This window comes from Cupressus sempervirens, chromosome 9 (assembly GCF_028749045.1).
Source record: "Cupressus sempervirens isolate cs-2001-9-10 chromosome 9, ASM2874904v1, whole genome shotgun sequence".
NCBI classification, from domain to species: domain Eukaryota; kingdom Viridiplantae; phylum Streptophyta; class Pinopsida; order Cupressales; family Cupressaceae; genus Cupressus; species Cupressus sempervirens.
Window position 1 is genome coordinate 258608742 of NC_143126.1, and position 274071 is coordinate 258882812.

General features: G+C 35.6%; 5 protein-coding genes across 6 annotated transcripts; 1 reads left to right on the top strand and 4 right to left on the bottom strand.

Moving 5' to 3' along the window:
- Positions 1–12032: 12032 nt before the first annotated feature.
- LOC149538429 (auxin response factor 12-like) lies at positions 12033–242935 on the bottom strand. Of its 2 annotated transcripts, none has more exons than XM_089799761.1 (14): positions 242663–242935; positions 222970–223082; positions 154471–154569; positions 154336–154392; positions 154071–154223; positions 153776–153860; positions 95556–95646; positions 95231–95395; positions 95016–95138; positions 68240–68315; positions 66835–66988; positions 12976–14132; positions 12685–12872; positions 12033–12555 (listed from the first exon to the last, which is right to left on the bottom strand). In XM_089799761.1, exons 1-14 carry the CDS (start codon positions 242706–242708, stop codon positions 12378–12380), a joined length of 2685 nt encoding a protein of 894 aa, XP_089655887.1. In that variant the 5' UTR covers positions 242709–242935; the 3' UTR covers positions 12033–12377. The 2 variants fall into 2 exon arrangements, with proteins under 2 accessions (XP_089655887.1, XP_089655886.1); XM_089799760.1 differs by having other exon boundaries at positions 154071–154226.
- Positions 138988–145001, top strand: LOC149538430 (uncharacterized). Its single transcript, XM_089800203.1, has 3 exons — positions 138988–139364; positions 139487–139665; positions 144880–145001. The coding sequence occupies exons 1-3, from the start codon at positions 138988–138990 to the stop codon at positions 144999–145001; spliced, it is 678 nt and encodes a 225-aa protein (XP_089656329.1).
- Positions 157696–158705, bottom strand: LOC149538431 (uncharacterized). The gene is made up of 2 exons (XM_089799762.1): positions 158568–158705; positions 157696–158440 (listed from the first exon to the last, which is right to left on the bottom strand). Exons 1-2 carry the CDS (start codon positions 158599–158601, stop codon positions 157875–157877), a joined length of 600 nt encoding a protein of 199 aa, XP_089655888.1. The 5' UTR covers positions 158602–158705; the 3' UTR covers positions 157696–157874.
- LOC149538432 (uncharacterized) lies at positions 158638–159342 on the bottom strand. Its single transcript, XM_089799763.1, has 2 exons — positions 159078–159342; positions 158638–158973 (listed from the first exon to the last, which is right to left on the bottom strand). The coding sequence occupies exons 1-2, from the start codon at positions 159195–159197 to the stop codon at positions 158638–158640; spliced, it is 456 nt and encodes a 151-aa protein (XP_089655889.1). The 5' UTR covers positions 159198–159342.
- On the bottom strand, positions 159347–160175 carry LOC149538433 (uncharacterized). The gene is made up of 3 exons (XM_089799764.1): positions 159827–160175; positions 159563–159715; positions 159347–159477 (listed from the first exon to the last, which is right to left on the bottom strand). The coding sequence occupies exons 1-2, from the start codon at positions 160038–160040 to the stop codon at positions 159600–159602; spliced, it is 330 nt and encodes a 109-aa protein (XP_089655890.1). The 5' UTR covers positions 160041–160175; the 3' UTR covers positions 159347–159477; positions 159563–159599.
- Positions 242936–274071: the final 31136 nt, after the last annotated feature.

A 274071-nucleotide genomic window follows, 5' to 3' on the forward strand; every position in this document is an offset into this window, starting at 1 on the left:
TGGCTAGTGGTAGGCAACCTACCTTGGAGTCCTTGGCAAAGGGTAGAAAATGATTATTCTCTTATGGAATATGAGGGGGTTGAATAGCCCTCAAAAGCAATTTTCTCTCAAGCAGCAAATGTCTAACCTGAAAATTGATATCCTTATGATCTAGGAAGTAAAAACGATTGTCTAATTTGAAAGTATTGCTAGTTATGTTTGGCCAGGGGCTAATTTTTGTTATAGTGAAGTGGAGGGGGCGTCAGGAGGTGTGGCTACTTTCTGGAACCCAAGTGCAGGTAATGGAAGTTTAATCCATGATTCTAGATACTATCTAATTATTGCACATAAGAAGGGTGATAAGATATGGAATATAGTTAATGTGTATGCACCTAATACTAGGCAAGGAAGATATTGTCTTTGGGAGGAGTTGTCTTTCTTTCTCTCTCGCAATAAAATACCTTTTGTATGGGTGATTTTAACTCACCTCCTTACCCTTCGGAGAAGGTTGGAGGAACAATGGATTTCAATGACAACTGTTGTCAATCAGGATTGCGCCTATAGCGAGATAAGAATCTAGGTATCCTATTGGAACATGGAAACCTCTCTCAGATGGTCGGGTTAAGAACGAGAGAAGAATCTCCAGATTCTAGGCTAGTTCCTATATGATATCACCTATGAAACTAACTTGAACTCGGGAAAAGGGTTGAGAATGTATGTGAATAACTGGATACTAAAACTTAAAATAGGTGATACACCAATGGTTTTGAATGTAACTTTGATCAAATTAGCATGAATTATGAAAAGACAATTGATTCACAATACTCAGACAAACACGTAACCACAAAAGTGTTTCTATGCAAGGACCGGGATCTTCTACTTTGAAAGGGATGCCTAGGTTTCACCAATTTTTTGCAAAAAGACAATAATCACAAACATAGACCTATAATCACACGTATCGAGATTCAAATCTACAATAAGGGTCGTAACTAAAATGAAGGCGAACACAACATTAAAGTTAAAAAAATCCACAATATTGCACAAGAACCAATGAGAAGGAACCGTTCAATCTCTATAATCAATGCTAAAAAATAATCTCTGCTACAAATGCCCTTACAATCAACTCAAAATCTGCAATGTGCAAAAACCTGAATCCGAAATAAGGTCCTTCATAATGAGGTGAAAATACAATATATAGAAAAATAACCCTAACTCGGATTCCAAGATCATGCCTAGAAAAAATCACCCAAAAATGATGAAAACTATGAAGAAGCCTCTGAAAACTACTCTCAACCACCTGCCCAACTGATGGATAACTTGAAAACTGCCTCTAGCTCCTCAAAATCATGCACAAAAACCCAAACTCGAATGCATCAAGTAACCCACAAATATAGCATGTAAAACTGCTCCTAATTATGCAATATATGCATAAAATAAGCTCTCAATATGAATTGCACGTATAACTGATCATAATTATGCAATATATGCATAAAATAGCACTCTATAACCCCATCAATGCATGAGAAATTGGAACTGTACTTGGCCTCCAAAAATATCACCTGTTAACTGAATGTTCCTTTTAAAAAATAGCTTTCCAACCTCCTCTCCCTACATTTAGGCATAAAACATTTAAAACTCTTATAATTTCTATTAATTAATGAATAAAATCAATGGTCTTATAATTATGACCACTTGACATATTAATTTCACAATTAAAGCTCTTTTTTATTATATTAATTTAATATAAACATGTTTATCATTATTTTTATAATTTTCTATAAACACGTTTAATATTAAATTAATATTATAAAGGAAATTATTTATTTTTAGTTCTTTTATTTATATTAATATTAATATGTTTATAGAAAATTAACGTTATACTTGTTAATTTAAAAAAACATATTAGTATTATTATAAATAGAAGGAAATTTTTTTTAAAAAAAATTTATTAGTTTCATATGTTTAAAGTGATTGATAAATATATCACTCATTTTTTCATATACATATGAAACTAATAAAAATAGAGTTTTATTAAAAATCGCCTAACTCTAAAATCCCATACAATGGACCCGAAATTTTTATTAAACATGACAAAGGAAAAGATTGAAAAAAAAAATTGAAGGCAAAACATGGAGGCACTTGTTTTGTTTCATTTTTTTTGCTCATTCATGCAAGAGCAAGGAATAGAGGGTTTTTTCCCCAAACCCTAGCCGTATGGAGATTGGTCTACAATTTTTATGGTCGTTTTTCTGATACCATGCTGCCTTGTTCTCCTGCGTGAGCTTTGTTCTTGTTGTTGGGCATGATTTTGGGTTATATTATGCTATTGGTAGCTCAGATTTGAATTCTTGGATGCCATTTTTTCTTTGACTGGGCATGATTTGGCTCCTCTATGGCTATATTGGTCATCATACTTACTTGGACGGCTCCATTCACTATTACTAGGCATGATTTTCTAGACGTTTTAGGACTCCATACATGATGCAGATTCTAGGTATTCATTTCATGGTTTTTATGCATGCGTGAGCTGACTTTCTGGGCATTTTCTACTGGTTATTTATTTGACCATGGGCGACAACACCTCTTGATGTCTTTCTCTTGTTATTTCATGGCTATAGACACCATATTCTGCTGGGTTATTTGCTTTGGGAACCACATTTTTTGCTAGATGCCAGTATTTTGAGCTAACTTGCAGGTTTCATCTGCTTAGCCGTGAGCTACTGGTACTTCTGTTGGATGATCTTCCTTCATCTTTGGCTAGCCACGAGGTAAACTGATCTCCTTGTGTTATATGCATGATTTCTCCTACATAATACTTTAACCCTTGCATAGTTATGTGCTATTTCTTTTGAATGAGGGTTTTTTACTTATTTTCCTTGTTGTTGTTACTAAGATAAATAAATATTAGAGTAGACTACGACACTTCTTCTGACATTGCCAAAGCTAACCAGGGATCCTTCTGAGATTGAAGCCATCATACTTCCTATTATCATATTGACCATTACCTTTATTGTAGTATCATTAATCACATTACCGAGGTAAAATTGTGGCTCTCCCATTAAGTCTAATAATGGACCAAACTCATTATAGAGAGATTTATCACCTGCAGTAGCTTTGACAGCTATACTTATAGCTTTAGAAGTATCCTTATTAACTGTAGAGACATTCACGTGTAACACCTTGCTTTTCACCAACAACTTCAATCTAAGGGCTTATAAGAAATAGTTGTTGTTATATAAAGCACATATTTATTCAAGCCAAAAAACAGTTATAGAAATCAACTTCCTGGAGAATGTAAAATCCACTAAATATGAACCCAATTGTATTTCCAGGTTCAACAAGCATGATAAAATGATGTCACGTGTAGATGCAACATTAGCTTGTGATGATCCATAGTTTTGCAGAAATATCAATTAGTGATTCACATTTACTTCTTGTTCTGTTCCAAATCTTAAGAAGAAATAAATCTGCCAGTATACTGTTATCAGTCTTACTTATGCCATCTGATTTCTGATTTAGCAAGGTTTCAGCAGCATGCATATCTTTACCAGTTTGCTCGATAGTATGCATTGATGATTTTTATTGATATTGATGCCCTGTTTATGCACATTATATTTTTTGTAGTAGATTTTTTCCCTTTTTCTTAGCATTTTTTTATAAGTAATCAGTCTCTTTATATTCTGAAAGTTGACTTTGTCATGTCATGCTGGAAATACTTTAAATGCTTAGCCATCTTTATTCTTTTCTATATGCTGAAATTCCTTTGTTGTAATTGGATTGCTTATGCTCTGAATCATAAAATCTTTAATGATAGCAAACAACTTACTTGCTGATTTAAACTTCTTTATGAAAACACCTGAAGTATACTTGCAAATATCCTTGAAATTCTTTCATCCTGTAGACTGAAAAAAAAAAAAAAAAAGCCCTCCATGATTTGACCAGAAGGTTTCACGCTTGTAGTTTATGCGTGTCCCTTCAATGATCTCCTCAATGTATTCAATCAGCTACATTGGTTTAACTGGAAGGTCTCATACTTGAAACTTATGTATGCCCCCTCAATAGTCTCCCCAATATCTTTTCTCTTTGCCCAAACAAACTTAGCTAAAAGGTTTCATGTATGTAATTTACGCATGATCCTTCAATAGCTTCAAGTCTTAAACTTTATAACTGCACATGGAACAAACTCATTAGTATAAACATGTTTTATCTTCTTCGAATTTTTCTTGCCTTCTTGCCTTTTTTGACATAGTTATATGAATAACCATGTTGTAGGAACAACAGAGTATAGATGATAGGAAAGTTTTCCATTGCTCAGTTCATATGAACTGACCCATTTCTTCTTTGATTTTTTGTAGGTTTACTCCCAGATGGAGATGCGGAATCAACCCTTCAGCATTCAGTGCAAAAAACCTTCCATTCAGGCAATGGATCCCTTTCCTCTTATCTCCTTTTCAGTACTTTTTTGTTTGTACAATGTGTTTAATTTAGATATTTATGTTAGGAGCTGAGAATGCTTGTAATATCTGAATGCATTGTATTCAAGTACTGTGTAAACATGAACACTTTGTATCTCCTCAAAACAGTTTTGGATATTTGAAATAAAAAATGTACTATTTTGGTACTTGTATTCTTAAAAAAGTGATCAATTCTCTTGTTTATTGATTCCTGTACTTTACATTCTGCATTCTTTTCATTCTGTAATGTGTATTCTTAGCAACTAAACACACTTAGTTAGCAGATAAAACATATTTAGTTTAGCGTAAAATATAACAATTTAAGAGATATGTTAAATTGGTAACAACAATATAAAGGATTTGGTTGAATTTATTAATAAAAATGACTTAATGGATATGGAGATGCATGGAGTGAAGTTCATCTGGTTGAACAATAGGAAGGGAGTTGACCTTATCCAAGTCAAACTAGATAGACTTTTCGTCCTGGTTGGCTGGGAGGGCCTAACTTCCTCTTCTCTCACGAGATTACCCAAGATGGTCTTGGATCACGCTCCCATCTTTTTTAACTAGAAAGAAGAGTCCTAGGGGGACCCAAGACCTTTTAGATATGAAATTATGTGGCAAACCCATCTTGATTTTAGCACTAGGGTGACGGAGTGGTGGGGGATCTATGTGGAAGGAATTGCTACGTATAGACTTTTTGCTAAATTGGAGAATGTTAGGAGAAATGTGCGGCCTTGGAAGCAAAGGTATTTTGGGGATATCTTTAAGACTAAGGTGGAGGTGGAAGAAAAGTTAGAAGAGCTTCAGAAAGCTATGGGGAAAGGCCTCGCCTTAGAAAATATGATTCAAGAGGAGGATAAATATAGAAAGGTCTGGAAGGAAACAATAATCAGAGACGAGACCTTCTAGAAGTAGAGATCCAGGGTGTTATGGCTCAAGGTGGGTGATAGGAATATTGTGTTTTTTTATAGATCGACCTCAATTCATATAAGGAACACGATTGATAATGTCAAAAATGATAAAATCATGAAGCTTACTAAAACTAAAGATACAGGAAACTAGGCGACAACTTATTTTAGGAACTCTTATTTGGAAGAGCAGAAAAATATCAGGGATGAGGACAGGCGATGGCTAATTAATTCCATGCCCACTATGATCTCAGCAAAAGAGAATGAGGAACTTGCACAGTTGGTTACTGAGGAGGAAGTCCATAAAGCTATCTTTTCTATGAAAGCCTACAAATCCCTGAGACTCGATGGTTTCCCCCTAGCGTTCTTCCAACACTCTTGGGATGTTATTAAATTGGATCTCCTCAGGGCGGTTCATGACTTTTTCATAACTGGGAAGCTTCTCAAGCAACTTAATAAAATGTTTATTGCCCTAATCGCGAAGGTTAAAGACCCAGGGGTCCTCTCTGGCTTTCGGTCAATTAGCCTATGTAACACTACTTATAAAAAAATTTGGTGAACAGGTTAAAACCACTGCTGCATAAATTCATTGGCAAAACCCAGAATGGGTTTGTCCCAGGACGCCAAATCCTTATTGCTACCATAACAACTCATGAAGTGTTGCACTCTATGGAGAAGAGTGGTAATCTGAGTATGGCTTTGAAACTTCACATCTCTAAAGCCTATGATACGATTAATTGGATTTTCCTATATAAAGTTATGGGTAAAATTGGCTTTAGTCAAAAGATTATAAGGATGGTTAAATCGATGGTTGAAACTGTCAATTACTCAGTGATGGTGAATGGTTCATCTTGGGGGAATTTTGGTGGGGAGAGGGGACTAAAATAGGGTGACCCTATTTCCCCCTATTTGTTTATCATGGTTGCTGAAGTTCTCGGAAGGGTGTTTTTGAGAAAGATGGAAGGGGGGGGGGGGGGGGGGGGGGCGGATTAAAGGTGTTAAGCCAACATCCACGCTTCCACTGGAGGTGATCCAACAATTTGTGGACGACACCTTCCTAAGTGGGGAATCCTCAGTGGGCGAAGCCAGAGCTTGGAAGTCTGTGCTGGAGATATATGCAATCAATGCAGGACAAAATATTAATTTGGACAAAAGAAAGGCATTCTTCTTCAACACCCCCCTTGATATATAGCTAAGGATAGTGAATATTTTAGGTTGTAATACTGATGTGTTACTTGACACGTATCTGGGCCTCCCCTTGACAGCGAAAGATGTAACAATTTTTAGAATAACATTCTAGAAAGGATGGAAAAGAAGTTGATTGGGTGGAAAGGTAAAACTCTGAGTAGTGCGGGTAAACTTCAACTTCTAATTTCCTCCCTCCATGTTACCTATGTATTTCTTGTCGTTGTTCAAAATTACCGAGTGTATGGTAGAGAAATTGGAGAAAATACAACGTAACTTCCTTTGATCAGGAGGAAGTGAGAATAATAGGTTAAGTTTGGTAAATTGGGATATGTTTTGTAAACCTAAAAGTAGAGGTGGCTTGGGAGTAAGGAAGATATCAAATTTGAATAATGTGCTTCTCACCAAGATGGGGTGGACCCTGATGAAAGAGAAAGCCAATTGGTGCAATATTTTGAAAGCCAAGTACTTGGGAATCTAAAATTTTCTCACTACACCTAGAGAAATGATCTCCCTATGGGATCTAAGATATGGGGAAATATTGTGAAAAACATAACCCTTTTGAAAGATGGTGTAAGGTGGTTGGTGGGTAATGGTAATCAAATTAACTTCTGAGAGGACCCGTGGCTTATTGATAAACTGTTGGCAAGAACAAAGTATGGGTCCCTTTAGAACCACCTCCATGAGCATGGGGGTACGGTTGCTGATTTTATTGGCCCAAGGAGGAAGTGGAAAAAGGTGGAATTGCAACAGAATGCTCTGGTTGGAGGGGACCTGATAGAAGAGCTAAATGCTCTACTAGAAGGGTATAAAATTCGGGAATGAATCAGAATGATGAGTTCATTTGGAAGGCCACTTCGATAGGGGAGTTCTCTGTTAAATCTCCTTACAAACTAATGTTTGATAAAACTTTGGAACCTAACCACTAGGGGGTATTTTGTTCAATCATTTAATCCCAAAGATTAATATATTATGGTGGACCACCATCTATGGGAAAATTCTCACTATTTATAACCTAATGAAACAAGGTTTTCAATTATCCAATAAGTGCTATTTATGTAAGAAGGCGGAGGAGAATATTACCCACTTGTTCCTTCATTGTAGTTTTTCTTCTAGTGTTTGGGAGAGGCTTTTACAGAAGCTAGAGGTGAATTGGGTGTTTAACAAGGATTTGGTGCAATTGTGGAAAATTGGCAAGGCCCCTTTGCCCAACCCCTCCTTGTCACTTTGGGGAAGGTTATCCACCCCATGTCTGTTGGGGTATTTGGAAGGAGAGAAATAATAGGGTGTTCAAGAATGAAGAAAGAAGTGAGGAGGTTGTTGTGGACAAGATCTACAGACTTATGGTTGAGAATATGAGTTGCAGTAAGTGGAAAAAACTGGCATTCCCCCCTAGCGTGTTGGATGTCAAAGTGGCCAAGGGCTAGAACTTGGAGGAGTGGATAATGGAAACTGATAATTCCAATCTGTTGGCTAAGAAAAAGACATGATGGAAACCCTTGCCTGCGAATTGGGTTAAGCTCAATTTTGATGGTGCTGCCAGAAAGGAGGGTTCGACAGGAAGAGGTACAATCAGGGATAGTAAGGGCAGGATGCTATTGGCAAATTCTAGACAGCTAGGCAAAGTGTAACAATATTGCGGAAATGGCCCTTTATCGAGGTTTAAAATTAGTGATAAGTGTGGGATGGAGAAATGTGGAGATTGAAGGTGATTAAAAAATCATTATAAAAATTGTTAAAGGTAACATGAGGGAAGGATGGGCCATTAAAAGTGTGATAGAAGACATCAGACACTTACTAGTTATTTTAAACAGGTTCGATTTGAATCATATTTTTCAAAAGGGAAACAACGTGACAGATGGAATGGCAACATTAGGCCTAAATGTGAAGGGACTAAGATGTTGGAGGGAATTAAATGCCTTGCCAAATCTAGTAAGAGATTTAGTGAATCAAGAAATTAAGCATGATGAATCCTAGTTGGAGAATTATTTTAAATTTTTGCAACCTGCTATTGAGTTGGCAGATAGGACAAAGTCATGAAGGACAGATGGCAAGGAGGGATGGAAATGGTATTGGTAATAATAAATTCGCATGGCCCAAAAAAGGAAGAATTTTGAAGTTTGAGATGAAAGGTTTTTTAATGATTTTCTTATGCGCGTTCTCATACGCCAGGATGAGAAAAGATTCAAATTTTAAATGGTTAGTGTGTATTGGGAATTATGGAAAAAATTGGGAGAAAGATAAAGGCGATCCACACGTGACATTAATTTCTACAAGGGACACCACTATAATTTCTAACAATAATGTTCATTATGTTCGCCTAGGGGATTTTATTTTTCTACCTAAGTGTGAAGTCATTCTTAGCAAGTGTTTCTGGGTTTGGAAGGAGAAGACAGGCTTAGGGAAAATTGCAAAGATGGGTGGCGACCTTATGCATATTGAGCCATCCAAAGGAGAATGCTAGGAAGCCATTGGTGTAGTACATGCTGAAAGATTCCGTATATGGAGGCACTAAATGGGCACGATGAAAATTGTTCTTTGCAATTTTGCAATTCCTGGGAGGAGCGAATAGTCGCAATAAATGGCATCTCGTTTCACATCTCCGAGGAAGTCATCTCTCTGGTGACAGGTTTGACTATTAAAGAAAGGAAATTGCAAAAGGTGACAAGGGTGGCCGACAAAGAGAATCTGCAGCTCTTCTTTTTGGATGGGAACGAACCTATTCAACATAGAGGTGGTTTTATGCGAGAGAAGCGCCTTGAGCCATGGAATGAGGTTTGTTTGATGTTGATGAAGTACTTAACTCTAGAAGGGAGGTATGGTGTTTGTTATTACTACCACTTTCCTCTCCTAAACCATTTTCACCACTGTGATTTTATTTCCATTCCGTTCTTTCTATTGGATGATTTAGTGGATATGGTTACTGATGTAAAGGAAAAAATGAGGAAGGGTGTTAATTTTACCATTTTACATCAAGGGGTAATGTTTCGGCTGTATCAATTTCGCCTTGCCCTAGTCCCCCTTAAGACCGTGGAGATTGATATTCCTGCCCACCCTAACCACCGAACCCAACTGGTTCCCCTTAGGATGACGAGTCCCAGAGCCCCTACCCCACAACCTTCACCTAGTGGGTTCCCTGTGGAATTGAAGCCCACCCCCTCGAGAAAGAAAGGGAGACAAGATAAAGGGAAAGAGAAGGAACCAGAGGAGTCGAAGGATGAGGGGAGAGGGGGTAGGAGGAGGTCAAGAAGAATAGCAAAGTCTAATGGTAAGAGAAAGCTAAAAGCTGGGGCCTCGAAAGAGGAGTTGGACTTGGAGGACACAAGCCATCCCAAATGAAGGATGAAAGAGAAGGCATCAAATTTTGGGGAGGGGAGAATGGAGGAAGAGGAGGTTTCAAATTCCTCCCGATCTGGCTTAGGAGGGATGAAGGAGAAGGAAATGTCCCATGTTTCGGCCACCATTGGGTTGGGGTGTGTGGACTTAACTAGGGACCAGTTCCCTAAAACGATGGATAGAGTGTCCTCCCCAATTACAATTCCCCCCCCCATTAGGGTTTCTTCCAAGGATAACACTAACCCCTCGAATGTGCAAGATGTTACTATGGTGCAGGCGGACGACGTTCCTAGTGACATGCAAGAGGTCACTGTGGAGATCAAGAAGATGAATGGCAATGAAGTGTGGCAAATAATTCATGTGTTGGAAGAAAGAATGCATCTTTTGACAAAATTCACTATCAAAGTGACACATGCAATTGCCACCACTCTTCACCTACTTAAAGATATGGAGGGAGATTTGCTAAAGGAGGACTCCAAAATGTTGTTTGACTTCCTCGCGGAAGATTGGGCAAACATCCTCCTAGGGATGAAAGAGGCTAAGAAGCCTTAATGGCTCTCTCCTAATTTTTTATGTTGTTTATCTGCTAGTTGTTGAACTTGGTTGGGTTTAAGGTTGTTATGCCTTTGTTTATATATTTACATTGCTTTTCTAGTTTTAATACAAGCAATTTGTATGTTAGGCATGTTGATACTCTTTTAGTTATATTTCCAAACTATATGTTTTTGTTTTCTAAGTGGTAAGGGGTAGTTTTGGTTGTTGGTTATCTACTGGTAGTTGTCTAGTTTGACTATTTAAGGGCCAGCTCCCTAGTTTTGGCTGCTTATAATTCAAAAACAAGGTGAAGGTACAACATAGACACAATTTTGCCAAGTGTTGCATAATGTGTGAAATGCAAAACCAAGGGGCGAAGATCGGAGCTCTTGATGATTTGCACAAACAAACAAGTTACATCAAATGAAAATGAAGAATTTCACAACTCAATGTATCCATTTGCTATCAATGATTTAGTCAAACTACACAATAAAAGAATGTTGAAATTGTTAAATTGTCCGATCACAATAAGCACAATAAACAACACCAAGAGCATAATACAAAATGGAACTAGTGATGAACAACCCGAAAAATAAGTACTACTTTGCAGAAGTCAATGCTTCATTATCATGATGAATAGATGGACACAAGCTTGTAATTGGGGCTCTTGGTGAAGTAATTGACATTGTTTAGTCTTAATTTCAAACCACTTAATGTTTCAATCTATGATATAATAAAGAGTGACAATTACAACAGGCACCCATGAAACCAACATGACCCCAAAATTATACCACTCAATGGTCTTCAAAATAATTATTCGGAACAAATTATTTATTTCTTCCAACATTTTCCTCCCTCATATTTATTATGAAAAGAAAAAAACACATCTTGCTAACAGCCTAATTATTGCACCTCGTTAGTGCTAGTATTTAAAAAATTTATTAGACTCTTAATTTTATTGTATGTCATTCATTCTAGGTGTTAAGCTGCAATTGCAAAGCCTTGAAGTTTCACACATGTAAGGGCATTATCTTAATTTTCTAAATAGTCAAACGTGGAGTGTCCCTTAATTCCAAAAAGAAAATATGAAATCATATGAAGTATTTCACAAGCCAATTTCTAACTTCTCACAACTAATGCATTGGATCAAATAAATTGAGTTCGTGGGGGCTTCTATTCTCTGAAAGCATTGTTAATTGGGCGATTTCTATTTATTAATCGTTTTCCAAATTCAATTGATGTCTAGGCCAGTAGTTTGAGCCAAAACTGTCTCTCTAGCCATGTATTGTCTACCTTTCTTGTAGTCCAGAAGAACAAAAACTAGCACAAAGATACTAATAAATTATGGGGGCAGACTGTCCATCTCCTCCATATGTTTACGCAGGTTTAATTCTTCAGCCTAGCAAGTTGTACAAAGGGAAGTCATATGTTGTTTGCCAACATTAGTTACTGGTGACTCTGCTTGAGACTAGCTACGGTGTATTGAAAAGTGGCCTTCCAGGATGAGACTACTAATACCAGGAAAATGCATTCTTATTATGAAAAAACAAGTGTAAATATATTTATAAATAGAAATAGTCTTCCAGAATACCTGGAGAAAATGTCGATATGATGTATTTAAAGGACACCAAAATTAGGAATTGGGACTTTATAAAGGAATAAGCTATTGAGATAATTAAGGTTATGTTGTTTCGATTATTACACAAGCAAGTACAAATTGTTAAGCATGTCAACTTTTTAACCAAACAAGACGGCTACTCAAAGCAAGTGCTGAGAATATTGGTCACTTTGCCAAACAAAACTAGCAATGAATGTGATTAAAGTCGTCCCTTTTAACCCGAAGAAATGGTAATAAAAAAAACACTTGCAATCGTTGGCAAACACAGCTCAAACATACATAGTGCCTTGTTCGGATAAGAAATGGTTTAGCATTCCCTTGGATATATTCAATAGTGATCTTACAACAGATAGCGATGCCTTAATATTCGAGGGATCCCATGGTGTAAGGTTCATGCCTGCTGATAGACTCCTCTGCACTGCTACTTGTTAGTCGTTTGGCCGGATTAGAGCTCAAGAGCACCATGCCTTCTTGGCTCATCTGCAGGACTTCTGGAGGAGACAGTACTTTAATGAACCGAACATTATTTATAAATTCCCTGAAAGCACAGCATTCAGCCCGAGAATTTAAAGTCAGTATCCTGAGACTAGATTAAATTGAGAAAACAAACAAAGAGCTGTTTTCTCTAGATGCTAAAAACAATTAAAAAAGAGATGAGACAGCATACTCCCAAGGGTCATCTCCGAGGAGAAGGACATCATTTTCCTTGTCAACAAATACAAGCTGCCAGCCTGATCTAGAGTCCTCAAGCACACCTTCCAAGCCAAACATGCGTGCAAGTTCACTCCGCAAATCTGGATAACTCCTGAAGCGCATAACATCTAATGATCTCCCAACTGAACCTAGCTTGTAAACCTGTAAATGCACCCAAATTTATTCAAGTGAAAAGTATAACTACAAAACATCAAGGATTCACCTGCAGGAGATTTGTTGCAGGAGTGTATAAATATACACTGACCTTTGTAAAAGTTCTTGTGCACGGATTCACCTGCAGAAGATTTGTTGCACATTCTGAAAAATCACCTTCTTCTAAGCCCCTCGAGGAAACAGCACTCGAGTGTGATACGAAATTGGAGCTAGTGGGACAAGTGCTGAGTAGGTTAGTGGCTGATAATATGTTGCATGGATCAGGACTATTGCTAGCATTTTTTAATTCTGTGTTAGATATAACTGAGGATGGCGTGTCAACATTGAAACCAGAGAGAAATGAACTTTGTGAGTCCGGCTGATTTCTCTCCTGTCCAGAAGAACAAACCTCAAATGTGAATTGAGGCATTAGCACAGAATGTGGTGAAATATTGGATTGTGATACAGGTTGTGATGGGTGACTTGAATATGGGGATACTTCTCCTGTAGAAAAATACTGAACTGGTTGATTATTAGATAACCTCTTAGGGGAGGACCACGGTGCAGGAAATGTTTGTCTATCCTCAAAAGCACCAGGCCCTGGAAGAATGCCACAGGGTTGCTGCAAGACTGTCTGACATGTCTTGGGAAGCATCATGCTATATGTACTTTCTTCTGAACCTAAACACCCCAAAATTCTTTGACGAGGTGATGAAGAATCTCTAGTTGAATCAAGATTTGTACAGGAATTTGCTACAACTGGTTTTGACTTTATAGATGATTTCAAACTTGAGGTGGACTTATGTGGAGACAATGGGAGCGGTGGCGAAGTACCAATAACATTTGGAACATGAAACATTTGTTGCTGATAGAATTGTTGCTCAAATGATGGTTTTTGTTCTTTCAAAGAGTGCTGTAGTGATGCATGGTGCAGTTGCTGCATAAAGTGTTCATGTGGCAGTTGATGCTGTAAATTTTTTACTTGCTCATGAAGAAGGTGCTCCTGAGGATTCTGTGACTGTTGAATGGCATTCTTCTGCAGCTGTGGCTTCAATCCATTTTGAAATTCTTGAGATCTCATAAGCTGCAACTGTGGAAACTGTAAAAGTTGTTTAGAGGGCACAAAACTCATATCATGTGAGGCTACTGTCTTTGTTTCTTGGTACATTTCTGGTTGAAATCCTTGTAGAAAAGAATCAGAGCTTGGTTTGATCCGCATCCATGGATCTATATTCAATGAGGACTGAAAATTTCGCTCGCCGTTTACTCCTGTCATCCACATGAAGAAAATCTTGATCACATCTTAATCATTTAAATATTTTGCAGATGAAGAAGAAAAATATCTAAGCATCATTATCTTTGAGAGTTCAATAAACATTTAATAAGATGCAATGCACTTCAACACACAAATTCGAATTTGGAATTTGGGAAAATTCCAGAAGTGTGAAAATGAGAGTTTTCATCATTTTTAAAAGCAAAATGCACTTTTCATGGCATATATATGGACAAATGTGCAATAACAAGCCATAATATGCATGAAAATAGCAAGATAAGCATGAATTGATGAGCAAGTTTGAAAATGTCCACTTACTTGGAGGTTAAAGAGCCAAAATAGCAAGTTTTGTAGACTTGAAGACCAATTCTTTCTCAAATCCGAATTTTCAAACAACTTTTTGACTTTTTTCGTACTTGCATATAATGGACATTCAATGGTCGAATTTGACATGAGAAGGCCAAAAATGTGGCCTCCAAAGACAAGAGCACGCATTTAAAACTAAAAAACAATCCCTCTTAATCAAAGGTATGGGCTGTAAATGCATTTTTTTGAGTTTTTTGAACAAAACATGAGTTTTTTATGCAAAAATTTGGGCCGTCTTTGCAGAAACGTGGCAAGAAAATGCATGTTTTTGAGTCATTTTTGACTTGTGAATGCAAAAACGACTTTCCCAAATGGATATACATGGATCCAAATGCAAAAAAGAGACTCCAAAATGCAAAAAAGTGGATAAAAACCCCAATTTTCTGGGCATTTTTAGCAAAAACGTGATTCACAAAAGACATGAAATGAATTCGTTTTTGACTTCTAAGTGCGAAAACGTGAGTCAAGATGTATTACAAATGATTGAAGATGCAAAAACTCCTCTTTTCCTTGCAAAAATGTGATTTAAATCACTCAAAATGGATTTATTTGAAAAATTTTCCAAAACTGTGCTCTTGGAAGGAGCTTGAAAAATTGCTTTTTATAGCAAGATAAATCCATTTTCAATGTTAGAAAATCCATGGCTAAGCAAAAACAACCCTATTGGAGAAGATCTCATGCAAAACCATCAAGTAAATCTCTCACAATGATCAAAATTGGTTTCTTGGAGGGCTAAAACATGTTCTTCAAAAATGAACTTTTTGAGTGTCATTGCATATATTAAAACATGTCTTTTAATCAAAATTGGACCTTTTTGGGTCACTTACATATTTTAAAACATGCATTTCTTCAAAATCACACTTTTTGGACGCCATTACATGTTCTAAAATGTGCTCATAGGCAAAAACAGACCTTTTGGGGAAGGAAGTATATTTTAAAATACATCTCACTTTTTAGATGTAAACGCATAAAAACTTCACTTTTGATGCAATAGCATCAAAAAGGTCCACTTATGACAGGCTTTTGATGTAATGACATCAAAAAGGTCCACCAAAATGAACTTTATATGCAGTGACATGTAAAATGTACACTTTTGATGGATTTGACATGTTCTTGCATATAAAATGTCCACTTTTGAAGACTTTAAGTCATTTAATTCACTTAAAATTATAAAAATGTTACAAAATGGGCCATAAACAATATTTATTTATCATATTTAAAAATATAACATATAAACATCATTTAAAAAGTAACATTTAAATAAGCATTTGATTTAAAAATGCAAAATTAAACTGAAACTATATGGTTATATAGTTACTTTAAGTGAAAAATTAAAAAATAACTCATCTTAAAATTATAACATTAAGTGCACTATAGTCACTTTAAGTTAAAAATTTGAAGTTAAAGTAACTTAAAAACATAACAAAAAGTGAAATAAATTATATTCTTCAAAAAGTGAATGTCAAATTAGAAATATAACATGATATTTTTTATTCCTGCTGTTGCACCAAAAAGGTCCACTTTTGAGGCACTAAAATGGACATAACTCTTGACTGACAACTCCGATTGATCTCTACGTTAGACTGAATCAAAGGGGAAATTGAAAGGCATGACATAAGCAAAACCAAAGGACTAAAAACCAACAAACGCAAATTAAAAAACAAAAAACAGATAATGAAGGCTTCAAAAATCAAGCAAAGGCTCAACAGAAAGCAAAACGAAAAAGACTTGATGAAGGCCTTCGGTAAAAGGATTCATTATATCAATTGGTATTGATTGGTTGATCAATAGTAACCAATTAAAGAATGAATTGAACTCAGAGAAATGCGAAACTAAGTTGAAATTGTTTCGTACTATTACCTGCATTTTGTGGTGACAAAATGCAGGACAACAGTGCCAAAAAACTGTTGGGTGGATATTTTGCAATCAACAGTTTTGGATAAAAATCCAATCACAAAATAGTTAAGTTAATCTTACTTTTAGGAGTCTTTGTGCCCTAATTGTAAAGTTTTTTCATATATAAGAATGACTGGACTTCGAGCCAAACGGTAAATTTTCAGCTAACCTTTGAGTTAGTGAAGGTTTATCGGTATCACTGTTTCAAGCTTTTGATAGAAGTGTAGTTAGACATTCACTCTGCCCATTACTCACTCCATGAGTAAATAGATTCTTTCTTGAAAGTTAAGAAGAAAGGATATTGGTAACACCCTGTTTATAAAATCTCTTGACTTCTTGCTTACTTTGAGTTGATCCAAGGAACGGCGAGAAGGGGGAGCCTTCCTTTTAATGTAGGAGAGACTCTGTCTCACATGTTGTGGCTGGTCATCCTATTTTGCGACTTGATTTTTATCCAAAACTGTCAGTTGCAAAATATCCACCCAACAGAGTATACATATTTAATACTCAAGTAAACAGGAACAAAATATGGAGAACATAATAATTTAGATAGAACACATAACATAGTCCAATGGCAAAAGGATATATCATTGCATTTTCGGTATAAGTGTATATCCTCAATACACATGACTTGTTTTGAACCGCATACATATAGTGCCAAAGATTAAGCTTGTTAACCATCAACAACTAAAAAACCTTTGGAACAAATGTTTCATTTCATCACCGAGTACTACTTAGTTTTCAAAGTATTATGTGATTAGAGGAAATTGACGGAGCGATGATGGTGACTAGGGTTTAGAGGACAGCAAAATGGAAGATGCAAAGAATCCTTTACAAGGCGTGGTGGTGCCTGAAGCGGGCAATGCCTCCCATGGCGACCACATGGTTAGGCCTAGGAGCTTTTGAAAAGAGTAGGGGATAATCATCCAGATGATTGATTAACATGGGTCAATGATTTCACTCAAGAAACTACATAGTTAAATCCTGATAGCAATATCACCATCCAAAGGATTTTTAGAAGAATAATGCTCCAATAAGGGGACATGGCCGAAAACAACGGGGTAAAGGGAGGCTTAAAGCCATTGGATGGAAGGGCTGGGGATAAGCCCGCAACTGTAGACAATCGGGTTATTGATGTTTGCATAGAATTAGAGGAATGGAAGGAAAGCATTTGGGAGCTTAAGGGAAAAGCATTTTTTATAAAATGAGGTGGAGGATGACCTACGTACAAAAGAATCAAGAAATTGGTAGACAACAACTAGGACAAGTAGTTTTCATTAATATTGCTTTCGAATGACTTTTTTTGGTCATGGCTAGTAACATTAGGGAGAAACAATGGATAATGTTCAATGGTCCATTTATGATGGGAGGGATAGGGGATTTTATGAAGGATTGGATTCTAAATTTTCACCCTAAGAAAGCATCAATAGAGGAGGTACCAATATGGATAAGGATGTACAATCTCCCACAAGTATTGGTGTGAAGAAATATTAAAGACTTTGGGGAATAAGCTAAGGAAATTCATCAATGCTAATAAAGCAGTAGTAAAAAAAAGACTTTAGTATGTATGCGAGGATTTGCATCTTGTGAAGGCCTCACCCAACCTTTACTATATGCTATTGAGATTAGAACTAGTGAAGGATACTGATGGCAGGAATTAGAAGTGGAGGAGATAATGGAGAAGTGGGGAAAGTGTAAGGAATGGAGTTTCATTCACTGGAAGAATGCTTGAGTTATAAGAAGGCAAAGGCTTAGAAAGAGAGAGAATGGAGTCAATGGACACTCTTTTAACAAAGATGACAAACAACCAGACACAGGAGGGCTTTGTAGTGACAAAGGAGACTACGCATGATCCTCAAAATGAGGGAGAGGCAGGTACTGCTCATGTTGTTTCTATGGGCGAGCCAAGTAATGAAGGTTTGCAGGCTCGGGTTGGGGATGAAATTCCAAGAGAAGTAAATATGGATAAAGTCAACGATGAGATAACTGGGTGAGTAATGGGGAGCCAAAAGGAAGTATAGTGCCATATGCAAATATTTGGGAGGTGAACATAGTGGAAGGGTAGGAGATAGTGTTAATACTCCAAATCATTTGGAAGGGGATTTTTAGTAGCAAGCATTTCTACAGACCAAGAAGTACCTCAAAAGGATTTAGCTTTAGAAGTGGGTAAAGAGGAAATTACTGATCCTCTAGAGAACACTACTATGACTACTGGGGTGGAATGACCTAATGCTGCAAGTCATATGGATTTGTTGGGTGTCTTTGAGATAACTGGGTGAGTAATGGGCAGCCAAAAGGAAGTATAGTGCCATATGCAAATATTTGGGAGGTGAACATAGTGGAAGGGTAGGAGATAGTGTTAATACTCCAAATCATTTGGAAGGGGATTTTTAGTAGCAAGCATTTCTACAGACCAAGAAGTACCTCAAAAGGATTTAGCTTTAGAAGTGGGTAAAGAGGAAATTACTGATCCTCTAGAGAACACTACTATGACTACTGGGGTGGAATGACCTAATGCTGCAAGTCATATGGATTTGTTGGGTGTCTTTGGTAAAGAGGAAAGTTGAATCAGGGAGGAAATTTTCAAAGACATTCATATGTTTCCGATGTGTGAGGAGGCTAGTAAGAGATGAGAAGAGCTGAATGGGAGGGCCAGAAAAACTTTCAAGACTTCACAAAGGATGAATTGGGGCTTACAAATGGTGAAGGAATCATAGAGAATAGAACAATTAACAAGACTAAGTCCAAACAGTAGAAGGCAAAGACACAAGGTCAGCATACAAGGGGGCAAAAATCGGTTCAAGAGTTGCTAGAAGAGGTGGGCAAGAAAGAGGGCCAAAGCAAACGTAGATTGGAAAGAGAATAGTTTTCTATCGGGGTACAATGAGGTTCCTCATATGGAATGTCAAGGGCTGCAATGCCCCTAACAAAGGTTAGCTGATCAAAAGACGTTTTGACTGGACAAACCCAGAAGTACTATGTTTGCAAGAGACCAAACTAGATCAAGAAAGAACATAAAAGTTTCTTGGAGTTTGCTAGAGGTGATCGGGTTGTATTATGGGAGTAGATGGTGCCTCTAGTAGCCTTGGTATTCTTTGGAACACAAGGATAACCAAAGTGGTGGGGACCTCATAGGAAAGAAATTGAAAACTTGCCAAAGTTAATTTCTTTCAGTTAGGGATATCTCCTCTTTTATTAATATCTACGGTCCAACCGAAATAGAGAAGAAGAGAGAGGTTTGGAATAGGCTAACATATGTCTTGAGCGGTTTGGATTTGGGGACTGCTGTCATTGTTGGAGACTTTAATGCTACATTGGGGATGTCAAAGAAGTGGGGCGGGAGAGGAATGTTGACTAGGACTCAAGTGGATTTTCCATAACTTTGTCAATAGCAACGGTTTGTGGGAAGTAAAGTCAAAAAATGGTGTCTTCACATGGGCAAATAGGTGATTCAGGTGTTCTACCATTGGTGAGTGCTTGGATATATTCTTCTCAGTTGGGAGATGGAGAACTTTTCCTGTGATTTTTGAAGCTCACATCCTCTCGATTACTAGTTTAGACCACTTTCAAGTGGCAACAAATTTGTACAAAGATGCTATTCCAGTCAGATGCCCTTTCAAGGTAGAAAACCTCTGGTTTGGGAAATTGGCTTCTGTGAAATGGAATCCACATGTTGGTAAAATGCACAAAGAATTGAAGGTAATTAAAGTTCTTAGTTTTTTAAAAGATTGCAACTTATCAACCAAAACCTTAAAAGGTGGAATGGGGAGCATTTTAAGGATATTTTTGCTGATAAAAAATTCATGAGGGACAACTTGATGCCTTGAACAAAAGGTAATAAGGGAGGGTATGGATGATTTGGACTATTTAATAGAGAAAGATTAGAAACACAGTATGGTGAAATCCTCCGAAGAGAAGAGGTATATTGGAAACATAAATTTAACAAGGGTTGGCTTGAAGTAGGTGATCAAAATACAATTCTTTTCCACATCTTTTTTCAAGCTCGAAAATTTGTCAACTGTATTTCTTCAATCAAATTGGAAGATTGTTCTACATCTTTGGATTTAGATGTCGTTAATGGGGAAGCGATTTTCTCAAACTTATGGATGGCAAATGGAAATAATGTCGAGGAGAACTATTATGAAATTTTTGATGCTATCTCTTCTATTATCTCGAAGGATAACAATCGAATGTTGTTGGAACCAGTCCAAATGAAAAGCTCAAGAAGGTTGTTTTTGGTTCAGGTGGGGGCAAGGCACCCGACACAGATGGCATCCAAGCCTTTTCAAAAAGGCTGGGATACACTGAAAGATCTTGGATTTGTTGAGGAATCCAAATTTTGTGGTTTTGTACTGAAGGATTTTAACAATACTATGGTCGTCTTGATACCAAAGAAGGAGAAGGTTGAAAACTTTGAGGAGTTTAGACCCATTTCTTTATGTAACATAATGTATGAAATCATTACTAAGCTGACAGCTAATGAATTACAAAGGTTGTAGATAAGCTTATTTCTCCTAAACAGAGTGGATTCACACCTAATAGAAGCATTGTTGAAGGAATTATAATAGCACATGAGGTGGTTCACTCAATCAAAATTGGGAGAATGAAAATGTCCCTAAAATTAGATATTAGGAAGGCATATGATAGGGTGAACAAAGATTTTATACACAGAGTTTTGAAGATTTTAGGTTTGGTTGTTGGATGGGTTGATTGTATAAGGAATGACAATTGATTATCGAGTTTCAATCATTGTTAATGGGAATCGAAAAAGTTTTTTCATACATCAAGTGGGTTGCACCAAGCTGATCCGGTTTCTCCGTTTCTTTTCATTTGATGGATGAAGTTCTTGGTATGATGATTCCTAGGAAGAGATCCCAAGCAAAGTTGAAAGGGGTGGAGATTGCTAGAGGGATTGATCCATCTTCGCACGCCCAAATCGCATATGATACTTTCTTGATGGGAGAAGCCACTATGCGTGAGGCTAGATTAATGAAAAGAGTTATAGACTTGTATAGTCAGGCATCAGGCCAATGCATAAATTGGCAAAAGTTAGCGATCATTTTTAACACTGAAGAGAATGCACGAAGAGAAATAGCTAGAGTATTTGGAGCGAGGATTGGCAAGCTCCTAGGTAAGTTTCTTGGAATTCCTCTTCTCGCAGGGGCATGGAAATCTCATCTTTGGAAGGACCTAATTGACAGTTGTTCGGGAGAATGGATGGATGAAAAGGTAGATGGCTAGAACTGGCTGGTTGGATATTTATATTGAAAACTGTCATCTCTACAATGCCACTTTATTCTATAATATTGTTGTCCTCAATTTTGACATCATAAAATTGAGGCAACCCTATGAAATTTTCTCATCTATTCGTAGGCGCATCCTCTTTGTTTTACTGCATCGATAAAGCATCATACAAACACTTCGTTATCCCTGAATTGTGTTTTGCGTTGCTCTAGTTGTGCAAAAAACCAAAGCTAGCTTCAAAAATGTCTATCTTAACCAAAGAAGTGGGAACTCAATTATTAGATTATTGGGAAAGAGATCCCTCTTCTTCCAAAGGTTGGAAATGGAAAAGCTTTAACAACTTAGACATCCACCAAGCTGATTTATCTCTCTTTGTAAATAGCTTATCAACTAGATCCTTCTCTCCAACCTCGGCCAAGGACAAGCTTATTTGGACTGGGTCTAAAACAAATAAATATAACACCAAGGATGGTTACAATTACCTCTTACAATGCAGGAAACAAACCATGAAAGCTCTTCCAATTAACCTTTGCTGGAATCAACTAAGCTTTCTTAAAGCAAGTATTTTCACATGGCTAGCATTTCAAAACAAAGTCTTAACTACTCATAAAATTAAAAGAATCGGGTATCTTGGCCCATCAAGCTGCCCTTTATGTAAAGCAGAGGAAGAAACCCCAAATCATATTTTCTTACATTGCAACTTTTCTCATCAAATTTGGAATTGGTTTTATAAGAAAATGAATTTATCTATGGTCCATCTAGAAACTATTCAGCAACACCAGCTTGGCCTAAATTCAACTATAAAAACATTTTCCAAGGACTTTGGATCTGTAAAAAACCTATGTTCACTTCTGCTAGTCTTAGTCAGCCAAAGGACGAGTTTCTCTTTTTTCGCTTTGAAATATATATTTATTTTTTTGAGTTTTTCAGATAATATAAAAGATGCAAGGAAAAGTTAAGAATATAAAAACACACTCCAGAAATTACTTAGAATTTAATGATGAAATAAAGGCAAGTGTAATGATCAATTTCACAATCTAGTCTTTCCAATTTTTTATTATCAAAGAACCTGATTGCTGCAACTACTGCCGGTTTGAAAGGGCATTCAGAATGCATTGATTGGGGCTCCACAGACGACGTCAGCTACTCCCAATTTCATTCGCAATTCCCACAATCTAAAGATTCAATGCCAATCAGCCAATTTCCAATATCGAATAGCACTAGTAGGCGGAATGACGGATGTCTTAAGTCAACTGATTTTTGCAGGATGTTCACGTGGTTTGCAGGATGTGAATGCACGTGAATTTGCAGAATCTGGATGTCATCCCTTGCCAACCATATGTTACTGCCCAATTGATTGAGACGTGATTTGATGACCCCACTATAATTTATGGGCACACGTGTTTCCAGAAAGCGCAACCACAGATGGTACTAAGACCAAACAAATTCCCTCCAAATGCAAACAACTTAATTTCAGTAGCAATCGATTTGCTTTCAGAATACCAATCTCCTTAACACAGTAATTACAGTCGGAGATTTTTAATAACTATTTACCTCAACACAATTGTTAATGAGAATCTCATAAATTTTTTTAAAGATGATCTCTCCTCCACAAAAAGCTGCATTTATAATACTAATTGAGCCATCCAACTTCACTCTCACACTTTCCGCTTAAAAGGAAACTTTATAATATAAAGTTATGACACCTTATTATATAAAGTACTATGCTTATTAAAAGTGAAGTAAATAATCATTAAGCTGACAAGCTCACCAATAAAAAAACTTTAATAAAGAAATCCCAGAGAGAGATCAAATATCTAGAACTAGAGGACCATCTTGCCTAACTGCTCAATCCAAAAATAGCAACTAACCAAGAGTGACTTACTAAAAATAGTAAGTCCAAAAATAGCAATCTCACAACAAAGACCCCCAAAACCAAACATCAGCTCACGAGGGTCACGATAATGAGCTGACAAACCGACACTCCGAAGACCTACTAAATCGGGGACATTACAGGATCATATCCCCTTCCATCATAGTTTGGGAAATATGGAAGGAGAGAAATAGAAGGATCTTCGAAGATAAGGAAATGACATGCAAGCAATTGAGCCAAAAAATTGAAGCATTAATTATTGAAAACTTAAATAGCAAATTACATCATACCAACATTCAAATGTCATCTTGGGATGGATCCATGCAAAATAGATGGATTGGACTCCGAATCCCCTCCTTTAGGGGTAAAGGCAAAATTTCTAATACAATGCTTCGATTGAATTGCAAATGGACCCCTCCATAACCAGGTCTTAACTTTGATGGAGCATCGAGAGGTAATCCAGACATTACAAGCATAGGTGGATGTATTAGGGATGAACCAGGTAACATATTAGTTGAATTCTCTCAACATATAGATAATTCAACAAATAATATAGCAGAATTCCAAGCCCTCATGGAAGGTCTATTGTTATGCATACAATACAATTTTCTAATGCATTACGTAATCAATTCACTCTTAATTGGATACTGACCAAATTTCTCAACTTGGCTCTTGATCGAACAGGGGCATTGGAATCAGTGACATACAACCACATCTTTAGGGAAGGTAATTCTATGGTTGACTCGTTGGCCAACCAAGGTGTTGACGGCATTGAAAAATTACAAAGGTATTTATAGCTCTCCCGTACTCTTCTGACACAATCATTCCCCTACCATCCTAGACCGTCATTTTCTCCTTTCTTTTCTTTGACCAAGCAAAGTTCCCCATTTCCCAAATTTGTCGAAATCTTTCTTGATCTTCTCAGCGAGATCATTGGGAACATGTGATCTCACATGTGACTAGGCACCCTCATCGGAGAAGAAGAAGCCTTGTCTATTTATCCAGGTCGATTTTTAGCTTTTTATCCCGCCTTAACTCCTTTTCTGTAAGTGGATCATGGATACATCCATCAAACTTTGAAGCAATTCTAGGCTCATGGCCTTTAATGAGCCGATTAAGGTGGAAAGAATCAGGTTAATGCTCAAGCAGCCGAACAAGGTAATAATCAAAGCGGTTTTGAGAGTTCTCGGGGAGCAATATATCCATTGCCCCAATCTATGGAGAACAAACTGCGACATAGTCGCCATGACTGCAACAATTGCTCGTCATGTCTACAAGGCTAATGTCACGGGTTTGGAGTTATGTGAGAAGGTATTCTCTTCTGACCTCCAAAACAGTCTTGATGAGGCTATTTGAAATATTAGAGAAGATCTTACTATTTCCCTAGTAACCAACAATGGTATGCTCTATGTAAGAGGTGAGGTGGTCCCAAACTATCCCATTATTTTCACAAAGGATAAGGAAGGATTCTGGGCAACCCGACCCATCTTTGAGAGACATTTGTGTTTTCTCGGAGTAATACAAACAAAGTTCTTATACAAATAGTTACAAGCTGATAGGATTTAGCATATATTACTACATACTACTTTTTCAATTAATCTTCTTGTCATACTAAAAAAGACCAATCATCCTGAGACATTATTATAATTATAAAAAACTGGTTATTGCTAACAACATCCATGTATCAAAATTATTTGATTTGGTTTCTGCTTGGCTTTCCCTTGTTGTGCAAATCTACAAGGTGCACTCATCATCTCCAATAACAAGTAAAGATCTTGGTTTTATTACTATGTCTCAAATATTGCAGGTATGCTGTCATTATTATGAAAGAGGGATTCCAACAGTTTTAATCAGAATTATCCAAGAGGAGGACTATTACTATTTCATCCCCTTGATGTTCCCTTCACCAAGCTATTGACACTATAGATATTAAAGAAAAAGGATTGTTGTAAGAAACCAAAGGTCATTGTTATTACAAAATATATGAGAAAGATGGTATGCCATTTGTTATCTTCAATCTGTAAAAGGAGGTATGCCTCCTTCAAGACCCTCATGAGGGCATTTGTATATCACACGGGACTTCGGTCCTGGGCCATACAGAGGGTTTTCTTGACCCCATTCTTTTTCCCCCAGTGCCTGCAGTTGAACGGGACATGCAAATCACTATGTGAAAACCCACTTCCAATAAAATATAAGTCCTAGCATTAATTTAAATGGACTTTTTCAATGCAATAACACGTTTTAATGTGTTAAGTCAGATTTTAATATGCTTTTGCATATTTAAAACTTATTAAATCAATGTAAGTGGCAAAATCTAACCCATTTACATATGGTGTTGCATGTATAAGTTTATTTTAATTATATTAATGCATTTAAATGGGGTTTTTCTAACCTATTGCATATATATCTTTTAAAATTACGACTTAATGGACAAAAAGCTAAAATACATGTTATAATAACATGTAAATGCACTACGTGGCAATTTTCAACCCAACTACATGTGTATACAATATTTAAAAACCCATTTCACTTAGCCTAAGCCAAAGTGCGTCTTTTGGCCCAACTACATGCATTTTAAAATGTGTTCTCATGTTTTAAAACTCAAACAAGGCAAAGTGGCGATTTTTTACCCAATTTCATGTCTTTCAAAAACGTGTAAATGGTCTCCAAAAGTGCGTCTAAGTAACTTGTAAAACCTTATAAGGCAAAATAGTGATTTTGGAGCACATTGCATGCATTATTATAAATGCATTTGCATCAAGAAATCTCGTTTTAAACTTGCAGCCTAAACCTTATAAGGCAAAATAGTGATTTTGGAGCACATTGCATGCATTATTATATATGCATTTGCATCAAGAAATCTCGTTTTAAACTTGCAGCCTACATTTGGAGGGGTTTTGGGCACATTTTTCACATGCAAATGCAACTAAAAAGTGTGTTTTTACTTCAAAACATGAGACTTTTTGATCAAACACCCAAAAGTGGCAATTTTTAGCCCAAAACCACATGTTTTTGCCTCCCAAAACTTCACTTTTTTGGGCGTTTTTCTCCAAAAACGGATTTTGCACCATTTAAATGCTCATATCTTGAGCATTTCTTGGTCGTTTTTTATGATTTAAGAGTCATTTTTGCCTAAAATCACCCAAAGAACAGATTGGACTACTAAAAAATGGAGTTTGTTGAGTGTTTTCCTCATTTCTCAACCCATCTAGGGCACGTTTTTGCTTAAAAACACCCCAGTTTTAAGCAATTTGCACCAAAAACAGCAAGTGAATGGATCAAGGTAAGTTTGAAAGCATTTCCTACCCTTCCTAGCTTGCATTCAAGTCTTCTAAATCATTTGATATGCTTTGGACACAATTTTTTAATGCATTTGCATATGGCATTGATTTGGTCAAAGTTGTTCCACATTCTGGGCATTGCATTTCTCTAACTATATCCACATGTCCAAATTCGACCCATGTAATGAGGATTTCAAAATCTATTTAAGTCTTGGTTTGGGCAAATCTAAAATTCGAACATCTCTTGGATATTTTCATATTTGCTCAAGATTTGGACAAGATTTTTGTCTTTCTCATTTTTGGTGGAGTGGAGGTAATTTTTCTTGCTTATTTTTTCTAAGGCATTTGTATATATTTTTGTTTGAATGATAATGCAAGTCACTGACATTTCCATTTTCAGATTTGTATGAATTTCATTCTTGAAGTTGTTCTTTCTATCTTCGGTCTTCTTTTCCAAGTTGCATATGCAAGGTCTCATTTTACTTGCATATGCAGTCGGGTGTAAAATCTCATTCTGAAAAGAAAGGCAAGCTCACCGTTTTCCTCACATACGAATGCAAAATAAAATCCCACCAATATGCATTCCATTAAACTCCATATGGCTGCCCTATGGATAAAGAAGAATTTCCCACATGCTTGCCGGATACATAGTATGACTTACCTCTATTAAAGCATACTATGTTTCCATTTCATTACAGTTCCCTCCTCATTTGCACATCTTAAAGCTTGACTTCCGCATATGCAATCCATTCCAAAAAACCCGTTTTTGGTTTTTCTACTCATTCTTGAGCCATTATGAGCTTAACCAATTTGCTCATTTGCTGTCTACAAACATCCCAAACATTTTCCCTAGTCATACTTTGCCCAAGTCCATGTTTTTACACATCAAAAGAGAGAAATCGACCCACCTATGCTTGAAAGAACATATAATGGTTTTTTTTTCTAGAAACTCAATAATGACACCATGCATAACCCCAAACATGCAAAGGAGGAGGAATGTGAAGCAAGAGTGATCACATGATGGAGCCTACAAGGAGGTGAAAGAATGATTACAGGTATAAAGTGCTTTCAAGTTGGTCAATGAACACTCAATGAAATCAAGAATGCATATTCATACTCCATTTTGAGATGCTTCCACCAAACATGAGCACAACAGTCGTAGAATATCGAGCATTTTGTAGTAGCATGAAGACTAATAAAGTTTGATGTAATAGAGTTTGTATCTTGTAAAACAGTATATTGTTTGTAACTGACATATTACATGTGATGGAAAAACATGATGTAATTGCATCTGAGAGTATCACGTGCAAATTTGTAACATGTAATCAAGTTGCAATTGCATTAAGCATGCAATTGTAAAGGAGGGACCTCATTGTAAATAATCATCTTTCGGCAAGGCAAGAAAATTCTACCAATTTGTATTGTGCGCTCTAAGAATTTGAGCTTGGATGTAAATCAAATTGCTTTCAATAAAAGAGGCAACTTGCTTTAAAACTTTGTGTCGATTCAAGTTGTAATGTGATGACATTTTCTAGATATATATTGTGAGTTTTGAAGCTTTGATTAAGAAGCATTTGAATTTAATTGTGCAGACTGAGCTGTCTATTACATTCAGAGCCAATTTGAACTTTTTAAGACTTTGTGCTACAGAAGGACAAATTGTAATTGATAGTAGTGGCTGATTACTTAGAGCTGAAGGCTTGGACTTCAGTTGTAAGTGTTTTTATTAAATTTGAGAGTATTCAGTAAGAAACTTTGTGCCTTACTATTCATTCTGCTTGAATTCTTATTTGAGACAAATACAGGAGAATTTGGGTTCCTATTTTTGTTTCACAAATATAAAAAGTAAACTATTGCCCCTAGTCTTGTTCTTACATCAATTCCAGGGTCACCGGTATTATCGTAACAATAAAACACTTTTTGTTAAGTCGGAAAGTTATAGTTGTATGTTAATCATTCTTGAAAAAAGAAAAATTGACCAAGAGAACCATCATTTTGTAATTTCAATTAAGTTCCTATTGAAGCCACCTACGGAAAGAGGGAGCCTCCCCTATTGCTAAGAGGAGAGAGAAATCTTATGAAATTTTGCCTAAAAGTCACAATTTTGTAAGTCGTAGTTAGTGACGTACGAAATTTGAGATCTTGCATATGCAACTTGGAGAAGAAGACGGAAAATAGAAGGAACAACTTCAAGAATGAAAATCATACATATTTGAAAATGGAAAGTTTGGTTCTTCTTTTGTTGGATGGATATTTTGCAACCGACAGTTTTGAGTAAAAATCCAATTGCAAAATAGGATGACCAGCCACATCGTGTGAGACAGAGTCTCTTCTATATTAAAGGAAAAGCTCCCCCTTCTTGTTGTTCCTTAGACCAACTCAAGGTAAGCAAGAAGTCGAGAGATTTTATAAAATGGGTGTAACCAATATCCTTTCTTCTTATCTTTCAAGAAAGAATCCACTTACTCGTCGAATGAGTAATGGGCAAGGTGAATCTCTAACTACACTTCTATCAAGAGTTGGAAACAATGATACTGATAAACCTTCACTAACTCAGAGGCTAAGAATAACTTAACTATTTTGCGAATTAAGAAAGAAGTATAAGCTATATACAAAGCTTCTAGCTATATATTTCCACAATTGCTCTCAGTCAAAGCTTTGACTCCGATTGTTTCTTAAATCACTATGCTATTTTATTGAACACACAATAATAATATGAATCAAGAAAATAGAAACAAATACAATTATGTTGGGTGGATATTTTGCAACCAACAGTTTTGGGTAAAAATCCATTCGCAAAATAGGAAGACCAGCCACAATGTGTGAGATAGAGTCTCTCCTACCTTCAAGGGAAAGCTCCCCCTTCTCACCGTTCCTTAGATCAACTCAAAGTAAACACGAAGTTGAGAGATTTTATAAAATGGGTGTTACCAATATCCTTTCTTCTTATCTTTCAAAAAAGAATCCACTTACTCGTGGAGGGAGTAATGGGCAGGGTGAATCTCTAACTACACTTCTATCAAAACCTTAAAAAAGTGATACCGATAAACCTTCACTAACTCAAAGTCTAGCTCAAAATATACCAGTTTGGCTCTTAGTCCGGTCATACTTCTATATGGAAAAGAATTACAATTAGGGCATAAAGACTCATGAATGTAAGAGCAACTTAAATATTTTGCGAATTAAGAAAGAAGTATAAGCTACAGACAAAGCTTCCAACTATACACTTCCATCATTGCTCCTAGTCAAAGCTCTGGCTCCAATTGCTTCTTAACTCTTTTCTATTCAATTCACGAGATACAATTACCAATAACACAAGATAATATGAATCAAAGATAACTTGGATGAATTATAGACAAAGCTTACAACTCACACAAATAACAATCTCACTTAATCAAAGTTAAGTCTCAAATGCTCTTTTGTATTCACTTTCTCTCAAAAATAGTGCTTACACAAACAAAGTTATGTTGGCACAATTTTTCCAGAGCTCTCTTGCATAAAGATAATGATGATTTTTACAATGAGGGGGCACTCCTTTATATAGGCACAGGAGTTGAGAAAAAGGTGGAGGGAAAAGTAGGAGCAACTCAACCAACTTTGACCTAGTTTGACTATAAGAGAAAATATAGAGTTATATGTAACTGCACATGCAACTCGTATTACATCCTTTTACATACATATAACTTGTACTACATGTAATTACACTTTTTCATGTAATGCATCCTTTACAACTACTGACATGAAATAAAAACAACAATCTTAGAGATTGTTTCTCAATGCTTTGAACTTGACAATGATGTCACACACTGTTAGAAGATCAACAAGTTTCATAGTCTTTGATATGGCTTCTACTCTTACTGTATTTTCATGTGCTGATTGCACAACTTTGGAATTTGCTGCTATAGTATCTAACAAGTGTTTTGTCCAAGATTTATACAAAACAAACTTGTTCATTGTGTGCGAACCAAAATCTTCAGAATCTACATCCGCATTGATCCTGATTGCATTTCTATTGTAATGGAGTAGGATTCAGTTTGTGCAGTTGAAGACATAGGAACATGCCGAGAAGACTCCGTCATGAAAAACTCAAATCCTGTCAAAGATGTATCAAGTTGAGAAACTTGACCACTGGTAAGAGTTGGAAAATCTTCAAAAACATTTGCTAAATGATCATATTGTTCATGTGCAAGGATGCGAGGATCAGCAGAGGAAATAGGAAGAGCCATGATATTAACCTCCGAAACAGGAATGGAAGGAGTGAAAACGGTGGAGAACGAATCTACATCATCATTAACCTCATGCGGAAAAAGCTCTCCATCTTTAGAAGATGTACAAGCTTGTATAGGCTTTGGAGGAGATATAATCATGATTTCCCCTTCTTCATTTGAATCTCCTTTATCAAATTCTGATTCCAATTCCTCTTTTGATTCTTCCACTAATTCTTGAATTAGTCCAGGAACTTGAGATAAATATAGTTCATTTTCCACCCTTCAATTTGAATTTGAAAGAACCCTTAGCATCAGAAGATGAAGCACCATCTTTCCTTATGATTTCCAATTGTGACTTCCTGCCAAGAGGACCAAAATTTCCACAATCCAAGCCCATCTTAGAATATACTCTTTTGAGGCCTTTACTTTTCAACCATTTATTGGTGTTTACCAAGATGGATTGAAATCTATCCATGATAGACGTACCTTCATTTTGTTTCCATTGAATAGGAAAAGGGCACTTCTTATCAAAGCCGGCTTGATGAAATTCCAAATCAAGGATGTTGCCATCATCTTCAATTTGGAAATTTGAAGGGATTTCCAACGTATTAAAATCAATTACCTACTGCAAAGTTAATCTGCAGTAGTCCATCTTCATAATGTCAAGTTCTATCCTCATATTAATCCAAATATCCTTGATGCGATGAACATGAATGTAGGCTCTTTTCATCTGAGAATTCATCTCTTGGTAGTCAAAATCGTATCTAGTTTTGAACTTCTTCAAAGTGATCAATTGTTACTCTGCTTCCATGTTATTTTCTTTAGGAACTGAAATAATCAAATGATTGCCAATAGCCAACGGTTTAGCTGAGATAATGCCACAACCAAGCCTATGCAAAGTATGTTGATTACTTTGCACGTCATGAGCTGTCTAGCTCGCTCCATCAAAATAATTCGATCTGTAGCATACCCAGGTAAGGTATACGACTCACCTTTGAAATATCCAACTCTTAATTATGTGAAAGTGGGAAACTAAAGAAAAATACAGTTGTATTGGTTCACCTTCTCCCATGTTGCATTAGATACTCTTTTAACAGATAACGGCTTATTGAACAAGCACCAGAAATGCCCAAAGAAGGCATCTCGTACTCTTCTATAATGGAATTTACTATTTGCCAAAGTGATTTGGTCATAGTAATCCCAAATAGGAACCTGAAGACAATCTCCCTTGGTCGAAAGATTAGAGAAAGATCTCATGACAGCAGTAATGTAGACAAGATAAGAATTCATATAGAAGGGCACTGATGTTCCTAAATTGCATATTTGTTGGCAAAGTGCAATACTGATGAATTCTCCCCAAAAAATGTGTTTTCTATTCTCCATAATTTGAAACATGAACTTATACATCCATGGCTCAAAATCAGTAGAATCTTTAAGGCCACAAATTCTACTAAGAAGGATAATGAGATCCTTATATTCTTGTTTGAAGTTTGACCGATGAACAGTCTTTGGCCATCTAGAGAAGTTACTTCTCTTATTGTCTAACCAGTAAAGGTTGACATACTTCTAATAATTAACCTTTTGCTCATTCCAACATGCCAATGATGACTCTGTTGTCAAATCAGCACATTCTGCTTTATGTGGCACCTTGAAAATTTGCTCAATGACCTCAAGATCAAGGCTAATGATAACCTTGTTGTCAGCATCTTTGATAGTCTTCGTTTTGGGAGTAAACCGTTGTGTACATCCAAAAATGAAATCAGGTTCTATAGCTGCCATGGGAAACGTGGACACCAAGTGAATGTTGCATCCTTTAATATGCTTCATTTCGTGACTAGCTGAAGCTTCAACTCTTTGTATAACCACATCCACATGACCAATCTTTGTGTCCATTAAATTATCCAAATTAGATATGACTGAATGAGTTGCATGAGCCAATTCCTATCATATTGATATTTCATTTTGCCCTTGGATCTAGATGGCGAGGACATGTCTTGTGCTTGCACTACAACACAAAAATCTCAAAACACAGATACATCATTAGAAGGAATCTCCATATAAGTTGGCTCTGGATAAGCAATGAAGGTTTGAAAATGGATTGGAGACTTTGCAAATTCAACAAAGTGACTTTAAGATAGAACATATGCATATGCAGTGGAATGCGGAATGAAATGGTATGAAAGTAAGAATATGGAAGATGAAGTGAAATGGAATGGAATGAAAATGTGAAGATGAAATGCATAAGAATGCGTGCAAATGAAAATTGATGATTTCAGAAAGTGACTTAGTGTTTTCAAGACTTTATTGCATGAAAAATGAATACATGTAAATGCAACATGTAACGGGAGATGGAAGGTGGAATGAGATGCAAATGCAGGTGGAGGATGCACTTCACATGTAAGTGTAAAAGAAGGATGAGATGGAAAGCATGGAAAGATGCAAAAATATGTATTTGCTCATGGAGGTGCAAATACATAAGGAGGGATGAAAATGGAAAAAAGGGAGAGAGATAATGAGTTTTATAGTCACTTTTGGAGAAAAAGGGAAGTCAAAGTACATAGGAGGTGAAAACGACATCTTTTTGACTTTTCAAAATATGACTTTTAATCAAAATCAGACCTTTTGGATGCAATTACACGTAAGACATTTCATGTAATCGTGTCATGCAAGTGGAGGCGAAAATGGAAGTGGAAAATGAGATTACATGCATGTGCAGATGATGAATGAGACGGAAAACATGTAACCGTATTTTGTTGAATGAGAGATGAGGTGTTGTGACATAGAAACGGAATGTAGATGCTTTCGCATGTAATGAAGCAAAAACAAGTTCTTGGGAAAGAACTTGCAATTTCTCCAAGTGGAGAAAACCGACAAGCAAACACCAAACGCAAAACACAAAAGAAACAATGTACCTTTGGAAAGTGACTCAAACATACCAAGACGCAAAGCACTTCAACACTCAAATTCAAAATTGTGACTTGGGAAAGAACCAAGAACATGAAAATGAACAAAACTTCATTTTTAAAGAAAAAATGCACTTTCCATGGCAAAGATTCTAACAAGTGGCAACCATCAAGTAGTTACATGCATAAAATCATCAAGATAAGCATGAATTTAAAGCATGGAAGAAAGAGCCCACTTACATGTGCCAAAAATGAAGGAAGAAGATGCTCCAATGTTTAAAAAGTTCATCAAAAACACTTGAATCTTTCAAACTTTCACAAATTCGAATGGGGCAGGGCAGCAAACAAGGAGAAGTTGTTAGGAGATGCCAAAACGTGCTCTATTCATGCTCCATAATCCAATGTTTTTGTGTGTTCATGCTTGTGGGACATTTTTGGCAAAAACATTTTTCCTCATGAAGCAAGATCAAAATGTTTTGATCATTAATCACCAAAAAATGAACCACAATGCAATGTAAGCTCCAAAATATGGCAAATCGATTTGCTTGAAAGGAAAAACATGCATCAAAAATGGATTTATTTGCTCATTTCTCCAAAAACGTGCCCTAGAATGAAGCTTTAAAAAATGTTTTTGAGCTTCATAAATTCGTTTTAGAAGAAAGATAAATCATTGTCAACCAAAAACACCTCCAATGGAACAAATCTCATGCAAATCCATTGAGAAAAACTCAAGTTATGATCAAAATTGGGTTTTTGGAGGGCAAGAGCATGTTTTTCTTCAAAAACAAACCTTTTGAGGCTCAATACATATATTAAAACATGTCTTTCTTCAAAATCGGACTTTTTTGGGTCACATACACATTTTAAAACATGCATCTCTCCAAAATTGCACTTTTTGGGTGCCATTACATATTTTAAAACATGCTCATAGGTAAAAACGGACATTTTAGGGGAGGAAGCATATTTTAAAATGCAACTCGCCTTTTAAATGTATAAGCATGAAAACTCCACTTTTGATGCAAAAGTATCAAAAAGGTCCACTCATGATAGACTTTTGATGCAATGACATCAAAAAGGTCTACCAGAGTAAGCTTTATATGCAGTGATATGTAAAATGTTCACTTATGATGGATTTTACATGTTATTGCATATAAAATGTCCACTTATGAAGACTTTAAGTCATTTAATTCACTTAAAATTATGAAAATGTTACAAAATGGGTCAAAAATAATATTTATTTATCATATTTTGAAATATAACATATAAATATCATTTTAAATAAACATTTGAATTTTAAAACCAAAAATTAAACTGAAAGTATATAGTTATAAAGTTACTTTAAGTGAAAAATTAAAAAGTAACTCAACTTAAAATTATAACATAAAGTGCACTATAGTCACTTTAAGTTATAAATTTAAAGTTAAAGTAACTTTAAAATATAACAAAAAGTGAAAATAAGTTATATTTTTCAAAAAGTGAAAGTCAAATTGAAATATAACATCATATTTTTAATTTGCGTTGTTGCACCAAAAAGGTCCACTTTTGAAGCACTAAAATGGACATATCTTTTGACTGACAACTTTGATTGACCTTTAGGTTAGACTGAATCGAAGGGAAAAACGAAAAACATGACATGAGAAAAACCAAAGGACTGAAAACAAACAAACACAAACTCAAAAGCAAAGAACGGACGATGAAGGCTTCAAAAATCAAGCAATGGCTCGACAAAAACCAAAACGAAAAAGATTTGACGAAGACCTTCAGTAAAACAATTTGATATACAAATTGAAATGGATCAATCAATCAACATTAAGCAATTGAATATCAAATTCAAGCTTAGAGAAACACGAAACTAGCTTGAAAAAGTTTCATGCTGTTACCAACATTTTGTGGTGACAAAATGCAGGACAAAAAATCAAAGCTTCTAATTTGATCTATCACAATTGCTTCCAGTCAAAGTTTTGAATCCAATTGCTTCTTTTATTCACTTTTGTCCCAAATTTGTACTACACAATCAAAGTTATGCTTGCACAAATGTGGCAGAGCTTTCTTGCATACAACAAAAGATAATTTTTACAATGAGGGGGCACTCCTTTATATAGGCACAAGAGTAAGAAAAAGTGAGAGCAACTCTACCAACTTTTACCTAGTCTCACTAAAAGAGAAAATATACGGTTAGATGCAACTGCACATGCAACTCGCATTACATCTTTTACATACACATGAAAGTCGCATTACATGTAATTACACATCTTCATGTAATACATCCTCTTCCATTACAAACATGAAAGAAGAAGAAGAAAAACATAAGAAAATTGAAACAATCTTAGGGATTGTCCTGAAAGGCCTTGTACTTGGTGATGCTATCCCGGATGATGACAAGATTGAGAGTTCCTATATTTTGTGTTATTGTAATCCCCTTGATAATCATGGTTTTACGTCTTTTGATAGCTTGACTCTTTGTTGAATTGTCTGTTGTCATTTGAAAACTTGATGTGATCAAACTTTTCTTGCTCAAGTTGTTGTGAGTTCTCCTTTGTAGATTGACACATTCTGGATTCTCTAACACTCTGAAAACATTCTTGATAGTGTCCAGATGTAAATTTGGAACAACTTTCCATCAACAGCTTTACCTCTTTATTTTTTTCGAAGTAAAGTGTTTGGCTCATTGGAATGCATGCAAATGGAGATTGTTGATTTTCAAAATGTGACTTAGGGTTTTCAAGAGGATATTGCACGAAAATGATTACATGTAAGTGCAACACGTAACAAGGGATGAAGGATGAGATGGAATGCAAAGGCATATGGTGGACGAGCTTTTACATGTAAGTCTAAATGGAAGATGAGGTGCAAAGCATGGAAAGATGAGAAAAATTGAATGAAGTTTGAGGGAGAATAAACTTTATAGTCGTCTTAAGTGAAAAGGCAAAGTCAAAGTACATGGAAGATGAAAATAACATCTTTTTGACTTTTCAAAAAGTGATTTATAATCAAAATTAGACCTTTTGGATGCAATTACACATAAGACATTCCATGTAATTGTGTCGTGCGAATGGATGCGAAAAGTGAGAGGAGTGAAAATGAAAATAGAAAATGAGATTACATGCATGTACGGATGGCGAATCAGATGGAAAACATGTAATTGCATTCATCGAATGAGAGGTGAAGTATTGTGACTCGGAAACAAAATGTGGAATGTGATGATGCTTTCGCCTAAAGTGAAGCAAGAACAAGTTCTTGGGAAAGAACTTGTGACTTTTCCAAAGTCAAGAAAACTGGCAAGCAAACACAAAACACAAAAACACAAAGAAAAATGTACCTTTGAAAAGTGACTCAAACATGCCAAGATGCAAAGCATTTCAACACTCAAATTCGAAATTGGAATTTGGGAAAGAACCAAAAATATGAAAATGAACAAAATCTTCATTTTTAAAGGAAAAATGCACTTTCTATGGCATAGATTTCAACAAGTGGCAATCATCAAGCAATTATGTGCATAAAATCAGCAAGACAAACACAAATTAAATAGCAAGAAAGAATTAGTCCACTTATTTGGAGGCTAAGGAGCCAAAATAGCAAGTTTTATAGACTTGAAGACGAATTCTTCCTCGAATCTAGAATTTCAAACAACTTTTTGACTTTTTCTATACTTGCATGTAATGGACATTCAATAGTCGAATTTGACATGAGAAGGCCCAAAACGTGGTCTCCAAAGACAAGAGCACGCATTAAAACTCAAAAACGACCCCTCTTGATCAAATGTATTGGTTGAAATACCATGTTTTGAGTTTTTTGAACAAAAACATGACTTTTTTAATGCAAAAATCTGGGCCGGTTTTGCAAAAAACATGGCCCAAAAATGCATGTTTTGAGTCATTTTTGACTTGTGAATGCAAAAACAACTTCCCCAAATGCATATACATAGATCAAAATGCAAAAACATGACTCCAAAATGCAAAAAAGTGTATAAAAACCCCCATTTTTTGGGCGCTTTTAGCAAAAACGTGATTCATAAAAGACATGAAATGAATTCGTAAGCCAAGTTGTATTGCAAATGATTGAAGATGCCAAAACACCTCTTTTCCTTGCAAAAACGTGATTTATTTGAAGATTTTTCCAAAAACATGCCCTTGGAAGGAGTTTAAAAAAATGTTTTTTTTAGCAAGATAAATCCATTTTTTATGTTAGAAAATCCATTGCCAAACAAAAATGACCCTATTGAAGAAGATCTCATGAAAAACTATCAAGTAAATCTCTTGCAATCTCCAAAATTGGGTTCTTGGAGGCCCATTACATGTGTTCTTCCAAAATCAGACCTTTTAGGAGGCATTACACATTTTAAAACATGCATATGGTCAAAATCGGACCTTTTGGGATGTATTGCATATTTTAAGTGAAATCTCATGTTTTGGATGCAATAGCACATTTTAAGTCATAAAACTCACCTTTCGATGCAATAGCACAAAAACTCACCTTTTGATGTAATGATATCAAAAAGGTTCACTTATGCTTTCAAGTTGAACTTTATATGCAGTGACATGTAAAAGGTCTACTTTTGATGGATTTTACATGTAATGGCATATAAAATGTCCACTTTTGATGACTTAAATATGCAAAGAAATGGAAAATGTTCACTTTTGATGGATCAATACTTCTAAGTTGAAAATCATATGCAATGGCATGTAAAAAGTCCACTTTTGATGGATTTTACGTGTAATGGCATATAAAATGTCCACTTTTGATGACTTCAGGTGATTAAATAAGCACATGTCAATTTAAATTTATTAAAATATTAATTTTAGTGGGATAGAAATTATATTTACATATCATATTAAAAATATAACATGTAAATACCATTTGAAAAGTAATATATATTAAAGAATTTGATTTAAATGCTAAAAATTAAATTGACCTATATAGTTAATATAGTCACTTAAATAAAAAATCAAAAAGTAACTCAACTTAAAAATATAACATAAAGTGCACTATAGTTACTCTAAGTGAAAATTTAAAAGATAAAGTAACTTAAAAACATAACATAAAGTGAATTTAAGTTATATTTTTCAAAAAGTGAATGTTAAATTAGAAATATAACATGATATTTTTAGTTCGTGCTATTGCATCAAAGAGATCCACTTTTTGGGCACTAAAATGGTCATATCTCTTGACCGACAACTCTAATTAAGCTCTAGATTAGATCAAACTAAAGGGGAAACTGAAAGCCATGACTTGACCAAGACCAAAAAACTAAAAGCTAACAAACACACTCAAAAGCAAAGAAAAGGACGATGAGGGCCTCCAAAATCAAGCATAGGCTCGACAATCAAAAAATGAAAAAGACTCAACGAAGACCTTCAGTAAAACAATTCATTATATCAATTGGTATTGACTGGTTGATCAATACTAACCAATTAAATAACGAACTAAACTTAAAGAAATGTGAAACTAAGTTGAAAAAGTTTCATACTGTTACCTGCATTTTGTAAGTCATAGTTAGTGATGTACGAAATTTGAGATCTTGCATATGCAACTTGGAGAAGAAGACAAAAGATAGAAGGAACAACTTCAAGAATGAAAATCATACATATCTGGAAATGGAAAGTTTGGTTCTTCCCTTACATGCAAATGCGAGTTAAAACCCCATCATTACGCATTTCATGTATCACCATATGGCCGCCCAATGGCTTAACTCTTTCACATGCTTGCTAGATAATATCTTACATTTTGCACTTATTTAAACATGATATGTTATTCATTTTTCTCCTAGTTCACTCAAATCCAAGCTTGCTGGTCGCATATGCAATTCATTCTAAAAATCTCGTTTTGGGCAAATTTACACACAATTCAGCCATTCTAAGTTTAACCCAATTGTTCATTAACCGTTTCCATCCATTTAATCCATTTTTCCACTTATACCTTGTTCAAAATCTAACAAATCTTTGTATGGATTCTTCACATGCTGATGTTCTCATTTTATGGGATTTTCATGTAATAGTTTTGCAAGCATACAATTTTACAATGTCAAGAGAATTTGCTCCGGCAAAGGGCAAAGTCAAAAAGAAGATGAGGTACCAGTATGATCAGTATCATAACTCCATTCCTTCACCACATGTAACCTCATAGTGTGATGAAGTACGGGATATTGATATTTCTCATATGAACATTGAAGACTTTCTTACAAGAGTTGGGGCTTCAGCTTCCAAGGAGATGGTGTGGATCAAATAGAATCATATTCATCATTTTTCTACCTTTCCCTTGGCGACTCATGCACTCGAATTCATCCTTTCTTGTACAAGACATTTTGATGCTGCTTCACGGATCATTAAAAATCAAGATGGCAATACTATCATTAGTCTTGATCTGGAGACTACTGATCGTATATTTCATGTTCCTCACACTCCAGTTGTTACAAACATCACAAGACAGAAGGCTATAAACCGATGGAATGAGTACACTTTATCTTGCACCAAGTTTGTGAACGATAACTAGTTGATTACTAAGAGACTGAATCTTGTCAGATGGTCAATTAAGAAAGTTCACAAATGTGATTTTAAAGAGGAAATCAATGACCTCATTGCACTTCTTAGCTGGTTGGCAGGGCTTAAGGATTCAAACGCCTTCGAACCTTGGATGTATAAGTACATCTCACTTATAGTACAATAAAAAAAGAACATCTTTTGGGCTGAATTGGTGAGTGATTCCATATGTGAACAACTGGTGAATGTTCCATCAACTGATGTGTTCAACATGAACTCTTACATGGTATACATTGTTGCTACTCTACGTACCTTTTATGGGTTATCAACTAAGCATGATAGATCTATAGTTCATGTGTGGGAATATTACTATGTCCCCGGCTAAGAAACCCATGATTTCAAGACGAGGACTTCCCGAGGATGAGGGGACGGGTAAGCAACATCCCCCAACTGTCTCCAATATTTGCAAATCACCAAGGGACGTCTTCGAAACTCGAGGACTTCTAGGAAATAAAATTGGTACGACTTGTCATCCACGATATGGAAAGGGGACGTCCAAAAGTCCCCTAACCATACTAGGGACAACCAGTCGTCCCTGTTTTTCGTGAAGCTTAATAAAAGAATTAAAACAAAAAGCTTTATTTTGTTTGTCCCTACTTGGTCGTCCAGTAGACTTTGCCTCTCCAATTTCCATAAAAGGTCAAAAAAAATCACATTGCGGTTGTTTTGTCATTTGTTTGGTTTTCCTTGTAAAGTTGGAGTGTGTTGCAGTTGGCTGGGGTTTTCATTTTGCAAGAATAGGTGATTTTTTCGCTTGCAAGAGCTTGAGCAACAATCTACTTCATTTTTTTATATTTTGTTTTCTATGTTGAACTTGAACATGATAATGAAACTTTATGACAACCCTCTAGCCTTTGGGCATAGTTAGATTTCCGAATTTTTATGATATTGCTCACTGCTAAACTTATATTTAAATATTTTTGTTCACATATTGAAATGCATATTGACAATTAAGTACTGAAATCGGTTATTATTTCCTAGATGACATTCAAATGGTGTATATTCAGGTTCTATAAAGTATACTGTTTAAATGACATGCTTTGTGCTTAGTTTCATATGAATGACATGCATATTTGCAATTTTCAATGTATATTTTAAAATTTTCCTATATATATAATCGTCCCCATTTGCTCTCCCCTCGTCCCCAAAATTGCCCAAAAAAATTGTCTTCTCGGAAATCTGTCTTGCTGTCCCTCACTGTCACCGTCCCAGAAACTCAAGGGAACATAGGAATATTATGAACAACTACCTTTGAAACAAATTCGGATACACTTCAAAAGAGTTCAAGATGCCTTCTTTGGGCATTTTATGCACTTGCTTAATAAAGAGCTCCCTAACAAATGAGTATCTGATAAGGCATGGAACAAAGTCAATGAGTATGGTTGCATGTTTTTACAATTTCCTAACTTTACATACTTGCGAGTTGGATGTTTCAAAGGAGAACCATACACATTACCAAGGTATCCTACTAATAGAATTATACTGATGGAGTTGGCAAGACAGCTTATGGAAGTCCAGGCCTACCAATCTAATTTGCACTGGCCTAGAGTGGGAATTTCATCTCGAAGCCCATTAAAGATCGGAGGCTATTAAATTGACACTATTCCTAAGGCCAAGAATATAGAGTTTGAACTTCAGAAGATCATGCTGAAAATTTTTGCAGCCAAAAGTTGTTCTGATTGGAGGGGATTGCATGACAAGAGGGGGAAGCAATTCTTACACATACATCATCTAGAAGATCTTAAGATTGATGTGCATACTGAGGTGAAAATATGGCATATGGATTATACCCGGTTAACTACAAAGCAAATTGTAGATTTCCATTTGGCACCAATTCCCCCTAGTTTTGAAGATTATGATCATGTTTTGGATCTTAAATATTTTCAGCATGATGTGTAAAAGTTACCCATTCTTCCTCCTACATGATCATGGAAAGAAAATACATCCATTTGGGATAGATTTAAGTCTATTCTCGCTAATACCAACACATGAACGAAGAGAAGGGGTCTTAAATGAATAAAGATAAAACTTGGCAAAGATTTTGATCATTTTGGTCCGTTTGGTTTGAGGTCAGAGATAATAGGTAAAGGAAAAGATGGTACATCTTCTTCTACATTTGAACCCTCTGTTCAGAGTTTGCCTAAGTTGAAAATCAAAGGCGGAAAAGATTCAAAAGTACTTGAAGTGAAAGAGATTGGATCTCAATCAATTCAAGTTGACTCAGTGATGATGAAGCAAGTCAAAAGAATCATCCCCTCTTGCTTCATATCCTTTGGAAGTTCTTGTTGCAACCTCTCTTCCAGATTCAACTCTAGTGTCGGATGAATCTCATGATTCGCCTTTAGACGTTGCTATGGGAGCATTGTCTATTAAGCAAGCATCCTTCGAGGATTCTATGACTATTATCTTTGTCTATTCCTTCTACCACTATTTGGTCTACAATATTGATGGATGCAACTTCAACACAATTTGAACACATAGCATTCCTCCTGTGGCTATTCAGACAGAGACATCAACTATAGTTACTACTATTGTGCAAGATAATCCTGAGTTAACTATGATAATCACTGTTTCAGCTAATGCATCTTCTTTTGGTCTTCCTCCATGGTTGAGCACTATTAGTTAGAAGAGAAAGAAGGAAGAGATCCCACTAGAAGAGGCTGATAATCAAGTAAGTAAATCGAGGGTTTCCAAGAATAAAAAAGAAAAGGTAGTTTCTCAAGTGACCATTGATGAATATCACATCAAATTTGTTGAGGTTGTTGAACCACTTGTGGAGAAATCTACTGAAGACATGCAATGTACTGATTATAGAATCACAAGGGTTGAGCTTGGTAAACAAACAAGGTTGGGTAATCAACAAGATGTGCATGAGGCAATTAATTTTCTTTCTCGAAAGAATGAACTATGAGAAAAGAAAGAGAAACTAAAAGAAGAGAATGCACGCTTGTTGAAAATCATTGAAGAGATGAAGAGGTCTACTAGTTCCAGTGAACCTATTTTTGTTGAATGCACAGAGAGGGAGAAGCAGAAGGCACATACTATTGATGAATGCGGTAGTAATATTGAAAAAAAGGGAATCCAAGTGTTTCTCAAAGTGTATCGAGAGTTGAAGAAAGAAGGTGAAATCTCTACTAAACTCAATGACATGTTGAAATCACTTAGTCATCAATTTGAATTGATAGAAGGTGATTTTGGTGCTTGGAGCAGCATGATGGAAGTCGATTTAGACTTCTTGTGTGAGTATAATGTTATTAAATCTATTGAAATGTATCATGACTTCATGCATGTTAAGGAAAACAAGAAACAAGTTCTCCAAAAGCTCATTGAAGAGGTAAAGGTAGAGATACTCATAATGTCTACTTGGGAAGATAAGATTAAAGGAGCTTTGAAAGAAATGTCATGAGAAGTTATTGATGAGGACAACAAAGTAAGAAATCAACAAGAAGTTCTCACTGAGTTTGTAGAGGCCATTAGCCTACAACTTAAGTTGGATGATTTCAACATCCATGTGCTTGACATGCTTGCAAATTGGAAGTTTTAACTGAAGAATTTGCATGATCAAGTGGAAGATTCAAGCAAGGAACTTGGGCAGCAAGTACATTCCAAAAGGTCATCATGATTTTGCAACACACTGGTGAACCGGATGCTACAATTGAATGAGAATCCCTACGTAAATTTGGAGAATTGGTTAATACCATGTGAAAACTCCAAATTACATTTTTATATGCTTTTACTAAATTTGTTACAAGTACAGGATAACATGTACCTGTGCAAGTAGCCCATGTAGTTTAATTGCAATCACATTAGCCTGCAATTTTAAATAAAGTCAAAGTAGTTCATAGGATAAAGATGGGTTGTTAAGGTTGTTCCACCTTTCTCTCTTCGTTTTTCCTATATAAAGGAGAGAGTTCATTGTAAATAATCATCTTTTGCTATAGAGGAGAAGGTTGAGCTTGTGACTAGAAGGCTTTGTATTTATTGTTGCAAATTTCTGAAGTGAATAAAGAGGCAAGTTTTTCCCAAACTTTGTATTGAGATACTTGGAATTGATCTTTGTTTCTTATGTTACATTGATTCATTTGTCTTTGTTACTTCTCTCTTTGAAAGCATTTCAGAATTTTGGTGTTGTTTTTGAAAGACTTTGAGCTTAACTTCTTAGTATATTACTACATACTTGGATAGCTGAACAAAGACTTTGAACTTTGTTAGTTGTTCACTCGTTTATGCCCAAGTCAAGATATAACTGTTGTCTTAACGTTGTTCTTAAGTCAACACTTAAGCCATAGGTATTACTATAGCAATAAATTCCTTTTGCTTAATTGCAAGTAGCAGTTGGTAATATAAAATCATTCCTGAAGAAAGAGAAATTGATTTAGTGAACCACTCTGTTGTTAGTTATAGTTAGATCTTTGTTGCGACCACCTACAGTAAGAAGGGAGCCTCCCCTATTGCTGAGAGGAAAGATTTATCTCACTACACTGTTGCCTAAAAATCCCATTTTGTAAGCTGTGGTCATGGTGGCTTACAAAATATTTAGCCAACAAGCATGTATGAGAATCCCGGTCAAAGTACTTAGAGTTATTGAGCAGCATATGAAAAAAAAAATGGAATGGTAATAGGCACCAAGACAAGCTTCCCCTCCTTGTGTGGGATCAGACTTACAAGCCAAAGAAGTGTGAAGGGGCTGGTATCAGAAATTAGAAACTTTTGAACGAAGCAATGGGTGCCAAATTAGTATGGTAAATGTAAAAAAATCCAAATCAGAGATGGGTTCAAATCTTACGAGCAAAATATTTGGACAGTATTGATAGAGAGAGAATACGGGCAAACTATTTGGACAGTATTGATAGAGAGAGAATTTTAACCATAGAAGATCTGCCTCAAGGCTTAGCCTTGTGGAAAATCATAATAAGCTGCAGGCAGGTTAATAACTGATCATGTGAAATGTCAGATTGGGAGTGGAGATCAAGCAAACTTTTTGTCAGATTCGTGGGGCGGGAAAGAGAGAATTCATTAGGCTAATGTAGCACTAAATATTGTTCAAACCGCAGAACAGAGATGGTGAAGTAGGTTTCATGACTTTTGGATCTAGACAACAGGGAACTGGGTGAGGACTGTATATGGAAGTAACCGGAAACTCTGGGCTTAAGTGAGGAGAGTTGAATCAATTCAAAGAGATTCTTTCGTAATGATCTGTTGCTCTAACAGACCACCCAGATGAGATAGTGTGATACAGATTGAGAAGTGGGCAGCACTTGATTAAGGTGGGTTATTTGCTTTTGGAAAATGAGGCAAGAAGGGAGGAATGGGAAAGGAGAGGCTGCTGGAATAAATAGTGCCCACAGAAATCTGGTGCTTTCATATGGGTGGTAGGACAGGGAAGAATTTCGACTGGAGATAGGCTTATTAAATTGGGTTTGCAGGGCCTTTCAAGTGTTTTCTGTGTAACAAGGCAAAAGAGACACTAGATCATCTACTCCTCAATTGTGAATTCTCACAATCATGTTGGAGATTCGTATTAAATGAGCTTGGGTAGCAAGGACCACTTCCTCAGACAGTGAAGGAATGGCTAGATTCATGGTCCATTCTGAGGGAAAAATATACTTTCACAGCTATTTGGCATTTAGCTCCCTCAATAGTTTTATGGGAAATTCGGAAGAAGCAAATAGAAGAGTGTTTCAGGAGGAGGAGGCTTTAACTAGTTTTTTGTTGAGATTGCAGGGAGCTATGTCTGAATTAACAAGTAATACTGCATCACAGATCAAAGTAAGGTCCCTTTTTCTAATAATGATCTTAGACTTCAATAGTAGTGGCCCTTGCTTAAATATAGGGTCATTCAGGGGCTACTGAGCATTCAAACGCTTTCATCTTTGGTTGAGGAGGAATGGAAATCACTGGATTCGGGGTGGATGAAAGTTAATTTTGATGGAGCCTTCCATGTCCATCAACAGCTGGATGGGTAGTAAGGGATGAGAGAGGAGATATTCAGCTAATTGGGGCAAAAAGGCTTCCTATTGACACAAATAATGAACCTCAGAGTTCAGCAACGATCTTCGCAATCAATTAGGCTAAGAAGATGGGAGTGAGATAATTGCATTTGGAAGGGGATCCACAGATCATAGTTAACAGGATTGCATAAGGAGAATCAGGAACATGGAAATCTGAACAAATCTATTCGAAGAACGAAGGTGTTGTTAGAGAGTTTTAACTTTTGATAAATTTAGAGCTTCTCAAGTTTTGAAGGCAGCCAATGAAGTGGCTAACAAACTATCTAATGTTAGAGTAACTCTTAGCAACCAGGACAAGGATGAGTTGATTGATGACTTTATGTGATTACAAGTTTAGATTAGTTTATGTATTAAATGATACTTTATGGTGCCCAAATAAGCATATAATTCTGCAGTGTACAGGTGTGATGGGGACAGGCCCATGAAACCATAGGCCTAGACATTATAGTGTGGACATTTAAATATTAAAAAATTGGATTAAATTTAGCCCAAGCTTACTTGCTCATGATGTAAAAATAGCACATGTCGCCGCTAAGGTGTAAGGTGACATCATTGAAGAGCCAGAACAATCTAGAAAAGGACCCAATGTTGTTTAATTATGTGGTGTAACGATTGACAGCGACTTAGCGTGTTTTAAAAAAGGCAGTGTGAGGATGGAAGTGAATTCCTCGCTGACTTTGCCAAACCAGCTTCCGGGTTTTCGAGGGGAGATTAGGGAGACTAAGTTCAGAAGTGTTTTTAGGTTCTGGAGCTCCATCAGGCAAATAAAAAGACGTGAGGTCAAGGATAAATCTTGACATTTCCTCTTTGTTCTATGTGTGGATATTTCAATTTAGTAGTAGGGAAGAGTTGCTAAGGGTCATGCAGCTCTGTGTGAAGCCTGAATGATGTGGGTGTTTGATTCCTCTAGATGGTAATGCAGAACCTCGGGTTGGTATCTCTAAAGGTAAGGGACCTAGGCACATGGTGGAGGGTGTGAGCAGGGACTTCTAGCCTTTCATCATTTGGGGCATGTCCAAGTCCAAAGACAAGTTGATTGAAGATGCATACGAGGGTTGGAAAAGTTTGTTGCTATATCTTGTTGAGGCGGAAGTGGGGATGGAACAAATGGAGACAGAGCATCGTAGAAAGATGAAATTGATTCCACGGAAGACCAATGGAAAGCTCAAGCCAGATGATGGTGGTGGGGTTGCAGTCAAACCGGCAAGGGAGAAGAAAAAGACAAGATTGGCACATCGGGTGGCAGGTTCGTTCTGAACAAATCCAAAGAAGAAATGATGAAAAAATGGGTTGGTTGAGCGCCCTGTCCTGGTCAATCTATTTCGTAGTTTTGAGCAGAAGAATTGTTGTCTGCTAATGGTTTGCCCAATTTTGGCTATATTGGTTCTATTTTATGTATGTCCCAGTAATGTTAGAAACTTAGAAAGTCACTCTAATGTAATAAGGTAAACATGTAATGGTCGCAAGGATTAATCAGGTAAGGTTCAGATGTAAGTCAGTAGGCTCTTCTATACAATTTTTCTATGTAGTAGTGGAAAGTAGATGCAGAGTCAAGTTCAAACCAGCTAATTCTAGTGGCTTATATGTAAATTTCTTTTAAATCAATAAAAAACTATATCACTTGTCAAAAATATACACAATATTATGTCATTACGTGCGGCAGATTTGCCATCTCTGCATAAGTTTATTTTAATTAATCCATGATCCAATCATTGGCTCTCTCTTTCAAATTTGCCATATTATGTAAATTGTAAATCCATTTCTCAATGCATGCGACTGTTGGTGCTATCCTTGGTCGTGTAATATATTGTTTCTTGTTTTAGCTGATCTCCAACTCTTATTTGTTGCTTTGAACTTCCAAGTATCATTCACTTTCTTATGATCCTCTGATTTTACTCGCTAATTCTAAGTGTCAATTCCTCTTTCACCCTCTGGTTGAAGTAATATTGAAAGACTTCTTATATCTTATAAGAATTGACCACAACATGAGCTTTATGCCAATATCCAAGTCAGTAACTAATTATGTACACCAAACACATACAACAGAAAATGACAGGTTTCTGTAAGTCTTACACCCCCTCTAGTCAACACCTCTAGTAGAGATTTTTCCCACGTTAAGGAATGCTAATTTTTATAGATTTGCTATTATCACTGAAGGCCTAAATGATAAATGTCCTCAGTGCTCATAGTCTTTACAGAATGGGCCTCCAATTTCTTATTATGGGGAATGTTCTGACCAGTCCATAATAATGTCATTAGCACAAGTGGATCACTACCAACTCATGTACACTGACCATCACCTATCCCAAAAGCAATCTCTATGTGATGCCAAACACTTATTTGTGTAAGCTTCCAGACACAATAATTTCCCTTGTGATATATTTCTATTATGGAGACTATGAATAATGTTAATAAAGCTATTGTTGACTGCATTTCTGGCAATATAAGTATCATACAAATGGGAACAATAAATAATATAATAGAAATATATTGTATGTTTTTAACCGAGGTATTGCTTAGTGTGTTGCTGGCAACAGAAATACAGATTTTCCAATGTTGTGCTCACTGCTAGTTCTGTTCGCATTAGCAAGACGTTCCTAAATAATTTGGTTTATCACTCTTGTATTGGTCATTGCTACATAACGTATTGAGTATTCCTTTCTATGATCTATTTGTGCCACAATGATCTTGTGTTCCTGTGTGATTGTTTGCTGACTCTATAATGCCGCTTTGCTGGTGCATATAACTCATGCCCTCATATTGATGGTCACTGTCGATATGTAGGTGTCGACATGGTTGGAAGGTCACGACCGATAGTTGCATCATGACTTTTAACCATGTTGCTAAGTTTTCATTTTACATTCAATATCCTTAGTTTATTATTTGAATTACATTACTCCAATTGAGAATTATTTTGATTAACAATTTTATTGTTTGATTTATAATTATTTAATTGATTATTATGTAATGTTCCCGTTATAAACAAATAATAATTTACTCTTTGTAACGGGTCAACTGATTTATTTTATCTCGGACCCATTTTCATTTTTGTTTTCATAGTTTGTGTCGCCATCGGCTATCTTTGTACACCCTCGAAAAGGTTTCCCCAATGGGTATTTAAGCACGGCTTGTAGGAAGTTTGTAGCTATGCATTTGGATTATATCTCTCTGTACTGCGGATTCTTGTTGGAGTTCGACATTGTTTGCCATTTCGGAAGCGAAAAACCTTCCCTATTTGGCCGGTGCGGTTTCGGTGGGACTCAGCCCTCACCCTATTCCGTTGGTGTATGTGTTATTTTGATCAGATCTGGCATATCGGAACATTATTCTCTATTTGCATTCAAGTCTCTCTGTTTGTGTGAATTTCCATCTACAAATTCTCTGTGTTTTGTATGTGCAAGTCTACGATTCAGTTCTAGTTGTTTACCCTCTCCATATGGCCTTCTTATCATCACTGTACAACCTGTCAAGACACCATACGACCTTCTTCCAGCCACCGTACGGCTTCCATTTAGCATATCATTTGCTCCCCATGTGGCCTCTCCATTTTTTCCTCCCCACATACCGTCCTCTCTCTCTCGTACATTGCTCTGTACGGCTTGAAATTGCATTGTCAATCAATCGTACGACCTTCAGTAACCATACAGCCTTCTGTCTAGTCCGTACAGCTTCTTAATCCACTGTACAACATCATCAAATATTCGTACAGCTAACTTTCCACCCGTACGGCCATCCTAGTTAGTTCGTAGGGCATCTAAACTGAAGTACGGATTGCATCATCTCTAGTCTCAACATAGCCGTACGGCCTCCCAAATCCACAGCATTCATTGAGGTAAGTCGTCCCTCCAAGTAACAGTATCCGTACATCCATTCTGGTATTTGCAGTGCGGGAACATTACAGTGGCATCGGAGCTCTTCATTCCTGCCAGCTTGTGGACAATGAATGAGAGTTATAGCCAGAAAAGGACACATTCCGTTGATCAAATGGTGGACGAATGGGAAACAACCGCTGCCGAACTTGTGGCCCTTCTAAGGGAACTTGCCAAGAATCTGGCATAGATCATTGATACGCAGCGATTCATGGAAGAAACTCTCAAAAAGTTGGCGGAGAATAAAATATCGGGAGAATAAAATGGTCACAGCGCAAACTCGATGACAGGTAAATCAAACTCTCAACCAGCACGCTCTCAACCTTCCATGCCAACTCTCCCACCATGGACGGAGGCACATCACGGAGAGAGACAACCAACTTTCAAAGAGATGAGAGAAGACTGGAAGAATGTAAACCTTGAAGAAGACATTTCCTACAAAGATTACGCAGATCTGAGAATGAGATATTTGGGAGGCGGAAACAAAGGAGGATACTTTAACGATGATCTCAAGAGAAAGTTAAGCAAGGTGAATCTATCTCCATTTGACCAATCGGGTTCTATATCAATGCAAGCGTGGGTGATGAAAGATGATACCTACTTCCAGCTAAATCCTATGCCAGAAGAAGAAGCAATCAAATTTGCTGCATTGCACTTGGAGGGAGTTGCGCACGAATGGTGGTACCATAGCACCATCACATTAGGGCATGATCAAATAAAGACATGTGGAATTCACAGAGCGATTAATAGAACGATTTGATGGGAAAGATCTCGAGCTCAATTTCAAAGATTTGGCGCAACTGAGGCAAACTGGATCGATAGATCAGTTCATTGCGGAGTTTCAAAAACTCTTTGTTTTGGTCACAGACATTTTCGAAAGAAGGCGAGTCATGCTCTTCATGGACGAACTGCCAAAATTGCTGAAAGGTTGGGTGAAGGGATTCAATCTGTCTACTTGTCGGAAGCAATCAGTAAGGCCCGAAGTATGGCATCGTCGTCAGCATCATCCTCATCCTCCTGAAGTTACTCACATTGGAAATCGCCGACATTTCCGAGGGACAAACCTCCGTCCAAGAAGGTGTCGTTGGATGAAGCTACTCGAAAGGAACTCCGAAGGAAGAAATTGTGTTTCAATTGTAAGGGGCCTTTGGAACCGAGCCGTCGATGCCTTGGGAAAGGGAAGATTCACTACATTGAGGTCGTATTTGATGATGAGGACGAACACAAACAGGAAGAAATGCCGGCCGAAGATAACCAACCCTACAACGACACCAACATCAGTCTAAACCGTACAGAGAAAATTCCCACTCTAGTATAGCATAGAGGAGCCATTGCATTGGCTGGCAGCCCGAGGTGCACAGTTTTTCGTGTATGGGGTACCCTGCAAGGACAAAGGGTTACGGTGATGTTGGATAGCGGCACGACTCTAAATTTCATCAACTCATCCTTGGTAAGACAAAGAAGTCTCCCTACGGAGGCACACGCAAGCTTTCAGGTCAAGGTAGCCAAAGGGATTTTCCTGCCCTACACGCACATTGTTCCTCAACTGAGCGTCACAATGGTGAATCACAAGATAACTAAGGACTTCTTCATAGTGGACCTAGCAGACATGGAAGTTATTCTTGGCATACAGTGGATGGAAACTCTTCATGAATACACCCAGAGTTTCAAAAGAATGGACTTCACTTTTGTGGTTGACGAAAAGAAGGTCATCCTCCGAGGAATGGCGAATGAAGGTTTGAAGGAAGTTTTTGCATATCCGATGGAGGCAATCTTTCGACACGTTGACGTTTTGTGGGTTGCACATTGTTTCATCTCAACAAAACCTATAAAAGGGAAAAGAACACCTCCACAGGATGAAGAACTTCAGGATATTTTAAGTAGGCATGGAAAGGTTTTCATGGATATTCCTCCCAGCATACCACCTCATCGGGGGTTTGGAGACACAATCGAGTTGGAATCAGGGGCAAAACTAGTCATCACCACACCGTACCACCACCCCAAGAAATTCAAGGATGAGATCGAACGGACGATTCAAGATTTGCTTGAGAAAGGACGGATCCATCCCAATTCTAGCCCGTTCGCGTCATCCGTGGTGTTGGTCAAAAAGGACAAAACGATGTGCATGTGTGTGGACTATCACACGCTAAACAAAAGAACAATAAAGAACAGGTATCCCATCCCAAGGATAGATGAGCTGCCGGATGAACTACATGGCGCGATCTATTTTTTAAAAATAGATCTTCATTCCGGATACGATCAGATCCGAATGAGGGAAGAAGATGTGGAGAAAATGGCTTTCCGCTGCCGCTACGGTCATTATGAGTTCCTGGTCATGCCATTCGAATTGACCAATGCACCTGCTACATTTCAACCGTGCATGAACCGCATCTTCAACAAACAGTTGCATAAGTATCTATTGGTATTCTTTGATGATCTTATTAATAGCAAGACATGGGAGGAGCACCTAAATGAAGTTCTAAGTATCATGGAAGAACAGTCACTATTCGCCAAGCAGTCCAAATGTGAGTTTGGTATGACAGAAATATTGTACTTGGGGCATGTTGTCAGTAAATATAGGGTTCAAGGGCATCAAGAGAAGATTCAAGCTATCCTCGACTGGCCTCCCCCAAAATCACTCACGGATCTGCGAGGATTCTTCGCACTGTGCAGTTACTACAAGAGATTTGTCAAAGGATTTTCTCAGCTCAACGCACCATTAATGGATCTGCCAAAGAGGGGGGCTTTCTAGTGGAACAAAGAGGCACAACTCACCTTTGATAAGCTAAAAGAGGCCATGAGCACTTGCCCGATACTTGCACTGCCTGACTTCACCCGACTGTTCATTTTGGAATGCGACACGTTCAGGGAAGGAATTGGAGCGGTTCTAATGCAAGATAGACACCCCATTGCCTATGAGAGCAAGAAGCTTACACCAGCAAAATGCCTATATTCCATCTACGACAAAGAAATGTTGGCCATCATACATGCACTAACCAAGTTCTAGCAGTATCTGGTACGTGCCAAGTTTGTCGACCGTATGGATCACAACAGTCAAATATTTCTTGAAGCAGTAGGACTTCAACGAACGACAACAAAAGTGGGTAAGCAAAGTTCAGTCTTTTGATTTTGACATTGAATATGTAAGGGAAGATCTCAGCTAACTGGAAGGCACAACTGTTAATAGAATATTCCAAGAATACATTTGCCTGTGAGATAATGGATGGCCACATCCACAATGATCGGTACAGAGTGGTAGATGATATCATCTACTATAAAGACCGGATATACCTGGTGCCGGAATCCAAACTAAGGCAAAAGATCCTGAAGGAAGTACACGACTCCCCTCTGGCTAGATATCAAGGCTTCCTTAAAACTTACAGAAGTATTTGTGAGAGATTTTCATGGAAGGGACTGGAAGGGAACATGCTGCAGCATGTAAGAGAATGTACGGTTTGCCAACGGAACAAGTCCGAACACACTCTTCCTGTCGAGCTACTACAGCCTTTGCCAATTCCCAACCATAAGTGGGAAAGTATATCCATAGACTTCATAACAGATCTTCTCAAGGTGAATGGAAAGGACTGTATCTTCGTGGTGGTTGACAAGTTGACAAAGTATGCTCATTTCTTCGCCATCCCCTCGGACCTTCAGGCTGCACAAGTTGCCGATCTGTTTTTCAGGGAAGTCTTTCATCTGCACGGGTTACCCCGAAACATCATCAGTGATCGGGTGGACGATTCGTGAGTATCTTCTCGAGAGAATTGTTTAGGATGGCAAGAACAAGACTATCACCAAGCATAAGTTACCATCCACAGACGGACAGTCAAACTGAGATTGTGAAAAAAATGGCTTGAAGGCTACCTTCAAAACTACGTCTCGGCACAACAAGCATGGGTAAAATGGATCCATCTTGGGGAGTATTACTACAATACCACGTATCAAATGTCTATTGGGATGGCCCCATTCAAAGTTCTTTACGAGCACGAACGCCTCTCCTTCATTGACACAATTTTGGGTGACAATCGCGCTCCAAGGGCAAAGAATTGGCTTCAAGAGGGACAAGACATACTAAGGAGCTTGAAAGAGAACCTGCAACAGGCACAAAATCGACAAAAGGTGTGCGCCAATAGACACCAAATAGAGAGGAGTTTTGAAGTGGAGGATCTGGTCTATCTCCAGCTTCAACCATACCGACAGTCTTCATTAAAGGGAATTGGAAAGGAGAAATTGAAGCTAGCTTTTATGGTCCCTATCACGTGATCAATCACATTGGTGAGGTAGCGTACAAACTGGAACTTCCGGAGGGTAGCCACATTCACAATGTCTTCCATGTTTCCTATCTGAAGAAGGCTATAGGGCAAAACGTCACAGTCACTACCGACCTTCCGCCACTCAATGAGGAAGGGAAGCTCATTCTAGAACTTGTTGAGATTCTCGAAGTGTGTGAAAAGGCCCTACGGAACCTCACTGTGAGGGAATACTTGGTATGTTGGCGACACCTATCGTTGGACGATGCCACGTGGGAAGGCGAGCACATCCTCCAGCACCCGGCATTGAATTTTCTTGAGGACAAGCAAATTTTGGGACTGAAGGACTGTAATGTTTCCATTATAAACAAATAATTTAATCTTTGTAACGGGTTGATTGATTTATTTTATCTCGGACCCATTTTTATTTTTGTTTTCGTAGTTTGTGTCGCCATCGGCTATCTTTGTACACCCTCGAAAAGGTTTCCCCAACGGATATTTAAGCACGGCTTGTAGGAAGTCTGTCGGTATGCTTTTGGATTATCTCTCTGTACTGCAGATTCCTGTTGGAATTCGGCATTGTTCGCCATTTCAAAAGTGAAAGACCTTTCCTATTTGGCTGGTGCAGTTTCGGTGGGACTCATCCCTCACCCTATTCCATTGGTGTACGTGTTATTTTCATCGAATCTAGCATATCAGAACATTATTCTCTATTTGCATTCAAGTCTCTCTATTTGTGTGAATTTCCATCTACAAATTCTCTGTGTTTTGTATGTGCAACTCTGCGTTTCAGTTCCAATTGTTTACCTCTCCACACGGCCTCCTTATCATCACCGTACGGCCTGTCAAGACACCGTACGACCTTCTTCGAGCCACCGTACGGCTTCCATTTAGCATATCATTTTCTCCCCATACGGCCTCTCCATTTTTTCCTCCCCACATACTGTCCTCTCTCTCCCGTACACTGCTTTGTACGGCTTGAAATTGCATTGTCCATCTACCGTACGGCCTTCTGTCTAGTCCGTACAGCTTCTTAATCCACTGTACGACATCATCAAATATTTGTACAGCTAACCTTCCACCCATACGGCCATCCTGGTCAGTTCGTAGGGCATCTAAACTGAAGTACGGATTGCATCATCTTTGGTCTCAATGTAGCCATTCAGCCTCCCGAATCCACAGCATTCGTTGAGATAAGTCGTCCTTCTAGGTAATAGTATCCGTACAGCCATTCTGGTATTTGCAATGCGGGAACATTACATATTATTTAATAATGATGATCAACTTATTACTAAATCTTAGTTATAATTGTTTGATTATTTAATTGATTATTAATATCATTCTTATTAATAAAGCTTTGATTAACCCTAAATACTATAAGCATAAATACATATTGGTAAGATAGATAACAATTTTATTAAGAGTTTGTATTCTAATTATAAATTAAATTATTTAGTTATATATTTTGATATGTATCTTAATATAAATAATATTTTGATATATTATTATTTTTATTTTATATTTTTGACTTATTATATTAAAATATATCTTGTATCATTTAATTGTATTTTATTATATTAAAAACATAAGAAGATTATTGTTGTTATTTAATATTATCATCTATTCTTCCTTTTGAGGGGATAGTATAATCTACCCTTCTTCAAATTTTTGCCCACACGCAATTAAATGATTTCTTCTTATGATTTGAAAGATAAGTCTTTATTTAGTCCTAAACAACAATTCAAATAGATGGTCATATATTTTGTAAATATAAACTTATCAAATTTAAAGATCAAAAGATTCAATTTAAATTACTAAGAATAGTTCAAAACAACACTTATTTGGATATATTGTACTACTTCATTCTCCTTCGCTAAATATTGTCTCATTCCTTGATGATTCTTGATCAATGCTTCCATTCCTTAAGGAGAGTTGGTAATCAGATTCTAAACACTCTGAGGACCTCCTGGGGCTGTAGCTGCCATATGGCTATTCTGGACCAGTCCTTACACTATCAGTATCTCATTACGACTCACAATGATGACACTACTTCATTTACAATCATGATAAATATAATGTAACAAAACATAGTATTAGAGAACTTGCTAACTTCTTATTAATCTCAGGAAATGCTTACATTCAAATATCCAAACTCACAATGGTGACACTACTTCATTCACAATCATGATGATGATCAAATACAAGCACATAGAATATACAGTGTTGAAGGGTTGTGACTACGACCTATCACAACTAACCAACTACCCAAATTGCTTACCCATTCAGACACACTAATCACACATTAACAACTAGTTTTGCCCACAACATCATCCCCCCAAAAAAGGAAGTCATATCCAGGCAGCACAAACAACATTTTGATACAACCATATATACAAAAAAGACATCAAAAAAGGATAAGGATGCATCCTTGAAGAATGAGTTGGTGAAGAAGCCACCACTTGCTTCCTGAGCTTATGCACCTGTTATGTCCTATATTTCAAATTGCTCTCAACTACCGTCTAATGCTCCCTAGCCGATTTCACCACATATGTTGCCTCCAGAATCTCCATGTCCTCCGTATCTACCAACTCCATAGCCATGGCAAGACAAACCTCCAACGATGCTTTTGTTAGGGTCTTTCCACAAGTTGATCCTCTCTTTGCCAACCCGGCCCACCTCTTTGCAAACCAATATCTACATTGCCCCAACTCATCTTGTAACTCTTGTAACCATCAAGCTAGCTCCTTCTAAGCTATGACTACTAGCAATTGTTGGGCTTCAACCCCAAAGGCTACATGATGAGTCGGTCTCCATCGATAATACCCCTCAAAAAAGATCTACTAACAAATGCTAGAAGATGCTCCACCTGATGTTATATCCCCTCACTAGTGCATAGTAGCATTGAGCGACCACGCTCTTGTTGAGCTATTGGTTTACACGATGCTTAACGGCAAGAATCCTTTCAAACTCCTCTCTTGAAAAGCTGATCAGGAATCAACTCCAAGGTTTCACGTGATCTTGCAACCTACTGGAATCTGCGCTGTATAAGATTAATGTGAGTGTTCATGAGGAGGCCTTTGCTAGTTCTGACTGATTTCGGATAAGATTTTTGAATCTGCTTGCTATCTCAAAAGAATAACTACACATAAAGAAATATTTTTTTCTATTTTTCTGTTTTATAATGAATGCAATCTAACAATGCAACTATATGAATCCCTAATTTACCCAAGGGTTAGCAAAGCAAATAACGAAGATAGGGTAATAAGAAGTTTAAGCAAATGACTTGAAAAGTAAATTCCTAACAGACATAAGCTATTGAAACAACACATCTACGAATTAAGCCTTTGAAAAGATTGGTAGATAACCAATGAAAATAGGAGCAGTGCTTCCTTAGTTCCACTGATGCAATCGTTGATAGGAATTTAGTAACCATAAGATGTTTCACTTTTCGCCGAATCGCAAGGCCACGGAAAGTGTGCTCATGCGGGACAAAACGCTATGCAAGAACAATAAGGTGATCTCTTTTCAAACAAAGTACGTCAGCGGAATTCGTAAACCCAAAGCAAACACCAAAAAAAAAAGATTGCTCAATCAAAATAACGCAATAAAACTATTGGCTCCATTACACTCCATGAACATACATTCATAAAATATAACACACTCGAGCAAGAATAACTACACTCCGAATGAGAGCACGAAAAGATGCATGTTTTTGAGTCATTTTGACTTGTGACTGCAAAAACGACTTCCCCAAATGCTAATACATGGATCTAAATGCAAAAAAAAATTACTTCAAAAAGAATAAAGGTGGATAAAAACCCCAATTTTCTGGGCGTTTTTAGCAAAAGCCTGATTCATACAAGGCATGAAAAATAAAAACATTGACTTCCAAACAACAAAACATGAGCCAAGATGCAATGCAAACCACTAAAAATGTGAAATCGATTCCTCCTCTTGCCAAAACATGAGCCAAAAATGAAGATTTTTGGTGATTTTCTCAAAAATGTGCCCTTGAAAGGAGTTAAAAATAATATTATTTACCAAGAAAAATCCAGATTAATTGTTTCAAAACCCATGGATTGGCAAAAACGACCCTATTGGAGAAGATTTCAGGAAAAACCATGAAGGAAATCAATCAAAATCTTCAAAAGCAGGTTCTTGAGAGTTTTTTGCATGTGTTGTTCTCGAAAACGGGTTTTAGAAGGGCAAGAACATGAGATTTCATGCAAAACGCACCTTTTTATGGTGAATGCATATTTTAAAAACATGTTAAGATGCAAAACTCATCTTTTGGAGGTGAAAGCATATATTAAAAACTCATTTTTAGTGTAAAACTCACCTTTTTGATGTGGATACATGTTTTAAGTGAAAACTCAACTTTTTGGTGCAATGGCATATTTAAGTCATAAAGCTCAGCTTTTTTATATCATTGCACATTTCAAGTGAGCTTATATGCAATGGCATCAAAAAGGTCCACTTTTGATGGAGTTTACATGTAACATCAAAAAGGTCCACTTTTGATGACTTTAGATGATTTAATTAGCACATGTCAATTTAAATTCATTAAAATATTACTTAAATGGGATATAAATTATATTTACACATCATATTATCAATATAATATGTAAATATCATTTAGTAAGTAATATTTACTAGAGATTTGATTTAAATGCTAAAAATTAAATTGAACTATATAGTTAATATAGTCACTTAAGTGAAAAATCAAAAAAAAACTCAATTTAAAAATATAACATAGAGTGCACTATAGTTACTTTAAGTGAAAATTTAATTGATAAAGTAACTTAAAAACATAACATAAAGTGAATTTAAGTTATATTTTTCAAAACGTGAATGTCAAATTAAAACTATAACATGATATTTTTAATTCATGTTATTGCATCAAAAAGGTCCACTTTTTGGCCACTAAAATGGTCATACCTTTTGATTGCCAACACCAATTAAGCCCTAAGATAGATCAAATCGAAAGAAAAATTGAAAGCAATGACTTGAGCAAAGCCAAAGGATTAAAAATCAAGAAACACACTCAAAAACAAGGAAAAGGACATTGAAGGCTTCAAAAATCAAGCATAGACTCGACAAACAGAAAAACAAATAAAGACTTTACAAAAAACTTCAGTAAAATGATTCATTATATCAATTGGAGCCGTTCAATTGATCAATACAAACCAATTAAATAATGAAATAAGCTTAGAGAAATACAAAATTAGCTTGGAAAAGTTTCGTACTGTCACCTACATTTAGTGGTGACAAAATGCAGCACAACATAATCTATATCATCAAAGAAATAATATTCACTATGATATTTTAAATAATTAAAAAATAATACAATTATAATGAATAAATAAAGAAATAAAGTTACTTACAATAGACAATATTGTAGAAAGTATGTTAACTTTCTAAATAGAATTTAGTAATAAACACAAATAAGTAAGTAAATAAATAATATAAATTAACTAAATCTAATGAAAAGTCAAGAGATATTTAAAAAATAGACATGACTATAAAATTAAGATATAAACGGGAGAGTTTATTTTAGACAGAGGGAAAAATAGGAGGAGAATAAGAAGAGAGTTAAAGAAGGATTATTAGAAGAGGAATGAGAAGAAAATAAGTGACCTTTTTTAAAAATATTTTCAATGATGAAAGGATGCGACTCTTTAAAAAGCTTGCAATTATGAATGGTTGTGACTCTTCAAAAATATTTTAACTATGAAGAGTTGTGACTTTTCAAAAGGGTTCTGATTATGAACGGTTGTGACATTTTGATAGTATTGTGATTATGAAGTGTTGTAACTTTTTGGTAGTATTGTGATTATGAAGTGTTGTGACTTTTCAAAGGACTTTGATTATAGAGTGTTGCAAATTTTCAAAGGACTTTGATGATTATGAAGTGTTATGAATTTTTCAAAGGATTGTGATTATAAAGGGTTGTGACTTTTCAAAAGGATTGTGATTATGAAGGTTTGCAACTCTTTGAAAAGGACACAGATGATTAATTAATATATGGGAGGATTTAAAAACAATCATACATAAGAGAGTTGAACTACATAAGAGTAGAGAAAGTAAAGAAACCATTGAATGTTGGGAATTGAAGTAATATATATTCTATGAAGGGTTATAAAATGAAAATCTAAAGGGAACTAGAGGCATGTTCATTTCATATGTTTATTTCATAAGTAAATATGAATCATTTTGTAGATAAAATTATCAAGATCAAGGATTGAGATGAGAACTTTATAGTTCTCATATGAGATCAAGTAAGAACTTAGAGGGCATTCATTTGAATGTCGAGATTCTTTTACGAGATCTCAAAGATTAGAGGACATTCTCGATTGAATGTTGGGATTTTGAGTTGGAACCCAAAGAGAGATTTTTAGAGAATCTCTTAGAGACGATATATATTGTAGTGGTTAATCATATGCATATGTCAAAGATAAGAGACTTGGTTAGAGGTGGGATCTCTACCAAGTAGTGTTACCAAAGATCCCAAAGAGGCCTAATGGTGCAGGAGCACCCTAGGGTTTTACTCCAAGCCCTAATTAAGTTTCGAGTTCATGATCAAGGAGTGGATTGCATCAAATCAAGCCATCGAATAAGTGCATCGAGGACCTCAGGCTCATTCATACGATATTCGCATGTTTGCAGCCATACAAGCAATTAAGCTCTTTAGCCATGCGAAGTTGCACAAGCAATTAAGTCTCTAGTTTCGCAAGTTCGCAACAGTCAGCTAAGGTAAAGTGTTAACACGTGTGAAGTGGTGAAAGAGTGAAGAACAATGGTGAGCACATGATCGCAACCTTAAGTGATTAACAGTTTAGGAAGCCTATGAAGCTACAAAGGAAGGAAAGCTAACAGTTCCGCATCATCGCCAGCAGCAAATGTCAAGTCAACCTAGCAACAACAATCAAAGGAAACAAGGCAATTCGCAACCTCACGACGCAAAATAGCTAAGCCATGTAAACGACAGCGAAGATGCGCTCAAGGGTGTCACAAGATCACAAGTGTTAAGTAATAGTTAGTGAAGTCAATTGCGAAGCCATGCTTAGAACCTTTTGCAAGGTCGCAACTTAAGTAATCCATGTTTCGCAAGGTCACCAGGTTGATGAGAGAGTTAGTGAAGTTAGCTGCAAAGACACAATCAATACCTTTTCACAAGGTCACAGGAGTCGAGAAAATTAAGGAGAACAACTGCGAAGCCGCGCAAGTCTATGTTTTGTATAATCGCAAGGGTAAACAAGCAGTTAAGAGAATGGGCAGTGAAGTTGTGCTAAGACATTTTCGCACAATCGCAAGGTAGAGTAAGCACTTAGGGAAAATAGGTGCAAAGCTTCAACCAGTGTTCACAGAGTCGCAAGGATGAAGCAGACAGTTAGAGGATAAGCCGCGAAGGCACAAAAGTGTCAAGGAGAAGGCTAGGCGCAACGTCGCAACTTGGAATGCAGTTAACATAGAAAGAGGTGCGATGGAGTGATAAAGACTTGTTCGCAACGTCGCAAGCCAGAAAAGTCAAAAAAAGGAAAAGAATACGTGGAGAAGGAAATTGGACATGTTAGCCAAGATACAATTACAAATGAAGAAAAAAGTTGTAGAGTCGAGGAAGGTGGTTGAACGCTGAATCTTGATGATTTGCTGAACAAGCTGGCATGGAGATAAAAGCTGAAGGGTCTCGAATGGCACAAAAGAAGAGAGGAGAAGTTAGAGAGCTAGAGAATTAGCATTGTAGAAGCTAGTAAAGAGTTATTTTTCAGTAGACAAAGTTCTCTTGAATGTAATGTGAATTTCTGAATTCAATAAAGATAGTTCAAGTGTGATAATCAGTTTCCGTCTATAATTTATCTTTTGTTGGCAGAGTTTAGTAGAGTAGAATTGTGTTGCGTAAGAGTAGCTAAATAAATGGATTCTTCTTAATCCCTGTGTTCAATCAAATGGACTTCTAGAGTCAAGAAGAATCATTTGTACATATGTTCTTTTCTTTTCTGTATGTGTGTGTTGTGGAGCTAGCTAAAAATTCAAGCAAGGTCTAAGCAAGAAAGGCATGTCTCGGTTACGAAACATGCAAAGAGAGGAGAAGAGAGTAGAGATAGCATGATTGATCTTTATCAGTAATGAGAAGTCGTGGTTTGATAGTCTTTTCGGTGGGTAGGAAGCCTTGAGAAAGGGAAGAGATCAGTTCCTCTAATACTAGGGTCACGTAGTAACCCTAGGGGCTCAAGAGTGAGTCTAAGGAGTTCTAGAAGACAGTAGAACTCAAGGTGGAAGGCGACCTCCCCATCACCCAAGGAAGACATTCATTACATGACAATTACCTAATCGAGATACAACTCTCACCAGAGGGTTAGGTGGTTTGAGAAGGATCTCTTTCGAAGGATTAGGAGGTGTAGTATGGGTAGTATTTAGATTAATATTTACTATTCCAATATTTTTAATGTGTTTCATATACAATTTTTCTATATTATATTGACGAATGATTATAGGTTACAGCATTCAAAATTAATTCGTAAGGGACATTACAGTCATATAGCATGGGCCACCATAGACCTGCAAGTTGCAACTTCCTTGTCGTAGTATCAAGAGCCATGTGTCCAATAGTTGCACCTTCATGTGTCTCTTGAAGGACACTCAGGACTTCTTTTTCCATGACACACCTCTCTAGTACCTAGTCTGGTCCCATCTTATACAAAAAACCATTGATCAACTCGAACATACGACTCCTCAGGACCAGCTTCCTTCTCTCTACAGGTGGCATATCCCATAAAAACTAGGATGTGAATAGTTACTCACCAATACTTGTCTACCATGTTGGTAATACTATGATATAAAAGAAATGCATGTCTAGAAATTCATCTTTCACCCCACTCGACATTTCTCTAGACTTGATGAGGGAGAGATGGTCAGGAATCCCATGGCTCTTTCCTGTCATAAGATGATGGTTAAAACTAACTCTTGCAATAGTATCAACCATCTATTTACTCTCCCCTATATTATGGGGTTGTTGACCAGATACATCAAAGTCTGATGGTCCACATAGACGGTGAATGGTGTCTCTAGTAGGTAAATGTCGAAACTTTTGATTGCATACACCATTTTGAGACCCTCCCATTGTTATGTTGCAATTTTTCTTTGCCTTAGACAACAATCTGTCACCGAAGTAGATCGGGTGGTCCAGCCAATGATCTACCACATATGCCAGTGTGGATCCAATTGCCACTAGGTGACCACAAATTGAGAACCACAGTGTTGGAAATGGTCTATGACAAGGTTGGAATCTTCGTGGAGAAGATGAAGGCATGTTGGATGGAGTCATATTGCAACATTATCATGGATGGGTGGACGGACATTAGTCATCGTCCACTCATCAACATTATGCTCACATACACCGAGGGCCCATACTTTTTCATGGCAGTTAATTGTTTGGGGCATCATAAAGATGTTGATTTTCAATTTCATGTGCTTAGGGATGGCATTGAGGAGGTCGAGCTACAAAATGTAGTCCAAGTTGTGGCAGATGCAACACATGTGTACAAAGCTGCAAGGAGGCTTGTTGAGGCAGCCTATAGGTATATTTTGTGGACTCCATGTTGTGTGCATGCCAGAAAATATGCACTCAAAAATATGGGGAAAATTGATAGGATTAGATGGGTGGTTAATGATGGGAGAGAGGTGCAAATGTTTATCTGCAATCACTAGACATCACATGCACTTTTCAGGGGCTGCATAAAGAAGGAGCTCCTGAAACCATTTGACACCAAATATGCATCATATTATATTCTCTTGGAGAGAATGATTGAGTTGCAAGAGCCATTACAACTAATGGTTATGATATAACAATGGAATCGATGGCCTGAGTCTAGAACAAAGCAAGGGAAGAGGGTAAAGGAGATAGTGAAGAGCAATCCGTTTTGGAGTGATGCAAAATACAGTTTCCATCGTTACTCGTGTTCCAGATGATTAGATATGGAGATACAGATTCACCTAGCCTTGAAGAGTTTTATGAGTGCCTTGATTCCATGCATGGGCAGATGATGGTTGTTGCGCATGAGAGAGACCCAACTCTAGCATTACAGAGCACATTCAGGCTATCATTCAACGCAGGCAGGAGAAGCTAAACACTCCTTTGCACATGGCTACCTATGCATTTTACCTGAAGTGGTACATGCCTAGGCCTAGTAGAGTCACATTTCAATTTTCTATATTCAACTATATTTGGTATGTTATATTGAAGTCTCATTTCATAACTAGCATTTCCAATCATATATGTATACTATGAAACCTCCACCCCCCCCCCCCGCACACCCTTGTTGTCACACCCCCATTGTCCCCAAATTGAGACCCTTTTCTTCTGCACCCAAAACTCATCCTAACGTCCCCCCACCCCGTCGCACCCCCGCACTCATGTGACACTATTTTGAGCTATCAATCGGAGTTGTATTTTAAGAGTTATTAAGGAATGAAGCGCATTGCACGTGGGTTTTTCAAGCTCAACTACATATATTCATTACTTAATTAATCTTGCACAAGTGGGCTTTTTGTTGGTCATTACATGACATCTTGGGTATCATTTACATATGATCTGTGTAATGTTCCCATTATAAAATAAATAAATTATCAAACTATTGTTAGTCGACCGATTGATTTAATATATCTCGGACCCATTTTATTTTTGTTCCGTAGTTTGTGTCGTCCTCAGCTATCTTTTTACACTCTCGAAAAGTTTCTGAACAGGTATTTAAGCACGGTTTGTAGGTAGTCTTTAGGTATGCAACTTATTTGGATTTTTCTGTGTACTACGAATTCCTATTGGGATTCTCTGTAATTCGCCATTTCGAAAGTGAAAGATCTTCCCTACTTGGCTATTTCCAATTTCAGTGGGATTCCCCCTCACCATATTCTGTCGCCTATAATGCTTAGCTCGAATCTGGCAAGTCGAAGCTTCATTCTTGATGCAAGATATTTATTATCTGATATATATATTTACTCTGTGTTTTGGTTACTTCAAGCTGGTAGTATCTGTGTCTTGGTTTTGTGTTGGCTTCGCCCATCTCTGGCATCACAGCATCTCTGTATCTCTCTCCATCATCCGTACAACCTCCTGTCTCCATCCGTACCACCACCCCTCCACACCTCTGGCATCTTACTTCATACTAACCAACTTCCTCCTCACCATCCATACGGCCTGCAATTTCCAAGTGTACGGCCTGCATTTTCCCCACCGTACAGCTCCCTAAGATATCCCGTACAGCCATCAACTTGGCCTCCATTTCACTGTACGGCCTTAGTGTCCGTACACCTTCCCTCCTCCCTACACTGTATGGTGCCCTGCCTTCACCGTACTCCTTCCCTCCATACCCTCCACTGTACGGTGCCTACATTCCTGCCATACGGAGTGCACACTCCCTGTCATACAGCCCTTATCATTTGCCCTCCATACTTCCTTCAGACCCATACGGACACACATTATTCCATTGTACGGCCAGCCTGTAGGTCTTCTTGTCATCTTTCAGTGGTTGTGACTGGTTAATCTAGTTACCCCCACGGAATGAACTTTACAATCTGGATTTAGAACTCCACCATATATGTTAACATTTAATTTAAGATTTCAATGTGTGGTAGGCTTTTAAAACCTCATTAGATGTTATATGTTTAAAAAGTTCGAGTTTTAAGGAATATTCCTTGCCTTTGTTTAACATTGAATGTCAATCAATTATCATTTCATACGTGCTGGTTCAGAGTTCTCATTCATAACGATACATATAGAAATTCATGATATCAAACAAGAGACAACTAATCATCCTAACAGAACAAAGCACGTATAGAAGACGCATCTTCTGCAAATGATACAATTACTCCTCAACTAAACTTCTGATATAAGAATAAGGGGGTAGTTATACACTGTTATTGAAGTACATAGCGTATGACAGTCTATTGTAATACATTCTAAAGATTCTTAATTCAAATGCACACTAGCTTTCAATTTAATCTTGTTAGTGAAGATTGGTCCTATATTTATGTTTTGATATCCTTTCTAATTCAAAAATAAGAATTTTTGCCTCCAATAAGTCTATAGATTATAGAGACATTCAAATGATAATCAAATTTCTCAGTTTTTGAATTCCAGGAATTCACATCACAAAAAATATGCATCAGGGGTTTCTAATGGTAAAATAATATTTCAAAAATTGTTATTAAAGGAATAAATAAATAAATACTGAAAATGGAAAGTGAATCTCACATATAACTAACCTTGGAGAAAAGGTATACCCTGCATCTGCGACCAATGACATTTTAATCCTAATGGATAGGCTGGTGGGTACATCAAGAATGTGGCCAATGGTTCGATTTCCCATCGGGATACTCGCATTTTTCTTTCACCCACAGCAGACTCGTCCCAACCAACCTACATTTCAAAACATTTACATTCTATTAACAACTGGTTGGTTATAATTTTTCATTTTGCTGGTACCAAAATCCTAGAAAATGAGTTTGTCGCATATTGACTACAATCCATAATAAAGATCCTTGGAGCTTATAACTCCAACAAAACATCGGCTATTTACATTACCTAGTTAATTCTGCAAAAACGATAACAACTTCAGAGAAATATAGATATAATTGAGTATAAATACCTAAATATTCAAGCTAGGGTGAACGTTATGGAAGCTCTATCGAAGGAGCACTAAAAAGTACAAGTTCCTTGTCTTAACTATCAAGGAATCAAGTCCACCAATCCCACTTAGACATTGATTCTAAACCACCCAAGACAGGGAAGAGTCATCAAGGATGACAACATTCCCTTTTTTAGAGGGTATAGATGTAGACCCCAAAAGTCATTTTATTGCTAATAATATATTAATTATTGTAGTTAAGTTTTCTAGTGCAATGAGCTGTATGAGTAATATAGTGTTGTTTAAGGAACGGTTTTGGCATTTTGGGTCCATGGTTGGTCAACCTGATCATGTCATCCATTCCAGAACCATGCTCAAGACTATGTGCAGATATTGCTCTTATCAAAATAATGTCATATCATCCTATGGTATCCAACACAACAGAGATGTCTATGACATACTTAATTTTATAAGATCATATAATGGAGTTATCTTCCATCTTCTGGGTTCTCTTCTCCTATGTTATATGACACAATGCAATCACAATGACTAGAATTTCGTATGTAGAGGAATTAGTTGATGCTGCTTTAGAATGGGAACATCTTAACATTCAATCTAAGCTAGTATTATAATCTTGAATTTCAGCTGACAGCAAAGATACTAAAATACTAACAACGTACATGTCTGAAGGGGAGATGAATGTTGTAAGGGGATTTCTATTTCAGACTACCTCTTAAATCACTAGTCAATCTTAGATTCTTATACTAATTTAAACCGAACCTAAAATTTCTATACCATGAGTAATGGCTTTCAAACTAGAGAAACTGCTCAAGATTTATAAATTAAAATATCTCTAGCTGCATCTAGGCTTTTCAATGCCAATTATATGAACTGTAGCTTAACTAAGTGAGGTAGTTACACAAATTGAATCAGAAAAATAATTTTCAGATAAAATGATGAAAAATGAGTGATATAGCTACTATAAACTAATGATTAATGAAAAATATTCTTGACAATGTTTAGAAACTACACATAATCAATACCTTAATAGAACGCCACTGTGAATTTGGCCATCGAACTGGATCCATGTCACCTATGCCTGTTATAGTACCCATGTACCTTCACAAAAAACAATTTAATATCACAACTATTTAAATCACAAGGAATCTCTACTTTTCTGAAAAAACATATACACTGATGATACAAATAGCTATCACAAAACATCTAATTTTCTCTAGAATGACCTATATTACATTACAATATCATTTCCAATTGCCAATAATTTTGAAAAGATTCCCTTCTACGAGCCAACACCCATTGGTGTAATTATAAGTTTGAAGCAGTGTAGTTATCATATTGAATTAGTTTATAGTTGTAGTGATAAGTGGCAACATGTTGTAATTGAAATATGCTGCATAGTTGGAACACTCACTGAGTTTTTAAGCTCGGCGAGTTTTTCGTTGTTTAACTCACTGCTTCTAAAACTTGCTGGAAATGCAAAAAAATCGCCGAATAATCACCGATTACTCGGCGAGTAACCAGCAAGCTTTTTCCTTAAAACTCACGGTTACTATAGACTGCGGGCTATGACGGCTAAATAGGGCAAAAACTCTTCTTTTTTCATTGTTTGTTGCATTTGTGTTCTCTAGAGCCTTGAGGTGTGGAGAGAAGAAGGTTTGGAGGCATTCTTAGCTGATTGCAAGTGATTCAAGGTGGATCTGAGTGTATTTTAGAGGATTCTAACGAGTTTTAGAAGACAAATCTCTTTCCAAGTATGTTCCTGTTATCATAGTTTGAAAACTTTTTATAGTTTTAGCATAAGTTCTATTATTTTTGTTGTTGTTTGTAAATGATTTCAAGTCATTTTAAAGTATTTTAATTCTATGTTTGAATCATTTGAAAGCCATTCAGCTCTATATTTCACAATTTTTTTTTAAAGAATATGTAAGATTTTCTAAAAACAAACCTTAGTTGTTCTAAATTTGTTTATTCATTTTTCTATAAATTTATGTGTAGGGCAGCAGTCAAGCATTAAAAAAAATGACAAACCTGCAAAAAGAGTGGCCACAAACACCATGCCGATCTAGATATATAGGCACTCGGCCTAAAAATGCAAGAGATAAGGCATTGCGGTATGCCTATGAAGCTCCAAATGATGTTGGGAAGGTTATATGCATTCCATGTGACAAACTTATTTCTGGAGGCATACACCACTTCAAATACCACCTTGCAGGCATAAAGAAACATGATTCAAATCCTTGTCTCAAGGTAACTAAAGAAGAAAAAATATTCATCAATGCCTTGCTTGCAGCTGCTGAACAAAAAAAATTGAATAAGGAGAGGGCGAAATTAGCTATGAGAGCAGCCATAGCTGAATCTCAAGGAGCACCTTTTGATATGCAAGAAGAAGAAGAAGCACTCGAGAACATGCCAGGATCTCTTCATAGCCCATAGATCTACAAACAAAATGCCTCTTTTGCCGGTTCCACTTCTTCTACATTTCCTAGTTCTTCATCACCATCCGCATTAGGGATAGGGAGTTATTTTGTGCGTAGGAACACAGCTGGATCACAGCTATCATTAGAGGGCACTGGATGGTTCAAGGAGGTGCATGAGCAAACTGATATTGTAGTAGCTGATTTTTGGCTTTTCAACAATATCTCAATGTATGCAGCTGGTAGTTCCTATTGGTTGAATTCGATGAATGCAATTTCAATATCGGGCAAAGGGTACAAGCCTCCTACTCGCAAGGATATGAGTGGAAGGTTAGTATTTTACTATTTAGTAATTGTAAATAATTGTGATTCACTTCTATTCATTATTATATTTTAAATCTTAATTGTTATTTCCTATTTTTTACTAACACTTTATTACACCTAAATTTTGTAGGTTGCTTGACCATGCAGTTGGTAGGGCAAGAGTATTGATAGAAGACCAAAAGAAAGAGTGGAAGAAGTATGGCTGCAACATTTTATCTCATGGTTGAACAGATGGAAGAAGTAGAACCATTATTAATTTCTTGGTTGCTTGGAAAGATGATGTGGTGTTTTGGAAATCTGTTGACTCCTCCAACAAAGTGAAAAAAGCACACACATTTGGCTTTAATGTTGGAGAATGTTGTCATGGAGGTCGGAACAAAGAATGTGGTGCAAATAATCACAGATAATGCAGCAGCATATGTGGCTGTCATGTCCCCAATTTTTGCCCTTCCTTAGTGACAAAATTTCTAGCAGTGTTGGTCTATTATCTGGTTCGCATAGGCCAGCAAAGCATAGAGGGAACCAACCCAGGGGCTTTGAGAGTCATGCATGAGCTTCCCAAGTAGTTTGGAGCAGTAGACAACAGTTTCCTACAATTTAGGAGGGATTCCTAATTTCTAGGGATTGACTAGGAGTGGTCTAGGAGGCATTTGGAGACCTCAGCGACTGTTTTGGAGACTTAGAGTGCATCTCCTATTTTTTAGGAGGCATTCCTATTTTTTAGGAGGAACTCCCAGTTCAGTGACAGTTCTCTCAGAGGTGCACATAGTAGGCGAGAGTCATTGGGACTCAATTTTGGTTGCTTGGGGCTGTCTCCTACTTTTTAGGAGCATCCCTAGATTTTATGGATGGACTGCCAGTTGACCCATCTTGTCCGGCATCAGTCACAGATAGGTGACAAGGTCAGATTCATGTTTGATTGGTCATTTTGGGCCTTTTGGGACCATTTGGAAAATATTTTATTATATTTAAATATTTTCTAAGTTGGTGATTAAATAAATTAAAATAAGGTTAATAATATAACCATTTTGGCGTAATAAGGGGATTTTGGCTTCGGTTGATCAGGTACACCTATGTGTTATAGCTCGTTGGAAAGGTCTCAAATTATTATACATGATTTTTACTATATGTAGACTTTTTGGTGCCTTTAGCTATGGAATTTTAATAAAGTAATGTTTTTCCTATAGCATGGACGAATTTAATTGGGAAAATGTTATTTTATTATTTTTTATTTAAAGGGCAAAGTGTCATTTCCCTTTAGGGTTCGATTTACAGTTGGAAGGGGATATAAGGAGATGGAGACCTAATTTCTTATTATCTTTTGCATATTGAAAAACTTGTTTTTGTGAATTGGCTCTGAGAGAGCAATTCTTCATCTGGGACGCAAACCCCAGGTTCTGGATTGGTTGGGACGTAACCCTCAACAGTTATTGGCATTGGATTCTTTAGACAGTGTGCGTTGCTATCAGGGATAGAGTACGCCATTCTTTATTGTGGATTCAAGTTGCAGATTTATGGTTTCAGCGTTGCAGATTGATTCTTTCATCTGGGACGTGATCCTTGCAGTCTTAGGGCCGCCATTTGCAGCAGGTACACCCCACGTGGAATATAGGGAATGCTGGTATTCAGCCTCAAATGTATCCTTGATTCATGTTCATTACTCACCATCCAGTTTGGCATCATTGTTGGATGTAAGCTCCTTGGAACTGCATTGGATTTATTATTTGGCTTTATAAATCAAAAATCTGCTTGTTACGATTTATAGCACTTCTGATTTGGCTCTATGCTCTTATTTATTTTCAGTTTCCTTTCATGTTTATTGTTCATTTTTCATTACTATTGTGAAAGCTATCAAAAAACACAAAACAAAAACAAAACCTTCTGCAACTTCTGCCTATTCTCAAAGACCATCAAAGAAATCACAAGAAAATATAGTTTATTAATTTAAAAACTGCAGCAGATCAGCAAGGGCATCCATCAGGGATCTTTCAGTGGCAGCAAGTAAATTTAATTTTTTATGTTCAATATGAATCATGAAAGTAATGCTATGGTATTATTCAATTTAGATTTGATGTAAATACTAAATATGGAAACTTTGTAACTAATTGTTGATTTTTTACTAATCTTTTAGGTGGAATCCTCCAAGAGAGGCATCCCACTTTTTTGGTCACCTTGTGCAGCACATGTCCTTGACCTTCTTTTGGAGGATATAGGAAAACTTGATTGGGTGAGTCCAGTTGTGGAAGATGCAAGGTGATACACCAAATATATCTATAATCACCCATGGGTTCTCAATTTGATGAAAAAGACCACTAAAGGCAAAGATTTGGTGAGACCTGCTATGACAAAGTTTGCAACGGTGTTCTTGACGTTGCAAAGTATTCTCGACCACATATTGGCACTGAAACAAATGTTTGTGTGTGCTGATTGGGTTGCTCCATCTTACTCAAAGAAGCCCAAAGGAGAGGTTGTGGCATGGATAGTCTTTGATGATAGTTTTTTTGCAAAGGCTAAGGAGATTGTGGAGGTAACTTCAAGAATCAAAACATTAAATTTTTAGTTGATTCAAGTTTCATTATTAATTCATAACTTACTATGTTATTAACTAATTTGTATTTTTCAAATTTCAAATGTAGATGTCTATGCCCCCAATGGGAGGTCTTTATGAGGCCATGGATAGGGCCAAAGAGGCTGATAGAAATCACTATCATGGGGACAGACTCAAATTTGACCCCATTTGGGAAATAATTGATAGGAGGTGGAACAATATGCTCCACCAACCCATTCATGCAGCAGGCTACTTCCTCAACCCCTAATTCAAGTACTATGATTGTCCTTGAAGTTGAGATTTTACTAAGACTTTATTTTACTTTACTTTTTAAGTTTGTGTGGTAAGACTTGATATCATTTTCTATTTGTTTTAGGGCTGATGATTCCTACTCAGATCCTAATCGAGAGGTCATGGAAGGTCTCTCTAAATGCATTGAGAGAATGATATCCAATGAAGCGGAGAGAGTCCTTGTTGTGACCGAACAACAAGCCTATGTGGAATCGAGGGGTAATTTGTTCTCTTCTATGCTAGCAAAGAGAGCAAGATCTACTCAAGCACCAGGTAAAATGTCAAATTTATAAATTTTGCAAATTGATAAGTTGTGTTTCTGATTATCTTTTTTCATTGCTTTATAACTTTTAGAATTTTGTTTTGCAGATTCTTGGTGGGCAACTTGGGGTGGCAATACCCCCAATTTAAAGAATTTTGCTCCCAGAGTCCTATGCCAACCTTGTAGCTTATCCCATTGTGAGTGCAATTGGAGTTTATTTGAGTCCATCAACAAAAAGAAAAGAAATAGAATGACTCAAAAATGGCTTAATGACCTTGTTTATGTGCACTATAATCTTAAGTTGCGCATAAAAAAGGCACAGAGTTCAGCACTACCTAGTCCACTTGATCTGGAAGAGATAGATCCTTATTCTGATTGGACAACACAGGAGCCAGGTCCATTGTTTTCACCAGATGAGATCACTGATTTCGAGAGGCAGGCCATGGAGGGGGGATGCTAGAACTGATTTTCATTTCACAATGGATGACATTGAGGACGAGGACGATGATGATTCAAGCTCAGAGGACGAGGCATTACCAGTGCCACATATAGGAGGAGATAGATCCTCTTCCAGGACGCTAAGCCAGTCAATAGGGATGTCGCGTGAGGAGGCACAACCACATAGTTCACAGTCACACAACGCACGGCCTATCCCAATACAGGGCACTTCTTCGAAGACTAGACCCCCTCGCTTTCCTGCTAATGCAGCTGGAAAGAAGAAGATGTGATTGTATTGATGTATTTAGACTTTTAGTATTTACTTTTGGTTTGACAAATTGAAACTATTTACTATTTTTCATCCTGCCATGAACATTTTGCATGAGAAGCAATTTTGTACCCACTATGCATTTATATAGATCTAAACTCTGCTTGTTTCTTTTGTGTTCTCTTTAATTAACTTATTAGATGCATCTTCTCATTAAATTTTGCAAAATAAATGTATTTTTAATTAAATTTCAGTGGTTTTTTTAGGTTCCCGAGTTTTCCCGAGTTTTTTTTTTTAAATTGCCAAGTTTTTTGCAATTAAACTTTTGGGGGGCTTGGTGAGTTTTTAGTAGTTACAAGATCCCTATAAAGAGAACTATACGAGCCTCTGTATAAAGATGCAAAACTTAGTGACACCCTCTTGAGTTTTCATCATAAGTCTTCATTAAACCACCCTTTCTAGTTTTAGCTCAATGGGAAGTGTTTGTAAGCTTTCTTTTGGGTTTTCGATTTACAACTCAAATGAAAAACTATTATTAACAACATCAATATCCATAGCCTCAAATAATTTGGACCAGGTTGCTTAGCTGATAGTCTCAACTTGTTCATTATCAATATCCCAATCAACAGAAAACCATACATACAAAAAATTACTACTTTTGTCAACACAATAGAAACTCGATACGTAATTATTCTCAATTGAAGTTGAGTGCAACTCCATAATTTTATTGGTAAATCACTAATTAGTAATAAAAGTGTCAACATTTGGAATGCTTAGTTCATCATCAACTTGACTAAAAATAGCATCTACATCCTAAGTGGACAAGCTCAACACGCTTTTGTACCAACTCTCAACAATTCTCAAATGTTCAGTTTCTTACTAATAGTATTGACATCAAGGGTATCTGTTTTATCATCGAAAGGCAATAAATTGGACTCTAGAATGATTATTCATCAAAAATTTATATGCCACATTGATTTTATAGGTACATCTCTAACAATAAGAACTATTTGTTAGTGTATTTTTTTATTTTTCCTATTTTGCTAGGTTTTTCCTACACTTTTAATAATCTAACTTAGGTTAATAAAGCATGTCTTATTAGGTGAATGGTTGTGAGGTGTCACCTTCCTACATGTGAGCATCCATTAGCTATCTTGGGAAAATACTTTGCTATCTTTAGTCTGATAGATGGTTGCTCCTCATTGGTTGGTGATTGCCACCTCCTCCCTCTTCCTAGCCTATATAAGCATGCTACCTGGCTTGTATTTGCATCTCTTGTTTTTGCATCCTCTTAATGCTATTTTGCTTCCAGCATTTGCATTACTCTCTTGGAGAATAACTCTATGATGCTATTTTGATTTTGTATCATTTGCATTCATAGTTTAGATATTTATTCTTTGCACTAGTTTTCTGGGTTATTAATCTTTTCAGATTCTAACATGGTATCAGAACTTTTCTATGTGCATGAGTAGATTTTAGTTTCCTTATTTGAGAGATTCGGGGGGAGGCTAATAAACTTTATTGTAGTTTTTTGAAAAACGAAGTATGTTGTTCTCTTGCATCTTTGGATGATCCTGAGAATCAGAAAAGTTTTGACAAAAACAGTTTTTCTCTGGGGTTTCAATCTCAAATCTGACAACCAACTTAAATATTTAGAGTTTTCAATCAATATTGCAGGTTCCAACATGCCATTGATGGATTTAGGAAGCTGATCCAACATTTGCATGTCATATTTTGGTTGCTAGGGTCATTTTTTGATTTTTGGAGCCTTTTTTTACTGTTAAAGGCATCTGATTTACACTACAGCAGCATCTTCTGTACATCAGTAAGAAAAACGCTTTCTGGGTTTTGTTCGCAGCCCCGAAAAACCATCTGGGTATCTTTTAGATTTTGCATGCAAGATGTACGTTTTACAGAATCGAGCATGAAAAGCTACAGCCATACCCCTCTCCGTTGGCAGTCGTAGATTTGAACGCAGTTTTCAAATGTCTCGTTCTTGCTCATACGGACTTCAATTTTGATGATTCTTGTTATGAACTTGCCTATTTTTTTGTGCTCTATCCACTAGTGGAGTTGTTTTTTGATTTTCATGCATGAATTCTTCAGAAATTGCAGATTTTCAGCCGTGACTGTGCACAGTTCTCGTTTTGGAAACTTCGGAGGATCATAACTTTCTCATACGACCTTGTATTGAGGCGATTCTTTTTTTGAAAGTGCATGATTTTTTTAGTAGATCGCAGTGGTGTTATTTGTTTCTTTGATTATTGTACCCAAGTTTCACTTTTAGCATATGCTCTTCATGAGGGTTTGTAATGCATTGAAATCAAGACCACTAAGTATTTCTTTCTAGTGGTAGTTGTAAACAAACTAAAATAAAGTGTCAAATCATATTTCTTTGAGGGGGGGGTTCTTTGATTGAGTAAAAAGTGGGGGGCATTGTCGTGACTGGGTTCTCTTCTTTTTAGCATTTCTTCTCTGCATTTCTTCATCATGGATCAAACAAATATGCCCATCCTAACACCATACAATTACTTTGTGTGGAAATCACGCATGACAATTCACTTAAGGAAAGTTGGATTAAATAGGATAACTATGGCACTTGAAACCGAACCTGCTAAAGATGAAAATAAGCCTAAGTGGTTTAACAAATGTGATGAGGCATTTGGAACATTGTGTTTGTCTATTTCTCCTGACTTGCTATTTCACATTGAGTCTTTGGATACACCAAATGAAGTATGGACAAAGCTAGAAACACTATTTGGCACACAAGATTCAATGAGAGGTCGTATGTTAGAAAATGAATTAATTAGTTTGAGTCCAAGCAATTTCAACACAATCCAAGATTTCTTCACCAAATTGAAATCACTAAGGTTGCAGTTAAAACAATGTGGAATTGAAAAGAAAGATGAACAACTGATTCTTAGTATTCTCTCTAAGCTAAGTTTAGAATATTCTGTGTTTGTCTCTACCTTCTATGCTACTAAGGGTGCACTTGGTACTCAATTCACCATGCCATCTTTAGATGATTTTGCTGTCAATCTCACTCAAGAACAGGACAAGCTAATTCAGATGGGCACTCTTAAGTCCTCTAAGTCACATGCCTTGGCTGCCAACCAAGGCACAAAAGAACAACAAGGACAAAGTAGTAACAACAATAGTAAGGACAAGAAACAAAAGAATAGCGAGGAGAAGAAGGATCAGATATCGATTTCTTCAAAAGCAACTATTGATACACCATCTTTCAAGGGCGATAAGCCCAAGAAAGAAAAGGTCAAATGTGCCTATTGTGAAAGACTTGGTCATGATGAAGATAAATGTTTGCAGAAACAACTTGATCACTTGACATACATTCTTGAGAAGAATAATATCAGTGTTCCTGAGTCTATCAAACAAAGTTCTAATGAAGGGTCTAACAAGGAAAAAGAAAACAGCCAGGGGAAAGGAAAGGGCAAGGCCCTTTTTGCAGTTGCTTCCTCACCATCCACTTGGGTTCTTGATTCAGGTGCTTCACACCACATGGCTTCATCTAAGGAAGAACTTGCATCCTTGGAGCCGTGTACTGTGCCTTCTATTTTGATGGGTGATAACACTCTTGTTGAGGTGTGTGGGAGAGGGTCTGTTGATGTGGGGGATGGCACATTCCATGATGTTCCTTGTGTACCCTCATTGTCAACTAATCTCCTATCGGTACACCAGATCACTCACACAAGTTTAGGCAAGCGGGTTGAGTTCACTCCTGATTCAATGGAGATACGTGAGTTGCACAATGATTCTACAGTTGCAGTTGGGAGAGCAGATCATCAATCATGACTCTATATGTTTTCACACTTTGTTCCTGATCCTCCTTTGACTGTTTCACTCACTCACTCTAATGATGTGAGCAGATTATGGCATGAGCGATTTGGGCATCTTAACTTCCACTACTTGCATTAGCTTAACCAGCAGAGCATGGTCACAAGGTTGCCTTCTTCTTTGAGTTTGGAGTCACTTGGAATACATGATAGATCTTCTAATGGGTCAAATTCACTTGAGCAGTCTTCTACCTCCACTTCTGATGCAGAGAGTGATTCAGAGGACTCACCTCCTTCCTCTCCTAGTCATCATTTACAGGTTGATGATTCTCCTCTAGATTCTCCATCTTTTGGTCCACTTTGGGCTAGACAGACCTTGCAGTTTGCAGGCAATTGAGTGTCTCGTTCACAATTCTAGGATGCTCTACATATCTTCATTGTTACTGCCTCAAATCCACAATCCTTTCATGAGGCTTCTGGTATTTCTGAGTGGGATACAGCTATGCAGAAAGAGTATAGTTCCTTGATGAGGAACCACACTTGGGATCTTGTCCCTTTTCCTAAGGGAAGAAAACTTGTTCGATGTAAGTGGGTCTACCAGACAAAATTTGCAAGCTTTGCTGGGGGTGTAGGATGCTTCATCTTTTGGGGGGGCCTCTTCCTCTCACTTGGAGTCCTAATTTTCTTTGGGGAGTCTCTTTTCTCTCTCTTTTGGGGGAACTTTATGTACATGGCTACCTCATCAAGCTTGACTTGCCGGCACCCATTTCTACATCCACCTAAGCTTTGCTTATGGGGGGGTGTTAGTGTATTTTTTTATTTTTCCTATTTTGCTAGGTTTTTTCTACACTTTTAATAATCTCACTTAGGTTAATAAAGCATGTCTTATTAGATGAATGGTTGTGAGGTATCACCTTCCTACATGTGAGTATCCATTAGCTATCTTGGGAAAATACTTTGCTATCTTTAGTCCGATAGATGGTTGCTCCTCATTGGTTGGTGATTGCCACCTCCTCCCTCTTCCTAGCCTATATAAGCATGCTAGTTGGCTTGTATTTGCATCTCTTGTTTTTGCATCCTCTTAATGCTATTTTGCTTCCAGCATTTGCATTACTCTCTTGGACACTAACACTATGATGCTATTTTGATTTTGTATCATTTGCATTCATAGTTTAGATATTTATTCTTTGCACTAGTTTTCTGGGTTATTAATCTTTTCAGATTCTAACACTATTTATTCATTGAAAATGTGCATTGCCCGTTGATTTTGTATGTAGATCTCTAACATGACACTATTTTGTAGAATGTGTGCATGACCACATCATACATCATTCATTAAAAAATGCTTTAAAGTTTCCCATGGACATCTTGTCAAAGATGTGTAGAATGATGTGTTGAAAGGTCGCTGGCGCATTACAAAGGCTGAAGGGCATCCTATTGTATGCATATACACCATCCTCTACTACAAACGTTGTTTTCAATTTGTCTTCCTCCGCAATGGATATGAATAAATCTGATGGCCTGCACCTTCCTCCAAAATGTTGTCTGTGAACAAAATAGGGAACAGATTCTTAATAGTTACTACACTAAGACATTGAAAATCAACACAAATGTGGATCTGACTCGCTTCCTTCTTTAAAGAGATCACAATGGGTAAAAGCCACTCACTCATCTCTACCCGAAAAACAATACCCGCCTCCAACATCTGTTCAATTTCGGCTTCTACCCTTGCAGCATAATTCTTGTTCATCCTGTATGACCTTTTTCGCACAAGTTGGGCTTTGGGAACCAAAGGAATTCGATGTACACATAACTTCGAAGGTACAGCCTTCAAATCCTTGTAAGTTCAGGCGAAGACATCTTTGTGCTGTGTAAAATTTTTGAACGTCATTGTCTTTAATACCGGATTCCAGCCATCCCCCATTAGGATGAATTTTGGGTTCTCCTTGTCTCTGAGATTTATTTCCTTCAGCTTCACCTCTTTGTATCATATCAATTCATCTCTACAAACTGATGGGGAAGACTCTCCTTGACTCGTGCGTCGCCTTCTTTTTATTCTTTAAATTCCTGAGGTAACTCATTCAGATCTTCCTCGATGCTGACCACATTGTTGTCCTACATTTTGTCACCACAAAACGTTAGTAAAAACACAAAACATTTTCAAGCTAGTTTCGCATTTCTCTAGGCTTGAATTTGATATTCAATTGCTTAATCATGATAGATCGATCCATTTCAATTCGCATATCAAATCATTTTACTGAAGGTCTTCGACAAGTCTTTTTCGTTTTGCTTTCTATCAAGCCTTTGCTTGATTTTTGAAGCCATCATCATCCATTCTTTGCTTTTTAGTTTGTGTTTTTTGGTCTTTAGTCCTTTGGTTTTGTTCATGTCATGCTTTTCTCTTTTCCTTTAGATTCGGTCTAACCTAGAGCTCAATCAGAGTTGTCAGTCGAGAGATATGCCAGTTTTAGTGCTTCAAAAGTAAATCTTTTGGGTGCAACAGCACGAATTAAAAATATGATGTTATATTTTTTATTTGACTTTCACTTTTCGATAGATATAACTTATATTCAAGATTGTACAGCATACAAAGACATTCGCAGCCAACACAAAGAAACATTAAAAGTGAACAACATAAAAGACCTTTTCGAACGACCAAGACTCCTCAAAGGGGTCATTTTACTTATGCAGATTTTACAACAAAAGAGACAAGTTGGAGAAATCGCATCAGACTGACTAGGAGTTTTTGTGGGTCCCTCAGGCTTATGGCCTCGCGGATGTCATTAAAAATCTTTCATTCATTCATTCATTCACTTTTTGTCATGTTTTTAAGTTACTTTAACTTTAAGTTTTTAACTTAAAGTGACTATAATGCACTTTATGTTATAATTTTAAGTTAAGTTACTTTTAATTTTTCACTTGAAGTAACTATTTAACAATACAGTTCCAATTTAATTTTTTATTTTTAAATCAAATGCTTATTTAAATGTTACTTTTTTTATTAAATAATGTATATATGTTATATTTTTAAATATGATAGATAAATATTGTTTATGACCCATTTAGTAACATTTTTATAAATTTAAGTGAATTAAATGACTTTAAGTTATCAAAAGTGGACATTTTATATGCAATTACATGTAAAATCTATCAAAAGTGCACATTTTACATGTCACTACATATAAAGTTCATTTTGGTGGATTTTTTTATGTCATTACATCAAAACGCTATCATAAGTGGACCTTTTTGATGCCACTGCATCAAAAGTGAAGTTTTTATGCCTTTACTTCCAAAATGTGAGATGTATTTTAAAACATGCATCCTCCTCCAAAAGGTCTGATTTTGCCTGTATGCACATTATAAAACATGCATCCTCCTCCAAAAAGTGTTATTTGCTTGTATGCACATTTTAAAACATGTTCTTGACTCCAAAAGGTCTGATTTTATAATAAAGCATGTTTTAATCAATGTAACACAGGGAGTTGTCCCCCCCAAAAACAGGGTCGTCTCGAATACGGGGACGTCCCCAGGATGGGGGATGGCGTCTCGATGTTTTGGGCGATGCCACTTAGAGCGCCACCTCCACTAGAGATGGCAAGATGTCTCTGAGACGGCGAGACGTCTCCTATGTGTGGGTGCGGGGGGGATGTGACGAAGTCTCCTTTATTGCGGGGGGACGCGACGAAGTCTCCTTTATTGTGGGGGGACGTGACGCAATCTCCTTTATTGTGGGTGCGGGAAGACTTGTAGTTTTTGTTTGCATTATAGTATTATATACTTATTTTGATATCATGATTCATGGCACATGATACTTATTGTAATCATCTTTATGTCATGACTCATGAGTCATGACTCATATGATCATTGATTACTTTTAGAAAGTAGAATCTAGATACTCATACTATTAATCTGAAGATTGATATATAAACTAATATTTTCTGATGTTCAATGTCAATATTCATTGTTTGTTTGTCATTTGATCATCAATAATGATGTTCCATTTCAAAACTTCACTGCAATGTTCAATTTTTATTTTTTATTGTTTAAGTTTACTGTTTTTTACATTTTTATATGATTATATCAAGTTATATTGTATAATTGTAGTACATATTTTCGTAACTAACATTTTAAGTACCATATGTATAGTATATACACCCCTGCTCCCTCCGCCACCCTCCATCCCTTGTCATTGTCCCTCCCAGTCCCCAAATCAAGGCTCGTCTGTCCCCCCATCTCGGAAACTTGTCCCCTCGTCCCGTCATCCCCCCACCTCCTAGGGGGTGTAACTGTGGTTTTAATATATGCTTTGGCCACCAAAAAGTCCAATTTTGAAGAACTTCATGTCTTTGACCTTCAAGAACCCAATTTTGATCATAAGTGAATATTTTCTTGATGGATTTACATGAAATCTTTTCCAGTTGAGGCGTTCGTGGTGGGCAATGAGTTTTTCTGTATTCAAAATGGATTCAACAAGCTAAAAAGTGTTTTTGGAAGCTCCAAACTAGGGAATGTTTTTGAAGAAATCAGCAAATAACTCCATTTTTTATCCATACTTTTGGTCCAATACAAATTGATTTGGCTTTATTTGGGGATTGCATTGCATGCTGATGCATATTTTGGTGTTTAAACAACAAATTGATTTGATCTTGCATCTTCGTGAAAAACATTTTTCTCCAAAAATGTACCAAGCATGAACATTTCAAAAATGTTGGATTTTGGGGCAATCTTAGGGCACGTTTTGGCATCTTTCAACAACTTTTCCTTGTTTTCTGCCCTCTTCAATATGAATTTGTAAAAAGCTAAAAGATTCAGACGTTTTTGGAGAATTTTTCAACGTCGGAGCATCTTTCTCCTTCATTTTTGGCACTTAATCTTCATGTAAGTGGACTCTTTCTTTCATGCTATTTAATTCGTGTTTATCTTGCTGATTTTAAGCACATAATTGTTTGATGATTGCCACTTGTTGAAATCTTTGCCATGGAAAGTGCATTTTTCCTTTTAAAATGAAGAAATTGTTCATTTTCATATTTTTGGTTCTTTCCCAAGTCCCAATTTTGAATTTGAGTGTTGAAGTGTTAAGCATCTTGGCATATTTGAGTCACTTTCCGAAGGTACGTTTTTTTTGTATTTTTGTGTTTTGTATTTGCTTGTTAGTTTTTCTCCAATTTGGAGAAGTCACAAGTTCTTTCCCAAGAACTTGTTGCTTCAACTCATGCAAAAGCATCATCACTTTCCAAATTCCATTTCCATATCACAACACCTCACCTCTCATCTAACAAATGTGATTACATGTTTTCCATCTCATTCACCATCCACACATGCATGTAATCCCATTTTCCACTTCCATTTTCACTCATCTCACTTTTTGCATCCATTCGCACCACACGATTACACGGAATGTCTTACGTGTAATTACATCCAAAAGGTCCGATTTTGATTAAAAGTCACTTTTTGAAAAGTTAAGAAAGATGTCATTTTCATCTCCCATGTACTTTGACTTCCCCTTTTCACCAAAAGTGACTATAAAGCTCATTATCCCTTTTCCATTTTCCATTTCCATTCCTCCATATGCATTTGCATCTCCATGAGCAAATACATGTCTCCGCATCTTTCCATGCTTTCCATCTCATCCTCCATTCGCACTTACATGTAAAGTGCATCCTCCACCCGTATTCACATCTCATTTCACCTTTTGTCCCCCATTATGTTGCACTTACATGTATTCATTTTTCAAGCAATTTTGCCTTGAAAACACTAACACTTTTGAAATAAGAAATCTTCATTTGCACGCATTCCCATGCATTCCACCTTCACACATTCTCATTTCTTTTCGTTTCATTTCGTTTTCTATAATTTTACTTTCATAACACCTCATTCCACATTCCATTCGTTTCATTTTCATCCATTGCATATACATATGATTTCTTCGAGATCATTTCGTTGGATCTACCAAATCTCCTATTTGTTTCCAAATCTCTATTGATCACAAATCATCTTGTATGGCGATTCCATCTGATGATGTATTTATGTTTTGGGATTTTTGTGTTGTAATACAAGCACAAAAAATGTCCTCACCATCAAAATCCAAAAGCAAAATGAAATATCAATATGACAAAGAATTGGCTCATGCAACTCCTTCATCAGTCATATCTATTTTGGATAACGTGATGGACACAAAGATTGGTCATGTGGACATGACTGATTTTCTACAGAGTTGAAAATCCAGTTGGTCAATAAATGAAGCGTATCAAGAGAAGTAACATTCACCTAGTTTATACATTTCCTATGGCAGCCATAGAACCTACTTTCATTCTCGGATGTGCACAGCAGTTTACTCCAAAGACGAAGACTATCAAAGATGCAAACGGCAAGGTTATCATTAGCCTTGATCTCGAGGTCATTAAACAAATCTTCAAGGTCCCACATAAAGAAATATCCACAGATTTCACCAAAGAATCATATTTGGCATGTTGGAATAGGCAAAAGGGTGATTATCAGAAGTATGTCAACCTTTACTAGTTAGACAATAAAAGAAGCAACTTCTCCTGATGGCCAAAGACTATCCATCGGTCTAATTTCAAACAAGAATATAAGGATCTCATCATCCTTCTCAGTAGAATTTGTGGCCTTAAAGATTCTATTAATTTCAAGCCATGAATGTACAAGTTCATGTTTCAAATCATGGAGAATAACACATATTTTTGGGAGAGCTCATCATCACTGTACTTTGCCAGTAGATATGCAACGTGGGAACATCAGCGCCCTTCTACATGAATTCTTATCTTATTTATATTGTTGCTGCCATGGAATCTTTCTCTAATCATTCTACCAAGGGGGATTGCCTTGAGGTTCCTATCTAGGATTACTATGACCAAATCACTTTGGGAAATAATAAATTTTATTATAGAAGAGTCCAAGATGCTTTCCTTGGGCTTTTCCGATGCTTGTTCAATAAATAGTTATCAGTCAAAAGAGTATCTAATGCAGCATGGGAGAAGGTGAATCAATATGGCTGTATTTTCATTCAGTTTCCCACTTTCTCATACTTGAGAGTTGGATATTTCAAAGGTGAGTCATATACCTTACCTAGCTATGCTACAGATCGAATTATTTTGATGGAGCTAGCTAGACAGCTCATGGACGTGCAGAGTGATCAACATGCTATGCATAGGCTTGGTTTTGGCATTACCTCAGCTAAACCTTTGGCTATTGGCAACTATTTGATCATTTATGTGCCTAAAGCAAAGAACATAGAAGCAGAGTTGTAGTTGATCATCTTGAAGAAGTTCAAGGCCAAATTTGACTTTGACTATCGAGAGATGAATTCTCAAATGAGAACAGCCTACACTCATGTTCATTGCATCAAGGACATTTGGATTGATATGAGGATAGAGCTTAACATCATGAGGATGGACTACTACAAATTAACCCTACAACAGATTATTGATCTTAACATGTTGGAGATCCCTTCAGGTTTGCAAGTTCAAGATGATGGCAACATCCTTAATCCCGAGTTTCATCAAGCCGGTTTTGATAAGAAATGCCCTTTTCCTATTTAGTGGCAACAAAAGGAAGCTACATCTATCATAGACAAATTTCAATCCATCTTGGTAAACACCGATAAATGGTTGAAAAGTAAAGGCCTTAAAAGAGTAAATCCTAAGACGAGCTTGGATTGTGGAAGTGTTGGTCCTCCTAGCAGGAAGTCACAATTGGAAATCACAAGGAAAGATGGTGCTTCATCTTATGATGCTAAGAGTTCCCTCAAATTCAAATTGAAGGGCACAAAAGGAGCTAAATCATCTCAAATCTTTGAACCAATTCAAGAATTAGTAGAAGGATCAGAAGAAGAATTGGAAACAAAATCTGATAAAGAAATTTCAGATGAAGAAGGGAAAATCATGATCATATCTCACCCAAAGCCTGCACAAGCTTGTACATCTTCTATACATGAAGAAGCTTTTTTGCATGAAGTAGATAACAAAGTTGATTCATTCTCCACTGCTTTTACTCCTTCAATTCCAGTCTCGGAAGTTAATACCATGGCTCTTCCTATTTACTTTGCTACTCCTCGCATTCCTGCAAATGAACAATATGAACATTTGGCAAATGTGTTTGAGGATTTCCAACTCTTTCCAGTGGTCAAGTTTCCCAACTTGATACATGTTTAACAAGGTTTGAGCTTTTCATGACAGTCTTCTCAGCATGTTCCTATGCCTTCAGTTGTGCATACTAAATCTTGTTCTAATACAATGGAAATACAATCAAGATCAATGCCAATGGTCTCCAATGTATCTGCTTCTACGGATGAAGGTTTTAGCTTGCCTGCATGGATGAGTAAAACAACAATGAAGAGGAAAAAAGTGGTTGTTTCCCCAGACAATCTCCTTGTTAAGAAGACCAAATCCAAAACTCTGAAAGACAAGATTGTTTCAAGAAGTTTGGTTGATTCAAATAAAACCAAATTTGTTGTAGTTGTTGAGCCCTTGGTGGACAAACCTGTTGAGTAACTTACTCGTTCTGATTACAAGTTTACTAAAGTTGATATTGGAAAACAATCACGTTTGAGTTATTTGCAAAATGCTAAAGATGTACTGGCTAATGTATCAAAAAGCAATCATGAGCTTTGGGAAAAGAAAAATCAATTAAAATAGGAGGTCTCTCGTCTGAACAAGGTCATTCAAAAACTATCTTCTCAAAGTGTTGTTGTTATGTCTCAAACATCTAAAGAGAAAAAGCTGGTTGAAGCCACCAAGTCTTGGATACAGGAAATCATTTGTGAAGGAGTTTGAACCATCACAGAGACATTTGCAATTCTTAGGCATGTCAAAGAGATGAATGAAATGGAACAACACTTAATCTCTTCTTTGACTCAAGAAGCGGATAACTTGAAGGAAATCCTTGATGATTGGGATGAAATGGTAAAATTTGATTTGGATGCCTTGGTCTCATGTGACATTCTTCCGTCATGTGAAATGTTCTTCAAATTTCAAGGGCTCATTGGTTACAAAGTGGGAACATTGAGGAAGTTGATTACAAAGTTGTAGGTGGCCTTTGAAGATTGTCAAGTAGTTGAAACAAGTGTTACTCATGATTTGGAACAAATGCGATGCCATTTTACTGATGAATCTGGTAATCTCATTGCAGCAGAGAGAGTAAACTCGAAATATACAATCAGGATCAATACTGATGGAGATTCTAAAAACTTTGCTTCTCATACAATGAACAAGTTTGTCTTGTATAAATCCTTGACAAAACAATTGTTAGATACTACAGCATCAAATTCCAAAGTTGTGCAATCAGCGTATGCAAATGCAGTGAGAGTAGAAGCCATATCGAACACCATGGAAATTGCTGACCTTCCCATAGTGCGTGACATCATTGTCAAATTCAAAAACAATCTTTAAGATTGTTGTTTTTGTTTTTATTTCATGTTAGTAGTTGTAAAGGATGCATTACATGAAAAAGTGTAATAACATGTAATGCGAGTTGCATGTGCAGTTGCATTAACCCTTAGACTGTTAGAGTAAATAATTAATTAATTATTAATTATTTATTCTATTTACTTAAGCTTATTTAGATTAATGCATTTATTTAATATTTAGTATTTAATGCATGTAGTGATGAGCTGTTGACAACACGGGAGTTTGTTCCCTTCTAGCATGTTCCACCTTTTTGTGAAAGTGTGCTTAGTTGTCAATCGTATCTTCTACCACCTTCCAGCTTGTTCTACAAGCTTCCATGAGGCCTTTATATTTGGGCTCTCTCTTTGTATTTTCACATCTCACATTGCATTCCATTGTAAATACAATTTCATTGTTTTGCATTATTTCTCTCTAATGTCCGTTTAGGGTTTTTCCAAACTCCACCTCTTCCTTCTTGGTTTCCCTTCGACAAGTTATTTTGCATGTAGGTGATCTTAGTGACTGCGGAGTTGGATTTCATCAACTCCTACATAGACTAGGTCAAAGTTGGTTCAATTGTTTCCATTTTTTTCACCTTTTTCTCAACTCCTGTGCCTATATAAAGGAGTGCCCCCTCAGTGTAAAATCATCATTATCTTTATGCAAGAGAGCACTAGAGAAATTGTGCTAGCAGAACCTTGTTTGTGTAAGCACTATTTTGAAAGAAAGTGAATGCAAAGGAGCATTTTAGACTTGATTATGATTAAGCAAGATTGTTGCTTGCATGAGTTATAAGCTTTGTGTATAATTCATCTATGTTATCTTTGATTCATGTTATCTTGTGTTCTTGGTAATTGTATCTCGTGAATTGAATAGAAAAGAGTTAAGAAGCAATTGGAGCCAGAGCTTTGACCAAGGGCAATTATGGAAGTGTATAGCTAGAAGCTATCTGTAGCTTATACTTTCTTCTTAATACGCAAAATAGTTTAAGTTATTCTTACTTTTAGGAGTCTTTGTGCCCTAATTGTAAAGCTTTTACATATAGAAGTACAACCGAACTTAGAGCCAAACCATTACATTTTCAGAAAGCCTTTGAGTTAGTGAAGATTTATCGGTATCACTGTTTCCAGCTCTTAATAGAAGTGTAGTTAGAGATTCACCGTGCTTACTTATAAGATCTCTCAACTTCTTGCTTACCTTGAATTGATCCAAGGAATGGTGAGAAGGGAGAGCCTTCCCTTTAAGGTAAGAGAGACTATCTCACACGCTGTGGCTGCCCATCCTATTTTGCGACTGGATTTTTACCCAAAATTGTCAATTGCAAAATATCCACCCAACACACATTACACAATGGAGAGAATAGTTCATAATCACTCATTTGCCACTGGTATAGGCTAACCATAGAATTTGTAACATCGTCCAACTCTAATACTCCTTCGTCATTGGGCTCCATACTCATTTTCCTATCATCTCCATCATCGTCACATTTTGAATTTGAGTAAGATGCCATTTCCTCTCCAACCAATTGTGTTTTGAGATCCATCACAAACTTTCTTCCCCCCCTCTCAAATGACAAGATATCTTTCTTCCAGTTATGATTTGCCTTAGACGTCACCAACCACCCTCTCCCAAGGATGGCGTCATATCCCTTCCGCTTGAGAGCGATTACGACGAAGTTCAATGTGAAGGTTTGTGTCTTGATTGTTACTTGTGTCATTAACGTTTTGAGGGGTTTATTTTCATTTTGGTCAACCCCCAATAAATTGATGGTTAGAGGCCAGAGCGTCGACTTTCCAAGACTCTTCAAAGTCTCTCTGGGTAGGACATTTACCCCTGACCCACCATCAACAACTATGTTTGTCAGTACGGTGCCCAAGATGCCCATCTCCACTACCGTCGGGTTTCGTTTGTTGTTAACGGTAAGTATCATTAGGTTTGTTGTATAACTGCCAGGAACCTGTGTCAATCCCAATGTACTTGTTCGAATGGTTGGGTTGTTGGGCAAGGCTGCTTTTAAATGTGGCATTGTTTCCAATAGGTCATGGACTTTCACCAGTATCTCCAATTGCATCATCTACCTTAGGATATTTTAAAATGCTACATCTCAAGTAGCAGAACTAGAGGTATCCTTGAGATCCCTTCAGGCCTATACTTCCTTATCAATCTTGACCTTCGCCTCGAGCAAGCTTTGTTTCTCCGTACAACGGTCAAGATACGTGACCTTTATGTGGGCTCGTGCAACTACTAGGATGTCTCTCTCTGAATTTCTTGTTTCCACATCAATAAGGTTGCAACGAGGCTTCGGGCAATTTGCCTCCTTGTGGACCCCAGTCTGCACCATTTACACAGTTTTTGTGGATTTTCCTCCTTTTGACGATCCCAAGCAAAGTGTCACCACTTATTACAATTCATGCAATGTATCATTGGCCTACTTTTTGCATTGTACTGGATCCGTGGGCAGTTGTTATTGTTATTTCCTCTGCCTCCCTATTGGTAATCTTTGTATCCATTGGATGATGTAGTATTATTATTATTTTGTTGATCATTGGCTCCAAATGTAGAAGGTTGCTCCTATGTGAACAACATTTGTTGGTTTTCGACCCTCAGATTATACGGGCATTCTTTGCTAGAATGTCCCACAATCTAGCAGATGTCACAAAAGGATTTCTTCAAGTAGAACCCTTTCATGTGTTAGGGTTCCTTACAGTCTGTACACCACACCTCATCCTCCTTGGCTTTGTTTGATCCTCCTTTTGTTGCCTTAAGTTCCTTCGTCATCCTCTAGAAGTCTTTTTGTAAGGCATGTACTTTCTTACTTGATTTTTCCTCACTACTTTCCTTTGAGGACTTAATTTCCTTCCAAGTCTTACATTCACTTTCCAAGTCATTTGCACGGTTTATTGGTGGTATGATCTTCATCTTCTTTCTAAGGGAAGCTTTTACTCCTTTGACAAACCACCGCTTCTTCAGTTCGATGGTTGGGACAAATTTCATGTTTTCCATTAATTCCTTTAATCGTTGCTCGTAGGCTCTGACCGACTCGTTATTCCCCTATTTTATGCTATAGATCTCGGAAAGGATCTTGTTGTCATCTCTTAGTAGTTTGAAATCTCTCTAGAACTCTTTCTTTACTACCACCCATGTTGTTAAACAAGTTTTGTCTACATCGGAGTACTAGTCAATGGCTGTCTACATCGGAGTACTAGTCAATGGCTCCTTCCTTTAATGTGGCAGAAAATTGCTTGATCCACTCGTCCTGATCACTGACACCATTAGCGGCCCAAATTGTTTCACATGTACAATAGTGTTGTAGGAAGTTTTTAATCCTTCGACAAACCACCACTTCTTCACTTCATCAATTGGGGCAGATTCCATGTTTCCCATTAATTCCTATAGTCGTCGCCTGTAGGCTCTAACCGACTAGTTCTTCCCCTATTTTGAACTATAGATCTCAGTGAGGATCTTGTTGTCATCTCTTAGAAGTTTGAATTCCATTTAGAACTCTTTCTTCACTGTCGCCCATGTTATCAAACTAGTTTTGTCCACATCGGAATACTAGTCAATGACTCCTTCCCTTATTATGGAAGGAAACTATTTGATCCACTCATCCTGATCGCTAACACCACTAGCGGCCCAAATTGTTTCACATATATGATAGTTTCGAAGGAAGCTTTTAATCCTTCAACGAAACACCGCTTCTTTAGTTCGTCACTAGGGCAGATTACATGTCTCCCATTAATTCCTTTAGTCGTTGCCCATAGGCTCTGACTGACTCGTTCTTCCCCTATCTTGTGCTATATATCTCAACAAGGATCTCGATGTCATCTCTTAGTAGTTTAAGTTCCATTTGGAACTTTTCTTCATTTCCGCCCATGTTATCAAACCAATTTTGTCCGCATCGAAATACTAGTCAATGGCTTCTTCCCTTAATGTGGGAGGAAACTATTTGATCCACTTGTCTTGATCATTGACGCCATAGCAGTCCAAATTGTTTCACATGTACAGTAGTGTCGTATTGGGTCTTCCTTTTCTTGGCCCTTAAACTTGAGAAACTTTTGTTTGTTCCCAGCCATCACTGTTGATTGCACCCCCTGTTGTACTACCAATGGTGTTGTTGACTACGTCGGTGCATTAGACTGCATGTCCACATCACGTTGCGGTCTAATAGGTTCTAAAAAGAGGTTGTTCCACTATCAAACTATACTAGTTCGTACGGTGTGTGAGGGACAAAGTGGTCTCCCCACGCTCGTGCTCCTTCGCACCTTGAGCCGCATCGGTGTCTTCTTCACTTCTATTTGGATTCTCTACCTGTGGCGTACGCAAATTTAGAAATTTTTCTCTCCTTTCCTTAATCAAATTCAACCTTTTTCGTGTCTCCTCTAATAAATCCTCCATACTTCTTGGTCGCAAATGGTTAGGCGAACCGTGCTCTCTGTTTAATGCACCTCCTGTGGCACCGTGGTCACCCTCCCTGACCCAACAACAATACCCATTAGTGAATTTCCTGAAACTTTGTCGTTGCTCAACTTGTTGTCTAAGGATCAAAGCTTGCTGGGCAACATAGACATCATCATTATTTTGTTTTCTTCTATTTCTATTTTTGTTCAATTGATTTGGCATCAATTCTTTAAAACACATTATACATAACAAGAACACTTTTATTTATGTATAGTCTTCGTACATCATCATGTGTCGTCTATGCGACTATTACAGAGTTTCAGTGCTCTTTCCACTCACACTCCATTTACATTCCCATGGTTGAGGGCTCATGGGTTAGACCTCCATCGGGTTTCATTGCAATCTTCTAATTTGCAACAGTTACGTTCCAAAAAGTTCCTGAGAGTTTGTTGCCTGCGTTGCTCTCTCTAGTTCCTCCCTTTGCCTTGCTTGCGCCAGGAACGTTTGTGTGAACAGCCAAGGGAACTGATGCAACAATTGGTTTGCAGCGAGACTCATGTTCAACACGTCCTAAAAGGTCTCCTCTAGAACCTGTTCACGTCTGGCTTCTCTGTGTACAAAAGTTTCAATACTTGGTCAGAACAAAATGTGGAAATTTGTCATCAATTCATGCTCCCCTTCATACAACTCTATCAATCTGTCGTCTCTAGTCCTCATAGTCTCTGGGATCAGTAATTCCCATTTATTCTATTCTTTGTAAGTCATTGTTTGTGTCACTCTTCCCAGATTTAGAATAGGCAACCGCACCAAATGTTTACCCTCGTGGGGTCATGAAGATTAATTGCATACTAGAAATAAAGTACTTAATACAGAATGTAAAGAGAACACAAGATTATTATATTCATTGATAGGTTACCATACACAGATATATTTCGTACAACCATGTCCCGAGCAGAAGGAATAATGCATAGTGTCCGAGGGGGTGCGAGGCAAACCGTAACACCCGTGTTACTCCCTCAAACACACCATCTAACTATCAATTTTCCCGACAACAATCTTCCCTTGTTACTAACAGTGCCATAAAGTGGAAGACTTGAAACACTCTAGAAGAGGTCTCCCTCAAAGTTTTTACCCCCAATGTTGAGACCTACCCCTCATATGACTGAAATTACTGTGTGTTTTCCTTCCACAAACTCCCTACTGTAAGAAGCCTTAGTAAAAGATTGGAGGTAGTTTCTTGTATCTGTAATTAGAATATCTTATTTAAATATTTATTGGACATATCCTTTTGACCATGATCTCATCTTATTTTATGCAATCATTCCTGATCATTCCTCATTAATTTAGTTATCAATTATAACTGTGTACATATGTGTGTGTGCATATATATAATCATGAGAATCCACTATCAAATGTCCATATGAAGTAATTTCTATCTATAACCATGACAACTCTCTCTCTCTCTCTCTCTCTCTCTCTCTCTCTCTCTCTCTCTCTCTCTCTCTCTCTCTCATTTACGATGTCTAAGCTACTGCCAGTATACAAATATTACTGAATCATTATTTCAAAAGTACATACCATACTGCTTACTGTGTTACTGTCACTTTAATACTCAGCACCAAATGTATACCACCATGCTCTCAGTTCTCCTTTTTCCACACACACACACACACACATATTCCTAAGCAACTGCTTTCATTCCACATAAAACCTTTTCAAATAATTATGCTTAAAGGAAACATGTCCTTCCAAAGTAAGTGGCTGTCTCCCTTCCACAAACTCATTCCCTTTAGTTTATGATCTCTTAAGTAATACTCCACACCAATCACTTATTATGGCCTTGCTTCATCAGGACATGGTGTCTTTAATTAGCACATTATCTTTGCTACGAATTGCTTGCGACTTGGCAATCAAAACCAGTATTAATTTCATATTATAATTGCTGACTAGCTCCAGACAGTCACGTGTGGTAATCATTGTCTTTTTACTTGGTTGATGCAGCATAGTGCAGAGGATCTTCAAATTAATAAGAATATTATTAATTGAGTCAATATAATATTATTAAGACTAGTATTTGATATTATCAATTTGATTATAATTTTAATAAAATAATAATTTTAATTAAATATTAGTGATTTGAGTAATATTATTAATATTGATTTAATTGGTTGACTATATTGATTAGTGTTATTCATAAGTATGACATAATCTATTATTGATTAACGTTATTAAATAAGCAATATCTGAACAGTATATATAAGAATTTAACTATTCATATATCAATTAGAGCTCATGACAAGGATATAGATTGTAGATTAAAACAAAACACTAGAGGTATGGCCTTGATGTCCCCATGACAAGTGAGATTTAGTGGAAGTCAATTTTAGTTGACATGGCAACTTAGCAATTTCACATGGCTCTCAACAAGTGCAGGATCAACTATCTTTCAAAATAGTTCTAGACACGATCTAATACGTTTAGAGTATTTCACTACATAAAAATCCAAAAGACCTATATACCCGATAACAATACAGTGCTTGTTAGGTTTCATTGTCTCCAAACATGAACAACTAATATTTGACATTGGGGAGACTGAAAAATGTTTCATCCTTTATATGATTTGAAAACACAATTTTTTGTCTGCGCACAACACTATTTGGTGAAATAGGAAGGGATTTAAAATTCTTCTTTGAGGACTTCTTGCCTTTTTCTACCTTCTAAGCTATATTGCTTTAGGAGGAACATCAACATCTTTGATCTTAGTCCTCCCAACTTTCTTCTATGACACATGATTGTTGAATACTTCACTTCAAAGACTTCCTAAGTTGGAACTACATGAAGAAGCAACATTGTTGTTGACAACATCTTTCTTTTCTACCAAGCATTAGTAGATCCCCGAAGATCATGTTGAGGGAACTACAACTAGAGATTAGATGATCTGTAGGATAGAGATAATAAACTACAACTAGAGAGAGAGAAAGAGAGAGAGAAAGAGAGAGAGAGATTCCTTCTTTGATATCAACAAGTACATTAAACAACAAACAACATCATACAAGAGTAAAAGATCATCATACAAGAGTACTCTAAACTCAGGAGAGATTAAACAACAAACGTCATGTAGGAGCTGTATTTAGTGCCAGCAGAAGCTGCCAAGGAGCTGTGTTTAGTGCCAGCAGAAGCTGCCAAGGAGCTGTGTTTAGTGCCAGCAGAAGTTGCCAAGGGACTTGTGCTAGGCGTCATCATTCAAAGCAGCGTTCTGAATTATATGGTCTGTGTTTCTTATCCAGAAGCTGCATTTGGGTCTAAATTGCAACTACAAATTGTCTAGCAACTCACCAATGATTCCAGTTTCATTAATGATTGAGTCGCTATGTGTGTAAATTGCATTGTTAATTTTGCAATTTGAATTTCAATATAGCAATCTGAACTTCAACAATTTGTTAGTTTGTTTCCAAGCATTTCTATACATATTCAGAAAAAAACATATATATTCAAATACAAAAAGAAAGTTGCAGAACACCAAAAACCCGAATACATTTATTCAGCATAGCTACAAAGTGAGCCAGCAGGGCTCCTTGTATAACCATCATCAATGTTACAGCAGAAACCATAATCTAATCCAAGAAAATTCATAACGATGTGGAAAAGTGAAAGATTTACCGTCGGACACTAGAATCTTCTGTCTCAAAAAGCATCCGAAAACGCATTCCAATTGAAACATGCATATGATAAACTGCCTTTTCATATTTAGACAGAGGTATCACAAACTCAGAAGGACACGCCCTGCACTAACGTAATTGTTATACAAGTACTCATCTATTTGGTATTCAAACAACTTATAGACAGTTTGAATGCATTATATTGCAGTAGACTACCTTGGATTGTAAAAAACAGTGAATGGGCTATTTGTCGAATAAGCATGAGCTGCTGCTGCAAGGATTCCTATGTGCATACTATCTGAGGATAAAACTGATGAAGATATAATTGTCTGAGCTCGTTTAGCTCTTCTTATTCCCAAAAACACCTGTTCTTTCTCATTTCTATTGCAGAAATCATCAACAAATACAGAGCATTAATACCAATAATCAGCTCTGTAATTGAATTATATGGTAACCCTGAAAAATTATTGCATGTTTATCTCCATCATTACATCAAATTTAGAGAAAACACAATCTGCAACTCAACCAATCGAAATGTCACCTAAAGAAAAGCACAGAATCACCAGCAACAAGTCTCTTCGCACTGGCAAACATGCTCCAGCCTGTCGTAAGCAGGTGTCGCTTGGGTTGACCTACAAATCAAATCAAACACCAAACACCAAACCCAAAATCATTATTTGTATCAGAGAGAAGAAAGAAATGTGGTTGAGAAGTTGGTTATTCAGTAATAAAAATTGAATTGATAAGGAAATGTACCAAAAGAAATATCTGATTCTGTCAAGAAGCAAAGCTAATACAAGATGATATTACAAATTTGAGTCATTTGAGAAAATAACATATAAAGTGCTCAATGGAGCCTTCTTCAGACAAACATATAAGTATACATCAATAAAAACATATCAATATCCCTTTTAGTTTATCACATGTTAAAGAACATGTTTAATTTAACAAACATATAAACTCTTTATAAGGATACCTGAATATGAGATGTCATAGAAACCAATAGAAGACAAGAAAAAAATTTGCAAAACAAACTTAGAAATGAATCAACAGAAGCTCAGTTCCAGTAAAGTGGCACCACTGTTAGAACCTTAAAATGTACATGCATTTTGCCTTGAAACCGTAGCCTTTATCTCAAAACCATGGAAGAAAGCACGGAGGAAAAAAATATATATCAAGCTATGAAACCGATTTAGATATTATAAAGCATTTCATCGTGCCCTTCCCACTCTGAAAACTGTTGAAATTCTGCAAGTGATTATCCTCAGATGCAAACCTGCTCTGTACAATAGTGGAACCACCTCCTAACCATATGTAGTTCTGTTCAATGAAAAAAGGTGCATTTACCCTGCAAATGATATTTCAAAATACAGTGTCAAATTCCAACTATATCATCCTTCCAGAGCTTAAAGTTGATCAATCCATAGAAATTCTTCAAGCCACCACCTTCGAACTCTTCCAACCAGAAATTGATGTCTCCCACGAGAAAACTTAGGGAGTAAGGCGTTATAAAAACTCTGATTCTTATTCTCTATTGTTACCTCTACAAAATCATTCACTTATTTGTTAGCAATGATAATGCTAGACACTACAGCCTTAGTAAAGAAATGTACAATTTACCATTCACATGCCACTACAACTGGAAGTCCCACATGTTGTCGGTAAATTCTATATTGTAGCCGACAGTAGAATTGTATCCGAAAGGACTAGTGACAGTTGAGTCACCCCTTCGGGAAAGTATATGTACAATGTCTGAAAGGGACTATTGAGTCATCATAATCATTATCATTGTAAGCATTGTACTTGGAGTGCATATTGCGTAAATGAATAAAGTATCTGTTCTGTGTTATATCTTACTGTACTACATGCGATAAGTATCTGTTTACCCTATACGGTAAACATATGGTGCCACTGTCGAGGATGCTTATTATACCCTTAGGAGGAGCTAGGCAAACCGGGTAGCGGCAAAGAGGGCCCAGGAGGAGTCAGCTACCAAGGTAGCAGTGATGAAAGCAGCCTGAGAGTCGAAGAGAGCGGCTTGGGAATCCGAGAGGGCAACATTGTTAGCCCGACAGAGTAAGCTACAGGAGGTGGCAGCAGAGAAGGAACAGTTGGCAGCACAAAAGGAGCAGGTGGCAGAGGGGAAGGAGAAAGAGCTTGGAGAGATTGCTGAAATGATGCAGTCAACATTGGAGCTTTAGATGAAGGCTGAAGCAGATTTGAAAGTACGGACAATGCAAATGCATAAGCTACGAGCAGAGCTGAATGAGCTTAGAGCACGGACAGCTACTACACCAAGGATGCATCCCTCTTCTTAGTGTCAAAATCTTGATGTAATTAATTGTTTTGGTTGTAATTTGAGTTTTGTTGTAAGGGTTGTCTTTATTTTGTCGTCCAGACACGACTTTACCTTTTTCTTGGGGGGGGAGAGAGGGGGGGTGATGTCGGTAAATTCTATATCTTACTGGACTACATGAGATAAGTATCCGTTTACCCTGTACGGTAAACACCACATGCCCACAATGGCTGACTATAAATAGTAAGTGCACCTAAAATTTCCTCAATCCTAGAAAAGGTACATTACAATTATATAGGAATATATCCATGCAAGCCTTCTCCATTCTTAGGACAATAATAAATTTCTCATAATTAGGCATCTGATATCCTTTGGCATTGGTACCAAGTATCAACATCAAATGAACAATAATTTACATTTTTAGTATGTAATGCTAATGTAATGTGAAACATGTAGTGTCATTTTTCAACTCTGACTCTAAAACAAGACTTTTGACATTTGCATATTTAAACTTTAAATTTAACCTTAAACTTAACCAATGTTCTTGTTTTCACAATTCTCTATCATAACATTTCTAGGAAATTATTAAATTATATTAAAAATATTGGCATCTCTGAGTACCTCGTCCCTTGTTTTTTAAAATTAGCAAGTACCAATACCAATCTTTAAGTATTGTCTCCAAGTGACCTTGGTTGAAAACAATCCATCATGTGAGTCAAGATTTTGATAGAAATAGTAGACAAAATTATTTGTACTCAACCTTGCATATTATGCAAGCGGTCTTGATCAAGATAGATATGCAATATGAAAAGGCATGGTACAGGGAAGGCACTCTACAACTTGAGGCCTACATACATTCTCCAAGGATACCTTCCTAAAAGTCAGAGGCTATCCTCAACAATTCATTCAAACCTTACACTTTTTTCATCTTTGTTTAGTGGGCTTTCATGACTGATGGATCACGAAAAGAATTACACCAAACAAATACACCTTTTCTTATAGGTGGTTCTCGCTTGAGGGCAAAATCTTTTCAGCAACAAGAGATGGATAGCAGTGTCCTCCTGAGCAAGGCCAAGTTTTTGTCAAAGAGACCATAGGATTCTTTAGGAGACAATGGCGAAGGAGGTAGATAAGGTAAGTTGCCTGGCTCTATTGTGCTTCTTGTCAAACCTAATGACCAAAAGGCAACCATTATTAAGGAGGAAAAATAGGCTTAAAGATATGGCAACGTTTTTATGGTTTTGGATGTAGCTGTTAGAAAGGTTAATCTTTCCTTGCATATATTAATTGGGATATTCCAAGGGTCCCTAAATGTAGTTTGTCCTCTTGTACACATGTGGAGGACATGTCATTGTTTGTCCTTTATTCCACATGTAAGGACAGCTCTTGTTTATTTCTTTATTTAGTTTATCCTCCTTAAGAGGATTGTGACACTTTGCACACACCTATTATGAATGTGGCATTCATAGAAATGGGAGTTACAAATGCAACTCCTTTCTCATCTCTATATAAGAGATGCTCCTCCTTCTTTCCTCTTCACTCTTATCACTTTGATGTTATTGTATTGAGCTATTATGCTCCAACACTCTCTCTCTCTTCTCTAGGCATTTGCCTTCATTCATAATACTCACAAGGGGTTTTCTTTGCTTTCCCCTTATAAATCCTTGTCTCCATTGTTGAACCATCTTGGTGTATGCTCTTGGATTTTGCTTATCTTATGGTAACATTGTTTCACACTTAACTTACTTGGATTGTTTCTTGTTCCTTGCTCAATCTTATCATTTCTTACATGGTATCAAAGCTTGGTTATCTAATCCTTGTTTTAAGTTTTGTGTTGAAGGTTTCCATTCATTGGAGCACACCTTATTTGGAGACGTCATTGAGAGAAGAAGTTTGTGTTGCGATTTTCTGCTCACTCTAACATCCTTTGTGTGTAGATTTTATTGCATCATTTTTAATCATTGTTTACTAACCCTCTTTGGAAGGCTTGCCGCCAAAGGGTTTTCCTATAAAAGTTTCACTTTTTTTTTGTTGTTTTGGAAGGCGTGCCGCCAAAACAACAAAATATTACTTCAATTCATTTTTTTATTATTATTGAAGGATATCATTATTTAAAGTGTGCTTTTAAAACATTTAGGTCCTTCAATAGATTAGTTTTAAAAAAATTGAAATTTAAATCATTTCTTATCTTTCTATTTTAAATTTTATATCTCATTTGAGATATTTTAAACCTTTCATATTCATATTTAAAAATAAATAAATAAATATCTATTTTGAAATATAAAAAAGTTTTTTAATATATATATGAGATTTTAGATATCTCATTTTTTTTTCCCAAATCTTTGTTGGGCGGTCGCGCCACCCGCGCGCCACCTTCGCCTAGCCCCCGCGCCATCTTCGCCCAGCCCGCGCGCCACCTGCGCGCCATTTGCTTTAGCAACATTTCCTTCTCGAGCCTTAAGAAATCTTTCTAATGTTTGCGTTACATATCCTTGATGCATAGTCTGAAAGGTTTTCTTCAAAGGCTCGTCAACTTTCTCGACAAATGCATTCATCTGCTTGATGGCTTTTCAGATTTCGCCAGCCATCGCGAACCAGTCAAACTGAACCAAAACGCCTTATTTCTCCTATCAATTGACACACTCTCAGCGCTACAGTAAACGGCAGCAGATCTCTCTACGCGCACCGGAGCGCTGAGATCCGGGAAAAGCTAAAGCAATTTGAAACAACTCTTTAAAGTCCGTCACCCGCCACCTGCACGGCCCGACCTACCACTTCCGCCGCTGCCTGCGTTCAGGGCACGCATCACCCGCAGCCTGCGCAGTCAATCCATCCGCTCCCCCCTGATCTTCTTCCGCAAGAGACAGCGCGTTTTTTTTAAACTCTCCGCTCGCTCATCCCGCATTTTCACCGACGCCCTCTTCATAAATCTGAACATTAGTATTTGTTTACTTTATTTTTTTTAGAAGTTTATTTTAAAAAGAAACTTTGTTAACATTACAACGTTTATTATATCAAACAAAATTTTTATATTCATTTTTTTTTTTTTTTAATTTTTAAAAAAACTTTTTCATTTCATAAAAAAATTTTTTGTTTTCTTTCAAATAAATAATTGGAAAAAAATATATTATTAATTTTATATATAAAAAAATTTTTAAAAATCGAGATATTTTTTCAATTAATTTAATTTTCAAATCAAGGAGTTTTTTTTTAAATTCATCAATCTTGTAATCATGTCAACCTTAATTCCAGAAATAAAACTTAGTTATTCTAATTATCATTCCTGGGAAACTCATATCTCATTCATTTTTCATTTTAAACACCTCTTCGAAATAGCCACTGATCCCTCTCTTGAACCTGGTTCAGCGGCTAATCAAGACGAGAAAGATACTTGGAAATCTAAAAATGAAGAAGCTTTAGGTTTAATTGGTATTTCTATTATTCCAGATTTATGTGTTAATTGCTCACTGTTCTAAAGCTCATGATGCATGGTCCATCTTGCAAACCAAGTATGACAGTGGAGATGAATACCGCAAAATGCAGTTGCAGGATCAACTTGAAGATCTCAGGTATGCAGATTTTAAGAGTATGGACGAATTTCTGTTAAAATTTGATTCTCTTAAAAGCCAAATTATTGCCTTAGGTGTTCAATTAGAGGACATTCGTTTAATTCATCTTATTCTTAAAAAGTGTCTTCCTAGACAGTTTCAACAGTTTATAACTAATGTTCATGCCCAGCTTGCTATTCCTACTTTAACTTCTCAGTTAACTTATGTTATTTTTCAAACTTTATTAAGACAGGAAGAAGCTAAGCTAATTCAGTTTGGTACTCTTAAATCAACTGAACATGCATTTGTGTCTAGAAATTCAAATAATAATTTTCGTTCCAATAATCATAATAACAACAAACAATATAATCCTAATTCAAACAATAAATTTCATACGAAATTTAATAATAATAACAATCATCATAATAACACTCGTAATACTAATAATCAAAGGAATCATTCCAATTCCAAACCTCATTGTTCTTATTGTGGCAAAGATGGTCATATTATCAATAATTGTTTTAAAAAGCAAAATGATAAAAAACCTATGAACAATAGTAACAATAATCAAAAATCAAATCATAAAAAAGATAACTCTACTAATTCTCGTCATGCTTTTACTTGTAGCTTTAATCTTTGTAGACCTTTAGAATGGATTGTTGACAGTGGTGCATCACAACATGTAACTTCTCATAAAGAAATTTTTGATTCTCTTCAACCTGATATTGCTAACATTCCTATTCAGTTAGCTAATAATCAGACTTGTAAAGTTGAAGGATTAGGTGATGTTACTATTCCTAATGGTAAATTGCATGATGTATTATATGTACCTGACTTGAACACTAATCTACTTTCTGTTTCACAGTTATGTCAGGACTATAAAGTTGAATTCTACAAAGATACATGTTATATCATAGATCCTCACATTCAAAAAGTGATTGTTCATGCTAAAATGGATAATGACAATTTGTTTAAATTCCATGAATTTGCTAGTTCACGTTATTCATTACATACTTCTATTGATTTCAACATATGGCATGAAAGACTTGGCCATTTAAATTCAGATTATATTACCTTCATGCAAAAGCACAATATGGTTGATGGCTTGCCTCACATTATTCCTTCTAAGATTGTCTGTACAGGTTGTATGAGTGGTAAGATGCATAGGGAGCCCTTTCCAAGTGGAAAATCATGGCGGGCAACTCATAAGTTGCATCTTGTCCATAGTGACCTTTTGGGCCCCATGGAGAATAACTCCATCCAAGGTTCTCGGTATGCACTTACCTTTGTTGATGATTTTTCTAGACGAACTTGGATCTATTTTTTGCATAGCAAGGATCAAGTTCTTGATATATTCATTGAATTTCAGTTATATGTTGAGAGGCAATCTGGTTTTAAACTTAAAATTCTTAGAACTGATAATGGAAAGGAATATGTGAATAATGCTTTTCATTCTTATTTGAAATCTGTGGAATTAAACACGAGCTTACTATTCCTTATACACCACAACAAAATGGTGTGGCGGAAAGAAAGCATCGGACCATTGTTGAAATGGCTAGAAGCATGTTGCATGCTAAGAATCTGCATTATAAATTTTGGGCTGAAGCCATGTTTTGTGCAACTTATATTCTTAATAGGACTCCTACCAAAGCTCTCAAGGTTATTACTCCAGAAAAGGCTTGGTCTGGAAGGAAACCTAATTTACATCATTTGCGGATTTTTGGATCTATTGCTTATGTTCATACTCCTAAACAGAAAAGGCATAAATTAGATGCTAAGTCATCTCCTTATATGTTTGTTGGTTATGATGAAAACACTAAGGGTTATCGTGTTTATGATTCCACTACTAACAAAGTTCAAGTTGCTAGAGATGTTTGTATTGCAGAAAATGGAGTCCATGACTGTTCTACTACACATGATGGAGAATTCAGTGGCACTAAAATTGTGTTGGTGGAGGACCAACCTCCTTCTATTAACCCTACTCCTCCTCTTAACCCTTCACCTCAAGTACCACCTATTATTTCTGCTCCTACAACTCATGATATTCAAGTAGATACTAATGATGCTTTTATTGCTAATCATTCTTCCTCTAGTAATAATTCCATTACAACTAAACGTAAACCTAAATGGGCTCAAAATTTAATCAATGAAGGTGATGATTACATTTCTAGATTTGGTGGAATTAAACATAGAAGGATTAATTATTGTAATTATGCTTTGATGACTACTATTATGAATTCTAACGATCCTAAGTCTTTTGATCAAGCTAACTCTCAACCTCATTGGCAGAAAGCCATGCAAGAGAAATATGATTCTTTAATGGCTAATCAAACTTGGGACTTAGTCCAGTTACCTCATGGCAAGAATATAGTTTCATGTAAATGGTTATACAAAACCAAATTGAATACTAATAATGAAATTAGTAAATTTAAGGCTAGACTAGTTGCCAGAGGTTTTTCACAAATTGAAGGATTAGAATATAATGAAACTTTTGCTCCTGTTGCTAAAATGCCTACTATCAAATTAATTCTTGCTTTAGCCTCTAAAATGAATTGGCCCATTCATCAGATGGATGTTAAAAGTGCCTTCTTAAATGGCGATTTACATGAAGAAATCTATATGGCTCAACCTCCTGGATTTGTTAAGAAAGGTAGTGAAAATTTAGTTTGCAAATTGAACAAATCTATTTATGGTCTTAAACAATCACCTAGAGAATGGTATTCTAAAATTAATTCTTTCTTTATTTCTCAAGGTTTTGCTAGAAGTCAGAATGATCCTAATTTGTATATTAAACATACTAACGATGATATTATCATTGTTATTGTTTATGTAGATGATCTAATTCTCACTTCTAGTTCAGATGCCTTGATTTCTGATATCAAGTTTCAACTTAAACAGAAATTTCAGATGACTGATTTAGGTATCTTACATTACTTCTTAGGTATGCAAATTTGCCAAACTCCTAAGGGTATCTTTCTTTCTCAAAGCAAGTATGCTTATGATCTTTTAGAAAAATTTAAGATGAATGACTCTAACCATGTTTCAATTCCATGTGAATTAGGTACTAAATTAATGACTGATATGAATACTCCTTTTGTTGATGAAACTTTGTATAGACAGTTGGTAGGAAGTTTAAATTATTTAACTCTTACTAGACCTGATATTGCTTATAGTGTTGGTTTAGTTTCTCGATTTATGTCTAAACCTCAACAAACTCATTTTAAAGTTGCTAAACGAATTTTACGGTACATTAAAGGAACTATTAATATGGGATTATTTTATGATGCAAATTCTGAATTTATTCTGCATGGCTATACTGATTTCGATCTAGGTGGAGATCCCAATGATGGGAAATCCACTTGTGGTTATTGTTTCTTTGTTGGTTCAGGTGCAATTTCTTGGAAAAGCAAAAAAGAACACTCTATTTCCCTTTGCTCAACTGAAGCTGAATACAAAGGTTGTACCAATGCAGCTAAGGAAGCTTTATGGCTTAGAAAACTTCTTGAAGACTTGGGTCTACCTCAACAATTACCTACCCCTATACATTGTGACAATCAAAGTGCTATTGCCTTGGCAAAGAATCCAATTTTCCATGCACGAACCAAACATATTTCACTTCAACATCACTTCATTCGAGAACAAGTTGAAGACAAGCAAATTGCTCCTCTTTATTGTAAAGGAGAAGATCAAGTGGCTGATATTTTAACCAAACCACTTTCTAAAGAAAGATTTCAGTTCCATTGTAAAAATTTGGGCTTACAACCCGTTGATGTAAACTCCCCAAGTAAAGATTAAGGGGGGGGGTTAGAAAGGTTAATCTTTCCTTGGATATATTAATTGGGATATTCCAAGGGTCCCTAAATGTAGTTTGTCCTCTTGTACACATGTGGAGGACATGTCATTGTTTGTCCTTTATTCCACATGTAAGGACAACTCTTGTTTATTTCTTTATTTAGTTTATCCTCCTTAAGAGGATTGTGACACTTTGCACACACCTATTATGAATGTGGCATTCATAGAAATGGGAGTTACAAATGCAACTCCTTTCTCATCTCTATATAAGAGATGCTCCTCCTTCTTTCCTCTTCACTCTTATCACTTTGATGTTATTCTATTGAGCTATTTTGCTCCAACACTCTCTCTCTCTTCTCTAGGCATTTGCCTTCATTCATAATACTCACAAGGGGTTTTCTTTGCTTTCCCCTTATAAATCCTTGTCTCCACTGTTGAACCATCTTGGTGTATGCTCTTGGATTTTGCTTATCTTATGGTAACATTGTTTCACACTTAACTTACTTGGATTGTTTCTTGTTCCTTGCTCAATCTTATCATTTCTTACAGTACCCAAGTTGCCATCTTGGAATTTTCTTAATGATTGCCATCGAAATGTCTAGGAACAGATATTAGGGTTTTGATTTCATTTTGGTGGAATGACTCAAAGGGATTATTTTTTATTATCTTCAACAACCCGTCGAGCCAAAGTGATGCTAACGGACAATTATAAAATGTTCAGTCTTATTATTTCAGATCCCTAGGTTGGTCTCTTGAGGCCAATTAAATGAAGTTTTGGCACTTTCGTGCCCTAAATGCATTAAAATCCACAATGTTCCTCTATTTTTATGGAAATTGATTCATAAAGCCCCTAAATCCTTTGACAATGTGATTAAAATGGATGCCTATGCATTCTAGCTTCTACACATGAATGTTAGAGTTTTGATTGTTGTTAATTGCAGTGTTGATTTGTCCAATGAGATTGAATTTGACCTTGAAAATGGCCCATTATCTTGTTTTGTCAAATATTTAGGAGGAATCAACACATGTTTTTTGTAAAATAGGGTCAAATGAAGCAAAATTGTCCTTTATTGTAAAAGAAAAGCAAAAACAAAGTTTTTGAACTTCTGTGCCCTAGATGGATCACAATCCACAACGTCCCTCTATTTTTAATGCAAATTAATCCCTAAGGCCCTTTAATCTTTTGGCAATCTGATTGAAATGGATAATTATGCATCCCTGCTTCTACACAGAAGCTAGTGTTTTGATTATTGTTAATCCTAGTGTGATATTTGCAATGGGCAGGGACAAGGCAATGTCTAAGGTAGATGGTCTACACTGTGGAAAAGATCTTGGATCATTGTTGTATGTTTAGGAATTTGATGAGGCATCAAATGCCATTAAGACTGCATATGATTCAGATGTTTCTCTTTAACTTTTCTCATGTTAATTCTTGTAACCCCCATCTCTCCCAAGCCCCGCCTGACTCGGATGATTGGCTAGATCCCTCTCTTCAAAGCATCGTCCCTAGTTGTGAGACTAGAGATGTGGGGGTGGGGGACATGATGATTAAAGAGATGTTGTCTGATGAGGGCTCCTTTGGTGATTTAGTGAAGGAGGTGGATCCCTATTGGGCTATTCTTCCTTATTGTAGACCAAGGGAAGAGATAGATAGTAAGAGGATAAAGGTGGTGCATACATTGAGGTCTAGTATGAGAACTCGATACTGGCATAGGTAGTGGCCGTGATGCTAGTCCAATAATGGAAGTTGATCTCAAGAGGAAGAGAGGCAAACCAAGTCACTCTCAAGCTTAGAAAAAAACCAAGAAAGTTTATAATAAGCATCTTCTTGAGTGCTACAAGAGCTTTAGTGTTACATCCCAAATTTTGCCCTAATTTTAAAATTGTTTATAACTATTGGATTTAACGAAAAAAAAATTCATGATCATGTGAAATAAGTTAGTTATTTATATATATTGTACCATAGTAACAAGAATTGCCCAAAAATTGCCTGAATCGACGATTCCGCGACCAGATTCATGCTGTGCGATTTTTTTTGCATCGTGTATCGGTATCGCCGATTTCTGGGCCATGAATCGCCTGAATCGCCGATTCAGGCAATTCATGGAAAAATCGCCAAAATCGCCTTTAAAAATCGGGTATGAATCGCCTGCGGCATGTAAAAACGGAAGTTGAAATTTTTTTTAAAATCACTTGTTTTTTTTACTTTGTTTTTGACCTATTCTCTTTGTTATAACCCTAAAGGGCCTTCTATTTGTTAAGCATGAGTACAAGAGAGGAAAAGTGAGAGAGAAGAAGAGAAAAGAAAACCCATAGGTTTCCAACCGGCAAGAAGGAAGTGCACCAAAGAAATCAGCAGGCCGTTTGGGGAGCCCATCAATTGCTTTCGAAGCATTAAGGAGCCAATATCAACACTCCTCAACTCATTTGCATTTTTTGTTAAATTTTTAGAGTATTATGCGTTTTTTGTTAAATTTCTATAGTTTTCAAGAATTTTAGTGTAAATCTTGAATGTTCTTTAATTTTACTAAGTTGCAAGCTAGGGTTTGTTGTTTTCTAACTTTTATTAGCTTCAAACTTTGATATTTTACATAAAAAAAATTATTGCAGCAGCCTTTGCTCTCATTTATCGCAAATTCTAATGGGTAAAAAAGATGAATGTTGGAAATATAATGAAGAGTTTCCTGGAAGAACCAAATATCAAACAAAATGCATGTTTTCTAAAGAAACAATAACTTCCGGGGGTATTTATAGATTGAAATTCCACATTGCTGCTATACCTGGACACGATGTTACAGTTTACACTCACCAAACTCTTGAGGCAAAACGCACTTGCTTAATGCCATTAGAAAAAATTGAAAAAGACAATGCAAATAGGAAAATGCAACTTGAAGGGTTAAGGGGTATTGGCTCCCATGTTCCCGCATCCGCAGCCGCATCCACATCTGCATCAGCTTCCGCATCCTTAGGTTGTGTTGGAGAGGGTTCTTCTAGGCCTTCTTTTTATCCTAGTTCTCCTGCTCGTGCTAGTGCTAGTGCTAGTGCTAGTGCTAGTCAGACACATACTGAGACAGAGTCCCACACCAACCTATTGCAGCCTAGAGTGCGGAAAAACAAAATGGATAGTTACTTTGTGCCCCGCACTACTCCTGTTTCCCAACACACGCTTGAGGGCATGGGTTTGAACAAGGAGATTCACAATGCTGCCAGAAACGAGATATGCAAATTTTAGTACTTTTGCAACATTCCATTTATTGCAGCCAGATAATTGATTCTTTTTTCTTTGTTTTCTTTAAAGTTAAAATTAAAAGTAAAAGTAAAACTTTAATTATATCTACTTGTTTTATAATTTGAGTCTTTGACATTTAGATTCTAAACTTTTATTTGTGACAGGGCTCCTTATTGGCAGAATATGATAGATGCAGTTGCTATTTGTGGTCCGGGGTTTAAAGCCCCAACTGAGGCTGAGTTGAGCGGATACCTCCTGGATGAGATGGTAGAGGACATGAGGGTTGACCTCGAGGAGAACCGAAAGGAATGGATTGCAAAGGGTTGCACCATCATGAAGGATGGTTGGACCAATAGGAGGAATAGAACACTCCTCAATTTTCTTGTATCCTATGGAGGTGATTGATCATTCTACATTCCTACATACATAATTGTAAATTTTGATTTGTTGAATGCTAATTCGTTAATGATCCATTTAATATTATAATTCGTTGTTTTGTTACTTGTAGGATATACCATGTTCATAAAATCCATTGATGCTTCCGCACATGTGAAAAATGCCACATATTTATGTGAGGCTATTGAGGAAGTTATAGCAGAGGTGGGGGAACAAAATGTGATCCAGGTGGTGACGGATAATGCAGCAAATTATGTTGCAGCTAGTAAACTTTTAACTTTTCAAGTTTTGAAAATAAATTTATTTGAATTTTGAAATTTGAGTTTCTAATTGACTTAAAATTGTTGCAGGTAAACTTTTGATGGAGAGGCACCCCACCATATTTTGGTCCCCTTGAGCGGCACACTGCATTGACCACATGTAGGAGGAAATTGGCAAACTTGAGTTTGTCAAGTCATGTGTGGAAAGGGCAAAAAACATATGCAAATTCATTTATAATCATGCATTTGTCCTTAGCACAATGAGGAAGTACACAAAAGGCAAGGAGTTAGCTCACCCAAGTATCACAAGGTTTGCCTCGAATTTCATCACCTTGCAGTCCTTGTTGACATCAAGGAATGGATTGAGGAGCATGTTTGTTGGGCAGGAGTGGATTTGCTCTTCCCATGCTACGACCACTGTAGGGCTAGATGTGGTGGATTGCATATTTGATGACGATGGTTTTTGGAAACCCGCTAGAGAAATCCTTAAGGTAAATTTATTGCAATTTAACATTTAGTATTTTGCTTTTACTTTAAGTTATATTATTTTATATTTAAGTTTTGTCTCAAATTTTTCATTTTACTTTATATGTAGGTCACTGAGCCCCTTGTAGCTTTGCTACAAACTTCTGATGGGGAGCCCTCTATGGGCTACATTTATGAGGGCATGGATAGGGCCAAGGAGGCCATCAGAGCCCAATATGCAAGAGTGCAGGAGAGGTATGGCCCTTTTTGGGACATCATCGATAGGAGATGGCAGAATCAGCTCCATCGACCCATCCACGCAGTAGCTTACTATCTAAATCCGGCATTTCATTTTCGTCCTGAGTTCAAGGCGGATGCGGAGGTTCTCACTGGCTTATACACAGTGATTCAAAGATTGAGTAGCAATGAAAATAGCGTTGCTGCAATTGTTGAGCTAGACCAGTTCAACAATAAGGAGGGGCCACTTTTCTCTGGCAGGATGGCCATAAATGCTCAGAGAACACTATAGCCAGGTAAAAATTAAATAATATATTCAATGTTCATGAATCTAGATTCTAAACTTAAAGTTGATTATATAATGCATTAATTTTAGAGTTGTAATTTGTAAATGAGACTAATTTGTTTTGTTTTTTCCTTATTTCAGATAGATGGTGGCAAATGTTTGGGGCCACAACCCCAAACCTTCAAAAAATTGCCATCCGCATTCTGAGTCAGCCGAGCAGCACTTCTGGATGTGAGCGCAGTTGGTCCATGTTCGAGCACATCCACTCGAAGAGGAGAAACAGGTTGACAGTGCAGAGGTTGTATGATCTTGTCTTTGTTCATTACAACCTTCGTCTTAGGATCAGACAGATTTTGGGCGCTGACTCCTCTCCGATCATTCTGGAGGAGATTCATCCAGAATCAGAGTGGATCACAAAGACCGTGGACCTAGTCTTCACTGAGGAAAACCGCGCGTGGGTTGACTAGGTGAATGTAGAGGCTGAGGTTATGGCCAGGGCAAAGTAGCCAGCTAGAGCACGTTCAAGCATTGGTAGACGCACACACGCACGCATAGACGCAGGCCCTAGCGACGTTATTCGTGAGCCCATTGCCCATGCAGGGGACATGGCTCGGCAGTCCTCTAGGACCTTCCTTACACGCCTTTCTCATAGGCAAACTGGATACTCAGAGGCTGAGGTTGAGGCTGCAACAGAGCTAGAGGATGATGATGAGGATGATGAGGCTTGAGCTGGAGCCTTGTTTTTATATTTTGTTTACACTGTATAGATATTGATAGTGATACTGAATCACTGATAGACATATGTTTAAAACTTTCATGGATCTTCATCTTAGATTTATACATACATTTATGATTTGATGTCTTATAGATCTTCATGATTTCATCGTACTGATTCTATGATTTGAATCATTATGATCATTTGATTTTTATTTACTTCAGCTAGCATACAATTTACATTTTAGTACATAATGATAACATAGTTACGTATGTGATGGATTTTATGTTTCATGTTTATGTATGTCAGATTCTATTTGATGATGTTATAGTGTTTTTAAGTTATATTCAATAAAGGGTGCATGAAATAAGTCTTAAATTGTTAAAATCTTTACATTTAAAGGGTTTTTTCAAATTTGCCGATTCACCGGCGAGTCACCCCCGATTCACAATTCGATTCGGTCGTGCCGATTCCAATACGATTCCAATTCACGTTACTATGTATTGTACTAACTATTGATGAAATGGTCGATAACCTATAACTGTTATTAGATGATTAGCAATTGTTTGATTTAAAATAACGATTAATATGTTTTATTATGAATTACTATGGAATTATTATTATGGCAAAAGTGTTTTCATGGGTGACTGCAGGAGAAGATTGAAGAGAGGGGAAGCATTGCTAAACGGGATCATCGGAATGGGATGTTCCCTTGGTTCAGTCATCAGGATCGGCAAGTATGACCTTAGACTTCCATGGAAGGGATACGATGACTTGACCACAGGTTACATTATGGGACCCACATGAGCTATTAAGAAAACAATATAAGAAAAACATAAAATAATATAATACATACCTTAAGAGATTTTTTAATTATTTTTCATCATATCATTATAATAAATAATTACATATGAACACATAAATATAAAAATGAAATGGCACCAATAAATCATAGTAACATAATCTAATGGTGTCACCTCATCGATATACTTACATGAACGTATATAAGAATATATTATAATGAATGAAATTATAATCTCTTCAACTCCTCTTTACAACTTTTCTTTATTTCTTTTCCTTCTTCATTTTCTTTCTTTTTCAAATTGAATCAATGATTTGGAATTCGAATGTATTTCTTTGAAACCGATAGAAGCTGAGAAGCCATGGCTAGATCTTTAAGAGAAGTCGTACCAAGACCTCAGCTCTCACCCTTTTTTCCTGCTACGTTATCATACATTCCAAGCCACGATAAGAGTCGAATGTTTCAGACCCAACTCACCATTCTTTCTGCTATGTTTACCCCATTATCGGCCTGCTTACACCGAGTCTATACTAATTATTTCTTACTTCCGCCAAACCATGCAAATATCCAAACCATGCAATTATCGAGATCGGGTGGTATACTAAGCCGAGCAAGAGTCCTAGCTAGAGGATGGCAGGAAGCCAAGTTCAAGTCAAATTCTCAATCTCGTACATATCAGGTTACTAATGTCTTTCCATCAAAATTTATAATTTCATCTTTTCTGATTTGTAGGTCCGATTACAGCCAGCTAGGTATAAGAAAAACAAACATTAGAATTGAGATCATTATATGTTACTTGTTGATGGCTCTCGTGATTTCCATAGAGTTTCTTTTGATCTTTTATAATATTACTAAATCCTACAACCATCCTCTGTAGGAGTCTTGTAATGATTGTATAAACCATTACCATTAAATTCGAATATCAATGGCATTAACCATGCAGTCTCAATCCATTATATAAAGAATAGAATGCTCTTAATTCTCTAACACCTAGGATTCACCGGCAATGAAGGCATGAAATGGTGAAGAGGTGTAAATAAAATAGAATGATCATAATCTTTCAGGCACCTAGGATTCACCAGCAATGAAGCCATGAAATGGTGAAGAGGTGTAAATAAAATAGAATGTTCATAATCTTTCAGGCACCTAGCATTCATTGGCAAAGAAGCCATGAAATGGTGAAGAGGCGGAGTTAACCTGCAAGAAACAAGAATGAAATTAGATATGAATATCTAAGTAGTGAAATACTTAATAGCTCATGCTTATCCATGTAATGGAATCTATTGTCAAGTCGAGTGGTGGTGATCGGGTCCATGCACCCATCGGAAACCCTTGGCCAAGGTAGTTTATAAGCATATGTGTCATTCTATGATCAATTGATGTCCGTAACGTCAGTTATATAGGTATAACTAATTGGGCACTCAAACCACCCGATAACTCAGATGGCTGGACTGAAGAACATCCCAAGCCTGACCCTGAGGTAGGGAGGGTCGTTCTAATATGTTAGGATGTGTGGGGATAAGTATGGTCCAAGGTTGGGAGGTTAAGCCTATGTGAGTGCTTCTCCTCTCACCAATGCCAAAGCTTGCACAACCATATAAAGGATCCTTCGATAATACTGTATGTTTTTCAATCTTCTTAATACTTGTTAATCATTTAGCATGGATGTTAGATAGTCATTTTATTTCAGTTAGAGTAGTTAATTGTCACCTAAATTTGAATAAGAATATGTATATCTTCAGTTAAGCATAATTACAATTAAGAAAGATAGTCGTTGCTCTATGTTCAGCTAAACATGATTACAATTAGGAATGGTTAAATTGTTTACAATGAATATGTTTTTCGTTATATCAGTTGAACATGAAAATACAGTTAGATTAGTTAATAGTCATTTTACCAAATATTATTATAATTACTTTCTATTATTGTTAAAAGAAGTCATTGTCATGTGAAATGGAATTAGTTACTTCTATAAAACGTTAGAAGTTATTAGATCTTAAGATATCTTTGATTTAGTTATGAAAATTCGTTTGTTATATTTAGGCCCTCCATGGACACCTTTTCCTAATCCCTTATGGATCTGACTTGTGCTCCTTGGAATATAAAGGGTCTAGAATCCCTTGACAGAAAATATGTCATTAAAAGATTCATGAAGGTTGACAAGGACATTGATATTCTTTTGCTTCGGGAAATAAAAGTTATTATCTTTACTATACTACTTAACATAATAAGGGAAGAGTAGTTACAACCATTTTGGTTGGATCAAAATAGAACTAGTTGGTATCAAGATGGACGACATTTCCTTGAAATCAGTTTAGGTGATTCTCAAAAGTGGGGACTTGGAGTTTGGTATATGTTCAATACATGCTCCTAATGATTACAAAGATAGGGTTGAACTTTGGATATGGTTATTTCTTCTAGAAGATATCCCTTGGGTGTTTGGATATGGCTATTGAATAAGCATAAATTGGTAGGTCCCTGGTAGGGAAAAAGGATGAACATGAAGGAATTCGGTTCTCATGTCGTAACTTCCAGCAAGGAGGTAAAAGAATATACAATAGGCTTGGCAGAATTTATGTGAAAAAGATACCTTCTTCCTCAAAAAAGGTAGCAAAGGGGGTTGTGTGACGGTAATCCTGTTTACCATCTCATATCATTACACCATTATCTCTAGCATATCCATTTCTCATCATCCTCCTTCCTCTAATGGGAATAATGATATTTTTGCTCTAAACACTTCCCTCTTGTAGGATGAACATGTGTGCAATGCAATTAATATTTTAAGACATTTCAACTTAAGGGTATAGATCATAGTAAGCCATTGACAAGTGGGTCCAAAGATTTTGTTCCAAGTTTTTGGTAGGCAAAAGGCAAAAGGCAATAGAATGATGGAAACTATTACCCAAAATTAGCTTTTGGCTCCTGCAAACTATTTGTAGAAAAATCAAAGCAAGTTAACTGCATTGGAGACCTTATCTCTAACTAAGGACTCTTTAAGGAAGCTTCAAAATGTCAAGATCCGAGGAGCAAGGACTAGAGCTAGTGTAAAATGGATCAGGCAAGGAGAAAAAGGATCTAAGTTCTTTTCTGAGATTCTAAAGGAGGAAAAGGTTAGGCTCATTGAGAATTGGGGACTCGCACCCCCCAAAAACCTTGAAGTGTCAATCCCAAGGACGTCCCCCACTGGGCAATTGGACTACTTGAGTACCCTCACCCCTTCCATTTCAGCAATGTTGTCCTCAATTTTGACATCAAAAAATTGAGGCAACCCTATGCAATTTTCTCATGGATTTGCAAGCGCATACTCTTTGTTTTAATGCATTGATGAGGCATCATCTAAGAAATTTATTATCTCCAAATTGTACTCTATTGGTCCTATCTTTGCATTCTTTCTGAAGATTTTCTGTCGAGATTATCCCCAATTGTTTGTTGGTAATAGTTTTTCTTCTCGCACTGCTAGCACTCAATTTTTGGTGAACTTTCACAACTTTTCTTTGTTGTTCTTTGTGTTTTAAATAGTTTTTTCTTTTGTTTTTACCTTAAGTGAATAGCCCTTGGAATTCCACTCAATTTGAGCTAACTTAGGTCCAAATTGGAGTTGTCTAGCTCAAGTTATAAGAGAAAAAGTGGAGTTTTTCATTGGTAATTTTTATTAAAAATCTCATAAAAGTGAGTTTTTTATTGCTAATTGCACAATATTAAATTATATTTAACATTTAAAGTAGATTTTATTGTCCATATTAAAATTTCAATGTGATGTCCCTCAGTTTATTGATTGGTTCTCCCGCTTCTATCTTCTACACCTATAAGGATGTTAGTACTCTAGTGGAATTATGAATCAAAATATAGCATTATTTAGTAATTAAAGCATAACTTAAGTTCCTAATCCTGATTAATTTCCTTCTTAAAGAGGGGTTGTGATCTGATACTTAGTTCCTGATGGAGGTTTCAGCTATTTTTAGGCTAACCCTCCACTAAGTATCGTCCTCTCACGATTTGACTCCTTATTAAGACCTATGGATCATCGTTCCCAATTTATGCATCCTTTCTAGAAGCTTTCGCAATCTAGGCCTTATGGATAACCTTGATGGTGTATCCATCCTTCATATGCATATGCCTGTTCTATCCAGTATACTAATCTTTAGAGATCGGTTACCTCTACCTTAATTCTTATTTTTGGATTCAAAGTTATTTTGATCTTCCTATGTCTTTGTTTGTCAATATGGTTCCTAATTCAGTATATCTTAAACCCGACTTATTTGCAAAATATCTTATTCAAATGGGAGGATCACTGGTTCTTCTAAGAATTAGCAATCTGATGATTTCTACACACTATCTTTATCTGCTTGGGGGTGGTGAGAGTGTTGTAGCAATAGAATGGATAGTTTCAAAAATAAACTTTGTTCCTCTCCTTTGATTGTAGATACCTCTATTTACACGTGACTGTTGTAGTAAAGCTTGCCAAAGATGGGGGTGATTTCTTCGCTATGTCCTAACGCTATTCAAATGTTTGAAGACTCCTTTCGATCAGCTTTTATGTATTCCTTCTATTGGTGCTCGGTGGTATGATGTCTTACCTCAAACTTGGAGGCCAGCCCTTAACTGACGGTGACAATCCCTGTAATCTCTTCTGGATACAATTTCAAGTGTTTCTTCCTTGTTGTGTCTATCGATATGCTGGAGTCAGGACCTTGATCGATATTGTAACAAAACGAATCTTCCCACAATGCTCGCCTTGTCTATGATAATCAGGATTGTCTTTCCTTCTCGTCACTGCAGTGTATGCTCTCTTTCCCTTTGATTGGTACTTGGACTGACGCTTTTTCTTCCTCCACATTTCTTGCCTCTTCTTCCTTAACGATGACCATTTTTTATGTGACACAGGGGTCCCTCCTTGAAAGTCGCGACAGTTCACCTCCTTCCCTTTGCTTAAAATTCATGTTCGGGTTAAAACATTACGTTTTGCCTTTAAAAAATCGTGATTGCCTTATTATTGTGAACACTTACGTTAGCCTTTGGAAATTAATAAGTAATAACCATGTTTGCTATGTTCGTCTTAAAATATTAATTAACAATAATCATGATTTTCTGTAAGAAATATTAATTAAAATTAATCATGATTGCCTTATTGTTTTTAATGTTAAAACAAAGGAAATAATTAATTAATTATCTTCAAATTAATGACAATTAGATTCAAGATCCTAATGATGAAATCTATTTATCATTCTTGACCTGTTTGTTTAGGGGTTATTACATTCAACTCATTCTGAGTTGATTTGACCATAGTTTTTCATGTTTTATAAAAATAGCCTACTTCAGGACTATTTTTCATGTTACTTTATTAATAACTGCATAAAAGTGGAGATTTTATTAGATATTGCATACATCCACATGCAAAATAGTTTATGAAAATCCACTCCCAATAAATTATAAGTCTTAGCATTAAATTAAATAGATTATTTATATGCAATAAGACATTTTAATGTGTTAAGTGGGTTTAAAATATGTATATACATATTTTAAACTTATTTAATTCATGTAAGTGGGAAAATCTAACCTATTTACATATATTGTTGCATGTATAAGTTTATTTTAATTATATTAATGCATTTAAATTGGGGTTTTCTATCCTATTGCATATACATCTTTTAAAACTACCACTTAATGGACTTTTAAATCAAATAGCATGTTTTTATAACATGTAAATGCATGTCTAAAGTGAGTTTTCAATTAACTTAGACAAAAGTGGTGATTTTGGACCCAATTGCATGTGTACGTAATATTTGAAAACCCATTTCACTTAGACTAAAGCCAAAGTGGCATTTTTGGCCCAAGTGCATATTTTAAAATGTGTTTTCATATTTTTGAAACCCCATCAAGCTATAGTGGTGATTTTTAGCCCAACTGCATATTTTTAAAATATATGTAAATGGCCATGAAATATTACATTTATAATGACCTATATTTCCACTTAAGCATAGTGGCAATTTTTGGCTCAAATACATGCAACTTAAAACATGTTTTTGTGTCTCTAAAGTCCACTAAGGAAAAGTGGTGATTTTTAGCCCAATTACATGTCTTTTAAAACATGTGAATGCCTCCCAAAAGTGTGTTTTGCACTAAGTTATTAATCAAAAGCTCATCGTGGTGATTTGATCAGCCATTGCATATGTTTTTAAAATATGTAAATGCAACAAAAAAGGTGTATTTTACTTCATAATATGAAGATTTCCAATCAAACACCTCAAAGTGACGATTTTTAGCCCAAAAACACATTTTTGGTTCTCAAAACTTACTTTTTTGGGCATTTTTCTCAAAAAAATGGGTTTTCCAGCCTTCAAATACTCATATCTTCAGCATTCCTTGGTCGTTTTTTATGATCTGAGGTCCTTTTTGCCTAAAATCACCCAAAGAACACATTGGGCTACTCAAAAAGGGAGTTTGTTGAGTGTTTTCTTCATTTCTCAACCCATCTAGGACACGTTTTCGCTCAAAACCACCCTAATGTTGAGCAATTTGTACCATTAAAACAGCAAGTGTTTGGATCGTTGTAAGTTTTATAGCAATTCCTATCCTTTCTAGCTTGCATCAAGTCTTTAAAATAACTTGATATGTTTTGGATGTCATTTTCCAAATTCTTTGCATGTTGCACATGGCTTGGTCAAATCGGTTGCTAAAATGATGCAAATTTTCCCTCTAACTTCCTACACTTGGCAAGCTACGAATTTTGACTCGTCTCTTGCAAGGATCGAGTCATGTTTCAATGTCTATTTAACAATATATCTTTCTAAATCCAAGAAATCTCTTTGATTGCATTTTAAGATTTTTTACAAGTGCTTAAAACGACTTCTTCTCTTGCCTCTTGATAAAAGTGTATAATTCCTTGTTTTTTTTCATAAGGCTTTTGTTCTATATATTTGTTATGTTGTGTATGCAATTTTCATCATTTCCATTTTCAGATTTGCATATGTTTTGTATATGCCAAGTTGCTTCCTCTATTCTTTCGTGTACTTCTCTAAGTTGCATATGCAAAGTCTCACTTGCATATGCAGTCAAGGATAAAATCTTGTTCTAATATGGAAGCAAGCCCCTCTTTTCCCCTCATGAGAATGCAATTCCCACCAATATGCATTCCACGAACCTCCATATGGCTGCCCTATGGTTAGAAAAGAATTTCCCACATACTTCTCGATAAAAATAGCATGACTTGTGTTTATTAAAGCATGCTATATTTCCATTTCATTACACTTTACTCCGCATTTGTGCATTTTAAAGCTTGTTGTTTGCATATGCAATCCACTCCAAAAAACCGGTTTTTGGATATTCAAGCCATTTTGAGCTTGACCCAATTGCTCATTCACTCTCTGCAATCATCTCATACACTTTCCCCATTCATACTTTGCCCAAAATCCGTGTTTTTACATCAAAAGCTTGTCATGGACCCTTCATATAACGATGTTAATATACTATGGAACTTTCATGTGACAATTGTGCAGCCACACTATTCAACAATGTCAAGAGAAATTACACCAGCAAAAGGGTAAGAGACTATTGTTGGATTGAATGACATTTTCAAGTTACTCAATCATCAACTCCAGTTGTTGTACAAGAATCTTGGTGACTAGAACAACGTGATGGAAACTCATTTGGACGCCTTGTGTGAGTACAAAGTCATCACGTTTGTTGAGATGTACCATGATTACGCTCGTGATGCCCAACAAAGAGCAAGTTCAACAAGGACTTGTAAAAGATGCAAAGGCAGTAGTAGTTAGGATAACTAACCAAGAAAGCATGATTAGAGAAGCATTCAGAGAGCTATCATGTGAAATCATTACTGAAGATATTGGACTAAAGAATCAAGATGTTTTCACAGAGTTCGTAGAGGCCATCCACTTCCAGCTTGAAATGTATGACTTCAAAATCAGAGTAATGGATACATTTGCAAGTTGGAAGTATTCATTAAAGAATCTACAAAATTAAATGGAGATTTGTAACCAAGAGATATTTGGAGAAACAATCATACTCAGGAAGGTTACAATGATCTCGCAACACAGCGGTGAACTGGATGCTACAGTTGTACGTGAGTCCCATGCGGGAGTTTTGAGAGTTGTTTGATACCATGTGAATATATTAAATAAGATTTTCGTATGCTTTAAGTAGAATAGAAGAAGGAAAGTTACATGTAAAGAGCATCTATGTTGTAAGTACACGATAACATGCACCTGTACAACCAACTCATGTAGTTAAGTTGCAATCACATCACGCATGCAACTTTGAATAAAGTCAATGTAGTTAGTTAGAGATGAGTCAAGGTGGTTGAGGTTGTTCCACTTTTTCCTCCACCTTTCTCTCACCTATTTTTCTATATAAAGGAGAGAGCTCATTGTAAATAATCATCTTTTGGGAAAGACAAGAAAATTCTACGAATTTACTTATGCACTCTAAGACTTTGTGCTTGGATGTAAATCTAAATTGTTATCAATAAAAGAGGCAACTTGCTTTCAAACTTTGTGTTGATTCAAGGTGTCATGTGACAACATTTTCTAGATATTGATTGTGAGTTTTGGAGCTTTGATCAAGAGGGATTGGAATTAAATCGTGTAGACTTTGAGCTGCTTATTGCACTCAAAGCCAATTTAAACTTTTGAAGACTTTGTGCTACATGAGGAAAAATTGTAATAGATCGTAGTGGCTGTAATCACTTAGAATTTAAGACTTTAGGCTTCAATTGTAAGTGTTGTTATTGAATTTGAGGATCCAATAAGAGACTCTATGCCTTACTAGTTAATATGTTTGAATCTTCATTCAAGACAAGTGCAGGATACTTTGGGTTCTTGATAAGTAAACTGCTGCCCCTGGTGTTGTTCTTATGTCAATTCCAAGGTCACCGGTATTATTGTAGCAATAAAGCACTTTTTGTTAAGTTGGAATGTTAGAATTGTAGGAAAATCATTCCTAAAAAAAGAGAAATTGATCAAGATAACCATCCTTTTAGTACTTTCAGTTAAGTTCCTATTGAAGCCACCTGCGGTAAGAAGGGAGCCTCCCCTATTGCTGAGAGGAAAGAGAAATCTGATGAAATGTTGTCTAAAGTCATAATTTTGTAAGTCGTAGTCAGTGACATACAAAAATTTTAGCCAACAGTTTTTGGTGACTTTGTTTGTTGGGAATACAACCCACATTCAAGAGCTTCATGCTTTCATTTACAGCATACCCGTGTCCTTTTTCATTGTAAATATTCACTACAATTTACTTCTTGTAGTTGTTTCAAGCTTTTGCCAAGGACATGTAAAATGGCCTCATATAGATGGCCTAATGGCACTGTCCTACTGAATATTAAAGCCAAGAGCATTTATTCATCTCAGTGATGGTGATGCAATCCTTGACAATTTAACTCCTGCTAGAATGTCAATTTGGATATCGAAATCAAGAGACAATGCCTGGATAAATTGTTAGTCAGCCCTATTGAATCTAAGAAGAAACTCATAGCGGTTCCTTCCACATAGAGTTCCATGGAAAATGCATTGAGGAGAAGCTCATATTTGATCCTTCTACAAATTACTTGGATCACCTAAGCATGTTTTCTTTAGTTGTCTTTTTGCCAGGGAATTAAGGGGCCTCTTTGTTTTTGCCTTGGATGATAATATTTTTATGTTAGAAATAGTTCTTGGTTTTATCAAGAACCTTAAGAAAATTCCAGTTTCTTTCTGTCTTGCTTTTCTCTTGGAATAATGTGACAATTTGGAAATTACGAAATGACAATATCTTCACTGTTAAAGTCGCAAATCCTATTGAGTCTCTGAGGAGGCTCATATATCACCATATTAATATGGAGGCTATTGTACTCACGAGGCTCAACATGAAGAAATTCCAAGATCTACTAAAGGATGTAACATAGCTAGCCCAATAAGTTGCTCCAAAAACATATTAACTGACTTTTTCAGTATTCAAAGCAACCTAGAAGTGATACTCCAAATTTTATAAATGTATGATATGTTGAAATGAATAGTGAACTATAAAATATAAGGTAGGCTCAAAACAACACCCTTATATAAGCCTTGACTACCATCATATCATATATATTTATTCTCAAACTTCGCATAGGTCTTGAGGAACATCATGGAAGCTCAAGTACCATTTTTATTAGTAGCAACATTAATCTAGAGCTATTGGAGCACTTCCCAGACAATTCGAGTGTACTCAATTCTTTCTTAGCTTCTCATTTTAACAACAAAAGACATTACTTTTGAGTTTCAACCCATAGCAAATTGTTGTCTGCGATTAAATTCTTAACATTGAATAAAATAGGCATATGCCAAAACCAATATAATTCTCACACAGCCTAGAATGAAGCTCCAGTAGTTCACATTTTGCAAAAAAATGTTTCACAAATGACCAAGGAACGATTACAAGCAACCATGTATGTTAAGGGGCTTACCAAAATAATCTTCTAAATGTCATCCCAAACTCTTATTGGAAGCTTACATAAACACAATGACAATCCATCACTATATATAGGGAGTTCCTCCCTCAAAATTGGATGTCGCACCATGTAGAAAAGAAATGCCCAATGCATTAACTGAAAATTAACCTTCTTAAATGACCCAAGAAAGCCACCTATATGATCAAAGCAAGAAATGCATAGCAACAAACTGCTAAATCTTCTCATAGAGTGCAATACTAACAATTTCTTCAGCTAGGATCTCGTCTACAAAACGAGCTGAAGTGGATATGTTTATTCTCAAAGGGATGAATTGAGTGTTGGAAAAAGCACGGAAGCAAGAAAGTAAACTTCGATCCTTGGCAGCTGCTAGGTGCCCTTTCCAAGATAAGAAACCTCCCTTCAAAAGAAGAGCAGAACATAGGGACACTGGAGGACAAAATGATAACAAAAGAGGGTTTACAGGGCCAACACCAAACTGGAATCAAGAACGTAACTATAATGGGAATGCACAGCAGAATAGGACAGACGCACAGCCCCAAGTACCACCCGACCCGCTAGAGGATGTTTCACATGTGGCGGAGACCATTTTGCTAGGGATTGTCCAGGGGGACTGAGAACAGGTCCTAAACCATTGCCATCACAACGCCAAATCTATGTTGCAGTAAGAAACTGCCAAACCCGTCATCAAAATACACCTTTGGAGGCTACAGGTACACTTTTCGGCAAACCTATTTGCATCTTGATAGATATTGGTTCATCAGAAAATTTCATCTCTCCAGAACTAGTTAGAAGAATGTTATTACCAGTAACAAAAATGGGCACATCATGGACGGTCCAACATGGGGATAAGGCTGTTAGGACGGTTGAAAAATGTCTAAAGGATGCACCAGTTGAATTTCTTGGGATAAGTACTAGGGTGGATTTATATGTTGCTCCCTTGGGAACCTATGATGTGATCCTAGGAATTAACTGGCTAACTGAACATAAAGCCACATAGGATTGTCTCCATAAGATAGTATACTGCATAGATGATAATGGGTACCAAGCTGAGATTTATGGCATATACAAACCCATAGCCATAGGGACTATTTCAGCTATGCAATTAAAGAAAGCAAGGCGGAAAAGGGGAAACCAAATTTTTATGGCAATATTAAACAAAAATGAGGAAAAGGAAACTCCTATGTTTGAGAATAGCCCCTTTCTCCTTGAGTATCAGGATGTATTCCCCGAAGAATTACCAAGGATGCCACCTAAAAGAGAATTTGATTTCTCAATAGAATTAATGCCAGGGACAGCTCCAATCTCTAAGGTCCCTTATAGGATGAATACTACAGAACTGCAGCAATTGAAAATACAATTGCAAGAACTATTAGACAAAGGGCTAATTAGGCCGAGTGTATCCCCATGGGGTGCTCCTGTAATATTTGTCAAAAAGAAAGACGGAACCTTGAGGCTATGCATTGACTATAGAATGTTGAACAAAGTAACTATCAAGAACAAGTACCCTTTAGCTCGAATCGATGACTTATTTGATCAAATGAAAGGAGTGTCAGTATTCTCAAAAATTTATGGCTATGCATTGACTATAGAATGTTGAACAAAGTAACTATCAAGAACAAGTACCCTTTAGCTCGAATCGATGACTTATTTGATCAAATGAAAGGAGTGTCAGTATTCTCAAAAATTTATGGCTATGCATTGACTATAGAATGCTGAACAAAGTAACTATCAAGAACAAGTACCCTTTAGCTCGAATCGATGACTTATTTGATCAAATGAAAGGAGTGTCAGTATTCTCAATTAAGGATAAAGGATGAGGATATACCAAAGACAGCATTCCGAACTAGATATGGCCACTATGAATTCATAGTAGTACCTTTCGGGCTAACTAATGCACCTGCTACCTTTATGAATCTGATGACCAGTGTATTTCATGATTACCTCAATAAATTTGTGATAGTGTTTCTGGATGACATTTTGATTTACTCTAGAAGTGAAGAAGAACACTTAGACCACTTGCAATTAGTAATGCAAAGGCTTCGTAAACATCAATTCTATGGAAAGTTATCCAAGTGTGCCTTCTTTGAAAAGAAAATTCATTACCTAGGGCACATTATATCTACCGAAGGCATCTCTGTGGATCCCGATAAAATCAAAGCTATAATAGAATGGCTGATTCCTAAGAATGTGTCTGAAGTAAGGAGTTTCATGGGTTTAGTTGGGTATTATAGAAGGTTTGTTAAGGACTTTTCAAGTATAGCCAATCCTATTACCACATTGCAAAAGAAGAATAAAAGATTTATATGGACGAAAAAATGTGAAAGACCATTCCAGATTTTAAAGGAAAGATTAACGTCAATACCTATTTTGAGGGTACCTGACCCTAATGGTCACTTTACAGTAGTCACAGACGCATCTATAGAAGGTCTTGGAGGAGTCTTGATGCAAGATGAAGGTGTGGTTGCTTATGAATCCCAAAAACTAAAGACTCATGAAATAAACTATGCTCCACATGATCTTGAATTAGCTGCCATAGTGCACGCTCTACAAAAATGGAGGCACTTTTTGCTGGGAAAACCTTTTGAGTTGAAAACTGACCACCATGGATTAAAGTACATTTTTACTCAACCTCATTTAAATGCAAGGCAAAGAAGATGGTTAGAATTTTTAAGTGAGTATGATTTTGAAATTGAATATATCAAGGGGAAGGAAAATCGGGTAGCTGATGCTCTAAGTAGAAGAAGGCATATCTTGGCAATCTCTACCTTACAAATAGATTTGAAACAACAAATTTTAATGGAGCAAGGTAAAGATCCATGGTATCTACAGGTTAAGGATGCGCTTGAAAATTCTTCTACTAAACCCAAGTATGAAGGATACACTCTAGAGCCCTGTGGGATGATGAAATATCAAAGTTGGATATATGTTCCCAATCTTAGGGGATTAAGAGAAACTATTTTAATTGAAGCCCATAGTGCTCCCTACTCGAGACACCCTGGAGTGAACAAAATGTATGCCGATCTAAAGAAACTCTACTATTGGCTGGGTATAAAAAGGGACCTAGTCGCCACAATAGCTAAATGCCTTGAATGTCAACAAATAAAAGTTGAACACTTGCACCCGGCTGGATTACTTTACCCACATAGTGTGCCACAATATAAATGGAAAGTTATAAGCATGGATTTCATTCAAGGGTTACCTATGACATCCCATAGACACAATTGCATTCTAGTGATTGTAGACAAGCTTACCAAAGCAGCCCACTTTATCGCAGGAAATTTGACAGATGATGCCCCAACCATAGCTTGAAAATTTATTAAAGAAATTTTTCGGCTACATGGTGTACTAGAAAAGATTATTTCAGATAGGGATGCTAAATTCACATCCAAGTTCTAGACCACCTTACAAGCTGCCTTGGGAACACAACTAAACTTTAGTACATCATAACTTCCAGAAACTGATGGGCAAATTGAGAGAACTAATCAAGTTTTAGAAGATCTACTCCGTATGTATTGTATGGATCAGCAAACCAAATGGAAGGACTATTTACCATTAGTGGAATTCACTTATAATAATTCTTTTCAGGTTACTATTGGTATGGCTCCATTTGAAGCACTTTATGGAAGGAAGTGTCGAACACCATTAAGCTGGGACAGATTGGAGGATAGGATCGTAATTGGGCCTGAGATGTTGCAGGACATGGATAATCAAGTACAACTAATCAGACAGAGAATGAAGGAAGCAACAAACAGGCAAAAAAGTTATGCGGATAAACATAGAACTCCGCGGAATTTCCAGATCGGTGAAAAAGTGTTTCTTAGAGTTCGTCCTCATAAGAGTTCCATATCTTTTGGAAGGAAATCCAAATTGGCCCCATGCTTTGTTGGACCTTTTGGAGTCCTAGTGGAGATTAATCCAGTAGCTTATCGCTTAGCTTTGCCTCCAACATTGAGCCGCATTCATGATGTGTTCCATGTATCCTTGCTAAAAAGGTATAAACCTGACCCTAAACATATTTTGAACTGGAATGCACTGCAAGAGGAAGAACCAAGAACTATAACAATCCAACCATACCAAATCATAGAGAGGTGACAATACCAATTGCGCAACAAAATGGTGGATCAATGTAAAGACCAGTGGGATCAGTATTCAGCAGAGAATGAAACTTGGGAAGATACCGCAGAAACGAAAAAACATTACCCAAATATATTTGGAGAAAAAAAACCAGTTATAAACTTACCAATTTTGATGTTACTTTGGATAAACTCTACAAAGGCTCAAATATTTTGTTAAATGATATTTTGTTTTACGAAGAATTGGCACTTATTAGCATAAAAATTGACATTTGATATAAGATGTTTTGAACACTCTATAAAGCATGTAAACAGGATTGGTAGGGTTTGATTTTTATAAATAGTTTAACTGTATTAGCATAAAAAGAGTTATTTTATGATTATTTTTATTCTTACCAATGAATTTTTATGTACAAATTTGGTATGCACACCTTGTTTTTGATGTTGTCTTCTGATATCATGTTTTAATGCATCAGGACGATGCATTTTTAAGGTGGCAAGGATGTCACGACCCCTATATTACTCATTTGTTGCAATTCCAATAAATAATTTGCCTTTTATTTTAAAAATAATTTCTTGAGATTTATTTATCAAGTTTTAGTTTGAAAATATTTAATGTGTTTTCTTTAGAGGTAATTTAATTAAAAATAAATAAATTTTGCGATTATTTAATGAAATTATTATTTTTTTTTTTATTTTGCTTTTAAAAAAAAAATCGAGTCTTTTTTTTATATAGTAATTAATACATAAGAAGTTTTATGTTTATTTTTAGATATTAATTAAATAAAATAAATAAAATGATATTTTTTATTTTTTTAAAGCAAATTAGTTTTGTTTTTTTTTTTTACATTAAAGTACTAACTAAGAAAATTTCTTAAAAGTGGAATTTAAAATAATTTAAAAAAAAAAACCATACATTCACAAAAGAATAATTTCACAATTTTGGAACTAAGCATTTAACTAATGATTAAAGGTAAATATTGAGGGGATCAAATAAAGGTCAAAGGTAAAATGAAATGAGCCAAAAAGCTTTAAATGTGATGCATCGATTTATATTAGATAAGGAGTTTACAAATGTTTTGTTTCTTATTCATAACAAATTTAAAAGTATAAACATTGTTCTTTTTTGGGTAATATAAGACTTAGGCGGCTAAGTTAATGTTATAAAACCCACAGGAATGGAGCATATTTCATTTTTGAAGAGGCAGGCACAGGAGACGGCAAGGCTGGATGAGGAGATGTGTCGAACCAGGAGGGAATGGGAGATAATGTGGCAGGTACAGGGGTGTCCTCCCATGCAGTGGCAACGTGGAAGCTTGGGGAAGAAGCGAATCAGATTTGGGTCAATCCAAAAGAGGGCAGCATGAATGTGGAGAGAGTCCAGCCATAGGGTTTTTGCCACCACAAAAATAGGGATAAAAAGTGGAGAGTGGTTCTCTTGACGGGGAGGGGGGGAAGATACATGCCAGGAGTCTCAGGAAATGAAGAATGACTGAACCTTAGTTAGTCTTTTGCTCCAATGTCTCAGTTTCATACAGAATTTGCAGCAAGAAAGAGAACAGTATTAGTCTAGAGATAGCTGCCTGGTATCACAGTAACAAATTTCCAGTTATTCTTTTCCTCATCTCCACTTTATCAGCCAAACTAGGTATGTAAAATTTATTTGGGAAAAACATTTCTTTCAGTTGTTTTAGTTATGTACGGAGGTTGTTGCACAAGAATTACAGCTGGGAGATATTAAGAAAACTTATTTAGTTATATTTTGTTGTTTTGCTTTCTTATGGTAGTGTTACAGCTGAATACATCTTTGGGGTAGTCTTAATTTGTTTTGTTGATAAATGTACACATAAACTTTGATTGGTGTAGATGGTTCATTCTAAGTTTATATTGCAAAGTTGTATTACTTCTTGATACTGGGAGCCATCAGTGATTAGGAATGTTCATATATCAATGTTTGTGCTGTTCAGAATGTTAGCCAAAAATAATTTGATCAATTGGATATAAAATTGTCACTATACAGCAAACCCTACTATTTGGTATATTCTTGCTTTTATTGTATGTTCAATTAATGCATTTCAATTGGAGTGACCTGCTGTACCTATTTGTCAGTATAGCAGCAGAATAGTTAAATTGCCATTTTTATTATTCTTTGCCCTTGCCAGTCATTAAATTAAGTGATACTGAATTTTTCTCATTCCCCGTGTTTGGAAGTTTTGGGTTGTTAAGGAATGGCTTTGGAATTGTGTCATATGTGATTTGGATGAGATCTGCATTTGGAATTTGAAGTGTGCAGATATAGAGTTTGCTGAAGTTTATTGTATTCTAAAAATTTCAATTCACTGCACTAATACAAAAGTAAAATATCGATTTGAAATTTCTACGTATATTTGCAAACCTTGATTTTACTTGGAAACTGAAACCTCAAAAATCCTTAAACAATTGCTAGAATCTGTTTTTATATTTAATTAAAATAGAAAAGAATGGCATTTGTCTAATGTTACCTTTTGTTTGAACCTTGAAAATAAGTTAATGATTAACCTTACATGTCAAACATTATCCTTTAGTGCAAAATAAAACTCGGAACCCATTTTGCAGTATAGGATAGTATGTTATCTTCAGCATGGTATGTACAGCTGTTGAGAAGTCTTTACATACGATAACTAACCAAGTGAGGAATTAAGGTACATACGCATAGGGGAACATTGTACACGGACAAACTAAAAATCTCTAAAAAAAACTAGTTTTATACATAATATAATGGATGCTTAAGATTGCCGCCTAATTCGCCTTAGTAGGTGTATGATGGTGAAGAACTACTCAAAAATGAAGAGAACCCCACAAGGGTCGTCTCCACAGTAGTTACATCAAACTTAGAACAAACAGAACTACATATCGGTAGCGAGTGCGCGTTGCATTGATATCTTGATCCCGTGGATACGAGTATGTAGGCAGCCTGGAAGGTGAAGAATATCTCCTGAGCACAGATACTTTGGACATAGGTGTTGTGGTTACTTAACTCTCGCTAAATTGTAACTGATTTCAAAGCTTAAACAGAAAAAAAAAAAAAACTTGGTAACAAAAAGCAACATAAATAAGTTAAATAAAGATCCTCAGGAAGGTACCTATACCTGGCCCGATGCTCGAAACCCGAGAAGGGCTATAGGACTTAGTAATTCTCTCAGTGGTCTTACACCTGGCTAAAAGCCCGAAATCCAAGGAAAGGTGTGGCCCTATTGGTAAAGATAAACCTTGCAAAGAACCTTGGCTCAGTTCTAGGCAGACTGTGCAACTTCTTGCAAGCCACCCGGACCCAGATTGGTCCCGAAGGGTGAAAGACTCTGATCAGAGCAATGTTTACTCCTGTCCTCTATAATAACCCATCTCGGTACGATGGAGGTACGGATTCTAGGTCACTTACTTGTTATTGTTAACTTACCCCGTAGAGGTAGAGGTATGACCAAGAAGGCCGCTTATGTGTGTTCATCGGGTTCCCATCCTGGATGGATGGAGGTACAGCATCACAGTCACTTACTTGCCAACCTACCTCGTATGAGTAGAGGTATGACCAAAGGTGGCCGCTTAAAATGCTTAAGCACCTATCTTGGTGAGGTAGAACTCTAACACGATAGACTATCTAATTGGCCCATGACAGAAGAGCCCGAATTGGCTAATTAATACTAAGTCTTATATGGACAATATAAGGACAAAAAAAAAATCTCCCGAGTAAATCTAGTATAAATTTTTTTTTAAATGGACTAGCAAATTGTGTTAATAAGATAGGTTATCTTTCTAAATGTTTCAGCAATAGGGCCTTTCTTTGCTTTGTAATGCTTCAGAATTGTAGCTAATTGTAAAGTTCCAAATTTGTAATCTATTTAAAAGTTGTAACAAGCAAAATCAGAAGTCCACGAAGGCCGAAATTGGCAAGTGGCTCACTGTAATCGCACTACTAATAAAGTGCCCAAAGCATCTATTTTAGGAGGGTTTCTTGATTTAGTGAAAAGGGGGGGTGTTCTTGGTGTTGTGTTCTCTCTTTTTTGCACTTTTCTTTCATTTTCTGCGTTATGGGCAACTTTAAGTTTCCTAAATTAACTCCTCATAACTATGCTACATGGTCCATAAAAATGTGGTATCACTTAATACATAATGGAGTTTCTCAATATGTAAATGGTACTCTTCCTAAACTAGCAGGAGATAAAGTTTCAGCAAGTGATATTTTAGATTGGGTAGCAATGGATAGGAAAGCCCTAGGTGATATATGTTTGGGGGTAGGTGATAAGATCATGTATCAAATTAAGAAGTGTTCTACATCCAAGGAAGCTTGCGATACCCTCGAAAACCTTTATGGTAAAGTGTCTGAAGAGGATGTTTTTAAAATTGAAGATGAGCTTGTCTCCTTAGATCCGAAGTCATATGACTCAATACAGGATTTCATCATCAAGGTGAATGAACTAAGGACAATGCTTACTGATTGTGGGAGTTCTATCAAAGATGACAGATTGATCTATCTCATACATAACAAGCTGCCATCGGAATATTCCACATTTGTATCTTCTTTTACCATCTCAATGACTACCCTAGGGTCTGCCTACAAGAAAGTCACTTTTGATGAATATGCTAAACTGTTGGATGATGAAGAAAAGAAGTTGAAACCAATGACGATTCTCAAATCACCTCAGTCTAAAGCATTGGTGGCCAATGAGGGTTCTCAACATTCAACTGGACAATCTTCAAATAAAGGAAAAGGTAAGAAGAAATGGAAGAACAAATCTAAGGATGCAAAAAGACAACACCACAATCCAATCAACAAAGCAAGTCTTCAAATTCCAACAAGAAAGGGGACAACAACAAGGAGAAGAAGAAGTGCGCTTATTGCAAGAAATCGGGTCATGAAGAGCATGAGTGTTATCTCAAGAAGATTGATGAGTTGACCAACATCATGAAGAGACATAATGTTCCATTGCCTAATGCTTATAAGGATAAAAGCTCGTCTTCAGATTCAAAGGGCAAAGGACAAGCACTAATGGCTAATTCAAACTCTTCAAAGGAATGGATATTTGACTCCAGTGCCTCTTATCATATGGGTTCTTCAAAGGAGGATTTTTCTTCATTGAATCACTCAAGGTACCGCACATCTTCATGGGGAATGATAGCAAAATGGAAGTTGAAGGAAAAGGAAACGTGGAGATGGAAAATGGAGAGTTTCAAAATGTTCTCTATGTTCCAAACCTAAGTTCCAATCTCCTATCAATCTACCAAATCACTCACCTCGGAGATGGACATAGAGTTGAGTTCCTTCCAAACTCAGTAAAAGTGCACAGTCTTAAAGACGATTCCTTGGTTGCAGTGGGGAAAGTAAATCATAACAAAAGGTTGTACTCTTTCTCTCATTTTGTGCCCAAGTCTCCTTCAAAGGCCTTGTTAACACAATCAAATTCAAACATGCAATTATGGCATAAGCGGTATGGTCATCTTGACTGCCGCTATCTTCAGTAACTTTGCACATACAAAATGGTCAAAGGTCTACCTCAAATCAACTTTTCTAAGGGTGAATGTTCAGCAGATTAAGTGGATATGCATCCAGAGTGGAAGTTACAAAAAGGGAAATCTTCTAGAACACCAGGTGTTCTACAGATGGTTCACATGGTATTAGCAAGTACTTTTGGATTCAGCCAAGGTCGCTACATATTTACCTTCCTTAATGACTTTTCAAGGTTCACTTGGGTCTACTTTCTTCATAACAAAAATGAAGTGTTGGACAAGTTTCTAGACTTCAAGACTCATGTAGAACGGAAATCCAGAAAGGCCATTAAGGTACTCTAAATGGACAATGTAAGCATGTATGTGAACAGAAAACTAAAAGACTTTTGCAGACATGAGGGAATTGATCTTCAGACTCCGTTAGCATTCAGTCAACATAAGACAAATCTTGCAGCTTTGAGGATCCGCACTCTTAAGTCTATGGCAAGTTGCATTATAAAAGCCAAGTCTCTAGATCCATCATTAGAAGTTGAAACAATCTCTAGTGTCACTCACATTCTTAATCATTCTCCTCATCTAGCCTTAGATGGAAAAACTCGTTTTGAGGTATGGTGCGGCAAAAAACCTATTGTGACACACTTCAGAGTCTTCTATTGTCCTGCATGGACAAAGGTATCTTCCAAGGGTTGCAAGGCACAATCACCTTGACCTTGTACTTTCATTGGTTATGAAGACAGTGTGAAGGCATACAGACTTCTAGATCCTAAGACACATCAGATTTTTGTGGAGAAGGATGTTCATTTTGAGGAAAGTTCACCAAGCTTGTCCTCTACTCCTCTCCACACATCATACAATGTGGAAACTGATAGTGACACCAGTGATAGTGCTTCAATAGATTCAGACACGTGGGGTTCTATCGACAGTTGTAGGGAGAGGTCACTACATCAGTTCAGTCCACATGCATTTATCGCCACAATGATAGGTCCAGCACAGCAGGGTACATTAGTCTTCTAGATACAAGTTCAGTGACAGATTTGGGGGACAATATTGATGATCTGCCTCTTCTTGATGCAGAAGTACCTTCTTCAGTTGTTACGAGGGCTCCATCCGACTCTCTTATTCATTCTCTACATGATCAATCGTCACAGGTTGAAGTGATTGTGGATACTTATGATCAGCAGTTGCAGCAGGGTTCTTCATCAGTTGCAGAGATAGACAGTTCTTTGAGATAGGTTCTTACGCTAGTTGAGCAGGTTTCAAAGACATCACTTATCCATGGGATTCTTTCCACACACAACGAAAGCATCTCATTTGTACCTTTGACATTGTTTCTTCCTAAGGGGAGGAACACCATTCTGCAGTCTTGGGTCAACTTCTTCATTGGAGCAGTCACTGTTTAGCATTCTTCTTTGGGGGGGGGGGGGGCCTATCCTATCTCTCTACCTCTTCTCATCATTCTCTTATGTATATAATGGATGTATGTCGTAATGGGGGGTCTTGATTACTCCATCCATCCATACATCGTTCATCTCTCTTTTTGGGAGAGGGTTTTTTCCATGAGGTCTTCCCTCTTTCTCCGCTTTATGAGAGATTGCATATCATTATGTACATGGGTACCTAAAATGGCCTAGTAGCCTGGACCCATTAGGGCATTCCCCTAAGTTGCACTTAAGGCGGGGTGTTGGTGTAAATAAGTATTTACTTATTACACTTACTTAAGTTTACCTAGGTTAATGCATTATTTTATTATTTCTTTAGGTGAGACACTTAGGAGTTTGTGTACTCTCATTAGTTACACAACTCTAATTATGCACATGGTGTCTACAACATTGAAGTTTGCATCATTCACTGAGTTGTCATGATGACAACATAGTTATCCGCACTCCTCATTTAGCACATGTTGTCTAAACCATTGATTTGCATGCTACACCATTGTAGGCTTATCCTCACATCATCGCACTTAATTCCGTGCTTAATGGAGGATAACCCATATCTAGTGGACATGTGCCTAGTTGTATGACTTATCATGTTGCTGACTTCTATGCATTCTAAAAGCTCTCCTGAGGCCTTTATATACAGGCACTCCTAGTGTACTCTCTATTTTGGTCTACTGTGTGCTTGTGTTTGAGTTCTTTGGTCTTGAGTGAATTCTGGCTTAAGCCAAATTCTTACAATAAGCAATAACCTCTCAAATCTGGATATTTATCTACAATATAGACTTCACGAGTTTGAAATACTTTGCATTCCAATATGTGATTACTCGATGACACCTTTAACCATAACTAGGTTTTCATCCAATTTCTGAGAAAATCCCAACTATTTTCATCCTCATATTTTTCCTGAAAGCCAGATTCTCTCAAACTCTCAAAAAGAAAATGTCCAGCATAATCTGATTGAACTAGTCCGTGTTCTTTTATAGCTCACAACAAAGACCCTTGGCTGTCCCTCTGCTTTCCATTATGATTCTCCCTTTCGTGTGAATTTGGCTTGCCCTCTTTTAATTTATTTTGAACTATGTTTTAATTGAATGGAACTTAGGGGAAATAATAATAAAGCGATTTATTAAGATTCCACTTAACTCATCGTAAAACTCACTTTAATACTTTACTAAATAATTAAATTATCAACTCACCGCAAAACTCACTTTAATACTTTACTAAATAATTAAATTATCATTAAATTTAATATTTTTCAACAACTGAAATTTTATTTATGTAGTTAAATTCTAAGGTCCACAAAAGGGGACATTACAATCCTCCCTTCCCAGAGATTGTGTGTCCTCAAGAAACCCTAAACCTGCATGGACGATACCAAAATCATGCCCTAAGTTGTAGAGCAACTCATATTGATCCATAAGAAACAATGCACCAATCATGTCAAATACTCATATGCCAAATCAATTTGTCCATCAGGCTATTGGAAGAGAAATAGAAAGCTATCAATATATATCATCCATCTATATAAGTAGACCACCCAAAAATGTGAAAGGCAACTCCCATATGCACATAGATCAAGTCATTAGGCCACCAAATTTTGATGTTGTAACTCAGGCCAACCATAAGAACAATGTTGATAGTGTCACCATACTCATGTATACGAAACATATCCATCTCATACACAATATCGAACTAGTAGAAATGTCTCCACACACTCATGCAACTTAATAGTTATTGTAAACCATATCAAATCTGAATGTGCAATGGAAACCCAAGTAGGATAGCCACTAACCACTAAAAAATCTATTTAAAAGTAATGTCCCCATTTTAGGCAAGTTACTACGATTGGCTTGGTCAGTTCACCATCGCGACCCTTGTCAGCTGAGAGTGGCATTTGGGGGTCTCAGTTGTGGGGTTATACACTTTCTAGTACCCCATGGTGTGTTTTGGCTCCATTTGAGGGACTTAATATTTATAGTAAGTCAGACTGTTGGTTCCGATTGAGTAAGAGGAGTGGAGTGATGCTCTCAATTTTCATTTCAGACTTCTAGTTTTGGCTCCAAGAATCTTGGAGAGAGCGACTATTTATAGTAAGTCACCCTGTCAGGTTTATTTGTCGTCTTTCTTCATCAAGATCACTTTGGTGTTATCAGATTTTGATTCTAATGTTTCTGCAGTTGTTTTCGCAATGCAAGTGATTATTATAATTATTCCTCTAAATATGCTAAGGTTGTTATTTTTGTTGGTGTTGTATGTTGCTCACCTCAGTATTATAGCTTGTTGGAACTAGGTCGAAAAGATTTAAATCGTGGGCACAAGAAACAGTGGCCTTATGTGTCAGAATATTATGTTATGTCAGAAAAGGTCATTTTTTGGAACCAAAAGCAATTAATAAATTATATTATAATGACACTTTATTATATTTTAATGTTGTCGAGTTTATTTGGGAAACTTGTGCCATTTGGAAATTTTAAATATGAGCCCATTAAATGAGAAAGGCATCCGATAATTTGATTATCTTATTTTCTTTTGTTGTCTTGGTGACAATTCTAAGGCTCTAATTTTCAAGGCTTGCTGAAGTATAAGGGTTTGGGATCTATAGCTGAAGTGATGTAGATTCAATTTTGAAAATTATTCTGAGATTGCTTGGCAAATTTTGCTGAGGTATACTATTTGTCATTTTTCCTATTGTATTAATTGTCCCTAAGGAAAAGTTTAATTTTTCTTGTTGTTGGAGGTTGTTTTGGAATTTGTGAAGGGATTCACTGGAATTGTTGTATCAAATTGTGTGCTGGTTTATTTCAAATTGGTTGAGCGCCCATATATATCTGTCGGTGGGCATTATTTTCTATCTACCCTTTGGGGGCAATGTTTTCCATATGCGCAACTGCATTTGTTTGTTGAAGAATTCTTTTGCTGCTGATAGTCGTCATTTCATAAGGTTTCAAGGCACGTTTTACCTATAAGTTCATCGATTCTAACTTCCAATTTTTCTGGTTATTGTAGATATAGATAATAGGCGATATTTTATCAATTCGGTGGTTGGTATTTTGTGAAAATACTCAATATCTATGTTGATATTAAAATCTGGAATTTTCAGGTGTATATTCCCTACCTAATATCAAAATTATGAGTAGAAATTTTATTGCAATATCGTCTATTTTTCTGCTATATTGTTGTATCAAAATTTGCAAAACCTTGCTAACAATAAAGAAATCAATTCTGCAACACAGACTCTTTGAGACAGAGTTCATTAAATTAAATTCACCAAATAATAAATAAACAGCTGTCCTATCATATGAAATTTGTGACAAATCGAAAGATGAATTCTAGATATCTTCATCACCCATCAAAAACAACTCTTAAGTGGTTATATCACTGCAAATGTCATCAATAAAATCAACATTTCCACCAATTAAATGATTTAGATTAAGTGAAATTTCAGAACTAGAAAACCTTTTTACCATCATCCATGGACTGGGGAGCATCATGAATTGGTTTTAGATGAAGTTTAGTTTGGCTTGTTGAGCCATTAACTCAGCTTTCCATGCTCTTTCTAGTCATTCTTCGATCAATTTTTGGGACAGATCTGTGTCAGGTGTTCCAAGGTGCGAAAAAAGCATCCTCTGATAAGATGCTTCATCAAAATTAGTGTCCCATGCTTGCACGTTGTGTACCACCAATGGTAAAATATATCACTAATTTCTTCATGACTATAGGCTGCAATATCTTGAGAAAGAACAGATATATCATTGTTGTCAATGAGCAGAAAATCAGGTCTGAATTCATCCTTGATTTCCTTGCCTTTGAAATCTCCAACGGCATGATGAACAAAATAAGAAGCTTTGGGGATTGGATCCACAATATATACTTCATGTTTATCACCTACATCTTCAGAGCAAACATGGGAAGACTCAATAGTAGCATCATCCTCATGTGAAAGAGTTGTTGCTTCATGATGATGTAAGAAAATGCGACTCTTGTTGTAAAAATCAGCTGTCACACATTTGTGTAATGTATTCAACCTTTACAAGCACCTCTTCGTTGAAATATTATTGGCCAATACATGCGCTTTAAGTGCCAACACTTGCAGAATCCTCTTCACTAATTATTCCATGCATAAAGGTGGCAAAACTCAAGAGAATGAGAAGGTAAACTACTACTGTCCCAAATCAGAATTTTGGGCTTCAATTTTTTTGCATTCATCAAAACACTGCCAAATCTTGACTTGTCTCATGTCCCTCATAGGTGATTAGAGGTGGTAGTGTCTCAAATAAATCTTCTTCAAATAAGGTCTCAAGGCTTCAAGGTATTTCCTTGTGAAGTTATTCAATTCTTTCATCAACTTGTTTAATTTCTGTACCTCTTGCATTGTCATTCTGTGCCATAGAAGTGCCTCCTATAGAGGACTGATTTTCTAATTTCTGCAATGAATGATGAAACATACTCAAATGAAGATAAAGATCCATAATCTCCCTATCTTTTTCTTTCACTAACTTGGATAATGTATAGAATGTCCCATCCGTTGGTCAAGTCCAAAACTTAGAAGACCAGACTTTCCAACACTCGTGTAGTTAGGTATGATGATGCCTCCTAATGTCATATCAGTCCAATTAAAGTCTCCATTTATATCCTCATTAGCAATTTTCTTAGCTAATGGTCTTCTAGTAGGGTATCCATCCAATCCGTAGGGCAGACTTTATCTCCTCCTAGGCCTCTACGGATATCCCTTCAGGATTTATCCATGTCTACGATCCTTAGAAGAGACTTTATCACATCCCATGCCTCTATCAATATCCCTTTAGGACTATCCATCTTTTTAATCCTTAGGAGAGATTTTATCTCTTCCCAGACCTCTACAAATTTCCCTTTAGGACTATCCATATTTATAAATCCTAGTAGAGACCGTCTCTTTCTAGACCTACAGAAATATCTGATCTTCATTTTGTAAGAGAAATTGGGAAGATTCTGATTGGGAGGAAATACAACTAAATATTTGCATTTACATGTTTGTAGTTGCTTGTTTCATTAAAAATTCTCATTCTCTAATTTGATATTCATTTCTTTACCTGTTCACAAGTCTTACCTGCTGGTTCTAATATAAAATTGATATTGATAATTTTCAACTAATTTGAAATGAATTAATTTCTGATTTCTAATTCCACTTTGTTGCCCTGCTTCTCTAGTAATGGTTGCTGATTTGATTCTCAATTTGTGCACCATTGTCATAGTTAGGGTTGGGTTTCTTCGACACTCTATCATTCTTTCCCTTCATTTAGTGATTGGATGGTAGTGAAACCACCTATATCCTGTCTTGTTTTCTTATATAGCCCTCCTCTGTTTCTTTGTCAGATATTGCTTTTATTCTATGGACTTGATTCCTTTTCCCACACTCATGTCCAAATGTCCATGGTTCTTTGCACCTAAAACATAAGCCTTTCTTCATTATGTCCTCTTTTTGCTTGATAGCTTCCTTGTTGTGGCTTGGTGCCCAATAGTTTGCTATTCTTTGCTAAAATAGGATTCTTTTCCTTTATCAAATTTTCTTGACCCTTCATACCATAGTAACGAGAATCGCCCAAAAATCGCCTGAATCGCCGATTTCGCGACCCAATTCATCCTGCGCGATTTTTTTTGAATCGTGAATCGGTATTGCCGATTTCAGGGCCATGAATCGCTTGAATCGCCGATTCAGGCGATTCATGTAAAAATCGCCAAAATCGGCTATGAATCGCCCGCGGCATGGAAAAAGGGAAGTTGAAATTTTTAAAAAAATCACTTGTTTTTTTCACTTTGTTTTTGACCTATTCTCTTTGTTATAACCCTAAAGGGCCTTCTATTTGTGAAGCATGAGTAGAAGAGAGGAAAAGTGACAGAGAAGAAAAGAAAAGAAAAGCCATGGGTTTCCAACCGGCAAGAAGGAGGAGCACCAAAGAGATCAGCAGGCCATTTGGGGAGCCCATCAATTGCTTTGGGAGCATTAAGGAGCCAATATCAACACTCCTCAACTCATTTGCAAGAGGTAAGTGCTTATTTTTATTCTTGCATGTTAGTGTATTATGCATTTTTAGTTAAATTTTTAGTGTATTATGCGTTTTTTGTTAAATTTCTATAGTTTTCAGGAATTTTAGTGTAAATTTTGAATGCTCTTTATTTTTACTAAGTTGCAAGCTAGGGTTTGTTGTTTTATAATTTTTATTAGCTTCCAACTTTGATATTTTACATAAAAAAATTTATTGCAGCAGCCTTTGCTCTCATTTTTCGCAAATTCCAATGGGTAAAAAATATGAATGCTGGAAATATAATCAAGAGTTTCCTGGAAGAACCAAATATCAAACAAAATGCATCTTTTGTAAAGAAAAAATAACTTCCGGGGGTATTTATAGATTGAAATTCCACATTGCTGCTATACCTGGACATGATGTTACAGTTTGCACTCACCAAACTCCTGAGGCAAAACGCACTTGCTTAATTGCATTAGAAAAAATTGAAAAAGACAAAGCAAATAAGAAAATGCAAGTTGAAGGGTTAAGGGGTATTGGCTCCCATGTTCTCGCCTCCGCAGCCGCATCCACATCTGCATCTGCATCAGCTTCCGCATCCGTAGATTGTGTTGGAGAGGGTTCTTCTAGGCCTCCTTTTTATCCTAGTTCTTCTACTCGTGCTAGTGCTAGTGCTAGTCGGTCACATACTGAGACAGAGTCCCACACCAACCTATTGCAGCCTACAGTGCGGAAAAACAGAATGGATAGTTACTTTGTGCCCCGCACTACTCCTGGTTCCCAACCCACGCTTGAGGGCATGGGTTTGAACAAGGAGATTCACGATGCTGCCAGAAAGGAGATATGCAAATTTTGGTACTTTTGCAACATTCCATTTATTGCAGCCAGGTAATTGATTCTTTTTTCTTTGTTTTCTTTAAAGCTAAAATTAAAAGTAAAAGTAAAACTTTAATTATATCTACTTGTTTTAAAATTTGAGTCTTTGACATCTAAACTTTTATTTGTGACAGGGCTCCTTATTGGCAGAATATGATAGATGCGGTTGCTATTTGTGGTCCGGGGTTTAAAGCCCCAACTGAGGCTAAGTTGAGTGGATACCTCCTGGATGAGATGGTAGAGGACATGAGGGTTGACCTCGAGGAGAACCGAAAGGAATGGATTGCAAAGGGTTCCACCATCATGACTGATGGTTGGACCGATAGGAGGAATAGAACACTCCTCAATTTTGTTGTATCCTGTGGAGGTGATTGATCATTCTACTTTCCTACATACATTGTAAATTTTGATTTGTTGAATGCTAATTCGTTAATGATCCATTTAATATTATAATTCGTTGTTTTGTTACTTGTAGGATATACCATGTTCATAAAATACATTGATGCTTCCACACATGTGAAAAATGCCACATATTTATGTGAGGCTATTAAGGAAGTTATAGCAGAGGTGGGAGAACAAAATGTGATCCAGGGGGTGACGGATAATGCAGCAAATTATGTTGCAGCAGGTAAACTTTTAACTTTGCAAGTTTTGAAAATAAATTTATTTGAAATTTGAAATTTGAGTTTCTAATTGACTTCAAATTGTTGTAGGTAAACTTTTGATGGAGAGGCACCCCACCATATTTTGGTCCCCTTGTGCGGCACACTGCATTGACCTCATGTTGGAGGAAATTGGCAAACTTGAGTTTGTCAAGTCATGTGTGGAAAGGGCAAAAAATATATGCAAATTCATTTATAATCATGCATTTGTCCTTAGTACAATGAGGAAGTACACAAAAGGCAAGGAGTTAGCTCGCCCAAGTATCACGAGGTTTGCCTCGAATTTCATCACCTTGCAGTCCTTGTTGACATCAAGGGATGGATTGAGGAGCATGTTTGTTGGGCAGGAGTGGATTTGCTCTTCCTATGCTACGACCACTATAGGGTTAGATGTGGCGGATTGCATATTTGATGAGGATGGTTTTTGGAAACCCGCTAGAGAAATCCTTAAGGTAAATTTATTGCAATTTAACATTTAGTATTTTGCTTTTACTTTAAGTTATATTATTTTATATTTAAGTTTTGACTCAAATTTTTTGTTTTACTTTATATGTAGGTCACTGAGCCCCTTGTAGCTTTGCTACGAACTACTGATGGGGAGAAGCCCTCTATGGGCTACATTTATGAGGGCATGGATAGGGCCAAGGAGGCCATCAGAGCCCAATATGCAGGAGTGCAAGAGAGGTATGGCCCTATTTGGGACATCATCGATAGGAGATGGCAGAATCAGCTCCATCGACCCATCCACGGAGCAGCTTACTATCTGAATCTGGCATTTCGTTTCTGTCCTGAGTTCAAGGTGGATGCGGAGGTTCTCACTAGCTTATACACAGTGATTCAGAGATTGAGTAGCGATGAAAATAGTGCTGCTGCGATTGTTGAGCTAGACTAGTTCAACAATAAGGAGGGGCCACTTTTCTCTGGCAGGATGGCCATAAATGCTCAGACAACACTATAGCCAGGTAAAAATTAAATAATATATTCAATGTTCATGAATCTAGATTCTAAACTTAAAGTTGATTATATAATGCATTAATTTTAGAGTTGTAATCTGTAAATGAGACTAATTGTTTTTGTTTTTTCCTTATTTCAGATAGATGGTGGCAAATGTTTGGGGCCACAACCCCAAACCTTCAAAAAATTGCCATCCGCATTCTGAGTCAGCCGAGCAGCGCTTCTCGATGTGAGCGCAATTGGTCCATGTTCGAGCACATCCACTCGAAGATAAGAAACAGGTTGACAGTGCAGAGGTTGAATGATCTTGTCTTTGTTCATTACAACCTTCGTCTTAGGATTAGACAGATTTTGGGCGCTGACTCCTCTCCGATCATTCTAGAGGAGATTGATCCAGAATCAGAGTGGATCACAGAGACCGTGGACCCAGTCTTCATTGAGGAAGACCGCGCGTGGGTTGACCAGGTGGATGTAGAGGCTAAGGTTGTGGCTAGGGCAGAGGAGGCAGCTAGAGCACGTTCAGGCATTGGTAGACGCACAGACGCAGGCCCTAGCGACGTTATTCGTGAGCCCATTGCCCATGCAGGGGACATGGCTCGGCGGTCCTCTAGGACCTTCCTTACACGCCTTTCTCATAGGCAAACTGGATACTCAGAGGCTGAGGTTGAGGCTGCAACAGAGCTAGAGGATGATGATGAGGATGATAAGGCTTGAGTTGGAGCCTTGTTTTTATATTTTGTTTACACTGTATAGATATTGATAGTGATACTGAATCACTGATAGACATATGTTTCAAACTTTCATGGATCTTCATCTTAGATTTATACATACATTTATGATTTGATGTCTTATAGATCTTCATGATTTCATCTTACTGATTCTATGATTTGAATCATTATGATCATTTGATTTTTATTTACTTCAGCTAGCGTACAATTTACATTTTAGTACATAATGATAACATAGTTACGTATGTGATGGATTTTATGTTTCATGTTTATGTATGTTAGATTCTATTTGATGATGTTATAGTGTTTTTAAATTATATTCAATAAAAGGTGCATGAAATAAGTCTTAAATTGTTAAAATCTTTACATTTAAAGGGTTTTTTCAAATTTGCCAATTCATCGCCGATTCACCGGCGATTCACCCCCGATTCACGATTCGATTCGGCCGTGCCGATTCCGATACGATTCCGATTCACGTTACTTTGCTTCATACTTATGGTGAGCCTTAGTCAGGAAATTCCTAGGTCTTTCCTTTTTATTTTCCTTTCGGATGGCTTCCTCTAAGTTTTGGGGTTCAAATTGTTTTACAAAGTTTATGGTGGAGTCTTTAAGTCCTATAAACATATAAGTGAGCATCTTTTCGGAAAGATTCAACACCATAACGAATAAGCTTTGGAATTGGTGGGAAAACTCCTGTTGAGTTCCAATTTTTTTAAGGTGGAATAGCTCTTGGAAATACTATTTAGGGTCCCTTCCATCAAATATATTAATGTCTTTGGGATAATTCTCCATAGGAGTTTATATCTTGGTGGCCTTGAAAAATAAGCCCACGATGTCACCACTCATGCGATGCCCCTTCCAAATGGAGTAGTGCAAACTAGAATGCATCTTCTTCTGTCATGGGACTAAACCAGAAGAGGGTATACAATTTCCGCAAGCATATGTGGGCTGTGGTTTTCCCCAATCCATTAAAGTTTGGAAGTGCTACTTTGTTTACTTTGTGCTTGAGCTCCTTGTTTATGTGCCTCTAAGATGCCTCTCGTCGTTTGTCTTCACAAAATTCTCTAAATGATACAACCTCTCTAATGTGGGGCTCAAGATTTGCATAAGCTCTTGCATTGTCCTCGGTTCTATTCATTGATTGTTATATTCCTTCATCTCTTCTCAGTATCTATTCTCGAGGCAAGAATGGAGGTTTGTGTATCCTATAAGTTGATGACATGTTATTGTTTTTTGAATCATTCGAATTACTGTCCCTAGCATGCAGGGAATAGCTCTTCAAATTATTGATTGAAACTCCCATGGTTAGTAAGGCTTGGAGGAGAAGCTTGGTTTTATTTTTCCATTTGACTTATCAGAGTTGCTTTGTTTGTTCCATATAGGACCTCATCTCATTGGCTATTTTGTGCATCGTGGCCTTTTTTGTTCTTCTTTGATAGGTTTGCATAAACTCCTATTTACAAGATGACAAGATTATGCTCTAAAACAATGTAATGTCCCCCTTAGGGGGATCACCTTGAATTTGGACTAATTTCTTAATTCTATAAATCCAAATTCTAAGAAGCTTGCTTCGATCAATCTCTTGCACGTAGATATTTTCTATGCTACAAATGTTTCAGTTCAATATTATAATTGTATATGGTGTTAATATGCTCAATCTAATGAATTTATACCCGGGAGGAATTAATTTAGGCAATTGTTTAATATTGGTGGAGATTGACCAGTGGTAATTCTATTGTTAGCAATAAGTCCAAAATGGATCTCTTACCTTAATTCATGGGACCAAGCTTATGATAGTGTAAATTCTTCTAAAAGAGTGCTTTTGACCAGTCAATATTGACCTAATCAAATACTACACACAATGGATCCAAGATAACTACAAGTATTGATCTAGAATTGGAAAGAGAGCTTTTATATTCTAACGATTTAATACCAATCCAATTGTCTAATTATCCATTAGTTATATCTCTATTCCATTTGTTTGGAAAGTTGTTATACCTTTGCAAGAGTTATGTTCCCTTGTCTTAATAGCCATTCAGATTAGATAATGCTTTAATCACCGATAAATTTTGATTGTTACAATGAATCAACTAATCATAGATTAGGCAATGCATCTCTTAATCATTATTATTGGTCAATATCGATTTCTTAAAGGTTTCTATGATATTTTTTTCTGACATTGAATTGATTCCCAATTTGGGCAAGTTCCTCCTTGGTCAATCCTTGTGTTCAAGATTTATAATATATTATGCTTTTAATGTGACTGTAACATCAACGCACTATCTCAGCAAATGATTAATCAATATTCCTCACCTAACGCCATATATTCAATGCGCTAGCAAACAAAAGACATGGGTTGTATTCTTATGCTATGATAATTCACAATTATTTCATTTATTAAGACAACTACCTTCCATATTAGAATGATCAAGTATCTAACAATTTATGGAAACATCTTTGAAAAATGAACACCTTAATTCATTCAGCATCTATGGATCAGTAATTTCAAATAGTAACCAATTTATATCAAATGTAAAGGATTTCGATCGGTTGGCTTCAATTACACAATGGGAAAAATTTTGACTACTATTTATTGATTTATATATTTTAAACAGCATTACAAGACTAAGAAAGTCCCAAGGCGAGGTGGCTAAAACGAGGTTGGCCACCTTTGGACTAGGACTCGGTTGAGTCCTAGCAGAGTCTTGCTTGACTCGCCGAGTCCCATCAGGCTGCCTTGCCTGGTGGCCAAGGCCCATAATGTAGCAACAAACTTTTTAAAAGTTATTTCCTTATTTTCTTTTGGTTTGTAATTCAAGACTAAGACCTAAAAAGGTCATTCTATCACTTGCAAACACAAAGAACAGAGAAAGAAGACTTGAGAAAAGAGTATTGGGATTTTTCAACTCACGGGCAAGATGATTTATACAAATTTAACATTTATTTTCTTTCTTATATTTTAAGTTATATTTGTATAAATACTGTCAAGATGTTTGAGATAGGTTTTAGCTTTATAGGAGTCAAAATGTAGATTCTAAATTTGGGGGTTTTCAAAATAATTCCAGACTTAACCAAATTTTAGGATTCAAAATGCCTTCAACAGTGTTGTCTCCCACAACATTTCTTGGCTATTTGAGGACAAATTGAAGCTGCAAGTTGATGATCCTATCTTTAGTGATGAAGACTTGGAGTTGGTTGATCAAGTAGATCAAGAGGCAGAGGCAGTGGCAATGGCAGTGGAGGAGTTTAGAGCACAAGGAGACCCTGCACAGGACCTTGAGGGTGAGAGTGATGGATTCGACTAGGATTGTGAGGATGAGTATGAGAATGAGGAGGATGATCATGATGAGCATATCACTGAGGTTCAACCTCACACACAAGGAGAAAGGATGGCTCTAGAGTCTTCCATGACCTTTCTTAGGCATACTCGTAGGAGGACATAGGCTACTATGAGCCTTTATTTTGATATATGTTTTGAACTTTCGATTCTATGGATTGCATATTCCATGAATATTGTAGACATTTGACAGTAGCACTATATTTCTATTATGCTATTCAATTTAACTTTAACTTTTTTTTTTTGAAAAATTCCCATTATACTTAAGTGATATATTAAAAGTTGTGTATGTATGCAAAGTAGCTTCTATTTATCTTAATTATTGTGTATTTGATGCTAATAGGCTAAATGGTGCATTAAAAAGACTTCAAATCCTTAAAATCGTTGAATTTCATGGGTTTTTTAATTTGTCAAGTCCTTGCCGAGTCCGACCGTCAAGTTTGAGTCCGAGCTCAATTTGGGCTTGTTGAGTCCAAGCCGTGATCTATTAAACGTTGTGTATGTATTTGATGTTAATTGGCTAAATGATGCATGAAAAAAACTTAAAATCCTTCAAAATCTTTGAATTCCATGGATTTTTTAATTTGCCGAGTCTGACCGTCGAGTCTAAGTCCGAGCCCGACTTGAGCTTGTTGAGTCCGAGTTGTGATCTATTAAAAGTTGTGTATGTCTGCAAAGTAGCTTCTATTTATCTCAATTACTGTGTATTTGATGTTAATTGGCTAAATGATGTATGAAAAATACTTTAAATCCTTTAAAATATTTGAATTTCATGGTTTTTAATTTGTTGAGTCCTCGCCAAGTCTGAGTTTGAGTCTAAGCATGATTTCGGCTTATCAAGTCCGAACCGACTCCAAGGCTGGTAACACTGATTTTAACTTTGTTGATATTCATTTACTTATTAATTATTTTTAAATTATTACAATATAAAAGTCATGTATATATTGGTAACATTTTATTATTAGTATTATATTAATAATAGGTTGTTTTATATCATTGTTTAATTAATAATTATTTGATTTTAACAAGGTTGCATGGGTACTCGTGCCCACACCCTTGGTATCTCTTACCCACGTACCCAAATACTGTGTACACATATTCCAAGTACCGGACACTCGGCGGAGAGCATCATAGCTGAAGACCTTGATTAAGATTTCTGAATATTGTTTTCCGGCTTTTTGTTTGCATATCAGCTTGAACTTTATCAAGCTTAATTCAATACAGGATCAGTTTGAAACTTTAATACAATATTGATTAATAATAAACTTTTATCACTGTTCAAGTCAGAAGTTTATCATTTGCAATATGTCATTGTCATATGATTTATGATTTCTTGCTCATGTTTAAAGTCTGCCTTATTTGTTATACATCTAAACATTTATCATATATTATTATTACAAACATATAGCAAATTTGAAACCGAAAACAATACATTACATTTGCAAACTTTATTGCTGTTCTTGTTTTAAAAAACAATTGTCATGACTCATAATTTCAGATTTTCTATAAATATAAAACTATAATTAAAAAAGTTTCACATACCCAATTACTTATGTCTCCTATTACGAAAAATAGCCGTACCCGTACCCTGAGCTCCCCAACTACCCTTTTACCCATGCAACCTTGGATTTTAATATTCTAATATTATATTTATTATTATTTATTAAATTTGATCTCAGGAATAGGAGACATCATAGAAATACAGATTGCTAAAATTCTATGTTGGCAAATTAGATACTTCTGAAATTGCTGAATCCTGTAAACTTCGCTGTATTAATAAGCATTCCAATAAATGTTCCTACCCATTTTTAGGCAGAAGACTGCATAATTGATTCCGAGATAACAGCAACTTTAAATAATTCAAACCTAAAGTTTAAATTGGAATGCAGACTTTCTCAGCAGATAGGTCTAATATTGACTCCTTTATTTACACCAACCCAATCAATAGCTCCACAAAAAGTTGACCAGCTCTTCCGGTACTAGGAGCAACCTGGAAGTGATATTCTGAATCAGAAATGGATTGTGAACTGTTCAATATAAGACGGTCTTATTACAACCCCCTTATATAATCCTTGATTGCCATCATGCCATACATATTTACTCTGAGACTTGGTATAATTCTCCAGAAACAACAAAGAAACCCAAGTATCATTTCTATTGGTAGCAAACATGATTCCAGTTTCTATTGTAGCACTTCCCAAACAGTTCTGGTATCCCTGATTTTTCCTTCGCTTTTCATGCTAACACCAGGAGGCATTACTTTTGATTCGTTGGAAATCTCCCACAACCATCAAATCCTTATGATGGATTAATAGGCATATGCCCAAACCAATATAATTCTCACAAATCCCCAAGTGAATCTCGAGTAGTTCACATTTTGCAAGAAAGCTTCACGTATGACCAAGAAATGATTACAAGTAGCCAAGTGTGTGAAATGGCTTCCCCAAATAATCTTCTGAATAGCTTACCAAAGTCTTATTGTAAACTTACGCAAACACAATGCCAACCCATCGCTATATACAGGGAGTCACTCCCTCAAAATTAGATGCCCAACCATAGAAGATAGAAACGCCAATTACATTAACCTTCTTGAATGCCCCAAGAAAGCCACCCATTGTTAGAGGAAGAAATACATATCAATGCACTGCTGAATCTTCTTTGCAATACTAACAATTTCTCCAACTAGGATCTTGTTTGCACAAGGAGCTGAAGTCATTCCATCTCATCATAAAGCATAGCTGAAGTCGTTCCATCTCATTATAAATCATTGTCATCAAGCTCTGACAATTTCTATTAATAACAGAATTCATTCCATCTCATTATAAAACATTGTCGTCAAGCTCTGACAATTTGTATTAATAACACCACCAAATAAACAGGATTGAATCCACGTTCAAAAGAATGAGATATAGTACAAACAAGATAGCCATACCCAGAAAATATTCCAATTCCTAACTCTTCTTTTCAAAATATTTTAAGCTTTAGACTCTGAAATATTATAGAAGCCCAAATAGAGCACCTTAAATGTAATATGATTTAATTAAAACCAAGGCTTTATATTTCATATCTTTGTTCGACAAGCATATCATAAAGCCATCAAACCTTTATAAAGTTGTGTTCATTTCTAAACAAAAATATTCATCTCTAAGCATTTGAATTTTTTGTCAAATCTATTTGATCTCCTTTAGCTTTCTCATCTTGATGGTGGATCACAGGGTATGATCCGAAACTTTGATGCATAAATAGGAACACAATCTACCCAGAAAACACAATAAGCTACTTTATTTCAATCAAATAAACAATCTCCAAATTGATATTAATGCCCAATCTTCACAAATAAGCCTAGTTACCAGATTTGTACAAAAGAGGCCAGATCCAGATTTAGATCCGGATTCTTCTAGTTTTTTTTAAAATAATTTTAATGACTTTGATTCATAGATTCATACCATGAAATGATTTAGTTTTAGAATTAGGTATATTTCTCGTATTTTTTAGTATATATAATGCATCTATATGTTTATATATATATATATATATATATATATATATATAGACACACACACACACACACACACATTTCCTTACAAATCATGATTGGGCAAAAAAAAATACATAGACACACACACACACGCATTTCCTTACAAATATATAGACACACACACACACACACATTTGAAGAACCAATTCATCAATACGGCAAAATTTTGGAAAGGGTTTTGGGTTCGTTTGTACAAAAACATATAAAAATTATATTTATATATATATATATATATGAAGGCTAGAAGCATAAGTAAATCATTTAAACAACAAAAACACCACAAACTTTAAACTTGTAGTTGTAATAATAGCATCATTACAAAGCATTGTCCAATTGATTAGCATTTCTTAGGCCTCGCTGGACAAGTTGAATACAAACAAGAGAGCTCCTTTGTCAAAAGCCCTATTTATTACAATAAGCATACAACAAGCACTTGGAAAGAAGTGTATCATGTTATAAAAGAAGCAAAGTTATCCCTGCAACATTGTTTTATCCGTCAATGATGGATTTATCCTGTTCATGTCTACCACTGGAGAAGCTCATCATCTCCACATTCATGATCTATTCTAGTCCATTTTATGCAACTGAACATATTCTATGTCAAAGATGCAACCTGGGATGCCTCCATATAACATCTTGCAAGAAAATCAAGGCGTCATTGATACACCAAATATTTTTCAACACTAGGCGATTTTTGGACAAATTGGACCCAAATCTGGTGCTGGTTCGAACCAATACGTGGTTCGGAGGGCAAAATGACGAACCCTGGTATATATAAAAATAAGCAATAAGCTCTCAAGTTTACATTTGTCTATAATTTAGACTTGACAAATTTGAAATACTTTGCAATGCAATGTGAGATACCTGGATCACGCCTCCATCTAGAACTTCATCCTCAAATTTTTGATAAAAAAGCTAGATGCTCTCAAACTCTACAAGAGAAATGGCCAAACCAAGGATAAACTGAATGAACCTGTCATTGTTTTTTTATAGCCCACTACAGAGACTTGGCTTTCCCTTTGCTTCGCCTCCTAATTTTCCCTTCCTTGTGACTTTCAGTTTCTCCTCTTTTAATTTAACTTGAACTTAGGGGTAACAATAACAATGTGGCTTTATTAAGTTTCCACCTAACCATATAAGTCTCTTGAATATCTTATTAAGTTTCCATCTAACCATAAAAGTCTCTCAAATATCTTATTAAATAATTAAATCAAGTTTTCATTAGGTATCACTATTTGAAAACTGAAATTTTAAGTATTTAATTAAATTCTAAGGTCGAAAAAAGGTACATTACAAAAAAAGGAGTCTATAAAAGAGGCACGCATTCATAACCAGATCATCTTATTTATGAAATCAAAACAACTTTCTATATTGTAGTTTGAGCAATTGTGTTCATCTATTTCTCTAAAGGTTGAAAATAATAGTACAAAGGTTTGTAGAACAAAAACAGTTTTAGTTTCCAAGCAAGCGTATAAGATTATAACCCTTTATTATTTGAAGCACTTTCATCAAGGAATTGATGAAGATTACAACATATTTCCAGTCTTCAATTGGCTACAACACCATAGCTACAGTGTTACTATAAAAGGACCCCTACACTATTGCTACAATATAACCACAGTACCACTGTAGTACTATTTTGCATTCCAACTTTAGCTCTACTACTACAATGCCCTATCATTGTGCATAGAAAAATTACTATTTGCATTAATAAATTCAAACTTCATTGTGTTGGTTTTCTCGGATCACTGCAAATGTAGTAGCATTGCCTTCTTGGTATGTGTGTTCCAAGAGCAGCAATCTCTAATTTATTATAAGCGCAAGCTATGAAGATACATGTCCCTACATGGGACATGTCTATTCAATAATTAGATATTACTATAATAACAAATAATAATACATCATTTAATTAATATATAGATATATATTATATCTTACACATATATATAATATACATATATATTTGCACTTCAGTCTCATAGTTTATCCAATTGAAGCTATCAAACATTAACACTCCCTCTTAGCTAGGGAGGATTAACAAAAGACAGATTTTACACCATTGGTAATATTAAGAATGGCAGATTTTAAGGATATCTTTGATAAGAAGATATCCACCATTTTGATATCACATTTGATATCATGAGTATTGGTCTTCTAGAATATCAACACATGATATTCATCAAATACTCTAAGTATCATTTTGATATAACATTTGATATCATGAGTATTGGCCTTCCAGAATATTAACACATGATATTCACCAAGTACTCAAATAAGGTTTGATATCACATCTAATATCATGAGCATTGGTCTTCTAGAATATCAACACATGATATTCAACAAATACTCAATTAAGGTTAGATATCACATCTAATATCGTGAGTATTGGTCTCCAAAATATCAACACGTGATATTCACTAAGTACTCAATAAGGTAATGCTCTACAAAATATCAACATATGATATTCACCATTTTGATATCACATTTGAGTATTGGCCTCCAAAATATCAACATATGGTATTCACCAAATACTCTTTGAGTAATGGCCTCCAAAATGTCGATTGCAAGATATTCACCAAGTACTCTGAGTAATGGCCTCTTGAACATCAAGTAGCGTGATATTCACCAAGTACTTTGTGTAATGGCCTCCTAAACATCAATTTGCATAACATTCACCATGTACTCAAAAAAATATTAAAAAGGTACATGCACACACATTCTCATAATGTGTACCATTTAAACATCTGTCATGCAAAGTTTAATCTATCATGATTTGCATAGACATCATAGGATATCTATCATAATAGAAAATTAAGTTATTGTAAGATCGCGTCTTTCAACAACTTCTACAAATATAAGTGATGATCATTTGGAAGTTGTCACTTCCTCATGATGTATATAGGGGGTAGGCCCATAAAATCATATTACACGCATGATACCAAAAGTTCACATGAAATCAAAACTTCCTCTAATTCTGATATGATCAAAATTTTCAAAAATAAACTGAAACATAACCTCTATCCGCTCGTTCAAATGGATGTGTCAAACTCCCTCTGAACATCAATGTTCTAAGCTCCTTTACCTTTAAATTAGTGTCAAACTCCCTCTGAATCTGAAATCAATCTTCTTTTTCCTGCAAGTACACTCTCGGAGGAAAAGATCAAGGCAAATAGCTCTTATTGTACATATTGAAAATAAAATATAAAAGACTACAATAATACTCAAGGATAACAATTAGTTTTGCATAATTATATAAGATCATTAAAATATAGATAAATGTCCAATTTAAAAATATGCTTTAAACATATATGCATATATTCAATCCTAAATATATATTCTAATCTATATTTTAAAAATATTATTTCCTTATTAATAACCATATTATGTTTAAAAAAACAAATATCTAATTAACTAGTAACATCCTAATTAATATTACATCCGTGGGAATAAATTCATATTACTATACATGCCTAATGTGGCATACCTGCAGACGTCGTGCCCACTTACATTTACCCTATGCTAATTAGGGCACTGTCTGATCCTTATATTTTATTATCCTCCAAATTGGTTGATTATGTGTAACTACTTGCAATGCTCGATCTGCACCCTACCGAATGTAGTAGGCTCTTGGTAGTTGACCGCCCAATATCCAATTACTTATTTGATACCTTGCATACGGTTGAAGGGTATGGAAGTATGAGAACTATCCAATGCTACTTTCCTGATGGAGCGAGCATTCTTTGGGCCTTCCCCTATCGATGTACGATATATTCATCTAACTCAACTTCTCATCAATAGTTGTAATGGAGCCAACATGCAATCGCTTTTACCACAGTCAAAGGAAAGGTATTTTTACATTTTCATATTACTCCTTTTGCAGTCATGTCTAATTTGTCCTACTAATGACACTTGCTTAATATTTGATATGGGTCCCATCTATTGTTATATTCTATCAGACTTGTTCGATCCTATGTGGACTTTCCCACAACCGAAGCAATGAAAGGGTTTTTATACCTTACATATTATTCCTCTCAACAAATTGCCTCGGTGATTGATCTTCCTCCACATCACTCAATTAAATGTCGCATGTATTTTACCAGCAATTTACTCCACAACTTAGAATCGAGCTTGAGATATCCTGTCACAATCTTTTCATATACCCGCCCCACCATTTTTACAGTCCATGCGACGCAAAAATTTGAAACATTCTATTAAACAAGTACTATGCTTTTGTGAGCGCTTCCACATTTTATTTTTGAATTGATATGCACACTGTATCGTGTCACTGACACAGCAAAGACAATTGATTTGATTGAATTTTCTGGCAGGGTGTTTGTCCCACAACTTGTAGAGCCTACAAAAAAAAAATTCATTTTGAGGATTTCTTAAATATCCAGCTTCCCACTTTGGTTCATAGTTACAGATGTCACCCATTTTTTTTCGCTGCACCTCTTCCCTTTGCACATGGTGTCCTTCCTTGAACTATCGCTCAAATTCTATCTTCATTTTCATGCATTAGCTAGCATTCCATATCTTGCATTCTACTAGACTCAGACCCTCGTCTTTTATCTATCCACCCCGATATGGCATGCATACTCTGTGGCCATTGCCTTTCTTATAATAAGATCTGATTGGAAAGCCTCATAAATCCTTTCTTAAAATAAGATTTGATTACGAAGTCTGAAAATTTTATTGTATCCATGCTTCATGATAAGTATTTGCAGCCTAGCTCTGATACCATGTTGGTTTTCTCGAATCGCTGCATATATGGTAGCACTGCCTTCTTGGTATGTGTGTTCCAAGTGCAGCATTCTCTAATTGATAATGAGCACAGGCTATGAAAAGACATGTCGCATGCATGTCCCTACATGGGACATGTCTATTCGATAATTAGATATTAATATAATAACAAATAATAATATATTATTTAATTAATATATAGATATATATTATATCTTACACACACACACACATATATATTTGCACTTCAGTCTCATAGTTTATCCAACTGAAGCTATCAAACATTAACCTACAGCAAACATTCATACCATCAATTTCATGCATTATGGTAATGTATTGTGAGTTCCTAATCATTGTGTGTACGTTGCTTTGCATTACAATTTATAGTGGCAGTCATATATATCAGTTTCCAGTTGATAAAAAATTAGAATGTTTGAAAGATTAAACCCCACAATAAAACTCACCGCGATATATATGCCGAAATTTCCATTCATTGTCATGGAGATCTCTAGCAATTAACTCTTGGCAAGGTGGCTGCTGAGAGAAATCCTGCATAAAAAAAGAGGAAAACCATTTATATCTTTCTCTACCTTCCTAGAAGACTAATCACCAAACAAAAAAAGAAAATTTCTTTACCTATCCTTTCAACGAATGCACATTCCCTACACTTTTTTGTTACCAGCAGTCCATGTTACTTAATATATAGATGTATGTGTTTACAGAGCAAAGAACAACAGTCAATAGGGATAGGATGCATACAAGTGGAGGAAACACTTTCTCAGCTGCACGTCGTGGAATTGAAAATCCACCATGAGTACTGGTATCACTCGGAGTGAGTGTCTTGCAGAAGTAATTAGTTGGCTGTCGGCTCGGAGTGTCAGGATTGGGAACTAAATATGATTCCTTTTGCTCCTGCTGCACAGTATTTGAACTCAGATTACTATAAATGTAAAAATTGGTAATATGTCATTTCACACAAATATGTTTAAGTCATGGTGAATGGATAAGTTTGCAAACAATTTACCTGGTTCAATGGCTGTAATGTCATTTGAGCATATACTTCATCTGTCTCAATATCTGCCTGGTCTTTGACAATTTTAAGGCATCAGAAAGTACACTTAAATTGGTCCAAGAGCATAAAGGAAGAGACCACACTCACATGCATGGTGACATTGTGTAGTTGACAAATTAGTTCAGGTGGCAGATTTGGATAGTTGGGTATTTCACCATCAATCTTTTTGTTTGTTGATGCAGCTACCTGATATCACTATATCTTGATCAAGTATGTCCTCAGAAGATTGTTATAAAGCAACAGGAAATAAAATGGGACAAATCAAAGGTAGAAAACAATTTAAAACTTACTTTCTCTGGGTCAAGGATAGCCACATGATAAGCTAATCTAATGTTCAGAGAAATAAAGAAAAAAACTAGAAACTTAAAAATCCATAAAATTTCATGATAAGCTAGTTCTTCTGAAAGCGAATAAACAATAACATATATCTCAAAGAAATGAATGACTTGTCCTTAAACATTGGAAAATTCTACGTTTGAAACTACTATGAAAAAGGGTTTTGATTTCCAATTGAATATAGTTAATTAGTAAGATCATCACACATCCTAAATCATAAATGGCCACTTCTACACCTATTTTCATTTACATTTTCATGGTTTTTAAAACTTCAGTCACCTCTTTACTAATTAGTACCAGATGAATCTAATAGTCCCTTAGATAGGGAGAATCTTTAATTACTAATTATTATTATTTCTTGATCCATCATGAATATCATTTAATCATTCAGGTTTTTTCTTATTTATTGAGGAAGCACTATCTTTTTCATTGGCTTCCTCTAGAAAGCCAGTTGTGAGAAAAAATTAAATCTAGCATAACACACCTGATTAAGAACAACCATCCTCGACAGGACACACGGACAGTTAATTTATCTTTCATTGTCCAGGAATATTTTTTCCCACAATAAGAGTGGCAATGTATGTTTATATAATATAAAAGACAGCATCTCCACACCAGTATTTTTCATGATTGTAATCATTCTATAGAATACAGAGTATGAAAGATCCATTACAAACATGTTATTGTGAGTGTGAAATTAATCCATTAAATCTATATAGCTGCTAGTGTAAGGCCAGCCAAAGATTCCAAATCCTAGAAGCTAAAACTTAGTCCTAGAAAGATGTAATGTCCCCATTTTTACCAACATTGAAGTTTTAGAGATTAGCCTAATATTGTGATCCTCGTACGCTAATTATTGTGGATAGAGGGTCTTTTGAGACAGTGGCTTGGCTTGGGAGGGTCTTGTCTTCTCCACAATTCAATAAGTTACAGGTTGTTCTTCGTTTGGCACAAATTGGACTTCATTTGGGCTTAGATTTGTGTACTTACTATTTGTGGTAAGTTTGGGTGTTGATTGATATCAACCCTTTCTATTTTTTAGAAGTGCATTTGGTCACATGGGGAAATAATAGGTGTGACTCCTATTTCAAATGGCATATTTAAATTATGAATATTTTGGGAGTTATTCTATTTTTAGTGACCAAATTATTATTAGATCATTAAATGGCTTATTATAAAATTATAATACAACTTTATAATTTCACTTAAGGGCTGAGTCATCATTGGAAGGGGCCATTTATTATATGCCTAAGCCAAGTATTAAATATTTAAAGTGATGTTGTGTTGGAAAGTTTCAAGACATGAGTTCATTTGGGAAACTTTCCGAGTTTCTAAAGTTGAGTTCTTTCAGAAACTTTTATCAACAAAGCATTATAAATATAAGCTCATTTCATTGGAAAAAGAATGCTTGCATATTATTTTCTTTTGTTGCCTTTGTGGCTTTTCCTGAGGTTGTTGTGCCCTTGCTGAATTATAAGGGTTTGAACTTGATCGTTCTTCCACGGCTGAGGTATTGTGGATTTCTGAGAATTTGCTTTGTCTTCGTATTGTTCTTACTGTTGCTGGAAGGCTTTATTTATTTTTTATTATTTCAAACTTAGCTAAGGGTTGAAGTCTGAAAATTACTTGGAACATTAATCTGCAAATTAATGCTGAAGTATATTAATTTGCTCACCACTTATCTACTGTTCCACACTGTACTTGGGAAGTGATTATTGGTAATAGAAAAACAACTGCATTGAGAGGAAATTGCTGCTACTGTGATCAACTGACACGTACGATTTGAGCTGAGAGGTAAATGTGCATTTGGGAGGACTGGAATCATTGGTGGCCGCGTTCTGAGCCTATAGTCACACCTTCAATCACCATATGTGGGTCTGCACTCATTACCTTTAGCATGCGATCAAGTGTAGCAAGCCTGCAATAGGAGTTTATGAGCCTGAAATCAGGATTTGGGGTTCCAGCATTGCAACAAACTGAATCTGCATTTAATCTACAGGCCTGCGATTTGTCTTTAGAGACCTGTGGCTACACTTTGGGGACATGCATTTGCATTCAGGTTGGTAATAGAGTTTGTGAGCTGCGTTTGGAGTTTGACGTTAGCCATTACAGATGCTACTGGTTCTTGCATTTAGTTGTGCTTGTTAAAATAAATTAGAATATTCAGAAGATGTATTACAATTGAGATATAAATTTGTAAGACTGATAGTGACAAATAAATTAAGTTTCAACGTTCAGATATATTGAGAATTTGGTTGCTTGAATGGCTACTATTCCTCTAATGATTTCACTATTTCAAACTGTTGGAAAATTTTGACATATATGTTTCAAATGCAAAAGCAATAAACTCAAAATACAAGGAAAATTATCACCTCAGTGATATTAGAGGTTGTTTGCCAATGTTAAACAAAATGCCAAACATGTGTAACTAAGGAATTGGAAGCGGTTTAAGTTATAAACAGGTTAGGGTTATTACAAAAGAGGATTCTTAGCATTCAGTTACAAGTTCATCTCTTATAAAGTCAAGCCCCATGTGCATCGTATGCTATAGCAGAAAAAACATTATTTATTAAGGATGGTGATTTTTTGTACAATGAATATGGGACAGGTTCCACAGATTAAATTAAATGATTAATAACTCATTTAATAATAATTCCAACATTGTCCATTGTACACACTAGAAGATTTTCCTCTATTTGTACCAACGTAACGTGAAGGCAAGGCCGAATCGAATCGTGAATAGGCAATGAATCGGTGATGAATCAGCAAATTTGAAAAAACCCTTTAAATTTAAAGATTTTAACAATTTAAAACTTATTTTATGCACCCTTTATTGAATATAATTTAAACACACTATAACATCATCAAATAGAAATTGAAACTTAACATACATAAACATGGAATTTTGGAACATAAAATCCATCACATACGTAACTATGTTATCTAAAATGTAAATTGTAGACTAGCTGAAGTAAATAGAAATCAAATGATCATAATGATTTAAATCATAGAATGTATGTAAGATGATCCATAAGACATCAAATCATAAATGTATGTAAGAATCTAAGATGAAGATCCATGAAACTTTGAAACATATGTCTATCAATGATTCAATATCAATATTTGTAAACAAAATATAAAAACAAGGCTCCAACTCAAGCCTCAGGCTCATAATCATCATCATCCTTAAGCTCGGCTACAGCCTCAGCCTCAGCCTCAGAGTATCCAGTTTGCCTAGTAGCAAGGCGTCTAATGTAGGTCCTAGAGGACTGCCGAGCCATATCTCCCGCATGTAAGATGGGCTCACGAACGTCGCTAGGGCTTGTGTCTGTGCATGCACGTGTGCGTCTACCAATGCCTGAAGAACATGCTCTAGCTGCCTCAGCCTCTATATCCACCTGGTCAACCCACGCACAATCTTCCTCAGTGAAGACTGGATCCACAACCTCTGTGAGCCCCTTTGATTCTGGATCAATCTCCAGAATGATCGAAGAGGAGTCAATGCCCAAAATCTGTCTGATCCTAAGACGGAGGTTATAATGAACAAAGACAAGATCATTCAACCTCTGCACTGTCAACCTGTTTCTCCTCTTCGAATGGATGTGCTCGAACATGGACCAACTGCGCTCACATCTAGAAGCACTGCTTGGCTGACTCAGAATACGAATGGCAATTTTTTGAAGTCCTGGGGTTGTGGCCCCGAACATTTGCCACCATCTATCTGAAATTAGGGAAAATAAAAACAATTAGTCTCATTTACAAATTACAAGTTAACTCTAAAATTACATAATCAACTTTAGGTTTAGAATCTAGATTCATTAACACTGAATATATTATTTAATTTTTACCTGGCTGTAGTGTTGTCTGAGCATTAATGGCCATCTTGCCAGAGAAAAGTGGCCCCTCTTTATTGTTGAACTAGTCTAGCTCAACAATCGCAGCAGCGCTATCTTCATCGCTACTCAACCTCTGAATCGCTGTATATAAGCCAGTGAGAACCTTCGCATCCGCCTTGAACTCGAGATGGAAACGAAATGTTGGATTCAGATAGTAAGTTGCTGCATGGATGGGTCGATGGAGCTGATTCTGCCATCTCCTATCGATGATGTCCCAAATAGGACCATACCTCTCCTGCACTCCTGCATATTGGGCTCTGATGGCCTCCCTGGCCCTATCCATGCCCTCATAAATGTAGCCCATACAGGGCTTCTCCCCATCAGCAATTCGTAGCAAAGCTACAAGGGGCTCAGTGAACTACATATAAAGTAAAACCAAAAATTTGAGTCAAAACTTAAATATAAAATAATATAACTTAAAGTAAAAGTAAAATACTAAATGTTAAATTGCAATAAATTTACCTTAAGGATTTCTCTAGCGGGTTTCCAAAAACCATCCTCATCAAATATGCAATCCGCCACATCTATCCCTGCAGTGGTCGTAGCATAGGAAGAGGAAATCCACTCCCGCCCAACAAACATGCTCCTCAATTCATCCCTTAATATCAACAAGGACTGCAGGGTGATGAAATTCGAAGCAAACCTCGTGATACCTGGGCGAGCTAACTCCTTGCCTTCTGTGTACTTCCTCACTGTGCTAAGGACAAATGAATGATTATAAATGAATTTACATATGTTTTTGCCCTTTGCACACGTGACTTGACAAACTCAAGTTTGCCAATTTCCTCCAACATGAGGTCAATGCAGTGTGCCGCACAAGGGGACCAAAATATGGTGGGGTGCCTCTCCATCAAAAGTTTACCTACAACAATTTCAAGTCAATTAGAAATTCAAATTTCAAAATTCAAATAAATTTTTTTTCAAAACTTGAAAAGTTAAAAGTTTACCTACAACAACATAACTTGTTGCATTATCTGTCAGCACCTAGATCACATTTTGTTCGCCCACCTCTACTATGACTTCTTCAATAGCCTCACATAAGGATGTGGCATTTTTTACATGTGCGGAAGCATCAATGGATTTGATGAACATGGTATATCCTACAAGTAACAAAACAACGAATTATAATATTAAATGGATCATCAACAAATTAGCATTCAACAAATCAAAATTTACAATTATGTATGTAGGAAAGTAGAATGATCAATCACCTCCACAGGGTACAAGAAAATTGAGGAGTGTTCTATTCCTCCTATCTGTCCAACCATCAGTCATGATGGTGCAACCCTTTGCAATCCACTCCTTTCGGTTCTCCTCGAGCTCAACCCTCATGTCCTCTACCATCTCATCCAAGAGGTATCCGCTTAACTCAACCTCAGTTGGGGCTTTAAACCCCGGACCACAAATAACAACTGCGTCTATCATGTTCTGCCAATAAGGAGCCCTGTCACAGACTCAAAGACTCAAATTATAAAACAAGTAGATATAATTAAAGTTTTACTTTTACTTTTAATTTTAACTTTAAAGAAAAAAAAGAATCAATTACCTGGCTGCAATAAATGGAATGTTGCAAAAGTACCAAAATTTGCATATCTCCTTTCTGGCAGCATCATGAATCTCCTTGTTCAAACCCATGCCCTCAAGCGTGGGTTGGGAACCAGGAGTAGTGCGGGGCACAAAGTAACTATCCATTTTGTTTTTCCGTACTCTAGGCTGCAATAGGTTGGTGTGGGACTCTATCTTAGTATGTGACCGACTAGCACTAGCACTAGCACAAGCAGAAGAACTAGGATAAAAAGGAGCCCTAGAAGAACCTCTCCAACACAACCTACGGATGCGGAAGCTGATGCAAATGTAGATGTTGATGCGGCTGCGGATGCGGGAACATGGGAGCCAATACCCCTTAACCCTTCAAGCTCCATTTTCCTATTCGCTTTGTCTTTTTCAATTTTTTCTAATGCCATTAAGCAAGTGTGCTTTGCCTCAGGAGTTTGGTGAGTGCACATTGTAACATCGTGTCCACGTATAGTAGCAATATGGTATTTCAATCTATAAATACCTCCAGAAGTTATGTTTTCTTTACAAAACATACATTTTGTTTGATATTTGATTCTTCCAGGAAACTCTTCGTTATATTTCCAACATTCATCTTTTTTACCCATTGCGAATTTGCGAAAAATGAAAGCAAAGGCTGCTGCAATAAAAAAATTTATGTAAAATATCAAAGTTTGAAGCTAATAAAAGCTACAAGACAACAAACCCTAGTTTGCAACTTAGTAAAAATAAAGAACATTCAAAATCTAAACTAAAAATCTTGAAAACTATAAAAAAAAAAATTTAAATGCATAATACACTAAAAATTTAACAAAAAATGCATAATACACGAACATGCAAAAAAGCAAAAATGAGCACTTACCTCTTGCAAATGAGTTGAGGAGTGTTGATATTGGCGCCTTAATGCTCCCAATGCAATTGATGGCCTCCCCAAATGGACTGCTGATCTCTTTGGTGCTCTTCCTTCTTGCCGGTTAGAAACCTATGGCGTTTCTTTTCTCTTCTTCTCTCTCACTTTTCCTCTCTTCTACTCATGTTTAACAAATAGAAGGCCCTTTAGGGTTATAACAAAGAGAATAGGTCAAAAAGAAAGTAAAAAAAGCAAGTTATTTTTTTTAAATTTACAACTCCATACTTTTCTGGCCGCAGGCGATTTCTTGGCGATTTTTACAGCCGATTCATGCAATTTTTTGGATGAATCACTGATACCAATGATTCATGCGAGTCACCCTATAAAATTGGGTATGGCAATTCCCGACTCCAAAAAAATTGCCCACCTTGAATCTTATTGCTGAATCGCCGATTCACGCAATTTTCAAGCGATTCTCGTTACTATGATTTGTACTTTCCATAGAAACAAACCCATACAGTGAAAGCATTAGAATGATATTAAAATTATATACTTCTTTTCTACAAGTGCACAACTCAATAATGCAACTTTTACAATATCTAGAAGTAAAGATTTGATAAAATTTAGTGGCAAAACTTCCAAATCAAGAAAAATATATTATGTGTTTTATTTAAATAGTTTTTGGGACTCTCTCTGAGTGATATTACAAATCTTCTTGCAAATGCCCTTGTTACAGCTGTGATGACTCTTTGAATCGAATTCTCACCTAACAACCAGCCTAACCTTTGCCTTGGCTCTATTGCAAACCTCCCAGATGCTTCTCATATACCAATAAACAGTATGTTACAATGGAGACATCCAAATCTGTCCCAAGAAGGAACACCTATTTTCGAATATTTAATTGCCTAGCACCATACAATGAACCACCCAGAAACCACAATCTCAACACCCAACAGTAGATGAGTTGTCGCTTAGAAACAAGGTGAATTTCTCTAAAAATGATAGCCATAATAAACTGTCTGACTTGCTCTAACTTCACACTAAGCAATGGATAAGTTCCATGTCCAATCAAGACCAAATTCCCCACCAATGCAACCATCCCTTTCCTAGCATCGAACTCGAAATAGACAGCACTAGTAATCGTCCCATATTGTTGCTCCTGTCATTTCCTTATAGCCATTAAATATGGCATTTGTCATCTTCCCTATAAGTATTTTTGCAAATATGTCTTGCTTGCAAACTTCACAAATATTCAAATCTTCAACAATCGAATCCCTCTGTACAACCTGTGTGATTCCACATGCAATAACCTAGGGTAGATCTCTCACTACTGAAATTGATTCCATTAGAATTTTAATATGAGAGTTCTCTCCAACAAGAAGTTCCAAACTCCGAATAGAGAAAGATAAGCACACGAGCCAATGAACTCTCAAATCCTCTTTCTTATTTTTGCAAAGTCCCCAATTAGGAGGCTGTCAATTTTCAATGCTTTAACCATATGTTACTATACATCCAAATCAAATTAATGTAAAGCAACAATAAATATTATTTTGTATTAGATATAATATGAGCATAATAGAAAGTTTTACCAAGGCAGTTATATCATAACAGACCCTATTACATTTTTAGATACATTCACTAGTATCCATCTGATCAATCTAGTACAAAATAACCCAAAGGCATCAAAGCTACAGACAGAATCATGTATGGTAGACATATGTAATAACCATGCACAATGAGAGAACTATCAAACTATATTAAAGAATAACTGAAGTCACATCATATATGTCGTAATCTACCTCCGCTTGATCCATGCTGCCCATGGAAAACACCCATCTGTCATGTCCTCATTTTAAGAGAGAATTTTAATAATAATTTGATAATACAATATTATTAAACAAATAATCATCATAAAATCATATTATAATATAAAACTAAAAAATAATAATTAAATATATATAATCTATTATCAAAAAGATAATATTTAGTATATGATTTTAAACAATTAAATAAGAATAATATTATAATGAATAATTCAATAAATAAATAAATAAAATTAAATAGAAGAGAGAAAATTGTAGAAAGTATGTTACCTTTCTAAATAGGATTTAATTACAAATGATAATAAACACAAAATAAATAAGTAAACAATATAATATAGAATAAGATAAATTAACTAAATCTAATGAAAAGTCAAAAGATATGTTACAAAGAGTTGTGATTCCTTCAAAATCAAATATAATAGGGAGGAAAGTTCATTTTAAAGAAGAAGAAATAAGACGAGAAGAAAATAATTAAAAGGATTAATGAAAGCGGAAAGGAATTGGAAGAAAACAAGAAAGTGGCATTTTCAAAGAGTTACAATGATAAAAGGATGTGATTCTTCAAAAGGGTTGTAAATATGCATGGTTCTAACTCTTTGAAAAGGTTGTAATTATTAAGTGTTGTGACATTTTGAAAGAATTATAACTATGAAGTGTTGTGACTTTTCAAAGATTATGATTATGAAAGGTTGTGATTTTCCAGAAGGATATACATGACAAATAAAACAAGATTTATAAATCAACATTGAATAAGAAAAGAAAAGGAGAATGGTATCAAAAGGAGAAAATATAATAATAAAACAAAGAGATATAATTGCATATCTATTGGCATATATTTAACGTGAGACGCAAGGCAACTCTAAAAGGTGGTAAAGGCATCATAAAGGTGTGTGTATATAAGGTATGTTATATTGGTAGTGTTACTTTCGTAATTCTTTATTTCTATGTAAACAAATATTAAATGAGATATTATAATTGCATAATATATGTGATTATAAATGATGTGGGTGTGTATTCATTTACTCATATAAAATGTAAAAATGTGAGACTTGAAATGTATAATATGTATAAATGATGTTATTGTTATTAAAATATTTATTTCATGAAGAGATCAAGACAGTCCCTTATGAAGGGAAGAGAGCGATCTCAAACATCTTTCGTGTTGGTATCAGAGATCGATGTAACTCCCCATCTAGCTGACACCGCCTAGATGGTTATAATAGCTATAAGGCAAATATGTGAGATTGGTGTAATCTCCATCTTACCAATATACATAAGACTAGCGAATTTCTATAATGCTAATATGTGAAGATTATTAATCTACATCTAACCGACATGCCTGAGACTGGTATCATTTCTACAATGTTGGTATGTAAGATTGATATAATCTCCATCTAACTGACATGCTCGAGATCGATATAATAGCCAAAATTTTATGTTGATGTCGACATATGCATGTATTCAGAGCCCTAAATAGAGGTTACCTCCTCCGAGAAGTACCTTAGAGAGAGCACTCCAAAAAAGACATAGAGGTAACCAATGATGGTATTAGAATTGATGATATATCGTTCAAGGCCCAAAGATCCTTAAGAGGGTTACTAATCTTGATCTGGAGATGTCTTTAAGAATTGGGGTTAAGATAGAGGGTAGAATAGCATATTTAGACTTGTTATTGTTATATTTGAAATTTATTCTCCAAGCATTACTTGTCCCAAGCCAAACTTAATGGCAGGGGTCTAAAGACAGCAAAATTAGTAATAATTGGTTTCAGGATTGCAACTCCATCATGGACAACTACATCGAGTGGTATTACTGGCTTGGGTACAACAAAAGCAAGTTTTACAAAATTTTCATGTTCTCTTCTCCTTTAGGCTTCAAGTGCTGCTATAAAATTCTATATTGTCCTTAATTTTAACATCACAAAATTGAGGCAACCCTATGCAATTTTCTCATGAATCCGTAGGTTTATCCTCTACGTTTCAACGCATTGATAAGGTGTCATTAAGACAGTTAATTATCCTTGAATTGTACTTTACATAATCTTGTTTGTGTGATAGTCTTTGAAGGTTTCAATCAAGTTAATCCATAAATATGCTTATCAAAGTTTTTCTTCTCATTTTTTAGCAACTTCAAGTTTATTCTTTGTTTTTACCTTTCTTGTGAGTAGTTTTTTATCTTGTTTTTCCCTCAAGTTAATAGCCCATGGAATCTCACTTGTTTCAAGTTATATTAATTCTCAAACAAAGTCGTCTAGCTAAATTTTAGAAGAAAAAAGTGGGGTTTTTCAGGCTACCAGCACATTTCTTTAACAATTTTCCAAAGGTATTGATATATAAGGCAGATTTTGAGCTTCATTTTCAAATTTCAACTCATTCTGAATTGATTCAACCATAGTTTTTAATGCTTTAATAAAAATGGACTTTTTTAGTGTATTTTCATTTTACTTTATTAAAAACTATAGTTATCTATTAAAAACAATTGCATGAGACACTTTAAATGCAATAAAGTGGGGTTTTTATTACTCATGCATATCAATCGATGCAAATCACCTCATAAAAACACACTACCTATAAAATCTAAGTCCTAAATGCATATAAGTGGGGTTTTTTAATGCAACTACATATTTTAAATTTAAAAAAATCTCGCTTAACACGTACAAAAGGGATTTCAATATGCAAATACATTATAAAGTATTGCTATACTAAAAAATCTATCACTAAAGGCTTATAGTGGGAATCTGAACCCAATAACACATGCCTATGCATTTTAAATACCTTTATTGTGTATTTTGACTTGTGACTTAAAAGCATTTAAGTGGGGATGTTAAAAGTCCATGACACATATGTTATATGCATTTGATGTTTTAAAAGTCAAAACATGTGTTATTGATATTGAAAAACCCATTATTACTTCTCCAAAAGAGATGTTTTCGCTAAAATGACTAAGCATGGTGATTTTTTAATCTAAAGCATATGCTTTAGACATCAAAAAACTTGCTTTTATCTTATTTTTCCTTGTGTTTGGTCATGAAATGCACATGGTGGCAACTTTGAAGTTGTAACAGCTGGATTTTCTACATCTACTTTCAACATTTAACCAACTGATTTGTAATTTGTTAATTATATTTCCATTTCACATCCTATTTGATCAAATTACAAAGTCAGCTGAAATTAAATATAAACTAATTGTTGAAAATAAATCTACTGAGTTCTGAAATTATTCTAATCGAATTACTAAAATTAAATTTAATCTAATTACTGAAAAACTGAATCCAACTAAAAACTGAAATTTAATTCTAGACCTAAAATTTCTGGAACAGAAGTTGCATATAACATGATAACATCTAACTTTTCCGAAGAAAATCTTTTCAGCTGAAAATAAAAGAATATTAACTTTAAAGCAAAAAGATACATACTAATTAACTTGGGAGACCTTTCCAATTAATTGTCCGAGCTCTGACTTTGGTGAGAGGAGAAGCATTACCATAGGCTTAACCTCCCAACCGCGGACCTTTTTACTTATCCCCACAGGTTCTAATTAAATAGAATGGCCCTCCCTACCCTGAGGTCAGGCTTGGGACGTTCATTTGATCCAGTCATCGGAGTACTCAGGTGGGTTGAGGTCCCAACAGCTATTCGGTTGAATAACTGAAGCTTCAGGACATCAACGCGATCATATTGTTTTGGCAAATCTGCCTAATTATTGCCCTAGCCAGGGATTTCAAAGGTGGTTTTTATAACCCAATCTCCACCACTCAACTCGACAATTAATTTTCAAAGTGGAATCGCATGAGCCAAATTGTATTAGATTTTATTGAGTAAATTTTTAATCACTGACTATATTCTTATTATTATTTTTACAGGTTTATCAACATCTTATTACCACATTCCGGGCCATCATCTGGTGACTCTCTGGTGCCTGATCTTTTACCCTCGTCTCTATAAGGCTGGCACCTTATCACTTTTCTAGCAGTAGCCGGTGGTTTTTTTCTTCATACTACCTCAGTTATTTTGATACTTATCCAGAGATTAAAAGGAAGAGTCTTAAGTTATACCTACAAACTTATTCAAAAGAAAGAAATTTGGCAAATTGTATCCAAACATATGACTGGGATTGAATAAACATTTATATTTGTTTTAAGCTTAACCTGCTATATCCACATGGTTTTTAAAAGACAAAACTTAGACTATATGCACACACGACTGCTCAAGAAACAGACACGAGTTATACGGTTTCCTCAGTATTGGAATCATTACAAAAGACAAAAAGAAAGCCGACTCAGCAATGGAAAAGAAATGTAATTGAGAAACGGAATTAAAGGAAATTCACTTAGTCGTATTACGTGACATAGAGCTTGCAGTGATTGTTGTTCTGAACTTACACGACCTTCTCTGGTCTCCACGGGCGTGTGAGGATAGCAGAGTATATCAGCAAAGCTATTCAATGATAGATGGCTCTTAAGCAAAACAAAATCAGTATTACTCAGAGGGTAAATGTGAGGAAGATTGTCGGTTCTCCATATCTCAGAAACGACAAGAACAAGCGCTATAAATAAAACTGAGCTTGTCCCTACGGCTTCCTGCCGTTACAAGACCACAATACAATTTCTTCCTCCGATGAATTTTAAAAAAAAATCAAACGACTAAGGAAGAAAACGAAAAAAAGAAAAGGAGGGAAGAGAAATTGAAGAGTCAAATAATAATATTATTTTATTGTCTTTAATAAGTTTATAAATATGTACATACAAAGTGGCTTATTGGATTAGAAATTGTAACGGTGCCATCTTGTGTTTGTATATTTATGATCTTAATTAAGAGAGTAAGATAACGTAAGATAATATTATTATTTGTTAAATTAAATTAAGGTAAGAATTTTGTTTATAGTTATTATTTATATTTTCTTTTTTTTTTAAATTTAAGCTCATGCGGAATTCCACTAAGAAATTTGTTGTCGAGTCTTAATAAACTTGCCAAGGCGATTTTTAGATCAAACCTGCCATTCCTAATAACTAAATCTTATGTCCATCCCATTCCAATGACCTCGTTTCGTAATGCTTCCCCTCTCTCTCGGATCTTCATCCTGCAACCTTTAAAAAGCAACATTCTCGCCAAAACATCAATTCATGATTTATAAATTGTTAGATAAAAATTGTTAGGATATTTCATCATAATTACTATCTGATTCATCATAACTATGCAACGGTTAAATTTAACTGACTTAATTTCACATGATCACAACAGCTAAATTTAACTAATTCAACTTCATAGGATAATTTAAATCGATGCAACGGCTAATGATAACTGCTTCAATTTCACATGAACATGAATAAATAAAAACAATGGCTTTTATAAATGAATTTCACTTGAACATGAAAAACTAATTTTGGTTCAACGGCTATGTTTACCTTTAAATATTGTTTTTTTAGGGCAAAAATTGGGATGTAACAGAAGTCAATAAAATTGACTAAGCTTGGCGATTTTTTACTCTAAAGCATCTGCTTTTGATATCAAAAAACTCGCTTTTAGCTTATTTTGCCTTTTTTTTGGTCATGAAATGCACATAGTGGCGATTTTGAAGTCAATAACACAAGTTATTGACACTTAAGTGGTTTTATTCAGTTTTGCTTTTGTTTGGGTATTAAAAGGCACATTAGTGGCAATTTAGGGCAAGAAAGTACATGCTTTCTTATTGTAGAAACACATTTTAGCTCATTCCACATGCATTTTGAAGCTGGATGGTGATTTCCTTTGACATATGCATGCGTTTTGGTCTCCAAAACCCAAGTTTTTCTTTCTATACTTGGGTGTTTTTACTGTCTATTTCAAGGCAGCAATTTTTATTGCAAAAACATATGGTTTAATTCTCTAAACAGCCCATTTACGGCAACACTTTTGCTCAAAATTGACCCATTTTAAGCCATTTTTCTCCATCAAATCCAAACATTTACTATCAAAGGTGAGCTCTTGGGCATTACTTTTCATTTGCAGCTTGTTTATCATTCTCTCCAAATTGTTTTCAATTCCCTAGATGCCATTTTTTACGGCAATTACAAAATACAAATTGCTATTTCTATGCATTTCAATCCTCTTAATTTCCCACATTTGGCAATCAAAGAATCTTGACTCTAAAATGCATTCACTTTTAGAGTATTGAGTTCAGATTCGAAATCTATATAAGTCTCTTTGCTTCAATAATTTCTAAATCCAAAAATCTTTTTTTTTTCGAATTTTGCATTGAGATTTGAAGAGACCACTCCTTTGCTTTTTGTGGAAAACGGGTAAGCTTTTTTTGTGATTTTCATAGGCGAAAGTTGCATATATATTTGTTCTTTCATTGTGTGCAAATCCATTCATTTCACTTTCAGATTTGCATTTGTTTTATATACGATATGTGCCCCTTTCATCTTCCATCTTATTCCTCTAAGTTGTACATGCAAGTGTTTCATCTTGCTTGCATATGGAGTCAAGATTAAAAACCTCATTTTTTAATAAAATTACCAAAACAAGCAAGCTCACTTTGCACCATGCTTTTGCATCCAACAAACCCACTTTCATGCTTACAGGCCCTTTATCCATGCTTGTTAGATCGCTACTATGACTTAAAACTCATGGTGGTGGTTGTTTGCACACTTTCTTATGATGAAAAAATGACAATTCATTATAAGCAAATGTTATGCCGCCCATTTTCCATGCATTTTTTATGCATAAAGGTTGCTGCCTACACATGTTCTTACCCTCCAAAACCCTGTTTTTGGGTTTTTCGATCATATAAGCATATGTTCATCCGCTTTCCCAAGAGTTTCTAGCCATCTTCCATATGCAATGCTCCCAAAAAATTCCATTTATTTGTTTTTCCCTCATTTGAAGAGTTTGTTTTACCTAGAATGCTTCTTTTTTACTCAAAGGCCTTCTACTTATATCATATACGAAAACTCTTCTAGATATGCAAAGTCTGAGCTTGAAAGACCATGTTATGACTTTTTCGAGTGACTGAAGATCGACAACATATAAAGAAAGTGATGACAGATGGAATGGTTGTCAGCATACAATGCTTTCAAGACAAAGATGGAAAGAAACAAATGTGCTTTCCAAGAAACAACCACCATTAAACTGCAGAAAGGGCAAGGATGCAAGTTCCTGTTCCAAATCAAGATGCTTCCACCAAATCTAAGCACATCAATCAAAAAGCATCCTTGTAGCAGCATGAAGACCAACAATGAATGACATAATAGGGGTCATGTCTTGTTAGACACTTAGAATATTTTCATTATGCATTTGTGACTTATACTTGACATGTTAGATGTAATGGAAAAATAAGATGTGATTACATGTGATAGTATCACGTGCAAAACTATAACATGTGATCATGTTGCAAGTTCTTTAAGACATGTAGTATTGAATAAGTCAAAGTTAATTACTTACTTAGAGAATAAGTCAAGGTGGTTAAAGGGGTTTTCTCCTTCTTTCTCCACTTTTCTCTCCAATCTTTTCCTACATAAAGGAGTGAGATCATTAAAAAGAATCATTTTTTGGAAAGGCAAGAAAATTTTGTGAATTTGTATATGAATTATAGGACTTTGAGCTTTGATGTAAATCTGAATTGGTTTCAATAAAAGAGGCAGGTTGTTTTGAGACTTTGTGCCAGTGGCGCTTGTCATGCGAGGACTTTTTTTTGAATTGATTGTAAGTTTTTGAACTTTGCTCAACCAGGATTTGATTTCAATTGTGCATAGTCTGAACTTTGTGCTTCATTTGTAAGTGTTTTTATTAAATTTGAGAATATCCGATAAGAGACTTTGTGCCTTATTGATTATTTTGCTTCAATCCTCATTGGAGACAAGGGCAAGAGACTTTGGGTTCTTGTATTTGCTTCACAAAATATTAAAATGTAAACTTTTGCCCCTGGTGTTGTTCTTACAATAATTCCAGGGTCACCAGTATTATCATAATAATAAGGCACTTTTTTAATTTCAAAAGTTGTAATTTTATGAAAATCATTCTAAAAAAAAGAGGAAATAATTAAGGGAATTGTCCACCTTTTTTTTGTATTTCAATTAAGTTCTTGTTAAAGCCATCTGTTGTAAGAAGGGAGCCTCCCCCTATAGCTGAGAGGAGAGAAGAATCTCATCAGACGTTGTCTAAAGTCACAATTTCATAATTTGTGCTCACTGTGACTTCTTTAGTGGCTTATAAAGTTTTTAGCCAACATTCTCCAACTCGATTTCAAAAGGTGTTGTCTCAGTAGTCCTTTTAGTCCAACTCACTAGTATACTCTCCAGTCCATCTCTAAGTAGCCTTTCAAATTTATGCCTTGCAATTCCGATAGTAAAAATTACCTACCAAGCAATATCTACAATGAGTCTCCTATGAGACTCAATAAGCAATATAGTACATCCATTAAGTAATTCATTATTCTGAAATTTTAAATCAACCAAAGAATCTTGCTTGCTAGAATAGACCAAAACAAGTTAACATCGTTCTTCAAGAACTGGATTTTTCCCAAAATGAGCTCCCCAAGACTAATATTGTAACAATATTAAGGCCAAATAGTTTCCACAATACTTAGCAAAGAGATAGTAAAAGATAATATGCATTATAATTTATGGCAATCTACGAATAGGACATAAATTAATCTCCCCATCAATAGTAAAGACAGACATGTTAAGCAATAAAAGGCTCCAAAGAAAACATCTCTATCTCGGCTCAATAGGTCTAGACCAAATGTTGTTGAGAGGGGACTGGCAATTTGACTCAAGACTAGAATTCCAAGAGGCGGCTAGGCGAGTAAGGATATCATTGTTATCAGCGAAGGTAGAGTAAACAATCTTGCCTTTGATACTTGGTGGGGGAGAACCATCAAGCAAAAGAAGTAGGTGTGTTTATCATCAATACCATCACAAGGTTTGGAAAAAGTCAAGGAACTACAAGCATATCTTAACATAGCGTAGGTTCTCCATTGCATGGGGGGTATATTTAAGTCCTTAGAAAGAAAATTCCACATAATAAGTGACCATCCAAGATGATATCCTTGAGAATTATGATTCCTTTGTTGGCCCAACCTTTAGCCAAGCGTCCTTGAAAGAGAGCAAGAGGTCTATCATTGTATTTTAACTTGCACTATATAGGTCTCTCCACATTTTTTTATTAAGGTCAATATCCTTGAGAATTCTAATTCCTTTGTTGGCCTAGCCTTTAGCCAAGCACCCTTGAATGAAAGCAAGAGGTTTGTCATTGTGTTTCAAGTTCCACCATATAGAACTCTCCATGTATTTTATTATTGGGGTCAACAATGTCATTATGAGTGACATGCTTCTTGATTGTATTTCATTCCTTCCAAATAGACTTGAATATAGCAAATCCTACAAGCTTAACTAGAAAACGCACAACAATAAAGTCAATGAAGGGTAGGTTTGTCCATGAATGCCCCTGGGTGGGAATTGATTTAAAGATTGTCTATCTTATCAAGACTTTCTAAGACTCATTCCCCTACATGACCTTAAACACCCATTTTGATGCTAGGGAAATTCCTTGGTTTTCAAGATCTTTCATCACCAGACTACCTTTACACTTGCTCATTCTACCCCAAGCCCACTTCACAACATGTTTTTCTCCTCACCCTTCCCATCAGACCACAAAAAATATTTGATCATATTTTGGCTGAAATTAAATTGATATTAAGCTGAGGAGTAATATATAATGCAGGAAGAAAGAATCTTTTCACAAACCTAAATAGTGCCTTCCATAGTGAAGTAATGCTTATTCCATCTTTTTAGTTTCTTGTCTAGCTTCGCCTTAACCCACTCCCACATCTCCCTAAGGTCTGGACTGATAGCAGAGGGGGCGCATTTATATAATGTCCCCACTGGAACTTAATTAATTTGCTTTAAAATTCTCAATTATGACTTTGTCCTTATATTATTACCTATATGTTTCCATTTATCTTGTCGATTGATAATATTTATATAGATCTTTTAACTTCTGTAAACTTAATATTTTGATCCTTGTACTTATAAGCTATATATCACTTCTCTCCATTTATATGTAATGTCCACTATGGAATCTGCCCCATTCCTCTAAAATTTCAAATCATGGTAATAGTGTGCCCTTAGAAATGACTACTAATATTGTTCTGAATTAAGAAAAGGCTGAGTTCATCTTTATATTTCTGTTATTGCAATCTATCAAAAGATTACCATCCACTCTCTATATAATCTATTTTACTAGTGCTCTTAATTGAAGATATTATCATTTGTTTTCTACCGTGATTGGTAGTAACTTTCTAGAGGATATGTACCAATTATAATAATCATCTATGATCCCTTTTTGTTAGAGCATTAAATATGTCCATATGTGCTCATATGTTTCAATATATAAATATTCCAATATTTGATTTCTTTGTATCTGCTCTCATCTTATTCAAATGATTCTCCATATTGTTATATCTATGTTGCACCCGTTATATTAATCGCTGGCTAGTGTGGTAGTTATAATAACTCTTTAATCCATAATGGTGATTGGATGTCCCTGTCTACATGCATATGTCTGCAGACTTCTCAATTCAGGAGATTACATGTGATTCTTGTAATAAAACTTTCCACTGCTGGTATTGATTTTGAATCATATATCTTATCGAATTCCTTGTTTTCCTGTAGACTTTGATGCCTTACTAATCCTCTATCCTCTTCTATAAACATTGGATGATAACTTTGTTTTCCATTGTGTCATCCACAACTTCTTTGTTTTGTTTATTTCCTTTCACTCCTTCCACCAATTCCACATGATTTGGTGATCACTTTAACATTACTTCTTCTAGTTTGAAGGACATTCTATCTAATGCAATGGCTTAAGATTATTGCCTCGTTACAGCTTATCCAGTATTGCTAGTTACCTCTATTTTAAATGGAATTCACGTACTTTGCATTTTATTTACTGACAATGCTTGCTTGGCTCTTTGCTGGCTACGATGGCTAAGTAATCATATATCTGACGTCTAAACTATATGTTTCCCCGTCTCCATTGCTTGCTGTCTTCTCAATGATTGGAAATAATAATCTAATTTCTTATGCGATTCATTTCCCTAATATTCTGGATACTCAAGCGTACAATAGTTGGAAAAACCTCTGTGTATTCCCCTGTCATTTATCGGTTGCAGATATGGCTGACTTGGACGCCCTTTTCTTTCTCCCTGTACAAGTTCTCTGAATATATATCTCCTTTTCCTCCCTGATACCTCCCTCTCTGATTTGGAGTACCTTTTTATATCTATAATTGGAAGGATGGGCAACTTCCAAGGGATGTGACTTGTGTCTCTAACATACTAATGAATCAATATTTAAATTCTGTTTTGTATTCAATCTGTTATTAATCTCTAATCCGATGATAATGGATTATAACTTCGTCCCAATAAATGCCCAAATCAATATTATTTCTTGAACTATATTATATCATATAATATATTATATTTGATGATCTTATTATATGTTATATTATTTTCTTTTCATCGTTCTATAAATGAATAATAAATTACATTTTAGTTTATTATTATTTTTATTATGCTATTATAATATTAATACTTTATCACATATGGTCATATTAATATATGACCATGTATTTACTTATAGATGTCTATATAATATTTGATTCAATCCTGAGCTTTTTTTAGAATATAGCTTATTATATCTCAATAATTACTAATTTAATATATTTTAAATAATTATTAATTTATTCTATTTTTTCATTATATTTATAATATATTATAATAAATTATATCACAATATATTATTATTTATTTATTTATTCATTTAAATCTTATAAATATAAGGACATGACAATTTAGGTACCTAAACTAGGGATGAGGCCCTCCCCAAATAATCGAGTATTTGTAAAACTGGTCAGGTGCTTTATTTTCCCATCCAACCATAACAAAAATTGAGAGGGTTATTCTGCTCCTTGGGGGCTTACAAAATAATTTCATTTTAGTAATGAACTCCTCAAAGTTACTCTCAATATGTCGTATTAGGATTGTTGTATCATGCAAATCAGACAATAAAGAGTTCCTCATAATTAGGGAGAATCATACCTTGGATCTTAGGAGATAGGTTAGCATCTCTTGACAAGTAGAACATAGTATCAAAAGCAAGGGCAAAAGTTACAGGACAAGCGAGTAACCATGCCTTGTAAATCTGGTTAGTGCAAAGGGTTCAGATCTTACACCATTCATTTCTACCATGGCTTGGAAATCTAGCATGAGTGATTCACAGAACTGCATTGGAAATCCCAAACCCTTCAAGCATATTAAAAATGAAACTCCATTGCACTCGGTCATGGCCTTCTCGAAATCTATGAGCAACATAGAAATGTGTTGCTTAGATCCTTAGCCTAATTCAATGCTTTCTAGCATGTTAGAAGATTTTCCAAAATATATTTGCATTTCACAAAGCTTGTCTGAATAGAGCTAACCACCTATGGTAATATTGTTTCATCCTTTTAGCTATAATCTTTGCCAAAATCTTAAAGGAAGTATTAAGGAGGGTGATAGGTCTCCAGTTTTTTAGCAGAGATTTATGGATGAGTCTAATCAGCCCTATATTGTATCATGCCCCAAGGATCATATTTCTAGAGCTTCTTTATACAAATCTAATAAATCCTCTCCAATCCAATTCAAATTCTATTTATAAAATTCCACCAATAGTGCATCTAGTCTTTAGAGCTTTGTCATTGCTCAAGCCCATAATGGTTTTTATTAATTTCTTTCAAAGTGATACTTTATTAAGAGCAATTGTATCTGCCTCAGCTATCTTGTTAGGAATCAAGCTTTTAGTTGTGTCCCTAGCCTGTACTTTTTCAGTACTAGTATCTTCTGATGTGAAGAAACTACTATAAAAGTTTTTGGAGGCATTTAGGATTTTTTTAATTAATAATGTTTCTATCACTATCCAAATATTATCTATATACTCCTTGGCTTCTTTAGAATTAAGCATTTGGAAAATATATATGGAACCCTTATCTCCAAGCTCAAGCCAATTGAGTCTAGGTCTGGTTTCCATCCCTATGATTTTAACATTTTGAATTTTCCTTAGTGTGTTTCTCAATGGAGAAAGAACAACATCAGCTTCAAAGTTGGTTGAGTCGATTTGCAAAGAGTCCTCAGCGGAGACATGGGCAATATGTAGCTTTGTTTCACATTTTCTCATGTCTTTTGCTTTCTTCCTATTGTTTGAAAAAGACCATTCCAAGCTAGGACATTTTAATTCAATTTCTCCCCAACATTATGGAGGGTAGGGTAAGGCCTATTAAAATGTTCAATAATGTTCACAATTAACAACATTAGCTTCAAGGTTGATTGGGTCCATTTATAGAGACTCCTCTACTAAGGCCAAAGCAGTATGTATTTTTTGTTTCACATTTTCTCATGCCTTTTACTTTCTTCCTTCCTATTATTTGAAAATGACCCTTCCAAGCTAGGACATTTTGATTTCATCTATCCTTGGCATTATGGAGGGTAGCGTTAAACTTATTAAAAAATTTAATAATGTTCACAACCTACAACATATCTTCATCCAATAAGAGCCTAGTGTTTAGGGTAAAGGCCTCACCTATTTCTCTCTGATCCATGTGTGAGAATCCAGCTATACAAGTGGTAAGGGTAAGATTGTGGTCTAACATAGTGTAGAAAGTAACCCATTCTCCTTGCAAATCATCTTTCTTAAATTGAATCACTGCTTTATTAGGATAGAATCTATCAAGCCTAGATATCCTTTTGCAGCCATGTTGGAAATTACACCAAGAAAATGGGCCAAACCACAATCCCTTACATTCACTCTCTTTGTCCAGCCATGGGATCAAAGGGTCTAAGATCGTTGACCATTCTTGCCAGAAAAACAAAAATCTTCCCTTTTCCATTCAAGTTTAGAACCTCCTAACTTATTAGAGGGCACTTCAATCATGTTGAAGTTAACACCAAGAATCCAAGGTACATCTTCCACTTGGGTCATCCACTTCCACAAGCCTAATTTCACCCTATAGTCATTGGAGGCATATAATGAAGCTAACCCATGCTTGCCCTCTTTTGTCTCCAATATGATTCAGATCCAATAGGTCATCCACTCTTCTTTTTTATAACGAATACATGCAATGATCCTATTGAGGAGTTTTCCCTCCTGGCTCTCTTTCTTCTCTTTGTGCTTAATTTTGATTTATTCCTATTCTCGTCTAGTTCATTGTCTAATTTCTTCATATATGGTTAATTGTTTATATGGAACTATGGCTAATGAATCGTTATGATTAGCCTCATTTGGAACCCTATCTTCAAGCACCCCTCTATTAGGGTTAGGCCCATTATATTTGATGAGTACAGAGCCAATCTTGGTTACACTTTGTCTCGTATTAAGGATGACCATCAGGGGGTTATGTGTTAGAGGCATGAGGATACCTGGTCATTCATATGGGTAGGGATGGGCATCTCCCTACCAGCACTCAGTTCCAAGGTGAAGCCACTTTGGTTATGTTAGCTTCCAATCTAGTGCACTCAACCTTCACATTGGGAGCATCTAGGGTAGGTTGAGAATTAGAATTGTCATTCTTTACCACTATTTTTCCTAACATTCTTTGAATATGTATGGGCTTCAATTACTTTCCTGACTTTTTGGAATTTTTCAATCTTTTCCACCATTACTTGAACATTTTGGGTTTTGCATTTGTCATGGGGTGCCCCTCCAAGGGAAGAGGACTCAGAGGCATCGGCCAAGGAAGGAATGGGTTTAGAAGCATTAGCATGAAGGGTATTACTAATGGCAAGATGGACTTTGTCCAATTCATGAGCAAAAGAGAGGGGAGAAGCATAGGAGACATTTTCAGTGACAAGGGAAACCTCATGGGTTGATGTCCAGTAATAGGGAGGGGTCTTTCAAAGGAGGTTGGTCAGGCTCAAGAGGAGTGTGGTTGAAAGGAGTGTGGTTAGGAGTAGGACAAATAATATTAGGGTTAGGTATAGGTTCATGTCACCTACCTTAATGCAGGACCATCCTAGGTGTAAGAGCAATCTTGCATCACCCAAAATATTTCCAGCGTTTTCTTTTTAATAAGGTTTATCTCAGTGAAGGTGGCTATTTCTAGAAGCCTACTATTTTTAGTATGTCGGTTGTTTGAGCTTAGTATGTTCTGATTTCTTCCCTGGAGGTTCACTTTAGATATATCAGCCTACCAATAAAGTTTCATTACAAGACCAAGTATATTTTTGAAGATATTGAAAAATTTTGCTATTGGCAACAGGGTGTAAAAGCTTTGAACTCAATTTTGAAGGATTTAGAGGCTTTGGAAGTGGGTCAAATCTTAATTGACTGGAGCTTGCACAAGTCAATTGTTTTAGAGTAGTTCATGGCATTTTCAAAATGGTCTCATAATAGCCAATTGGAGCAACTAGCAATGAGTTATGGTCTCCAGAAGTTGTGCCATGTTTAATGGACAAAAATGATTTTCCATAAAAAAATCTTGAGTTCCATAGTTGGGGCCTACTCTAATGTAATAAATATGAATAATAATATCTTATGGTTGGTCAGCCTCAAAGTTTGGGGTCAAACTTTCTAGAACCTTATTGGGCAATTAAAAATTGCCTATATAAGGAAGGCCCATAGGCTTGTCTAGGACAGTTCTTGGCGGATGTATATGGTAGCTCCGGATTGTAGAATATTGTAAACAAAAATGTCTATATGGCTGTGCACGTAATATTTCTAAATATTGTAATTCCATTTTTGGGGAGATAATTAGAAGCCAATTTCCTGTTCTTACAATTTAGTGGTATTTCTCTATTTTATTGTATGTATTTGTATTAATAAGGGGAGTACGCTTCATCATACCCTCTCCCTAGCTTTTCTTGAGGATTGGGCGGTTTTTCCTAATGTTCCCTTCATGTTTGCATGGAAAACAAGCATTAGGCCCACCTAGAAATACAATAGGGTATTCATAATTTTCTTCCACAAGATCTCTATTGAGAAGATTTGGAAGGTCTATACCAAGTTTAACAAGAAGGAGAACTTGTGAGTGCAAATGGGGAAGAACGGATGATGTTTCGTCCTCTCAATACACTAGCGATGGATTCTAGGATTTTAAGTATCCATCTCCAAAGAAAGGTTAGGACATTTTTTATAGTTGCCCATCTAGGGCATGATAAGGCTGCAACTTTTTGGGCATTGACCTCTTGATTCCACCATATGGCCCTAAAAGAAGTGCCACAAGTGGACAAAACTCCTTTAAAACCTCAGATTGGCTATGAAGATCACTGAAGTAAATAATAAGCAAGCCCTTTTGTATCATATGGCAAAAGGAGAAAGGAAAGCCAAATTTTTGAGCCCACACCATATGAAAACAATTTAAGGAAATTTCTAGTAAGCAATCTCATGAAAATGGCAACATTTTTGAGTTTATTCTTCTCAAAACTCAAATTCCTTAATCACTTTAGAATTAGGAACGACAAATAATGTCAAACTAGATTGCTTACCTATGGATCTTCCATTATCTCTACTAGCTTGAGCAAGGCCTCTGGCAACATTGAAGGAAGCCGTGTTTCTATTTTCTGTTTCAGTATCACCCACGACTGCCACTTTGAATGAGCAAGTTCCTTCATCCATTGGCATGGAAAATTGCAATGCCCTACTAGTATAGCCAACACCTATACTCCAATAAAATGGTAAAAGGCATTAAGAAAGCAATAAATGTGGTGTACGAATGAGGGCATGAGAAGCATCCTCTACAAGTTCAGCCTGTCCACAACATGAAGGCAAAGTTGAAGAGCATCCATAAGCTTTTCCTTCTCCAAATTTTGGAAAACCGTAACAATAAGTATTTCATAATACATTTGGGGGTTAACATATTTAAGCCCGCTTCCCTACTTCTCTCCTAAACTCAATGCTATGGAGGATGGGGATTTACATGTTGTATGGTGCTTGACACCAATCCACAAGTAGACACCCTCGAGGCTTCAAAACCCCATCCTTATCCTATCTTGGGACTCACCTATTATGTGAGGATTTACTACCTTTCACTACACAAAACCAACCTATGCTCTTGTGGGATTATAGCAAGCGATAAAAGAATAGGTTATGAATATCCAACTTCAAATGTATAATAGCATCATCAACTTTTTTCTCCACTCATGAAATATTAACCTCAAACATCAAATTGACAGTTAATGACCACTTTTTGAGGTGTGAAAATTCAATGCTAAAGAGAAGCCCTTAAGCAAGATAGCTAGAAAAAAAGCCAAATGCTAGACACTAAGTCTCATGGTTTTAATACAATTTTATATTTAAAAATATAACATTTATGTTTTAAATAAATTCTTACCCGCATGAAGACTGTATAACTCAAAAAAATATTGATGGTCAAATAATTTGCATACCATTATACTATTAGAAAAAGATGTTTTAACATATGCAATTAGTTCATGTGCTTGTTGGTGAGTACTTCCTCCCTACTATCATGTTCCAAATATTCATGCCCAAGCTGAGTATGAGATTTTTACTCTAAAACATCTTCAGTTTTGCCTTTTATAGAATATTATATGTGGGCGACAAAAAATTCTTCCTCTTTGGATTCATCCCCATTTGGTTATTGTCGCTATTTACTTATAACATTTATAGTAATATAATCTCATTCCAAATCCCATTCTCTTACTTTTCTTAATGTAATTGGCCCTCTATTACTTCTCTTTCATTCTACTACTAAAAACCCCAAACTTGAAAATCACAAAGATATCATAAGTAGTTTGAGAAAAAAGAGTTAAATTGTATTATATAATTTATTGACACTTCCAGTTGTTCCTTTTTTTCCTCGCTATATAAAGGTAAAACCCCCTTTCCGATAAAATGTAATGTCCCCACTTCTAAGATTCATTTTTAATAATAATAGAGTTAATATACGATTAATGAATAAATAGATATTTTAATAAAAGAATACCTAATAATAACAAATAATTATTTAGTAAATTAAAATATTAACTAAATAAAATAATAAACTATAATATAGTTTATTAATTATATAATGAAGAAATATATTTAATTAATATATATAAAAAGGATTAATTTAATATTATTATATAATAATAATAATATTAAATATGAAGACAAAAAGATTGTATTTCACATATTATTATTCAAATAGAATAGATAATATTTGTATATGAAATATTAAAATAATGTTAATTATTTCATCACATAATATTATATTATCATCAAATATATGATTAGTACATGTTAAATATTAAATAATTATAATAATGTGACTATAGAGAATGGTCACAACCATTGAGAAATCATTATCCATCTGGATATTTATATGGTAGATAAAGTAGGAAAAAGTGTGGGACACGGGAGGCAGAAACGATGGAGAATCAGGAGAGATGATTCAGTACGTTAGGGCAGAGAACAAGTAACCATGGGGGGAACATCGGGAGCAGAAGATAATCCAAACATTTGATGTCACCAGGATATGGAGAAGGATGATGGAAAGGCAGATTGAATCAGGAGGATTCTTTAATCAGACCCAATTCCTGCGATAAGTTTCTCACTGGATCATTTGACAATCAATACCAATGTTCCAATGTCAACATATGCAGTAAACGTACTGCATATACACCCAATTATCGATGCAAGAGGCGGATACAGGAACGACAGATATTAACAGGCAGCACCAAGGTGAAGGAGACCAGACTGTTTATCATCTAACAGATGAGACATTACATGAACCTTCAAATACTTCAAAATATAAAACATAACTATTCACCGGGACAATCTTCGCAACCTCAGGTGTTGGGAGGATCTTATATATATTAGCTCTGCATGATTCCTTACTGTCAGTCAAAAAAATTATTTATAAATTCAGAAACCTCATTTAGCTATTGGTATAAGCATTGAGTTATACAGTTACAGAATTTAATCAATATCCTTCTCAAAGACATCATTAGTCGAGGTACCTATTTGGTGGAGAGCCATAATTCCTTCTTTTAGGATCAGACCATCATGCATACATTGACACACTCAGTGGCTTAACCTAGGAAGATTGTACTCAAGAGCACTCAACAGATTATTTGACAGTAGTCTCAGCTATATATCCAGATTATTGATTCTTACCATATCATTTGTCAACATTAAGAAGTTGTAGGCACAGACGGTCCTAAGATTATCTTAATTAGCCATACATTCCCTTGGGATAAGAAATATCTAACCCAGAGAATTTACCACTCTGAGGGGGATCACAGTAATTTGTAGAAGACAATCAAATAATGTCATTAAGAAAGATTACAAATGATGAAATCTACCTTGTACATCTGCAAACAAAAAAATCTACAAGCTATACATTGAACATAGAAATACAAACTATGTCGAGGAAGTGAACTTAAGGAGTTCAAACAATTTGTAATGTAATGAAACAATTGAGAAATCTATCAATATCATCTTGTATACTCAATATCAAATATAATAATTCATAGCAAGAATGGAGAAGTCTTTGAATAGTATTATTATTGGTATACAATGGAGGATGAAGGATAAGTTCTACAAATAATTAAAAGGTACTATTGTATAAAATGAAGTCATAGACTAGAAGGAAGTATTTTATAATTAATTTGAAGGAATTAGTTTCAAATTCCATAGGCCTAAACATGGGGATATTACATAAAATCAAAAAGCCAAGACAATTACCTAATTCAATCTTCTTACTTTGTCAAATGATTGTGATTAAATCCAAGCAAATATGCTACACAAGATATCAATTGCTCTGTCTGATTTATATGTATGAATATGTACAGAACTGATATTGAATGGATAGCAATGTCTGAAACACAATGATTGAATATACCATGAATTTTATTGCTCTATCACTTGCAGTGATAAAGAAATGATGATATGTATTGCCTTTAGAAATATGGATTTCTGTCTGATATGTCAACCGGACTATGCAATGTATAGACATCACTTAACAGAAAAAGGTTGTTACTTATTTGTATTTGTAATCTTGCAAGTTCAATGATGGACATTGTTTCTGATTTACACCTTAAGAGCCTGCAATGCCTCCAATTATTGCTTATAGCAATGATATTGCTGTGGCTGACCTGGTCTTAAAAATATGCAATGTTCAGGTTGTCTGATTACAATCTTTAGATTAATGCCACCAATTATGTCAAGAGGCAATTCACTCAAATTGAGCAGATCGAATACTGGAATAAGTCAAAGAAGTAATATTCAATGATGATTCAATTGAGTGACCGAATGACTTCTTATATCTTATGCTTGGAGGAATAAGTCGCGTTTAAAGGATATGACTCATGCATCCTTAGGTCCTCACTCATTCGCAACACTCATTAACCACATCTCTTTATTATCTTGATGCTTATTGATTATTCTTGCATGCTAATCAATGATATTCAGATTGGTCTATATCTTCCTCATAACATCAAATAATGTCCTTCAATTAATTGCTGCTACAACAAGATGACTGCAAATCTTATCCACAAGCCTCTTCAACGATTTATTCCTCCCACAAATGATATTCTAATTAATTAGTTAACATCCATCAATTGTTAATCCCACATTAGTCTTAGATATTGACACATGAATCTCAATCCTCTATTTTATCAATTGCAGCTCTGATTCGTGACCTTCCACCATCCAGTCGCTTTGCATGACTTAATGGCTGTTTGTTATTGACCTGACTACTCTATCATTGGTAAATGTGATGTTCCCTGTCTAGTTTACAATTGAATGGTAAAATATAACAAAAAAGTTTAAGTAAATAAATGAACCGATAAAAACATAAAATATATTATTAATATAATATATTGTTAGTATAATATATATTATATATTATCAATATGATACCAAAATCATATAATAAATAAATTAATAAAAATATCATATAATGATAATAAATATGGTAATAATATATTAATGATACAATGAATAAAATAAGAAGAGTTGGGGGATACGATTAAAAGACTGGGAATTAAATATCAAAAAAACCGATAAACAATTATAAATATTATATATATACACACACTATAACAACGTCGACACTGTAAACAATGAATTTTATCACTGCAAACAGATTTTTTAAATCCATAATAGCTACTGCAATATTACATGCCTAAATGATAAACAGATAATCCAATAAACAAGTTGGGAATTAAAATAACATGTTGCATACAGTCAGCAATGAAGAGGAATAGGAACTAAGTAGCAATGATAATAATCAACATTGGACAAACTAAATGAAGGGCAACGCCTAACCGAAGGCCAAATGCGGCTTTATTGATTATTAGGAAGGATAGTCCACTAAAACATTAATTAAGGATGAATGGATGGGTTCCAAGAGAAGGCATATTTCTAGCGTCAAGGATTCCAAACCTTTCAGATTTATAGTAAATAAAAGATATTATCATCCAGCATATAGGGATTCATCAGAGGAAAATGACAAAAACTCAAACAAAAAGAACAATCAGCAATTGAGAAAGCAGACAGAGAGAGATGGGCTAGTCCCCATAGTCACCATCAGCAGTATTAACATAAAAAAGAAAAATCTTATTATTTCGTGGGTGAGTTCAACAAGAAGGAACAAACAAGTTCAACATGCTTGACTAAAGAATGATATACAGGAGAATCGAAATTCATTCCTTTGCATAGTCAATATTGCTATACCAAAGAACCAAACAATACATCTGCAGATTAATATATCTAATTTTGCATATGACAATGATTCATATAAGCTAAGTTGCCGGTTCGGGTTCGGTTCCAAGTTCGAAGTTCGAGAACCGGTTCGCTGGTTCAACAAAATTTTGGAAAGCGGTTTGGGTTCGTTAGTACAAAAACATGTAAAAATTATAAAATATATATATATAATTTTATTTTTATGAAACATGAGTTAAAATTAGAATGTAGCATAGTAGCATAAACACATTTAAAAAACAAAAACTTTAAAACACCATAAACAATAACATATCATAGTGATCATACCATCATATAGTAACATAGTTCAATCAACTTCAACATCAAAGATTCAAAACATTTAAAATATCAAGTTCAAATATCATTGTTTCACGTTCATGGTTTAACTAATGGAATGAAAATCTATTAAAATTCAGAATTTTTAATTCTAAATTCTTCAATCTTCATCTTCTTTATATTCATCTTCTTCTTCTTCATCTCCTTCTTCTCCACCTCCGCTATTACTTGCACCAAGGCCAATGGGATCAGCAGCAAAATCAACAATGGTATTGGCATCAAAGTCATCAAAATCATCAATTGTAAACCCAGCAATGGAAGCATCCAAGTCCACAATCTCTGCATCTACATCCCACTTCTTTGTCTCCCCTTCTTTGTATTCTTGACTCTTGTGCTAAAGAAGGCGCAAGTTGTTATGCACAAATACCAGGTTCTCTACTTTTTTTTATTGCAACCTATTGCACTTCACCGTGTGGATGAAAGAATAGGTGCTCCAATTTCTTTCTGATGCAGAAGAACTAGCAACCTATAAAGACAACATAGGGTAAGCAATTAAAAAAGAATCAATTCAATCTTATAAAAAAAATTCTTTTGAAGATAAAGTGAGCTAATTTTTAAAAAATAAAACTTACTCATGATATAACTTTGATTGCAAAGGGCTACAATGTTTGGAATTTTTTGCCATGGACGTACCACCAACCATGAGCATCCTGCTTGAACCGATAATGAAGAGCATCATTACTTAGACCTCTAGCATTGACAAACTCTATGAACTCATCCATGATTACATCTCTTATATCATCATCAGGAAATATTCTTCTAGATGTTGCCTGGTACAACTCAGACACTTCCATATCTCTATATGGTGGTAACCTTCCTAGTAGTTCACAATATTGTGAGCTATAGTATTTGGGGGTCAAGGCATAGGCAAGCAAATGTAATGGAGTGGTCATTTTGTTCCATCTTTCATTAATAACTTTTTGCACTTGTTTGAAAAAGGCCTCTTGCGGATCTTGCTCCTTATTTATAACTTGTCCGATCTTCTCAATCATTGAGTCTATGCCATTATAGATCTCTCCAAGGCAAGGCCTATCCATGTCAGTGTACCTAGGCATGCTCATAATGGGCTCGATGATCTTAAGCAGATATTCCACACATTCCCACCATGACTTAGCCAATAGCCTATCCTTTATTTTGTTTTCCCTTTTAGTGTTCTTTTGCTTCCATACACCCCAATTGTGGCTGATTACCATACCTTGAAGTGCATCTTTCACTTGCACAAGTCGTCTTAAGACGATTATATGTGATGCAAAACGGGTCTTAGCAACATGTGACATAAATCAAAGCAAAAAACAAAAACTATTAGATACATATTTTAGAAAACTAAGAAAAGTATACACATTGGCAATTGCACAAGTAAAATATGAAAAATTAGAAATTGTCAAATATTAAAAATTAAATTACTAACTTGAGTTCAAGTTCATTTACCTTCAATAGCTCCAATTTTGAGTAGTTCCTGAAAAAAGATTGAGTCATGTGGTGGTTTGCGACAAACATTTGTATGTCCTCAGCCTCTTCATACACTGTTTTGATCCACTCAATTTGGTTCCCAATCTTTTGTAGCATAAGATTGAGTGAATGGACTGCACAAGGTGTCCAAATGATATGTTGATATCGTGATTCAACCAACAAACCTGCTGCTCTACAATTCTTTGCATTGTCCGTTATGACTTGGACAACATTTCTTGCACCCACTTGTTCAATGGCCTCAATTAGGATATCAGCAATAAATGGCCCATCTTTTACTTTGCCCTCACAATCCACCACTTTCAAAAACATTGCCCCTTTAGGGGACACCGCAAGGATATTGATCAAGGGACAATTCCTGGAATCCTTCCAACCATTTGAACAATTGTCGCCCCTGTCTCAACCCATGAGTCCCTTATGGACTTCAATTGATTTTCAACCCATTGGACCTATTCATCCAACAAGGTGGTGTGCACTTTCTCATACCTGGGGCCACAATACCCTTTTGGAGCTTCATTGGCACCCCTCGACATGTCCTTCCAAAATGGAGACCGGACAACATTAAAAGACAACCCATTTGCATACAGGCATCTTCCCACCTTAATGTCAGCAATTTCCCGAGCCTTATTTTGAAAATAAGTTTCTAGTGGCCCCTTTCTTTTGTGTACAACGGGGATAGATTCAGTGTCAGTGTCCGCTACAGTACTGAAGAAGGGTTGGTCTTGTACTATAACATCTGAGGGGGGCTGCATTCCCTTTGCTCTTTTACTTTTATTGCTATTGAGTTCTATTGCCCTGCATCCTTCTCTCTCTTCTGTTGCCTCATGCTCTTCAATATATTTTAACACAGTTTGATTTGGTATAGAGGCACCTTTTTTGCCAAGGCATTTCTTGACTCCTCTTCCGGTATAACCACATAAATGACCTACCACACGATAATAAGAACTATTTCTTTCTACACCACATCCCCAATATCTCCAACGAAATGCACCACCTCCTGGAATGGGTTTTATAATGTCTACATACTTCCATAGAGGAGAATCAGAGTTGGGTTCCATTCTTTGTTCGATGTTGCCTATTGATGAAGAGGTAGATGACATTCCTTTCCCTATGGCAAGAAATTAGATACATGTTCATAATTTATATGCAAGAAAATGACAAATTTTGGAATAATGGAAAAGATTCAAAAACATATGAAGATTGAAAGAGAAATGAAAAACTAAAAAAACTAGAACAAAAACAATAGCAAATGGAATAAGATCTTACCTTTTGGTCCTTTTCCAGCCATTGCAAGTTTGCAAATGTGTATGAATGATGCACAAACACTTGAAGAACACCAACTAATCAATCTTCAAACTGCTCCTTGCACAATCGGATGCTTGCTCAAAAACTTATGTGCTCTCCTTTAAGACAAAATAACCTATTTAGAAACATCAAATGACAATGAGAGGGCACAAAACCAATTAATAACACCTTTTTAAGTTACATGGACGCCAAAACATTATACAAAACTGCAAATAAAACACTTACAATCACGTCCGTAGCCACGGGGTCAAACTGAGTTCGATTTTTTGGACGTGGTTCGCCCAAGTTCAGACCCTGGTTCGAACTAGATCAAACCAGGCCTACGAAAAGAGGACCCTGGTCAAAACAAGTTCGAACCAGACCTGAACTTGGAACCCGTTCGAACCAGATCGTGGTCCGGAGGGGGGGGGTACCCGTGCAACCTAGTGTATAAGTAATATTAGTATAATATATGACTCTTAAGATTATATGTGTGTGTGCACTTAATCATCTTGCATATTCTAAATTGTCATATTAGAGATAACAGTGACTCATTTAATCTTATACGTAAAACATTCATAAGCAATATCATTCAGAGTGTCAAGGAAACTAGTTTCTTGTAAAAAAAGTTCCCCAAAGAATTGTCCTTATTATATAAACCATAGTTGAAAAACTCGGGCTCAGCAATATCTCGGCTGACCCAAAAAAATTCAAAACCTTGAAATCGCCAAAAACTTGGCAAAAGAATTGGCACTTTTATTGAACAGTTGAAAATATATAATTTCTTAGAATAATCTTAAAAACACATACATATATACCAAATTTGTAGAACATATACTGAACAGCATTTTGACCTCAGTCATTTCGAGTTATAAATCATGTAGAACAAGAGGGGCTTCTCGGAAAAGAAGCAGCACATTCCCTGAAATAATGTGCAGAAGCTGCAATGGGAATGGTTACAGAATTTTAATCAATGATCATGTGAAACAAAGAAATAAGCCAATACCTTGTTTTAAAACAATGGCTGTCTAATTCCAACCAGCAGTGCCTCAGAATGAAACAGCATCACTCAAAAAAAAATGGAACAAGTCTTAGAACTTTTGATCGCTCAAAACAAAATGGCATTGCTCAGAATGAAATGGAAAAATGCAATATTAAAATGTTAAAACGTAATGTGAAAACGTGACTTTCCATCGCTTTAAAAAGTCAAAAAAATCTGAAATTTTATTTTAGCTTTTTAAGTAGAGTTTTGACACTGATTTTCTGGGAGAAATCCTGTGATATACTGCAATTTTTTTCATTTGATATCACAGTGCAAAAATGAAAATAGTGCCGGTGATATTTTGAGAGATAATATTTGTTCCTATGTGAATCATGATATATCACGATATCCACAATATATTCGCAATATTTTCAACTATGGCCATAAACAACCAGAGAGGGGACATTACAATAAATATTGTTTTAAATCCTTAGATAGGATTCCAACACCTCTGCATGTTATATTACTTGAATTGTGAATAATAACATCTATCCTATGATATATCATTGCTCTTGTTGGCTTAAACACTTCCTTATACAAATTACTATATTCAAGTGAGAATATATCCATCAAATCATTGTATACAATCTGATACCAAATACAATTGTTTTATAACATTTAAGTCCCCGTATCAGAATGTTGCGGGGTTCCTCTAATATTTATTACATAGACATAATGATTTGAGGCAATCTTACTTCCTTCACCAGCCTCCGCTTTCCTTTAGTAATACTTCTCAGTGGATAACATTGCATATTATGTTCCTCATTGTTATCTATCTATTGTTAACAAGTTAATATTGTTGATCAATCACTTAATCAAACTCTCCTTTGTCTCAATAAGTTTATCCTCTTTTTCCATCTCCAAGTTCCAGGAAACATTTGTCCAACATTAAGAAGAATTCCTCGTCATAAATCAAGTATATTGTAATTTATGAGTAAAATTCTCTCCATGTAGGAACAATGTGGTTACCATGTAATCAACTGTAAGATGCCCACTTGATCTGATCATTTTTTCTTGCCTTTCACTCACAGGAATTTTGTCAAACAGATTACTTGTAATCTGCTTATTGAGTTTTTTTTTGAGTTTGGTTGGTTATTTGAGTTTTGTTTAGAAATGGATATGGCATCTAAGGATACAGGAAATGCAATCTTGTGACAGCATTACTGCAGCTAAACTCAAATATAAATAATGACTATTCTGAAATTATTGTCTAGAGAAGCAATAACTGCAGAGCAATACAGTGCTAATCTCATTTAATAATTTTGAAATATTTTAACAGCAGCTCATTAAATTGAATTTAGCAATCAATCCAATATATTGCATACCAATTTGTTACTACAGACTTGACAACACCAAGAAATTAGGTGACAGCATGAATTAATCCTTAGGCATAGCCTCCCTTGTTGTTTCAGAACCATCCACAGTTCAGTCATTTTTGTTACTGCAGATCTGGAGCAGACTGAGGCACCTATGTTCCTATCCCAGAGGTTATTTGACTGAAATAGCACCCCCAAATTGGACCCAGTCACTGTACAGAAGAGGCATACAGCCAATCCCAGATCTATATGGCACTACAACTTCTATATAGCCGTAAGCCTGTATGGTACCTTCCAAATGCTTTCTCAGACCAGTCAATACTTATTTCCTGGATACAGCTCCCTGACAAGGAAAGCCACTGTTGAAATGGTTTGAACATTGCCACTAACACTCTGCTTCTTATCAACACTTCACATATCAATCCTCAATAACATTCATAGTTTCATGCAAATAGAAATGGAAATCTCAAACAATCAAATTTTACCTTTAAGCTCAACCAAATCTTCCTGTGTCTTAAAACAGCGAAGAGAATGATAGCAAAGATTTTGTCCTCCAAGCCCAAGAAGCTAAACTATTCAAATGACTCCATCAATTTCATATAATTTGAATTTCCAAGCCTATTGAGATAAGGCACTTTCATCTCTTATATAGCGCTTTCTAAGAACTCAACTACTAACCTTGACAATGTGGGATAAACAAAATCACTTTAATCCCTTACCTATAATTTTGGGATTTCTGCTTTTCACCCCTATTTTCTCACATCTACTATTTTGGACCTTATTTTAATCTAGTTGTTTTGTATTTAATATTTCCATGCCATGTAACATGATTTTACTCAAGTCCCCAATAACACTTTTATTTGCTCTTCTTATGTATTATAGAATAAAAGCGGTCATTTATTTAAATATTTCCCACAAACTTAAGACTAGACATTAATAATTTTTACTTTATAAACGACCTTATTAATGCACATTAAATCATATCAATGATAAATAAATGACCCTGTCAATATTAAACAATTAACCATCAACATACCACTGCACTAAAAGTCCAAATATAGCCATAATGATTTAACCATAAATCTGCCCAAAAAAGCCTCAGAACACCGCAAAATGATTTGCAATTGAAGTGACTTAGGCAAGATGGCCTCAAGGTCCCTATTATGTCTTGGTTAGCTCATGGGACCATAGGAAAATAGGCTAACAACGACGATGTGCTATGAACACTAGAAAGGGAACATTACAATCTGCCCTTACCAAAATTACTTGTCCTCAATCAATTTCAGCTCTAGATGTTGCAAGACCTTATCATTTTCCCAGGCTCTTCCACTTCACCAAATATTCCTTAAGTTGTACTCTTTTGAAGTGTCCACTCCCCGGTATCAACAATCGCCTCAAAAATCAATATCAATTTTCCCTCCTTGTCTAGGGGTGGCAACTCTACTAATGGTACTAAATTGTGGCCCAATTATTTGAGTCTAGAAATATGAAAAGTTGGCTAGAAAGTCTAGCTCATAGGCCACGCCTTGAATGCACTGAGTAACTCTGAATGTTCCATAAAATTGTGGCTTAAGTTTCTACCCACCTCTCTTCTTCAAAGAAGGCCGACTACAAGGCTAGAGTCTCAGGTATACCATATCACCAATCCTAAAACTGCACTCAACTCTATGTTGATCTGCATATAACTCCTACTACTTTTGTGTTTGTTGGATGTTCTCTTTAAGTGCCCTCAAGATGTCTTAGCACTCCTATTACAGAACTTTAGCCTTAAGCACCCTATTGTCCCCAAAGAGCAAATCCACAAGGTTAGGGACTCCATACCCATATAGTGCCATAAATAAAGTCATCATGATAGTTATGCAGTGGGCAGTATTGTCACTCACCCAAGTGCAACCATCGAACCCAAACCTTTGGCCACACTGATACATAATTCCAAATATATCCCTCAACCCACTTGTTTACTATCTCTATATGCCCATTGATCTACGGATGATAGCTAGTGTTGGGGATAAGATTTGTGCCACTCAGTCTGAAAATATCTTGCCAAAATATACTCAAGAACTTGCTATCCCACTCACTATCTTCCTGAGGAACCCATCTAACTTGAATCTAATAATCAAGTCAGCCACTTTGATTGCTTTGTAGTTGGTTGCAATAGAAAAGAAGTGTGCAAATTTAGTAAATCTATCAATTACTACATAAATGCAGTCCTTACCTTGCACCCTAGGCAATCCTGTAATGAAGTCCATAGAAATACTTTCTCACTTTTCATCTAGAATGGGTAAGCACCGAAGTCAACCAACTAGAAATGTATGTTTGTCTTATTCTTCTATTATCTTGGGTATTTCTAACATACTTCACCACTTTATTCTTGAGTCCCTTCTATGTGAATATTTCCCTGATGTGCCTATAAGTCTTGACGAAACCTAGTTGACCAGCCAATGGAGCATCATCAAAAGTGTTGAGTTTTAGGTTACTCTACAACACCCCCAGGATCAAATATAGGACCAAGATAACTCCCACAAGAGATTATCAAGATAATTGCATTAAGATGCAAGAATGATATTAGTGATAACGGAAATTAACATTACATGATTAAAATGTAAATAATAGGCCAGCATATATAGGCAAAGTGACAAGAGACAGTTATAAGGAGAAGATATAATATCATCTACACAAGGTGGAACCACATGTCCACCAAAGGTGAATCATCCTCCATTATGCAATGAGGTATGCGTCATGATGAGGATGACAATGTGATATGTGCACCGATGGTGGATCTCTCACATAATGTGGAATGAGATAACAACTATCACCACCTAGAATGAAATTCTCCAACACTATGCTTAATTGAGGCGCAAACTCTTAGGTGTCTTAATGATAAACTATTGTGCAATGTATTATCAATGTATTATCCTCAGTAATCTTAAGTGTAATTAGTGAATATTTAATTACAACAGCACCCACCCTTCCTTGAGTGCAACTTAAAGGAATGCACTTAAACTCACAATGCAATATGGGTCCTCGCTACTAGGCCATGTTAGGTACCCATGTACAATATACGAAGCAATACATCAAATGCAATCTCCTGTAAAGCGTCAAAAGAGGGGATTGGAAAAAAAATCCCCCCAAAAACAAAGAAGAAAAAACAAGATGGATGGATGGATGGATGGAGTACTTAAAGACCCCCCCAGGATTACATACATCATGTATATACAAGCTATTATCCCCCCCATAAGGACAATAAGAGACATGATACCCACCCCTCCCCCCCAATAGTGAAGAATTTCTTGCAAAGATGGAGTCTTTAAAAACACAACATAGTCGAATGCCTAAAATGTAATAATCCCCTATGGTTCTCAATATTGATAATAAAAATTCTCACAATAAATGGCCTTTGAGTTATTGATAAAAGCTAATAATGAATGAACCACAACGGTGATGCCAAATACTAAATGATATTTGCAATTATACTTCATAACCACATTTTGCACTTATTTAAATTTTGGAAGTTATAGATCTCCTTGAAAATTACAACAATGATCTTTGCACAATTTATTCCTTTCAGTTCTGCCATTGGACAAAATTCTATACTATCACAACGATAGATGCAATATCCAACTTTCTCACTATAACTATTGTAATAAATGATCTGCAAACTACAATTCAACAATTATTTAAATAACCAAAGCCAGACAATGGAAACGATCCTCAAATATTACTAGCAATCGCAATGCTAAACGCCCAAGGAATGAATCATAGGCCCAAATTGGAAGAATGTTGGCCTATAAACAATGATTGCAAGCCATTAAGGAATGACCGCAGGCCACCAACCACGCCCAACACTGCTTCAGTGATGAATGATAGCCCCAAATTTTGTACACGTGTCTCCCTATTACAAATGCAAGTCATTAACAGATGAGCGCAGGCCTCTCCACAAATCTCGGGCCCTTATCTGGTGAATGCGGGTTTTAAACAAATAAATACAAGTTTTGAACAAATAAATGCGGACCTTTAGAAGCAAACGAAGGTATGCCAAATAAACACACTACCCTAATAGCAACAACAGTCTCTAGGAGAAGTTGATTGGCCTCCAAACAAGAATACAAGTTACTTGGCAATCGAATCACAGTCTCTTCAAGCCTAATCAAATCCTTAGCAACATATAATTAAATTCTCAACATACTCTAGATTTGCACAATTCACAACAACTCCAGATTTACCACCAATTGGTTGACTTCTCAAGTACAATGAAAATAGTAGGTGAAGCCACAAACAATTTCTCAAAATTCACAAATGCAAAACTCCCCTATACTTCGGAAATGGAGTAATACCTCAACCTTCAAACCCTTATACCTTAGCAAGGGGATTGAAATCACAAATCAAAAATTCTCACCAAGACAACAAAAGCAAATAGACAATCAAATGCTTTTTCCTTCACAATAAGCTCATATTTATAATCCCCAAATGGCATTTAGTTTCCCAAACATACTCCACTTAAGAAGCGTCATCAACACAACATCATTTATAACATTAAATATAATAAAATGCCTTTTAATAATGTAAACTTAATATTTAATTAATAAATATGAACCCGTGCAATAAAAGAGCCCCATCCAATGTAGGTGATGGCCAACTGCTAGCGTCACCATCTGCACTGCCAAATATGGCTATTATTCGAATTAGACTTAATTAAAATAGTAAATCCGGAACTGATACCCTCAAATCTCATTGTCAGCTCATGAGGGTCATTGTGATGGACTAACTCAAACAATCGCAAAGATGTGCCAAAATGGGGACATTACATAAAAACATTTCTTCCCTTACGAAGAAGATATACCAAGTACAAATGTAGGAATGCTTCTCATTCTAGATAAGAACTAGGAAGTAGAATCCAAATAAAGTACGATGGTGATGTCACGAACCAATCCATATCCAAATGAAAGGAGGAAGATGGTGTCTAAGCATGCATCTCAGAGGATTGAATAGGTATCTCCAAACTCAAAGAACCTATCACGTCATCAAACTGAATAATGAAATGTCACAAGCCAAGTGAAGGAGAAGAATCAAGAATGTCAATCTCCAAAAAGTGAAAAAGTATCTCAAATGTGATAAAACCGTCACCAAAGAGTAAGAGAAACCCTCTCAATTGTGTCTCCCAAATCTGAAAGGTGAGACTTTGCAAATAATGAGCCAATATCTAGCAAATACGAATCTCAATCAAGAAGACAAATAGAATCTCTTGCAATGACTCACTAGAATCACCAACAAGAGATAAATGTGTGATCTCCACTAGAGAAGTGGGAGCTGCAAGTGGAGTAATTGGATCATCCTTACTGTTAATATATGTATCACATTCAATCTCATCTAATTTATCATCATAGGCAATATTATTTGCATCATCAAGTGGAATGAAACAATCTACAATAGGATCATTTGGGAATGGAGGAACATGTGAATCTCCAAAACGCTCCCAAATAATGGTCCAAACTATGTGTGGCAATAAATATCCTTGATTTTGGAGTAGAATGCATGGTGTAAATATGAAATGAGACTCATACCAAGCACTCATCTAATATGACCATTTTTATCTTCCCAAACTATTTTCTTCTTCTTTGTCTTTGGCTCAAGTATGAATCCATAAAGATAAGGAAACAGATTAACCCATCTACATTGTGGTATAATTCTTTTTGCCCATGACTCAAGTCATCCCTAGTTAAAGATATCATAGAAGGATGTCTATCATATCCCATGATTTCATCAATGATCCACTTCTCACATTACAAATTGAGTAAACTCCACAATCAAGCTATAGTAAACTTTGATCTTTATGCAAAAGACATAAGTTGTTTGTTCAAATTCTGGTTCAAATGCAGGTTCAAGATTCATGTTCGATATTCACTCAATGTATTGTTGGGCTAGGTTCAGGTTCATTTTGGGTTTGTTCATATAAAAAAAAAAATTTAAATATATTATACTATGCAGACTAATTATTATTTGAGCATAAATCTTTAAATTGTGAGATGAAGGGAAGTGAACCACAGGAGGAATTTGATGAGGATACGAAGGATGAAATTGCTGAGGTTGAATTGAAGAAGAGGAAGAAATGCAATCTAGGGAGCTCCTTCTGGAAGAAAAGGAAAGAAAAAGAGATTGATTTGGAACAAGATAGTGATTCTGAAGAGGAGCAGGAAGAGGGTATTGAGAAGAGAGGAAAATCAGTTAAGGTTTTGGGAAACAAGGGGAAGAATGTTGAAAGAGATTCTGTGCTCTCTGATGATGAACTCTTAATTAAGAGGATGGAAAGCAAAAGGAAAAATGTGATTGCCCAGGATGTGGATGTTTAGAAAGAAATTAAGGAGACAGAGTTGGATAGGGACAAACAGGGGAGTCATGAGCAATACTTTGAGCATTATAGGAATGAGGATGACCAGGGTTTTTTGAAGGAAATCTTTCGTAACCCAGAGATAATGATGAAGGATATTGGTACTCTAAAGCAGCAAATGTTGGACATTTCAAGGGATTTTGATCAGTACAGCAAGACAGCAAGGAAAGAGAGAACATTGGGTCAGCACATTGATAGACTTTTTGAGGTTATCAGCAACATGGAAGAGGCAAAGAATTTGATGAAACGTGTGCCACCACTTGAAGCTAAGAACATAAATTTAGATCAGCTGGGAAAAGGTCTTCAAAAAAGAATGGATGGTTTGGATACTAGAATGGGTAACTTGGAGAAAACGGTTAAAAAATTGGCAAATCAGAACTACACTATCTTGAAGACCGCGGCTGACAACTTTAACAACCTGCTGAACAAGCTTGAACAGGGTAAAGGCCAAGAATCTAATGCTATGAAAGAGGACCAGGGCCCAAGCAAATGCACAAGGGCTAATTCCAACAAGAATGAGGGTGCGTAAGCAAAAAAGTTGGATGACATGAAATCATTTCAAGAAAATATGAACATCTTGGCAGACCAAGCAGTGGACCTTCTTAAGACTCTGTAGTTGTCCTGGGGCTGTCTTTTTGCTTTCCTTTTGCTGTCTTTTCATGCATAGTTGTTCTTTGGCCTCTTGTTATTGGCTTGTCTTGTCTGTTCCTTTTTTTGGCTATGAAGCCTTCTGTTGTCTAAGCTTTTATGCTCTTGTTTCTATGTTACTTTGTACTAGGTTTTAGGTCCTTTCAAATCTGTTTTTACGTAATCAAAACTATATTTTGAACATTATTCACATATTCTAAATATTTCTCTCTTCTTGATACCCTAGTTGGAAAGTATCATAATATAAACAAATAATTAATTTTAAAAATCATAATAGTAATCAAAAAATAAATATAATTTAATATTTTAATTATACATTAGTAAATATTAATAGAATTAATATAGTATTATAACAAAAGAATACCTTTAAGAAAACCAAATCGTCGATATCAAAGCCACCACTTTATCCCCTTGGCTTTATATCTATCGAGCGGATTAGGTCTCTTTTTCTCAAATCTGAGGCCCTCTCGAAATCACGAGTCTGCAAAGTCACTAGACCAAAATCCTTAGTCATGTGATGCTTAAGTAATCTTCCAGAACACTCCATGGCCACCCTTTAGTAGACCCCCAACCAACCACACATGCGGAACTCCTAGGAGCTCTACTTGGTCATGAATCTTCCGGGTCATCGAGCTCCGATGAAAGAGAAACCAATTTAAACACATCTAGTTTCAGAGTGGATTGTATCGAATTCTGACGACCACCTCGTACTTTTTCCTATCTCCAAATAGGCTATCGGGATAACAACAGATGCTCGTGATCAGAAAAGAAACGCAGCAGAGATAAAGACAAAATCATTTTAAAGTCAACAACATCACTAGTCATTTGCTATGTGTTCAAAGTTTTTTGTTCTCATTCGCTGAGAAATCACCACGGAATCGCACAAGGTCCTTTCTAACGAATGATTCTCGAACTTAGCACATTGCAAGCAAATCCGCATTGAATTTGAACCAAATTTGAATTTGATACGAATCAACTTCTGAATTTGGTGTTGCAGAGACAAATATAGTAACTTAGCAAAAGACCGAGGCCTATGCATTACAAATGCAAAACTCAGCCAAATTCTGAAAGTAACATTTTTTATTACAATCACGAAAAATTGATAGCAGATCTGGAAAATACATGAAACATTATGCACTTTCAAAAACAAATGCACCTGAAAAAGGAGTCCTATGAGCCCAAATGAGTCTTTGGAAGATGCAAAAACCAAAATTTGCAATTTTCAAAAAAACTAAAGAACATAGATCACAAACCACCTACACCACTATTTAGAGCACAAAACTCTACCCCAAAACATAAATAAAATGCTCAAATAAAGGAGTTTGAAAATCACCTCCGAAATGTTTTTTGAATCACTACCGCTGCACCTCCAAGATTCAAATGGCACTAGATTTGCCCTCAAATGTTCAACTTGAATGAAACAAAAGTTAATTTAGGGGTTTTTGGACCTCCTTAATATGATGTCAACCTATGATTTGAACCAGAAAGATCCAAGTTTGACCTAAAATAGAAATCAACAAAATACAAAAACCCATAATTTTCTCCAAATAGATTATATAATAATGATGCCCAAGTTGTCAAATTTTGCACCCACTAATGAATCAAGCCAAAATCACTATTGTGCGAAGAGGTATTCACACCTTGAGAACTCTAATACTATGTAGAGTTTTAGGTGGCTCTACAAAACCCCTAGGATCAAATGAAAGACCAAGATAACTCCCACAAGAGATTGGCAAGACAATTGCATTAAGATGCAAGAATGAGATTAGTAGAATGGTATTAGTGATAATGGAAATTTACGTTACATGATTAAAATGTACATAATAGGCCTAAATATATAAACAAGGCAATAGGAGCCATTTATAAGGAAAAGATAAGATATCATCTACACAAGATGGAATTGTTTGTCCACCAAAGGTGGATCATCCTCCATTATACAATAAGTATGTCTCATGATGAGGATGATAATGCAATATGTGCACTAAAGGCGGATCTCACACATAAAGTGGAATGAGATAACAACTATCACCACCTATAGTGAAATTCTCTCATACCATGTGCTTATATTGACGTGCAAACTCTTAAGTGTCTCTATGACAAACTACTATGCAATGCATTATCCTTAGTAATCTTAAGTAAAGTGTAATTAGTGAATATTTAATTACCACCAACAAACAGTTCTCAAGACCATTTCCTTAATGTGTGCATATGGTACCAAATAGATTGTATTTTAATAAAATTAGAGATAACCATTAACTATGTACATGTAATCCCAAGTTGTGACCTCAATCAATCTCATTGCCCATTGAACTTTGGTAAACTTCGTCGAAATCATCTCTCTGACAGGTTAATAGCTCTATCAAAGGAACACAAGTGTGGTCTCTATGAGAGTGCATTACTTTCATGTTCTTCCCTTTGACATATTTGAAGTCAAAGTCATAGGTCTATAGTTGAGTAAAGCATTTTTGTTGCCTATCATTAAAGTCTATTTGGCTCATGAAGTACTTAATGTTATTATGATCTATCTTAATAATTAATCTGCCACCAACCAGATAAGACTTGAACTTTGGCAATGCGTGCATGATGGCCAACATCTCCATATCATAAATAAAAGAGCTCTTCTCCACCCCTCTCAATTTGTCTATCTCAAATGCTATGAGGTGTTTCTCATGCATCAACATGACATCAATCCCATCTCTTGAAGCTTCACACTGTAACTCAAAGGTTTTCATAAAATTTGGAAGAGCCAACATAGGAGAGGATGACATTGCCTCCTTGAAGTGATCAAGACATTGTTGTGCTAAATCTAACCACTCAAAAGCTCCCTTTTTAGTGAGATTTGTTAATGGATTTGTTATCCATAATAATCCTTCCGTAAAAGCCACACAACCCAAGGAAACCCTTCAATTGTGAAAGGCTAGTTAACATTGGCAACTCAATGATGGCTCTAATATTTTCTAGATCTACTTTCACCCCATCAACTTTGATGACTTGCCCAAATATAGTAGTTTAGTCATACCATATTCACACTTGGATTCCCTCGTGAATAGTGACACACTCCAGAATACTCAAAGCCTCCTCCAAGTGTCGCAAGTGTTCCTCTGCAGTCTTGTTGAATATCGGATGTCACTAATAAAGACTAGCCCAAACTTCTTCAACTACCTCCTAGAAACTCGGTTCATACAATTCTGAAATGTAGCAGGGGCATTCGTAAACTTGAATGGCATAACCAAAAACTCGAAGTGGCCATAGTGACACTTGAATGTTGTTTTCTACATATCCTCAGTCCTCATCCTAATCAATTGATGACCTCAAATCTATCTTAGTAAAGTAGTAGGCACCATGCAACTCTACTATGAGTTTGTTTATTTGCAGGATGGGATACCTGCTCTTGGTTTTCTTATTCAAGGCCTTGTAGCCAATATACATCCACATAGTCCCATCATTTTTCTTCACTAAAACCATAGCTAATACGAATTAGCTTTTCCTAGGCCTGATGTAACCCATTTCCAATAACTCCTTAATTGTTTTTTCCATCTCGTCCTTTACTTCTTTGGGTGTTTGTATTGAGTGGTGATCACTAATTTAGCTCCTAATTCTATCACATGCTTAATACCCCTATGGTTGGAAGATGGAACTAGATCAACCACTACATAAATGAAGGGGGAAGACAAGATCCAACCCCTGGATTAGGTTTGATAAACACAAGAGGAGATAGCAATGCAACCTAAATGCAAAAGGATGAATAACTTGAAATTGTTTCCCTCTCACCTCCACCTTAAGAGGGTTTAAGAAAGAAGATGCATAATGTAACGCTGAAATGTAAAGTGTGAAAATGAAAAAGGGGAAGATGATATACCTCACAAAATACAAACATGAAAACAGGTTGTCAAACGATGTTAGAAACTGTTGTTATACACCATCTAGGCTGAAAATTGCACGATGGACAAAACCCATAAACTGTTCGTCAATTTGCCAAGGCCAAATTAGATTGTCAAGGGTGACCTCTTCACCTTTGATGCATCAAGGACGATCTGATCGGCATTGATGGAATGAGTGTGACATCGATTCTGATTTTGCAATAAGGTATACAAATCAACTTGTTCGCCAATCCCAGATTCACAACATGCAAAATAGAGGATTTGTTTGTTTGTTGTTGTGGGGGGGAATTAATCTTGAATTGAAATAAAGATAGAATGCTAGAAAGTAGTATTGATAGATCTAACATGACGCAATGCAATTCTATGAATACGCTTTTGAATTTAGAATGTACTCAAGTGTGTAGAAGTGATAGCTTTGACTCAACTTAAAAACCCTAGAAAGGAAATCCAAGTAAAACCAAAACCTTCATGAATGAATATGCTTGAAATCCGCCATAGGAATGTAGATCCTAAGAGGATGAATGTAGAAGATGCAACAATGGATCATAAATATATAAAGTGAGATCTTGAATGTTGAAAATGCAATAGTAGATCTAGCATGAACTCCTTCAATAGCTTGAATGCATGAATCCTTGATCTTGAATGGAAGAATTGCTTGAAAACTTGAGAGCTTGAGTGCTTGCACATGTCTGAGATGAGATCGTGTAATTGATGAAATGGAGCAAATGGAATGGTTTATAAAGGTCTCCGAATTGACTAACTCCCGCACGCCAACTTACCTAGAAATTAACACCTCGAAGCTATCAGAACACAAGACCCGAATAGAGGAGTCAAAACAAGGCCCAACCTACAGCGCACTGTGTCCTCGACAATCAAGGCCCAGAACCTCCGTGATCCCTCTGGGATTCGAAAAGAGGTCTTGGATCCCAGAAATCAGGCACATAATCCAAGATATAGTCATTTTAGTGCAGAGAGTAGATTCCAAGTGGTTAAATGAAGGAAAGGAAGGACCTAGAGAGAAGATCCTACCTCGAGCTTAACGTCATGAAAATAGGAGCTTTAGAGAGGATCCATTAGATTTTACACAATTTCCACCAAAGAGAAAGGACGCAAAAGGGAAGAAAGGAGAGGTGCAATGAGATTGATAATCTTGCATTAAATAGATGCTAAAACTTCATTAAATTGGAGTGCTTCCAATTTAAGACTGTACAACACCTCTCTCTGGAGGAACTCTGTATGGGATCTTGTCAAACAACTTAAAATGCCTAGAAATAATATCTTGTATAGTCAGGTGATAACCCTTCACCTATTGCGCTATACTAATAACAAGGCACTATGTTGCTCGCTTCACCGCATCGTGTCCAAAAAATTACTCCACCCTCCTAAGTGATACCACCCTAAGTACACTCTGAAAATCCCATGAGTGCTACTTTCTTGCCCTGATATTGACTGCCTCCCCCCCTTTTAGTTCTCACTGGATGCCCCGATTCATCTCCTCCCATCTCAGCAGGAGTTGAATGAGCATGTTAGACTTGACATCTATAGATAGTACATTGCCACTATCAGGGTTAACCCTCCTGGTGGGTTACGACCACAGATGTCCTTTTACGCAAAGCACTTTTTAGAGATATCTGATGGTATTATTGTTCATCCTAGCTACCTTTCCCGAAGATGGTTTCATGCTCTACGTATCTCTTTGGGATCTTTTAGAGTTGGGTCTCATCATCTTCAGGTCCAGACTAACCATCATATTGACAGTGGAGAGCAGATCTACTGGCTTTGCACTTCGAGTGAGGTGGAGACTGAGACACGCTTCATTTTTCGTTGCCCCATTTATTATGAGATCAGAGGGAGATTTTTCTGCATGTTTCGGGATTGCTTCTCTCTTTATGATTTTTTCAACTACTATGATCAACACTGTCTTGCACTTTATCTTCGAGAGACCACTATGCTCCGTGATAGCACAATCCAGTCATCGCTTCCGCATCGGCACTCGTCTACTCAGCTCATTACTGCCTTTTTCACACCATTATCTCCTTTGTGTGGGGTGAAAAGGCCTTCTAGCTCTACTAGATCTACCAAGCATTCCAGATGCGTCAGATCCCAGACCGGCTATTTGCATCAGCGACACTCCTCTACTAGTGGCCACATACAAGGCAAGGCCTTTACTCATCGACATATATTTCATTCAGTGACTTAACTTCTTTTCGCCTAGAAAGGACTCCTAGTCTCTTTCTTGACCTCATCTCTGGTTCTTTGATGCTTTACCTTGTTGTATTTTTTCTCAGACACCTTTGTGTGCTCTTGTTGTTGTCAGCGTCTTTGTTGCAATTATTCAGTCCCATAGACCCTTTGTTGGTCTTTTGTTGGACATTAATATCATTATCTTATCTTATACCTAATGCTCAAACCGCATCTCCATTTTCTCCAAGTTCACAGTAAACCCAACTAAAGACTTCACCCAATTCATGCCAAGAATAACATTGTAATCCCCCATATCCACTACATAGAAACAACTCAACATGTCATAATCACCCATCCTCATATGAGGATTAATAATCATACAAGTACTTTGTTGCTTATGCCTACTAGCCATAATAACTCTGAAGCCCTCACACCCCTCTTCTTAACCAAACTCTCAAAGATAAAATTATGAGTTGCCCTTTTATCAATTAATGTCACAACTTGTTGCCCCTATATCATACTCCTAACTTTAAAAGTTAATGCCTATTGAATACTAGTATGTTGTAAAATAGCTTTTCCATGCCCAACTCCTCTCCTATTGTCTTTTCCTCATCGTTGCCCTCAAAAACATATTGTTGTTCTACATCCTCTTATGCTAACTTCTCAACAAAAAAAAGTACTCAACCTATGTTGCTTTTGCTTTGACTAACACTTATGTAAATGGTCCCAAGGCTCTCTGCAAAAAAAAACATAGTTTCCTTCACCTAAGATCATTTAATTGCTCGCTATCCAAATGGTTTCAATCTTTCTTTTGTTAATGACAATCCTTCTGAAATTATTTCTTATCTTTCTCCTTTCTAAAAAAATCACCTTCAATGAAATTTATCCTTTCATGACAAAGGTTTCATATCCCTTGCCTTTATGTAGGCTTCCTAAAATATTAAACGATTAAGGCCCTTGATCCATCCTTTCTGTTACATCCCAAATTTTGACCTAATTTTAAAATTGCTCAAAGTCGTTGGATTTAACAGGTTTTACTTTCATAATCATGTGAAGTAGATAGTTATCTATATCCATTGTATTAACTGTTAATGAAGATGGTCGTTAACCATTATTTGTTATATGATGTTTAGCAGTTACTTGATTTTGGAATTATGGTTAATAATTAAAATCTTTTAAATGTTTATATGAAAATTATTATGCAACTTGTTATTATGGTGGAAGTGTTACACGAATGATTGCAGGAGAAGATGAAGGGGGGATAAATTGCTAAAGGGGATCAATGGAATGGGATACTAGCTTAATCCAGTCAATAGGATTGACAGGTACAACCTTAAACTTCTTTAGTAAGGACCTAGCAATTTGAACTTCAGGATACATCTGTAGGACCCACATGAGCTATTAAATAAATAAATTAAGAAACATAAAATAATTTAATTAAAATATAATACGTACCTCAAAAGATTTTAAATGATCTTTCACCATATTATTATAATATATACCTATGTACGTATACATAGATATAAAAATGAAGTGACACCATAATATTATTTTCTTATGATAAAATGATGCCACCTCACCAATATATCTATGTGTACGTAGATAAATATATACCATAACATTTATCTTCGAACTATAATCTGCAAATCTTCTTCCAACATTTATTCTTTCTTTTTCTTTCAAAATCAATTTAACACTTGGCATTTTTAAATGGCGCTCAAAGAGCCAAGATATTCTTATGTTACGAAAGCCAAGGGTCACATGATTCTTCTATAAGAAATAGTGAGTGAGAGGCGAATGTATCTTTTTCAAGCACCCAACTACCTTTCTCAAGAGACCAACTCCCTCCCTCTCATTTCCGACTTTCATTCATAAGTCGATAGAATGCAACTATCATTTGGAAAATCACTGCCGCCCATAGCATTCCAAGTTTTATTTTACAATCTTGATTACAGACAACATGATACATTTATGCATTGGATATTGGTGCGCGAAGAACGTTTGTGAGAGGCTGAATCATAGCGGCCAGCTAGGCTCCTACTTCCTTTCTTTTCCATAATAGTCTTAGGTTACGTAATCAAACATTTTCCAAGTTTTGCTGAATATTATTCATGTCAATTACTACTGGTTTTCAGACTTCCATAACAGCTAGACTATAGATATAATCATCATTGATATTATTGGATATAACCTCTTGAGAACAGAGCATTTAAATAAAATAAATCTTGATTTTAATATACCATATGGAAATCAGAAATTCAATAATGTTTCTATTGGTCTAAAAGAGCATATTTTTCCAAGTCACAGTTTGTGATAAGATATATTATTCAAGGAATCCTTTTAGAATTAATGAACACAGCAGATTGCTCAGAATTTCGAAAGCACCAGGGACTCACCGGCTGAATAGCCATGTAAAGGCAAAGAGGTGAGATGTAACATGCAAGAACATGGAAGTGAAATCAAATATGATTAAATAATTTTAAATACTCTTACTTAATAGCTTATGCTCCTTCTTATTAATGTTTTCATGTTGTCAAGTCGAGTGGTGGTGATCGGGTCATTGAACCCATCAAAAAACCTTGGCCAAGGTAGTTTAAAGACATGTTTGTCATCTATTGATCACTTGATGTCAGTGGTGCCAGTTATGCAGACATGTCTATCCATAATTGTGCGGACATACTAAACACCAGAATGCTCAGGTGGCTAGACTAAGAATATCCCAAGCTAGATCCCGGGGTAGGGAGAGCCTTTCTAATTCAACAGATTGTGTGGGAATAAGTATGGTCCAAGGTTGGGAGGTTAAGCCTAAGTGAATGCTTCTCCTCTTACCGAAAGTCGAGCATTGCACAACCAACTAAAGACCCACTGGATACTTCTTGTATGTTCTTTCTTTTCCATGTTATGCATTTACTTTATTTATATGCATACAAGGATAGTTAATCGTTAATCTAGTTATTTCAATTGATCATGGATACAATTATTTGCAGTTTATCATTAATCTAGTTATTTCAATTAATCATGGATACAGTTATTCTTAGTTAATCATTAATCTAGGTTCTTTAGTTGATCGTTGATATGGTTATCTCAGTTGAACATGGTTATTTCACTTATTCGTTGATAGTGAAAACAGTTAATGTCATAAGAAAAGGAATTCAATTATCTATTCAATGAATGTTAAGAAAAAACTTCTTTATAAACTGTCTTTATTCTTGTTATGAAAAACCATTTGTTACATGTGGTATCAGAGCGTTGGATTCAACATTGAACCTAGGGCACACTACTCACTAGTAAACCTGAAAGTTCTTAGAATAAATGTACAGGATGCAAGTACGTAAAACACCCTGCAAGAAGGCTCAACATCCCATCTTCTCTTAATTAAAAACATGTCAAAATTTGACTACACTTATTGCTCCATGCCCCAAGACAATGAAACCCTGAACCAGGCCTTGCAACGAATGAAGAAGGAAAGAGTCAAGTGGACTCCTGCTTGTAAAGCAGCATATAGGAACAAACTAATTCAAAGCTAGAATGCTCATTAGGGCAACTCTCTTTTGCATTTCCACAGATCTTGGATGGTGCGGAACATGTACAAATCTGAATCAAAACTAAATGCTAAAAAGCAAAATTTAGATTCCATAATGTAAACATCCTCAGTAGAGGAAATTTTTGTAAATAAGGCTGCCATGAATGCAGCAGCAAAAGTATCTAAGTTAATTAAATAAATTGGTTTATTCGTGTGTTACATGCACTCACAAAACTCTTTGAATTTGTTGTAGGGACACTTAAAAATATGTATACAATAAATTGACACAATTTTTTGTAAATTCACAGGTTAAACCAGTAAACAAACAAAATGAATAGCAATGAGAACGTTGCAGATCATGACATGGTCCATGAAAACACACAATCATCCACTAACTTGCTACTTCAAATTTTGCAAGAAACACAATTGAAGTTGGATAATATGGAAAGCAAAATGAATGAAATGGCAGCCCAGACAGGGCATAACCAAAAGCAAACACAATCATCACCTCCTCTCAGAACAAAGACAAAAGTCTCCGAATACAACAAGAAAACCTCTTCACCCACTCAAACTGAAAAACAAAAGAAACAAGAAATAGTGACTGATCTGTCAGCAGATATTAAGAAAACCAAACCACCCAAATTTGCCGGTTCTAAATCCAGAGAGGATGCAGAGGCTTGGTTAACTGAAATGGAACAATATTTTGAAATCAGGAACCATTCAAAAACCTCAAAGGTGGTTTGGGGAATATACCACTTTACTAGAGAAGCTGCTACATGTTGGGGAAACACCAAAGTTGAGCAAAACATTAAAACCACTAAAATTACCTGGGAAAATTTTGTAACCATTTTTAGGAATCACTGGTTACCCCGAACCTTTTGTGACCAAAAATTACTGGATTTCCAAAACCTAAAGCAAGGGGACTTGACTGTACACAAGTACTGGCAGAAATTTACCCGACTACTGAAGTATGTAGGTGAGGAAATTCATTATGGGTCTAAATAATAGGATCGGAGCAGTTGATGTTCTCACTCCTTGAACCATGGAAGAAGCTTTGGAGAAGGTTGTCCGACAAGAATACAAAATCAAGAGAGATGACTCCATTCGAGATAATAAAAGAAAAACAAACTGGAATACAGAAGGTGCAGATGTTGGATCTCAGAAGAAACAGTTTAAGGATTACAAGTATAGCAAGCCAGAATCAAAAGGAAATGGAATCAAGAATTTTAAAAGTAATTTCAGTACAAGTAAAACTAATAAGAGAAATGAAAAGAAGGGGCCACCTTCGAGATGTTACAATTGTGGGGGAGATCATTATGCTAGTAAATGCCTCGCCAAACCCAACACCAATCGGCCGCACCGACTACCTCTTCCACAACAGCAGCATGTTTATTAGCAAAGAATCCACGCAGCCCTGGACAATAGTCAAGCAGAATAATAGATAGACCCGATTGAAACTCCAGATAAGATCTACGAGAACCCTGTTTCTATTTTAATTGATACTGGAGCTTTTGAATGTTTTATAATCGCTTAAACTATTAAGTAGATTTCCAAAGAGATCTAGTTTTATGGAAAAACCATGGACAGTCGAGTATGCAAACTAGTCAAGGGCTAAGGTAGAGTAGTGTTTGTTTGAGGCTCAAGTTGATTTTCCAAATTTCTTCACTAAATTGAATTTGTACGTAGCACCTCTTGGGTCTTAGGACATTATTATAGGCATTAATTGGCTTAGCGAGCATAAGGCCAAGGTGGATTGTCTTGCCAGAACTATAGATTGTTTGGATGACCAAGGCAAACCTACAGGCATTATAGGGATTGAACGTGATATTAAATCAAAATAGATATCTGCCATGCAACTTAAGAAATATGGAAGAAAGGGCTGTGAGATTTTTGCAATAAGAGTTGAAGACATGAGAGATACTATAAACACCACTTGTGGAGATGACTACATTTTTGAAGATGGGGAAATCAGAGAAAAGTTAAAGGAATCTTTCGAAGAAAAATATCCCTACCTAGAGAATTTCCACGATGTGTTTCCCGAAGAACTCTTGGTTTACCAACATCCCGAGTTTTTGATTTTACCATAGATTTGATACCAGGAGCAGAATCCATTTCTTGGGCACCATATTGAATGACCACCGCAGAACTAATGGAGTTGCAAATACAATTGCAAGATATGTTAAACAAGAAACTAATTTGGCCCAGTGTTTCACCATGGGGAGCCCCGATATTGTTTGTTAGGAAGGACGGAACCATGAGATTATGCATAGATTACAGAATGCTCAATAAGGTTGCCATCAAGAACCAGTATCCACTTCCTAGAATTGACGACCTCTTTGATCAAATGAAAGGTGCAATACTATTTTCAAAAATTGATTTGAGGTAAGGATATCACCAGCTTCGTATTAAGGACGAAGATATTCACAAAACTACATTCAAAACCAGGTATGGGCATTATGAATTCACAGTGTTACCTTTCGGGTTAATCAATCTCCAGCAGCTTTTATGAACTTAATGAATAGCATATTCCAAGATTGCTTAGATAAGTTTGTACCGGTCTTTATAGATGATATACTAATCTATTCAAAGAACAAGGAAGAACATCAAGAATAACAGGAAAAAAATTTACAAAGGTTAAGAGAACATGAATTATATGGCAAATTGTCTAAATGCGTTTTCTATCAAAAGGAAATTCAGTATTTAGGGCACATTATATCAGCTCAAGGAATAATTGTAGATCCATCAAAAATCAAAGCAATTAAGGAATGGCCTATACCTAAAAATGTAACAGAAGTTAGAAGTTTCATGGAATTGGTAGGGTTCTAGAGGAAGTTTGTTCGGAATTTCTCCAAGATAGCTTACCCGATTACATCACTTCAAAGAAAGGGAAGGAAATTTGTATGGATGGAAAAATGTCAATCAGCTTTTCAATACTTGAAGTTAACCACAGCACCCATATTAAGAGTACCTAACCCACAAAAGATAGTCATTGTTATAACTGATGCATCAGGAGAAGGAGTAGGAGGTGCGCTAATGCAAGATGAGCACGTAATTGCATCCAAATCTAGGAAATTGAAGAATTATGAGCAAAATTACGCCCCTCATGATCTGGAATTAGCAGCTATTGTTCATGCTCTTCAAATGTGGAGACATTATTTGATTGGAAAACCTTTTGATTTAGGATCCAACCATCACGGCCTAAAATATATTTTTACTCAACCAAATCTAAATGCTAGATAAAGAAGATGGGTTGAATTTTTAACAGACTATGAATTTGACATAAGTTACATCAAAGGCAAGGAAAACAAAATACCAGATGCCTTAAGTAGGACGAGACACATTTCTGCAATGGCTACTATAAATTTCAGAGTAAAGGACCAAATTTTACAACATCTAGAGCATGATGAAATTAATGCAGAGATCTGCCTAGCACTCAATGGAGATCCATAGGATCTTAAGTATTCAGAATTTAGGATAAAATAGGATGGATTGTTAAGATATCATAATAGGATCGGCCTAAAATATATTTTTACTCAACCAAATCTAAATGCTAGACAACGAAGATGGCTAGAATTTTTAGCAGACTATGAATTTGACATAAGTTACATCAAAGGCAAGGAAAACAAAGTGTTAGATGCCTTAAGTAGGACGAGACACATTTATGCAATGGCTACTATAAATTTCAGATTAAATGACCAAATTTTACAGCATCTAGAGCATGATGAATTTTATGCAGAGATCTGCCTAGCACTTAATGAAGATCCATAGGACCCCAAGTATTCAGAATTTAGGATAGAAGAAGATGGATTGTTAAGATATCATAACAGGATTTATGTACCCAACAACAATGAACTTCGAAGAATGATTCTGTAAGAGTCTCATTCAGCTCCATATTCGGAACAACCTAGAGTAACTAAAATGTTGCCAAATATAAAACCTTTATATTTTTGGAAAGGAATGAAAAAGGAGATAATAGAATTTGTGGCAGGATGCTTAGAATGCCAAAGAGTAAAAGCAGAACATCAATACCCAGCCGGTCATTTGCATCCAAACGAGGTACCAGAATGGAAATGGTAGATAATTTCCATGAATTTTGTGCAAGGATTACCTATGACACAAAATAGACAAAATAACATTCTAGTAGTAGCAGATAGATTGACAAAAGTTGCTCATTTTATACTAGGAAATCTAACTGATGGAGCACCAGAAATTGCTCATAAATGCACAAAAGACATCTTTAGATTGCATGGAGTTCAAGAGAAAATTATTTCAAATAGGGATGCTAGGATAACTTCCAGATTTTGGCAAACATTATTTTCAGCACTAGGTACTAAACTAAACATCAATTTAGCTTATCATCCTGAGATAGATGGTCAAACAAAAAGAGTAAACCAGGTATTAAAAGATTTTTTGAGAGTTTATTGTATGGATCAGCAATATCAGTGGGAAACATATTTACCTTTGGTAGAATTTGCTTATAACAATTCCTACCAATCCACCATTAAAATGGCCCCCTTTGAGGCTCTATATGGCCGCAAATGTAGAACTCTTGTGAATTGGAATCGATTGGAAGATAGAATTATTGTTGGGCCTAAAATGCTTAAGGAAATGGAAGAACAGACAATCAAAATTTGTCAAAGACTAAAGGAAGCTAATGATAGACAGAAAAGTTATGCAGATGCAAAAAGAACACCTAGGGAATTCTCAGTCAGAGAAAAGGTACTATTAAGAGTAAAACCTCAAAAGAGTACTATCAAGTTTGGTAAGAATGCCAAGTTAGCCCCAAGGTATGTGGGACCCTTTGAAATATTGGAAGTTGTGAATCTAGTAGCCTACAAAATTGCCTTACCACCAACCCTTGCAAGGGTGCATGACGTCTTCCATGTGTCATACCTTAAGAAATACATTACTCATCATGATCATATAATTGATTGGAACCTATTACAAGTGCGAGAACCATGGGTAGTGGAAATAGAACCACTCAGAATACTCAAGATGCATAAGCTACGCTTATGAAATCGAGAGTGACTCAATGCAAGGTCCAGTGGGATCAGTATGCAGAAGATAATGCCACCTGGGAAGATTATCACGAAATCTCTCAAAAATACCCTCATCTTTTCTCCAAGGCTAGAACCTAAACATTTCTTTTCTTGAAATAATCTGAATAGATATTATTTAAAGTTTTGTTGTGATATTCATTGGGGACGATGAAAAATTTAAGGGGGAGGGTGTGTTAAATCCCACATTTTGACCTGATTTTAAATTGCTCATAGTCGTTGGATTTAACAAGTTTTTCTTTCATAATCATGTGTAGTAGGTAATTATTTATATCCATTGTAATAACTGTTAAAAAAGATGGTCGTTAACCATTATTTGCTATATGATGTTTATCAGTTACTTGATTTTGGAATTACAGTTAATAACTAAAGTCTTTTAAATGTTTATATGAAAATTATTATGGAACTTGTTATTATGGTGGAAGTGTTTCACAAGTGATTGCAGGAGAAGATGAAGGGGCGAAGCATTGCTAAAAGGGAGCAACAAAATGGGATACTAGCTTAGTCTAGTCAATAGGATTGACAGGTATGACCTTAAACTTCTTTGGTAAGGACCTAGAGACTTGAACTTCAGGATACATCTGTAAGACCCACATGAGCTATTAAATAAATAATTTAAGAAACATAAAATAATTTAATTAAAATATTATACGTACCTCAAAGGATTTTAAATGATCTTTCACCATATTATTATAATATATACCTATGTACGTACACAGACATAAAAAAGAAAGTGACACAATAATATTATTTTCTTATAATAAAATGATGCCACCTCACCAATTTATCTATGTGTACATAGATAAATATAAACCATAAAAATTTATCTTCGAATTATAATCGTCAAATCTTCTTCCAACATTTATTCCTTCTTTTTCTTTTAAAATCGATCTAACACTTGGCGTTTTTTATTGGCATTCAAAGAGCCAAGATATTCTTATGTTAAGGAAGCCAAGGAGTCACATTATTCTTTTATAAGAACTCGTGAGTGAGAGGCGGATGTATCCTTTTCAAGCACCCGACTGCCTTTCTCAAGAGACCAACTCTCTCCCTCTCATTTTCGACTTTCATTCATAAGTCGATAACCTGCAAATATCATTTGGAAAATCACTACTACCCATAGCATTCCAAGTTTTATTTTACAGTCTTGATTGCAGAAAATGTGATACATTTATGCATTGGATATTGGCGCCCGAAGAACATTTGTGGGAGGCTAGATCATAGCGGCCAGCTAGGCTCCAACTTCTTTTCTCTTCCATAATAGTCTCAGGTTACATAATCAAACATTTTCCAAGTTTTTCTGAATATTTTTCATGTCAATTGCTACTGTTTTTCCGACTTCCATAACAGCTACACTGTATATATAATCATCATAGATATTATCTGATATAACCTCTCAAGAAAAGAGATATTTAAATACAATAAATCCTTATTTAAATATACCATATGGAAATCAGAATTCAATAATGTTTCTGCTGGTCTAAAAGAGTATATTTTTCCAAGTCATAGTTTGTGATAAGATATATTATTCAAGGAATCCTTTTAGAATTAATGAACAAAGCAAATTGCTCAGAATTTCAAAAACACCAGGGACTCACCGGCTGAATAGCCATGTAAAGGTGAAGAGATGAGATGAAACCCGCAAGAACACGGAACTGAAAGCAGATATGATTAAATAAATTAAATAATCTTACTAAATAGCTCATACTCATCCTTATTAATATTTTCTTGTTGTCAAGTCGAACGGTGGTGATCGGGTCATTGAACCCATCAGAAAACCTTGGCCAAGGTAGTTTAAAGGCACGTTTGCCATCTATTGATCACTTGATATTAGTGGTGTCAGTTATGCAAACATGTCTGCCCATAACTGTGCGGACATACAAAACACCAAAATGCTCAGGTGGCTGGACTAAGAATATCCCAAAGCCTGATCCTGGGTTAGGGAGGGCCTTTCTAATTCAATAAATTGTGTGGGGATAAGTATGGCCCGAGGTTGGGAGGTTAAGCCTAACTCAATGCTTCTCCTCTTACCGAAAGTTGAGGCTTACACAACCAGCTAAAGACCCACTAGATACTTCTCGTATGTTCTTATTTCTTTTTCATGTTATGCATTTACTTTATTTATATGCATAAAAGGATAGCTAATCGTTAATCTAGTTATTTCAGTTGATCAACGATACAATATTTTCAATTAATCGTTAATCTAGTCATTTCAGTTGATCATGGATACAGTTATTTTCAGTTAATCGTTAACCTAGTTATTTCAGTTACTCATGGATACAGTTATTCTCAGTTAATCATTAATCTAGGTTCTTCAGTTGATCATTGATATGGTTATCTCAGTTGAACATGGTTATTTCAGTTAATCATTGATAGTTAAAACATTTAATGTCATACGAAAAGGAATTCAGTTATCTATTCAATGAATGTTGAGGAAAAATCTCTTTATAAACTATCTTTGTTTTTTATATGAAAAACCCTTTGTTACACTTTCAGAGGCTCCACCAAACCATCCATAAACAAAACCAATAGCCTCCCTTGCGAAATATCTATAAATAGAACTAAAAGCCTCTGAAACTCTAATATAAATATGTCAATTGAACCCCACTACTTAGGTTGAGCTAACTACTAGAAGTGCAATTTTGGATTCTTTTGTCAAACCATCAATCAAACTCTTTGAGAATCCCACAAATAAAGTAATCTAGTCATGCTCCATAGTGACCATGTCGTGATGCCACCAATCGTGTGCAAACCCATCTAAATATAGCATTGCAAAATTAATGCCTTCCTCCTCCGTTAATGGGTTTATGTCATGTCCCCACTCTAGCTCAGTCTAGCAGAGACATGTGAGTCAGCTTATTATGGGGTCTTGTAGGCTGACAGGGTTGGATAGAGACCCAGTATGGTTATTCAGTGTTGGGGACTTGGTGTTCTGGCAATTATTGATCAGTTGGGAGATGTTCCTTGTTTTTAGGAGACAATTCCTATATTTATGGGGTTCGTTCCTACTTTTTAGGAGGTATGATCATGCACAGGGTTGGGTTTCCATGAGTTTGCACTTTGGGTTCAGTTTCAGAGGGATAGAGCTTGTTTCCTAAAATTTAGGAGCATCCCTAGATTTTAGGGATGAGACTGCCAGTGGATCCTTGATTTCCGACTTCAGTCACAGACAGGTGACAGGATGATTTTATGGTTTGTGATGTCGGGCATTTTGTAGCTATTTGGGTTATATTTTTAATATTTCCTAAGTTAGCGTTTAATAATTAAATAAGGCTAAGTTAATAGCCATTTTGGAGTAATAAGGGGAATTTTGACCTCATTTGGATGCATACCCCTTGGTGTGATAGCTCGTTGGAAAGGTCTTGAACTTTTCTAAATCTTTCTCTTTGGTCTCAGGGCGATTCAATGAACGGATTTATGTCTATGGAGAAAAAGAGTCATTTTTAGTAACATTGCCACTTTAAAATAAGACTTAAATCACTTTTGTAACCCAACGCCTTTTGGAGTCACTTTAGGGTTCGATTTGCTTTGGAAGGGGGTTATAAGGAGATGGAGGCACCATTCCTCATTCATATTATGCATTTCAAACTTGTTTACAAATTTGCTCTGCTTGGGCGATTTTATTCTAGGACACAAACCCCAGGGTATTTACTGGTTGGGACGTAACCCACAGTAGTATTTGGTCTTGGAATTTTCAGTGGTATCAGCTATTATCAGGGAAGGAGGACGCCATTTCAGCTTGGGTCTACAGTATTGTTTAGCTGGACACGATTATTGGTACATGGGAAAGTGAGCCTTGCAGCAGTAGCCGCCATTTGCAGCACTTTGAAATATAGAGAGTCGGATAATCAGCAGCAGAAGTTTGCATGTTCACAGTCCTTTTCCATCAGCCAGTTTGGCGTCATTGTTAGGGAAAATGTACTGGATCCTTTATTTGGCTCTATAATTCAGAGATCTGCCTGGTACGATTTGTATCAATTCTGATTTTGCTGCATATTATTATTTATTTTCAGACTCTTTTCATATCATTTGCTCCTTCTCATTTCTATGTTGAATAATCATCAAAAACGCAAAAACAAACAAACTCTTTTGTATTTCCGTCTAGTTCTGCAAGAAAACTTTAATAAACAGAAAAAAGAAAATTAAAGAAAAAATATAAGTAAGCTACAGCAGATTAGCAGCAGAGATCCATCAGGGATCTTTCAGTTTAACTAGAAATAATTATCAATCTTTTGCACCCATGCTTTGGCAATCGTCTTCCCTGAACTGTCATAGTAGGATAATGTGTGCTTGTTGACTTTCTTTTGTACATCACTCTCTATTCTCTACCATATGTGCAAGGCAAACACTAACCTAACATACATATATTCTCTAAAAAAGGTACTTGCACAAAATTCTTCTTCTCAATGTTCCCAATCTCTATGAAATTGTGCTTGTAACTTCATAATTTTTGGCCCATTCTCTGAATGTACTAGAACTCTAGGAGTAAATGTACCCGGGTACAAGTGGTCTTGAATACATTGTCCTTTCTAGTCTAGCTACATGGCCAAAATTATCAGCAGTTTGTCCACCCCCAAATTTGACTAAAATGGCACCCCAAAATTTGACCCAATCACAACATAGAAGGCATACAGCCAATATTAGTTCTATACAACACTATTAGCAACTTCTATACAACTGTAGGCCTATATGGAACCTTCCAAATGCTTTCTCAAACTAGTCAATAATTATTTCTCGGATGCAGCTCCTTCAAAAGGATAGCTAGTGTTGGAATGTTTTGATCTTCAGCACCAACACCCAGCTTCTTATAACACTTCACAAATCAATCCTCAAGAACATTCACACTTCTATGCAATTAGAAATGGCATTTTCCAACAATCAAATTTTACCTTAAGCTCAACCAAATCCTCCTGATTGTTTCTTTTAACAACAAAGAGTATGATAGCAAAGAGGGATTTCATCCTCCAAGCCCAAGAAGATAAATACTCCAAATGAATTTATAAACTTCATATATTTTCCAAAACTGCTGAAATAAGGCACTTCATCCCTTTTATAGCGTGCTATCTAAGAGCTCAACCATTCACCTTGACAATGTGCAGTAAACAAAATCACTTTTTTGCCATACCTAAAATTTGAAACATTTTTCCTTTCTGGCCCCTTTTTTCTCGCACTTATTTTTTCAGCCACTATTTTAGCACACTTGCTTCTTTAATATTTATATGCTCTATGACATGTTTTTTCTTCACTTAAGCTCACAAAAAATCTTATTTATGCTTCCAATGTATTATAGAATAAAGGGGCTCATTTAATTACATCTTTCCCACAAACTAAAGACTATACATTAATAAAGTTAAATAATTAAATTTAACTTTAAAAGACCTCATAGATGCATAATAATTTATGTTAATGATAAATAAATGATCCTATCAATATTAAAAAATTTACCATTGACATACCATGTACTAAAAGTTCAAATATGGCCATAATGACTTACTATAAATATTAAGTGTGTCTAAAATGAACTGTAATTGAAATTGTCTAGACAAAATTACCTCAAAGTCCCTTTTATGTTGTAGTGTCCCCGATTTAGCAGGTCTCCAGAGTGTGGGTTTGTCAGCTCATTATTTTCGGATTGAGTAGTCAGGCAGGTTGGTCCTCTGGTTCTAGATATTTGATCTCTCTCAGGAATTTCTTTATTTAAGTCTTTTATCAATGAGCTCGTCAGCTTAATGATTATTTAATTCACTTTTAATGAGCATAGTACTTTATATTATAAAGTTGCCTTTTAAGTGGAAAGTGTGAGAGTGAAGCTAGAGGGCTCAATTCATATTATAAATACAGCTTTTTGGTTGAGGGAAGATCATCTTGAAAATATTTTAATTTGCTCATATTGACTGCCTGGGGGTTTGAAGAAGTTTTTTGAGTTCTTTCATTTGATAATTGTGCTGAGGTAAACAATTATCTCATTCTCCTACTGTGATTAAACTGTGGCTTGGAGAATCTTACAATTTGACATATCCTGGAAGTGAGAAGGCTCACATCTTTACCTAAGATACTAGAATGGAATTCAAAATCAATATTGAATGTGTTGTTTATAATTGCCTGTGGCCAAGGTCATAATTGCAAGCTGGTCATATTGGAAGGATAGGCATCAAACATTATTGCAGCTACACTAAGTGGGAACAGTAGCCATAGAGCCGTGAGGTATTACTAAGGGTCAACACCAACATACCAGTGGATTGGGATGGATTCACGTCTCCCTACTGGTCTTCTTGCTAGCCGTAATACACACCACTACTCAACATTGCCATGGGACACCAAAGGGATGGCTAATCTATGCAAAGTCGGGTCTAAGGCATCACCATAAACAACAAGCCACAGTTGTGCAATATAGTTTGGTCCAATAAATGCCGCTCAGGTGCCATATTTATATTTCATGTATGTTTTCAAAGATTTTGTTAATTAAGGGTTATATGGATTTAAATCCTTTTTAAATGCTTATCTTTAAGAGACTACAAGATATTGTTGATTTTATTCTCTCTGAAAAAAAGTAATTCCAGCATAACTGTTTGATGTTGAAAAGAGAATAAATTGTGATCAATATTCTAAGTTGGAAGCTAGCTCAGAATATTTCATATGTCCTGGATACAAACCATGAAAAGACCATGGGAAAATAGGCTAATGACAACATTGTATTATTCTAGAAAGGGGGTATTACAACAACTATCTCCATGTCCTCTTGATGAGATTAAACACTTAACATCTTCCTAACAAAGTAGAAATCACTGCACAGAAGAACCTCATCTATAAATTGAATGAGCTCCTAAAGCTTTCATTCCTTCAAGAAGATGGAGAACATCACAACCTCCCCTCCTACAAAAATGCATGCCCACAAGCAATCTTAGAATCATGATTCTTGGATTCTAAGGAGATCTGTAGAATGCTTCAAAAAAATCCATTGCTTCATCTTGATGTCATTGGACTTATTATGAAATTCACTCATCATATAGACTTTCAGGCTCCAAAGGTTAGAGCGCCACTAGTCCTTATTGTAGTTAGGTTGATTATCCAGAGTAACAATCATGTAGTGTTTGTCCATAAGGCAGGTCATCCAATGTTGCATGGTCTCTTTACAAAAATGTTTTTCAATAATCTTAAACTTATATCCATTTTTGAATACATGATATTTATCAACCCTTCAGCTCCAACTGAAAATTTAGTTCCAATTCATCCTCATGTTGCCATTGTGTTATTCTCATTTCAATAGTCTAATGCTCATGCCTCCAATGGAAGTAGATGTTACCGATAATCATTCTCCATAAGCACTGAGTCTTCAAACAAGTCAACAAGAAACTTAACGAGGATCCTAATTTATTGCAGTTGTTATAGACTTGGCAGATTAGTAGAGAATTCTATTCCCATCAAAAGTTCGTTTAGTGAACCTAGGTCATTGCACATGCATTCGTGGAATACTAACGAATGTCCCTATTTTCAAAAATTATTTCCCAAAATATTTTTTTTGTCAACCCCCTCCAATACCCACCGAATACACCCCACACTCCTTTTGCTCTTATAGGAAAATTTATTACCCTATTTTTTGCCCATTTAAACCCCCCAATATGAACATGCGTAGAATTGTATTGCCCATCAGTGAAGATCCCATGGCTATTCCTTATAATCACACTTGGAGAATCCCTCATCATTAGCCTTCTTAAATCTAGAAAGGGTTCACCAACCAATTGGACATTGACTAATATTAGTACCAATAAAAAAGGTTGGTGACAATAACTTTTGTGTGTTGGAGATATAGCTAAAACGTTACTTTCCTCAAACAAACTTAACATTATGAATGAGGAATCCTTTGTTGAAATTCATCCTTTTAGATTGAATAAAGAATTTTTAGCAATGGCATTGTTAGGGCTTGACATATCATTCCAAACATGTTTCAATGTTTCCTTGATTGAGGATGTGCCAAGATTCCAAAATGTGTTTTCATCTTTTCCTTTGTGTGATCTCAAAATAGCCTCTTCATTCAATTAAAATATGGGTTGTCATAAGCTTTGTCTCCTTCAACTTCAAACAAAGTGCTATGAATAAGTTGAGGATTAGCTTTGCTTCTAAAATCAATCTTATCCATGTCTAAGTTTTCGTCATTTGTATCCTCATCTAGTTCCTTAAATACATTAATTCTTTATCTACCTTCAAATTCCTTGACATGATCATTTGTAAACTCTTCCTTGTATTAATTTTAGATTTCATTATATCTACCTACTTTCCTACCCTTGTACACTAACTTTTGTACATCATCTCCCCATACTTTTGAAGTTATGATTCCTTGTTTGTCCTTCTTATGATAATTAGATTCAATATGAGAAGTGATTTTTGGTTTACTTGTACTAGAAGCATTACTTATCTCATTCACAACCATCGATGAAAGAGAATCATAGTTAAAAACCACCTTGTGATCCCTTCTTTGTCCTTGTTAAGATAATTCAAATCAATATGAGAAGTGATTTTTGGTTTACATGTACTAGAAAGCATTACTTATCTCATTCAACAACCATGGATGAAAGTGAATCATAGTTAACAACCGTGTTATGGTCCCTTCTTTCATCCTTTATTATGTCATCCCTTACGCACTATCCTTGTGATGAGGTGAGGTCAACCTCATCATACTCGTGGATCCATGTACTTAAATTTGTGACATATGAGGTGTCAATAGCCTATTTTTCCTTTTATATTGTGGTCACTTGAAATATTTAAAGACTACAATATGAGATCCTTGTGACGCTTGATGGTCAACTCTTACTTTGTTCTTTCCTAAGGTTTCATGTCTTGCAATTACATTTTCTTCTCTTGGTGTAATCATGTCCAAAGCCTTTGATAACCTTTGTTGTGAGCAGTGGTTGGGTGAGAGTTTTGATACAACTTTTGAATTGCAATCATTCACCTTTTGTTCTTTAAGCGTTTCTTCTCTCTCCTTCCCCTTTTCAAGCCCAAGTGATAATTTCTTCTTTCATTTCATTTTTTGTTGCCCCATATACTATGAGATCATAGAGAGGTTCTTTTGTTTGTTCGGAGAGACTCAGTCTCTTCCCTCCTCCTTTGGGTACACAAATTAGAGCTGCCTTGCTCTTTATCTGCAGGAGGCTCTGAATGCTATCAATGATGCTATATCTGACCTTGGATAGCTATGTCTGACATGTAATGATTAAATATGCTATGCATGCTATGAATGATGATATGTCTTATCTTCAATATGCTTATGCAATCAATATGTATTGCTTTTAGCAATATGAATTTGCTACGCCTGAGGATAGATTTCCGTTTCTGATTTATATTTGTAATCTTTCAACTTCAATGATGGATGCTATTTCTGATTTGCACCTATAAGCCTGCAATGTATCAAATAATCACTTATAGTGATGATATTGAAGTGTCAGATCTGAACTTATAAAATGCAACAATCAGGCTGTGTCTTATTGCAACCTTTAGATTATATGTACCACTTATGTCCAGAGGCAATTCCCTCAAATAGAACAGGTCCAATACAGGAATAAGTAAAATAAGTAACATTTGATGATGATTCAAATGAATATTTATATCTTATGATTGGACGGATAAGTTGTGTTAAAAGGTTATGACTCGTGCCTACTTACAGTCACCCCCCTCCATAACAGTCACTAACCACATCTCTTTATAATCTTGATGCTTATTGATTAGTCTTGCATGCTAATCACTGATATTCAGATTCTTTCCTATCTTCATTATGAATATCAATTATAGTCCGATACCCAATTGCTGCTATTAAAAGGCAAATGCAATCTTTTCCACATTATTCTTCAAGGATTTATTCCTCCCTTCAACGTTATTTTCATCAATAACTTAACATCCATTAATTATTGAACTTGTACCAGTCTTAGATAACAGATGAAGCTTGATCTTCTATTTGATAAATTGCAGCTCTAAACCATGACCTTCCGCAATTCAGTCACTTTGCATGACTTGATCACTGATTGTTATTGACCACTGACTTCTCTACGATCGATAAATATTACTTTAACTCCTCGGATAGGATTGTGACACCTCTGCACTTCGTATTTCTTGAATTACGGATAATAACATCTATCATATCATTGTCGTGGTTGCTTCAAACACTTCCTGTTACAAAAGACTCTATTCACATGAGAATACACCCATCAGATCATTGTATACAATCTGATTGATACCAACTACAACTGTGTTATAACATTAAACTCCCCATATCACAGTGCTGTGGGCTTCCTCCAATAACTACTACAAAGACATGATCATGCGAAGTGATTATACTTCCTTCAACTTCCATTTTCCTCCAGTAATTATCTCTCGGTGCAGATAACGTTGTATATTATGTTCCCTTCTATTATCCATATATTGTTAACAGAACAGAAGTGATGACTAATCACTTAATAAATTCCTTCCTTGTATCAATAAGATTTTCCTATTTTGTCGTCTCCTTGTTAGAGGAAACTTTTTCCCAACACTCGGAAGATTTCCTTATAGTAAATTACTTAATAATTTTTGGCTCCATTTCTATTAAGTATATCGTAACTTCTGATAAAGTAGATAAGCCTACATGTAGGATCAATATGGTATCCATGCAATCAACTGCTTCCATGTTTTCTTTATGGGATATATCACTTAACATCTTCCTTGTCTTTTCTCTGTATAACAGATATTACAGATCGTTGCATAGGAGATCCTCATCTAGAACTTCAGTAAGATCTTAAAGCCTTCATTCCTTGATTAGAATATATTAAACTACTCTATCCTATTCTATGTTTTTCTTGATAGGAAAATTGTGAAGTTTTATGCATAAAACAATTTTTTAATAAACTCTTCATGCAACAAGCTTTGTCCACCACCTACTGGATGTCCTTAATTGCTGTGTAAAAAAAAATTATTGTAATTTTAAGGCAAGGATGGGGCCATCAAAATCAAGGAATCAAAAACACAAATATTTGTATTACATTACTAATAAGCAATCACATGTATGAGTGAATGCTGGAGAAAATGTTACACCATTCCATATAAAAATTAAACGTTTAAAATCACTGCTAAGCCAACTTCTCTTTAACAACTAGTTTCTCAATCATTTACAAGAATCTAATCAGGGGTCCCATAACCATGTCACATTCTAATGTCTCTATAACAAATAGTTTCTCATTTGTCATGAGAAAGTAAACAAAAAGCTCATATGCTCACGTCAAATTCCAACAAACACATAGAATAACTGATACATGAGAAAATCACCTGTTCGCTATGTCCTTGAGAAAAATAAACAACACGTGTCCCAGGAGGAGGTAAAGATACAAGCAGCCCCGCACAAGCATGCCAAAGCTCTGTATTGAGGCACCTCCGTTCACCTATTTCTCATTCCAAAATAAGATGCAATCATGATAGGTTCAAAAGGATCATCAGCTATGCATTATAGAAAATAACTGTATAAGAAATTTTAATATACCAAAATGAACTTGGTACCATCAGGGACTGCTTGAATATGCTACATGATAATGTGGCATAATGATGAAAAAATCACTAATTTAGCTGCATTAAAGTTGTGTAATTTAATGATATCAATGTTCCCAAAAGGCATAGTTTAAATACACTACATAACAAAGTAAGACAATGTTGGAAAAATCACTAATCAAACAATATTAAAGTTGTGGTATTTAATGATATCATATTTGCCAAAAATAAATATCTCCTTAGTTCAGGATTTTGTTGGTGTTTTGTTTGGAGAAAGTCACCCACAATTGTAAGAAGAATGCACTATTGAGTGCTTTAAAATACCAACATATCTAAACAGGAAATTGATTGCATTTTAGTATTATGTTCAAATGAATGGTTACTAGTACTACCCACAAAATTGTAATGTCCACAAATTGGGACCCTGCTAAATACACAAATATTTATAACATTTTTTAAAATATGCAATTGAAAGTAAAATACAGAAATTCTTAACATCTATGTCAAATTCCAGAATGCATATTTGTAAATGCTGAAAATGAATCCTATACTATGCTAGAATTTATGATAATTTTCAGAACTTATTTTAAATTCTAAGAAGAATGCAAACTTTAAATCTGAACCTTATGCTAACCATCATGCTCAAATCTGATATATATATAGCACTTAGCTAATGTAATGTCCCTCTATTTAAAGAGAATTAATCAATGTGTTGGGTGCCATCCTATAAAGTTATGGACCCATTTGTATTATGGTGCCATCTTTGGGGCCATTCATTTTAATTGTAATTGTGCTAACTTGCCTCAAAAAGGTGAGAACAATCTCATATAGAATTTGGCCTAGTGGGAGAACTTTACTATAGTAGATTTTGATCTTATTTTGGTATCCAAAGGATCCGATTTATGTTTTGGAGTGTACAATACCTGGTGTTTAACTTGCGGAATTGAAAATTAACAGTCTGAAAATAGTTATTACAAAAATAAAACTAAAATCTATCAAAAATGCCAAAATACTATTAGACAATTTTAGTACAAATTTGAAAAGTCATAACTTTTCATTCGGGACTCAAAACTGTGACCTGTTTTCATTATTGAAAAGACTTCCAAGAGGTCTAATTTTAGTCCCTTATGAGTCTACCTACAGTAACACTCACAAGGAATCCTCCAAAGTTTCAAAGGCTGAAAATGCTCTTAAGACCTCTGAAAATGCCATTTACAAAAACCTAGAAAACCCTAAAAATTTAGATTTTCGATATTTTTCATTATTTTTTACACCTATACCATCTGGACATTCCTGGATTGCTTTCTGATCGTTCATCTCCCCTTGAGAGACAATGGGCACTGATGCAAACACACTCTGTAATAAGTGAGTAAAACAAACCTAAATCTGCTCTCGAGTAAGCCACTTACCCTAATTAGTAAACTAACCAACTTGAACTACTCGGTATGTTTTGCTTCGTCAAGATTTTCACAGCATCCTTCATAACTTGGTCACTTTGTAGGGGAACAACAGCTTCGAGATTTGATTATCTATTACTATTTCCTCAACAACATCTACAATGGAGGAAAATAAGGCTTCAAAAGTTCTTAATTGACAACTGAATAATTACCCAAAAATAGGGGCAAGTTGAGCTCAAACACATTTTCACCAACTTGCTTGATGATCTTATATGAACCATAACAAAAAGGGTGTAGCTTTCTGTAGAGACCTTGCAATCTCTCCCAAATGTGTGACCACACCTTAGCCCCAAATTAGAAATCAAGAGGGGTTTGATGCTCATCATGCCTCTCCTTATATCTCATATCATTATGTTCCATGATTTCATGAACCTATTGCTACAAGTGATGAATCATGTCAATAAACCTTGTGCCTTGTCTTCCTCCTTATCCATACATGGTACCAAACCAAGTTGAATGATTGGTATGGAAACATTCATGGGTGCTAATGGCTAATAACTAAGACAAACTTCAAATGGGCTGTGGCCTATTGAATAGTGAATTGTCATGCTGTATCTATGTTGAACATATGCAAGACTTTCATCCCCCTTGCAAGGGTGTTTTGAATGATACATTTGTAGAACTTGGATGTTCATTCTATTTACTACCTCTGTTTAGCCATTTGTTTGAGAGTGGAATACGGTAGACTTTGTTAGTTTTGTGTCCATCTTTTACCGTAGTGAAGACTAGAACTTGCTGAGAAGTCTCCGACCCCTATCTGAAATATTATTGTTTGGAAGACCAAAATGAACCCAAACATGCTCAAAGAAGACTTTGCCATTGTCCTCTATAAAAATTGCTTCTTTACAAAGCCACCATAATGGCCATTTTTGAGAATTTATCTTCCACAACTGTAATGTCCCCTTTTCCGGGACAATAGAGAATTAAATAGGCCAACCCAAATATATAAATATTGACTTATGGAGGACTTAAATGTACAACTATTAAAGTCAATTTAATAATGTAAAGGAAGTAATAAGAGACAAATTGGCAAGAAAACAAGGACAGGAATGGGGAAGTTGAACAGTCATAGGTTGTGTCCTTAAAAGAAGAATGAGGAGTTCATTTTGGGAATGCTTGGTTTTTATTTTGGATTGGGATTGTTTTTCAAATTTCTCTTTGAGAAGGTCGAAACTTGCTTTCAGTTTTCAGAACCTAAGGACACGTTCCCTTCCGGCTTCTTGTGGTGAATCAAACACAAACCTGGTTCAACATCAGTTGTGGTGAAATCACATCAAAGTTCACATCTGGAGTTCTAACTCATTTCTATGTTGTAATATTGCTATCAGGATTTAACTGTGTGATTTTGAGTCAAACTCATTGACCCATGTTTCATGAGTTGTGATTCAACATGAATCCATCTCTCATGAGAATAAATGGAACACTTAGCACTCATTGGATATGGGTGATGCTCACAGAGGTGAAGCACCAGAACTTCCCGGGAGGTCACCCATCCTAGTACCACTCCAGCCTGAGCGTGCTTAACTACAGAGTTTCCTCCATGGTTAAACCCAAAGCTTGCAACCCCATTTGCAAAACCTTCACCAAGTGTTGTACCTTATGAGCCATTCATTAGAAAGCCCCTTAAGCTCATCAATTGACAAGTAGGAGATAATTTCCACAGCAAGTCAAATTGTAATATTGCTATCAAGATTTGAGTCAAACTCATTGACCCATGTTTCATGAGTAGTGATTCAATATGAATCCATATCTCATGAGAATAAATGGAACACTTAGCACTCATTGGATCTAGGTGATGCTCACAGGGGTGAAGCACTGGGACTTCCCAGGAAGTCACCCATCCCAGTACTACTCCAACCTGAGCGCACTTAACTACAGAGTTTCCTCCATGGTTAAACCCAAAGCTTGCAACCCCATTTGCAAAACCTTCACCAAGTGTTGTGCCTGATGAACCATTCATTAGAAAGCCCCTTAAGCTCATCAATTGATAAGTAGGAGATAATTTCCACAGCAAGTTAAATCCTGATAGCAATATTACAATTTGACTTGCTGTGGAAATTATCTCCTACTTATGGGTCAATGAGTTTGACTCAAAATCACACAGTTAAATCCTGATAGCAATATTACAATTTGACTTGCTGTGGAAATTATCTCCTACTTTCATTTCTATGTGTTTATAATCTAACTATTCTTGCTCTTGTTAAGATTGGATTTCTATGTATGTCATTAAATTGCTGGTTTATGATGCAAAATAACGAATTTTGAGGTATTTTATATGAGTATTTTACTGCTCATATTGCTGGTTTTAAAATTGCATAATTTATCTATTGTATTCTTAAATTGTTTGGAAGAAAATTTGCAGAACTGAGGTATTTAAAAATTATATTTGGAAAATAAGCATAAAGTTTTGATATTATAAGTTTGGCAGAGCACTTTTGGCCTAAGATTATTTTTAAAATGGTCCTGAGTATCACATAACACAAGGATTAAACAAAATATTCTTTTAACTGTCGTGGCTGTCTAAAAATTCGCTCAAATATTCTTGGGACCCGAAGAAGTCATTGTTTACATTGCCAAGTTTATATGCCATTTCAAACATTCGACATATTTACTGGTAATGCCAAGGCTCTGGGTGAATATGGAAGTGGTTGTCAAATGATTATATTTTAAAGCATAGAGGAGCAGATATAATATTCGCCTATTTATGATCTCATTTATAGTTGAATGAAATAATATTCATGCAGACAAAGACATTGGTAATACTAAAGTTTGGAGTAAATATTTGTGTTACTCAAAACTGGCACGCAACTCTCATTATTTTTTACAGAGGCTTAGGAATACAAGCCTGTAATGGGTGGCAAGTACTAATTGAAGAGATTTTTTTCAGGTGTTTAATCCCTAGGTTTAGTTTTGGCAGCAGAAGATTTCTGAGTTTTTGTGACTGAAATTATTGTAAGCATTGCTACCTTGGTTCAAGATTCACGTTAGCCTTGATATTAGTTTATGATGCGATGGAATAAGAATACATCCAAGCGATCATGACCTATGTTTATGAGATGGAGGCAATCCAAATATCTGAGCAGTAGGATTTGCAGAGACATGACGGTGGGTATTAGCATTCTCGGAAGGCATAGCAAAAATATTCACAGCAATTCAGAATCCAAAAGGGAGTTGTTGAAAGCCGAATTAGAGAGTTTGAAAGAGTTGTTTAATGCAAACAACAATAATCAAAGTGGGAATAGGGAAAATTATCAACAGTTGAAGAGGACATTAGTTGAACCCACCAAGCATGGCAGAGCCGACACATATTAAGACTTTCAAAATTTAAAGCTTTGAATATGTCATAATATCAATAATAATCATGCATTCTCAGATGTAATGCTCCTGGCAGAAAGTTAAGTATGAGTGGAAGATTATTCTCATTCTGAATATTATAAGACTTCAGAATAACTGTCATTAAAATATAAGGTGCAGGAATAGTATTTATGCCATTCCTTGCTGACAATAGATAATCTAGAGCAATGTGACCAGCACAGTACATGCATGAGGGAGGCGTACAGGAGACAGAGTTAATATCTGGCATTTAATATTTTGTATGTATTTATTGGTTTTGTCATGAATGAAGTTGTTAAAATTATTCACCTATTATATCGGGAGATATAGACAGAGTTTATTTTATTAAATCGTGACTACCCTTGCTGTGTGTCAAGTCCATGGTTAGGAGGACATCAAATTATAAATTTGTGATAAAACTGACTCCTTGAAAGGATAAACAACATAAAGCAGCATTCCTTGTTCTGATGTGTTGTAGAATCGAGAGAAGCAAGCGGAATTTGAAACAAGGGATGACGGATAATCATTCCATCCATCATCAGTTATGAGTAATTTGGTAACCATTAACTTGTTTTGAATCAAACAACGAGTATTTTGTCTCATTAGCTTGGGCAATTGAAATATTCCCTATCTACATCTTGACATAGAATGACAGGTAATGTTCACCACTCTATCTTGTATGCATATTCTGTGATTTGCATAATAAGCAGAGTCGCATGACGGGAATCAAGGAGTGGAAGTCTTTTCCTAGAGACACGGAAGGCACATAGATTTATGGTCAATGTCTTCAAAGAAGTTGTACTCTATACACAATGACAGTACTATCTAGAGATAATGTGTGAGAAAGGCAAAGATCGTGGAGGTTGCAAAACAGACACTGTTGTAATCAAAAACTGCTGGTGAAGACTTTGACTCAACCCAACTAGGACCACTCAATGCCATACAAAATAAACAAAGAACAAATTCAAGAGGTTCTGTACAAACATCAAGGGGACAAGTGGTTGTCTACAATGTGGCTCTTAAAAGAAAACTTGCAACTCTATTGAGTCTTTGAGAGTGAGGTTTGGATGACATCCTTTGGAGATATCAAGAAACTAGTCATCCATGGAACTATAAATTTGCAATAGAAGTGAATCGTGCAGGTTGCTTGAGTTGATTGCCAATCATATTAGGAGTATTTCTTGTTGTTGTTCACATTTGAGGGGCTTTCAATTTAGCGGCATCATGGAACAATTTTTCACTTGCCATGAAACTTTCCTTAGTGCTCATTGGTAATTGTCCTAAAACTGCTTTCCTGTCCAACTTGTGATCAGTTTTTTAATTAGTGATTACATCTACCATTGGTATTTTAAACTACAATAAATTGAATCAATTACAGGAAAAGCAAGAAAATGGACAATTTGGAAAATGGTATTTTCTCTAAGGAATTCAATGGCACTTTTAGTCATGAGCAGCTAAGGGATTTGCAAAAAGAAGAGGAATTGGGGAGGTGGTTATATCTGTTTGGATTACAGTTAGACTCCTTGAAATTCCTAGATGACATTCTCTAAGTTGGAGGAATTAGAGACGTATTTGAGCAAAGTAGAGCAGGCAGATTGTAGGCTTTTAGATTGGACTTTACAGCCTTCAATGGTAGCCTTGGGTCCTACACAAGTTTATGGAACATCCACATAAAGATGTTAGGCTTGCAATTGCATCATGTCTCAGTGAGATTACATGGATAACAGCTCCCACAGAAGCCTATTATAATGATAATATGTTGAGGAAAGTTTTGCAGTCGATTGTGAGAAAATTTCAGGAGTTACAAAATGACAAAGACCCTGCCTTTGCCAAAAAGGTTAAGATCTTAGATACTATGACAAAGGTCAGATCATTTCTCATTATGATTGACCTTGAATGTGTAATGTCCCCGTTTTAGCAGGTTCCTGCAATTGGCTAGTTCAGCTCACCATATTGACCCTTGTGAGCTGATAGGAGGATTTGAGGGTCTTAGTTGTGTGGTTATAGGCTCTCCAGCAGCCTAGGGTGTGTTTTGGCTCCATTTGAGGGACTTACTATTCATAGTAAGTCAATCTGTTGGTTCCAATGAGTTGAGTTGAGTCGGAGGAGTTAGAGGATGCTCTCAGTTTTTATTTTGGGCTTTCGGTTTGGGCTCCAATAATCTTGGAGGGAGCATCTATTTATAGTAAGTCGCCCCGTTAGGTTCATTCATCACCTTTCATCATCAGGATCACTTTGGTGTTGTTATATTTCGATTCTAATGCTTCTTTAGTTGTTTCTGCAAGACAGGTGAATTATTATTATTATTCATCTATATATGCTGAGGTTGTTATTTTTTATAGTGTTATTAGTTGGTCACCTCAGTATCATAGCTCGTTGGAACCAAGATGAAAAGTTTTAAATCATGGGAACAAAAAACAATGGCCTTACATATCAAAAATTGAAGTTATGGTGGAAAAGGTCATTTTCGGAGCCAAAAGCAATTAATTAATTAGTTTATAATGGCACTTTATTATGTTTTAATGTTGTGTGTGGGAAGCTTCTTAAGCGAAGTTCCTTTGAGAAACTTTGTGCCATTTGGAGATTATAAATATAAGCCCATTTGATGAGTAAAGCATTTGATTGATTATTTTCTTTTATTGCTTGCGAAGAATTTCTGAGTTTGTCAATTTCTTTGCCATTGCTGAAGTATAAGGGTTTGGAATTAAGAAGTGTCTAGTAATTCACAGCTGAGGTATTGTAAATTAATTATGAGAATTGTCTTAATTAAATTATAGTATTTCCCAACTATTATGTACTATACCTAAGAATTTCATTGTGGCTCGAGAATTTGTAATTTGGAACGCCATTATTGTCTACTGTTTGGTGTGGTTAAAGAGGAATGTACTATGGTTGTTGTCCCTGTATTTGGCAGTGATTTCAGACTTTGTGGAAGACTGCAATCAATTATTGGAGGGCAGCAATCAAGTTTTAGAGCAGCTGCAATTATAAGCAAAGAGCATGTATTTCTAAACCTGCGAGTAAATTGGATTATTTCTTGAAAGCTGCAATCCATATTTCATCTATTGGAAGTCAATTTCCAGGCTCGTTATTGCACTCTTGTAAATTTCCAGAAGTTAATTTTTAAATTGGATATTAGTAGCATTTCCATCAATTATAGAATTACTTCTAAATTGTTTAGTGGTGTTCATTTGTCCAAATTGATAAAGACTTAATCAATTAAAATTGTGAGCAGTTGGCTGTGAATTTAAAGCATTATTTATTGAGTGATAATAATTTGCTTACCAAATGTTTGACAAAATATCAAACTATTGATTAGCAAAAGCAAATTAATGTTTGTTAAGGATATAGCCTATTGAGGGTTTTTATAGTGGTATCAGAGCGGTTTCCTACCAGCTTGCAGGAATTGGGCTCAATTTTTATTTTGTCCAGTGCTAGCTTTGAAGATTTTCAGATCTGATTTTTAGAGTGACCAACACTTTATTTTCTCCAGCTATGGACAAACATAGGACTGGTAGTTCTAGAAGTCAATGGAGAAGTGAGGAAGTTAGCGTAAAAATGAATGCCTTGCAGGAGAGTTTGGAGAAACTGAAGCTTCATCAACAGAGATTGGCGGAGAGCTTGTCAGAGCCCACGACAATTGAGAGGGCAGCAAGGTATATAGTTTCCGCCTTTAGAAGGCCAACATCGAGGTTGCAAGGAAGGAAGCTTGAGTTTTCCCTGATAGGTGTCCACGATGCTGATGTACCTATATTTAGTACGGCACCTGCTAGCTCCATTCGCAGTGTTGATGATGGACTTATTTCACAGAGATTAGTAGATGTGTCAGTACCCTTGGTGGATAGGGGCATTGAGCTTTAGCAGGTTGAGGCTCCCAGAGTTATTACAGCTAGTGTAGAGACAGTTGATGTAGTTGTTACTACTAACACTTTTAGCTCTCTCGAGGAGGGGATTAATATTGAAGATTTGTATGTGAGTTATCATATTGTTGCTCCAATACAAGAGGCAGCTGCTTCCTTGGGTGGGACCAATGCATGTGTGGAGTCACCCAACTGTGATGTTGGTGATTTGTATGTTATAGCAGAGTCAATAGATGTGGATGCAATAGTATGGACACCTCTGATGATACATTTGATGATGCTATGAGTTGCACCGGGTACGATATCCCTTGCCAGGTATCAGCTGATGACTCCGAGGAGGTTTTGGATGGGTCCCAAGATCAGTGTTTACAGGATCCATCCTTTGAGGTGGAAGATGAGACATGTGGGGATATTGATATTGTGAGGGCTTCCATTTCTTCAAATGAGGAGTTGATTGAGGTGCATAGTAGTTGTATCTCGGATGCAAGGTGTGCAAGGTCGATAGCACACATGCAATAAGTAATCTTGTGGTGGGCAGTTCTAATTTGGTTTCCTATCACAGTACAGTTAATGAGACAGAGAGCTTGCATAGGAGGCAGGTGTTACTGAGACATCATGTGACCAGTGAACTGAAGGTATGTGATAGTGACATTTCTTCAGCTCTTGGGCAACATGATGTTATCCGTCAAATGCTAGCTACATCTGGTTGGGGTGCTCCTATGTCTAATAAGCGCGGTGATAGTACTCTTTCTCTAGCTGTCAGGATGTTGAAGCATAATTACTCGCAACTAGTTGTTGATCGGGATTACCTTCTGGAGTGGGGTAGCACCGGTCATGAGACATTGTTAGAGAAAGAAGAGGAGGTGGTGGAGCTCACCCAAGAGATTGAGGTGACTATGGACTCCCTTCAGTGTACTCAGTGGGCTCTTCAAAAGTCACAATCACGATTGGATGAGGTGACTGTGGAGTTGGGGCATGTTCGGACCACACCAGCCCCAAATCTAGTTCAATTGCATATTGTGATTGGTGGTGAGTTTGCTTCTACAGTTCGGGATGATGGACATGATGATGTGGCCGACACATCCGTCCAAGATATGGGTGCAGTAGATATGGATGAGATGGGAGTATCAGGGGAATTGGGTTCTCATGTTGATTTGCTTCCTTTTGCTGGAAGTGAATCTATTTCTTCATCTCATACAGCTGATAGCATTGGATAGTTGGCAGTGCCACATTTTCAGAGGGATCAACTATTGGTCGCAAGTGGATGCTTCCATATATAACTTCTACTGCACAGAGTCCTTCATGGAGTATCTTTTGGACAGTTTGAATGTGAGGGAGGATTGTTACAGAGTGTCTGAGGGTACTCTCATCCAAGGCTCTCATGTTATTCAAAGGTTGGTGGGAAAGATTGTAGAGACTTTGTCTGATATGCTTCCCCACAAGGATTTTGAGGTTGGGTTTGCTGAGAGGGTTGCCCAGGATCCTGCCCGACCAATAGTTCGAAGTCAGAGATTGGAGTCATCTTCTGATTCCCAGTTTGATGATGATGAGCCCTCGACAAAGATTGAGAATTTTTATTGGCATTACACTGTGAGGAGTGCTCATCATTTTTCTTTTGACCCACAGGTAGAGGATTTGGTTTCATGTCAATGTGGGTTGGCTCCAATTTCATGCCATCCATTATGGGATGGGTTAGCACCATCTTTTGCAAATGGGATTGATAACTGTAAATTAGACCCCTTGCAGTATCTACACACCCAGGACAGTTTGGCAAAGGTTGGAGTTGGTGGTAGTCTTTCAAGTACCTATGGTTGTTACCATCTCCACAGTGCAGTTGGGTATGAGTATCAATTTGATGGGACTAGGTGTGGATAGAGTTAGTATTTTAGTTGGGTTGAGTTTCGATGAGTTGTTGCCTTCATCAATGTCTCGGGTCAATTTTCAAATGATTTTGATGTTGTCCATTATTTGGGTGTTGGTGCTACAATTGTTTGTACACAGCAAAGATAGTACGCAGTTCTACCTTTGGGATCCAAGTGGATTGTGATGTCCATTTTGCTCCAGGATTGCTTGGGAACAAGCAATCTTAGGGAGGGAGGACTGTAATGTCCCCATTTCAGCAGGGTCCTAAAGTTGGCCAGGTCAGTTCACCATCTCGACCCTCATGAGCTAACAGTAGGATTTGAGGGTCTTAGTTGTGTAGTTATAGGCTTTCTAGCAGTCTATGTTGTGTTTTGACTCTGTTTGAGGGACTTACTATTTATAGTAATTCAATCTATTGGTTCTGATGAGCTGAGTTGAGTCAAAGGAGTTAGAGGATGCTCTTAGTTTTTATTTCGGGCTTTTGGTTTGGGCTCCAAGAATTTTGGAGGGAGCGTCTATTTATAGTAAGTCACCCTGTCAAGTTTATTCATCATCTTTCATCATCAAGATCACTTTGGTGTTATTATATTTTGATTCTGATGCTTCTTCAGTTGTTTTCGCAAGATGGGTGAATTATTATTATTATTCATCTAAATAAGCTAAGGTTGCTATTTTTGTTAGTGTTGTTGGTTGGTCACCTCATATCATAGCTCGTTGGAACCAGGACGAAAATTTTCAAATCATGGGAACAAGAAACAATGGCCTTACATGTCAGAAATTGAAGTTATGGTGGAAAAAGGTCATTTTCGGAGCCAAAAGCAATTAATAAATTAGTTTATAATGGCACTTTATTATGTTTTAATGTTGTGTGTGGGAAGCTTCTTAAGTGAAGTTCATTTGAGAAACTTTGTGCCATTTAGAGATTATAAATATGAGCCCATTTGATGAGTAAAGCATCCAATTGATTATTTTCTTTTGTTGTCTACGAAGAGTTTCTGAGTTTGTCGATTTCTTTGCCCTTGCTGAAGTATAAGGGTTTGGAATTAAGAAGTGCCTAGTAATTCACAGCTAAGGTATTGTGAATTAATTATGAGAATTGTCTTAATTAGATTTTAGTATTTTTCAACTATTATGTATTGTACTTGGGAATTTCATTGTGACTGGTGAATTTGTGATTTGGAACGCCATTATTGTCTATTGTTTGGCGTGGTTAAAGAGGAATGTACTATGGTGTTGTCCTTGTATTTGGCAGCGATTTCAAACTTTGTGGAAGGTTGCAATCAATTATTGGAGGGCAACAATCAGGTTTTAGAGCACCTGCGATTATAAGCGAGGAGCATGTATTTCTGAACCTGTGAGTAAATTTGATTGTTTTTTGAGCACTGCAATCCATATTTTATCTATTAGAAGTCAATTTCTAGGTTCATTATTGCATTCTTGTAAATTTCTAGAAGTAAATTTTTAAATTGGTTATTAGTAGCAGTGCCATCAATTATAGAATAACTTCTGAATTGTTTAGTGGTGTTCATTTGTCCAAATTGATGAAGACTTAATCAATTAAAATTGTGAGCAGCTGGCTGTGAATTTAAAGCATTATTTATTTAGTGATAATAATTTGCCTACCAAATGTTTGACAAAATATCAAACTGTTGATTAGCAAGAGCAAATTGATGTTTGTTAAGGATATAGCCTATTGAGGGTTTTTACAGAATGCAATGATTTAATTCAATGCTTTTTGACTAAAATTGGGAATCATCATTCAGAAAATGTAAAGCCTTGCATGCACACCATTGTATCCTCAATCCTTGATGTAGATGTTGATATTGGCAAGTAGTTGCAATCAGCCTTATTAGCTATTTGGAGGAACATATTGTATCACTAAATGCATATGAAGTCTCTAAAAGATTAATTGAGCATAAAAGTGTAATGTTCAAGAAGTTCATGATTTTGGATGAGCTAATATCAGCAGCCATGCAAATTGCGAGATCTACAAAAATGAGTAAAAACCAAAAGAGGAAAAGGCAGATTTATTTCACTTGCCAACATTCTTGGTCACTAGGTCACATATGTGAAAATAAAAAGGAAGAAGAATCAGCCCAAGAAGATCAGATCAACATGGAGGAGGTGAAGGATCCCCTAAACCCTAAACCGTTTAAAGGAATCTCTCGCTTCTCCGGCCTTCAAGCCTTCAACCAAACCCACGCCAACGCCCATAACAGCACCCATCAAATAAGCACACCCTGTGTAATGGGTGATGTTATCGCTGAATGATCTTCTCTTCAAGGAGGCCTCCTCCTGGAAAGAAAACTCTAGAGCTGTGGCTAGATCAACTTCAACATAACAAAATCCGAGCTTGCAAAGAAACGGAATCAGCTTGGAGAAATGGTAAGGAATGCACTAGCATCTTCTTTGGTGATCTAGAAGTGGCTTTTGACAAACCTTTTCATGGGGATGCTTATCTACAAAATGAAAAGCAATCTCACCATAAGGATGAACCTTGTGAAACTGATGGCATCATTGTACACGAGGCTATAGGAAGAAATTACTATTATGAAGCAAACAATGATGAAATTCCTACCAATTAGGGGGCTGTTCAAAATTGCAAACATGAGCTTAACCAAGAGGATACCACTATAGAGCTGATTTAAATGATCAATCAGAAAACTTATGTCTTGATGAAGAATTTGGAACATACAATTTGGATGACAAGCTGAACCTTAGTACATATTGAAAACACCCATAGGAGCACTAAAGAAACTTTGTGCGAGGTTCAAACTATTTAAAAAGAGAAGCGTATAATGAGTGGGATTAACAGTCCATATCTTCATACTTTAAAAGAGGCTTTGGAAAGAATGAAAACAGATTACATGAAGCTCTCCAAGACAAGAATATAACCATCAAACATGCAGAAGATAAAGAGGAGGTAGATGAGTTTTGTCTTCAATTGAGTATGACACACTACTCCTTATATCAAGTTGAAAATCAGAATTCTATGACAAACACTCGCATAGATGGTGGACATGATCATAGAATCAAGGAGGTCTTACACATTATTGAAGGGATCCATACACTTGGTGAGATGAACCCCACTTCAGCTTATCTGAATAAGGTTCACAATGTTAAAGAAGACCATAATGACCACCAAGAAGACAACCATGAGCATTCTGATTTTTATTACAGTGGTTGTATATCTTCACAATGTTATGTGAATAGAGATGAACCAAGCAAAAATAATTCAGAGATTTCATTTGACGGTGATCTTCTCATTTGGTTGATGGTATTCATAGTGAATCAGAAGATGAAGGTTCCTACAACTCATCTATTATTTTGCCACTGAGTTCTTATGATGTGGAAGCTGCCTACTTATTGATTGGTGATTTTATCTTTATGCATACTCTAGTTGTTTGTGGTTGCTTCATTTGGTCTACTATTATTTTTTCAGATTTGGTTAAGCCTTTAGAAGTCAGCGAATTGTAGATTGATTCATGGAGATATCTCATCCCGAGGCACATACCTTATGAGATGATTACCCTTCCAAGACAAGGACACAGTGACATAAATGTTATCATTCGTATTGCTGAGAGAACGATACATGGTGGACTTATGAGTCAAACTTCATGCATTTTGGTGGTCTTCGTAGGGTGATCTGTTTGTTCAATTGGCTGATTTAGGATGGTTATAGGTTGTCAAACCCCTAATTCTACTCTTAGGATCAAGCTAATAGGCTGATTTGAGATCCAATGTAATGTCCCCATTTTTAGTAGGGTCTTGCAATTGGCTTGGTCAATTCACCATCACGACCCTTGTGAGCTGACAGTGGGATTTGAGAGTCCCAATTGTGGAGTTATAGGCTTTTCAGCAACCTATGGTATGTTTTGGCTCCATTTGAGGGACTTACTATTTATAGTAAGTCAAAAATTTGGTTTCGATGAGCTCAAATGAGTTAGAAGAGTTGAGTGATGCTCTCAATTTCATTTTAGGCTTCTAGCTGGGGCTCCAAAAATCTTGGAGGGAGCATCTATTTATAGTAAGTCACCCACCACGTCAGGTTCATTCATCGTTTTCCACCATCGGGATCACTTGGGTGTTGTCAGATTTCAATTCTAATGCTTCTTCAGTTGTTTTCACAAGACAAGTGAATTAGTATTATCAGTCATCTAAATATGTTGAGGTTACTATTTTGTTGGTGTTGTTTGTTGGTCACCTCAATATCATAGCTCGTTGGAACTGAGACGAAAAGTTTTTAAATCGTGGGAACAATAAACAGTGGTCTTGTGTGTTAGAATATTATATTATGGTGGAAAACGTAATTTTTGGAGCCAAAAGCAATTAATAAATTATATTATAATGACACTTTATTATATTTTAATGTTGCATGGAGGAAGCTTCTTAAGTGAAGTTCATTTGGGAAACTTTGTGCCACTTAGAGATTATAAATATGAGCCCATTTGATGAGTAAAGCATCCAATCATTTGATTATCTTATTTTGCTTTGTCGCCTTTGTGACGTTTCTTGAAGTTCTAATTTTATGTGCCCTTGCTAAAGTATAAGGTTTTGAGACTGAGTTTGTGCATCAATCCACTACTGAGGTAAAGTGGTATTGATTTAATTGTCAATCTAAATTGAAGAGACTTCTCATACTGTGTCTACTGCGGTTAAGAAGTGACTGGCTTACTGAAGAATTTAGTTTTAATACATTTTCAATTATCTCTATTGTTGAGCAAGGGTTTAGTTTGCAAATTGGAGTTTGGTGCTAAAGAATGTGGTAATTCTAGATATTCCAGTTTGTTCGATTTGCATCAGAATTAGTGTGTTGGATTTACAGCTTGAATGCCAAGGGTTCTTGTATTTGGCGTGATTTCTATATCAGTTTTGGGCAGCATTTGTAAAGGTAGACTGTGAATGCCATATTGAAATTGGACTAGGCAGCTTTCAGTTCGACTTTGCAATTACATTCTACGGCAAAGACCGGGTTTTTAATTTGTAAAATTCAGTTTATGTTACATAGTTTGAAAGTATAACAAGCTGCCTTCAAATTCTGATCTATAGCAATTAGGAGTATTTTCCTAGTAATATTCCGAGTTTTAAAATTGCAAAAAAAATGTTGTATTCTAAAATTATTTGGGAGAAAATTTGCGTAAAAATATCCAATTGGATATTACAAAAACATACACATTGTCATGCCCTCATCTGGTGGCAAGAGGACCAAACATAAAATTCATGGAAACTAAACGTCAAGGTTTTTCTGTAATAGGAAGTGGTAATACAAACCTAACTTACGATTTACATGCTTTGCAATAGCACATGTTGTACAAGCTTGAATGTATGAAATTACAACATTCTTGATTTTTGGCCAATAAAATTATCTTTGAAGTATAGCAATACTCTTGCCTATTCCAAAATAAACTACAACATTATTATAATGAGCTTCTTATATCAACTTCTTGCATTTTACATCAGGCACAAAGATTTGGCCAAGGTGGCAAAGCATTCCATCCTGCAGATAGGAATCATTCACATGTTTACCCTCTACAAACTGATTGTAAACATCAGAAGTTTCTATTTGGTGACTACATGATTCTAACACCATACTTACAGCTGCAATTGGAGGCCTTCTCAAAAAGTCTGCTACTTTATCAATGCTGCCTTTCTTATCAAAAATATCGGTTGTTGAAGATAGGCTGACCATCTTTGGTGTCTATTATTCTACAACTTCCCTTGTGAGAGTAAGTAGATTTCCACAATCAATAAGATCAATTGTAAATTGTTTCTAAATTTGATTGTGTTATACTTTTTAGCATAACATTTCAGATCACACTCTGTGATCCATCATCAGGATGAAAGAAAGAGAACATCAAGAGAAAAGGATGAATCATAGAGTGTAATAAAATGTTATGCAAAAAAAGTAACAAAGTCAAATCTAGAAATAATTTACAATTGAACATTCCTTGTGTTTGCAAAAGAATTATTCTTTTGATGTTGTCTTTCTTTCATCTTGATGATGGTTCACAAAGTCTGATATGAAACGTTATGCAAACAAATACTAACACAATAAAATCTAGAAAAGAAACAATTTACAATTGAATTTCCCTTGTGTTTGCATAAATTGAAGAAGCTTGTGATCAATGTGTATGATGGTCCTTGTCCAAGATATAATGCTTCCATTGCTTACAAGCTTGAACAATGGCATATAGCTCCTTCTCATAGGTGGGATATATATGTATCGTATCAAAAAAATGCTCACTATGGTGTGCAACCAAATGGCCATGTTGCATAAAGACTACTCATAGAGCATATTCTGATGCATCAATTTGGATTTCAAATGATTGTTGTAAATCGAGAAGAGATAAAACTGGTGCAAAACATAACTTTTGTTTCAACTCCTTGAATCCTTGTTGTTGGGCACTTATCCACTTGAATTATTCTTGCACTCCTTGCACTAACTTATAGGCCAAGACAAATGTGAAAATCCAACACAAATTTGTAATAAAAATGTCAACCCTACAAAATTGTGTACTCTGAGATATCTAGGACACAGCCAATCTTTAATCACATGTATTTTTTTAGGATCAAAATGAACAGCCTCACTATCAACAGAATATCCCAAATATTTAAGACTCTTCATACCAAATAAACACTTTTCTTTATGTGCACAGAGACTATGGTCTTGCAAGGTTAAAAGTATGTGTTCTACATGATATAGATGCTCCTCCCAAGTTCTATTGAAGATGAGATTTTCATCTAGATATGCGTCATTTATCGACCTCATGAATGTGGGCGGGGCATTCGTTAGGCCAAAAGACATCATCGACCATTCAAACAATCCCTCCTTAGATTTAAAAGTAGTCTTCCACACATCTACTAGATCAATTGGTACTTGATGGTACCTAGATTTCAATTCAACTTTTGTGAAGAATTTAGCCCCTCTGAGATGGTCCAAAAGGCCATGTATTCGAGGAGCATGATATATGTTTTCCACAGTGATCTTATCAATGCCCGATAGTCAATACAAAGTCTCTACATTTCATCCTTTTTTGATTGGTAGCATTTGTCTTTTTTGAGAAGGCATTGAGAATTCAAACAGCTGCGTTTTGTATACTACTGCATCTAGGTGTGAGAAAGGGCAAAGGTATTTGTCTGAGTTGGCAGCTTCATAATTCTTCTCCAACATCCATGCCAACTTTGGGACGAGAACTAGTTGTAGCAAGGAGCTAAGGTCAACATTTTACCACTGTCCGGTTGTTTGAAAATTATGAAAATTTAAAGTCTACATCATTTGTTTCTTTGGCATTGTAAATATTTGCAAAATCTCATACATACAATGTTTGCAAAATCCCATACATTGAATAAAGTTGGTGAGCTAGTTGTGATAGCATTTATTTCATGCATTGCTATCTTTCAAAAATTCTAGGAAAAAACCAAAAGAAACATACATATTAAAAAACACAAAAAAAAAAATTGCACACTTTTCAAAAGCAAAATGCAATCTACCAGAAAAGAGCCGGCAGGGCTCTTTACATACAATACCGTTTGTGACATCTTGTAATGTATTTGCTTGTATATGGAGATTGTGGAATGGTCGTTTATTATGTTGAGCTTTTAGGTACTTGCTGTCAATTTTTCTTGTATGTTGGTGAATACTCTTGTGAAGACTTATTGTGCAAGTATATATTTTAACTGTTAAAAGTTTTATAGATTAATTTATATTGAGCTACTTTGAAGTCGGGTTTCCTCTGTTGTGGCATGTTACCTATTTCAATTTTATATTTTTCTACAATATTCTACTATAACAAGTTAAAATCAGCTTTAAAAAGAATTGCATTTTCTGTTCTCAAAATCCAGAGTCCGAAGTCGTCTTCCAACCTTATAGCTTCCTTACATCTATTAGTCATGAACAACTCTTATTTCACTTGACATAATGCAACCTCAAATTATCTGTAAAAGTTCGTTAACTACCAACAGGACTAGAGGCAAAGTTTCGTAGAGATGTATTGCTCCACATTGCGAGTTCAAAATACGTTTCAAAACTTGTTTTCAATAAATAAATAAACTAAAATCTGACACAAATAACGACGCAAAATTCAATAATTTAGTTTAAAACAGGAACGAGGTCCACATGCGGTGCGAGTAGAAGGCATCATCGCTGGAAGCAGATCACGAATTGGACAAAAGAGGATTACGAAAAATAAGCAATATACGACTAGCCTGATAGACATAAACAGTAAAAACTAAAACATTTCCTCTAAATAGTGGTCACTATGTCTATACGCGGCGCAAGCATAGAAAGCAATTGGCGGCCGCCATCTTTAAATCCTTCTTCACACAATAAACAAACCGAACTTGCAACACCGCTTTTCTACCTAGAAGCAGATCACGAGTTCCATACACGGGCCTTGAAATCAAAGGAAAAGAAAAATAGCATACAACTCTGCAAATTTAGCTAGACAAGCGTCGTTACTTCACTATTTCAGCTAAATGCAGGTCACGAGGTTGGTAGGCGGCGCGAGCACAGAAAGCACAATTCACGGCTGGCATCTGTGAATACTACTTTACACAATAAATAAACTGAAGTTGCAACACCGAATCTAGCTAGTCGCGGGTCACAAGTTCGACACACATGCCTCGAAGTCCAAAGGAAAAGGAAAATAAAACACAAACTCTGCAAATTTAGCTAGACAAGTCTCGCCACTTCACTATTTCAGCTAAATGCAGGTCACGAGATCGATAGGCGGAGCAAGCACAGAAAGCACAATTGGCGGCCAGCATCTTTGAATACTCCTTTACACAACAAATAAACTGAAGTTGCAGCAGAGAATCTAGCTGGACGCAGCTCACGAGTTCGAAACACACGCATCGAAATTAAAATGAAAAGAAAAATAGCATACAACTCTGCAAATTTAGCTACATGATTCAGAACTACAATAAAATTTACAGACTTGAAACTAAAATCGAACAAGCAGGTACCTTGCTGAAGCTGTTGCAAGCCAGCGGAGGCGGAAAATCGCCTCATTGCAAAGAAAAATCCACAGGAGCGGCGCAAGCGCGTGGGAAACAACAATAATTGTGCGAAGGATTGAGAAGATCTGCTGTATAGTTGTTGTTCGCGGAGAGATGGCGTCCATAATATACAACGGAAGCGTTATTGCACGGAGGCGTTCTCCACCATTCCTGTGCGTTTGGTGCCTCCATTCCTCCTCGTCCCCACAGGCACACATTCCCACATTCCTGTTTCTCTATACGGCTGTACGTGATATACATTTGTATTTGTAGGGCCGCCTCCACTCCGCCCGCCACTTTACTGCCGTCCGATCTCAACGCTCCATCACTCTGCGCCGTCGATCGAGTCTCCCGTCTCTCACATCTCTCTGTATTACAGCTCATATACATTGATGTGATTCGTACTTGCACTAATGTTATCGTCTTAGCTTTGTCAATTTCCCCTGCATTATTTTAAAAAGTGACCAACCACTCTTCGGCCTTCTATTTATCGACGCGTACGCCTCCGGTGGATTTCCATGGTATAATTTTGTGTCTCTTTCCGTCTACTTCGCACTGTGCACAGCAATCTTTCGAATGCCTTTCGAAATAAAATCAAAAATCTTTGCGGTGCCTTTTATTGTGGGAAACTGGGAAAGGTTGGGTTGTACGGCTGAGATGTTCGGATTGGGATGTGGACTTCGTCCCATCATGCGGTCCGACGTTCTCCACACCTTTATCCTGTGCAACCTCCCATTTAGACACTTCCCCACAATACATGATGAATATCTTGTCCATTCTTTATATGGATAAGGACTTTGCATCAATCATTTTATTTAAATGTTGATGGAGCTATTCATGTATAGGCAGTGTTTAAATAATTATGATAACAAATAAAATATACAAATAAGTAAATCAGTAAGTTTTTGTATATTGATAAAGTTGAATAGCGAGTCTATTGAGAATTAAGTTTTTATTAGTGCAAAATTACAACATCAAATGAGATAAATCCACAAATGGATATTTTTTGAGATTTCGCAAATGACTCGCTTTCATATGTGATAAATGCGGAATCAAAAAGTGTATCATCTTTTTAATCAATTATATTCAATCGTTTAGTGAGAATTGAAAAAAAAATAGTGCTATTTTTTAATTACATTGTAGTAAAATGGTAAGTTAGTGAAGTAGTTAAGGGTCCGTTTGGTTCATGGAAGATGACAGGAATTGGCTTTTTCAAAATCTGGATTTGAAAAATTTTACATTTGTTTCAAAATTGGCAAAATGGAATTAGCATACCGGACTTCCAATTTTGCCTCAAAATCAGGTTTTCCAACTTCCTACTAGAAAGTAGGAATTGAAAATTAAAACCTGGTTATGTTTTTTAAGGAGTGTAAAAATAATAGATTGGACTACTTTTTGAAATTTGCCTTCAACTCCAAGCTTACGCATAAAAATGTGTCTTCACACGCATCTTCCAAGTGAAACAAACGATTCAAGTAAAATCCCAAAAATTGGAATGAAGATTTGCAAAACCTTGATTTGGCTAAACCAAGGTTTGTAGAAATCCCAGTTTTTTAATTCCACGAACCAAATGGACCCTAATAGATTAAGTTGAGTTGATTAACAGTTTATTTTGCAACTAAAAAATATAAATTATTTTTTAATTGCATTATAATGATATGGTGGTGATTCTACAATGGCAACAAGAGGTGGAATGAATAGTCTCAATATGTTATGCTACAAAAATCACTTGACTTTTAGTTGAAATTTGACAACCATTCATTTTTCAAAATCTTAATATTTATTATAACTAACACGTGTACCCAAAGGAGGTGTAAGGGATTTTTTATTTGAAATCATAAATAAAGATTTAGATAATAAAGGAAGTGAATAAAAGTGAAAGTCTACAAACATGTAGCATTGTAGAAGGAAGTCTTGTACATAGTAGCATCCATTTTGGATGAATTAAAGTTATATTAGTGTCTTATTGTATTTTTTTGAAAGTCATCCTAAGAAAACATGACATTGGAATACATGGAAAACTTATTCTTAGATTAAAAACCTTAAGTAAGCTTATAAAATCTAAAATTATCATAGTTTTGTATTGAAGTAATGTACAAGATTACAAGTAAAATAATGCATAAAAGAAAGAGCTGACTTTTTTATTTATAATTAAGTATTTAATACATAAGATATGTTATGAAATATTACAACTACTGGCAACTACATAGACCCAATAGATATTAATTATGTACGTGGCCAACTCATTGTGGCCTTAATCAAAGTATAGATGGACAATCTAGAACTCTGTATTATCCAAAGTCCCAAAATGATGATGTTATGAAAGATATGGATGGATGGGACAAAGCAACAATTGAAGATCTACATGATCAATATCAGTTGGTCATGAGGAAAGAGAAAAAACTTAGAGCAAATTGTTTCAATCAAGGGAGTTTGTAAGCCTAAAATTAGAACATATCACTAGTAAACTATAAGAGGTCCAAAATTTTGCAAAAAGCAAATATGGATTTGTACCACACTTTCACAAGTTAAGAAGCACACAATACAATTTTCCCTACTCACATCAACCAATTTCAATCAGTGATGAAGTAATGGGATGATAACATTAATTCTCTTTGTGAAATCTACAAGGACATCATTCCAATAAAGTAAAGTTGACCCAAGGACACGTTAGGTTTTAAATAGTGGATGACGTTGATAGAGAAACGTGACATAAAGATAAATTCAAAAGTACTTAGAATATAAGATTTAGAATATAGAATGTAATCTAGGGATCTAGTATATGAGGGGCACATCGCATATTGTAAATACAAATACATTGTGAAATATGTTCACTACTAGTATGGCAAATAAAAGGTGACAAGATAGAATTGAAGATAAAGGGTAACGTATAAGTTATAAGGATACATAATAAATAATAATTGAATATAGTAAGTATAAATAATTTTGAGGTTTGATCCATTAGGTTATGCACGATATTATTAGTTTGTTTTGCAACTAACCTTAGATCTAGATATAATTCCTTGTCATTTCAACAATATCGAGTATGTGATAAGTAGACTACAATACCAAAAATTCTTAGTGTATAGATAGATATAATTCCATGTTGTCTCAATAGTATTGGTTCTCTAATAAGAAGACTACAATGCCAAAAATTTGTAGTGTACAAAAATCTAGCCTATATCCCTCAAATTTCTTGATAACAAGCATAATTAAGGAAACTATATTTCGGTTGAATATTTCCCAAGGGAGGTAAAATAATTAGAGGCATCCTTGAAGAAATATTTTGAGTCCATCGAAGATACAAGACCACTTTTAAGTATAGTATGTGACGAGCTTGGCCCGGTTAAGAGCTTACAATAAGTTTGGTTAGAGACTGGCCATGTTAGGATCCACCATGTTAAGGGATTTTCCTCTAACACTGTTAAGAGCTTTACCTTGTTAGGAGTATTCTTATAAGAGGACCTCAAACACTAACTAAGATGTTAACATGTTATAGGATTTATAAATAAGATCTATTAAGATCTACTCTATTAGGGGATTTTCTTGCTACAACTACTAGGAAACAACAAGTGAGATGATCTGGTGAATAACATAATTTCTTTCTAGTAAAAACCTATTTAAGCACATACAACATCATCACATTCAGATACACAACCATTTTAAATCACACACATGATCTCTACTCTCCACTCACACTTTTTCAAAAAAAATGTTATTAATACATTACACTAATTAGGATTTTTTCCACTGTCATAACTTTGAATTTGTAATTCAAATTCCCTCCTTAGAAGTCCACCAAACACATTTTAGTCAACCTCTAACCAACACCAACATCGGGATCCATTTGTATAATGATTTGACAAGAAAGTCAAAATGTATCACACTTCCCTAGGTACTTGCATGCCTTCATGAATATTTGATTAACTCGACCAATACAAACTGTACACAACTTACACATCAACATGGACACATCTTTGCATTACTTATAATCATTGATTGATTACTTGAAAAAAAATTCTTAGACCGGTCAATAATCTAACTGATTGTTCTTCATTGGTCTACTATGCTAAACATCAAAATCCAATAACTTCATTTATCTATTACTAGGTAATGTGTGATCATAACATCAACAAGATTCCAAACCTCTAACCACAATATTGGATTCCAACCAATAAACCACACTAATTAAAATATATTCTATGTTCTTGCACGACTAAGTCACTTTTTTTATGTCAAATGCCAATTAGACTATAACATGAACTAGGCTTGACATGAACCTATACAATCTCGAATATGACATAAAAATTATCTCTAGGAACATTGTGAATGACTACACATAGCAACTCCCTTTACAGCTCATATTTTTCCAAATCTATCAAGACCAAGTACATCAAGAATGTGAACAATTAAGTACATGTACATTGACATCAAGGACAATCAATATAACTAATAGATAATGGAAGCAACATGTTTCCTCATCTTCTCAACATCAATTATGCAAAAAATCTCCCACGTTGTCATTGATGGCAACACTCCAAGCATTAACCATTTCTAAATCATGTTCTTGAAATACCAACAAGATAGAGGTAATCAAGCATCAAACCGTCTAATCTTCATATAATGACTTCTTAGATTCTTTGGATCCTTTCCCTTTTTTACTACACTTCTCCCCATCTTCTCTTCATAGCCCACTTCTTCCCCTTTGACAATAATTCCAAAGGCATCATACTTCTTGACCTACATGTTCATTGATTACTCCTCTTAAGGAATAGTCCCCCTTCACATCAATCCATTGAAAGATAATCATGAGAGTTGGTTGGATTGATGTAACACATGCATCTTAATTCAACTCAAGTAGGGGTTGAACCCCAAAATTTCTAAGCTACTCAAAAGTACCCCTCGAAAGTGGTTTGGTGAAGATATATGCTATATGTTCTTTTGTTGGAATATACTCCAACTTTACCTCCTTTTCCTACACTTTTTCTCTAAGAAAATGATAATAGAAATGTGTTTGGTATTTACATGCATCAAAGGATTCTTGTAAATATTTATGGCACTAATGTTATCACAATATATGGTCATCAATTCAACTATCTTTTCCTTAATCCCTTTAAGAATTTGCTTCATCTAGGCTATCTAATTGTAATTGAGAACTTAAACTACATATTTTGTCACTTTTGTTGATTGAGATGTACAATTCTACTTTTTTCTTGTTGAAGACACAAGCCTACTTCCTTAAAATAATGCACCTCTACTTGTTCTCTTTCAATCATCAATATTTCTAGCCCAGTCAATATCAGTACAAACATTCAAGGAAAAATCTCTATTATGGGCATACCGTAAATAATAAGCGACATTTCCATTTAGATATCTTGAGATTCTTTTTACAATAACTATGTGAGATTTCTATTGGATTTGATTGAAACCTTACCACTATCCCAACCACCTAGGTTATATTTGGTCTATTCTATACAAAATAGTGTAGCTTGTACAAGTTGATCATTAACTTGTACAAAGTAGCATCAACAAGATTAGACTCATCATCTTTGGAGATTTTGCAACCAACAATCAATGGGTACCAACCAATTTGGTACCTTCCATGCCAAATGTCTTAGCACTTCCTTCACATAATTGGATTAACTGATTTATATTCCACTATCCAACTTAGATATTTGTAGACCTATAAAGAATTTGATTTTAGCAATCATTGGCATCTCAAAATCTTTCTTTATTTCATCAGCAAATGACAAGCTTGTCTCACCATCACCTCCAAATATTATATCATCAACAAACACTTATGTTATCAATATATTTGTATCATCAACCTTTAGGTAAAAATTACTATCACCTGAAGTCCCATTAAACCTTATTTTGATGAGATAAAATTGCAATCTTTCATACCAAGATCTAGGGGCTCGCTTCAATTCATACAATTATTTGTGAAGTATGTTGTCCTAAATCAGTACTAATTGGGGGGGGGGAGGGTGAATCAACACAAACTTTCCAACCGGTTTGCTAAGTTATTGCACCAAATATTATATATTCCATTTGCTTTAATAACAACACAATGATAAAAACAATAACATACAAGCTCACACAAAAATGCATACATCAATTAAACATATATTTTCATACATAGAAGCCCTCAATGAGAGGATGAAAACCATGGCGGGAGTAATATACCCACTAGCCTTTTACTACAAATAAAAGGTTGCCTAGTTAGAGGCTACAACTATTTTTTTCTAAGAACACATTTAGTTATGAATTATAACAACTTGCTAAGATTACAAAATCCTTTTAAAGCTACCTTTCTAAAGGATTTATAACACTCCTTCTAGGAGGTACATGGTTAGAGGATTTAAAATATGCTTAAAATTGAAGTATGATCAATTAAAGGCTTACACAATAATTGCAATGGTAAGAAAGAAACCCAAAGATTGATCTAAACAAACAACACACCTTGCCTTATAAATATCCTGAGTATATTTTGAAGATTCCTTGATTTGAACTCGCTATCTTGAGTTCCTCAGTGATAGTTGTTGCATCACCTTTCTCTCTTTATGCTTTACTTTGTCTCTAGCCACCAGTCTGCAACACGTTGACTCTCTTCTCTAAATATGAATTTTTCCTTTTTCTCTTTTTCATTTTTCTTCATTTACTTGTAACAACAATAACAAAATAAAAAATAACTTCCAAATGAATTTTTGCATTTTATATGATCTCCAACATCTGAGTGCCAAAACCTAGAAGGAAAATCTCACACAAAGTAGATGCATTCAAATTTTGAATTGCAGACCTGAGCTGGTCACAAGAAACTTGTGACACCTACCAGTAAGGTCTAGACTAGTAGACTTATCAATCAATGACAACACTTGTGTATGCTAATTATTAGCATCACCGTTATGTAACAAACATTCCAACAAGACTTGTATGTCCAAGAATCTCCCCCTTTAAAATTGATGGAAAAACCTTTTAATCATCCTTGACCTTAATGTCAAAGCCTTTTGGCTTCAACATTTCCTTCTGCATTCCTTCAGCTATATCGGTAGATAGCTCTACATCAGTGTGGACTCATTCAAGAAACTATGGGAACTCCCCCTTAGCTCAATCTCTTGTGCCTTGTATTTTTGTTTTCTTTTTGTACTTCTCTTCTTTGCTTTTGCTTTCCCCTTGTGTTTGTATTTCCTTCTCTTAACCTTTGTTGTGCTCTTATTTCTCTTATTTTCTTCTCTTTGTGGATTATCTCCCCATTTTTGTCAAACTTGATCTCCCCTTCATACCTTTTATTTTTACCCTCCCCCTTTTTTGTCACTTGTTCATTTGTATTTATTCTCCTCCTTTTTGTCATCAATGACAAAGGGTATAAGCGTTGTGATCATAAAAACCCTATGTATCAGGCTTGAGCATTGTCTAGTTGTGCTTGCTAATATTCTTTGAGATACATAAGAGTAAGTGTCTTAATTGTGATACATGCCAAGTGTTCTTCAATATCATCCACTATGCTTGATGGTTTTTTAGCGATATGTATGTCTAAATCCCTTTACATGCTCTTAAATATTTCCTACCATGGGTGATAGAAAACATTGAACCTCTAAAAGCTTAAGTGATATATTCTCTTATTCATCTTTTATCCTATGAAGAAGATGTGTTTTCTCTTGAATATGCACTGGTTAATATGTTGCTAAACTAGTCACAACATCAAATGTACTTTGTATTTACTTAAGCTCCTTTTGAGATTTCTTCATAGTGTTGTCTAAGTCAGATATGAATCTTGATGGATTTAACACTTTTTGCAATACTAACGTGATGTTCTTCAATTCTTTCACAATAGTGTCCTTGACCTCTTAATGATGCCTTTCTTTGCTCAAGAAGATTTATGAGCCTCTCCATTTTCTTTTCTTCCACTTTTTCACTACAAACTTGTTGATGTTTATGCTATCAACAATCTAATTTAGTTGACTTATCAAGTCAGTACTGGAGTCATACTAGACATCTATAGCTAAATCCATTATCAAATCTCTAGTTTTCACCAATTTTCTAGATCATTGTTGTCTCTTGCTTGTCTAAATAAGGATCCTATATTGACAAAGCAATTTATAACATTTCTCTATCTCCTTTTCACCCATCTCATCAAGTCTCCCTTTCTGTTTTTCAAGCTCCTCTTTCCTTGTGTTTATTTCAATTTCTTCTTTTACATCATGCTCAAACAATTCTCCTTCATCTTCCAAGCTAGAGGATGATGGTGATGAGGGTGATGAATGTTGACCTTTTTTCTTCTTCTTCTTTTGATGTTCTTTTTCTCCTTCTTACAGACTAAGCTTCCTCTTCAAGGACTTAGATTGCATCACACTCCATTGTCCATGTAATTCTATTTTGGTCATTTTAGACCCGTCTAGTGTAACTTCCTTCATAGGTGATTTATTATTTTCCTTCTCTTTCTCTGTCTCTTGTACTAGTGTCTTTTCTTGTGCACGAGTCTTCTCTTTTCCAAAAGCATTACTGCCTTGAGATGTTCTCTCCTTTGTTGGGGCTTTCTCCTTCTCTAGTGAATTTGGTTTCAAGTCGGTGCTTGTGGTCTTGATAGTCTTAACTGTCTCCTATGTCCTTGGCTTCTCGGGACTCTTCTCTTTTGGTGGTACTTGAGAACCTTCTCCTTGATTTCTCTCAACAATTGGTGTCACAGTAATAGTTGGCACCTCTTTTGTGTCAACTCCTTCTCTTGGGAAATTGATTGTTGGGATTCTACAACCTTCTTTTCAGTCTCAAGTTTTTTATATATTTGCACCTCTTGTACTTTGGTTATCTTCTCCTAATGTGTTTTCTTCTAAAACCTTTCATTTAACCTATTTAGGTTTCTCAACAATTTCCACTTGTTCTTATCAAGTCTCCTAGATAAGTGAGATAACTCTCAATAGAGAGTCTTGTTGGAAATATGAGATAGGCTAAGTTACTAAGAGGGGAGGGGTGAATCAGTAACCAATAAAACCTAATCTTAGTTCACCAATTAATCCTTCATATGTATTCTTATCTAATTGCATGCATGAAAAACTAAAAGCATTAAAACATTCATAACACTTTGACACACAATATGGTAACCCAAAAATCTTTCAAATAGAAAGTAAAATTGGGGTGGGGATGATACCCACAAGCTTTAGTATTGAAGTATAAAGTTGGCCTATTAAGGCTTACAATGATTACTTTTGATCATCTGCCCTGCTAGGAGCAATAAGGACTGCTAGGTCCACCTTACAAAAGGATTTACAAACACACAATGAAGTATGCACTCGGTGAAGAGATTTATAAAAGACTGTTAAGTCTACCTTGTGAAAGGGTTTAATTGTTCCACCTATTAGGATAAACTAGTGGCTGATCTCTGATCTACAACTTAGATTTGTTGAATGAGATTCCTTTGGAGTGTGATGATCACCTTGCTGTGATGGATAAATTTTTGATGCTTCTTATATTGCTTGTAGCTGTTTATTTCGCACTTCTGCTTCTTAATACATATTACATTCTTTCATTCTTCTATGTTTGAATGTGATACAATACATTACATATATACCAATCCAATTTACAATTCATCAAAATTAGCTACAATACAAGTTTCACCAAAATACACAAAGTCGGCCCAACTACAGGTACTCGACTTTTGAAGACAAACTCGGTGAGGTTTTGACACTCAACAACCATTGTCAACACTCAAAATCATCATGCACTCAGTAGATGTAGAAGCTCAACTCATATTGATCACTTTCAAGTGGTCTGAACTTGGTCTGCACTAGTGACTCAGTGAACACTATGAAACTCAACATATAAATTGAATCACTTAGTTGACACTACATAGCTCAGTCAACACTATCACTATGAGCTTGGTATAAACTGAATCACTTGGTTGACACTGTGTAGCTTGGTCAGCACTAGATTCACATCACTAAATTTGCAAACTTGGTAAGCATTAGAAAACTCAGTTTACACTGAGAAACTCAATTTACACTGATAATCACCAACTTGGCAGATACTGCTCGGCACAAACTAGATATTGTTCCTAGAACTCGATATCAATTGTAAAACTCGGTAGGGTCTGAATTACTTGGTTTACACTGTTAACTATACAATAATCTTGGTAGTTGCTAACCATCTGATTAAGTGTATGTGTCACTAATAAAAAAACTTGATTGTAATGTTAACAAGTCTATCCTTATTGGTGATATCGATCTAAACAGTGAAGCTTCCTTTGTTGTCTCCTCTTCTCTTTCTCTTCCCTTCTTTGTGCTTTTAGTGTAGTCCCTTTCAAGTAACTTTTCCTTTGTTGGTATCCTTTATTTCTCCTTGATTGAATCCTTTGGATGCTTAATCAACTCAAGTGACTCCTCTCTCTATGGTCTTTGCACACATTGAGGACTTGTGCAGACTACTCTCCCTGGTGATGTAAGAGGGTTAAAATTTACACATATATCTGGTAACTCTTCTACTTATCACTCTTCTTCCTCAACTTTATTGGATCCAATTGTCTTTATCTTCTTCTTCTTTGGGTAAAAGCACAAACATGTGTTACCTCTTGTAAAGAAAAAGGACCTCAAAACTTAAAATGTTCAACTTTAACAACATAAAAGTGACATTTGTGTTTAGAATTTGAAGATGATGTAAATTTATGAAATGTGTAAAATGGGATAGTTTATGACTATAAATTTTTTTTAAAATTGACGAAGAATTTTTGCATTTTTTAATTTTAAAGTCTATTTTTATATTTTTTTAAATGCTAAAAACATAGAGTTTCATTCCCACCAAACAAATATATGCAAATAATATTTTTTTTCTCTTTGTAAGATGTTATAGTTGACATAGATAGCTAGGGCCTATAAAAAAGATTAATTTTTGATGTATACTGTAACGCCCCACTCAAGAACCTAAGACAAATAACCTAACACAATTCAATGTTTACTGAACTATTTTTTTTTAGTTTAAACAACACAAGATAATGTGAAAGCAATATACACATACACATAAAGTACACATAAGCAAATACAAATATAATTTTCCATCCCTCAAGGCTTCCTTCATGTTGAGTCACATTTAAGAAGTTTATAATAATTAGTTTAAGTCTTCAATACTATTCATGAATCATAAGAAAATAACAAATACATCATCTCATATGCAAAATCATAAATACATCTGACACCATACATCTAATGAATAACATCCACTGCACATGTTGCAGGGTATACGAGATAGATAAAAGTACACCCAAATAAAAGATACATGTTAACATATATACATCAACTGAATAGAAGTCTCTAAGATAAGAATAGGAATGATACTAGTACAATTGCATCCATGAACATCCAACATCTATCAAACTAAGGGGGACCCAAATGGTAAGAAGACACTACCTTCGACCACGTGGTTACCTAATTAGGTTCCCACTCCCACTCCTAATGTGCAGGAGAGATAATGTATGATTCACACAAGGCTAATCAATCATAAAATATTCTTACGAAAGAAATTCTAAAGCCAAAACTACTTCAAGGGTTTACAAACTACTCAAGAAGAAGAGATAATCAAAATCGAAAGGACGCTCATTCTAATACCAACATCACACACCAAGTCAATATCCCAATACAAAATACTAAAATATCAAATCAAAATAAAGTCAATGAGAGATATCCACCTTAAGTCAAAATCCACATGTCAAAAGCACATCAACCACAAATCTCCAATCACCATCAATGAAAGTAAGCACCAATAATATGTACATCCAACAATAAGTACACCACGAGAGGCAAACATAAAGAAAACATGAAGGAGACTCAGGCTACATACTAGGGAGTGTCATCATATGGTCAAACTACTTGAGTTATCATAGATTGGCCTCTCATTATACCTTAGATCCTCAAGCGTTGAGTTACCCAAGATTGGTCACTCTAAACTTCGAACCCACAACATGGAACATGTGGAACCAAAATACCCTCTCATGAAAACAAGGAAAACTAGTCATACCTCTCACTAGGTATCATCCCATTCCCACCCTTAGCCTATACAAGCACTCAAGGCATGGGTGATGCAATATCTCTAACTTATCTTTTTAATGTGTGTTTAAATATTTTAAATTACTATGTTATCACTTGTTACACAACTTACAATGAGTTACCTTTGCAACCTCTTTGGGCCCTGCCTCCCATTGCAAGCCACTCTCATAGACATGCACGTAGACTACCTTCCCAAAACTCACAAACCATAATTCTGTCCTATACCACAAAAGTAATATTGATCAAATTTGGTTCTTTAATAGGCAACCCAAAAATAACATTGGTTCTCAAAATCGAAGTTCTCATAAATTGTCAACAACATAAAGCTCATAAAACATAAATCTCAAATCAAATCATAAAGTACATCATGACATTAAGTCAAATAATTATAAAATAAATCTAAAAAATGTCTCCGGTGCACATCCTAACTTGGCCAACTAAACAAACCACAAAGAAAACCATCACAAAAATAAACATGACAAGACTATAAATAGAATATAAGAAAACACATATAGTCATATGATTTAATTCCATCAATTTTTCTTGTTTAGTTTGGGTCATACAGATGTGTTGAACAATAAGGTAAGAATATACATGTTAATGTAAATTGTTACGCTAATATACTTATTTAAATAAATAAGTATTTAAATGTCAAATCTCTTTGAGCATATAAAATATTATGAAACATTATCATGTTATTAATTTAAATAATCTTAAATCATAAATGATTTAATTAATATAAAAAAAACATATTATTAGATTAAATATTAATATCAATTTCATTTTTATAATGTTAATATGACTTCTATTTAAGTCTAATATTAATATTTACCTTTCCTTTAATTTATAATGAAACTAAAGATAACTCAAACTTGAAATTATAATTATAATTAAGTTATTTACAATTTTTGTCATAATATTAAATATTCATAACTAGATGATTATATAGTAAACTCTACTATAACTTCTCTTAAAATATAACTAAATCACAATTATATATTTATTAATTTGTAACTCCACTTACATTAATAAATATATAATAAGTTATATCCCACTAAGAGTTTTAAAAATATTTAATATTAAAAACCTACTTATAAGAAAATAAATAGTATAATTTGGACTACTAATATTGGATAAGTTTGAAGTTTTATTGAGTGATGGAGATAGCCAACGATGTGACTCAACATAACAGGAAAACCTATGGTCGCAAGTTTCTCAAGTTATCCAACTACACATTATATCCTACTTCAATTACAGCTTGCAGATGAAACTCAAAGAGCATGTATGATTAGAAACATCTTCTCCGGGATCCCAAACACAAAAAGGGATAGATGTAAATTATCTCTTAAACAAAAAGTATGTAAGTGGCAAGATAATAAAAGTATATCACTAGGGTATGCCCCTTTTAACGATGTAATTTATAAAGAACTAATGTCTCATGCAAAATTAGAGGTCTTCTTCTCTGTTCTTTCATACCAGTGCCCGCTCGAATAGAGAATGTTGTAAAATTTGTTTTATTTTAATAATATTTACATGGCCTTGGCCTTTTATTGATAAAAAAAAGAAAAAAAGTAGTATTTATTTATTAAAATAAATGTATAATATTTTTTTAATTAATTAATTTTTAAATTCCAAAATTAATGAATAATCATAATTTTTAAATTTTTTTAAATAAATAAATCTGAAAATTAAATCATATTTTTAGAAAATAAAAATAAATATGCAATCTATATTTTTGCATGTCTTTGATCTCTCAAATCATGCACCCATAATGTACTTAGTTTTCCATCTTTAGTATATTTGTTTTCACATGCATGTATAAGTTTAGTTACAACATGATTTCCTCTCAATTAATCTTTTGCTTTCCCATTAAATTTTGCAGTTAAATTATTTTAGATGTAAGAATAATATTTATCTTTATTTAAAAAATTTATGATAATGACATGGTTCTAATGGCAAATTTAAAGTTGAAACCCTGGTTGTTCAATTTGTTGTATTCTTCCAATGTTCTATAATCGAATTTTTCATATATTAGAAAGGGTTTTAAAATAATACAATCATAATAATTTTCTAAATTTTTCTATAATTTTTCTTAGTCAAGTTTTTTTGATCAATAAGTTTTCTTTTCAAAATCTACAACATAATACTTATCTAAAAATCAACACAATAAATTAATAAGCATTATGCAAACACCTAAGAAGACACAAAGTAGATAGATATTTCAATAAAATTCTACAATGGGTTTTCAACCCTACCTCAAAACCAAGCTAAAATCTAAGACAATCTATGAATGCATGCAAATCCAAACCCTTCAAAACTTTCAACAATTCTTTTGATCTAATTCCAAATTTTGCCCCCCAAAACCTGTATGTCTCTCGATGAACTACAAACCCTCTAATAAATAACCATAACCCTAACTAGGGTTTCTATTCTCCAATACTAAAAGCCACTAACTTTATTAATAATAATTACATAATTATTTAATTCTTTCATGCACATTTGAAAGAACCTATACTTAAAATATTTTTTATTTTATTTTCTTCCACTTTATTAATTAGTGTAAGCACCATTTAAAGCATAGTTTATTATTTAAAATAATAATAATTAAAGTTTATTATTTAAATGTAACTCTAATTTAATTATTATTAATTAAATAATTAAAATAATATATATATTAAATCTTTTACCTTTTGATATTCCAATTCTCTTTTTTTAATCCAACTTTTCAAATTAGACTTTAAATTAAATCTTTTAAATTGAAGCACATATTTAATTTATTTTTCAGTTAGTTAAATATCATCATATTTTAATTTATCTTTAACCAATTTTTCAAATTAAACTTCCAAATTAAGTCTTTTAAATTAAAGCACATATTTAATTAGTTTTTAATTAATTAAATATTTTCCTATTTTCTTTTTAATCAAATAATATTTAATCATTCTCAATATTATATGATTAACCCAAATATTATAATTAAATCATTTACCATATAAATCGCATAGCCAAATCCACATAAAAGCAACATTACCAAAACAGACCAAAACTAAAAATTAAACAACACAGACAAAGATAAACTCATGGGTTTTAAAAGGGTGGAATGTTAGATGCATGTCCTCCTTCTTGGGACAAGTAATTAGGTTATGCTAGGATTGGACTTGAACATTATCTCCCCATTCCTACCATTGAGTTATTGCAATAGGACATGCTTATCTTGGCAATTTAGGGAAGTCAATGCCTAATACCTACAAATCTGTATAAAATGCGAGCATGTACATATGCATATTATCTAAGCTAAATAGAAAATGATGGGGAGTGGTACATCACGTAGATCCTGACTAGTAGGTGATTATGACTCCCTCTCTCAACCATATTAGGTGCATCAAACATAAATGTAAAATAGACACACACACCATACACATGCAAGTATGGGGTAAGTATAATAGTAAATTCTAAATATAAATAACATCATATCATAACATGAATATCTCATCATCATGAGGACATGATGAACATCTTTCTAATACACACCAAATGGCATCATCATAAAATTAATTTCATTAACTAAGTAAGATAAATTAAAGCATCATCACTACCAATAGGAAATTGTTATAGGCTGACTTAATCAACTACTCAACATATCAAGTATTACATTTCAAATATCAAATGAGGGCTAACACATCTATAAAAGAGTCATATAGAACTTTAACAAGTAAGTCTACAATGGTAGCAAAGGAGGGGTATTCCATATACTTCTTTTGTTATAAGTGTTCAAAGTCAAACTTATTAGAAATTGATAGTCTTTTTTTCCCACCAAAATTTTCCTATCAAATCTACATATTTTTAAAAACAAAGTACATATTCTTGAAGATGACTATCTCCTCTCTTTTTTCTTGGGTTGGTAATAAGTTTGTATTTTATTATTAATATAATAATGTTTATATCAAGACAAAAAGGTCCTCAATTCTATCTAAAGAACCATCGTTTACAACATGATATGTTACTCCTTTACATCTATTTCACAAAATGCCTCTTCATTAGGCTAATTTGCTTAAAAAGCATTTCCTCACCAAAAAAAAATTGACATCTAATCCTACAGTCATATTGACCTCAACACTGCCAAAAGCTTTCACTGTGTTGATCCTCCAAAAAATCCATATTTTGATTTTTATTGTTAAATTTGAGTTTTACCATTTGCAGAGCCAAGCAAACCTTCTTTGTGTTGCCTCCCATTCTTGTGGGTCTTCCTGCTTGTCAAAAAATGGCATTGTTCTTCTATCTTCATGCGATCACTACCATCAAAAAATCTGCCCTCACACTCTATTAGCCTTCAACAAGGAGTTTTTACTATTTGTATCAAAATTCACCGTTGCCTTCACTTTAAACTCTATAGAAATTTCTAGCTGACCTCTTTCTCTTTGGGAAATCCATTGAGAACATGGCCACCCTCTTTTGGTCATGGTAAGACATGATAGCAGACTTGAGACTATCTCATGCTTGTCAATGCTCATTTGTGTAGGTTTCTCTGTCAATTTTCCTGCATGGCCAATTTACAAAGGGAAAAATCCCTTTTTCCATCCCTTCGTCGTCATCTTCGTAGCCTTCACTAAAGTTAGAGGCCCATCCAGGATGTGCCCATTCCAACAACGCCTCCAAATCTGGAATTAAGGCCTCTTCAAAGAGTGCCTTCATAACCCATGCCACATTTTGTTCATGGTCTCCAACATGTAGACCCCATGCTATTAACATTGCTGCAATATCCACCTGAACCTTCCAACGATGGTCTGCCTCATGAAAGAGAGAACCCAAAGTCTCTTGAATTGCTCGAATCATTGCATCATAGGGGCATTTCACCATTTTTCTTAGACGATGATCCACCACGCGTCCAAACAAAGCCTTTTGTTGCTTCGTTGTCTTAAAGATGAACATTGGCTCCATGAAACCTGCTCAAAATTTCTTTCTTAATTCAGACTTATGCTTCGAAAAGCTACCCTCCTTATTTTAAGTCCTTTGCACGCTTTTTCTGATGCAATTTCTGTCAAGTTTTAATGTCATGATATTCCCCTTTTTAATTTACTCTTGCTACCACACATTTTACATAGCACACACGCTCTGCAAAGATTTGTAATCTTTAAGAAATCTAACTAAATCCTCCTTTTTGACTTACCCGTCCTTTAAGAGGTTTCAATTAAGGTTACTTGCATTCCTTCATCATTTAGATTATGATTTAAATCTAATCTGCAATTTGAATGCTTGACCCTAACTGTGAAATAATAACCTGGCCAAAATAACCCTGGACACAATAATTTCTTATTTTTTTGACTTGTTAAAAATTGAAGAGGCATTATATACATTAAAAATTATGAAGAATTTCTTGATTCCCTAAAAGTATATTTATTTTTTGTATGCTTTATAGAAACCCCTAGAAAAATTTAATATAATGTTTTAAAAATTATATTAAAAACTATTTTTTTTTATGAATTTTGATTTCTCTTTTTCTTATCACTCTACACACTATTCATTCTTCTCCCCTTCTTCCTTCCTTTACTTCTCTAAGCTCTTAATTTTACCACTTTATATATCCTCTTAATGTCTCTTCATAATGTTTTTTGACTTACATCTTTTCATAATAACTCTTATTTAGCTTATTCCCACGAATTTGTCTTTTTTAAAATAATTTTTTACCATTTTATAAGTTATTTAAGCATATTAAAGATGTTTTAAGGCTATTTTAGGGGTATATAATGGATATATGGTCTAAAAATGACCTAAATATCCTCTATGGTGCCTCACAATCCCTTTTTAAGCATACTAACTTGATCTAGAATGACTATGGGTTATTTTGTCCATGGGTTATTTTGACTCTAGGTTATTTTGACCATGGGTTATTATGACCTTGGGTTATTTTGTCCTTGGGTTATTATGGCTAGGTTATTTTGTCCAAGGTTATTTTGGTCGGGTTATTATGTCCTGTAATCACTGTTTCATCATTTAATGACAGTACCCATTTTGAAAAAGTGTCCACCTCTATATTTCCTTCACGTTTGATGTGTGTGATCTTAAAATCTTCAAAATTACTTAATTCTTGCACAATTGAATCAATTACATTTGAAGATGCCAAGCGTTGATTTGCATTTTTGAGATTGCTTGCACTACTATGAGAGAATCACCTTCTAAATGCAACTTCTTGATCCCCTTCTTTCTTGCTAACCTTACTACTAAAAAGCTGCTTGACATTCTACTATGTTGTTGGTGCCTGTGGGTAGCTTTTTCACTCCTTTCAATAGAATGTGGCCTTCGCTATCCCTCAACACGACCCCAACACCTGAGATCCCTAAATTTCCATTCGTAGCTCCATCAAAAATTTCTTTTGCCCATCCTCCCTGTGGAGCTCTCCACTCTATCTTTTTCAACTTAACATTTTTCTTTTTGGTTACTAGTGCCCTTGAGGGGGATTTGAACCTTATCTCTAGCCATGAAGATTGTAACACACTATCTTCTTTTGTGTAAGGAATCTGCATTGCTTATCTTTTTGTGGCCGAGGCACTTACTGTCTCCTCTATTGCATTTATAATTCTATTTAAACATCTTCTCATATTTTCCTTTTCTCCTTGAAAAATCCTTCGATTTCGTTCCTTCCATAGTTCCCAAATAATCAATGATGAGGCAACTAACCATATGCTTGAGAGAGTTGATTTTCTTTGCTCCCTTGGCCATCCATCAAAAATCTCCTTGACACTTTGGGCTGTTGGGCCTTACCACCTTAATTTGAATTGAACCAAATCCCAAGCATTTCCTTGCATACTGACATTGAATCAAAAGGTGATCTATTGTTTCCTCATCCTTCTCACACAAAGGGCATCTTGATGGACCTATTATGACTATTTTCCTCAGTCTTTCCACTGTTAAAACTCTTCCATTATAAGCTAACCATGCAAAGGACCATGCCTTGGGTAATATGTCCTTATTCCAACATAGATCTTTTGAAGTGAAAACTTCACCATTTGTTTCAGCCAAAATATTATAGCCTAATTTGATTGAGTAATTACCTGAAAGGGAACCACACCAAATTATCTATCCTTCTTGAGGCTCACCATCATATTTCTTTCTTTGAAGATACTCTGCATTCACTGCTTATGTTCATCCATCAGCTCCTCTCTTGAAACATCTTTCCAACACCATTCTTTCCCTACTAAACATGCCTTTTCTTCCATATAGTCAGACACTATATTTCCCCACCTTTCTTTAAAGTATGTTTTTAATTCAAAGTAACCATCATCCTCTCCCAAAACTTCATGTCCATTCTAGGAGTCTTCCCAAATTTTAGCTTGTTTTCCATCCCCAATACGCCAAGAGATGTGCTTCACTTTAATCTGTCTACATGAGAGCATGAAGTTTCATATGGTTGATCCTTTTGGTGGATCTCGAACCATTAAGATCCTTTGATCTTCATGTGACTCTAAATATTTTCCTTTCAAGACTCTCACCTAGTAGAGTTGTGGATTTTCATGCATTGCCCATATTAATTTGGCTCCCAATGCTTTATTCATAAGTTGCCAGTTTCTTATCCCAACTCCTCCTTCTTCCTTAGGTCGACATATCTTTTCCCATGCTAGTAAGGGGATTTTTTCTCCTTCATTAGATCCATTCCAAAAAAACTTTCTCATCTTCTATTCCAAAATGCGGACAACTTTTTTGGGAATATCTAAAAACATCATTGCAAAAATTGGCATGGCTAAGATTACTATTTGGAGCATAAGGATTCAACCTACTAAAGATAACCATTTTAATCTCTAGCCTTCCATCTTATTCTAGTGTTTCTTTATCAAACTATCCCATAGATCATCTTTGTTTATGACTGAATAAAAAGGTATCCCTAAATACTTATTTGGCATCAACCCTATTTTTATATTCATGATCCTACATATCCTAAATTTGAAATTTTGTGTGGTGTTGAAGGAAAAGATCTCTGACTTATTCCAATTTATAAACTGCCCTAAAATTCTTCCATAAAGTTCTAGAGTATGTTTCATAGCCTTTGTTCTTAAATACTTGTCGAACCTGCTAAAAAGTATCATCTACAAATTGTAAATGAGTAAGGGATTCAACTGTCTCTATAATTTTGATTCCTCTCCACAGTCCGAGCTCCCTTTGCCTATGTATTAGCTTTCCTAACACCTCCACCATTATGATAAAGAGAAAGATGGATAAGGGGTCTCCTTGTTTGATGCCTTTTTCTTGTTCAAAAAAACCTTGAGGACTTTCATTAATCAACACTGAGAAACGTGGTGTAAATAAGCAACTTTCTACCCATTGTAACCATTCCAGACCAAACCCAAACCTCCTTAACACACTTAGCAAGAAACCTCTGTCAACCTCATCATAAGCCTGCTTTATGTCTAATTTAACCAATATGTTTTGTGTTTTTTAAGTTTGAATAGTGTGGACTGCCTCATGTGCCACAACCACCCCCTCAAATATCGATCTTCTTGGTAAGAAGCCACTATGTTATGTTGAGATGATTGAGATTAGAACTTGTTTGAGTCTGTTTTCCATAACCTTTGAAATAATCTTATATACTATATTGCATAAAGAAATTGGCCTAAAATCTTCAAAGGTTATTTGTGTTGCTTTTTTTGGCACTAAAGCTATAAAGGTGTTGTTGAAATCTTTAAGGATGAAACCTCCTTGCCTTGATTCCTCAACCACTTCCCATAAATCTTTTTGAAAGATAAACTTCAATTTCTAAAAGAACATTGCAGGAAAATCATCTGGGCCTAGAGCTTTATCCCCTCCTAAACCTTTTAAAGCTTCAGTAACTTCACTCTCTATGACTACATCCATTAGTGCTTTATTTTGGGATGTTGTTATCAGTGCCGGGATAACATTTAAAACCTCATCCACCTCATTCTAATTCTTTGCTATTTATTGTCCCTTGCGAGAGAAAAAATTCACTACCTCTAGATTGATTTCCTCACTATCTTGGATGAGAACCCCTTTAGAATTTTGGATCTCATAAATTTTACTGAATTATGAAAAAAATGAGTATTCCTGTCCCCCTCTTTTAACCATACTTCTCTTGATTTCTGACTCCAATAAGTTTCTTCTTTGTTTAGACATGCTTATAATTCCTTTCTAAGAATTTTCTCTTCCTTAAAGTCCTCCTCAAACATACCATTTTCAACTTTAAGACTTAAATTTTTTTATTTCTCCTCTAAGTTCTTTTTGTTCAAAAAATATTGCCAAAATGTTCTCTATTCCAAATCTTCATTTGTTCCTTAATAAATTGTAATTTTTTGAAGAAAATAAAAGCTTTGTTACCTTTCCTTTTTGGAGCATTATTCTACCATTCTGTAATCAGGTCTGCAAAGCCTTCCATTTTTAGCCACATAGCCTCAAATTTGAAAGGGCACCTATCCAAAGTTTTTTCATCTTGAATTCTTAAGAAAATAGGGAAGTGATCTGAACCTTGGAAAGGAAGAATTTCAGTAGAGCATGACCAATTTTCCTCTACCCAAATGCCTACCATAAGAAATCTATCCAACTTTTTTGCTATATGCACAAAACCCTCTCTTCTATTAGTCCATGTGAAATCCCCTCTTTTGAAATGGATTTCCACTAATCCACTGTCATTAACAAAATTACTAAAATCTTTTTGGCTTTTTGAACTCCAACCTTTCCCACCCTTTTGGTCTTCCAGGTTCAAAATTGCATTAAAATCCCCACCTAAAATTGCCACTTCATTGTCTAAATCTTGCACTTTTGCAGATATGGTTTGCCATAAGATCCTTTATTGAGCATTACTATTTGGACCATATACATTTATCACTGAAAAGAGCAATGTAATTGTTTTACATATACTTTGATCCATTGCCAGTTTGTGTCCAGATGGATTTTGGTTATTTCTAAAGTATCTGATCTCCATAAAATAGCCATATCTCCTGAGGCACCCTAAGCCCCTATCAACAAACATTCCCATCTTCTGAATTTGCTTTTGAAATTGGTAAAATCCTCCTCCTTAATCCTTGTTTCTTATAGAAGCACCAAGTCAAGCTTTGATTGATCAACACATTTTTTGATCAATTGAGTCTTGTCAGGGGCATTGTAGCCCCTGCCATTCCATGATAATGTTTTCATGGCTCCCGAGAAAAGGCTAAATCTTTTCCCGATCTCAAATTTTTTGATTAGCTTGTTGCATTGCCTGCCAATTCCAGTTTTAATTTGATAGATTTGGGGCCTCTTTTCTTCTTGCTCCCTACGTTTGGTTTCTACTTTTTTGAGCTTGTTTGCTCTATAGATCTTTCATCCCAAATTCTTGGACATTCTAATAAACCTAAGTCATTTAGGTTATCTTCCCCTTCTGGAGCCTCCTGAGATGATTCTCCTCCTTCCTTCGTGTTGCTACTATCCATTGTTTCTTCAAAGGATTCACATAGGTTTTGGCTTGGGGATACTTCTATATCCTTAAAGATTTGATTTTCCTCTCCTGACATAGTCATCCCTTTTTGATCTTGCATTTCCAAGGGTGTTTCCAAAATAATTACTAAAAATCCTTTGGGATCTAGATTTTCAGGCAGGATAATTTCTCTTTGATTATCAGACATCAAGATTTGAGAGGGAGTGTCATTCACCTTTTCATGCATCACTGATATCCTCTCCAGATTGTTCTTTTGCAAATCCTCTCCCCTATTTACTTTCCATTGTTCCATATGGGTTTTTGTCACCATTTGGGTTGAGATCTCTTTATCCTCTTGCTCCCTCAAATCTTTTTCCAAAAAAACATTCTCCACCGTTGCTGACTTTATAGAGGTTGAAATATCTTGATTCTCCCAGAGATCTTTTAAGTGAATATGATCATTTAAACATTTTTCTTTCTCAAATTGGCATTCCCTCAATTCCAATTCCTATAAAAGTTTATCAGCATCTAGTCCTTTCCCTTTCAAAAATCTGCTGCTCTGCAAGGCCTCTTTCGGGATTGGATTTTCTTCCCCTTCTTATACCTCAATAGGTTGTTTCCATACTCCATTTTTCATGCTTAGAGTGATGAAGTCTGGGTAAGGGTTTCCTTCCTTCATATTTATTAGAATCCTTGGGTGAGAGGAAGAATCTTTAATGTTTAGAACTTCCTCTTCTTTGACAAAGGTTCTAATCGTGTCCCTAATCTATGCTAAAACCTCCTCCCCCCAATATTTTATTGGTAAGTTGTAGAGATTAATCCATATAGGAATTATTTGCAACTTTTCTTTGCCTGGGTCAAAATTTGGCTCCCAATCCTTCATAAATATTCCTTGACCTTCTAAAAGGTAAGGGCCATTGTTTAGGATGTCCCATTTGTCTATTTTGCTAGGTGCAATCCCCATGTAAAAGCCATTTGTTAAGGTTTTCAGCCTACATTTCTTTCCCCATAATGCTTTACATCCCAACCTTATTGTTCTTACAGAAGGCCATGGACCTAGCCATTTGAAAAATAAAGCTTTTTCCCTTAACTCACCTATAGTTTCTTGATAGTTTCTTGCCATTTGCATTATCCATGTGAACAATAGACATTATATGCGCATCTAGTTTTTGGGGAAGGTCTTTGACTACCTCTTTCTCCTTTTCCATAGCCTATTGCTACTATTTTGTTCTATAGAACTTGTGTGCAATCTTTGTAAAGTTGAATCTATCAAACTTCCTATAGATCAACTTTTCTCCGTGGATCTGGTTTCCCCATTTCCTCTCATTCCCCCTATTTTTTTGCCTTTGTGGTGGATTTAAATGATCATTTTTTGGGGGATAGGGCATCGGTCCCTGATATCTTGTTTTATTATATCTATTTAGAGGCCATCTATTGCTGATATGCTACCCATAAGACCAGCTCGCATGTTGTCGAAAGCCAGATCGAGCATCTACTTTCCATTCAGATTGTCCCTCGTCATTTCAGGTAGTCGTTGCTTCCTTCTCTCAAAATGCTCCTACTCCCATTCCATCTCCTTCTGAACCTAGGTTTTAAATATATTTGGTTGATTTTAACCCCTAGTTGTTATCAAAATTTAATTCAAGATGACTCTCTCCTCTAGTGGTATATATAAAGTTTTAATTTTTTTGACATGATTAACTATTTTTTTTTGAAGTGACATCTTCTCAAATGTTAAAATACCTACCTGTAATAATTTAAAATTATAACATATTATAACTAGTCAAAACACTATAAAATATATATGACCATAATGATGACTCTAAGATCTACAAAGGGTATTTTTAGTTTTTGAAGAAACTTTATTTTTTATGGAAAAATTAGTCTTGGAAGTCAAAAGTTGTAAAAAACTCCTTTCTTTGCTTGTGTGGTTGCCATATGGGATGCCACATAGACAGTTCTGGTCAAAATTGTTACGACCAAAAGAGTTCTGACTATATCCACAACCAACTCATAATGTGCAATTGTGATCATATGACAACCTCATATAAAAGAGATTATTTTCATTAATTTTAATCAAGTAGTGAAAAATAAAGCAAATTTTGGAAAAATAAATATTTTGGAAGTGTTTTTGATCAATTTTTTCATGGAGTTGGAAAGACAATTACAAATTATCATCAATAAGGTATTTTTTTCACCTGGTTATTTTTGTACACGAAATTGAAGTACTAAGTTATATTTAGTTGAATCTAAATTAAAGTATTTTTTTTAGATCAAAGTATTCAATGGGAAATCAAAAGGGTAGATCAAGGAAATGTGATAGAATAAGAGATATATTTGGAAAGACCCAATAAATTTTCAAGTTATTTAGGAGAAAAGAGATGAGTCATATTTTTGGAGTTGTTGGGCATTGATAACAGAAAAAACTATGTGCATGATGTTAATAAAACTATACTTGAAAATTTGCAAATTGCATATAATAAAGTTGACAACACAACTCGAGGAGGTGATTCAGGCAGCACATGGAACATTGATGCATAAAATATCTAGTAGAAAGTTGACACATAGAAAAAAAGTACACATAAATTATGATTTACTACAAATATCTAGAAGTATTTAAAGATATATTAGGAGGAGAAATATGCCAGTTGAAAATATTGAGAATAATTGGGAAAATATTTGTAGAATTCCTTGAAAAGACATAATTTTTGAAGACATAAAAAGACAAGTTATTGAGTTCTGGATCACATAATCTTGCATTTCTTCCAATAGATGTGATACTATACAAATTAAAGATCAAGGGATAGGGGCAAAAATTATACATCCAAAACATTTTATAGATATAAGATAAAGTGAACTATTTCAAGCATTCAAGCAAGAATTTTCAAAAGTGAAAATATGTTAGAGAATGTCTGAAAGCTTGCGTCCTTCCTTTGTATGCATAAATAAGATACACAAAACTTCTTGTTGTCAAAATCATGTTGAATTTGATCTACACTTGCAATCATATAAAAATCATTATGACAATACTTAACCCAAATATGGTCATCTCTAGTGGTATGGACACAATTTGTGAAGTCTATATTATGTGATAAATTAGAAGATTTAGATGAGTTCAAAGTACAATGTATAAAAAATCAATGTGATGATTGTGGAGATTTGAGTAAATTTCCACTGCAAATTGAGAATATTACTAAATCAACACCAGTTTCATGGATCATATATGAATATGAGACACACCAAACTAAGATAGGAGATGAATCCAAAAAAATGTGTTGAAGGAGAGTGAATTGTGGCATGATGAGTTTATGACCAAATTTCATCCATTGATATATCCACATATTGTCATGATGCACGATGGAAAGCTAAACAATTTCATGATTTTGAAAATTATGTTCTACCTAGTTGTATTCTTTCAATTGTATATTTCTTTGAGAACTATATGTTTTCACCTCAAAGAGAGTTTCAAGGCCAACAATATCATTCTGAACAAGTTGTAATGTATGTATGTATGTATGTATGTATGTATGTATGTATGTATACATACACACACATATATATGCACCAATAAACATTTTACTAGTCGGGACCAATAAACATTATTTTTGAGAAGTGGAAGGTAATTTATATTATAACAGTGTTCAAATTCAAGTTTAATTAAATTTATTTTGAAACCTGATGTATTTTTCACTTTAAACTATCACATGTAATTTTTTATTGTTCTTTGTAGATGTGCACTTATTTATAATTTCTATTTCATATTTTGTAACAGATATAGATCAATCTAACTCACTTAGGACCTCCCCTTAAGACCTCCCATTATGTTTTATGTGTGCATTAGATGGTATACCTATGTAAATGCACATGTACATGTGATTTGATGATTACATGCACATTATCTATTTCATATGTTTGATGGTATATGTTTGACATGTTATTCTATGTATGCTTTTAATTTAGATACTTGGTCTACGATTTTATGATCCTCCTAATAGATCCCATCAAAACATCCCCTCAAGACATCACCTTAAGACCTCCCTTTAAGATGTCCTCTATAGACCTGACCTTTAGACATTTCATTTGATGATTACATGCACATTATATATTTTATATGTTTGACATATTTTTGCATCCATGATATATGCTTGGACATGCATGGTAAGTTCATCTTTTTATATGTTGGATTATGTACATATATTAAATTATTTATGCTTTTAAATGTATATATGTGCTTTAACATGAAGATATGAACATTGATAACATGAACCTAAAATGAGTTCATAACACATGAACATGTAACATACATCTACAAAATAACATGTACACGTATATAATGAAATGTCTCTAGAATAATGCACCCATATAAAATGTCTCCAAAATAACATACATACATGTGAAATGTCTCCATATAACATGTAACACCAAATTAAATATACATGTATATCTAGAAATAACACATGTACTACATGTAGATCAACTAGGCCCCCCTCCTAGTCCATGACCCCATAAAGGTCTATATTGTCGTTTGAACTCTATGTCAAATTATATATGTGTGTGTGTGTGTGTGTGTGTGCGTGCGTGCGTGTGTGTGTGTGTGTGTGTGTGTGTGTGTGTGTGTGTGTGTGTGTGTGTGTGTCAAATTAAAATTACTTATATGTAGTTATTAAATTACACACATGTGTACATATAAAGTATACATGAATTGTATCTCCAAGCTTTGCCCCCTGGGATCTCTAGGTGTCTACAAATCCCTAAGACATAAGATACTATCATTAGGATCATGTAGCACATGTACACATATATATAAGCTATATTTAATTAGATATGTATTTAAAATCAAGTATGTAAGTTTTTAAAATTAAAACAAAACTTAAGTTAACACACACACACACACACACACACACACACACACACACACACACACACACACCGTAGCATCATGCAATGCTCTTCTGATCTAACTGATATCTAAATCATGCAATGATAAAGTGTCAGTCCCCAAATTGAGCATCTCTTCTATAAACATAGAGGTAAATAGACGATATGTTGTGGGGGCCTAAGAAAGGGGGTGTTGAAGGATATGTTGTGGGGGCTTGAGTAGGAGGAGGTGTTGTAGGGGCATGGGTAAGAATGAGTGTTGTAGGAGGTCCTAAAATATCCTCAGCAACTATGGTATGTTCAGGAGCTATAGGAGGTGCAAGAATATCCTCCTATCTTTGTAGACCCTCTGACCCTAATGTATGTAAGAGAGTGTGGTTGATGTGTTTGCTAATATCACTGAGAGGAATCATAGTGACTGTCGATAAGGCATTACATGCACCAAGAAGGTCACTAGATAAACATGTTTCCATATGAAGTAACACATCTACATTTAATAAATTAGAAACCACTAGTGGAGAAGGCATGTTTGCTACCCCATATGTATGCATCAAGTCCTGTGCTGCTATCAGAATGATAGTATGAGACTACAACATATATCTCCCACATCAATCATACAATATCTCAGACACCTACATAGAAACTATAGCAATGCTAGAATACATCCAAGCAGAGTATACTTTAAGAAACATCCCCTTTAGAAAATGTGTAAAACCTTGGTGAAAGGTGTAAAACTCCTAACAAAAAAAATAATTTTTGTGGAATTTTTTTAATTTACAAAGAAAAAATAATAATCTCCATTGGTGAATAATTCATAATCTCTCAAATAATGTGTAAAAACTTGGTGAATTGTGTTGTTTTTAAAACCACAAAAATACATATATTGGCGAATAAAAATAATTTTCATTGTAAAATATTAATTTTGTGGGTGAATTATTTCATTGTACTAGAAATAAAATATATACATTGGCAATTTTTTTTAAAGTTAAACATTAATTTTGTGGGTGAAATGATTCATTGTGTTAGGCAGAAAATAAATACATTATAATGATATGGCTAAATTTAATAATAATATTATAATAAAATAAAATAAAATAAATTCTTACAAATTAGTAAATTATAAAACTTACATCATGTTCCTATCTTATTATGCACCTAAAGCATAAACATTCATTTTTTTTTTATAAGAGACCAAAGTCAAGATTAATTATTATCAATTATTATCATGTGTTGTGATTATTATTATTTATTAATCTTTAGTAAAATTGAACCCTAGACCTCCTGGATAAGAGGTTCACCATTTATCATTATGTTGTAGGCTCTTCCTAAAACATAAATATTCATTATTATAATGACAACACAATAATTTATTAAGATGATAATATATTATGGTGAACTCATAATTTATCATTTGAATTCCTACCATTTTAGTGGCTTCTTTTCTTAAATTAAAAAAATATTAGCAACATTCTTTTGAAAGCTATTCTATAATTATTTTTAAAACTAATTAATAATTTTTTACTTTTTTTTATTGGTAAATGACCGAAGCCTAGATTAATTATTATTATTTGTTAGAATTAATTATTATTATATGTTAAGCGAAGGTAGATTCGAACCCAAAACCTCCCAAATGAGAGGCTTGCAAGTTACCGTTGCGTTGTAAGCTTTTGCCTAACTAATTAATAATTATTAAGATGTTATGAGATTTATTAATTTATTTTAAAATATTATTTATCATTTATAAATAATGTATATAAATTAAAGTATTACATCTTATTAACATATTATATTCATAACCCAAAAAAATTCAATATGATGATTCACTCTCTTGTATCTAATGATTTAGAAGAAGAATATTCATGTTATAATAATTTTACAGTCCTTACTAAATTTACTAATCAATTCTAAATTAGATTTTTGTTCTTGTTGTTATTATTGTTTTAAATCGTATTGTTTCATCTTCAAAATGAATTGCCCACACTAAATCATTATATGTTATTTGAAAAACTAGTAACAAAATAATTCATTCAATCTAATTCAAAAGTAAGAAGTAAATGTCTTTTCATTAAAAAATATAAAATCATGAAAATTTTTGAGATGTCATATTGATTTGAAATTTACCAAAATCAACTTGGTCACTACTGACAAGTTGTAGGTTTACTCTTTTGCCCATCAACTCTCGAACCTAAGGGAATACTCATACTCATTTCTGATATCATTTTCATTTTCTAAGATTGTAAGTGAGAGGCACACATGGATGATGTCAAGAAAACAACACTAGTTGGATGGCAGTGTGTCTCAATTGATTAGTAGGAGATATTTCCTACAACAAGTCAAATAGTGATTCTATCATGATTTAAGTATGTAGTTTTTGAGTCAAACTCATTTGTCTTGTTGTGAAAAATATCTCTACTTATCAATGTATAAAATATCTTGTGGAAAATATTTCCTACTTATAGAGAGTTGTGCATTTCAAACTAAAATCCCAAACACACTCCTCAACATCTTGGTAAAACCTAAATGCTTGTGTATACAACATTGTAACTCTCTCACAACACTTCCAAGCAGTCAAAAACTTGTCACAACTCAAGGGTGGATCTATCTTGAATGTTTTAGTGTCCTGAGTGATTTCAGGATGGATATATCTTAATGATATTAGATTTTTTCAATCTATTATGTTGATAACTTGGTCTGATTTCAATTTTTGTGAGAGTTGTTTTTACCATCAATGTTTTAGACTACTCTAATAGACCATGTAATGTGGTTTCAAACATTTCAACATATTATAAAGAAATTTATAAACTATCATTACATCTTGATATTTTTAAAGGATTGATTAGCTTGACCTTCCTCAGAAGAAACATAAACATTTTTATATACTGTAAGGTGGAGTAAAATATGCAAATGCCCATGATCCATAAGCTCAAGAATTATGCTTTGTTTGCATTACAGTCAAGCTCGATTTCTTGTCATTTTGTGAATGTTTTTCTGAAGTCAAAGAAACTAGAGGTGTCTTGATGTGTTTTTTGTTTATGAATAAAACTAGATTGGAGAAGGAACATACAAAAATTGGTTTTAGAGTCACAAAGAAAATTTGGTGTTTCTTTCAAATGAATGAAAATTTTCTAGTTTGAGAGTCATTAGAAAATTTGGGTTTATTATAAACAACTTGTAATGAATGTACTATGAAATTTGGATAACTTATTAGAAAAATAGAGCAATTATTATTATCAATGTTGTATCTATTTTCATATTTCTAAAACTTGATTTCATACCAATATACACAATATTTGGGATCACTCTAATAATAGTATTAACAGGGTCTCTTACAATGAAGCAACAATTGCTAAAGTCTCCCAACGTGACTATGGACAAGGCAAGAAGAAAAGGAAAAACAAAGCTAAAGTGAAGGATCTTGAATTTCTCTACAAAATTCTAACGACATTGGGATAAATAAATTTTTCTGGTGAGTAGGTCGAACCACAAATAGAGTAATCACAATTTTATAGATAGAATTCTATTAGAAATGATTGAATTGATAATAAGAGTTGTTGGAATGATAAAGAATGTTCTCAATCATTGTTTTGTCATTGATGTCAAACTTGCTACTTGCAGGAATGACAATTGCTTTAGTGATCCAAATACTATCAATTAGTTGGTTGACAAGGTGGTGGCAATCAATAAGATGTAACTAGAACACCTAGAGAAAGGTTGAAGTTATGATGTTGTAATGAAGTACTAGGATCAGCTAAGCCATTGATGAAAAAGTGTATTTGATAACATACTATAAGATACAGAAAAAAGGGCACACTGAAACATATTAAAGAGGTTAGGTGTTAGCTAAGTCTTTTACAAAGCTCAACTAAGAGAAGGTGCTGAGTATATCATATAAGTCGAGTGATCTTCAAGTGCCGAGTATATCATATAAGCCGAGTGATCTTCAGGTGCCGAGTAAAGAGTAGGTGCCGAGTAACACAGTTTTCTGTAGGTGTCGAGTAACACAGTTTTCTGTAAGTGCTGAATAACACAGTTTTGTGTAGATGCCGAGTAACACTAAGATGTCGAGCATCAGTAAA

Bases quoted from the DNA above. Each gene is read 5' to 3' on its own strand.
- LOC149538430 (XM_089800203.1), top strand. From the start codon at position 138,988: ATGCAAGTTGAAGGGTTAAGGGGTATTGGCTCCCATGTTCTCGCCTCC. The intron at 139,365-139,486 runs GTAATTGATTCT...TATTTGTGACAG, and splicing joins ATTCCATTTATTGCAGCCAG to GGCTCCTTATTGGCAGAATA. The intron at 139,666-144,879 runs GTTGGACCGATA...TTAGTGATGAAG, and splicing joins TTCCACCATCATGACTGATG to ACTTGGAGTTGGTTGATCAA.
- LOC149538431 (XM_089799762.1), bottom strand. From the start codon at position 158,601: ATGGCCATTAATGCTCAGACAACACTACAGCCAG. The intron at 158,441-158,567 runs GTAAAAATTAAA...CCCTAATTTCAG, and splicing joins TCAGACAACACTACAGCCAG to ATAGATGGTGGCAAATGTTC.
- LOC149538432 (XM_089799763.1), bottom strand. From the start codon at position 159,197: ATGTTTGTTGGGCGGGAGTGGATTTCCTCTTCCTATGCTACGACCACT. The intron at 158,974-159,077 runs GTAAATTTATTG...CTTTATATGTAG, and splicing joins CCGCTAGAGAAATCCTTAAG to TTCACTGAGCCCCTTGTAGC.
- LOC149538433 (XM_089799764.1), bottom strand. From the start codon at position 160,040: ATGATAGACGCAGTTGTTATTTGTGGTCCGGGGTTTAAAGCCCCAACT. The intron at 159,716-159,826 runs GTGATTGATCAT...TGTTACTTGTAG, and splicing joins TTTTCTTGTACCCTGTGGAG to GATATACCATGTTCATCAAA.
- LOC149538429 (XM_089799760.1), bottom strand. From the start codon at position 242,708: ATGAGGCGATTTTCCGCCTCCGCTGGCTTGCAACAGCTTCAGCAAG. The intron at 154,570-222,969 runs GTGATTTTCTCA...TAGTGATATCAG, and splicing joins CTCAAGGACATAGCGAACAG to GTAGCTGCATCAACAAACAA. The intron at 12,556-12,684 runs GTATGCTGTCTC...CTGTGCTTTCAG, and splicing joins CTCGGAGATGACCCTTGGGA to GGAATTTATAAATAATGTTC.